The sequence below is a fragment of the Agelaius phoeniceus genome, chromosome 29 (genome assembly GCF_051311805.1).
Source record: "Agelaius phoeniceus isolate bAgePho1 chromosome 29, bAgePho1.hap1, whole genome shotgun sequence".
NCBI classification, from domain to species: domain Eukaryota; kingdom Metazoa; phylum Chordata; class Aves; order Passeriformes; family Icteridae; genus Agelaius; species Agelaius phoeniceus.
Window position 1 is genome coordinate 1,093,584 of NC_135293.1, and position 265,604 is coordinate 1,359,187.

The following is a 265,604-nucleotide window of genomic DNA, read 5'->3' on the forward strand; positions in this document are numbered from 1 at the left end:
TGGGGGGGTTTCAGGGATGTGGTACCTTGGGGGGTTTCAGGGGTGTCCCTGGGGGTGCAGGGGTTGTGCCATGTGTGGGGCAATGCCAGGAATGTGCTGGACACGCCCGGGGAGGTGCCAGCACCGGGCCCTGGGAGCAGGGACAGGGGCTGCAGTGGGTGTGGTCCTGCAGGAGGACCCTGGGGATGCAGGGAGGAGCAGAGCCATGGGAAGGCTGTGAAAATACGGGACTGGGGGGCCAAGGTGGCTGCAGGGGCATCCATGGGGATGTGGGGGTGGCAGGAAGCCTTGGAGCAGCCCCGTGCTGGGACAGGCAGGAGGCATCCAGGCCCCACGGGGTTTTTTTGGCCACGATCCCTTCCAAATGCCAGCTTGGAATTCCAGGATTGCTGCTGCTGGTGCTCATCCCATCCTGCCGAGGATCCCTGGGATGCTCCCGTGGGACAGGGCCCTGGTGATGGAGCTGCTGCTCCTCCCCAGCTCCCCTCAGAGCATCCCTGCAGCCGAGCCCATCCCTGCTGCTGCACCATTCCTGGCTGGATCCGGCCAGAGCAGGGGGTGACTCTGTTTTCCCTCCAGGCCTTGTCCCCAGTCCCTCCCCAGCTCTCCTGGAGCCCCTTCAGGCCCTGCCAGGGGCTCTGAGCTCTCCCTGGACCCTTCCTTTCCCCAGCTGAGCGCCCCCAGCTCTCCCAGAGCAGAGATGCCCCATCCCACACGGAATCCCTTAGGCTGGAGATGGAAGAGGCGCCTGCTGGGGTGGCACAGACCTTGGGAGCAGCTGGGAGCAAGGCTGAGCTCTGCCAGGGCTCCCACCTGGGCATTCCACCGAAAATTCCACTCATTCCCTTAAAATTATCAGCCCTTGCTGTGGGCACAACGGAGTCACACAGACCCGAGGAGGCTGGCAGGAGGGGAGAAAAAAAAAAATAAAAAAAGGAAAAAAAAAACCGCCTGGAAAAGTGTTTCTGTGCACGGCTTCGGTGTCTCCATGGCTACGGGAGCTCCTGGCAGACGTTCCCGGGGAACTCAGACGTGCCGGTGCCAATGGAGACCGCGGGGCTCATCCTCGCCAGGGCAGGTCCCGCTCACATCCCCTGGATCCAAACGAACGCCAGAAGGAGAGAGCGAGAGCGAGAGAGAGCCCGGCCCAGGCCGGGAGGGATGGAGGGAGCCGCGGGTGCAGCGCCCGGCACCTCCCGAAGGAAAAATGAGGCTGTGACACCGGGAAATGTGAGGCTGTGATCCCGGGAAAACTGAGGCTGTGATCCTGGGAAAACTGAGGCTGTGACACCGGGAAAAATGAGGCTGTGATCCTGGGAAAAATGAGGCTGTGATATCAGGAAAGCTGAGCCTGTGATCCTGGGAAAAATGAGGCTGTGACACCGGGAAAGCTGAGACTGTGATCCCAAGGAAATCTGAGGCTGTCATCCCGGGAAAACGGAGCCTGTATTCCCGGCAAAATGAGCCTGTGTTCCTGGGAAATCTGAGGCTGTGATCCCGGGAAAACTCAGCCGTTGTTCCCGGGAAATCTGACCCTCAATTCCCAGGGAAAGCTGAACCTCTCTCAATTCCCTGTGAATGCTGAGCCTCTCATTTCCCAGGGAATGCTGAGCCTCTCTCATTTCCCAGGGAATCCTGAGCCTCTCTCAGTTCCATGGAATCCCGAGCCTCTCCCAATCCCATGGAATCCTGAGTCTCTCCCAATCCCAGGGAATGCTGAGCCTCTCCCAATCCCATGGAATCCTGAGCCTCTCTCAATTCCAGGGAATCCTGAGCCTCTCTGATTTCCCATGGAATCCTGAGCCTCTCTCAGTCCCAGGGAAGCTCCGGGCAGGGCTCACAGACCCCGCTGCCATCAGAGCCTGCCTGGGATGTTTGGATCCCTCCTTTCCCAGAGCAAACCTCGCTGGCAGCAAGGATCCATCAAAATCACGGTGGATTTTCAGGGTATTTTAAGAAAATGGTTTCGTGAAGTTTCTGCTGCCTTTGCGTTTAAAAAGGGAGGTATTTTTGGAAGTTTCTCCTTTCCCGTTTCAAAATCTATGTAAATCCTGTCAGATAGTCCCAGTTCCCAATTAGCAGCACTGCAGCAGCCAAGGGAAAATGAATTAAAGCTGGTTTAAAAAGCACCTCAGCTGAAAACATCCCAGGGAAAGGCGAGATGGAGATCAAGGACAGGATAAAATCAATGGATCCATCCCTCAGCCCGTGCTCATCTCCCCTCCCGAGGGCTGCTTTGAACTCCAGCCCTTCCAAACCACCCTGGAACCGGGATGGCTGTTAAGGGATGGCACAGAGGGGTTGGATCCCATCCCCTGGGGCATTCCCGGGGTTTTCCAGCCCCGCAGGGACATCCCCAGAGCTCTGTGTGCCCCTTTGGTGACAGCCACCCTTGGTTGTTCAGTGCCAGCTGCCCCATCCCCTCTGGAGCAGGGATGCTGTGCCAGGATCCTGCTCCTGTTGGGTGTCCAGCTGCTCCCAGGGGATCTTTGGAAGCTTTTTCCTGCAGCCCCAGCCCAGCCCTCGGCGCTGGCGTTCGGAATTTTCCTGCTGCTGCTCCCGGCTCCTGAGCCAGGGAATCGGGACTGGCTCAGGAGGACCTGAAACGCCTCCAGTCCCACCCCCTTCCCACCTTCCCCGGCTGCTCCAGCCCCATCCAACACTTGGACACCTCCAGGGATGGGGCAGCCACGGGCAGAACCTTCCCAAGTGGAATTTCCTCCCCGTGGGGAGAAGTGCTCTCTAAGCCTTTGCCTTAATCCAGCTTTTATTTATTTCTTTGAATTGGCAGGAAGAGTCAGAGGCAGAAGGATCCCTCAGTAACTCATCCCTCCACCCAGGCTGACAAAGCCCCCGCTCCTTCCAGCAGCTCCAGGGACAACTCACAGCTCTTGGAGCTGATCTGAGACAGGAGAAGAATCATTTTGGAATCATTCACCACAAAAAAAAACCAAAAAAAAAAAAAAAAATCAAACCAAAACCATCTCCGAGGCTTTGGCAGAGGAGCTGAGCTCTGGAGAGGCAGCACAGGCGGCTGCTGCTCCATGGATCTGTCCCAGCTGCCTTCCCAGATGAAAAACACCTCATTCAAAAAATCCTCCCCCCTCTAATGAATTGTTCCTAAACGAGCTTGGTGCTCGGGGCTTGGCTCAGAGCTGTCATTTGGCAGGGATGCTTTGTGTGCTCAAGGCTGGAAAGAAGAGCCCCAGTGCCAGAAAGGCCCAGGGAGGACAATTTCACCTGGCAGCAGGGGCTGCATCCCTAAAAAATGCATTGGAGGGAGGAGGAGAGGAGCAAAGAGCACTGAGGGACCACTGGGGACACCCTGATCGTCCCATCCCATCAAATCCAGCACTGAAGTGGGAAAATCCTGAACAAACCCCTCAGGGCAGGGCTGGGTGTGCAAACTCCAGCACTGCAGGATCTGGGAAAAGCCCCAAATACCTCGGGGTGACAGTGAGGGATGGCCCAGGGGCAGCTGTGGGACCACAGAGCCCTGGAATGGGTTGGAATCACCTCATCCCAGCCCTTCCCTGAGGGTGGGCAGGCCCTGGGGTGCCCCTGGATCCCTGGCAGTGCCCGAGGCCAGGCTGGAGCTCGGGAGCAGCCTGGGAAGGGCTGGGGGCTGTGGGGGCTCAGAGCCCCCCATGGTGGGATGGGAACAGCCCACGGGATGCAGGAGCAGCTCTGAGTCACCATCCCAGCATCCCCATCCCCATGGCAACCCTGCAGCATCCTGGGCATGGAGCCAGGGGCAGGGCTGGCAGTGCCCTGGGTCCATGGAACCCCTCAGAACCCCCCAGCCCTGTGCACCAGGGCTGGAACAGCCTCCAAGGCCACCAGCACCAACCCAGCACTGCCAGGCCACCGCTGGCCCTGTCCCCAAGTGCCAGCACTGGCCCTGTCCCCAAGTGCCACCACTGGCCCTGTCCCCAAGGCCACCACTGGCCCTGTCCCCAAGTGCCACCACTGGCCCCGTCCCCAAGTGCCAGCACTGGCCCTGTCCCCAAGTGCCACCACTGGCCCCGTCCCCAAGTGCCAGCACTGGCCCCGTCCCCAAGTGCCACCACTGGCCCTGTCCCCAAGTGCCACCATTGGCCCCGTCCCCAAGTGCCACATCCCCATGGAGTTTAAATCCCTCCAGGGCTGGGGACTCCAGCTGTGCCCAGGGCAGCTGTGCCAGGGCTTTACAACCCTTTCCATGAAGGAATTTTCCCAATATCCCACCTAAACCCCCCTGGCACAGCTTGAGGCTGTTCCCTCTTGTCCTGGTGTCCCCTGGCTGTGCCCTCCTGTCAGGAGCTGTGCAGGTCCCCTCTGAGCCTCCTCTGCTCCAGGCTGAGCCCCTTCCCAGCTCCCTCAGCCTCCCCTGGGGCTCCAAACCCTTCCCTGGACTTGCTCCATCCCAGCATTCCAGCCTGGAGCATTCCCTGGGCTGGCTGTGAGCCAAATGTCACCCCCAGCCTGCCCTGGGGGTGACCCAAACAGGGAATGTGGGATCCCCAAACCCTGGGGATGCTCCAAGGCCTTGGGCAGCCTCTGCTGCTGGAGCTGTCCCATCCCAGGGAAAAGGGCTCTGGAAGCTCCCAGGGATGTTGAAAGCTGCAGACATTCACAAAAGAGGAACTGGAATTATTCTCTTTAATCACTCTGGCAGGGCAGAGCCGTCCTGCCTCACCCCCAGCACCACAGCAATCCTTGGATTTCCTCTCCAAACCTTTTCCCAAGCTCCCTTTCCATGGGCAGGGGATGCCTCAGCCCTGGCTCAGCTCCCAAACCCCTCCAGAAGCCCAAACCCCACAATTTCTGCTCCCCCTCAGCCATTCCCCCTGCTCTTCCTCCCAGCAGAAAGAAGCTCAAGGAGAGAGTCCCAAACCCCACTGAATGCTGCCACTGGAATCTGAATTTGGGGAATTTTTTTTTTCCATGATTTGGGGATTTTCAAGCCCCGTTTTTTAGACTGGGGTGAAATGCTGCTGCTCCAGCAGCAAACTGGGGAAGTTTCTGCTCCTGGACCTGGGCTCTGTGCAGGGATGAGGAGCAGACAAGGCCAGGGAGGTGAACAAGGAGCACAGCTTTCCTCCTGGCAGTGAGACACAGGATGGGACAGAAAAATCCAGCGTTGCCAAAGCAGCCCCTGCCCTTCCCCTCCTGTCCCACCCCCTCCCCACCACCCCAAGGGATGCAGCTGTGGCTCTCTGTGACAAGAACCAACCACATTCCCCCTTCCAAGCTGTGGATAAACAAATCTCCCCCCTGGATATTCCGATCTCAGCCCCACCCCAGCACCAACCTGAGGATCCAACACCTCCATGTGCAAAGTCCTGGTTGTATTTGGTTTGGGAAAGTGCAAGACACGGCAGGGACACGAGGCTGGGGCCTGGCCAGGAGATTGGCAGCCAGGAGCCCCTCCAAGGCCCTTCCAGGGATCTCCAAGGGTGCCAGCAGGTGGGAATGACAGCTCTGGGGGTTCCCAGCTGCCCAGGAGCCTCTGAGGCACGAGGATGAAGCAGCAGCTGCTCGTCTCAGATGTCCCCGAGCAGGGATTCCCATTCCTCAGGGACTGGGAGCTCTCCCAAATCCCCCAGCTCCCTGTGGGGTTTCCAGGCTGGAGCAGCTTCCAGAGGGTGGGAAGGGCCCAGCCCTGAGCCCAGCCCTGCTCAGAGCACCTGCTCCGTGCTGGAGGAGGAAATGTCCAGCAGCCTCCAGGCCGTGTAGGGGTTCAGCTCGTCCTGGTCCCGGCACAGGGCCCACACGTAGAGCATCCTCAGCACCTTGTCCTAGAGACAGAGCTGCTCTCAGGGGCAGGCCAGGCTGCCAGCAGGGACCTGCCAGCTCCTGCCAGCCCCACAACTCAAATCCTCCCAGCTCCTGCCAGCCCCACAACTCAAACTCAGCTCAAATCCTCCCAGCCCCACAACTCAAACTCAGCTCAAATCCCCCCAGTTCCTTCCAGCCCCACAACTCAAACTCAGCTCAAATCCTCCCAGTTCCTTCCAGCCCCACAACTCAAACTCAGCTCAAATCCTCCCAGCTCCTCCCAGCCCCACAACTCAAACTCAGCTCAAATCCTTCCAGCCCCACAACTCAAACTCAGCTCAAATCCTCCCAGCTCCTCCCAGCCCCACAACTCAAACTCAGCTCAAATCTTCCCAGTTCCTTCCAGCCCCACAACTCAAATCCTCCCAGCTCCTTCCAGCCCCACAACTCAAACTCAACTCAAATCCTCCCAGCTCCTTCCAGCCCCAAAATTCAAACTCAACTCACATTCTTCCAGCCCCAAAACTCCAATCCTTCCAGCTCCTTCCAGCCCCACAACTCAAACTCAAATCCTCCCAGCTCCTTCCATCCCGAAAACTCACATCCTTCCAGCACCATAACTCAACTCAAATCTTTCCAGCTCCTTCCAGCCCCAAAACTCCAATCCTTCCAGCTCCTTCCAACCCCAAAACTCAAACTCAACTCAAATCTTTCCAGCTCCTTCCAACCCCAAAATTCAAACTCAACTCCAATCCTCCCAGCTCCTTCCACCCCCAGACTCTGGGGATTTGAGGTTCCCCTCTCTCCCTGTGTTCAATATTCAAGCAGCCCCACCCAAGCCCAGGCTCCTGATTAAAGCTGAGCTTTGGGCTCCACTGGAGAATTTCAATTCCTCTCCCTGATTTATAGCAGCCCTGGAGGGATCTGACAGCAAACAGACTTTGATATCCTGTTCAATAATTATCCCATCAATATTTATCTCCCAGGAATGCGGGAATTTAATGCAGGGAATCACTGGATCAGCTGTTTCTGCCCTGCTTGTGAATCAGCCCACATGGGCCCCAGCATTCAAATGAATCCCATTTTTCCAGCCTGGACCAAAGGCCAGGGTTGCAAAAGCCAATATTTGTTAAATGCCTGTATTAATTACAAGGAAAATGAGCTGCCTGGAGAGAGAAATATAATAATAGTAATGGTAATTATAATATAATATAATATAATATAATATAATATAATATAATATAATATAATATAATATAATATAATATATAAGATACTATATTTATATATATTTATCAATAATAATAAAATTATTCTATTATATACAACAGAATAGAATAGAAATTATAGATAATAGAGAATAATTATATGTGGTATTATATATTCCTATATATAACTATATATTCCTATATATTACATTATTATTATTATTATTATTATTATTATTATTATTATTATTATTATTATTATTATTATCATCATCATCATCATCATCATCATCATCATCATCATCATCATCATCATCATCATCATCATCATCATCCCTGACCCCAAACATATCTCAAACTCCAAACAAATCCCAAACCCCCAAACCTGTCCCAGACCCCAAACCTGTCCCAGACCCCAAACCTGTCCCCACTCACCGGGTCCCCTTCCACCACCTCTCCCAGGTGGTTCTTGATCACCATCACCACCTGGGCCTGGAAGGTGATGATCAGCACAGGCCCCTGCTCCATCATCTTCCCCATGGCCAGCTGTAGGGACAGAACCCCATGGACATCAGCCCATGGACATCACTCCAAAACCCCATGGACATCAGCCCAGAACCCCATGGACATCAGCCCATAACCCCATGGACATCAGCCCATGGACATCACCCCAAAACCCCATGGACACCACCCCAGAACCCCATGGACATCAGCCCAGAACCCCACGGACATCAGCCCAGAACCCCATGGACATCAGTCCATGGACATCACCCCATAACCTCATAGAGATCATCCCATAACCCCATGGACATCACCCCATAACCCCATGGACACCAGCCCATAACCCAATGGACATCAGCCCAGAACCCCATGGACATCACCCTACAAGCCCATGGACATCACCTCACAATCCCACAGAATTCACCCTATAACCCCATGGACATCACCCCATAACCCCATGGACATCACCCCATGGACATCAGCCCACAACGCCATGGACATCACCTCACAATCCCACAGAGATCACCCCATAACCCAATGGACACCACCCCATAACCCCATGGACATCACCCCACAACCCCACAGAGATCATCCCATAATCCAATGGATATCACCCCATGGACATCACCTCACAATCCCACAGAGATCACCCCAAAACCCCATGGACATCACCCCATGGACATCACCCCATAACCCCATGGACATCACCGCATAACCCCATGGACATCACCCCATAACCCAATGGACACCACCCCATCACCCCACAGAGATCACCCCATCACCCCATCACCCATGACCCCACTCCTGCAGGCCCAGGGAGCAGCTCCCACACCCCCAGCTCCCCCTGGCTGCTCAATCAATTCCAGGATTCTGGGGTGATGGAAAAGCTGCTTCCGAAAAAAAAAAACCCAAGTAAAACCTTGGGAACTCAAAGCTTTCCCCAAACTGTTGTGGATTTTTTCATTATTTTCCCAAGCCCATAAATCTGGGAAATGGGAACGAGCTCTGCTCCGTTAGCTCCAATCAGAAAGCAAAATCAAAGACACCCTGCTCTCCAAAAAAACGGAATTTTCTGAAGGAAATGTTTGGAACCAGAACATCCTGAGCTGGAAGGGACCCACAAGGATCAAACAGAGCCTTTTCTGCTGCTTTTAAATCCGTTTTTGCCAGGAAGTTGTTCTGAACCAGACAAAAACTGTACCAGAAACGCTTCAAGGTGGGAACCTTTTTGTTTGCCAGGATTTTTCCCCCCTCTATTCCCAGGCTGTTCCATTAAATATTTAAACACTTTATTCACTGGAATGTGAGAGGAGTGAAAATTCAGCTTTTTTCCTTTTAAATTCTCTTTCTGCCCATTCTCTTTGCATCCCTATTTCTGTGGGAATGCAGGATGCCATGGAATGCTCAGGGATTCCTGCCTGTGCTGCCCCAAAAGGAGCCACAGGGACTGAGGACAGCAGGATTTTCCTCTTTTGAAATGTTCCCAAACTTTCTGTTTCATCCCTAATAAAGGAAGCAGCGCCAGGACAGGGCTGGGCTGTGTCACAAAGGAATAAATTTATTTTTAGGGTGATTTTCCTGTTCCCTGAGGGAATCTCAACAGCTCAGCCACGTTCCCATGCCTGAGCCCAGGGAATGAGATCCCTGGAGCTGCCCCATCCCAATCCACCCAAATAAAAACCAAATTTCCACCCAAACCCAAGCCTAACTCAATTTCCAAGATATTTTAGATATCTTGGGATTATCCTGGGATTTTCCCTTCCAGCACTGGGATTTTCCCTTCCAGCACTGGGATTTTCCCTTCCAGCACTGGGATTTCTCTTCCAGCAATGGGATTTCTCTTCTAGCACTGGATTTCTCTTCCACACTGGGATTTCCCTTCCAGCACTGGGATTTCCCTTCCACACTGGGATTTCTCTTCTAGCACTGGGATTTTCCCTTCTAGCACTGGGATTTCCCTTCTAGCACTGGGATTTGCCTTCCACACTGGGATTTCCCTTCCAGCACTGGGATTTCCCTTCCACACTGGGATTTCCCTTTCAGCACTGGGATTTCCCTTCCACACTGGGATTTTCCCTTCCAGCACTGGGATTTCCCCTCTGGGAGCAGAAATCCCAAACCCCAGAGTTCAATCCCAGTATTCAGAGCAAAAAAGGTTGGACTGGATGATCCTGCAGGATTTTTTTTCCCAATCCTCCTGATCCTAAGAAGCCCCTCCTGAGCCCAGGACTTGGATTTTTCCCCCATAGGAAGAGCTGGGCAGGGAACTCACGTCGATGTTGTCGATGTCCAGGATCCTGGAGTGGAACTGGAGCCCCAGGGCCTTGGCCTGCTGGATGGGATGGGCCAGCTGGCTGTAGGTCTGAGGGATGAACAAACTTGGGTTGGGAATTGTTTGGGATTGTTCTGTCACCATCAAAGAAAACAAAAAATAAAGGGAATTTTTGCTTGGAGAGGAAAAAAAAAAAAACCCATGAGAAAAAGTCACTTTTTTTTTGTAAATGTGCTGAAGGAAAGGGTTAAAGAACTGCAGGAAATGCTTTGGGATTCAGAAAAATCCCACTGAAAAATCCCATTTTTACTGGGCAGGATGTGAGGACCTGAGAGCAGCTGAGGGACTCACGGCTGGAGTGAAGAGCAGGAACAGGGAAAAGCAGGGAAAAACTGGGAAAATAAAGGAAAAGCAGGGGGGAAAAACAGGGGGGGAAAACAGGGGGAAAAGCACGGAAAAACTGGGAAAATAAAGGAAAAGCAGGGGGGAAAAACAGGGGGGAAAGCAGGGAAAAACTGGGGAAAACAGGGAAAAACTGGGGAAAACAGGGAAAAACTGGGAAAATAAAGGAAAAGCAGGGGGGAAAAACAGGGGGGAAAGCAGGGAAAAACTGGGGAAAACAGGGAAAAACTGGGGAAAACAGGGAAAAACTGGGAAAATAAAGGAAAAGCAGGGGGGAAAAACAGGGAAAATAAAGGAAAAGCAGGGGAAAAGCAGGGAGGAAAAGCAGGGGGAAAAGCAGGGGAAAACTGGGAAAAACTGGGAAAAAGGGGGAAAGCAGGGGAAAAGCAGGGGGAAAACTGGGGAAAAACTGGGGAAAAACTGAGAAAAACTGGGAAAAACTGGGAAAAACTGGGAAAAACTGAGAAAATTAAGGAGTTCAGTGACCAGTTCAGGAGCTCAGCACCTGTGGGATCCATTAAGAGGTTTTATCCCCCAGGTTCTCAGGGATCAGATTCCCATTTCCTCCCCTGGTTTATCTGACTGATTGCTCTGGACTTTGGAGCTCCATCTCCAATTCCAGCTGCCTTGGGAATGTTTGATTTTGGCTTCACAAAGTGCAGTGAAGCTGCTGCTTCCCTCCAGAGCAATCCAAGGTGTCACTCCCAAGGTTGCTGGAAGCAGGGAGGATTCTTTGCTTTCAGACTGGATTATTGTTACATAGAAAAAAAGAATAAAAATAATAAAAAAAAGCTGATCAGGATTTATGAAATTGAAAAACTTGGCTCTCCCAGCCCTCTGGTGGTGGGTGGGGAACAGCACTTGGAGAAATTCAGCTCTTGAATGATCTTGGATTGAGAAGAGCAGAATTATTTTGGATTTTACAGCACGATAATTCTGGAGGGATGAGGACCCAAATAAAAGCCCAGCAACACTGGGAGGAATTCCAGGAACTCCCTGAATTCCAAGCCCTCCAAAGAATTCCCATTTTCAAGGGAGAATCCCAGGTTTTGGGGAGGTTTTTGGGAGATTCACTCACGGCCTCATAGCACCAGTCCTTGAGGATGTCGAGCTCCCCCGAGATCAGAGCCTGAGGAGAAAACCAGAACATTTTAAAGAAAGAAACATTTTAAAGCTCCTCCTATATCAAAGGAAATCAAACAGAACATTTTAAAGCTCCTCCTATATCAAAGTGGGACCAATCAGCCCTTGCAGCCTTAAATCCCACATTTTGTGGGACTCTGGGGGGAAATTGGAGCTGCAAAAGGGGAAGAGCAAAAAGGATTTCTATAAAAACGCAGGAGCTGAGGCCAAGGGACATAAACCTTGGGATAATTAAACTCTCTTAAAGCTTCCAGCTGAACCTTCCCATTAAATCTTCCTGTTCAAGCTGCCAGGGAGCCAGCAGAGCTCCCAGTGCTCACAAATCCTGGGATCAAACAGGAGCAGAGCTGCAGTTTCCCACACTGCAGAATTCTGGGCACAGAAGGAAGAGAACAATCCCCACGTTTGGCTGCTCAAGCCCCAGTTTTCCAGTCTCTCCTGAATCTCTCTGAACAATTCCTGCTCAATTCCAAATCCCAAATTCAGAACAATTCCTGCTCAATTCCAAATCCCAAATTCAGAACATTTCCTGCTCAATTCCAAATCCCAAATTCCCTCTGTCTTTCCTGCTGCAGTGACAGGGACCCACATCCATGTACAGTCACATCCCCCATCACTGTGAGTCCCTAAAAACCTCAAATTCCAGACATTTCCATGACCACTGAACTGCTGGTCACAACCTGCTGCTCTTCCCAAACCCCAATCAGAACCCAGGAGCACATCCCAAATTCCTTCCCTTCTCCCTCTGCTATCACCATCTGCTCACCCACTTCCCTCTGATCCCACCTCATTTGCTGTTTTCCAGGCCAGAAAAATAATTATTTAAAATTTTTTAAATTTATATATCTATATTAAAATATACCTAAATTATATCTATATGTAACTATATTATAAATTATAAGTTATATATAAATTATATATATCTGTAACTATAACTCAATTATATATATTAAATATATAATATAGATTATTATGCATAATCAATAATATATCATAATATATAACAATATAAAATATCAATTATTATATATAATTTTATATAATATATTGTTATATATTATGATATATTATTGTTCTATAATATATTATATTATTTATAAAATATTATATTATCAATAGATAAATACATTAATATATTCATATAATTTATAATTTTATAATGTTATATTTATGCTTATTTAATTTATTGAATTCTATTTATTATATTTATATTAATTATATTTATAAATTTATAATATAAATAATACAAATTATATTTATATTAATTATATTTATAAATTATATTTATATTCATTTAATAAATTATAATTAATTACATAAATTATATAATTTATACTTTTATAATATGTTATATTTATGCATATTTAATTTAAAGATTTATAATATATTATGATATAATATATATTTATTTTATACATATATATCTATTTAATTTCTTATATATTTATATATTTATTATCCTATGGCTTCAATCTAAAAGTGGGATCTGATTCCTTTCCCAAGGTCTGTACAAAGACCTTTCCTGTGCAAAGCTGGAGAAGCAAATCCTGAGCCAACTTTTGATTTTAGCAATGCAAAAGTAAAGAAAAAAAACCCATTTTCCATGGTGTAATGAAGGGGGAAATGAAGGGAGCAGCGGCTGCTGGGCACCTCCAGGACGTTGGGGATGATGTCCCGCTCACACTGCTTCAGGAAACGATCCTTGTCAAAGGAGGGATCCACCCTCAGGATCTCTGTCAGCACCTCGGACATCTCGGTCTTGGAGAACAATCCCCCTGCAAAAACAGCCCAGTGGGTGCTGGCACTGCCACCAGCACCTGGACACAGGGACAGACAGAGGGAGGAAAAGGCACCTGGACACAGGGACACAGCTCTGGGGACAGACAGAGGGAGGAAAAGGCACCCGGACACAGGGACACGGCTCTGGGGACAGACAGAGGGAGGAAAAGGCACCTGGACACAGGGACACGGCTCTGGGGACAGACAGAGGGAGGAAAAGGCACCCTGGGCACAGGGACACAGCTCTGGGGACAGACAGAGGGAGGAAAAGGCACCCGGACACAGGGACACAGCTCTGGGGACAGACAGAGGGAGGAAAAGGCACCTGGGCACAGGGACACAGCTCTGGGGACAGACAGAGGGAGGAAAAGGCACCTGGGCACAGGGACACAGCTCTGGGGACACACAGAGGGAGGAAAAGGCACCCTGGGAATGACTCCAGCCTTGAAGCTGAAGCTGAGGTTGATCCCAAGGTTTGTCCTCCCATCCCTCACCCAGACAGTGACCCTGGGGTGTCCCTGTCCCTGTACCCACAAGCAGCTCAGGTGTCCCTGTCCCCATGAGCAGACCCAGAGGTGTCCCTGTCCCCATGAGCAGCTCAGGGGTGTCCCTGGGGTGTCCCTGTACCCATGAACAGCTTAGGGGCATGTCCCTGTACCCATAAGCAATCCCAGGAGGGTGTCCCTGTCCCTGTCCCCATGAGCAGTCCCAGGGGGATGTCCCTGTCCCTGTCCCTGTGAGCACCTCAGGGCTGTCCCAATCCCTGTCCCCATGAGCACCTCAGGGCTGTCCCAGGGGTGTCCCTGTCCCCATGAGCAGCCCCAGGGGGGTGTCCCTGTCCCTGTACCCTATGAGCAGCTCAGGGGTGTCACTATGAGGAGCTCCAGGGCTGTCCCAGGGATGTCCCTGTCCCCATGAGCAGCTCCAGGGGGGTGTCCCTGTCCCTGTCCCTGTACCTATGAGGTCGGTGACGCGGTCGGTGACGGCGCGCGACGCTCGGATGAAGGCGTTGTCGCTCTCGTCGTACTTCATCTTCATCTCAAAGAACCCTGCAGGGAACAGAGAGCTCAGAGCCCTCCCAGCAGGGCCCAGCCTCTCCTCCATGCCTCTGTTCAGCACCAGGCACCACCTGGGAGTTTGGTTTGCTCCCCATTTTATTCCCCATTTTTCTCTCCATTTTGTTCCCCATTTTCCTCCCCATTTTTCTCCCCATTTTCCTGCAATGTTCTGATCTCTCAGCAACTCCTCCTCTGCTAGCACTCAGATTTAACCCCTCTGGGAATGGTATTTCTCCAATGCAATGAGCAGATTCAGGATCAGTCTCACTTTGAGCAGTGCTGTTTCCATCCCTGGAGGTGGCACTGGGGACCCTGGGGGTGACAAGGTGGGGATCAGGGACAGGTTGGACTCAAAAGGTCCTGAAGGGCTTTTCCAACCTAAATTCTGGGATTGTTTTCAGGACATTTGCACTAGAAACAGCCTCAGATGCTATCAAAGGTCAGCTTTACATGACAGAAAGATCACAGGATTTTTTTTTGTTTCTTTTAAAGCTTTTCACCAATTTGGAAGTTGTGTGAAACTCCCTCAATTTTTCAGGATTATCCTTGGTTTAGGCTCCAAGCCCACAGAGAAAAGTGGGAATTTGGGATTTGCTGGGGCTGGAGGCCCAGATGGGAGCAGGGCTGGGAAGGGAACGTGCTCAACTCACTGTTGAAAACCACGTTGTTGTCCTTGAAATCTTTCCACTGCTGGTACCACTTGGAGTCTTTATGCAGCACCATGCCCATGGCTTCCCTAGAGAGGGCAGAAAACAGGGATAAAATGTGGATATTTGGGAAAAATTAACTTGTAACAAATACAGACAACACCCTGAGGAATATCCTGCAGCAGTTGGCATCACTGAGGCTGAGACAGCACAGAAATGATGAGCTCAATTACAAGATAAATGATGGCTCCATCAATTATAAAATAAATTGCAGCCCCATAAATGATAGCCCCATAAATGATCCACCAGATAAATGAAACACCAGACAAATAAAAGCCTGGATAAATAAAACATTAGATAAACAAAACTCCAGATAAATAAAGCAGCAGACAAATAAAACTCAGCTCAGAGGAGCAAAGCAGCCCAAAAAAAAAAGGAGCTCAGCCTCAGTCCTGCCAGCATCACCCAGCTGCAAGTTAAAACTGAACACAAAGCAATGCTCAGCTCAGGATTTCCCCTCAGAACATCAAATTTCACCTTTAGAATTTGAAATTTCCAGTTTTGCCCCAGGAAGATCTGGGATCACCCACTCCTGCTGGGAACGTGCTGGAGACCCACCCCACAGCTCCTGGATTTTAATCCCTGACCTGGTTTTTTTGGGTTTTTTTTACCTTTTCCATCAAATCACACACAGGAACATCCCCCCCAGAGGACCCTTCACGTACTCATTGGCTTCAAACACTCTCTGCTCCTTGCTCCTCTCTCCGGAATATTCCGTGCGCTTCCGCAGCCGCTCCGGGCGCCTGTAGGGACCCGTCTGTCCCAGAACACTCTCATCTATTTCCTTCTTAACAGTTTCCACTCCCTGCAAGGAAAACAGCCCCGTTTCAGCTCCCAGAAGCTGAAAATCCCCATCCTGTGATGCTCTGGGAGAGGCAAAAGGCGCTGGGTGGGGCAGGGACGGGGCAGCCACAGCTTGGCAATAAAACATTGGATATTTTCTGTGCTTCCTGCAAAAAGAGGGATTTGAGGAAGTCAAAATCCCTCTGGAGAGGGACATTTTCCAGCCCTGCACTCAGGGAGCTCAGCCCTGCCAGCAGAGGTGTGATTTCAGACCTGCAGGATTTCAGATTTCACCCCAAACCTCCCCAAAAAGGCCCTCCCGAGGTTCTGGGTGCCCCGGGAGCTCAGGGAGCAGCAGGACCTGGGAGATGGCTTTGAAGGCTGCAGTCCTGCCCAGCTTCTCCCCTCCCCTGGTCACAGACTCTGCAGATTGTTTGGCTGTTTTGGCAGCTTCCTCCACCCCCTCCTTGATCTTCCTGCCCAGGTCACTCTTGCTGACCTCGTCCAAACTCTGCAAAGGAAAATGGAAAAGGGAGAGGTCATTGCAGCTCCAGGCTCAGCCCCAGCCCCTCTCCAGCTTCTCCTGGAGCTCCTTTAGGCTCTGAGCTCTTCCTGGAGCCTTCTCCTCTCCAGGTGAGCACCCCCAGCTCTCCCCAGAGGGGCTCCAGCCCTGGGAGCAGCTCCAGGGGCTCCTCTGGATTCTCTCCATCCTTATTTTGGCTCCCAAGGTGCAGGTGGGGTCTCCCTCTTCTCCATGCCCCCAAATCCCAGAGGAATCCCTGGCTGGGTCTCCTCTGACCACACCCAATCCATTATTTTATGAATGCCTCTGGTTTTAAAAGCTCCAGGAGCAGCAGCACCTGCCCCCAGCAATGACAATTCCAGCCCTCCAAAAACCCAACTTCAGCAGAGCCGCCCTGAAGAAAAATCCTTTCACCTCTTTAACCGTCCCTGTTATTTCTTCAAGTTTCTTTTTAATCACTTCTGAGGTCTTCACTGTTTCAGATTCAATGGTTTTCTGGGGGAAGAGAACATTAATCAAGAGACAGAAACTCCTCAAACCCAGCTTGGATGGAGCACAATCCATTAAGGCTGGAATTGAGGGCAGAAAATGCAACATTTCAGGAGTTCACGGCCTGAGTCAGCAGCAGCTTTGCAAATGATGATGTTCAGAGCTCTGTGAACAATGCAAAAGAAACATCTGATGCTCAATTTAATGCCTCATTATTTGATCTGCTCAGAAATGCAGCCAAGCGTCTCTGCTGGAAAGACTTTCCAGGAGAATCACAAACCCCAAAACATTCCAACAAATAAACATTGGGAGGCACCCATTTAGCACTGAGTGCTCCCAGCCAAGCAGAACTCCTCCTGAACAGTTCAGCTGTGGATTTAACGTTCACCCAGAGCAGTAAAAGCTCAATAAACCAGGGAATAACCCAGGGAACAAAGCAGGGAAACCCCAACCACTCACATATTTCCTCCTGGCTTCCCGCAGAGCATCCGACTCCTCCAGCTTTTTTGCTTCATCTCGGAATTTTTTGATGCTTTCCTTCATCTCTTTGTTTTTGGCTAACTCCTGTTTGATGTTCTCCACAAAACCTGAGATGAATCCCTTCCTTCCTCCCGAGGAGGAGCATCTGGACTGGAGAAAACCATTCCATGTTGGAGAATCCCAAGGAATTCCAGCACACAGGACCCAAAAAATTACAAGTTTGGGGCTTGAGGATCACTTTTAGAACGTGTGGAAAACATGGAGCTGCTTGGAAAAGCGGCAGCTGATCCTTCAAAGAGCCACGTGTCCAGTGGATTTCATGGAATCTCAGGATAGTTGGGGTTGAAAGGACTTTAAATCCCACCCAGCTCCACGCCCTGCCATGGGCAGGGACACCTCCCACTACCCCAGGGTGCTCCAAGCCCTGTCCAACCTCAGCTGCCCCAAAAATTCCTTGAGCTCCATTTAAAAAAGTGGAGATTCCCAGCCTGGAAGTGGCCCCAAAAATTCCTTGAGTTCCATTTAAAAAGTGGAGATTCCCAGCCTGGAATGGGACCCAAAAATTCCTTGAGTTCCATTTAAAAAGTGGAGATTCCCAGCCTGGAAGTGGCCCCAAAAATTCCTTGAGTTCCATTTAAAAAGTGGAGATTCCCAGCCTGGAACTGGCACTTCCCAGAGCCACATCCCCACCCAGCCCAGGACTCTGCTGGGAACACAGCCCGGGGTGGAAATGGAATAAATTCAGGTGGGACCAACCTGAGGGGTGCCCAGGGCAGGGCTGCAGATCCTGAACAGGGCACTCCTGGGGAAGGCAGGGATGGGATAACGCCGGGAGAGCAGCCAGGGGCCGCTGAGGAGACATTTCTGCAAGGAAAACAGCACAGCAGGAGCTCAGGGGAGCACCCAGGAGCTCCCAGCACCCGGATCTGGGACAGCAGCCATGCACGAATCCGCCTGAAGCTGAGACGTGAGAAGCACGAGGGGTTTTTCTGGGAAAACTCCTCCCGACCCAGCCTTTCCCAGCTCTGGAGGGTCCCAGAACAAGCCCCAGGACGGTTCTGCTGCCCTTGCCGAGGTCAAACCCGCAGATCCTGCTCTGGAAGGGGTTAGGGCTGAGCTCAGGGCAGAATCAGGGAAATCCACATGAAAACCTGAGCTCGCTCACGAGCAGCACCGGGGCAGGAGCCACGGACCGGGGGAGCGGCCGAGCCAAGGCACGAACGGAGCAGAGATCCCGGGGCTCCGGGCACACGGGGCTGATCCCGGCCCCTCCTGCTCAGGGAGCTCCGGGGGCAGCTCACGGCAAAAGTGCCCTCATGGAGCCCCGGGAGAGCCCCGGGAGAGCCCCGGGAGCGGCCCCGGGAGCAGCTCGGGGCACGGGAGCCCCGGGAGAGGCCCCGGGAGCTCGGAATGGTTGGGCTGGAGGAGCCTCGACCCCTCCAAACCCCGGGGTCACGGCCCCGCTGGAGGCTCCATCCCGCCGGGCCGGGCGGCAGCACCGTGCGCGGAACCGGGGCCCCTCCGGCCCGGGTGTCCCCACCGGGAGCGGCCGGCACCGGGGCCCTGCGGGCGGGGAGGCATCGGCGGCTCCGGGCCGGTCCCGCCGCGCCGCTCGCTGTCCCCGCCGGGCCGAGCAGGCCCCGGGGGCCCCGTCCCGCCCGCTCCCGGCCGGTGCCCCCGCGCTCACCCGGCACCCTCCGGCCGCCGCCATCGCCCCGCGCGCCCCGTGACCTCCGCGCGCCGCCGCCGCGCCGTGACGTCACTGCCGCGCGCCGCCCGCGACACGTGGCCGCGAACGGCGGGAGCGGGCGGGAGCCCCGGGGCTGCGAACGGCCCCACCGGGGCTGGCCCCGACCCTCCCCGGCCCCACCGGGGCTGGCCCGGACCCTCCCCGGCCGCACCGGGGCTGCTCCCGACCCTCCCCGGCCCCAGCGGGGCTGGCCCGGACCCTCCCCGGCCCCACCGGGACCCCCTCCACACCCCACACCTGATCCATTTGTGTTTAAAGCGTTTCCTGCAGCAATAGGGGAATTCTACCCCCCCTCGCACCTGCAGCAGGTGTTTGCCCCTTACCTGCCTCTGCCCCAGGAAAGAAGAACGAGGTTTTTAACCCCGTTTTCAGTTCAAAGCTTTCCACTGGCACCAACACGACCCAGGGGAGATTATTTTTAAACCAACATTGCCACTAGAGAAAAAACTTGACTTGGGATTGCCCATGGATTAGGTGAGATAGAGGAGAGGGAAGATCCTGCACCCTTGGACAGATCTTAAAGAGATTCTGACAGAAATCAAGAGGAACACTGGAGTGTTTTGGCAAAGTGGAGTTTACCTAGCTGAGCTGGCAGGGATTTTAAGCAGAGTAAAGGATGCTGCGACTGAAATACTGAACTGGCATTTATTATCAAAGTCAGACTGTTTACATCTGTCAGGTCAACGAAATGCCACAACTACAAAAAAAGATTGTGCACATGGCAGTTCCAATGCAAAAAACCAGTAAAACGGGGCTCCCTCGGTTAAAAAAAGGACTTAAAATTACTCCAGAAAGCAACCGGGTCAGGCTGAACAGCTTTACATCCAGTCAGAGGAGGAGGTGCGGGGCAGCGGCGCAGGGCAAAGGTGCAGCCCTGCAGAGGTGTGGGGCAGCCCTGCAGAGGTGTGGGGCAGCCCTGCAGTGGCGCGGTGGTGCAGCGATGCAGGGCAGAGGTGCGGCCCTGCAGCAATGCAGCCCTGCAGCCGCACAGCCCTGCAGCATTGCAGCCCTGCAGTGGTGCAGCCGCACAGCCCTGCAGTGGTGCAGCCCTGCAGCATTGCAGCCCTGCAGCGGTGCAGCCCTGCAGCCGCACAGCCCTGCAGCATTGCAGCCCTGCAGCATTGCAGCCGCACAGCCCTGCAGTGGTGCAGCCCCGCAGCGGCGCAGCCCTGCAGCAATGCAGACCTGCAGTGGTGCAGCCGCACAGCCCTGCAGTGGTGCAGCCCTGCAGCGGTGCAGCCCTGCAGCCCTGCAGCCCTGCAGCGGGGCCTAGGCGTTGCGGTCGATCCGCACGTCGATCTCGCGGCCGCGCAGCTGCAGCCCGTTCATCATGCGGCACGCGCGCTCCGCCACCTCGGGCGACTCGAAGCGCACCACGCCGCAGCCCTTGGACTTGCCGTTCTCCATCTTGATGTCAGCATAGAGCACGTGGCCTGTGGGCACAGCAGGGTCAGCCATGCTGCATCCAGTCCCCCTTGCCCACCCCAAGGACTGCTCCCCGTCCTGGCTTTGGCATCCTCCATCCACTCTCCATCCCATCCCAATTCCCTACCCCAAGGACTGCTCCCCACCTTGGCTTTGGCACTCTCCATCTAATCCCGAGTCCCTCAAGGACTGCTCCCCATCCTGGCTTTGGCACTCTCCATCCAATCCCAATTCCCTCAAGGACTGCTCCCCGTCCTGGCTTTGGCATCCTCCATCCACTCTCCATCCCATCCCAATTTCCTACCCCAAGGACTGCTCCCCATCTTGGCTTTGGCACTCTCCATCTAATCCCGAGTCCCTCAAGGACTGCTCCCCATCTTGGCTTTGGCACTCTCCATCCAATCCCAATTCTCCACCTCCCCACCTTGGCTTTGGCACTCTCCATCCAGTCCCCCTTGCCCACCCCAAGGACTGCTCCCCGTCCTGGCTTTGGCACTCAGAGCTCTGGGAGGTTATTTATATTAACTCCTCAGAGTGAGGAAAATAACTCACCACATTCATTGAATTTATCTTTCAGCATTTTCCATGTAAAATCAAAAGGTAGCTGTGGGAAGAGAGAATTAAACCATTACCGATGCTCTGTTGAATGACCTGCAGGCACCCCCAGCTCCCCAAAAACAGAATCTATCCCAGAACAGCCACTGCCATAAAACCATGGATCACGGTCAGCCAGGAGCTCTCCTGGTAAGGAAATGGCTCCAGCTGTCCCCAAAGAGTGGCAGCATCCAGTATCAGACATTGTGACATCAACACATCAGTGACAATGATTGCCAGGGGTGGGAAACAGGCAGGAGTGGGAGAAGGGGTCAGCACAAAAACGAGAAGGAAGAAGGGGCACTCACATTTCTCACAAATATCTGACAGGCTTTCCGGGCCACGCCGGGCGCGGGGCCTCCGGCTCCTCCCAGGGACCCTGCAAAATTCCCTGCGAAGTTGCCCCGCTCCATGTCCATGGGCCGCTCGAAGTTGCTGCCCATGGGCAGCCCCATGCGCTCCATGCCTGCCCCCATGCCCTGCCCCATGGGCGGCCCCATCCTCTCCATGTTGGTGGCCCCGATGCGCTCCAGGCCCATCCTGTCCATGGGGGCGGCTCCCATCCTCTCTATCCCGATCCTGTCCATGGGCGGGCCCCCGATGCGCTCCAGCCCCGCGGGCATCCTCTCTATCACCTGCCCCATGCCCGTGCCCATGCCGGCGGGCACCATGCGCTCCAGGCCGATGCCCATCCTATCCATGCCCGCCCCCATGCGCTCCACGCCCGAGCCCATCCTGTCCATGGCGCCGCCCACGCGCTCGATGGCGGCGCCCATGCGCTCGATGCCGAAGCCGATGCCGGAGCCCATGCGCTCCATGCCCGGCCCCATGCGCTCCATGCCCGGCCCCATGCGCTCCAGGTTGGGCGCCAGGTGGTCGATGCCCAGCGGCGCCATGCGCTCCATGCCCGAGCCCATGCGCTCCACGTTGGAGCCCATGCGGTCCAGCACCAGCCCCATCCTGTCTATGTCCGAGCCCACCCGCTCCATGCCGTGCCCCATCCCGGCCGGGAGCCGCTCGATGCCCGAGCCCATGCGCTCGATGCCGGGGGCCATCCTCTCGATGCCGGGAATGCTGGCGTTGCCACCACCTGCAACACAGCACAGACAGCATCAGCAGGGCGGGCACACACAGACCTGAGGGCTCCTCGCTCTGCTGGCATCAACTCCCATCGCTCAGAGCTCCCCCAGGCCAGGGCTCTGCGCCTGCAGGGGGAGGCAAACTCAGAGGCTCAGCTCAGACCACCCTGCAGAGCTGCCCCAGCCCTGGGACCCCAAAATAAGGACATGGAGCTGCTGGAGAGAGCCCAGCCCTGGGACCCCAAAATAAGGACATGGAGCTGCTGGAGAAAGTCCAGTCCTGGGACCCCAAAATAAGGACGTGGAGCTGCTGGAGAGAGCCCAGAGGAGACCCCAGAGCTGCTCCCAGGGCTGGAGCCCCTCTGGAGCTCTGGGAGTGCTCACATGGAGAGGAAAAGGCTCCAGGGAGAGCTCAGAGCCCCTTCCAGGGCTTGAAGGGGCTCCAGGAGAGCTTGAGAGGGACTGGGGTCAAGGCATGGAGGGACAGGACACAGGGAATGGTTGCCTTGATTCTGAAATGTTGTGATTTGGTCATTAAACCAAATTAAATCTGGAAGTTGATGGAGGAGCTCTGCCTGCTCAGAGATGTTTGGGTTCAGCTTTGCTCCAGAAATTCTGCAGTTTCATTACTGAGACTGTTCAGTATTTCCAGGGAACATGTTTGGAAGTTAAATGTGACACAGGCAGCAGAAGTAGGATTTTGTTTTCACTGACAAAAATTAACAACTTCCCTGCAGCACTTAAAAACCAGACAGCAAATTCCTACAGCAAATCTAAAATCTGCTTTTTTTTTTTATCTGTAACACCCCCATAATTTTTGTGAGCATTTCAGGGATGAAAAACAGGCAGGAAATGGATTTCACACACTGCACTCACCTATTCCCCTCTCCAGGGTCTCTCCAAAACTCCGGGACATTCCCATCTCATTTCTTCCAAACTCCCTCTCAAATCCCCCTCCCATGGCTCGATCCATCTCTGCAAAGAGGAAGTGCAGAAGTTTGCAGGGGGTTTTATGGCCCCAAGAGAACATTTTACCACAGGAATCATCTTGAAGATTCACAGCACAGCAAGGTTTTTGTGATTTTCTCCCGATCATTCAGTCATGGCTTCAGGAGCCCAAAGCCCCAAGGAAAAGCAGGATTTACCCCAAACACATGAGAGGCTCTGGAGAGAGCCAGAATATTTCTGAATAAACCTTGCATGGTCCCATCAATAAATCACTGGCTTTGTGCAGCTCAGAAACCACGAGGGACTTGGGGACACAACAGGAAAAAGCCCAAGTTATTCCCATAAAACTGAGAAGAGGATTTTGGCAAGAGGGAGCCTTCCCAGGGAAGGCAGCAGGACACACCGAGGCCGCGCCTACCGCTCATCCTGCCCATGTTCATCCCGCCGGGGAAGCGGCCGATGTTCTCCATGCCACCAAAGGGACCTTCCATGCCTGAAAAACACATTTGGGGCTTCTTCAGCAGGGCATTCCACACTGCACAGCCAGCAGCTGCTGCCACACAACGTTCCCACACAACTCCCAAAAAAGGGTCAGGATTTGGGCACAGCGTTATAAAAACCGTGGAATCACAGAGAGGTTTGGGTCGGGATATTGGGGATCCAGTTCCAAACCCCAGGGATGGCACTTGCAGATCTCCTGAGCTAAGGAAGCACAGGCCATGTTTTATAGGATGGACCCACCCTCCCCACACACCTGCAGCAGTTTGAATACCCAAAAAGGAGCAAATTCTTGCTGAATTGGGGATGATTGCCCAGCACACCAATTCCTGCCACACACACACAGCTCAGTCTGCAGGACTTGCACAAAGGCCAAGCTATGAACAGATCAAGAACCACAGCTTACCTCCCATTTTATTCATTCCAAAGCCCATGCCTTCCATTCCCATTCCTCAAAATAAAAGAGAAAGCTTTATATAGCAGGTGTCACCCAAGAAATTCCAGCCAAAGGCTGCAGAACTCAAACCACACAACACATCCATGGCTTGGGCTGAAGAGCTTACATGGGATAAGTCTGAGGAGATTTCAACATTCCTGCTCAGAAAATCAAGCAGCAAAGGGGAAAAACCCACTGGCATTTCGACATGGAAAGCTGAGTGTGTGCTACTTTTTAGGTGGCTCTTTGAAACTTGTGCTATTTCAAGAGATCCTCACCAAAGATTTGCAAGCCCACTAGAGGTGTTAAAAGTGAGAGATGGTTTGGAGTTTCATGGATCTTTGCAGTGTCTGCTGCTCATGCTCAAGAGTCAGAAAATGAGAGCTGTGTCTTGACCACAGTGAAAAAATAAAAAATAAAAATGGAGCAGTTGGTTAAATTCAAGTTTCCATTATCAAGCTGAACAAAAAAAAAAAAAAACTCATTTGGCTTTAACATTCCTAAGAAACTACCAACTTTTTGGGGAGGCAAACAAAGCTATCTACCTTCTACACAGCTCAAAGCTCTCATGAAACAAAAGCATAGGAGTAATCTTCTTACCTCCAGGTCCCATGTTGCCCATTCCCATGCCTTTGTTTAAATGATTTGCATCAATAGGTTGACCTCCAGGTCCTAATCCCATGCCAATACCACCAAGACCATCTGAAGGAAATATTCAGATATCAAAAAAGCCTTCTTTCCATAGTTTGACAAAACAGCAAGTTTTATTTCTTAAGTAATTGACTTTCATTCTCCAAAAAAAGCTTGCTGTGTCCCCCCTGTGGGGTGTGTACTGAAAGCAGGGAAGTGTGGAATAAATCAAGAGTAGATGTGTCTTGAAATAGGCTAAAAACTATCTCCAATTATTTGGTTTTATATTTAAATTTCCATCTTACTGCTGAGAAAACTTGGTTTGGAGCTGACTCCTGAAAAATAACTGGCTAGAACACTGCTTCATTTGGGCAAAGCCCTCATCTGAGGAGGGTGGAGTGGGCAATTTGGGAGAAGATCCCTAAAGCTGGGCACAGTTCTCAGGCCCCTTGCAGGGGAGAACTGAAGCACCCATGGGTCACTGACAGCCACCGATGGAATTGGAGCACACAGCCAGCCTCTCTCTGAGCAAACACAACAGGCACTCCCAGGCATGGAGCTCAACCTGCCTTAAGGATTCCCCAGCCCAAAGAAAGAAGAAAAAGTCCTTTTTTTTTTTTTTTTTGTTTTTTTTCCTGAAGCAGGAAGAAAGTTCTCTGCTTGGCACAAACACCAGCTCATGGCATCCTCTGCCTGCAGGATTCCCTCGTTTCCAGCTCAGCACTGAACACAGGAGTGTTGAATCTTGTTTTAAAACAGCACAAGGTCCCCCTTCCCCGCCCCAGTAAAGGCCAAAATCCAGGCTTCCAGAGGGATTTAGGGAGTTTCACACCAAGGTAATGCAATTGGAACCCAATGACCTTGTCCTGAAGAGAGGAACATCCTTACAGTGACACTGCTGCTGAGGAGGGCCTTGACAGGCACTGAGAGCTGCACTAGGGAGGGACTAATTAATGATCATTAATAATGGGCAATTTAGCAGCACAAAACAGGTCTGGTTCCCAGGAAGAAAACAGCATCTGTGTGAATTCAGAGAGAGAATCCCAGAATGCCAGACTGGTTTGGGTTGGAAGGGACCTTAAGGCTCATCCCCTGCCAGCCCCTGCCCTTCCACAGCCCAGGCTGCTCAGGACAATTCAAATTCCACCAACAGCCCCAATTTAGCTGCATTTGAACCAACTCAGCCTCCAGCTCTTCCAGTCCCAACTCTTCTCTTCAGTGTTCCAGTATCTGATCCCAGCATGGCCGAGGTTGGGAGGGGCCTCTGGAGGGCCTCAGCTCAGCCCAGGTCACATCCACAGCTTTGGGTATTCCCAGGGATGGAGACTCCTCAGGAGCTCTGAGCAACCCAGTCACCCTCCCAGGAATGTTTCCTTACATCCACGTGGAGCCTGTGGATTTCCACTGCTGGTTTGGACTTGATCTTTTAGTTCATTCAAATTCCAAGTTGGAAGGAGCAGCTTGGGGCAGCCAATTATTCTGAATTTTCATCTCCTGGGTTTTGGTCGATGCTTTCTGCATCCTGCAGCTCCAAGAAGAGCCTGGTTCCCTCTTCTTTCCATATTTAATACATTGATAAGATCTCCTTTGGAAATGTGAAGGCCTGGAAGGCTCCCAGGTCCTGAATTCAGCCCTTCCAATTTAAGGGAGAACATTCCATTCCCAGAGCACCATCCCACAGAAGGAGGTGCTGATTCACTGTATTTCCATTAAATCCCACTATTAATGGAAGGCACTGGGATCTTGGAATTGCAATGGAGAGCTCTGGAAGCCTTGAGAAGGTGAATGTTTTAAGACAAGCTTCTGGCCATGAGCTGAAAGAAGTATCCAAAAAATCACTGAGCAGCTCTTCTTCACTATTCCCCTTTCTGAAATTATTCAGGAATTTGGATCCCAGTTTTCCAGTCTGAACCAAGGTTTAATGGGGCTGGGACTGGTTCCCAGGTGCTGAACAGCCAAATAAAAAGCAGAAGATGTTGAATCATGCAGGGGACACTTACGAGGGAGTTGTTGGGGTCGCTCTGGAGGGAAGAAATCTCCCTTGGGGAAGGCTCGTTCATCCTAAAAGGAATTCAACACGTTAAAGCTGGCAAGGAAAGCAGGAAATTATCTCCTGATTCTTCAAACTTCGAATTAAAATACAGAAATTTCCAGTTAAAGCAGTCTTGACTGTAGCTTTGATTTGTCTTTTAGCAAAATAATCTGAATTAACCTTCCCTGATTGCATCAATTCAGTAGGCAACAGGCAAATCACACATTTCCCCCCTCTGGATTTTGATCTATCCTGGGAACCACAAACTCCCCCCAGAGCAGGAGGGCATTGCCAGGTCAGTGGGAATGGGGCTGTCCTCACCATTTTGACGTGCATGGGTCTGTCAAAGAGCAGCTGCCCATTGAACATGGCTGAGGGTTGTTAAGGATCATTGTTCACACCCTGAGGGCTCTGACAGGGAGCACAAAAACCCCTCAGAACATCTCATCTCCTCAGTTATCATTCACACATTATCTCAAATCCTTCTGCCTTCTCCAAAACTAACAAGCCTTGAAATCCAAATACACTGAACATTCCAAAAAAAGGCTTTTTGAAATTAGAAAAATTATAAAACCACATTTCTGGGTAAGATTAAGTTCACAAAGAGATACAAAACATAACTCTAAGCCAGCTCAAGTGTTTAAGTGTTTTCTCAGTCATTTTATCCATTGAAAACAGGGAGAAGTTCCAGAGCAACACCACATCCTGAAGTGTGCCATGCCAGCAAATCCTCTGCCCAAGTCTGGCTCACACAAGGTTTAATGGGTGCAGTGCAGAAGGGAATTCACACTTACACAGAATTTTGGGAAAGGAAAGAGGGAGTATTTTCTTCCTATCCATATCATAACCAGGAGCTGGCAGAGTAATATTTGGAATTTTATTGCTGTTTGGTTTCTAGGTGGCAAATCATTGCTTGGCCAGTGAAAGGGAACAGGAAAACACCAGCTCCATGTGCCTTGGCACAGGGACCTTTTCCCTTTCTAGACAATTGCATTTTAATGCTAATTACAACCTAGAGACAGAAACTCATCTGAGATAGAAGTACATTTATCCACGTAGGAAAGAGAATTTCCTTTGCTGAAGATCCTGAGCAAACTGCAACAACTCCTTCAAGAAGGAAAAGCAAAAGAGCGACAAAACTCCATTTTCCATCCACTACAACTTGACCTTCCCTGCCATGGCAACATCCCCCTTTGGAATACAACTCCCCCTGTGCCCTGCTGTGTCCCCAGGTTCCCTGGCCCATTCCCAGGCTGCTGCCAAGGATACAGATGGCCTGCACGGCCTCGATGGCCTGCTCGAAGGTGACGGTGCCGATGCCGCGGCTCTTGCCGTCCTTGTCCTCCAGGATGTCGGCCCTCACCACCACCCCAGCCATGCTGAACACCTCCTTCAGCTTCTTCCAGCCCACCTTGTAGTCCAGCTGGAAAACAGGGCAGCGTTGGAAATGCAAGAGAGAAAACAGCTTTAGTGGGCTCCTGTCCTTGCCTGGTGTTGGCATTGAAGCTGTCAGAGAGCTGAGATAAAATTCAATTAAAGTACACAGGTTTGTTCAAAAAATCCCAATTAACAGACACCGTGCTACACCTTAACTGAGAACCTCCTTTGCACAGAGAATCAACAGGACACAGAGGAGCTTTTCCTGGCATTGCCAAGGCTTTTCCTGCCTCAATTGGCCCCAGCTGAGAGGCTCCCATGCAGGACCTGCAGCAGGGGGTGCCCAGCACTCACGTTGGCCACGAAGACGGTGCTGCCGAGGCGGCCGGCCTGCAGGGCGTGGATGATCTCGTTGGGGATGTTGGGGTTGTTCAGGATGCTGGGGGGGATGTTGATCATGCCAGGGCCGCCAGGGCCGGGCCCGATGCCCATCCCTCCTGCTGCCATCACCTTCTGCATGGCCCTCCTGGCGTGCTCCCCGTCGGGGTCCTGGGGGACACAAACACAAACACTCAGATCAGATCCCCATCACCACTGTCAGTGCCAGGGCTCCAGCAGGCACACACAGGAGTTTCCCTTTATCCCAGGATATCTGCTCCCTAAGCATTCCCAGCCAACTGCCTCCCTTTCATTGTCAGATTATTTTATTTTAGCCAACACCCAGCACCCTTTTATCATTTAAATGATACCTTTACATCACAGATATATTTTATGAAAAATCCTTTCATTAGGATCTTTTCTTCTGAGAAGCTGGGAAGTTTCAGCTTCTCCATGTTTTGGAATGTGATTTGGAGAATTGTTTACCCAGCATGTGAAATTGTTTTTACTTGATGACCAGTGACAGCCACCCGAGTCAAGGCTGTGAGCAGTCACAAGATTTTATTCTCTATTCCTTTCTTGCCTTCTGATGAAATCCTTTCTTCTACCCTTTTAGTATAGTTTTAATATACCATTTTAATATAATATATATCATAAAATAATAAATCAGCCTTCTGAAACATGGAGTCAAGATTGGCATCTCTTCCCTTGTCAGGGTTGCCTGCAAATTCAACACCTTTATTATTGGTACCCTTTATTATTGGAGTTATTCCTCCCCAGGCATTTCCCTGGTTCTCAAGGTGTTTATCCATCATTAACACCAAGAGCAAACCTCTGTTACACCTGTTCCAAACCCTGATAAAGCCCCAGTGCCACTGGAGAGGGTTTGCAATGAACTCCCAGGACTGGCTGTCAGTAGCAAAGCCATTAAAATGGAAACACATCTTTGAGGTATTCCAGGAAAAAAGCTGATTCTATGGAATTGTTGGTGGAATCCATTCATTCTGATGCAGAATTCAAAGGGAAGCTTGTAAAGAACAAACATGGAGGTTTCTGTGTCAAATCATTAACAAAGGAACTGCAATTAAAGCCAAACTCCTGCTTTGTCCTCACATCAAATTTAGTCTTGATAATCACAAGTTCAGCAGTGGTTAAAACCATTAGAAAAAGGCTGACTGGGGGTTTTATCCTATTCAAGTCCTGCTTTCTGTCCATGATCCTCTGAGTCAGCCCTAAACCCTTAACAAGAACTCCCCCTTCCCCTTCTCCCTCTGCCAGAACACATCCCCTCCTTACTTCTTTCACTTTCAGGGGTCTCCCACCAAGACTGTGTTTGTTCAGAACTTCAGCAGCCTTCTTCATGCTCTCCTCCATCTTGAACTCAACCACCCTGTGGGGACACAACACAGCTCAGGTTTTGTTTGAAGAAGCCTCCCTGGATTTCTGGTAAAAAATTGAGAGTGAACTTACGCGCATCCCTGGCGAGGCGATTCCCCAGGGCAGTCACAGGGAGGAGGGAAGAGAGAAGAAATAAAGTCAGTGAAAGCCCAAATCACACACAACTCTTTTATTATTAAAGCCAAATCACATCAGTTAAGCCCTACCAGCAAAAATAAATGTAACCTTACACAGGCAAGCCTCCAATAGTGGGAATTCCATAACTTCTCATGCCTTAACAGGATTAACCTGGGGTCTCTGAGCTTGTAACAACCACTAAATCCCGACTCTCCAAGAAATGCCACACGCTTCCTGTGACCTGCTCTTCCCTGGCATACAGCAAAACCCTCCACACTCTCACCCTACACATCCACATCCTTCAGGACACTCAGGAGTGCTCCTCTTGTCTTCCCTGACCCTGGGCTCAAGGCCCATGAAGGCACTGAACGATTACATTTAGGAATTTCCCTCTCTCTCTACTGGCCCAGGAAGTGGAGTTTGCAGCACCTGCTGTTGCACCCTGGCCCTTCCAAACTCAGCCAACCACTCGAGTGACTCTTCCAAAGCACAGGAACATTCCAGAGCCCTGTCCTGCCTGCTGGGCTCCAGGGTCACACGGCCAACGCCACCGGCACGCGGGGAACAGCTCCTGCCTGCAGAGCCCACCCCACCTCCTCCCATCCCACGGCACTCCTGCCCTAGAGCCACTGCACATCCACACACTCGGAGCCTCCCTGGCCTCCTGTCCAGCACACAGAAACATTTCAGGTAGAAAATCCACAAAGAAACTCTCAAACACTTACCCTTGACTTTCCTTCAGCGTCCATTAAGAGCTCCACGTATGTTACCTCACCAACTACAAATCAGATTCCAGACGACACAGATACCAAGGGAGAAAAGCCAAGAAAACAATGGGAATTTAGAACAATCAACAACCGTGTATGGAGCCTCTGCCTTATAAGAAAGCCCAGAAACACTCCATGTTCTCTAGACCACAAAACTGGACAATTACAGGTATGCAGTAAAGGCTTCAAGCACTTCAATATGTTCTTGGTTTTCCTCCACCTCAAAAGACAAATTTCCACAGTTCCCTGGATCTTTAGTGCCCACTCGTTACCTGAGGCAATCCAAACCCATGGGAAAGGCTGCAGGAACAAGTTTCCTTCACTTCCCACAGGATGCAATCCTGGCTCCATAATCCAGAATTTCAAGTGACTTGTTTTTGTCAGGATTTCAAAATTAAAAAAGGAGTCACACTGAACCAACAGATCAAGAGATCACTGCCTGCCTGCTGTTCATTTTAACAGGTTTTTCTTAAGCCACAATAAATTCTATTTTAGCAATAAAATCTGCCGTATTTGCTCTCAAGACAAAACTGTCAACAGCAAAAGGCAGCTCATGGAAAACTCCACCTTTCCTCACAGCATTGGGATTGCCTCTCTAGGACCAAATAACCCTGGCAGGGACCTCCAGAATGCAACTACCCAAATGGCTGCTGCCTTTGAAGGGACTGGCATACAGAAGAATGGAATAAACCCTTTTCAAAAAATATTTTTTCGTTTCTGGTTTTAGAAGTCCTAGGGTTTAAATTTAAAGCAGGAGGAAGGACTCCAAGCTGCATCATCAGGACAGTGGAATGTTTAATTTGTGGGAAACCACAAGCCAGTTGAGTATGAACAGTTGAACTGGAGCAAAGAGCTGGGGTTTCACAGGACTCTGCCAGGCACAGAGGGAGGTGCTCAGCCTGACCTCCCCAAGGCCAGCAATTTACAGGACACTGTGAAAAACTGTCAGCCTGGAAGGGCTCTCTTGAATTGAAGCTGGAAATAAAAAAAAAAAGAGGAATGCTTAATGAAACCACTGATCTGCAATCTCCATTTCTTATTTTTAAACAATAATTTAGCAGTAAGAGCATTCCAGCCAGAGAACAGCATGAACAGCTCTGATCCACTCCTGCTTTTGGGAAGACAATGTCTGAGGCTGGAAAAGGCTGGCAAGTCCCTCTGAAAGGGACTCCAGGAGTGTCCATTACCCCCACAGCTCCAGCAGCTGGATCCACGTTGGGATCAAGCCTAAGAAGGAATTCCAGCTGTAATCCCTCTGAGCTCCCACCAGAGGGATGCTCCCAAGGAGTCCTGGGGGCTCAGCACTGCCCGAGGTTCTGTCGCCGTCCAGCTCAAGAGCAGCAGCCAGGGTCCAACCTCACCTGGGGCAGGAGTCACCAGCTCTGCCCAGCTGAGCTCCACTCCAAAGCCTCTCTGAGCCACAGCTTCCAGGGCTGGCACTCCCCAGAGCAAGGGCTCTCCTCTCCCACCTACAGCTCCTCACAAACAGCTCCCAAAGGAGTTTGCCAAGCCTGAGGATATCCAATACCGTTGAACATCTGCTCTTGTGACCAATCCCTGACTCTGAAGCACAAGATCTCCAGGAATCCCTTGGAAAGTTGAGTCTGTGCCAATTTTGCTCAGAGCTTCCTGCTGGAGCCTTACAGATACACGAAAATCCAAATATCCAGCCTGAAGTAGCTGCTTTGCTCTGAAGGACACCTGAAGTTCCTGAAGAGCCCAATTTCAGAAGAGCAGGAGAGGGGAATGACACCCCCACTGCAACAGCTCTGAGCCAAGACAGAGCCCACAACCACTGCCACAAAAATGCTTTGATTTCACCTTAAAATGTGTGAGAGGAGCCAACCCAACCCCTCTGCCAGGAGAACGTTGCCTGCAGCTGGCAAAGGAAACCTTTTTTTAAGAAGCTTGGCTGGGTCACATTTTAATTGGAGTTTTGGGGTGTTTTTCTAGATGCCAAAGCACAGGATGCCATGGAAAGGTACCAGGAGCAGATATCCATGTGCTAGACCAGGATAAATGCCCAGTGACCCTGGCAGGGTTCCCTTGTGCCAGAGCACAGCTGGATTCTGACAGGGAACATCCCAGTGCCACAAGTGGAGAAACTTCATCCAAGCACAAGAACTGTTACTTCAGGAGCTTCTCAAGGGAGGGAACTTCCCAAAGACACTGGCTCCAAGGCACTGCAGGTTCAATTAAGGAACATGTTCCCCGTGGTGTCTTTAAGACTTAATGTAGAGAAGACTGATTTATGGATTTATTTGAACCTCACAGCTAAAGTTTGGAAATGCAGCTTTTTCCCAAACCAAGAGACTGGAGCAGAATTTACTGCAATAAGCAGAAATCCAAACTGAAGGAAGCTTCAGTGCTATTTGTCACAGCCACTATTTTTAATCCTCTTTAAAACTTGGCATCACTTTGATCAGTAAGGAAAATGCCAATGTTCAAGGTGGGCTGCTCCAGCAGAACTCCAATACTCTGCAGGGCCTGTCCAGGAAGCTCAGGTCAGGATTCTCAGGGTGACCTGAGGCCCTCAAGACACATCTGGGAACTCCCCAGAACAAGCTCAGACAGAAATAACAACTTTAGCCTGGGCAATTTGATTTTAACAGTTTGTGGCAAGCCAAAGAGCTCTGAGAGGTGTGAAAGTTGCAGAGGGAACTGGGAGCAAGCACAGAACTGGGACAGGGGAAATGCTTTGTAGCAGTTATTCCTTGGCCTCCAGGGCCAAAAGTAAATACTAAACATGGAAGGAAAACCCCAAACTGGCTGGATGTCTCCTCATCTTCTGAAGAACCAGTGATCCAAGAGGATCAGGAAGCTTCACATTTGCAACGTGAGGCAAAGCAGAGCTGGCCACAGCTCCTCCCTCATTTACAGGTAAAAGCTTGGGACAGACAACCCCTGAAAAGTTACAGGGGAGAGAAGAGGAGCAAGTTTTACATAGGCAAAGCTTTGGCTGAAAAAGGGAGAAGGAAAACCTTCCCAAAGCAGAGACAGCAGTCAGCAGTTCTGTCACAGATGGGGAAGGGAAACTCCCCTTTTGTGAGAAATACCCAGACAAAGTGATTTAGGCTCTTGAAGAGCTCGGGCAGCAGAGGGAGTGTAAAACTCCCTGCAGCCAGGAAGGGCTGAGATTCCTTGGAAAGATGGTGAAAGCCCAAGGGAAACAGAGCAACTCATCAGAGACTTCAGCAAATGGAAGGGGGAACAGGCCAAGGGCAGAGCAGCACAATCCTTCCCCATCCCTCCCTCCCTGGCCCCCCAGAACTCCACACTGGGACCAAATCCTGGGGACTCTGCACTAAGGTAACACCTCGTGTCTGCCAGCAAAAGCAGGGAGTTCCAAACAAGAACATCTCTTCATTGCATTACCAAGGTTCCCACTGCATACCTGTAATTGAGTTTCTGCCACCAATCCACTGCGATGCCCGAGCCACGGCGTGGGGAGAGACACAGAGGTGGCACCTGGAGCAGCCTGGCCACTCCCAGGCTGCAGGAACAGCCCTGAGCTGAGCTCCTGCTGCTACAGCAGCCCTGCAGAGCCCTCACACACCCAGGGTTTCCCCTTGGGCACAGAATTCCACCTGCTCCCAGAGCCTGGGACGTTTGGCCTGGCGTTCTTAATGCTTCCGAAGCAAGAATTCCAAGGGGTCGGAGTTCCTGGGGCTTGGAACTGCTCTGCCTCAGGCCAAGGGCTGAGCACAGCTCAGAGCAGCAGCTTGGGAGAAGTCCAGAACATCTCCACAGCAAATCCAAACTGTTGGATTCACCAGCAGTGCCAAACCCCGGGAATGATCCCAGTTTTAGCAGGACAAGCCCTGCAGCCAGAAGGAAAAGGCTCCAATGTTCCCTCAGGAGCATCTGCTGGAATGAGCAGCTGAACAGCCCAGCAGGAAACAATCCCAGCCCGGCCTCTGCCATCCACAGGAACTGGAGAGAAACCAGCAGACACTGGGAACAGGATCCAGCACAGCACAGAGACTTGGACACCTCCACACCCAGAACACCAGCGGCTCTGGGGCAGCCCCGGGGCACTGAGGGCTCCATCCATAACCAGGCTCTGCTCAAGCAGCCCTTGAGGCTGACACTGCTGCCATGGCACAAAACCACTGCTGCCTCTCAAAGAGCCCCGCATTAGGGGAGCTCCCAGTCCCCACGGCTGCTCCACAGACTCTGCTCCCTTCTGCCACCGAAGACAAGCAATTGAAACCCTCTGGAACTTTGTTTTCCCCTTCTTGAGGCCACACCTCAAACACCTGAGCTGTCAGTCCTTGCCCAGCTCCAGCACAATGACCACTGCCCATGACCCTGGCTCCAGAAGTGCCCCACAGAAATGTTGTGCTGTTACTCTGAACTCGGTTTAGACATTTTAAGGCTGGAGAAGCCAAGGATTTTCTTGCCACTCCACTGCACTTCCAAGGTGCTGAAAACTAGAAAGCTGGGCACCAGCCTGAAGAAATGACACTACTTTAGACTTGTCACTACCTGAGTACTCAGCTCAATCTCTTCATCTTCCTCAAGAGATGAAGGCGTTAGGTCAGCCAAGGCAGCTCCCATCCACGTGGGAATTAAAGGGAATTGTGGAAGGGGGAGCACCACAAACCTGATTTCCAAAGCCCTGATTCCGCTGCAGCACATGCCAAAGCACCAACCTGAGTTTGCAGGTCACCCTTCAACACATTGAACTGCAACCAATGGCAGAATGGCTCTTGAAGCCAGCCCAAAGCCCTGCGAGTCTGGGGCCACCACTGGATATCCACACACCAGAATGCCCAAAAAACATTAAAATGCTTCAGAAAGTTCTGCTGCACTTCAAAGCTAAAATCTGCTGCAATCCTGGGGTTGGGTCCCTAAGGAAAACACTGCTAATCCTGGGATGAGGCTCTATCAGCTGCATGCCACAGGAAGCATCCCCTGGAAGGCTGCCAGGGAAGAGGTTGTGCAACACCCAGGAGGCTTCGGGAAGAGCTTTCCCAAAGTGGTGTGGCCACGAGCACCCAGAGGTGAGTGCTGAGCTGCAGAGAGAGCCAGGCAGGGCTGGAGCACAGCACAGCCTTTCCACCTGAGCTGCACTTTACCTTTCTCTTTGACCAGGTCCTTCAGGGACTGCCACTTGACGTCGAAGGGGATGTTGGTGATGAAGGCTCGGTACCTCTTGGCGGGGTTGGCGTAGGGCTCGAAGCGATTCCCTCCCCTCTTCATCCCCTTCTCCTTCTTCTTCTCATTGGGGGTCGGGCGCTCGCCTTCGCTGCAAGGAGAGACCCCTGTGAGCTGCTGGGGATGGAACAGGGGCAGCAACACAGAGGGAACAAAACCAGAGACCCCTGGGAGCTGCTGGGGATGGAACAGGGGCAGCAACACAGAGGGAACAAAACCAGAGACCCCTGGGAGCTGCTGGGGATGGAACAGGGGCAGCAACACAGAGGGAACAAAACCAGAGACCCCTGGGAGCTGCTGGGGATGGAGCAGGGGCAGCAACCCCAGAGAGAAACCAGAGACCCCTGGGAGCTGCTGGGGATGGAACAGGGGCAGCAACCCCAGAGAGAAACCAGAGACCCCTGGGAGCTGCTGGGGATGGAGCAGGGGCAGCAACCCCAGAGAGAACAAAACCAGAGACCCCTGGGAGCTGCTGGGGATGGAGCAGGAGGAGCAACACAGAGGGAACAGAACCAGAGACCCCTGGGAGCTGCTGGGGATGGAGCAGGGGCAGCAACCCCAGAGGGAACAAAACCAGAGACCCCTGGGAGCTGCTGGGGATGGAGCAGGGGCAGCAACCCCAGAGGGAACAAAACCAGAGACCCCTGGGAGCTGCTGGGGATGGAGCAGGGGCAGCAACACAGAGGGAACAAAACCAGAGACCCCTGGGAGCTGCTGGGGATGGAACAGGAGGAGCAACACAGAGGGAACAAAACCAGAGACCCCTGGGAGCTGCTGGGGATGGAGCAGGGGCAGCAACCCCAGAGGGAACAAAACCAGAGCTGCAGCACTGAACCCCTGAGCAGTCTGGGTGATAAAGAACACAGAGGGAACAAAACCAGAGGAGTTTGGATGGGAAAGGACACAGAGGGAACAAAACCAGAGGAGTTTGGATGGGAAAGGACACAGAGGGAACAAAACCAGAGGAGTTTGGATGGGAAAGGACACAGAGGGAACAAGACCAGAGCTGCAGCACTGGACCCTGAGCAGTCTGGGTGGGAAGGGACCTTAGCACAGCCCATCTTGAAAGGAAAAAAATCAAACCAAGGGAACAAGAAGTTTCAGCCTCAGCCTTACATAATTCCCTTCACTAATCCAATTAATCTCCTTGCTCACTCAGTGCTGCTGGAGAAGATGTAGCAACATATCCTGAGAGGAATTCAGAACACATCAGATAAGAAAGCTGAAGTTTCTACAATCTCTCTGCTCTGAGCTTTTCCCAACCTAGCACCTGTGCAGCCCTGCAAATTCCAGGTCAGAAATCCCAGGAAACCCCTTCAGGACCATTTCAATCCCTGAACACACACAACAGCCTGCAGGGAAAAAGGAAATTAAGAATGTCGAGGCCTCTGAAGGTTTCTTTTGATAATATTTCTATTCTCCCTGCTTCTATCATCCAGCAGCCAAAGCTTCTCCAAACACAAGGATGGAAATTTTCCAGTCTTTCTCTCACTGAACTTTTTCAAAGCTTATTAATGAAATAATTAGAACTCCAAAATTAAGACTTGAAATAGGACAATTCTTTTTCCACCTTCCTTTCTGTTTGGTTGATGAAATCACACAAAATGTAGCTGTGTTAAAAGCTGCACTCAGATTTTAGTTGTTATTTTTTAAACTGGATTTCCCCAAGGCCAGGGGAGTGTTGGTGTTATCCCTGTGGAAATGAGAGCTCTGCCACGTGGAGCTGGACATTCCAAACAGAACTGCACCTGCAGACACAAACAAATTCCCTGGAGGCATCCCAAATGTAACAGGGTGAGGAAAACCAAAAATCACAGCAGAGAGATATCTTTATTTATACTCCCAGGAATTAACTGGCTGCTCATGCAGACAAACTGCAGATTCCACGTTCCCAGGAGTGGTGGGAACAGAATCCAGGGTGGGAACACCCTTCCCTGTCCCTGTCTCTGCCCCTGCCTGGCTGAAGCTGCACAGTCAATGAAATCGTGTCTGTCAGTATTTAATTGCCCAAAGCACAGTCTGACTGTTCTCCAATGGAAAAAAAATATAAATATGGATCTTTTTCCCCTAAAGGGACACTTGGAAAGCTGTTCCTGCTCCCGGGAAACACAAATCCAAGCTCGAGTCTGCAGCAGGAATCACAGCACACCAGGTTCAACCTGATTTTTATCACCCTGCCATGAAACCGAGCACAAAAACGCCCTGAGGGAGAGAAGTCCTTTCTATGCGGTGCATTTGGTACCAAAACCGGCTTTGCCAACTGTGGAATTTCCATCGAGCATCAACACGAGGAAGTGAGAAGCAGCAGAGGCTTTTTGTGCTCTTCATCCCCACGTTTACAGAGCCGGAACTGCAGCGCTGCTGATTCTGGTTTGAATTTCTGTAACGTTTTACCGAGGGATTGTGCAACGCCTCCCCAGCACCACCTTAAACTCTCACCCTCGAGGTGTTTGCGCTCCTAAATCCCCTCACACGTAAATTACCTCCAAAAAGGAGCACAAAAGCGAGCAGCAGGATGAGGGGGGTGCTGAGAGCAACAGAGCTCTTGCAACTTACTGAGAGCACAGAAAGTAATGAACTTAAAACATCCCCACGCTGGCACAGCCTGCTCCGCCCAGGGAGGCCCAAACTTCGCCAGAACTCAGCAGCAGCTTTTCCTGAGGGGATGGGGAGACCCCAGGGGATGAGGGAGATCCCAGGGGATGAGGGGTGACCCCAGGGGATGAGGGGTGACCCCAGGGCTCGCTGCCCGCCGGGACCGGGCCCAGAGCGCTGCGGGAGCCCCGGAGGCGCCTTCGGGACGGCCCCGCCCGGGATCCCAAGGCGTGCCCGGAGGGAGCAGCGGCCGCAGAGGCAGGAGCGGCCCCGCACCGGTATCGACCTCTCCGGGACCCCTCGTGAGCCCCGGTCCGTCCCGCTGCCCGCAGGCCGTGCCCAGGAGCGGGGAGGCCGCACGCGGCCCCTCGGCCCCACCGGCAGCGCGGCCCCTCACGGCCCTCCTACCTCTTGGGGGGCGGCCCCCCCGCGCCGGCCGCCCCGTTGGGCGCTGGCGGAGCCGCCGCTGCCGCCGCGGCCGCCGCCGGGGGCGGCTCCATTTTCCCGGGGGCGTTTTGCGAGGCCGCGGCCGCCGCCATTTCCCAGCGCGTCCTTTGTGTGGGGAGCGCGGGGCACGACGGGACGGCGGCGCAGGCCGGGCCGCCAGGGGGCGCCGCTCCCCGCATGCGCGCCAGGGGGAACGGGCCGTGCGCGAGGTGGCGGGAAACGGCGCGTGAGGCGCTGCGCATGCGGAATGAGGCGGCGCCGCCGGCGGTAATGGCGGATCTGCGCGGGAGCAGGGTGGCGACGCCGTGCAGGAGGCGCGGGCAGCACCGGCGAATTAGGATCTGAGAGTGCGCTGGGCTGCAGTCATGCGGTGCGGGCGGGGCTGGCGGCAGCGGCACCTGGGACTGCCCGCGCTGTACGGAATGGCGGCAATGGCAACGCCGCATGCGCAGTGCGGAGGTGCCGTACAGCATGGCTGCCACGGCTGTGCATGCTCAGTGGAGTAAGCGAAAAAACAGCTGAAAACTCAACGGGACTCAGAGTCCTCGGTTTTTAGAAAGAAAGTGACATTTTAAACACAAAACAGACTGTTTGGGGACTGTTAGCTACATGATGAGTATGCGTCAGGGGGGACCGGGGCCCACATGCCATGTTTCTGTGAGGAAGCCGAGTTTCCTCAGCCCAAGATCGCAGCCCCGGGATTCCCCTGCCCCAGATCGCAGCTCTGGGGTTCTCCAGCCCCAGCCGGAGGACAGCCTCCCGCCAGGACCCAAAAATCTGCGGAACCGCTTGTGAGGCCGCGGCTTTCCGCGGACTCTTGGCTGGGTTGCACAACAGCCGTGGGCGGGTCCTTTGACAGACAGATGATCAGCCAATAAAAGGCGAGGATCGGGGAGGCCGCGGCTCGCTAGACCAATGAGCAGCGGAGTGGGCTGGGCCACTCCCGGAAGCGGTGAGGGGCGAGGGGGCAACACCGGCAGCACCGGGGATCGGGAGAAACCGCAGCGATGTCGGAACGGAAAGTGCTGAACGTGAGTTGGGGAGGAATCCCCGCCGAGAGGACCGGGGGAGCGTCCCGGGCCGGGCTGGGCCAAGGGAGGGTTCCCCGAGGGCGCTGGGGGGGTCCCGGTTGGTTCGGGAGTCGCTCGGGATCCCGGGATCATTCCTTTTTCATCCCTGGAAAAGGCCCGGGATCGAGTCCCAGCTGTGCCCGGTGCCCGCCCTGTCCCCAGCCCCGAGCACCGCGTGCTGCCGGTGCCCGTCCATGCCGTCCTTGGGCACCTCCAGGGATGGAGACTCCAGACCCCCTTGGGCAGCTCATTCAGAGTTTATCAACCCTTCCCATGAAGGAATTCCCGGTATCCGGTTTAAATCCCCGCTGGGGCCGCTTCCACTCATCCTGTCGCTGTTCCCTGGCAGCAGAGCCCGAGCCCCACCTGGCTGCAGCCTCCTGGCCGAGCTGTGAGGAGTGAGAAGAAGTGCTCCAGCATTCCCAAATCTGCTCTGTGTCCATAGAAACATTCCCGGAATTCCCAAATATAGAAACATTCCAAGAATTCCCAAATCTGCTCTCTCTCCACAGAAATATTACCCCCCGGACTTCGATCCGGCCAAGATCCCGAAGCTGAAGCTGCCCAAGGACCGGCAGTATGTAGTGAGGCTCATGGCCCCCTTCAACATGAGGTGAGAGCAGCCCTGGAGCCGTGGGATCACTCCTGGGATGGGTTGGGATGGCCTCAAAGCCCACCCAGTGCCACTCCACTATCCTAGGGTGCTCTAAGCCCCGTCCAGCATGGGCTGGAACAGCTGGAGGAAGGAGGAATCTCCTCCTAAGGAGGTCCAGATGTTGTTGGGTCCAGGCTCCAGATGTGGCCTCTGGTGACCCTGGGCAGGGAAGGGGGTGAAGGAGGGCAGGAGGTGCCACATCCAGGCTTTGTTAAACACACTCAGGGATGGTGACTCCACCACCTCCCCAGGCAGAACATCCCAGAACTTTATCACCCTTCCTGTAAAACACTTTTTCCCAATATCCAACCTGTATTTCCCTTGGTGCAGCTTAAGGCTGTGTCCTCTGGTTCTGTCTGGAGAAAGAGCCCAGCCCCAGCTGAGCACAGGCACCTTTCAGGAGCTGTTCAGAGCGATGAGGGCACCCCTGAGTCTCCTTTTCTCCAGGCTGAGCCCTCCCCTCCCAGCTCCTTCCCAAGGCCTGTGTTCCCAGCCCCTCACCAGCTCTGTTGCCTTCTCTGACACTTCCCTGCCCCTGGCCAGGTGCAAGACGTGTGGGGAGTACATCTACAAGGGCAAGAAGTTCAACGCCCGCAAGGAGACAGTGCAGAACGAGTCCTACCTGGGGCTGCCCATCTTCCGCTTCTACATCAAGTGCACTCGCTGCCTGGCTGAGATCACCTTCAAGGTGAGCCCCCCTGAGCCCCAGCCTCTCCCTGCCTGGCTGAGATCACCTTCAAGGTCAGCCCCCTCTCAGCCCCAGCCTCTCCCTGCCTGGGCTGGATGTCCTCGTTTGGAAAGCCAGGAGGCTGCTAAGGAAGGCAGGAGCCTCCTCTGAAATGGAGAATGTGAGCCCTCCCCACCCCTCTGAATTGCTATAAATTTTAAATTAAGGGGCTCTCAGGCAAAAATATGGGAGCAGGAAATAACAGTTCTTTAATGGGGAAGGAAATGGGGAAGGGGTGTGGGATGGAGATCAGGGGAAGGTTTTTTCCCCAGGGTGGTGGGATGGAGATCAGGGGAAGGTTTTTTCCCCCAGGGTGGTGGGATGGCGATCAGGGGAAGGCTTTTCCCCCCTCAGGGCAGTGGGATGGAGATCAGGGAAAGATTTTTCCCCCCAGGGGTGTGGGATGGAGATCAGGGAAAGGTTTTTCCCCCTCAGGGCAGTGGGATGGAGATCAGGGGAAGGTTTTTCCCCCTGGTTGGTGGGATGGAGATCAGGGGAAGGTTTTCCTCCCAGGATGGTGGGTGCTGAATTCCCCCAGGGAATGGGGGCTGCCAGGAGCCTTTGGACAATGGGGTTGGTGAGGTTGCCCCATTCAGAGGCAGGAGCTGCTGTCCCTTCCAGCTCAGGGTGTTCCATGGTTCCCTGACTCTCCTGCCCAGCAAAGGCTGATGGAGTGGGGGTTTTTTTTTGGTTCACTAATTTGAGATTTTCTGGTTAATGTATTAAAGAGTGTGGTGGGTTTGGGAAACCACAAAAACACAACAGCTGAGTCTCAGGGGGGGGTTTTGGCTGGATCAGCCCTTCCCCAGTTCATGGAGCTGGGGGATGTGTGGCTGTGGGCTGCCTGGAGCAGGATCCCCACCCTCAGTGGTTTTCCTGCTGTTCCCCCTCAGACAGACCCCGAGAACACAGATTACACCATGGAGCACGGGGCCACCAGGAACTTCCAGGCAGAGAAACTCCTGGAGGAGGAGGAGAAGAGGATGCAGAAGGAGAGGGAAGAGGAGGAGCTCAACAATCCTATGAAGGTACAAGGACTGCAGGAGAACCTCTGCCACTCTGCCTGACAACTTTCCTGTCCTACCCAAAAATGAGGATGAGGAGGATCCTCTTGTGCTTCATCCAGCACAAGGTGTTGGAGGTTCCTATCAGGCTCTGCTGCCTCAAGTATCCCAACTTATCCCACCCAGGTCCTGGAGAACCGAACCAAGGACTCCAAGCTGGAGATGGAGGTCCTGGAGAACCTGCAGGAGCTGAAGGAGCTCAACCAGCGCCAGGCCAACGTGGACTTTGAGGCCATGCTGAAGCAGTACAAGGAGCTGGAGGAGGAGCAGAGGCGCAAGGAGCAGGAGGAGGATGAGCAGGAGATGAAGTGAGGGGGCTGGGAGGGCTGGCAGTGCCATGGGCCAGGCTGGGCTGGGAGAGGGGGGCTGAGCGACCAGGATTTGGGGGCTGGGAGGAGATCCCAGCCTGTCCTGGCAAAGTGTTCAGGTAGAAGGAGTGGGAGGTTCTTCCCACCCAGCCAGGCTGGCATTCTGTGGGATCTGGGCTGCTGGAGGGGCTCCAATCCCCTGGGAAGTGCCCTCCCATGGGCACAGCCCCTGCTCTGGGCTGGAGCTCCACATCCCAGGGCTGCCACCCCTCAGGCTTGAACCTGATCCCATAGAACCCCCTGGGCAGGGGGATCCCGAGGCTCCTCTGCCGTTCCCAGCTCCCCTGGAGCGAGCAGGGCCTGGCAGTGGGGTGGACCCAGCTCCAGCACTCCTCTGTGCCAGCAGGGCCATGCTGGAACAGGCCCAGAACCGGCGGCTCCTGGTGGATTCCGACTCTGACGAGGAAGCGGCCAAACCCCGCCCCAACCCCACGGCCCAGACAAAACCCACGGACATCCTGCAGGAGGTGAGAGGGGCACAGCTGGCCTGCCCTTCCCCAGCCCCGCTGCTCTGTCCTGCAGCTCTGTGTGCCCATTGTGTCCCTCTCCGGGTGACACCGGGCTCGTGTCACGCCTGAGCGGCTCCCAAAGGCCGAGTCCCTGTGCACTGGGCTGAGAGGAGCCGGGGATCTTTGGGGATTCCAGGCTGGGCTGGTGACAAAGGCAGGCATGGAGCTGCTGTCCCCATCCTGTCCCCACCCTCCCTTCCTCGGGAAGAGCAGCTCTGCTGGGCCCTGCTGCTGCTTCAGGCAGGATTTCAGTGTTGGGGCTGGGCTTTGGATTCAGGCAGAACAAAAGAGCTGCCAGCCCCGGCCTGGAGGGAGGGATTATCCCAACAAACAGCCCTGCCCTCCCCCTGCTGTCATCCCTGCCCCAGGGCCCGCTGGGCTGGATCAAAGCTGCCGTGCCTGGGGTTAATCCCAGCCGTGGTCCCTGGCCTGGCACTAATCCCTGTGCCCAGGGCATCAGACTCACTGGGTCCATGGCTGGACCACCTGCAGGCACCCAGGGCTGCTCAGTGGCCTTGAAATGAGCTGATAAAACAGAGAGAAAACAACTTTTACCCTGCAGGGAGGGATAGGACACGGGGGAATGGTCTGGAACTGAGGCAGGGGAGGGTTGGATTGGGTTTAAGGAGACTTTGAAGCAGTTTGCCCAGAGAAGCTGTGGCTGGAAGTGTCCAAGGTCAGGTTGGACAGGGCTTGGAGCCACCTGGGATAGCAAAGGTGGGATTGGATGGACTTTAAGGTCCTTTAAGATTCTTTTCTCTGCCTCCTCAGCATTCCCAGGGCCATCCCAAGGCTGGGTTTAGCTCTCAGGCAGTGGGACATGGATCTCCAGGGGCAGCTTTGCAGATCCACATCCCTGTTTGTCCGGCCTGTGCCGTCCCTGCAGGGCAGAATTCCCCCTCAGGCCCCTCTCCTCGTGTCTCTGCTGCTTTTATCCCCAATCCCCTCCAAGCTGGAGCCCCCTGACCCTGGCTGTGCCCACAGGACCCCCAGCCCCAGAGCAAGAAGCCCAGGATGGAGAGCTGGGAGCGCAGCGTGGGCAAGCTCAGCACCAAGGCCCAGCTGGCAGGGCTGGTGGCCCGCAGGAAGGAGAAGGACAAGGAGAAGGCAGATCCTGCCCTGGAAAACGGGATGGAAACCAAAGGCACCACAGCCAGCACTGGTACCTGCCCTGGGGGGGCTCTGACACCTCCTGGGTGGGGTTGGCTCCGTGCTCAGAGCCTGGGCTGGGGTCTCTGGTGGGGTGGTGTGAGAGCAGGGGATTGTCCCCATTTCCAGGAGCTTCCTGTAAGAGCAGGGGGTTGTCCCCATTTCCAGGAGCTTCCTGGTGAAGCTAAGGCTCCCTCCTGGCTCTTGGCTCTCAGCCACGGCCTTGGGGACAGATTGCCAGGGCCAGGAGCTTCAAAACACCAGATACAGCCCTGGGGACGTCACAACAGCGAGATAGGGGTGGAACAGCAGGAGAACTGCTTTGGTTTGGGGCCTGGTGATAAATCCAGCCTCACTGCTGGAGCTGGGAAGCTTTAAGGACCACAAAACAAGCTGGAAGGTTTTCCAGCACCTCAGTGAGCTGCCCAGCGAGCGAGGGGAGCTGTGGGTTTGGGGAAGGACATTTGGGGGATGGATTTGTTCTGGCCTGGTTGATCCTGAGCCTTTGGCTTAGTGAGTGCCCCCTGGGAAGGGACAGCTCTTGGAAGTGTCCCTGTGCTCCCCCAGCCTCCTGCTCCTGCCTGCTGGCCCCTGGGGTGCTGGGAGCCCAGAGCTGGCTCCTCTCTCCCCTTTCCAGGGTCTGGAGTCTCCCAGGGGGCTGTGGAGGGAGAAGAGGGGGTCCCAGACCTCGGTGCTTCCCACAGGGTGGAGGAGGGAGCTCAGCCAAGGGCTGCAGGAGCTTTTAATCCACCTGAATTTATCCTCCCTGAGCTCAGGGTCCATCCAGGGATGAGGCTCCTCTGGGGATCTCCCCAGGCCGCTGTTCCCACACCGGGAACTGCCCTGGGGAGGCTGGACCTGACCGGATCCTCTCCCTCCCTCCCCTTCCAGGCTCCCTTCCAGCAGCAGCAGCAGCAGCCACGTCCTCGCTGGGTTTGTTGGGAGCCTACTCGGACAGCGAGGACAGCGCCAGCGACTGAGGAGCCGGCGGGGCGGGGACAGCAGGGACGGGGCAGGGACAGGGCAGGGACGGGGCTGTCCCCGCTCCCGGCTGCTCCCGGAGCCCCACCCGGGGCTGGAAGCGCCGCCAGGGGCCCGAGGGGTCCCGGCCACCGCTGTTGTCACCTCCGGCCATGCAGCAGCAGCAGCAGCAGTGCAGGGAAGGTGTTCACCCTGCAGCAGAGCCTGGTGGGTCCCGGCCCTGCTCCCAGGATGTGTTTGGAAGTGCCAGGGCTGGACAGGACTCTGGTGTGTCCATTCTGGGGGTGCCACTGCCCTCACTCCCCCCAGTGACCGTGCCCAGGTCGGGTTTGGGGTGTCCTGACTGCCCTCCAGCAGCGAGGGGACCTTGGGGCTGTCCTTCCACAGAGGTGCAGGGGCAGGTGGGCGCTCAGCCCCCCTCCTTCACTTCCCAGGGCGTGTCTGATGCCACCTTTGCACACACCCGGGGCTCCTGCAGCCCCTCAGTGCGGGGACAGGGCTGCCCTGCCACCAGCAGCCCCCCCAGCTGTCCCCAGGAGCTCGGGGACAAAGCCCTCCCCACCATTCAGCAGCCACCACTCCGGAATAAATGGGATCAGGCAGAGCCAGGTCCGAGCTGCATCCCAGAGCTTCATCTTCATCAGAGACTGATTTGTAACGTGGACACTGTGGGACCCTGCCTCAGGGACCCCCACCCACCCCAAGTGGGGCTCTCCTCACCCCTGGCCATCAACTTCCCTCTCATCAAGGCACCCACCTCTAATTGCTGAGCAGCCTCTGGGTAATTAACGCCCTCACACAGGGGTTGGGGGGCCCGGGGGGGGCTCTGGGGCGTCAGGGAGAGCTGGACAAAACCCAGCCCCCCCCATCCCAATTAGCATTCTGTGCACATGCCTTAATTAACCTCTTCAAATATTAATGCTGGCCACTGGGCTCAGCCCGGGGCTGGGGGGGCACCAGGGGGGTCTCAGGCCGTGTCCTCCCAGATGTGTCCCCCACTGCCCAGCTGTCACCACCACCCCCAGCACCAGCTGGGACCCCGAGAGGGACCCCAAGGAGCGGGGAGGGACCTTTGTTCCGGGCACAGACAATGCCAGGAGGGGACTCAGGGCAGGACTGGGGGGTCCCAACCTCCTGCCCCCCGTGTGGTGCCTGAGCCCCCCCAAACCCGGCGGCAGGGGGGGAGCAGAGCCCCCCGTGCCCCCCAGGATGAGCTCCCCGGGCGGGGTGATGGAGATGGGGGGGTCGTTGTTCCCCCCAAAGCCTTGCACGCCCCCAGCCCCATTGGGGGGGGGGATCCCATCGCCGGGGTCTGGGGGTCCCGGTTCCCCCCCGCCATGTCCCGCTGTGACCGGGGAGGAACCGCCCGCTGTCGCTCGGGGGTCCCGGTGCCCCCCGCCACTCGGGGGTCCCTCCGTGTCGCCCTCGCCGTCCCTGCCGCTGTCCCCTCGGTGGTCTCACCCCCCCCGTGCCGGTGCCCCCGGCGAGGCGGGCGCGGGGGGGTTTCGGGGGCTCCGGTCCGCGCCGCGCGCGGCGGCGACACAAAGCGGCTCCGGCGGCGGCGGCGGCGGCGGCGGCGGGGGGGTCCCGGCGGGTCCCGGTGCCGCTGGGTCCCGGCCGTCCCGGCGCTGCCGGTGCCGCTCCCCGCCATGGCCAAGTGGCTCCGGGAGTACCTGGGCCGGGGGGCCCGGCGCTCCCCCCCGCGCCCGCCCCAGCCCGACTACAGCGGTCCCGGGGGCCCCCCCGCCGCCGCCCCCGCCGCCGCCGCGCTCCGCGGCCCCGCCGCCTCCCCGCGCCACCGCCTCGTGCGGGTGGGGGGCGGCCCCCGCCGCCTGCAGCAGGTACGGGCGGGGGGCACCGGGGGGGCACCGGGGGCACCGGGCGGGAGCCGCAGCCGAGCGCCGGGAGCGGGGAGGGCGGCGGGGCAGAGGGTGGGGGGCCGGGGAAGGGGAACGGGGGGCACCGGGAGGAGCGGGGGGGTCGGGCAGGTGTGAGCGGACAGCGGCGAACGGGGGGGGCTGGGGACCGGAGGGGATGGGGGAGATGGGGAACGGGGATGGGGACGGAGAGCGGCCGGGAATAAGGACCGGGAGAGCGGGAACCGGGAAGCGGGGAGAGCCAGGGGGTCGGGGGGCAGCCAGGGGGGAGCTGGGGTCACTGGAGAGGGAACTGGGGGGCGGCTGGGGATGGTGGAGGCACTGGGAGAGGGGGAAGGGGAGAGGGGGAGAGGGGCTGGGGGACAAAGGGACCGGGTGGGCGGGAATGGGGACGGGGCCGGGGACACCCGTGTCGGGGTGTGGGAGCCCCAAGAGCCCCGTGAGGGCACCCGGGGACAGGGGGGGCACGGGGGGGGCAGTGGGGGTCCCGTCCCACCCGGAGCCCCCCCCAGGGCCCAGGTGAGAGCGAGTACTCGGAGCCCTTCGAGGGTGAGCAGGACCCGGCGCCCGAGGGCGGCTGCGACGAGGAGGCCACAGGTGGGTGGTGGCACCCCGGGCACCCCCAGCACCCGCGCGGGGGTCCCGGGCGCCTCCCACCGCCCCGTTCCCCATGCCCAGGGTGCCCGCGGCAGGGCGAGGGCCGGCGGGTGCGGCCGCGCCGGGGTCCCCAGCTGTACGACACCCCCTCCGAGGAGTGGGACACGGCCGGGGACAGCCCGGGGGCACCCCCGGCCCGCGAGAGCCGCCTCCCCCGCGACGACGAGCGCCCGGCCGATGAGTACGACCAGCCCTGGGAGTGGAAGAAGGATCACATCTCACGGGCGTTCGCAGGTGACAGAGCCCCCGGGTGCCACCTCGGGCTGGGTGCCGCTCCTGGCTCCCTCCTCCTTGTGGGGACACCCTCAGGGTCCCCCAACCCTACATCCCGCAGCTTCCATGGGTACCAGTCCTGGACCTCAGCATCCCCCAGCATCCTGGGGTTGCCCCCCCCATGTACCTGTGCCACCCCAACACCCCGTGCCCCCCAGAGCACTCCTGGCCCCAGCAATGGGTCACCACGGCAGGGCAGAGCCACCTCTGGGCCGTTCCTTTGTGGCACTGCGAGGAGCTGGGTGACGCCCCTTTGTCCCCGCAGTGCAGTTTGAGAGCCCCGAGCGCTCCCCCAGCCTGTCCCGGCCGCTGCCGCGCTCCCCCCGCGCCCCCGGCGGCCCCCGGCCCGCCTGCCCCCCCAGCCCCCGGCACGTGGACACCTCGCTGCCCCTGGAGAAGCAGGCGTGAGTCTGGGGGCGTCCCGTGGGGTGGCACCTGCGGTGTCCCGGTCACACAGCGTGGCACAGGGGCAAACCCCGTGTCCCTTGGGGGTGTCCCTTGGTGTGGTTGGGCCCTTTGGCATGGATGGGTCCCCAGGGGGTGTGGAGGGCCCAGTGTCCTGGGTGAATCCCCATGGGGTTGGGTGCCCCACAGGATGTTTGGGTGCCCTATGGCATAGTTGGGTGCCCCATGGCATGTTGGGTGGCGTGTTTGGGTGGCCCATAGCATGGTTGGGTGTCCTATAGGATGCTTGGGTGGCCCATGGGATAGTTGGGTGGCCCACGGCATGGTTGGGTAGCCCATGGTGTGGTTGGGTGGCCCACGGCGTGGTTGGGTGGCCCATGGCATGGTTGGGTAGCCCATGGCGTGGTTGGGTAGCCCATGGCGTGGTTGGGTAGCCCATGGTGTGGTTGAGTAGCTCACAGCGTGGTTGGGTGGCCCATGGCATGGTTGGGTAGCCCCTGGCGTGGTTGGGTGCCCCATGGTGTGGTTGGGTAGCCCCATGGTGTGGTTGGGTGCCCCATAGAATGTTTGGGTGCCCCATGGCCCAGGGGGTTCCCCGTGACCTGGGGGGTGCCCCATGGTGTGGTTGGGTCCCCCATGGGCCGGGGGGTGCCCCTGACCCCTCTGTGCCCAGCTGGTACCACGGCCCCATCGGGCGGGCGGGCGCAGAGACGCTGCTGGCGCTGTGCCGCGAGGGCAGCTTCCTGGTGCGGGACTGCGAGACCAGCCCCGAGGACTACTCGCTGTCCCTCAGGTGAGCAGGGACACGGGCACAGCCTGCCAGGGGCCGTGCCAGGCTGGCAGTGGGGCTTGGAGCCGTGTTTGGCTGTGCCAGCCCCCGCGGGGATGTGCTGGCGTGTCCCCATGCGTGGCACAGCCTGGAGGTGACCCGGGATCCCTCGCCTGGAGTAGTGCCACCCCTGCTCTGGGTGTGGTCCCCATCCCTGTCCTCATCCCCACTGCTGTCCCCATCTCTGCCCCAATCTCCATGCCAGTCCTCACCCTTATTCCCATTCCCCCATCACCACCCCTATCCTTGTCCCCCTCCCTGTCCCAGCCTCCACCCCGCACCTCATCCCTGTCCAGATCCCCACCATGTCCCAATCCCCATCCTACACCATCCCACTATGCCATCCCATTATCCCATCCCATCCCATTATCCCGTTATCCCGTTCCTGTTCCCGTTCCTGTTCCAGTTATCCCATTATCCCATTCCCGTTCCTGTTCCTGTTCCCGTTCTCCCGTTCCCGTGCCTCATTTCCCATTATCCCGTTCCCATTCTCCCGTTCTCCCGTTCCCGTGCCTCATTTCCCGTTATCCCGCAGGAGCAGCCAGGGTTTCGTGCACGTGAAGCTGACGCGGACCCGGGAGCAGCACTTCACGCTGGGCCGGGCCGGGGCCGCCTTCCCGTCGGTGCCGGCGGCCGTGGGGCACTACACGGCGCGGGCGCTGCCGGTGCGCGGTGCCCGCCACCTGTCCCTGCTCTACCCCGTGGCCGTGCAGCCCCTGTGAGCCCGGGACCCCCCCCGCCCGCCCGCGCCCCCCGCCCCATTAAACCGCCGTGTCACACCGGGCCGGGGACGCTGTGGTGCCTCCGAGCGGGATTTGGGGATGGGGATTTGGGGAGGAGTTTTTGGGGCAGAGATGGGGATGTGGGCGGGGGGGATCAGGGACAGGGAGGAGAAAGGGATGGGGACAGGGACAGGGACAGGAATGGGTGCCTCTGGTGCGCCTGGGCACCCAACTCTGTGGGATCCCTGGGGAAGGCAGGACGAGGTGGTGGCACTGCCACCCCGGGGCGGGGTCCTTGCTTCCCACCCCCCAGCACATCCCTCAGGCGCCGGGTGACACTAAGCAGGAGCCCAGGGGACAGCAGAGCGGCTTCCCCTGAACGAGAGGTCCCTGTCACCCCTGTGGCTCAGGGGACACCGTGCAGTGGCCGGCGAGGCACCGGATGGCAGCGGATGGCACCGGATGGCCCGGGGGCGGGGGGACACAGAGGACGCCGAGCCGGCTGACAGGATGCTGCCAAACACCTTTTTTTGGGGGGTTTCCTGAGGAAGGCAGAGCCGGGGGAGGCTGTGAGGCACCCTCAGGGCCGGGGGGGGCCCCGTGCCCGCCGCGGCTCCCGCTGGTATGGGCTGAGCTCCGGCTTGGGGGGCGGCGACTTTGGGGGGCCCCGCGCCAAGGAGGACCCCACGTTCAGGTAGATGGGCGAGTCGGGGTGCACAGCGCCTGTTGGGGGTCACTGCTGTCAGCCAGGACCCTCGGGGGACACACGGGGTGTCCGGAGTGGGGCATGGCCGGGGGGGGGGGACGAACAGGGGGGGTTTGGGGTCAGAGGGACGTGGGGCAGGTGGGCACGGGGGGGTTTGGGTGTTGGGGAGGGGAATTCGGGGACAGGGGTACCTGGGCTCCTGTGACAGCAGCGCCGGACGAGCAGGGCCATCCCCAGGAGAAGGGCGGTGCCCCCCAGGCCCGCCAGGAGCGCCCAGAGCAGCGCTGCAAGCACAGCCCAGGGTCACCCCCGGCCCGGGGACACGGACACGGTGGGACCGGGCTGGAGGGCACAGCAGGGACAGGGGGACACAGTTACCTGGCTGATGTCCTCCAAGAGCTGCTGCGGTGAGGGGAAAGCAGTCAGAGATGTCCCAGTCCCTGTCCCAGTCCCTGTCCCAGTCCCTGTTTTGTCCCCATCCCTGTCCCTCCTCACTGTGGCCACCCAAAACCCCCCCGGAATCTCCCCCAAGGGACCTCACCCACCCTGCTGGTGACCCCCCCAAGCCCCTCGGCGATGCCACCCCCGCGGTCCCCCCTGCCCCCCGCGGTACCGGGCGGTCCCGGGCGGTCCCGGGTGGTACCGGGGGTGGTACCGGGGGTGACGCGGAGCTCGGTGCCGTTGCCGGTGGCGGTGTCGAGCCGCGGGATCTCCAGGGTCACCCGGCACAGGTAGCGCCCGCTGTCGTTGCTCTGCACCTGCGGGAGGCTGAGGGTGGCCCGGGGGGGGTGCCAGGCCAGCCATGCCCCCCCCGGGGCACAGCAGGGACAGGGGGACGGGGCCAGGGAGGTGCCAAGGTGCAGGCGGGTGGCACAGAGCACCCCGAGCCCCCCGTCCCGCAGCCACTCCATCCGCAGCTGGACCCCGCCCTCGGCCACCTCCACCTGGCACTGCAGGGCCACCGTGTCACCCGCGGTCACCTGCAGCTCGTCCGGCTCCTGGGTCACCTGCAGGGCGCCCGCTGTGGGGACAGCCCCGGGGTCACGGGGGATGGATGGCACCCCTGGGGTCACGGGGGGACGGGTGGCACCCCCAAACCCCCCCCCGGGGGATGGGGGACGGTGACGCTCCAGGCTCGCTGCCCACACATCCCCTGTCACCTCTGACCACACACCCCATCCTGTCCCCCACCACTGTCACCTTCCTGTTCCCACTGACGCTGTGTGCCCCCCACCCTGTCCCCCCCATCCAGTCCCACCGTCTCCATCCTGTCCGTCCCTGCCACAGCCATGTCACCCACTCTGTCCCCATGTCTGTCCCTCCCTCTGTGTCCCCAGCCCGTCTCTGGTCTCCCCCCCAGGACAGATGTCCTCCCTCACCCCGGCTGTCACACAGGGGCCAGCCTGAGCCCCGTGCCCCTGCACTGTCCCCTGGGTGGCCTGTCCCCAACCCCACAGCACCGCCACAGGGCCCCAGGCGCTGTCCCCACTGTCCCCCAGCCAGCCTTGTCCCCCACTCACCTCCAAGGAGCGGAATGAGGACCCCGAGCTGCCACATCCCCCCTCCGGGGCCGGCCCAGCCACCCTCTCCGAGGGGCTGCATCCCCGAGGGGTCCCAGCCCCACGCTGTCCCTGTCCCCAAAGCCTCCTGGCCCAGTGTCACCCGGGCCAGCTCACTGTGACACTGCGGCTTCCGGCCCTGTGAACAGGGGAGGTGACAGGGACAGACAGTGGCACCAGAGGGGGGGAGAGGTGGGGACATGGGCGGGGGGTTGGGGATGAGGATTTGGCAGGGATGGGGACAGGAATAGGGATAGGAATGGGACAATGATGGGGACAGGGATGGGGACAGGGATGCGATTGCGGACAGGGATTTGGACAGGGATGGGAACAGGAATAGGGACAGTGATGGGGACAGGAATGGGACAGTGATGGGGACAGGAATGGGGGACAGTGATGGCACGTGAATGGGGACAGTGATGCGATTGGAGATAGGGATTTGGACAGGGATGGGGACAGGGATGGGGACAGGGATTTGGACAGGGATGGGGACAGGGATATGGGACACCATCCAGAGCGAGGACAGGTGACAGCACCTCCTCAGGCTCCACCTTGATCCTGGCTCCACTCCAGCCTGGGGAGGAGCCCCGTGGGGACTTCCTCTGATCCCCCGGAGCAGGGGAGCCCCTCCTGCCCCCCGAGGGGGCTTTGGGGGGGGGGGGTCAGGCTTCCTGATCTGGGACCCCCCCGCACTGTGACAGTGTCCCCACCGCCGCCCCTGCGGGGTGACAATGTCCCCCCTTCCCCTCGCCCCCAGCCCCGGCCCGGCGCTCCCCACCCGCGGGGGTCGCAGCCTCCCCTCCCGGACTACAACTCCCAGCATGCCCCGGGGCGCGGGGCCGGGCCGGGGCGGGGCCGGGGCGGGGCGGGGGCGCCGCTCCCCCTTTGTTGGTGTCGGCGGGGCCGAGCGCGGCGGGGCCGGCCCGGAATGGGCGACCAGGTACGGCCCGCACCCCCCGGCACCGGCGGGAGGAACCGGGGCACGGCGCAGGAACCGGGAGCGGCAGGAGGAGGGGATGGAGCGGGGGGGGCGGGCAGGATGGAGGATGGAGGATGGAGGATGGAGGATGGAGGGAGGGATAGAGGGAGAGGGGATGGACGGGTGGAGGGAGGGAGGGAGGGAGGAGGGAGGGATGGAGAGGGAGAGATGAAGGAGGAAGGGCTGGAGGGATGGAGGAAGTGGGGATGGAGGGATGGGGCTGGAGGGATGGGAGGAAGAGGAAGGAAGGGAGGAAGGAGGGATGGAGGAAGTGGGGATGGAGGGATGGGAAGGAGGGATGGGAGGAAGAGGAAGGAGGGATGGAGGAGGAAGAGGGGATGGAGAAGGAGGGATGAGGAGCGCAGGTGTGGAGCATGGATGGAGAGCTGAGGGGTTCGGGGTGGCACCGGAGGGAGGGAGGGGTGCGGGAGGGCTGGGGGGGCACGGAGGGGAGCAGGGGGCTCGGGGCTGGCACGCTCACACTCACACTCACACTCACACACTGCCAAGTCATGGCCCCGCCATGCCGGGCAGCCCGGCCGGGTCCCCGCGGCGCCTGGCACGGCCCGGCACAGCCCGGCACGGCTGGCACGGCTGGCACGGCCCGGCACAGCCTGGCACGGCTGGCACGGCGGGCCCGGGCCCCGGGGGCAGCGCGGGGCCCGCGGGCACTGACGGCCGCTGCAGGGCGCCGGGCAGGAGTCTCTGCGCAAGATCATCACCACCCTCGCCGTGAAGAATGAGGAGATCCAGAACTTCATCTACTCCCTCAAGCAGATGCTCCAGAACGTGGAGGTAGCCCCGGCCGGCCCCCCGCGCTCCCCGGGGCCCCGCGGGGCCGCCCCCGCTCAGGCCCCGCCGTTGTGCCCAGGCCAACTCGGCGCGGGCGCAGCAGGACCTGGAGGCCGAGTTCCAGTCGCTCTACGCGCTGCTGGACGAGCTCAAGGAGGACATGGTGATGAAGATCAAGCAGGAGCGAGCCAGCCGCACCTACGAGCTGCAGGTGAGCCCCGGCACGGAGCCCCTCTGGCCCTGGAGGCCCTCCCAGAGCCAGAGCCCACCCAGCCTGGGATCAGCGTGGCCCAGAGCTGCCCCCTGGCCCGGAGCCCCCTCAGCCCGGAGCCCCCCAGCCCAGAGTCCCCCAGCCCAGAGTGCCCCTGCCTGGAGCCCCCCAGCTCGGGAACCCCCCAGCCCCAGAACCCCCCCCGCCCCCAGCCTGGATCCCCCCCAGCCCGGAGCCCCCTGGCCCGGGAACTCCCCCCATTCTGGAGCCCCCCAGCTCTGCCCTCTGCCCTCCCTCCCGGGCAGGCCCAGCTCGTGGCGTGCTCCAAGGCCCTGGAGAGCTCCGAGGAGCTGCTGGAGGCGGCCAACCAGGCCCTGGGCACGGCCAACCACCAAGACTTCTCCCAGGTGGGTCCCAGGGGTGGCCCTGCCCTGCTGTCCCCATGCTGGGGGTGTCCTGACCCCCCCTTGCCACCCGCTCGATGCCACCCTGGGCTGGGCACCCCTTTTCTCTCTGTGCTGGGGCTGTGCTGGGCTGGCTGTGCCTGGGGGGGCTGGGTGGGAGCGGGGACACCCGGGGTGACCCCAGGGTGACACAGGGCACCATGGCAGGGCCACAGGGCACAAAGGATGCTGTGCCAGGGGGTGCAGGAGTGCTGTGCCAGGGGAACCACTGCGGGGTGCAGGGGTGCTCTGGGATTCGGGGATGCTCAGGCATGCTGTGGGATGCTCTGGGATGCTGTGAGATGCTCTGGGATTCAGGGATGCTGTGGGATGCAGGGATACTCTGGGATGCAGGGATGCTGTGGGATACTCTGGGATGCTCTGGGATGCTGTGGGATGCTGTGGGATGCTGTGGGATGCTGTGGGATGCTGTGGGATGCTGTGGGATGCCCTGGCACGCTCTGGGATGCTGTGGGATGCTGTGGGATGCAGGGATGCTGTCCCACTGGGTGCCACAGCTGGTACAGGTCCCGCACGTGCCCCCCTGTGCCCGGCTCTGCTGCCTCACTGCTGCTTTTCTCCTCCTCTTTCCCTCTGCGCTCACAAGGCGGCCAAACAGATCAAGGATAGGTACGGCCCCCCGAGCCCCCACCCACTAACCTCTCCTCCTCCTCCTCCTCCTCCTCCTCCTCCCCCTCCTCCTCCTCCTCCTGCTCCTCCCCACAGCCAGGGCCCCACAGGGGTGGTCCCGAGGGTGCTGGGGTGGCCCTGTGGCTGCTGGGGTGGCCCTGTGGCTGCTGGGGTGGCTGTGCCCACCCTCCCCAGGGCCCAGCAGGGCAGGGGGGTGCCCGGCCCTGCTGAGCCCTGTCCCTGTCCTGGCACAGTGTGACGATGGCCCCGGCCTTCCGGCTGTCGCTCAAGGCCAAGGTCAGTGACAACATGAGCCACCTGATGGTGGATTTCGCCCAGGAGCGGCGCCTGCTGCAGGCCCTGGCCTTCCTGCCAGGTACTGCCAGGGCAGGGGGACACAGGGGGACAGGGCAGGGCACGGCCAGCCTGGCACCGGGGAGGGTGGCATGGCGTGGGGCAGTGCCAGGCCTGGGGTGCCTTCCCAGAGGGGCAGGAAGGTGCCAGGGATGGGGGCAGGATGAGGGGTTTGGGTGCTGTGCTCAGGGGGGGCAGTGGGGGTCTCTGGGTGCCAGGGGTGCCACGCCTGAGGTCTGTGAGCTCAGTGGGGTCTGGGGGAGCCCTGGGGGTGCCCGGGAGTGCTGGGGAACCCCTGTGTGGCAGGGAGGGGGGACACTGGCACGGCTGCTCCTGCGGGCAGTGCCCAGCGCCCCCGAGATCGACCTGGCCGAGTCGCTGGTGGCCGATAACTGTGTGACCCTGGCCTGGAGGATGCCCGACGACGACAGCAAGATCGACCACTACGTGCTGGAGTACCGCAGGACCAACTTCGAGGGGCCCCCCCGTGCCAAGGAGGACCAGCCCTGGATGGTCATCGAGGGCATCAAGGGCACTGAGTACACCCTCACTGGTGAGGGCACCGGGTGCCACCGGCCCCAGGCGGGCGCTGGGGCTGCCCCAGGCTCTGCAGGGGACACGGGGGTGGCAGTGCCCTCCTGGTGGCCCAGCCTGTGACCCCGCTGTGCCCACAGGGCTGAAGTTTGACATGAAGTACATGAATTTTCGGGTGCGGGCGTGTAACAAGGCGGTGGCGGGCGAGTTTTCCGAGCCGGTCACTCTGGAGACCAGAGGTGGGTCTGGGGGGTGCCAGGTGCCCGTGTACCTCCTGTGCCAGCCCTGTGGGGTGCTGGGGGCCCAGGCACCGCTGACAGGGGCTGTCCCCAGCGTTCATGTTCCGGCTGGACGCCAGCACGTGCCACCAGAACCTGCGGGTGGAGGAGCTGAGCGTGGAGTGGGACGCCACGGGCGGGAAGCTGCAGGACGTCAAGGCCCGTGAGAAGGATGGCAAGGGCAGGACGGCCTCCCCTGCCAACTCCCCTGCCAGGTAACGCCACGCCCGGGCCCCCCTGCACGGCCTCTGGGCCTGGCAGTGCCAACCCTGCCCTGTCCCTGTGTGCCAGGGTGGTGCAGTCGCCCAAGAGGATGTCCCTGGGCCGCGGGGGCCGCGATCGCTTCACTGCAGAGTCCTACACGGTGCTGGGTGAGAGGGGCACCTGGCCTGGGGGGTTTGGGCACCTAGGATTGGTTTGGGCACCTGGCCTGGGGGGTTTGGGCACCCAGGGGTGTGACTGAGGAGGGGGCACTCAGGGGTGTGAGGGTTTGGGCACCCAGGGGTGACTGAGGAGGGAGCACCCAGGGGTGCAGGTGAGGAGGGGGCACGGAGGGATCAGAGGCACAGGAGGGGGTGCCAGGGAAGCAGGGGTCACCCCTGGCAGGGTGGGCACAGGGTGGGGCAGCCACGGGTGGCCCGGGCAGAGCCGTGGCTGTGCCCAGGGGACCCCCTGATCCTGGGGGACCCCCTGATGGCAGGGGACACCCTGATCGACGGTGACGAGCACTACTGGGAGGTGCGCTACGACCGCGACAGCAAAGCCTTCGGCGTGGGCGTGGCCTACCGCAGCCTGGGCAAGTTCGACCAGCTGGGCAAGACCCCGGCGTCCTGGTGCCTGCACCTCAACAACTGGCTGCAGGTCAGCTTCAGCGCCAAGCACAACAACAAGGCCAAGGCGCTCGACGTGCCCGTGCCCGACTGCATCGGCGTCTACTGCAACTTCCACGAAGGTGGGGCTGGGCTGGGGACAGGGCTGGGCTGGGCATTGGCACCTCAGTGTGGGCATTGGCACCTCCATGGGCACTGGCACCACCAAGGCAATTGTCACTGCCATGGGTATCAGTATATGGGCATTGTCACCACCATGGGCACCATCATGGGCATTGTCACCTCACGGGCACCAGCATGTCCATACTCCAGCATGGACACAAATGTCCACCATGGGCATTGCCACCACCGTTGTCACCACCGTGGCCACTGTCACCACCCCGGGCGCTGTGCCGGGGCTGTGCCCACCCCGTGCCCACCTGTGCCCCCATCCCCACAGGTTTCCTGTCCTTCTACAATGCCCGCACCAAGCAGCTGCTCCACACCTTCAAGGCCAAGTTCTCACAGCCAGTGCTTCCAGCCTTCATGGTAAGGGGGGGGGCAGGCCTGGGGGTCCCGGGGGGCTGCCAGCGCTGCCTGCAGCCCCCTGAGCCCCCTCTGTGTCCCCAGGTGTGGTGTGGCAGCTTCCAGGTGACCTCAGGCCTGCAGGTGCCCAGCGCCGTGCGGTGCCTGCAGAAGCGCAACAGCACCGCCAGCAGCTCCAGCCTGCCCTGAGGCGGGCACAGCACTGAATGTACCCCCCCTGCCACCCCCAGCGCTGCCCAGGGGGCTCTGCCAGCCCCGGGGCTGCCCACGGCCCCCCCACTCCGTGCCCCCCGTGTCGCCGGGGCTCGTTGCCCCCCCAGCACCGAGAGCTGCTTCTGGCCTGGAGAATAAATTGGGATGTAGGTGTGAGCTGGCCGTGGATGGGGCACGGGGGGGATTATTTGGGGTCCCTGTGACACCCCCACGGTGCCAGGAGCAGGATGGGGCTGGGTGGGCACAGGGTTCTTTATTTACAAACATTTTGGGGGGGTTCCTGCCCTCTGCAGTGTCACCCCAGGCCCGGGGACACTGGGGACACTGGGGACAGCTTTCCTTGAGGGTGAGGGGGGGCCCTGCTGGCTGCAGGCACAGAGGGGGTGTCCCCAGAGTGTCCCCATCACTGAGCCTGGCGCTGCTGCAGCTTCCCGTGCAGCTCCCTGAGCAGCTCCTGGCTCCTCCCTGTGCCATGGAAGGGGGGGCTGTGAGTGCCTGGCAGAGAACCCCTCTGCCCCCCCATTGCCCCCCAAGGCGGTGACAGGGCCTGGTGTCCCCATGCTGGCACCCCCGTGGTGCCCATCGTGTCCCCTCCACCCCCGCCTTGGGCTCACCGGGGTCGTTCATGTAGAGCAGCTCCTCGGGCACCAGCCCCAGACTGGGGGGGCTCCTGCCCCTCCTCGGGGCCGCCCTGGGCGCGGCTGCAGCCGGGGGGGGCCCCCCCTTCATGGGCACGAACTCTGGAGCAGAGCACGGGGGCAGTCACGGACCCTCCGTCTGCACCCGACACCCCCAGACCCCTCTGAGCCCCCCCAGGCCGAGACACCCCAGCAGCTCTGCTCCCCAACTCTCCCGACCCCCCAGTACCCCAGGTACCCCCCAGCCTCCCACGGCTGCTCCCGACACCCCAATAGTGTCCCAGACACCCCAATACTGTCCCAGACACCCCAATAGTGTTCCCTGACACCCCAATAGTGTCCCCGACACCCCAATAGTGTTCCCTGATACCCCAATAGTGTCCCCGACACCCCAATAGTGTCCCCCGACCCCAATACTGTCCCGGACACCCCAGTAGTGTCCCCGACACCCCAGCAGTGTCCCCGACACCTCAATACTGTCCCCGACACCCCAATAGTGTTCCCTGACACCCCAACAGTGTCCCCGACACCCCAATACTGTCCCCGACACCCCAATATTGTCCCCGACACCCCAATGGTGTCCCCGGCACCCCAGCAGTGTTCCCGACACCCCAGCAGTGTCCCCCGACACCCCAATATTGTCCCCCAACACCCCAATATTGTCCCCGGCACCCCAGCAGTGTTCCCGACACCCCAATATTGTCCCCGACACCCCAATAGTGTCCCCAACACCCCAATATTGTTCCCAACACCCCAATACTGTCCCCGACACCCCAATATTGTCCCCAACACCCCAGCAGTGTCCCCCAGCCCCCCGAGCCCCCAGCCCCGTGCCCACCCAGCTGGGAGCTGTACTCGGGCTCCAGGGGCCTCAGGCTGCCCTCGCTCCTCCGCACGAAGAACTGCGCCACCTCTGCCAGCGACGAGCAGCGGTGCTGGGGACACGCGGCCGTCACTCGGGGATCCCCCCGCGCCCCCCATCCCCTGCCCTGCGCCCCAGGCCCGGGGCTGGGGGGTCCCACCCCCTTGGCTGCGGCCCTTTGGGGTATCCCAGTTCCCAGGGATCCCAAACCTGAGGGGCTCCCTGTCCCTTCTTTTGGGGGTCCCAAACTTGTCCTTCTTTTGGGGGTTGTCCCTTCTTTTGGGGGTTGCAGTTCCCGGGGATCCCAAACCTGAGGGCCTCCCTGTCCCTTCTCTTGGGGGTCCCAGTTCCTGAAGCCCCAGCCCTCGGGGGACCTCGGTGCCACCCTCGGGTGATTCCCTGGGGGTGCCCAGCCCTGGGGTGGCACGGCCCACACGGTGCCAGTCCCTCGGGTGACCCCCAGGGTCCCACCCCGGCGGCTCAGGGGGGTGCCCGGGGTTGGGGTCCCTGTCCCCAGCGCCAGCCCCGCCCTGTCCCGTGTCACTCACCGGGGTCTCCAGGTCGATGAGGTAACCCTGGGGCTCTCTCTTCACCCTGTAGTGCTTCAGCACCGCTGTCCTGCGGGGGGGCGGCCTCAGGGGCTGGGCACCCCCTTTGTGGGGCACTCACAGCCCTCGGGACACCCCTCAAACGGGGACCTTCCCCTGGGGCCACCCCTCAAACGGGGACTTTCCCCTGCGGCCACCCCTCAAACGGGGACCCATCCAAGGGGACCCCGCTCACCCTGGGACCCCGCACCCCATGGGGACCCTCACCCTGAGCCACCCCCGTTCCCCTTGGGGACCCCCCTCCCCCGGTGTCCCCAGCACGGACCCGTCCAGCTCCTGGCGCGTGGTGACCGAGACGCCCTGGCCGTGTCCCCCGGGCCGCAGCAGGAGATTCCCCCTGTCCGCGCTCCGCTCCAGCAGCAGCTCAGCCTCGGCTCGAGTCACCTGGAAAAAGCAGCTGGGGACCCTGGGGACCCCCCCGCTGTCACTCCCAGCCCTGCCCGGCCACACTGGGCCACCCCCGGCTGGGCCATGCTGGTCCCCAGGGAGGATGGGGACCCCCCCAGCCCCCAACACTCCCAACTCACGGCTCAGAGGGGCTGGGGGACACGAGGGTGACGGGGGACACGGGTGTGACCGGGGACACGGGCGTGGCCGGGGACACAGCGGTGGCCGGACACACGGAGGTGATCGGTGACACGGGCGTCGTCGGTGACACGGAGGTGGCCGCGGTCACAGAGGTGTCCCTGCACTCCCGCTCCTCCCGCAGAGCCTGCAGCAGCTGGAAGGTGTGTCCGGGCAGCAGCGCCAGGTCCGGGGGCATCTTCATCTGCGGGGGACACGGGCTGGTGGCACTGAGGGGTCCCTGTCACCCCGGGACCCCCGGGCAGCCCCGTGCTCACCTTGGCCATGGTCAGGATGAATCCCCGCCACATCTCCTGCGTCTCCCAGCTCTCCATCTGCCGGGGGACACAGGGACATGAGGGTGGCCTGTCCCCTGTCCCTTGTGCCCCCCACAGGTCTCCACAGGTCCCTAAACCTGGCCCCAAATCCCAAAACCCGCCATCCTTGTGCATTCCCTGTACCCCCCACGTCCTTCCCCCTGTGCTCTCCAATCTCCACAATCCCAAAATCCTCTGTGTCCCTAAATCCTCCCCTTATGCTCCTCAGTGTCCCCCTGCAGTCCCTATCCCAAAACCCAGTCCCCTCATCCCCCCAATCCTGAAATCCTGTCCCTTCTGTACCCCCAGATCCCCCCCTCCAGGTACCCCCATTCCCCCATTGCCTCCCCGGCTGCCCCTCACCTTCATTGTCACCTCTTGTCCCCTCAGCCTGAGGATGAGCACCCCATCCTCGGCCTGCACGGTCACCAGCTCGCCCAGGTCCAGCAGCTCCAGGGGCTGGGGGCACCCAAGGGTGGGACCCCCGGCCCAGGGACGCCCCCACCCTCAGCAGGGTCCCCCCAGTGTCACCTGAAGGTCCCATCCTCGGGGGGCCCCTGCCCCGGGGGGTTTATGGGGACGGGTCCCCAATCCTGGGGGTTTCACCAAACAGTCTCAGCTTGGGGAGGGGGCACAGGGGTCCCACCCTGGGGGGATCCTGCCCCAGGGGCGTCTCCAGGGCCCGGGCATGAGGGGGGGTCCCAATCTTGGGGGTCCCAGCCCCAGCAGATCCCAGAGGTCCCAGCCTGGGGGAGCCCCCCCAGTCCCACCCAAAGGTTCTTGTCCTGGGGGTCCCACCCTGAGGGGTCCCTGCCCGAGGATCCCGCCCGGAGGAGCCCCGGTACCTCGTGGTCCTGGGGCCGCCTGTAGAAGGCGAGTTTGAGCCCCCGCAGCCCGGCCCAGACCCTCCGGTAGCCCTGAGGGGAGAGACGGGCTCAGCTCCGCACCGACACCGGCACCGGGAACTGGGAAACGGCACCGGGAACAGGGAAACGGCACCGGGAACAGGGAAACGGCACCGGGAACAGGGAACCGGCACCGGGAACTGGGAAACGGCACCGGGAACAGGGAAACAGCACCGGGAACAGGGAAACGGCACCGGGAACAGGGAAACGGCATCAGGAACAGGGAAACGCTACCGGGAACAGGGAAACGCCACCGGGAACAGGGAAACGGCACCAGTAACAGAGAAACACCACCAGGAACCGGGAAAAGGCATCAGGAACAGGGAAACGGCACCGGCAACAGGGAAACGGCACCGGGAGCCGGCACCAGCACCAGGAATCGGGAACCAGGCAGCGGGAACCGGGAACTGAGAAGCGGCACCCGGAGCCGGCAGCAGGAGCAGGGAACCGGCCCCGGGCTCGGCAGGGAACACGGCCGGTGGCCCCGGGCGGCTGAGGGGACACGGGGAGTCGGTCCCGGGGGTGGGGGGGCAGTGCCCGGGAGTGCCGGGAGCCGTCCCGGGGTCCCTGGGTACCCCCGAGGGTCGCTCTTGGCCCTCGGTCCCGGGGTATCCCGGGTGTCGGTGCTGGGGCGTGCCGGGATCGGTCCCGGGGTGCCGGGGTCGGTCCCGGCCGTGTCGCCCACCTGATCACCTGGCCCCCGCTTGTCCACGAAGCCCTCGTAGTAGTGCCGGGCCCGGGGCCGGGTCCCTCGGGACAGCGGCACCGGCCGCTCCATCCCCGCCACCCGCAGGAGCCGCCGCAGTTCCCGGTACCGGCCCCGCCCGGCCCGGGGCGAAGGGCGGCGGGCGGGAGTCCCGGCCGGGCCGGGGCATCCCCGGAGCGGGGCTGAGCCCCCGTGTCCCTCCCTTCGCACGCAGCAGGTGCGGGGCTGCGCCCCCCGACAGGCTCCCGTTCCCACTCCCGGTGCCGGTGTCCCCCGTGCCCCTCCCGGGGGTCCCGGCCGGGCCGGGGGCTCCGTGACCGGCGCGGGGCTGAGCCCCCCCGTCCCCCGCCTGGTGCGGCAGGTGCGGGGCCGAACCCAGCAGGTTCCTGCCCGTCCCCCCGCCCGGTTCCGGTGCCGGTGTCCCCCGGTTCCCGTTCCCGGGGCCGGGGCGGCGGGCGGGGGTCCCGCCGGGAGGGGGGGTCCGTGTCTCAGTGCGGGGCTGAGTCCCCGCGTCCCCCCCGCCGGTGCTGCAGGTGCGGGGCTGCCCCCCCCCCGCCCCCGGTGCCGGTGTCCCCTCACCCCCCCGGGCGGGGCGGGGCGCCCGGGGCCGCCCCATCACGTGTCGCCGCCGCCGCCGCCGCGCGCACCGGGGGGAGGCGGGAGCGGCGGGAGCGGCGGGAGCGGAGCATGGCAGGTACCGGGGGGCGGGGGCGCACCGGGAACCGGGAACCGGGAACTGGGAACGGGGAATCGGACACGCACCGGGCACGCACCGGGCACCGGACACGTACGGAGCACGCGCACACCGGGCACGCAGCGGGCACCCGGCACCGGACACGCACCGGGAACCGGACACGCGCGCACGGACACGCGCCCCGGCCGGGGACACGCACCGGTCACCCGCGCCCCCCCCCCCGTACACCCGGGGCACGCGCGTGCACCTGCCCGAGCGCGCTCCCGCGGGACCTCGGTGGGGACATCCCGCCCCCACAGCCCTCAGGCCGCTCCTGTGCCCACCAGCCCCGGCCCCGTGCCCGCAGTCCTTCATTGCCACCCTCCTGTGCCCTCACCCCCCTGTCCCCACGTCAGTGTCCCCCTCTCCCATCCCCGAGTCCTCCGGTCCCTGTGTCCTGCCCCTCCACGTCCTTGTGTCCCCTCCGTGCTTGTGTCCCCGTGTCCCCATCCGCAGGCAGAAACCAAGGGGGGCACCCAAGGGAGCTCCCGGGGGTGCTGTCTCACGGTGTCCCCCCGCAGCGCTGGCGGCCGCCTCCCCCGGCGGGGACGAGTGTCTGGAGGAGGATGAGGATGAGCTGGAGCCGGGGCTGGACGAGGCCGAGGCCGAGCCGGAGGTGGCGAAGGCGGCGGGGGCGGCCCGGGGGGCGGTGCTGACCCGCAGGGGCATCACCCTGAGGGTCCTGCTCCGAGACGGGCTCCTGGAGCCGGGCAGAGGCGTCCTGTCCATCTACTACCTGGTGAGCCTGGGGACAAGGGGACAGGGGACAGGATGGGGACAGGGAGAGGGATGGGGACGGGGAATAAGGAGGGTGACAAGAAACAGAGATGGGACAGGAGACAGAGATGTGGCAGGAGACGTGGGCCAGGGAAAAGGACGGAAACGGGACACAGGCTGAGGACAGGGGATGTGGGATGAGGACAAGGGACAGTGATGGGGCTGAGGGAGAAGTGATGGGCACAAGGGGACGCGACTCCCGCCATTGTCCCCAGGGCAAGAAGTTTGTGGGGGACCTGGGCTCGGACGGGACGATCACCTGGCAGGAGACGGGGCAGGTCTTCAACTCGCCCAGCGCCTGGGCCACGCACTGCAAGCGCCTGGTGAACCCCGCCAAGAAGTCGGGCTGCGGCTGGGCCTCCGTGCGCTACAAGGGCCAGAAGCTGGACCAGTACAAGGCGGCCTGGCTGCGCAAGCACCAGCCCAATGTGGCGCCCCCCGAGGAGGTGGGACCGGGCTCGCCTCCCCCTGGCACCCCCAGGCTGCGGGGCGAGCTGGGTGCCAGCCCCGTGTGCCCGCAGAGCTTGGCCAGCGAGGGCGAGGAGGAGGAGCTGCCCGAGGATGAGGAGGAGGAGGCGGCCAGGGAGGGTCGGGTGGCGGTGCCGGAGCCGGCGGCTCCCAAGAAGCCGGAGGAGAGGAGCAAGAAGCAGCAGGGCAAGGGCCTGGCGGAGCCGGCGGGGACGGGTGAGCTGCCGTGGGGGGGCCGGGGGTCCCGGGCAGCGCGGCCGCGGTGACGGGACCGTGTCCTTGGCAGACGGCGGCGGCGCAGGGAAAAGGCTGGAGGTGAAACCCCGGGTGCCCGTCCGCTACTGCACCCTGGGCACCCGCGACTCGGCCAGGTAGGGGACACCGAGGGGACCCCGGGGCGCGGCAGGGACAGCGGGGACAGCGGGGACAGCGGGGCCGTGGCTCTTCCAGGAACCCCCAGACCCTGGTGGAGGTGACGTCCTTTGCCGCCATCAACAAATTCCAGCCCTTCAACGTGGCCATCTCCAGCAACGTCCTCCTGCTCCTGGTGCGTCCCCTCCCCAGGCTGGGCCATTGCTGATGGCACTGGGGACACCTGCAGCCAGCGGGCTGTCCCTTGTGTCATTATTTTCGAGCTAAACCGCCGATTTTAACCTTTTCCTTTAGGATTTCCACAGCCACCTGACACGGAGCGAAGTGGTGGGGTACCTGGGGGGGCGCTGGGACACCAACACCCAGCGTAGGTGGCGTTTGGGGGGTGGGGGTGGCTCTGCCGTGGGCCGGGGCTGTCACCCAGCCCCGTGTCCCCGCAGTGCTGACCGTGCTTCGAGCCTTCCCCTGCCGGACCCGCCTGGGTGACGCCGAAGCCGCGGGCGCTGTGGAGGAGGAGGTGAGGGGCAGATCCAGCCCGGGGGGCGGGCGGGGGGCTCTGGAGGCTCCGGACCCACGGTTTGTGTTCCCCCCCCCAGATCTGCCAGAGCCTGTTCCTGCGGGGGCTGTCGCTGGTGGGGTGGTACCACAGCCACCCCTTCGGGCCCGCGCTGCCGTCGCTGCACGACATCGACGCGCAGATGGATTACCAGCTCAAGCTGCAGGGCAGCGGCAACGGCTTCCAGCCCTGCCTGGGGCTCATCTGCGGTACGTGAGCCCCCCGGGGCTGCCAGGGGGCTGGGGCTGCTGCCACCCCCCTGTGCCAGCCCCCTCTGTCCCCATAGGGCCCTTCTACCACGGCAACCCTGGCGTGGAGTCCAAAATCGCGCCCTTCTGGGTGATGCCACCGCCAGAGGTAAAGTGGGGGAGAATTTGGGGTGGGGTCCCCCCACCCGGGGTGGTGTCAGGTGCCAGAGCTGTGGAGTGACCCCTGCCTGGCTCCCCCGTCCCCCAGCAACGGCCCAACGACTACGGGATCCCCATGGATGTGGAGGTCACCTACATCCAGGACGGATTCCTCACCAACGACGTCGTGCAGGAGATGGTGAGAGAAGGGTGGGGGCCCCCAAGGCCCCCCGAACCCACTGGGGGCAGGCTGGGACCCCACCACTTGTCCCCATCCTGCCCTTAGCCCTGGTGATGGTGGCAGTCCCTTCTCCAGCCCACACCGAGGCCTCGGTGCCACAGGTTTGGGGTCCCCCTGCCTGGCTCTGGGGCACCCCCAGGGCTGCAGCCCCTCTGTCCCCCCCCAGACGCTGCTGGTGGAGTTCTATAAGGGAGCCCCCGACCTGGTGAAGTTCCAGGAGCTGTGGAGCCAGGATCAGACCTACCTGGACAAGCTGAAGGTGGGAAGGGCTGGCAGGGGACGGGGGCTTTGCTGGGGCACCAATTCCCTGTGCTGGAACAAAGTGGGGTTCCCCCCCTCCCCTCAGGGCTCCCTGGCCTCCCGCACCCCCAAAGACCAGAGCTTCAGCCACGTCCTGGAGCAGATCTTCAGCCTGCTGAAGCTCAGCGGGTGAGGGCCCGGGGCCCCTCGATCGGACCAGGCGCCTCCCGCAGCCCGGGCGGGGCTCGCAGCCCCGGGGCTCTCCCGGGCCCGGCGCGGGGCAGCTCCCGGAGCTCCCCGGAGCCCGCCGGGCCCGCCCTGCCCCGGGGGCGGCCGTGCCGGTGGGGACTCTGTGGGTCAGTGGTTTGTGGAAGTGGTAGTTTGATTAAAGAGCAGTTCCTGAGAGGTGGCTCCGGTGGCTGGGGACATCCTGCCATGGCCTGGACTAAGGGGATGTGGGGGGGAATTCCTCCCTGGGAGCGGGAGGGTGGGCAGGCCCTGGCACAGCTGTGCCTGCCCCTGGATCCCTGGCAGTGCCCAAGGCCAGGTTGGATGGGGATTGGAGCAGCCTGGGGCAGTGGGAGGTGTCCCTGCCCATGACCTTCCAGGTGCCATCCAATCCCAGCCATTCCCTGACTCCACAAGGCAGCCCTTAGAAAGAAGAAAACATTTAATACTTTCATTCAGAGATACAAGTCAAGAATTGTGGGTCATCATTTCTTTCCCCTAAAAACCAGGAGAAACCATTAAAAAAAAAAAAAAAAACAAAAAACCAAAATAACCCAAAACAAACAAAACCCAAAAAAAAAGATCTAGCAAGGTGTCCCAGCTGAGAGAACGCATTTCAATCCACCTGAGCGGGAGCCAGTGTCCCCCACCGGGGAGGGGACAGAGGGAAGGGCCCCCAGGACTCCGGTCCCCTGGGCTCCCTGCCCTGCTGGGAGCAGGGGGGGCTGCCCTGTGCCCCCCCCTGGGGCCGGGGTCACTGCTGGGGGGGTCAGACACACGTGGACATGCACGGACCAAATCCTTACAGAGAACGGGAGCAGGAGCAGCAGGGGTAGGGACAGGGACAGGGACAGGGACAGGGACAGGGGTGCTGCAGCACAGCCCTGCACAGCTGGGGCTCACAGAGCAGCAGGACAGGGGAGCTGCAGGGACAGGGACAGGGACAGGGACAGGGACAGGGGTGCTGCAGCACAGCCCTGCACAGCTGGGGCTCACCCAGCAGGGCCCATCCCAGCCCCACGAGAGGCAGAACCCGCTTTTGCAGCGAGGGACACCACAGAGCCCAGCAAATGCTGCCCTGCAGCCCCACCCCAAGCCCGTGCCCACCTCGTGGCCAGGGAAAGCACAGCTGAGGGGGCCTGGCCCCCAGGGAGGGTGCCTGGGGCAGGCTGGGGGTGCAGGGAAGGCACCTGAGGGCCAGGTGAGCTCCAGCCACAGGAGGGATTCCCAGGAAGGGCAGAGGAGCCGTGACCTCTGCCCCACCACAGAGACAGCCTGGGCTATGGCCCAGCTCCTCCCCTTGCAGGTGATCCTCCAGGTGGGACTGACTTGGGAGAGTTTGGAGCAGGAAAAGCCTGAGGTTCAGGAAAAAACCACGGGCAGAAGGAGCAGCCCCCCCTCCTGGGGTTGAGCTCTGTGGGGAGGGGGCCAGGCGGGCAGGGGACATCCCTGCTGTCCCTCCAGGGTGGGCAGGGATGGCTCTGAGCGCCAGGGATGGCTCTGAGCCCCAGGCAGGGCTCAGCTCCTGCCCTGCAGGGCTGTGTTAGTGTTCTCTGGGTGTTTTAGTGTTGCTGTGCCCCAGCTCCCCTCCCCTGATCCCTCTGGGATCCCTCTGGGATCCCTCTGGGATCCATGGGGACAGGGGCAGCCTTGGCTGGGGCGGGAAGGTGGGGCTGGGGCTGCCCTGCCCTGGGGCCATCCCTGTGCCCAGGACACATCCTGGCTGTGCCCCCTGAACCCAGGACACATCCTGGCTGTGCCACCCGTCCTGGGACACATCCTGGCTCTCCCACCTGCCTCATCCACGCGCTGGACCCACAGGAAAGACGGGAAGTGGGGAGGGACAGGGACAAGGACAGGGACAGGGCAGTGCCGGTGGCACGGCCGGGGCTGGGGGCGCACAAAGTACCGAAGTTCAAGCACCAGAAGGACAAAAAAAAAAAGGAAAAAAAAAAAGAAAAGAACCAAATTCACGTGGGGAAGGGGCCGTGGGACCCTTCTGGTTTGTTCCCTGGTAGCGCCTGGCCCCGAGGGGAGGCGGGGAGGGCGGGGCTGGAGCTGGAATGGAGCTCGGGACACTCGGGGCGGAGCGGCGCCGTTTCACTGAGGTAGCGGGACCAGCACTTCCACGTAGTTGAGCGGGAAGAAGCCGGACTGGCCGTGGATCATCCCCTCGTACCAGTTCTCGTCGATCTGGTTCGTCAGGGTGATGATGTCGCCCTCCTTGAAGCCCAGCTCGCCGTCGTTCTCGGGCTCGAAGTCGTAGAGGGCTTTGCAGCAGGGCTGGTCCAGGGGGGCTGCGGGGACAGTGGGGACACATCAGCGGGACCCCACAGTGCCCTGGCACCGGGCACTCCTGCCACAGGCTCTGCACCCTGCCAGGACCGGGGGGCTGGCGCCGCTGCCCCTCGCTGCTCCCTGCAGGTCCCGATTGCTGCTCCTGCCTGCTCCTCCTGCGTCCCAGCCTCAGAGGGGTCACAGACAAGCTGAGAACCTGCCCCGGAGCTCGGTGGTGGGGTTGGACATGGAGGGGGACTCTGGAGGGGTCACCCCACACCTGGGGCACAGGACAGCAGCTGCCTGCCTGGCCACGGGTCTCCAAATCTATGAGCAGCCCCTCAAAACTCAGAAGAAGCCCAAAATCTCATTCCCCCAGCTCAGCTCCAGGATTTAAGCATCACCTTTTGGCTGCAAAGGGATTTTCTGTGGGATTTCCTGCTGCTCACTCCGTGCACTGACATTTTGGGACTCAGCTTTGGAGCTGGGAGGATCCCAGTGGGAAGGGACAGAGCTAAGAGAGACCTCCAGGGCCTGCAGGACCCCCCAGCCCTCCCCACTGTGCTGGGGCTGTCCCAGCCAGGCCAAGGGAATGGCAGCAAGGGCACATCCCTGCAAGGGTCCCAGGCCAGGCTGGACAGGGCTTGGGGCAGCCTGGGACAGTGGAAGGTGTCCCTGCCCATGGCAGGGGTGGAATGAGATGGTCTTGAAGGTCCCTCCCAACCCAAAGCATTCCATGATTCCAGGCCCCACAGCAAGGGAGGGCCCAGCATGGGAAGAGCACTCAGAAATCACCACAAGCAGCAGCCAGACATCAATGGGCTTGAGAGAACTCCCCAAACCACCAGGCTGGCCCCACCAGCACGGCCCTGCTCCAGGCTCCTTCCCAGCACAACAGCTCCAAGCCCCAGCCCCAGGATCCCAAGGTCCTGAAGGAAGAACCACAGACCCCACATCACGCCACACCCCACAAACTCCATGAGCTGAGGCTCTGCCTCCTCCCTCCAGCCTTCCACAGGGACACGGGGAGCAGGAGGGGGAGAGATCCAGGCTGGGTGCTTGTAAGAACAGGGAAATCCTTGAGGTGTCTGATGTCTGGTGGGAAAACACCTGATCCCTGGGGATCAGGACATGCCTGGGTGCTGGGAGCTGCTGCAGCTCCTCCGGGCGAGCCAGGCCCCACTTTTGGGGGTGCAAAACCCCCCAAAAAATCCCACAGGAGCGTGGCTGGGTTAATTCAGGACTCAGCTCAGGCTCAGCACGGAGGGATGAGCAGCTCCAAGGAGCAGCAGCAGCAGGGAGGAGCAGGCAGGAGGGACACACAGGGAGCAGTGCAGAGGGAGGAAACTCACGGATACTCCTGACGGAGGCCCGGGACGGCTTGTCCGACCGGAAAGAGGCGGAAGCTGCTTCCAAACAAAAGAGAGACATGCTTAAACCAACGGGAGACAGGGGCAGGCAGGGCCCCCAGGGGTCTGTCAGCAGGAACAGCAGGGCCCCCATGCTGTTAGGAACCCGCCAGGATCAGGGAGGGAGGGAGGGATGCAGCGGGAGGGAAGACGAGGAGGGAGGGAGGAATGGAGGCTTCAGTTTTCCTGTCTGGCACTGACAGCGAGAGGCCCAGGCTGGAGACCCCTCTGGCACATCCCCAAAGCCAACACAGCAAAGGCTCCTGGGTCCCAGGAGAAAAGAGCCCGATCTAGAGGCATTCCTGATGTTTTCCAGAGCCACAGGCTCGTGCAGGAGCATCCAGCACAGCAGGGACATCCTGTGCAGGCAGAGCAGATGCCCTCCTTCCCTGGGAGGCTGCTCCAGAGGCAGCAGTGAGCACCTGGGGCAAGGTTACCTGAGGCTTTGGGGGTGGGGTTGCAGGAGAAGCCCCCGTTGGACTGGTCAGGCTCCCTGAAGTCGTAGGTCTCCCTGGGCTTGGGTTTGTATTCCCGCTTGGGACGTGAGGAGGCCTCCCTCATCCTGGCACAGGGAAAAGCAACGTGGCTCAGTGCAATGAGGAGTGCAACAGGAGGGGATCAACACCCTGCTTATCCTCCTGGGGGGCTGCACAGGGCAGGAAGGGGTTTGGAGACAGGGATGTGCACAAGTGCCTGTGCTGGAGCCTTTGCAAGGTGGGACTTCCCCAGGGTTTGGGATCTGCCCTTCGACAGGGCCCACACATCCCAGGTTTTGCTGTGGAGTGCTCAGGAATTCAGGCCAGCAGAGGACACTCGTGCTGTAGTTTGAAAGCTCAGACTTGGCAGGGTCCTCCCAGCTCCTCCCAATTGAGAGCAGGCACAGGATCCACTCTGCAGTTTCTCCCAGGAGGGAAGAGCAGCAGGGCAGCACTGCCAGATCCCCCCCAGAGTGGGGAGGCTGAGGAAGGAGAGGTGGGACGAGCCTTCTTCCTCAGGCAGGATTTGGGCTGGATCAGACACCCAACTAAATCCAAATCCCACCTGGAACAGCCAAAGGAATTGGCTTTACCAAGGCCAGGTTGGACAGGGCTCAGAGCAACCTGGGGTAGTGAAGGTGTCCCTGCTCTGTGAGCCCCAAGGTCCCTTCCCACCCCACCCCTTGTGGGACTCTGTGATTCCAAGGGGGACTCAGGGGTTTCCAGAGGAACCACAGGGACTCACCTGCGCTTGAGCTTCTCGGCCAGCTCGTCCAGGATCTGCACGGCCTGCCTGTGGTAATCCAGCTGGGCATCCACCAGGGCTGACAGCTGGCTCACCTGCTCGATCTGGGCAACACCAGGCTGCCATCAGCACCTGCTCACAGCTGCACACTCCTGCACAGCCCTGGGGCAGCCCAGGAGGAGCTCTGGGATATGGCTGAGACTGCCAGGACAGAGCCCATTCCTGCCACTCTGGGTTTGCCAGCTGGGAAATCCTTCCCAAACCCTTCCCAGCTGGGTTACCTCCCAAACTGATCCCCCACCACCCCGAGAGGAGCCTGTTTGGTGCCAGGCACAGGTTCTGCTCTGGCCAAGAGCTGGGTCAGGGGCTAAGCAAAGGGCTGTCATGTCAGATTTGGGCTTTCCCAGAGCAGAGCCACACTTGGGAGGAGTGGGAACTGGTGTGTAATCAGTGCCTCCCTCAGGAGATGCCAGCCCAGGGACACAGAAGGCCCCAGCTCTGCCCTCCCACACTCACATCTGTCTCCAGGAGGTTGTGCATGCTGGTCTCTGCCACTTCCTTGGACTCCTCAAACTTCTCCATGGCCTGTCGCAGCTCCTCGTCAGGGATCTTGCCCTGCCGCTTCTTCTTGTAGTCGAAGTCCAGGCGCCTCCCTTCCAGCTTCTTGAGGTGGTGCTGGGGGAGGATGGAGAGAGAGGGAAGAGGGAGAAGCCAGAGGCTTGGGAGGGCAGCTCCAGTTACAGGCTGAGTTCACTGGTGTCAGAAACCTGATCTCCTGTGGCTCCCACCTTTGCTCCAGGTGGGAGAGAGGCCCCGGGGTGTGATGGAGGAACAATTCCAGACCCTTTCCACTGAGGAAAAGGCTGCAGAGCAGCCCAGGTCTGCTCCCCACAGAAGCCTTTTGGGAAGGTGAAGAGCTGTGCTGCTCCTTTCAGCTCCCCAGGAGCTGCAGGGATCTCCGGACAGCAGCAAGGTGGGTTCTGGGCACTGCAATCCTGGATCTTAGGGCAGGGATGTTTAAAGCAGCCCCATGGAACTGGGTACAGACAGGCACTGAGGTAACTTGGTGGTTATTTCATGCAGGACAGCAGTGACAGTGAAAACTCCCTCAGGAGACTGGCCTGGGGAACTGGAGGTTGGGATGGATCCTGTTACAGGGCCTGCACTTGTCTGAGCTGCTGAGCTCCCTGTTCTCCCAGTGAGACCCCAGAGAGCTCCTTGGGATGCTGAGTAGAGACCAGAGGGGAGCTTGCTCAGAGCTTGGAGCCCAAATTGATCCCATCTGGAAGCTCCCAGCACTGAGAACCCAATTGAGCAAGCCCAGAAGGGGTGTTGGGATGTATTCCCATGGCACCCTCCACCAAACACGGCAAATGGAGAACCATTCCAACCTGCATGCAGCCTTTTGGGCTGCTCAGGAGCAGCAGGAGCAGTGCTGAGCAGGGAGGAAATACCAGAGAGTCTGGAGGGATAAAACACACACAGAGTGCAGGCAATTCCTGCCAGCCCCTGGTTCCCAGCACTGCAGAGCAGGCAGCTCTGTGCCCCAACAGCCAAAGAGCCCAGAGAGCAGGGAGATGAGAGCAAAGCACAGGGGCGTTTACCTGGATCTCTTTCAGGTCCTTGTCACACAGGTTCTGCAGGGGATCAATGAAGTTTTGTTTGACCTCGATGTCCAGCGAGTCCTTCACCTCCGCCAGGCGCTTCATGGATTCGCCGGCGTCGAGGAGCGCGTCCCCTGCAGGGACAGGGACAGGGAATCAAACACAGCCTGAGCCAGGGACCTGCCTCACATCCCTCCCTTCTTCCTCCTCACCAGGAAGCCCTTGTGTGTCACACAGTCCTGCAGTGGTGTGGGTTGGAAGGACCCTAAAGCCCATCCAGTGCCACCTTCCGCCGTCCCAGGTTGCTCCAAGCTGGCCTTGGGCAGTCCCAGAGCTCAGGGTCACTCACTGAAACCTGCTCAGTTCCATCCTTTTCTAAGGCTCTGGCCACTCTGGCACTTAAGCCAGGCAGACTTGCAGCAAAGCATATTCAGAGCTGGCTTTTTAGTGCAGAGGAAACATTTAGAGATGAAATTATTCCTGTGCAGCTTTGGCAAAACAACAATTTCAGCAGAGCATGAACACAGGAAAATACATGAGTGAGAGAGAGGGTCAAGGGAAAACATCTCTCCACTGTCCAGCTGGAAAAATCAATAGACCAGAAGTGTTATTTCAATTGTAATAACTCTGAATAACCTGGAAGGGAGGGATGGAGTCCTCAATGCTGCTTTAAGGAGGCCATTAAGGAAATAGAGTTTGCTGTGCACTCCTAAAAGCTTCCTTCCCTTGCTCTCCTCAGTCCCTGTGAGCCAGGACTGATGCAGAGCTCTGAGCTGGCCAGGGAAGAGGATCTCCAAAATCCTCTGTCAGTTCCAAAAGCAGCCAGAGGTTTTTAATTTTCCTGAGGCAAGGCAGCTCCTCCCTGGCCTGGCAGGGGCCATCACGTGCCTGGCTGAGGTTCCAGGGGATTAAAACTGATGTCACCAAAAGGCTTCACCCCCTCCTCCCTGCCAGTCACACGTGGCTCCAAGGAAGAGCCAAGAAGATTTCTTGGCTTCAGCCTCCCCATGGAATCACAGCAAGGTTTGGGTTGGAAGGGATCCTTCAGAGCTGTGTGAAACTCCCAGTCTTGCTCTGTCCCGTTCCTGCTTTGCTGCTCAGTTTGGAGGGAAGTTTTTATTTTATGTGCAAATTTATCTCAGGGTTTAATAAGAAAGTGGATTGAGATCCAGGATACCTGGGGTCACAGAATAACAGAATGGTTTGGGATGGAATGGAAGGAGCTTAAAGCCCATCCAGTCCCACCTTCCACTATCCCAGACTGCACCAGCCTGGCCTTGGACACTTCCAGGGATCCAGGGGCAGCTGCAGCTGCTCTGGGCACCCTGTGCCAGGGCCTGACCCTCCTCACAGGCAGGAATTTTTTCCAATATCCCATCTAAACCTCCTCTCTTTCCCTAGAAATCTGCTCACTCTGGAAGCTTCTGAACCCCTTTTAAGCCCCACGCGCTGCTCAGTGCCACAAAATTCCCCCCAACCCTTCCAGAATTCAGAGTGCCAGCTCAGAAGTGAAGCAGGAGCCTGCCCCACTCCCCTCCCCAGGCCCAGGGGGCACTCACCAAAGTTGGAATCCTCTCCCAGCTCCTTCCCATAGCGGATCATGCACTCCCCCAGCAGCCCCTCGGACTGGGGGTAGCCGGGGTTCTTCACCTGCCCGCGGATCTTGGACATCGTGTTGAGCATGGTGAGCTTGGCTCTGGAAGCTGCCACACACAAACACCTCAGCCTCTGCCCCCTCTGCATGCCCTGCAGCCCTCAGCAGGTTTGTTCCCCCCCCCTTTCTACACCCAAAGCCAAGAGGCTCCATTGTCTCCATCCCCCAGGAATATCCCTCGGTTCTTTTCCAAGACACAAAGCAAAAATAGTTCCCCACTGCTTGGTCAGGGAAGGCCAAAGGAGTTTCCCCAGCCCTCCCAGGGTCCCTGGAATGCTCTCTGGAGCAGCTGGCTGGAAGGATGCAGGCCTGACAGAGCCAGCCACCCCTTCCCAGCCCAGAAACACCACTTTTCCTGGACATTCTGAGAAAAACGGGTCCCCTTAGAGCCTCTCTGAGTCTGAGGCAAAAGCTGCACCTGGATTCAGGGCAAGAGGGGTAACCCAGATCTCCCCCTGCTCCGGACCTGGAGCAAAAGGGATCTCCCTGATCTCCCTGGGAAGGGGACAGGCCAGGTGCAGGCCCTCACCTGGGTTGGGCTGGAGGTACTCTATGGTTCTGGTCAGCACTTCTGTGACAGCCTTGCTGGTCACGTCCACTTTCTGCAGGAGAGACAGGAGCCCAGGGAGGATCAGCTCAGGGATTCAGCCAATCCCACAGGAGCCATGGGGTGATTCTGGGCATTCCTCTGGTTCCTCACTCACCTTTTCCATCTCCTTGAAATCATCATCTAACTTGGTCCCTTCGGCCCCTCCGACCTTCTCGCTGACCAGCTGTGGAGAAAGGGAAGGGAGGAGGATCAGGCACTGATTGAACCTTCCCACCTCAAGGAGGAATTCCCAGAATGGGAACAGGGAGGGTCCACACAGCACCTGCAAGAGAAAGGAGGCAGCAGGAACACCCCAAGCCCCTCAAAAAAACCCCACCAAACCCCCAAACGTCTCTGAGCACCCAAAGCTTGGCTCAGTCAGGATGTTCCTCACCCACCAGGAGCTCCACAGCTCCCAAAATCCCAGCCCACGGCTCCAACTCCAACGCCTGCTGGAAAAAACAAGCAGCACAAACGTCTCTCAGCTCCATTTGGAGCCAAGGACTCGGTTTCACACACAGCAAAATCCAAGTAAACAGGGAATGAACACACTCAGCTCCCAGCAGGCAGCACAGAGGAGCCTGGGGGGAGAGCACAGCCACCACTCTGGGACTGCTGGAGCAGCTGGGGATCTGGGACAAGGGGCTGGAATTCGTTGTCAGAGGAGATGTTTGACAAGCTGGGAAGTCAGGGCTCATTTCATGGGAAGGCTCAGCAGCCTCTTGAGGGGATCCCTCAGTCCAAGAACAGCCCCAGCCCCAACCCACAGCATTCCCTGCCCAGGGCTGACCAATGCCCCCAGTAAACCCCCCCAGAGTGTCCTTCTGTCCATCCTCCTGCAGCCCAGGCAGGAAAATGTTCCCTTCCCAGCCCCTGCACTGCCTGGGGAGGCAGGACACGGGAATTGGCCAAAACTGGAACCATGGAATGGCTGAGGTTGGAAAAGACCTCCAAGATCACGGAGTCTGACCATGTCCACCTGTAACCCATGTCCCCAGGGGCCACATCTGTGTGATTTTTGGGCACCTCCAGGGATGGGGACTCCAGCACTGCTCTGGGCAGCTGTGCCAATGCCTGGCCACCCTTTCCATGAACAATTTTCCCCTGATTCCCAACCTAAACCTTCCTGGTGCAATGTGAGGCTGTTTCCTCTTGTCCTGCTGCTCCCTGGGAGCAGAGCCTGACCCCCACCTGGCTCCACCCTCCTGTCAGGGAGCTGTGGGGAGCAATTAGAGATTATTTTGCTCCAAACAACAGCAAATTCCCCATCCAGACATCCAAAGTGGTCTGGGAAACCTGGCACTGGCTCCCAGGGCTCCAGGCCTGCCCCGGGGCATTGCCAGGATTCCTCCTGTTTGTGCTGAAAACTCCAGATCTGAAGGAACAATCGGGTTTGTTTACTCCAACATCAAATATTTGATTTTTATCGAGGCTTTCTTCCTCTGGAACACTCCTGCTCCCATGAGGATACAAAATGGGGCTGGATGTTTTCTGAGGAAGAGGGGGAGGCATCCCTTTAGGGAAGTATCCAGGTTCAGAAGCACCTGGGGACCCCAAACCAGCCACAGGGAAGGGAAGAAAGAGACAGGCAAGGAAAAAGAGAAAGGAAGGGAAGCAAATCCCTCTTGGTTCACCCAGCTCTGGATTTCACTCTCCTACTTTAACCCTCTGATAAGGGACAGAGGACACAGCCAGAGTGGACCAGGCTGGGCAATCTTTGCTCCGTGCTCCCCATTCCTTGCTCCCAATCCCTGCTCTCAATCCCTGCTCCCAATCCCTGCTCCCCATTCCCTGCTCTCAATCCCTGCTCCCCAATCCCTGCTCCCCAATCCCTGCTCTCAATCCCTGCTCCCCATTCCCTGCTTTCAATCCCTGCTCTCCATCCTTGCTCCCAATCCCTGCTCCCCATTCCCTGCTCCCCAATCCCTGCTCCGTGCTCCCCAATCCCTGCTCTCAATCCCTGCTCCCCAATCCCTGCTTCCAATCCCTGCTCCCCAATCCCTGCTCCGTGCTCCCCAATCCCTGCTCCCCAATCCCTGCTCCCCATTCCCTGCTCTCAATCCCTGCTCCCCATTCCCTGCTCTCAATCCCTGCTCTCAATCCCTGCTCCCCATTCCCTGCTCCCCATTCCTTGCTCCCCAATCCCTGCTCTCAATCCCTGCTCCCCAATCCCTGCTCTCAATCCCTGCTCTCAATCCCTGCTCTCAATCCCTGCTCTCAATCCCTGCTCCCCATTCCCTGCTCCCCATTCCTTGCTCCCCAATCCCTGCTCTCAATCCCTGCTCCCCAATCCCTGCTCTCAATCCCTGCTCCCCATTCCCCGCTCTCAATCCCTGCTCTCAATCCCTGCTCCCCATTCCTTGCTCCCATTCCCTGCTCCCCATTCCCTGCTCTCAATCCCTGCTCCTCAATCCCTGCTCTCAATCCCTGCTCCCCAATCCCTGCTCCCATTCTCTGCTCCCTGCCATGCCATGCCCAGCCCTCAGAAGCAGCTCCAGGGGATCCCATCACCCCAGGTGCCCCAGAACCCATCTGAGTGTGATTTCCTGCTTTCCTTGGCCGCCTGCTCCACACCCCAGCCCCGAGCTGGGCAGGCACGCTTCTCTCTCGAGCCTGGAAAACGGCCCAGGAGCAGCTGCCAGGCCTGCCAGGACAAGCTCAGCAGGGCACAGCAGCTCTGCCCCAGCTGCCACCCCTGTCCCCTGCCAAGAATCCCACAGCCAGGACGGGATCCCTTCCACCGAGGTGGCAGCCCTGGCAGCCTGCACTGCTCCCTAACACACCTGGGAAGGCTGCAGCCATCCCAAGCACTTCCAATCCCACTTTTCTCCCTGGATTTGTGGCCTGGGAAGCTGTAAATAACCCCTGGCAGGGCTCTGCTCCGAGGGGCCTGCGTGCCAGGCTGGCAGAATCCATCACCACAGTGATTCTGGAGGCTCCACACCCTCTGGAGAGCCCAGAGAAGTGAAGGAAGCAAAACCCCCTCATTTCCAGACTAATTTAATCCTCCTTTTGACGTCCAAGAAATGCTGCTGCTGCCCTGCTGGGAGGGAATAATAAGATTGAGGTTCTCTCCCTGCTGGCTCTAATTAAACTGGGAGGCGTCAGCACGGGAGGAAAGGAGGAGGGACCCCCATCCCCACACCCCCAAACCCATCAGGAAGGGAGACAAAGCCACACAGATCCCCCAGACACGAGCCTGGAGGAGCTGCCACTGGTTCCTTGTTTGACCTGGAGCCTCAGCACACTCAGGGAGCTGAATTCCCAAAGTGCCCATTGTGAATGCCATGGTGCTGCCCCCAGAGGGCCTGGGAAGGATGGGAAGGGGGTGCCTGCCTTCCCCTGGGCAGCACTGACCTCTCCAGGATCCATGGAAGGAAGGAAGGAAGGGAGGAAGGAAGGAAGGGTTTATCCATCCATTGCCTGGCCTAAGGAAGGCAGCTGGAGGAATGCTGGTGCTGCAGATTCCAGCAGCCCCTTCCCCCAGGAAGCAGCTATGGGGCTTTTTGGAGGATGTGCTGGCAGTTTTTCTGCATTTTGATTTCCTGAGGAGCCAGGAGAAGGCTTGGGATACATCCCTGCTCCTCAGCTGGGATCTCACCTCTCCTGAAGCCAGACTGGGAAGGGATGAGGGCAGATATGGAAATGGTTAAAAACCAAACCAAACCAAACCAAACCAAATCAAACCAAACCAAACCAAACCAAACCAAACCAAACATTCCCCGGGAGTGGAAGAGCAGAACAAGTCTGGCCTCCCTGGTCTGTGGATGGGAAACATCCAAGGGGTTCACCCTGGGAGCACTGAGAGCCTGAGCTTTTGGCCAAACACCTCCCAGAGCAAATATTGGCCCAGGGCGCTGCAGCTGGCACTGGGCAGATACAATCTGCTCCCACTTGGCTGCTCCTGGCAGGTATTTCACCTGGAATTCCACCCACAGGTCCTGCAAGGGAGGTGAGGGCTGAGCTGAGGGCCAGGAGCTCTCAGCCCTCACTTCCAGCTGTGCTCCAGTAAAATGTCACAGCTCCAGTGGGCCCCAGACAGCTCCAGCCCGAGATGGGAGCACTGCCTCAGCCTGCTGGGGTGCAGGGAGCATTCCTGGGAGCTCAGCATCCAGCCAGGCTCATCCTCAGGAGAGCTCATCCACAGGGACTGGGCACGGCCCCTGTCCAGCCAAGGCTGCTCCAGCCTCGCCCCACAGCTTCATTCTGGAGCTCAGGGGGGATTCCTGCAGATTCCTTCAGATTCCTGCAGATTCCTTAGCAGGGCTCATCCACAGGGACTGGACACAGCCCCTCTCCTCTCAAAGCTGCTCCAGCCTCGCTCCACAGCTTCATTCTGGAGCTCAGGGGGGATTCCTGCAGGTTCCTTCAGATTCCTTCAGATTCCTTGGCAGGGCTCATCCAGAGGGATTGGACACAGCCCCTCTCCACTCAGGGCTGCTCCAGCATTGCTTCACAGCTTTGTTTTGGAGCTCACAGGGGATTCCTGCAGATTCCTTCAGATTCCTTGTCAGGGCTCATCCAGAGGGATTGGATACAGCCCCTCTCCAGCCAAGGCTGCTCCAGCCTCACTCCACAGCTTTGTTTTGGAGCTCACAGGGGATTCCTGCAGATTCCTTCAGATTCCTTGGCAGATTCCTTGGCAGAGCTCATCCAGAGGGATTGGATACAGCCCCTCTCCACTCAAAGCTGCTCCAGCCTCACTCTACAGCTTTGTTTTGGAGCTCAGGGGGGATTCCTGAAGATTCCTTCAGATTCCTTGGCAGATTCCTTGGCAGGGCCCATCCAGAGGGATTGGACAGGGCCCCTCTCCACTCAAGGCTGCTCCAGCCTCGCTCCACAGCTTCATTCTGGAGCTCAGGGGGGATTCCTACAGATTCCTTCAGATTCCTTGGCAGAGCTCATCCAGAGGGATTGGACACAGCCCCTCTCCACTCAAGGCTGCTCCAGCCTCACTCCACAGCTTTGTTTTGGAGCTCACAGGGGATTCCTGCAGATTCCTTGGCAGGGGCGTGGGAATGGGAACAATCCCGAGCTCCCCTTGTGGGGGAAGATCTCAGGAATGAAAGAACCATTGTTGGAAAGAGCCAGGGTGGCCAGGGGAGAGGCAGGAACGGTGTGTGTGCATGGAAAAGGGCAAGGAGGGATGCACAGGGATTCTCCTGGCAGCTGGGCTGGGGAAGGAACACGAGAATGCTGCTCCCAGCTCCCAGGCTGGCTGGGATGTGCCTGGGTAAATTCAGGAGCAGGGAGGATTAGGAGAGATTGTGGGAACAGAGCTGGGCGGTCCCAGCTGGGGAATTCCTGCATCATTCCAGGTGGAGAGGTGGGAAAGATGTGGAGAACCAAAGGTGATTTTTGGGCTGCACCATCAGCAAAAGCCCTGATAAACCTGGGAAGATGCCAGCAGCCAAAGTTCCCCAGCTGAGGGCAGATTCCAGCACATCCACCCTGAAGGTCTCATCTGCCCAGCTCATGGATGAGGGAGCCCAAGTCTGTGTTATTCTCTGCTAATCACCAGCTCCCCCATGGGATTTCACAGATTTTGATATTTCGCTCTCCAGCCTTTAAATATTTTAAAATGGAAAATTATCCCTAATTCCCTCAGCCTCAAACAAGCAAAACACACCAAGAGAAACCCAAAAATCAGGGTTTTTTTTTCTTTTTAAACTCGCTTTCTTTTTTCCATCGCAGTCAGCCCTATTTATAACACATCAAACATTTGCCATCCTTGCAATCAAAACAGTTCCCTACAGTCGACTGAAAACCTTATTCCTGCAGACTCTGGGGTATCAAAGCCTTCCTCTTCCTCCCCTCCACCCTCCCAACAGCAAGTTCCCCTCAAGAAATACAAAAACAAACCCACAGATGAGCAAACAGAGAAGCAGCTCTAGCCTGGCTCCCTTCATCCCAGCCCAGGGCAAAAAGCCAGCCCACAAACCCAGGGAAAAAGGGGTGGGAATGTTTTGAGCCCCCAAAGTTTGGCACAGGAGAAGGAGTGAAGGAAACCCAGGGTTAACTGGGATTACTGGTGCCCAGTTGAATTTGTGGGATGCTCCATGAAGCCTAAAGAGAGGCACCAGCACCTCCCCAGCTCAGCAGGGTGTGACTCCCTGGCTTTCAGCTTCACTTTGGGTCATCCCCACCATCCCTCAGAGCCAACGTGACCCTGCCCAGCTCCGTGTGTGTGTGGGAGCTTGGGAACACAGCAAAGGCCTTCAGCCACTCAGCCAGTGGGGCTTGGCACTGGCAGGGCTGGAAAGGTCCCAAAACCTCCTGGAAAAACACAACCAGCCCAGCTGCAGCCTGGAAAAGCCTGGGGGTTCTCCTGGAATGCCCCACGCGGCTCCATGGAGCTCCCTGCAGAACCAGCTGGTCCTGGGAGGGTTCCTGGGCCATGCTGGGATCCCAGCCCTGGTGGGATCAGCTCATCCTGGGATCAAAGCTCTGCTGGGCTCAGCCCATCCTGGGATCCCAGGCCATCCCAGGATCCCATCCCAGGATCCCAGCCCCGCTGGGCTCAGCCCATCCCAGGATCCCATCCCAGGATCCCAGCCCTGCTGGGCTCAGCCTATCCAAGGATCCCATCCCTGCTGGGCTCAGCCTATCCAAGGATCCCAGCCTTGCTGGGCTCAGCCTATCCCAGGATCCCATCCCAGGATCCCAGCCCTGCTGGGCTCAGCCTATCCCAAGATCCCATCCCTGCTGGGCTCAGCCCATCCCAGGATCCCATCCCAGGATCCCATCCCTGCTGGGCTCAGCCCATCCCAGGATCGCATCCCAGGATCCCAGCCTTGCTGGGCTCAGCCTATCCCAAGATCCCAGCCCTGCTGGGCTCAGCCCATCCCAGGATCCCAGCCCCGCTGGGCTCAGCCCATCCCAGGATCCCATCCCAGGATCCCAGCCCTGCTGGGCTCAGTCCATCCAAGGATCCCAGCCCTGCTGGGCTCAGCCTATCCCAGGATCCCATTCCAGGATCCCAGCCCTGCTGGGCTCAGCCTATCCCAGGATCCCATTCCAGGATCCCAGCCTTGCTGGGCTCAGCCTATCCCAGGATCCCAGCCCTGTGCCTGCCCCAGAGCAGCAGGCAGCCCGGGTTGGGGTGAGCTGGGCACACCCACAGCACAGCTCACACCGATCTGAGCAACTCCTGACCTACTTTGAGTAGAAGAAAACAGATCCCAGTGTTTGTTGTGCAGAGGAGGGAGGAACAATTACCTCCAGCCTTGCAAGAGGGAGGCACACTCCCGAGCTCCCACAGCTGCCCCATCCCTGGCACTGCCCAAGGCCGGGGCTTGCAGCAGCCTGGGACAGTCCAGGGTGTCCCTGCCATGGCAGGGGGGGACTCTGTGACCTTCAAGGTCCCCTCCAACCCAAACCACTCTGGGATTTTTCACATCCCCTCATGGCAAAGCAGAGGAGGAGGAGGAGGAGCAGCAGCTGCTCTCAGGCTCCAGCCCCTCTGAGCTCACCCTGCTGCTGGCTCCAAATGCCATCCCCAGGATCTGACCTGCCTGGGGGCACCTGGACACTCCAGCAGCCCCTCCACTGTCAGATCTTCCAGACAAACAGCTCCCAGGGACCTTTCCACCCCATTACCCAACTCTCAGCCCTCTCCTGCAGTTCCTTCCCTGCCATTTTCCCATTCCCATCTTCCACGAGAGGCCAGTCCTGGCTGAGCCTTGCACCCAAGTGCTGGGGACGAGGCCCATGATGGAACCAGGGAGTCTCTGCCTTGGAACAGACTCGTGCCAAGGCACTGGAGGTGCTTGGCTGCCTCCAGACACGTGCTCAGGGAAAAACGTGGCTCGGAACACCCCGAGCTTCCCACCCCCTCAGCAGCTGAGGCTGGGATCTCTCCCCTCCCTGCAGCACCACAGGAATTCCTTGATCTGGAGCAGGAAGGTCAGGCTGGAACAATGAGCAGCTCCTTCCCTTCCCTCTGCAGAGGAGGAGAGGCTTCCCAGTGACCTCGGGTCGTAATCTTATCCTATGGAAAGGGCAGGGAAGAGCTGCACAGGCGGCTTTCCAGGAGCCACCTGCCAGCCCTGCTCCTCCTCCTCCTCCTCCTCCTCCTCGGGCTCGGGTGACTCATCTCCATCCAGCAGATGGGCTGCAGGAACGAGGACAGCGGGAATTAAAGGCAAACCCGGGATTGCAGCAGCAGCCCCGGGGCTGGGCCAGCCAAGGGCACCGGGAGGATGCTCTGCAATGCAGCTGCTCCCTCCTCCCGGCTTTGGGAATTCCTGCTCTCCTGGGCTGCAGGGCAGAGCCCAAACCCTGCTCACCACCAGGCTCCCTGCTCACTGGGGTGATCTCCCAGCTCCTTTTTCCAGCAGGAGACAGAGAAGGGCACAACCCAAGGTTTCCATAGGGGTCTTGGAATGCTCGTGCTGGAGGGATGGATGGGGGCACCTCCCAGCAGCCATTTGCATCCTGTTTTCTCCTGTTATTATTTCTCACACGCTCTGAACCAAACCAGACACAATTTCTACTCAGCTGGGGAAAAAAAAATAAATAATAGAATTGGGTCAAATTCCAGGGAAAACACAAACACACCAGGAGCAGCAGCAGCAGCTACTCTCTCCCAGCAGTGATCTCCCCTCACAGGCTTCCAGTGACTTCAGCAACTGAGAGGAAGTTCAGTAAACTGAGGGGAAACATGGAATAGTGGCCTTGCATCCAGACTTCCTGCACAGCCTGCCCGTGTCCTGCCCCAGTGAATCACGGCCTGGCTTTTCCAAAGCTGCTGAGCCATCACTCCTGGGCAGCTCCACCCGGCCCCAGGAGCCAGGGCAGCAGAGGCTCCTCGCCCTGGAGCCTTGGAGCTGCTCTGGAGTTGCTCCTGAGATGGGATAGAAAAGTGCAAAGCACTGAAAGTGCCTCCTAGGAATTGCAATCCTTGGTTTTTTTCCCCAGCTGCAAAGCTTCAGGAGGAGCACGCGGCAGCCTTGTCCTGCAGTCAGCATTTGGAGGGTCAGCCCTGAGGGATTTCCCAAAAAACAAGGGGCAAAAGAGGGAAAGGAGGGTGTAAGACACCTGTAAATCCCTGGAGAGAACACCAAGCTGTGAAAACCAGGAGAAACACCTCCCTGAGGTGCTGGGATCACCCAAAGCTGGGGTACAGCAGGAGGCAAGTCAGGAGCTGGGAAGGAGCCAGAAAACCTCTGGATTTGCAGGATGAGGGGAGCAAGCCAGGCTGGTGGGACACACAGAGCTGGTGACACAAAGAGCTGCTGGGACACGGCTCTACAGCCATCAGGGAGATCAAAAAAGACCCAAATCCCCCCAGAGGAAGGCAAAGTCCTGCTCCTGGCGTGGGCTGGCTGGGAGAGCCCCACGCACAGCACGTTTCACACGGGGAGCAGGGCTCACACATCAAAGGGGACAGAAGTGGCTGAGGACACTGTAAACACTTGTTTTCCTTGTTCCTTTGAATTCTAGGAAAAGCTCTGTGGCTATCAGAGCAGAGCACAGCATCCTAAGGAAAGGGAGAGCGGGAAGGAGCGACCCCAGCACCCCAAAGGCTGCCAGGGTTGGGTTAAACTCCTGCATCAGCTCCTCCAGAGCTGCACCAGGGCCCTCCCCACATCCCAGGGCTTCTGGCAGCTTCCAGCCCATCCAAGGTGCTGCTGAATCTGTTTTTTCCCCTCGCTGCACACTGAGACTCATTTTGGGATGGTTTAATTGGGATAAAATCCCCCCCCAGCACTTGGCATCACTGTGGCATCACTGTGGCATCACTGTGGCATCACTGTGGCATCACTGTGGCCCTTCCTGCCCTGCAGGCAGAGCCAGAGGTGGCCCAGAAATGCTGGGAGATGACATTTGGATGATGTTTTATCCCAGGCAGGCACAAAAGGCCAGAGCCTTTGCCCTTTCTAACTCCCCCAGTACAATCAGGAGGAGCTTTACTGGGACAGGAGCTGCTCCAGCATCTGGCACTCTGCATTTGTGCTGCCCCTGCTCCCTCAGACACACGGCAGCAGCAAAAGGTGGTTCCTAATCCAGGGAGGAAAATCAGGAAAACAAAACCCCCAAAACAACCCAGCACCTTCTCCTGCAGTGGGTTTGCTTTGGGTGTGGGTAATTGTTTACCCTTCTTCTGCCTTTTCCATCATGAAAGTGGGAAAATTAAGTTTAAATGCAGCTGATCCTGGGATGCCAAACCAGATTTGGTCAGGAAAGTGGTTAATAAATTATCACTGCAGAATAAAGTCTGGCCCAGCCAAGGGGTGCAGCCGGGGTTTCAGGCTCTAGGATGAATTATGAAGCATTTTCTCAATTAGGAAAAGCCCTTTAAAGCTTTAATCATGCAAATTTAACCTTCTGTCTCAAAGACAGAATTTCATTATGGAGATGTTTAACTCATCTTTTTTTTTCTCCTATGGAGCAGAAAAGCAATTTAATTAGTGACAGTACCATGAACTTTATTAATAGCCAGGCATTAGGAGATCCTAAAATTCCCAATGGCTTTAAAAGGACTGGTTCTATTAATTAGCTATTGGTGGCAATGCTGGGAGGGGGGGTTAAGGCTTTTCTTGGAGTAATCCAGAGTCTCCTGATGGATTCTCCAGGACCTTGGGCACCTCCAGGCACTGCCAGCCCCAAAAGCAGGAGAGGAAGCCCCAGCTCTGAGTCTGGGCCAGGCCCTTTGCTGAAAGCCACGGGATCACTGACTGCAGGGATGGGGCTGTGAGGGGAACAGGAACAGGAAATCTGGAAAATAATATTAATTATCACTTTTATAATGCCAGGGAGAGGCCAGGATGGGCTGGATCCTGCACTAGGTCTTGTCATGGAGCAGCTTAGGAAAAGGGAAGCTCTGGGATGCTGTGGGGCTCTCCCAGGGCCATGAGCTGGATCTTTCCCATCTGACCCAGGGATGAAGGCTGGGACATGGCCAGGGCACAGCTCAGAGGGAGCAGATCCACAGGAAAAGACAGCATCAGCCTCCTGCCTGCTGCCACTCCAGGCACCACATCCCAGGCTGGGTGAATCTGTGCAGTTAAGGATGGGAAGGAGCAGGGACAGCAGCCTCAGAGTCTTATGAAACACCCAGGGCTGGGATGAGTTTCCATGTGAATGAGTTCAGCTGGAATTACACAGCCAAAACCACGTGGATTAGGGATTTCTTACATTTCTGGGCTTCTCAGGAGCTCTCCATCCTGCCTGGGAGGGCCAGCAGCAGGGATCCAGCAGGATCAGCCCCTCACATCCCTGCAGGCACCAGCTGGATCTTGGCACTGGGGTTTGTGCAGTGTCAGGCAGGAGGAGCTGCCCTGCTCCCTGCCCAGCCCTGCTATTCCCACAGGGATGGGGCTGGGAGCCCTGCAAAAGGCACTGGCATGAGCAGGGATGGGGGAGAGGAGGAAGAAGGAGGGAAAAAAACCCAACAAAGTGCTAAAGAAATGAATCAGCTTTGACAAGGCAGGGCTGCCTGAGCTCATCCCCATTTTGCTCTTTCCCAGGAGGAAAGCAGTGGCAGGGAAAAGGGGGAGGAAGGATTTCCTTTAGCTCAGGCAGGAAGCATCCCCTGTGCAAGCAGCTGGATAAATCCAGGGTTTCATGACGTGGATTCAGCATCCCAGCACCACATGACCCCCCCTGAGTCACAGCTCCTGCCCTGAGCCCAGATTCCCCCAGCTGCAGGCACAGGATAACACTTTCCCTGCTCTGACATCAGCCACGGGAAGGGGAGCAAACAGAGCAGGATATGGAGAGCTGGACTTTCCCAGCTCTGCTTTTTGTCTCTGCCTTCCAGGAATCAGAGCTCCTGTTGCTGTCTGCAAAAACAACCCTAAAATGGAGGGGGGGAAAAGCCAATTTATAGGAAACTCTGCAGAGAAACAATCCTGGAAAAAATGAAACCTGTTTGGTTGTGGGGCTGCTGAGCTCCAGCCATGATTGACCAGCCAGTGCAGGGACAGGGTTTTGATGGAAATCACCCAGGTAAGGAGAGGGAATCCACAGGAAAACATCCTGGCTGCAGCTTTTCCCCTGGATGTGGCCCAGGCACCTCTGTGAGTGTCCAGGCAGCCCTGAAGGGATGCCCTGGCACCTCATCCCTGTCCCCACGAGCTCTGGGGACACTCAGCCTCTGCTTTCCACCTGCCACAGGTGGAATCATGGAATGGGCAAGGCTGGAAAGGAGCTTCAGGAGCCCTGAGTCCAGCCCAGCACCAGGCTCAGCACTGTGAGCTGCCACATCCAACGTGGCTTTTGAACACTTCAGGGATGGGGCTCCACCACTGCCCTGGGCAGCCTGCTCCAATGCCTCACAGCCTTTTCCATGGAAAAATTTGCATCAATATCAAATTTCAGCCCCGCTGAGGCCGTTTCCTCCCTCCTGTCACTCGTCCCCTGGCAGGCTGAGCCCTGTCCCCCTCCAGGGAGCTGTGCAGAGGGGTGAGGGCTGCCCTGAGCCCCCCTTTCCCTGTGGATCTGCAAACACAGCACCAGGAGAGCCCTCCCCAGGGCCAGCACAGCTGCAGCAGCCAGGGGAGGATGCTCTGGGATGTCACCCCAGCAAATCCAGCTTTGCCCCAGCCTCAGGAGCAGATTCATGTGGAAAGATAAAGCCAGGAGCTGCAGGGGAATCCAGCCCAGGTTAATGTTAATACAGAAACATCAGTGCTGAGGGACAGAGGTTGGCAGGAGGCTCCAGGCTGGCAGGAATCAGCAAAATCCCTCGACTTGCCAGTCCAAATTCCCATGTACAGATAAGGAGCTCAGAGGCTGATGCTGCCAAACCCCTCCCACAGCAACTCCCTGCTCCCCTCTTTGCTCACAGGGCGCTGAGGCCCTGGCACAGCTTCCCAAAGATGCTGTGCCTGCCCCATCCCTGCAGCCCCCCCTGGGACAGGGGGTTACAAGGCTTTTCTTGGAAGGCAGGAGCAATCCAGACTCTCCTGGTGGATTCTCCAGGACCTTGGGCACCTCCAGGCACTGCCAGCCCCCTCATCCCTGAGAGTGCCCAAGGCTTGGAGTAGCCTGGGGCAGTGCAAGGTGTCCCTGCCCATGGGATAGGACGAGCTTTAAGGTCCCTTCCAACCCAAGCCACCCCAAAAGAAAGCCTGCAGAGGCCAATGGGAGCAGGGCTGAGTTAATATTAAAAAAAAGCCAAAATGAACAAAAAATAAAAGGAGCTTTTGGAAGGTTCACCTGGGAAAGGGAAGAAAAATCCCACGTGTGAAAGCAGAGCACAAAATCAGCACAGCTGAAGAGGGAAGAAAGGAAACCCAAGGAGAAGTGAAGGAAATCCCAGTTCAGCAGCACCAAGAGCAATGAATGACCACAAAGGCCAAAAGAAAGAGGAAATGCCCTCCCTGGCAGGTGCACCCTGTCCCTCAGTGTCACCCATGAGCACATCCTCAGCTCACAGCAGCACCTGGAGCAAGCTCCCAGGGCAGGCAAAGCTTTCCCTGCTGGCCCAGGGAGCTGGGGAAGGAAGGGCTGAGCTGCCTGTCCCAGGCTCTGGAGCACATCCCAGGCCAGGCAGGCAGCAAGGGGCTCTTTATGGCCAAAAATACCCCTGGAAGCCCTGGGAGCTGTCATCAAACACAGGGAAATGTGTGTGTGTGTCAAGGGCTGCTGAGATTTAATTAGCACTTGCCTTTTCCCCTTCTGGAAAATGGCTCTGGATGAGGAGGAGGAGGAGGCTGGGCTGTGGCTTGGGCCAGCACGAGCTCCTGAGCCCAGGCAGGCCTGGCAGGGTTTAGGCTCAGCTCACACAGGCCTCAGGAGCACGTTAATCCAGTTTGGAATGGCAGGGCTGAGCCCCAGCCTGGCTGGGCTTGGAAGGGACCTCAATCCCATCCTGTCCCAGCCCCAGCTGGCCTTGGGCACTGCCAGGAGAGGAGCTCCGAGCTCTCCTCCATCCCAAACCCTGCTGTGCTCCAGGGGCAGCACCCCCAGCAGCTGGGCTGGGAATCCCAGAGCTCCCACCCACAGCTGGGCTCTGGGAGGGGCAGCACAGACCCAGCCCTGGATTCCCCTGACCTCCTCCTGTGCCAGGTGAGCAGCACAGACCCAGCCCTGCATCCCCAGAGTTCCTCCTGTTCCAAGTGAGCAGCACAGACCCAGCCCTGCATCCCAGCACAGACCCAGCCCTGCATCCCCAGAGTTCCTCCTGTTCCAGGTGAGCAGCACAGACCCATCCCTGCATCCCAGAGAGCTGCATCTGTGCCAGGTGAGCAGTACAGACTCAGCCCTGCATCCCCCTGACCTCCTCCTGCTCCAGGTGAGCAGCACAGACCCAGCCCTGCATTCCCTGTTCCCAAAGAGCTGCTCCTGTTCCAGGTGAGCAGCACAGACCCAGCCTTGCATCCCAGCACAGACCCAGCCCTGCATCCCAGAGAGCTCCTCCTGCGCCAGGTGAGCAGCACAGACCCATCCCTGGATTCTCCTGACCTCCTTCTGCTCCAGGTGAGCAGCACAGACCCAGCCCTGCATCCCAGCACAGGCCCAGCCCTGCATCCCAGCACAGACCCATCCCTGCATCCCAGCACAGACCCATCCCTGCATCCCAGCACAGACCCAGCCCTGCATCCCAGCACAGGCCCATCTCTGCATCCCTCATTCCCAAAGAGCTGCTCCTGCTCCAGGTGAGGCAGGAATCCCAGGATCCCTGCAGCCCTGGTGCTGCTCCCCACCCCTTGTGACAGCCCTCAGGATTCCCCAGGAGCAGCAGCCTGTCCTGCCCACTGCCTGGGAAGATCTGCAGGATTTGAGGATTCCCAGCAGTTTGTACAAAACCCAAAGGGTGCAAGGGAAGCTGTTTCCACACCAGAAGGTCCCTGTGAATCCCAGGCTGGATGAAACCTTGGACCAGGCACGCAGGGATTTCCCACCCTGTTCCCAGCTCCAAGCTGCTGCTGCTGTTTCTTTCTCCCCCTTCCTCAGGATGTTTTCTCCAGCTTGCTTTATTTTTTTTTAGAGAACAGTTTGCTGTGAACAGGCAGAACCTGTTCTGGACACACTCAGAGCTGCTCCCCATCTGCAGCATTTGCCAGCACGACTCAGATTTATTTCATTTTATTTATTTTTTTTTTTTCCAGGATACTCCAGGCTCTCTCCTGCGTGTGGGCGCCCGGCTGCCTCACCCAGGGGAGACGTGGGCTTGCAGGATTCACATGGATGAGCCCCAGGAGCCAAGCCCTGCTCCCCCTGGATCCTGGACAGGGATCCCAAACCCTCTGGGGTCCCTGCAGACCCCGCTCCTGGCTCTGTTTGCCCTCAATTAAGGCCAGACGTGGAACAAAACGTAACGTTTTAGGGAAAAGATCTTCCACATGTTGGGCTTTGGCAGCTTCTGATGGTTTGAAGGGAGCCAAAAAATAACTAATCCTCCTCTCCTTCAGCCAAGGGCTGAGTGGGACCAGAGGGGAGAAAGGGGAGAAAGGGGGGAAAGGGAAGGAAGGGAGGAGGAGACAAGAAAATGGCCAAAGTGGAACCAGTGAGTCCCAGTTTCCAGTCAGAGCATCTCCAAGTCTTGGACACCTCTGTCCCTGTCCCTGGAGCGCTGCAAGGGGCGGCAATTTGCAATTCCTCCAAAAAATGGCTTCATCTGGGGTTTCAAATGATATTTTTGGGCTTAGGAACACGTTAGTCCTGAGTCACCCAGGGGTTTCCACCTCCTGACACCAGCACAGCACATCCAGGCCAGCAAAATCCTCCCACACCGAGCCCCCAGCACGACCTTTCCCCATGGAAGTTGTGAAAAAACCACCCTAAAACACCACCCCACGACGGGTTTGGTGGGAAAGGGGGTGGAGGATGACTTCAGGAATTTGTTCTTTTGCTTTGCTGGGTAAATGAAATGGATTTGGGGAAACAGAGCCGAGGAGGAAGGCGACACACGTTGCACGCAGGGGTGGGATGAGCTGAAAGGGTTTAAACTCAGGGATGGAAAACACCACCCGTGCCAAATTTATCTGGAATTCAAAGCAGGGGCAGGAAAGCAGCAGCAGAGGGGGATTTGTGATTCCTGAACCGTTCCCAAAATGCATTAACAAAAGCTCACAACTGTTAACAGGAAGCGCTGGGAAGGGGAATTCTGCTCGGGGGGATTGGGGATGGACTCCCCTCGTTTGAGGGAGAGGGAGAGGCGTTTGTGAGCCCTGTTTGGGGCCCATTCCCACAGGGAATCATGGAAATTCCTTTGGAATTCATGGAATATTCCTTTGCATGGAATATCCCCTCGCACCGTGCCAGGCTGCTCCCGGCCGGGCCTTGGGCACCTCCAGGGCGGGGAACTCGGGGGAAGAATTCCAAGGATGAACGAACTCCTCCATCCTGGGGGCAATTCCCGAACCTCTGGAACTCTGCCCAGCCCGGGGCTCCCCAACCCCGCACGAACCGGGAGCTTCCCGAGGTTACCGGGGCCGCTGCTCCCGGGGCTCCCTCCGGCTCCAGGCTGGATCCGTCCCGGTTTAGGGAAAGGGAAGCACCCCGGGACCCCCGTGGTGTCACCGGCCCCGCAGCCGCCGCTTCCCCCGGAGGAGTTTCCGTGCCCGGGTCCCCTCCCCGGTCCCACCGGAGAACGGCTCCGCCAAACCGGGCCTCCCTCCCCGGCTGCTGAGCTCCGCTCACGGCCCGCACCGAACTCCGGGAGCGACACTGAGAACCGGGAGATACCCTGGACACCGGGGGGTACCGGGGGATGCCCGGCGGGCCCAGCACCGGGATGCCGGGACGGGATAACGGCGGGGAGCGGGCACTGCCGGGGCAGCAGCGGCCGGGACGGCTTCTCCGAACCGCCAAGGGAAGAGCGGCCTCCCTGGAGCCCAACGGCGGCGGGAACGGGCGCGGGGTGCCGGTGTCTCACCTGGGTCGCTTTGTAGAACTGCTTCTTCAGCCCCGCCACCGACATGGTGCCGGTGCCGCTGCCTGGCCCGGTGGCGGCGGGGAGCCGGTGTGCGGGCGGCAGGACCTGGAGCGGGGGCGGCGGGAGCCTCGGGAGCCTCAGGACGCTCCGCCCGTCCCTGCCCGGCCCGTCCCCGCCGCCGCTTCCGCCGCCGCCCGGCCCCGCCCCCGGCCGCCACCACCGAGCGGCCCGGCCGGAGCGCCGCCAGCGCGCCCCCTGCCGGCCGGGCGGAACCGCCGAGGGCGCGACTGAGCGGCGAATGGAATCGTTCTGTCGCGACACGCGGGCCGGGCGGTCATGTTGGGAGATGACTGTGGTACAGCTGTGTATTTCTCCTGAAGGATTCGGCACCGCCCGCGGGAAGCGGACCGCGTGTGCGACACGGGGACAACCGGGCAAGGACCCCCGCCATAGGTCTGGGGGAAAAATGGGGCGACAAACACTCCAAATTGAAAACTACGACTCCCAGCATGCTTTGTGACAACCATTGCGCCTGCGCCTCGCAGCGGCGGGCACTGATTGGCCGCCGGCGCCGCCGCCATTTCGCGCGTTGGCTCAATGCCCGTAGCAGCGCGGCGGGCGGCAGTGCTGGCTCCGCCCCCTCCGCCCGCTGCTCCGGACAGGCCGCTCCGGCCCGCCGCGGCATCGGTCCCGCCCGGTGAGCCGGTAGGCCTCGAGCCCAAACACAGGGACCCAGTGGCGCCCCGCCGGCCCTTTACAAAGGCACCCAATCAGCGCCTGCAGCGCGCCAGACCGACATCCCCCTCCGCCAATCAGCGGCGCTCCCGGCGGCGGCCAATCCAAAGGCGAGACGCAGCGGGGAGTGTGGCTGGGCGGATCACGTGGGGCGCGCTCGGCCAATCAGTGGCGCGGTACGCGGGGTCGCCCCGGCTCCCGCCAAGTACGAGCGGGACGGGCCGGGCGGGACCGGGCCCGGAGCGGCGGGGGCTGCGCGGGCCGGGCCGCCTCAGGGTCGGCCGCCGCCCCCCGGCACCGCCGCGAGCCGCGCCCGCCGCCGCCGCCACAGGTAGGACCGGGCTGGGGGTGCCGCGCGGCCGGGGCGCGAGGTGTTTCCGGCGGCGGTTGGGCCACGGGGTGCGCGGGGCCTGCCCGGGGTAACAAAGGAGGTGCCGGAGCTGCCGCCGCGCCCCGGGGCTGGGCGCGGGCCCGCCCTGCAGCCGCACTCGTGCAGTCACAGACCGGTTTGGGTGGGGAGCGATCTGAAAGCCCGTCCCGTCCCACCCGTGCCATGGGCAGGGACACCTCGCACTGTCCCCGGGTGCTGCAGCCGGGCCTGGGCACTGCCAGGGATCCAGGGGCAGCCAGAGCTGCTCTGGGCACCTGTACCAGGCCTGCCCGCCCTCACAGCCAGGAATTCCCTCCTCACATCTCCTTGGGTGCAGGCACAGGCTCCTGGGGATGTTCCTGCCCCAGGACAGTGTGAGGGGGACAGTGTGGCTGCCGGGACCCGCTGGGTCGGGGCTTCCTTTGGCTTGGGGGTGACACTGGGACCCCTTTGTCCTCCCTCAGCGGCCCTGAGAGCTGTTGGGCTCTGTCTCAGCCGTCCCGAGGAGGCAACAGCTCTCTGGGAGCTACCACAAGTGTTGATTTGTTGTTTTCTCCCGTAGCCATGGAGTGCAGAGACAAAGCTGCTGTTCCTCCACGGAAGCTCGTCCAAGGTAAGGGAGTGTCTCTCATCCAGTGCAGTTTTAACACATTAAGAACATCTCAGACCTGATTTTATGAAACACATTGCTTGGGGATGATTAAATAATCTCTAAGTGGCTCATCTCAATTCTCAATGCGCTCCAGAATGAATGAAAGCCTTTGGTGTTTCCTGTGCCTAACGTGGTGTTGTTGTTGCAGCTCGGCTGCCCTTCAAGCGCCTCAATCCTGTGCCAAAGGAGAATCTCGATGTCAGTTCAGAAGTCAAAAAAGTCAAGAGCTCCCCGAGTGCTTTTGCTGCCAGCAAGGATCCCTCCCTGGATGCCTCAGGTGCCTCCCTGGACAATGTGGAGAACGACTGCCAGCTGGGCTCCGACGGGAATTTGACTCCAAAACTCGTGAACGGGAAGGGTCCTTTGGACCATTTTATCCAGAAAACCCCAGGAGGTGACACCAGTGACCCTGGGGGTGTTCCTGACCCCTCCAGGGGCTCTGCCCGCGGACTCGGGGACGGCGCAGAGCGCGGGGCTGTGGATTCTACAGCTGCTGTGAGCAATGGCACCATAGGAAAGGAGCTGGGCTGCCTGAGCCCCTCGCAGAGCAGCCCAGCAGGTGACTCCGTGGGGACTGAGGGGCCCTGTGCAGCTGCAGCTGGGCCGGGGCAGGCTGCAGGAGCCGGGAGCCCCCCACGCTGCAGCCCCACGGCCTGCCAGGATGGGGCGGGCAGGAAGGGCGCTCAGGGAGAACTGAAGGATGTGCTCTTTGAGGGGAAGGTGCCCGTGGTGCTGCTGGAGGACATCATGACCCTGAAATGCCCCCAGGTGGCCTCTCTGGACGCGTCGGAGAGCGAGGCCCTGGAGTCGTCCCACGAGGGGGACTCGGGACTGACCAACTCCTCACTGAGCTCTGGGGGCTCCCCTGAGCTCCTGGCACAGAGCAAGGGCAGCAGCAGCAGCCCCCTGGCTGCCTCCACGCCTGCCAGGAAGGTTGGTCTGCTCTGCTTTGGGGTGCAGGTGCTGTGCTGGAGTGCTTGGGTGCCTGGGGTTCTGGGGAAGAGGGTGAGTGGGGCAGTGAGGAGTGTAGGAAAGGTGGTGGGGGTTAATTAATGAGTTGTTGGCCTTTGGGGGGGTCTCTAAATCCTGCAGCTCAAGGGTTTGATCCTCCCTGGTTCTGGCTGCTGCTGTATTTACGTTTCTTTAGTGAAATCCCCACTTGGGGCTTGGTGTTTTAGGAACAGCAGTTCTGTGTTTAGGTGGTTTTTCCCAAGCTGTGTTTTCATCCTCCCCAGAGCTGCTGGGATTCCTGTGAGGTTGTTCCCCCAGTACAGCCAGTGCAGATGCTTTTCCAGCTCTGAATCTCTGCAGCTGCCATGGAACAGCTCTGGCACAGGGTGCCCAGGGCAGCTCTCCTGCCTCATCCCTGGCAGTGCCCAAGGCTGGGTAGGGATTGGAGCAGCCTGGCACAGTGGAACGTGCCCCATGGCAAGGGTGGCACTGGATGGGCTCTAAGGTCCCTCCCAGCCCAAATCATTCTGGGATTCCATGAAAAAGCTCAGGATGAGGGGGTTTTTGGTCACCTGAGTTTCAGCCACCCCGATTTTTGGGGCAGTTTGGACAGAGAAGCTTCCAAGGGTGGCAGCACCTGCTCAGGTGGCTCAAACACCACGGGATGGTTCTCCCAGTCCTTTTGTTGTGTTTATCAAGTCAAGTGATCAATTAATTCCTCCTCTGTGAAAACTCCCAGCCTTCCCTCTCTAAAATAAACAGACACACTCAAGCAGGCATGAAGTATTTCCAGTGTAGCAGAAGAGCAGAAAGCACTCCTGGTGTAATCCAACACTGCCAGTGGGGCTGGATTTGCTCACGTGCTGCTCCCCAAAATGGGAGTTTGTAGCCCAAAGCTGGCAGCTGGGAGTCCTGGCAGCTTTGTTTTCCTGGAGGGAAATAGCTCTGAGGAGCTGAAACCCCCACTTGACAGAACTCCTGTTTTATATCAGATAAATATAGAAAATAAAGCAGTTGGGCTGTGTTAGCCTGTTAATCACAATTTAAATGGGATGCTGTGAATGGCAGCAGGAGGAGGAGGCATCCAGTAAATCAAGTCCCAGTGTGCTGAAATATTGACAAATTAGGCCTTTAACCAGTCTATGAACAATGGTCTTATGCATAAAACACCTTTTTCTTCCCCCCATAAATAAAAGATAAATGAGAAAGGTGCCCTGTTTGCAATTGAGGGTCAGTGAGCTGCTACTGGTGGAAGATCAAGTGGACTGTGAGGACAAGAAGAAAGTGTTAAAATGTGGGAAACAGTCCTTGTATTCATAAAGTTACAGCTAAATAGCACAGCAAGATAGGTGGATGCAAAAAAAAAACCCAAAAAAACCCAACCCAAAAGCAAACAAACAGAAGTTTAGCTGGAAGGAAGTGAGTTTGCCACGTTGAAATGTCCCCTGTGGTTCAGAGCAGCTCCCCTGGTGTGGTGTCCCCTTGCAAGGGATCCTGTAGGGCTGAGGGCACCAGAGGGGTTTGTTCAGGGGGACAGGAGCTGGATCCAGGCTGGGGTGGGAGTGGGGAGGTTGGGTGTCCCTTTGTGTGTCCTCATTCCCTGATTTGGGGACATTGGATGTCCCTTTGTGTGTCCTCATTCCCTGCTCTGGGGACATTGGATGTCCCTTTGTGTGTCCTCATTCCCTGATTTGGGGACATTGGATGTCCCTTTGTGTGTCCCCATTCCCTGCTCTGGGGACATTGGATGTCCCCTTGTGTGTCCTCATTCCCTGCTCTGGGGACATTGGATGTTCCCTTGTGTGTCCTCATTCCCTGCTCTGGGGACATTGGATGTCCCTTGTGTGTCCTCATCCCCTGCTCTGGGGACATTGGATGTTCCCTTGTGTGTCCTCATTCCCTGCTCTGGGGACATTGGATGTCCCTTTGTGTGTCCTCATTCCCTGATTTGGGGACATTGGATGTTCCCTTGGGTGTCCCCATTCCCTGCTCTGGGGGATTTGGGAGTGACTGGATGGGATCTGCAGGAACAACCCTGGTGCCACTCAGGCTGGAAAGGGAGGACCAGGATCTCCTCTAAAACTTGCATTTTGTAATTGCAGGTACCTCAGAAATTCCACAGAAGTTCAGCAGAGAAGGAGAAGCTGAGATTGCAAAGAGTAAGGCATTTCCCTGACACCCAGACCTCCCCTGAGGAGCCAGCAAAGGCTTTGCCTTTTATCTCAGCCCAGCTGGAACATCTCTTTTGCCATTTTTCCTCACCCTGAGGAGCATGGAAGAACCTTTCATGCAGGCAGTTCAAGTGTTTGGCTCTTTCCAAAGCTCCTGAATGGAGCCCTGGGTGCATTTGGGGCTCTTTGGGAAGAGATTGAAGCCCCAAGATTTAGGTTCTGTTTTTATTAATCCATGAGGCAAATGGGGCACTGTGTCTGTGACTTCCCAGAGGATGTCACCACTGGATGCCACCACTGGGAATGCTCAAGCTCCAGGTTCTGTTTGCTTGGCTGCAGCTCCTCAGCAAACTCTGCTCCCTCATTCTGCTGCCACTCCTGGAGGCTGAGGGGTCACTGCTGCAGGAATGGGGCTTTTTTGGGCTTGTTTTTGTCTGCACCTGGGAAGGTTTGTGCTCAGGAATTCTGTGTCTCTCAGTGGCTTGTTTATAAACTTGTGTGTTTTATGTAAGTTGTAGCTGCAGAGCTTTTCAGCTTTTCCCAGTGCCCCATATAGAATTCCAATCTGTTGTTTTCTTCCCTTCTTATAGCTGTGTTAAAAATAGCAGGGATGGGAGGGAGAGAGGAGAATGGAAGCTAAAAATGATGCTGGGAATGAACCAAAGCCACCAGTGAGCTGTCAGCTTCACACCAGCACCCTGCACATTCCATGACTCAGGCTGACAGTGTTGTTTCCTTGCCATTGGCACCATTTGGCTGTTGGTGGCTTTCTGCAGTTATTTGTGTTGTGACACTGCTCAAGGAAGCCTTGATGTTGACAAGGGAAGATGTGAAATCAATAAAAGAAAACTGAAAATACTCAGGGAGGAGTTGGAGTGTCTGGGCACAGGCAGATCCTCCTTTCCTGGTGACATCACCAGTGCCTGCAGCACAGAAAAGCTTTTTCTCTTTAATTTGACATCTTCCCCCTTTGTGTCAGCAGAGCCACGGTGGGAATTGCAGTTGTTTTGGGAGGAAACACCATAAAAGGCAACACTTTCAATAAAATCTGTTCCCAGAGTGCCCCTTGAACAATCTCAGGGCACTGGTGATGTCTGATGATGTAGAATGGAAGAAAACAAGGGATAAGCTCCACAGTCTGGGGTTTGGAGGCTGACTTTATTCCCTGAGATCATGGAATAGCCCAGCTCGGGGGGACCCACAAGGATCATCAAAGTGATTTCTGTGCTTGTGGAAACAATCAGAAAATCCTTGTGGGTTTGTGATGTCAAATCAGCTCTAATTCACTTGTGGAAGTGACACCACTGTAGCCCTGTGATGACACCAAAGCATGAAAAGCTTTGCTCAGGAGGAAATATTTTGGAAAGAATCTGAAATCTCCTATTAAATAAGGGAATCATTATGATTTTTTAATTCCCATCTAATTTTCCATAATGCCACAGTGGTAATGAAGATGACTCAATACAAAGCTTTCTTTGATGCTTAGAGAAATGAAAATACCTTTTTTAAGAATAATTAAAGCTTTCAGAGAGGCAGCCCAGGGAAGCTCAGCTGCCTGAGGCAGGGGGGCTGTGGATGTGCTCCCACCTGCACTCCTGGAGAGGAGCATGAGGGGCCCTCCCAGTCCAGGATATTTTTGTGATGCGGCAGGTCAAGCACTGGGTGGGTCCAGCTTCCTTTTTGAGCAAATAAATGCAAAAATGCTGATTTTCCCTGGGGCTTTGGGGAGCACAGAGCTGCAGTTCTGAGTGTCCCCTTTGTGCCCCAGGACCAGGAGCGTGCGGACAAGCTCCAGAAGCTGCAGGCAGAGAGGGAGGAGAAGGGGAGGCTGAAGGAAGAGGCAAAAGCTGCGAAGGAACGAGCCAAGGAGGAGGCAAAGAAGAGGAAAGAGGAAGAGAAAGAGTTGAAAGAGAGAGAAAGGAGGGAAAAGAAAGAAAAGGAAGAGAAGGAGAAAGCTGAGAAGCTGCGAGTGAAGGAGGAGAAGCGCAAGGAGAGGCAGGAGGCTCTGGAGTGAGTGCCTGGGCTCGTGCACATCCTGGGGGTGCCTGTGCTGATTTCCATGCCCACTTTCCCTGCCCTCCTGCTCCAGCAGCACAGGCCTGGGGTCAGGGGGTGGCTCTGAAATGCTTGAGGGACTCTGTGCCCCCATCCCAGCGGTGCCTCTGCTGCCCTGAGCAGGACCTGGCTCTCCTGTGCTGTTTGTGGAGGAAGTGACCTGGGACTTGGTAACCCCTGAAACTCCCTGGGACTGAGAGAAACTTGAGGCAGCCCATTAACCTGAAATGGGTCAATATTTGCTCTAGAAGGAATGAACAAAGTGTCCTCTGCTCTTAACCAAGTGGGGTTCTTGGCTGGGTTGACAGATGATCCTCGTGGTGGGGTCTGGGGTTTCCCACCTCTTCCTCAGTGCAAATAAACCCTTCCTGGAGGGTGACAGTTCACATGATCTTTGTTTTCAAGGGCAAAACTTGAGGAGAAGAGAAAGAAAGAAGAGGAGAAACGGTTAAAGGAGGAAGAAAAGGTAAAAATGTTTTTTCTGGCTTGTCTCTAAATTCTTTCTGGGGTGAAATGGTGCAGCAGGTTCCTTTGAGTGCAGCCTGTCCCCCTGACCTGCTGGGGCTGCTTCATGCAGATTTTACCTGTTACTTTCACACCTGTTGGTTCCTTTGCTTCTCCCCTCGTGGGTGTTTTCTGTGTGTGTTTCTGAATGGCCACAAGTGACCTCTCCCCTGGCAGTGACACTGGAGCCCTGCTTGTGCCAGGGAGGACAATCAGTGTTTCTGTTGAGTCACAGGAGCTGCTGACTGCCTGAACTTTGCTTTGTGCCTCATTTGAAGTTGAGTCATGCATGAGCTCACCTGGCATTCCAAAGCTTTGTCCCATCTCACGTTTGCATTTGGGTTCTCATTTCAGCGCATCAATGCACAGAAAGCAGAGATCACCAGGTTCTTCCAGAAACCAAAGACTCCACAAGCCCCCAAGGTGAGGGACTGCTGTGCCTCTGTGTGTGTGTGTTGGTCTCTCACAGTTGTTCCTAACAAAAATACCCTGATTTCCTTCTCAGCTGCCCCTTACAGCTTCTTAGGTGGTCAAAACATTGTTTTTTCTTAATTTCCTGGTCCCAAAAGTGCAAAGGATTTTAAGAAAAAGGCCAGAGCAGAGACTACAGAAGACATTTGTGGTTGGTTCAGTGAACCTCAGCTCTGTCTTCTGCATTGCCTGGAAGATCTGGAGTCTTGGACAGGAAGGGCTTAACCTAAATCTTCACTTAACCTAAATCTTCACCTCAGACAACACCTCAACAGCAGGTGTTTCTTGCACGTGTTGGTGCTGCAGCTTCTCAGTGTCCAAACCCTGACATTCCTCACTTGATGTTTCAGACCCTTGCTGGCTCCTGTGGGAAGTTTGCTCCTTTTGAAATTAAGGAGAACATGGTCTTAGCCCCCCTCAGCCGTGTTGCCCTGGATCCAGAGGACCTGGAGCAGCTGGATAAGCTCCTGCACGCCCAGAATGGTGAAGATTCTTTCTTGAAGGATCTAAAATGTCGTAAACCACGAAAAACTGGGCCCACTTTGGTCAGTGACAGCAGTGACAGTGTCAACAGGTCAGTCTGCACCTGGGGGCTTCTTTTGCTTCTGGTTTATGAAATGAACTGCAGAGAGGGATTGAGGATTGGAGAGGAGGGAAGAAGGCTGGAGCTGCTCTGTGGGGCTCAGCCACCTTCCCCTGTGTTCCCAGTGACGTGGTGGTGGTGGACAGCTGCCAGGCAGATGCTGTTCCTGAGAGGGAGAAGTTTGGCAGGATGAAGCTCCTGCAGTTCAGTGAGAATCACCGCCCTGCCTACTGGGGCACCTGGAACAAGAGAACCTCCCTGATCCGTGCCAGGAATCCATGGTCCAAGGACACTGTAAGCACCTCAGCCTGCTGCATCCTTTATGCTCTAAAAGTGAATGTGCTTGGCCAAGGCCTTCTGCTTCCCTGGCATTTCTGAGCCATTTTGTTCCCTTTGAAAGCCCAGCCTGGGTTTGGGGCTGTGCTCTCTCCAGTGATGGACAGAAATGTTGGCATTTCTTGCAGAAATTGCTGGACTATGAAGTAGACAGTGATGAAGAGTGGGAAGAGGAGGAGCCAGGGGAAAGTCTCTCCCATAGTGAAGAGGTGAGGATCCTGCATGCTGAATAAAACCAGGAACCACTTGCCCTTGGCAGTGTAACTTTAACCCATTTATTTGTAGGATGACGAAGAGGAGGGAGAGGATGAAGATGAGGACGATGGGTTTTTTGTACCCCATGGGTACCTATCTGAAGATGAAGGTGTGACAGAGGTAAGGGAGCTGGGTGTCCCTGGGTTTCCATCTCTGTTTGCAGTGAACTGTGCCCTGTCAATATTGGCAGGGGAGGAGAGCACGTGCTCTGTGCCTGCAGGGTTCAGGAGCCCTGTGTGCCTCAGGGAACACGAGGCAAAGCTGCCTTCAAAAAGCTCTTTTTTTTCTCCTGGTCTGGCTGTAACAAGCCTTTTGTCCCCTGTGGCTGCAGGAGTGTGACCCAGAGAACCAGAAGGTTCGTCAGAAACTGAAAGCAAAGGAGTGGGATGAGCTGATAGCCAAGGGGAAGAGGTTCCATGTCCTACAGCCTGTGAAGATTGGCTGTGTCTGGGACAGGGCAGCAAAGGACAACGGCACCAGCCCGGACCTGAAGGTGCTCCAGCAGTTCACAGCCTGTGTCCTGGATCCACCTGTGCCAGAGGAGGAGCAGCAGACACAGAAATGTAGCAAAAAAAGAGCAAAAGATCAGCAAAGTAAGACCTGAAGGGCTAAACAGTGCTTCCACAGTGTTGTGCTCTGCTTTGGAGGGAGCAGGGGGATTAGTGAGTGCTGCATTCAGAATGACCTGTTTCTGACAGGGCTGGAATCCAAGGAATCTCTGAGAGCTCTTGGAAAGGAGTTTTCTGGCAGTGCCTCTCCAAAAAGTCTTGCTCTGGGCAATCTAGGAACTAAAGCCAACCAGACTTGAGCAAGCTCAGATTTAGGATGGGCCTGAGCCTGTTTATTGTTTGGGGGAAATGGTTTGGTTTCTGTGTTTGGTTCCAGTCCTGAGCTTTTCCTGCACCTGATTAACACAGGACTGTGAATAACTCACAAAAGGCCAAGCAGGGGGTGGAGATTTCACTCCAGGCTGTTGTTATTATTGGGGGTGAGTTTTCTACATCAGATCTAGAAGCTGTTACAACCATGGACTCCCAGAGTGGATTGGGTTGGGTTGGGGGACACCTTAAAGACCACCCAGTTTCTGCCATGGGCAGGGGCACCTTCCCCTTGCTCCAAAGCCCATCAAACCTCACCTTGGAGCCTTCCAGGCATGGGCCACCCCCGGCTTCTCTGGGCAATCCATCTCTAAAACCAATCCTGCAGTGCCCATGCTGCTTTCTCTCCCACGTTGAACCCACCCTGTGCCACTTTTCCCCCTGCAGTCCTGGAGTGCCCATGCTGCTTTCTCTCCCACCTTGAACCCATTCTGTGCCACTTTCTCCCCTGCAGTCCTGGAGTGCCCATGCTGATTTCCATCCCCCTGATTTCCCAGCCTTTAACCCATTCTGTGCCACTTTCTCCCCTGCAATCCTGGGCCAGTTCTAGAGTGCCCATGCTGATTTCTATCCCCGTGGTTTCCCAGCCTTTAACCCATTCTGTGCCACTTTTCCTCTGCAGTCCTGGAGTGCCCGTGCTGATTTCTATCCCTGGAGTTTCCTAACTTTTAACCCATTCTGTGCCACTTTTCCCCTGCAGTGCTGGGCCAGCTCTGGAGTACCTGTGCTGAATTCATTCCCAACCTTTAACCCATTCTGTGCCACTTTTCCCCTGCAGTCCTGGAGTACCTGTGCTGAATTCTTTCCCAACCTTTAACCCATTCTGTGCCCCTTTCCCCCACAATCCTGGGCCAGCTCTGGAGTACCTGAGCTGATTTCTTTCGCACCTTTAACCCATTGTGTGCCCCTTTCCCCCGCAGTCCTGGAGTACCTGTGCTGATTTCTTTCCCACCTTTAACCCATTCTGTGCCCCTTTTCCCCCGCAGTCCTGGAGTACCTGTGCTGATTTCTTTCCCACCTTTAACCCATTCTGTGCCCCTTTCCCCCGTAGTCCTGGAGTACCTGAGCTGATTTCTTTCCCACCTTTAACCCATTCTGTGCCCCTTTCCCCCGCAGTCCTGGAGTACCTGTGCTGAATTCTTTCCCACCTTTAACCCATTCTGTGCCACCTTTCCCCCACAGTCCTGGCCCAGCTCTGGAGTACCTGTGCTGAATTCATTCCCACCTTTAACCCATTCTGTGCCCCTTTTCCCCCACAGTCCTGGAGTACCTGTGCTGATTTTTTCCCACCTTTAACCCATTCTGTGCCCCTTTCCCCCGCAGTCCTGGCCCAGCTGCTGCCGCTGCTGCACGGGAACGTGCACGGGAGCAGGGTGATCATCCAGGAGTTCCAGGAGTGCTGCCGCCAGGGACGCTTCAGCCACGGCTCCAGGAGCCCCCCAGAGCCCGCGGGCGGCGAGGACAGCGGGGTGCCCTCCAAGGCCAGGCTCAAGAGGATCATCTCAGAGAGCTCAGTGTACGAGAAGAGGCCCGAGTTCAGGATGTGCTGGTACGTGCACGCCGAGGTGCTGCGCAGCTTCGGCCAGGAGCAGCTGCCCGTGCCCTGCCAGTGGAGCTACGTCACCCAGGTGCCCTGCACGGGCAAGGAGGAGGGGGCCAGCGTGCCAGGAGTGGCTGTGCCCCAGCTCACCCCCCTGGCAGCCAAGAGGAAGGCTGTGGGAAGCATGTCCATCACCAAGTTCATGAAGAGGCCTCGGGGTGCTGAGCAGGTGAGTTCCTTGTGGCCCAGGATGAGGGCTGGGGGTGTTTGTACCCCCCAGGTCAGCCTGTTAGCTCTAGCCACTGTCCTGCACGCCAGAAGACCCTTTTTATGGGGAAAGGAGTGAAATGATGGGACTAAAGAGATGGGTTTCTTTTGTGTGTCTGCAGCTTGGACTCTCTGTTCCATTTGAAACGTTGCTCTCCTGCTGTTCTTCCATTCTCTGCTATTTGGCAGCGATTGCATCCAAGCTGTGAATAGTTTGAGAGTCTGCTTGGCCCTGGTTTTACAGCTGTGTGTAATTTGTGTGCAGGTTTTATGTGTGCCTCTGGCTGCCAGATGTACAGCCCGAGCTGATGACTTACAGCAGTTGCATGTGAACGGATTAAATGTGGTTCCCAAGTGCTGCAACTCAGCCCAGAGCAGTCTGTAAAGGCTCCAGCTCATCCTGACACACATAAAGCTGAATTTCAAGAGCTGGTTTAAAATCATAATAATTCATAGGGACAAAATGAGATGGAATTGCAGTGGTTGCTGCCTGGGAGCTGTGTTGTGGTTTTCCTGTTGTTGCTTCTGCTTTTCAGGGCAACCACAGGTAGTGCTGGAGCCTAATCATGACTGAAAAATGGGATCATGGAATTCCAGAATGCTTTGGCTTGGAAGGGACCTTCAATCCCACCCAGTGCCACCCCTGCCATGGCAGGGACACCTCCCACCATCCCAGGGGGCTCCAGCCTGGCCTTGGGCACTGCCAGGGATCCAGAATCCCATCCCAGCCCCTCCCCACCATCACAGGAAGGAATTCCTTCCCAACATCCATCCAGCCCTGCCACCTGACAGTGGGAGCCATTCCCTGTGTCCTGATCCTTCCATCCCTTGCCCAAATTCTCTCTCTGCGTTTCCTCTTGGCCCCTTCAGGCCCTGGAGGAGCCACGAAGCTTGGGAGGAGCTGAGTCCCCACAAAGCCTGGGATGCTCTGTGGAGGCTTTAGATGCTGGAACTTGGGGTTATCAACCTTTGGCTTCCAATCCCCCAGGCAGGGCAGGGTTTGAAGTCCCTGCCAGTGGATTTATTCCTCCCTCCCTGTGCACCAGCTTAGGAAAGAGCCCCAGAATGGTTTGGGTTGGGAGGGACCTTAAAGCTGATCTCGTTCCACCCCCCTCCCATGGACCACAGATGAGGCTTTTGATGCTTTTTATGCTTTGCCTTCCCAATTTATTCTTGGCTTTTTTGGCTTTTCTACTGAAAAAGCTCAGCATTCAGGTATTGATAGAGATCAGAGACTTGTGAGAAGCTGTTCAGCCCCCAAACTCCATCTGCTTGGGTTTTTTCTTGTACACTAAATAAAGGCAGAGATAAAAGTCTCTGCTTGGCACCCACTGGAAATTCAGCTTATAAGGGAGCAGAAATAGCAAAACAAAGGCTTTTAGGAGAATTACATCACCAGCCTGAATGCTTCAAAGCTTCTCAGAGCTGTGCTGGGGAGGTGCAGCTCCGAGCAGAGGTGTCACAGCCCCAGAAGCTTTTCATTCCTGATGTCTCAATCAGCCCTGCTCAGGTGTGAAGATCCCACCCCACCTGTGGAGCCAGGCTGGGCTGTGGAGAGAGCCTGGAGCTGCCAGATTCCCACTCTGGCACGTGTTTCTCTGCTGGGAAGCTCACACCAGGGCTTGTGTGAGTCAAGGTGCTCTTACATAAGCTGTGGAGAGAAAAATGTGGTGCTGAAGTGGGCAGTACCTGCCCACGTGTAGGAGGGATTTAATTTGAGAACTGGGACTTTTATTGAAAGATGGAAATTGAAAATTTTCTTGGCTTGGAAGAGTTTTTAGGGGATGGGGATCAGGATTTTCATTCCAGTTCTATCTGAAGGAGAAAAAACAAAAAACAACCCAACTCAACAGAACCTCACAGCTGGGCAGCTTTGGTTTGTGTCACTCCTTGGGTTCTGTGTTCTCCATTCAAAATGGGGAATTTGGGCTTTTCCCAAGGCAGCAAGGGAAGAACTGGGCACCACTCCCTGAATAAAAGCTGATTGGCAAAGAGGAGGAGGAGTCAGGAGAGAACAAGGCCCAGACTTGACCAGCAGCAGTAATTCTCCATCTTCAGAAGGGAGAGGACCTCCAAAGGGGCTCAGCCTGGAGCCAAGGAGGCTCAGGGGGGCCCATGTGGCTCTGCACAGCTCCTGGCAGGAGGGGACAGCCAGGGGACAACAGGACAAGAGGGAACAGCCTCAAGCTGTGCCAGGGGGGTTTGGGTGGGATATTGGGAAAATTCCTTCATGGAAAGGGTTGTAAAGCCCTGGCACAGCCCTGGAGGGATTTAAACTCCATGGGGATGTGGCACTTGGGGACAGGGCCAGTGCTGGCCTTGGCAGTGCTGGGGAGCAGTTGGACTCGCTGACCTTTATGAGTCTGTGATTCTATGAGAATAATAAACAGAGGGGGGAGAGATTTCCCTTCCAAAAATGCAGCAGGAGTCAGATTCCCATGGAGCCTGAGCTGCCTGTGCTGCGGGGGCTGCTCTGCACGTTGTGTAACAGGGGAGGATCCTGGAGCAGAGCTTGGCCTCTTTCCCACTGTGTGTGCCCTGCACAGGAGCCCTTTGTCACAGGTCCCAGCTCGTGGAGCTGGCAATTGCAGATTTCCTTGCCTCCAGATGTGCCCACCTGCCCAGAGGGTGCCCAGCACTGCCTGTGCCAGCTCTGGCACCTCCTGGCTCACAGCTGGGACCTGCTCTTCCCCTGCAGGCTGCAGAGATGGATGGATTTCAGGCAGACACTGAGGAAGATGAGGAAGATGATGACTGCATGATTGTGGATGTACAGCCAGGAAAAGGTGGGAAGGGAGACCAAGGGAGCAGCACCTGTGTGAGCTAAACTTGGGCTTTTCTGCCCTTTTCACCACTCCTTGAGCTTTTCTCTCTATAGAGATCTTATTCCAGATACTGCTGCTTTTTATCCTTTTTTGAAAAGATGCTTCTTTGCTATTTATGGCCTTCCCTAAGCTGCTCTTGCCTTTGCTGCCCTCCTCCTCCCCTTTTGCCTCAGTGGCACAAAGCCCCTGTGAGCAGCCCTTGGCTGCCAGGGTCACCTGCCTGTTCCTGGGGGCACAGGTGAGCACTGGGGCAGTGCCAGCACATCCACGGGCACGTTCTGGCAAATATTGCTGCCCTCTGGGGATGCAGAGCCTGGCAGGGGCTGGGTTATCACCCCTCTGGTGCCTCCTCAGGAGGTGCAAATTGTCTGATGAAGTCACATCAGGGAGCAGCCTGGCTGCTGCTCTGCTCCACAATCCGAGCACTTGCTTGTGTTTGTGTCCGTTATCCCTTGGAAAATGGCTTCAAAGCCCCTCTGCTGCAGCCTCTCCTTTCAGGCCACGCTGGGATGAGGCTGTGGAGCAGCTCCTTTCATCTCCAGGAGCTTTTGGACGTGATCACACAGATCAATGAGCTGACTCCAAGCACGTGCTGTGCTTTCCAAAGCTCTGGGCTCTTTCTTGCTGCTCACAATGGAGCTCTCCCAGCCTGCTCTGAGGGAAGTGGTTTGTGTTGGGCAGCTCCTCTGACAGATAAGGACTCGTGCACAGAAATTCTGGAGTGTTTGACCCATTCCAGGCATTATCTGGGCTCTCCTTCCTCTCTGAGCTCCTCTCACCTCCCCAAAACAGACATTGGGACTGCTTGACAAGGAGCCTGGCTTTAATCTTAAGCTGCTTTTGCTTATTACCAGGCTCTGAGATGAAAACCTCGCCTCAGGTTCGTCCCCTCTTGTTCTGAGGATGCCACTGAGCAGCTTCCCTCCCTCAGGCTCTGCTGACATGCAAGCAGCTCGATTTGTTTGGCTCTGCCTGACTCTAAAGCACTGAAAAGATTATGAAAATCCTTTTTATGGTTGAAGTGATTTTTTTATTCTGGATTGGTGATATTGAATACGAAGCCAGTATTAAAACCAGTTTTTAAATAGTGTTGAAAAGGAGACTCACAACAGATGCAGGAAGCTAAGACAGATAAAACATAAAGTAGTCAAATTTTACTGGATTAATGAGGATATTCATAAAAACAAACCAAACACATTCTCTCCTTTGCAGGTTCCACAGCTTCAGAATCCAGTGGCACAAGAGCTGCTCACCAGGACAGCAGCATGGTCAGCCCATCTAATACAATTTGAGACTTAAATGCTACTAACTCCTGTATGTATGTAGAATGAGTTAGAAAGTTTTAAACCTTGTGTATCTTTGACCAAGATACTTGAAAGTATTCCACATTTCTTGTAAAGAGAAGACAGCACTTTGTTCTGCTTCAGACCAGATGGAAGCTTAAATTTTTAGCTTTAGCTTTTTAGCTTCTTTTTTTTTTTTTTTAAATACTGCATATTAATCTGTCCTTAATAAAGCATTATTGAAATTTTGATACTTCTTTGTAATGGAAGGTATCTAAGTTATCTCTAAAAGTAGCTTGAGGGATTTTGGAATAAGCTTATTGTGATGCCACTGGGGAATGACTGTTCATAATGTTGTACAGCGTGGCCTTGGGTATAAATGATGTACAATTATATATGAATTTATGCTCTTGTACCATCCTGTTTGTGGTCTTACTTGCTCCAGAGAACAGCAGCAGGGCTTTACCTTTGGAAGAGGAAAAATGCTTTGTTTCTCTTATTTTAGGACAGGCTGGACAGGTCAGGGCTAGATTCTCAGTCTCTTGTCTACATCAGAGCTGGGCTCTGTCTCACAGAAAAACTCTGAGGTATTGAAGGACTGAGCTGGCATCAAACTTGGGGACACACAGGACAAACTTGCTGGGGCTTTCAGCTTTATACAACTGGTGAGTTATCAATTACTTCTTTAAAGGATTGTCTGTAATTTCAGGTTTGTTATCTCCCCCTGGGCAGCAGCAGTAGCTGTTCCCTGCTGTCACTCTGAAGGGACAAGGGGGTGATGCTGCCCCAGTAACACCAGTGCCAGCCCCAGCACAGACTGGTTTGGCATCTCAAACCTACAACAACAACAACGCAACTCAAGCAACTGGGATCAGAACTGAGTCTTTAAATAATTCCATTTAATCAGACTAAGTGTAACTTTATCCAAATAGCTTCTCTCCAGTAGGAGTTACAGTGCACACAGAAGCAGAACGGGAAGCTGAGCTCTGAACCCAGCCCCCTCCCCAGGCTCAGGCTGGTAATCCAGCTTTACCAGCCCCTAATCCCTGCTCCACCACTGCCTTGGGAACACCTCGGGCAGTCCCTGCTCCAGTTCGGTGTTGGAAGCCCCAGGGAGGAGCCACTGGCGAGGCCACCTGTGAGTCTGGAGCTGGGAGGGGACAGCGGGGCCCAGCCCCTGCGCGGAGCTGAACCAAAGCCACCTCCAGCAGTCTCGGCAAAAGGAGGGACGAGTCCAAAGCCAGCAGCACTGGAGGCTCTGCCCTTTATTTCAGGACAGGGGCTGGGCCCTGGCCAGCAGCTCGGGCCTGAGGGGGCTGCGCTGCTCCTCCGCCGCCGCCGCCTCCACGTCCGCCATGACCGCGGCGTCCCAGGCCAGGCTCAGCAGGGCCGAGGGCACCTGGGCAGGACAGCAGCACTGAGCACAGCCAGGGAAGGGTGTGGGGAGGCCTGACTGCCATCCAGTGCCACCCCTGCCTGGGCCAGGGACACCTCCCACTGCCCCAGCTGGCTGCATCCCGGCCTCGGGCACTCCCACGGCTGCTGTGGAACACCCTGCGAGCGTTCACAGAGCTGCGACTGCTCAGACTGAGAAGGACAAGGCTGGATTCTGCAAGCAGCTCCTTTTAGGGGATGTTACTGTGGGCTTTCTGTTCATACCCTCCCTCACCATCGCTGCCTTCCCTCTTTCCCAGCCCCTGAGAGCTCTGTGCTCCAGGAGGACCCTGCATTTCCCTCCACACCTCCAAGCCCCCAAGCAGTTACTGCTTGGTTTGTGCTTAAAATGAGAGGGACAGAGCACAGCTTGGGGCTCTGAAAGAACACAAACTTCTCCCCCACCTCTGAGCAGCAGAAGTCTCTGACAGCCTCAAGATGCTCCGGAAGGTACCAACAGTAATATTTTTCACTCACCAACCCACATTCATTGAAGGCCAAGTTCTCATCTGTCAGTTTGAGACCTCCAGGTCCCAGGAGCTCAAAGGGCAGCCAGTCATCTCTGAGTGCTTCTCTCACAAAGTTGTAGAGCACAGACACTGATTCTCGGGCATAAAAAGTCCCTGCCATGAGAAAACAAGGTGAGACAGTCTGGCATTTACCAAAATCTAACCTTTTGTGGTCGGTTCTGTGGGGCTTCACCTACTGATGCTGACTTGATCAACGACTTCCCTGCCACACAGCCAGCCTGATTTAACTGAAAACTTTAAAAGCAGAATCCCCAAAGAAAAATAGTCAATTGTTGGGAGCCCCTGCCAGCCTGTAACAAAGAGCTGGGGAAGCCTGAAATGATTTCCAGAGTTCTACAGGAAAATTTGAAGAGGATTTATGCTGTTGTACAATCTGACATCACACAGGCAGCCTCACGCTGGCTGCTGTCACACACTGATCTAATGAGTCCAGCTTGTTTCCAGAGGCCTGGGAAGAGCAGACTTTAATTAATGATGCCTTGAGATTATTCCCTCTCTGTCCAATCCTGGCTTAAAACCCCAACCCTGAGCAGGGGGAGAGGGTTTGGAGATGGGAAGAGTTCATGGAGAAATGTTACCCTTGCTGTGGTTTTGGAGTGGTTTATCCCACCAGCTGAACTCAGCACCTCCTCCTTACACTCCAAGGACCCTCAGCAGCTTCTGGAGGTGCCCAAAGGAAAGGTGAGGGGTCCCCCTTACCCTGGAGGATGTATCCATCGGGGAAGCGCACCCTCAGCAGCGTGTAGTTGTACTTCCTCATCTCCCTCTGCTCGTCCTTCTCGCGCATGGCTCTGGTCCTCAGCATCGACGCCTTCTCCACCGCCTCTGTCCTGCGGGGACAGACCCTTGTAGGCCCTGAGGAGAGCCACCAGCTGCTGGCTTGGCTGCTGTCCCCTGGCCCTGCTGCTGCAGCCCCTCACCGGAGCCTCTGCTCCCTGCGCAGCTCCTCTGCAGTGAGGCTGAAGAAGTCGTGGGGCAGCTCGAAGTGCGCGGCCGCGGGCGAGGGCTGGAACACGGCGAGCTGCCGGTGCAGCTGCGCCCGCACGGGCTCCGAGCTCAGCAGCTGCTCCTTGTGCTCCTTCAGATCTTCCAGCCTGCTCAGCACCTCCTCCTTCAGCACGTAGAACTCCTCCGTGGTCTCTGCAAACGCAAAGATGGCGTCAGGCTCTTGGTCTTTAGAGCAGTGACATGGGGACAAGGAAATGTCATATGGGGACAAGGAAATGTCATACTGGGACAAGGAAATGTCATACGGGGACAAGGAACGTGCAGGCTCAGAGGGTGTTTTTGTTCCAGCCTTGGAGGAATGACCTCTGTGGAGCTGTCAGCAACCAGAGCTGCCCCCAGCATCCCAGCACCCCACAAAGCCCTGACTCCACGTTAACACCATGAGTTCTTGCCTTGTCCTGGAACAGGAAGTGTTTTTGTCTCAAACCCAACAGCCTGGAAAAATTTGTGTGTCCCTTCCAAGCAGCTTATCCTTTCCTGGAAAAAAAAGGACAGAATTTAGATGGAGTTTGCTCCAAGCAAGGGCTTTCCAAGGCTGAGCAGCTGTGGAGCCTGAGCTCACCTGAAACACCTTGTTCTGCAGTTTGATTTTCCGGTATTTCTCCTCTTCTGGATGGAGATAGATGTTATCCAGGTACCTGCAGGAAGAGGAATGCACTGCCTGGGTCAAAGCAGGACACTCCAAGGTCAGAGAGAAAACAGAGACCTCACAGAGAAAAAAAGCTGAGAAACCCAGGAAAAAAAAATATACATCAATGTTTTGTTCATCAAACTGAACAACCAGCAGCTCCCAAACCTCTTGGATTAGTGGGACCAACTCCTCCAGGATGCTGACATCAGGTCAACTGACAAACTGGGTGGTTCAAGAGTTCCATTTTCTTCCGAAAAAAAGTCTTGGCTAGAAGCTGAGCAAGAAAACCCAGCAGGGAAGGGATGAGCTGCCCGTGCCCCCAGTGACACTCACTTGGCCATGGTCTCCACGCACAGCCGGACCTTCTCCCGGTCCTTGTTGAAGGTGTGGATCTCCATGATGGAAGCAGCCACCGGGTCCACAGAGAAATACTGGGGGAGAGGGAGAGAAGCTGCTCAGGGAGGAGCTGACCCCAGCTCATCTCAATTGTTCCCCATTTGCTGGGCTAGAGATGATTGAACAGGTAAAGTGAAATTGTCCTGGGGGAGATTTTACACCAAGGAGGTGGAGGGTTGGTGAGGTCACTGCTGGCACAAAAGGAGTTTGAAGAGGGAAGGTGAGGAGTTTGAAGGGAAGCACTCACTGCCTGAATGGCTTCTCGGAGCTGCTTTTCCTTCTGGTCTTTCCTCACAACAGTACCAGTCAAGGGGCAGATGAAATAAACCCCTGAGACAGAGGGAGCAGCTGCCCCTTCCTCCTCTTGCTCCTGAAGGAGATAAAACCAAACTGAGCACGGGGAGGTTTTGGGGAGAGCTCTGTTTACAAATATCCTCAGGATAAGGAGAGCAGCCCCAAGGGGTGCTGAGCAGGGCATGGCAGCACCTCCCTCACCTTTTCCTCCATGGAGAGCCGCTTCTCGCTGGCAGCTGCCTCGGCCATTAGCTCTTTCCTCACTACAACACACAAACCCGGGTTGGAGTGGAGGCTCAGCACATTCCAGAGCCTTCTGGACAGCTCAGCGCTGCCCTGGGAAGCAAACACCTGCCCAGGTGTGGCGTCCCAGCCCAGGGCTGCACATGACCCCATTTCCAGGACAGCTGCCCCAAAACAGGCTGGCCAGAGAGCCGTCCCCGGGCGCTTTTCCAGCCGTGATTCCCCCGGCCGCTCCTACCCTGGTTCCTGATGGCCTCCTGGGATGCGGACGGAGCCTTTCCTCCCTTGGGCTTCACCTCTAGCCGGGCCAGCGCCGCGGCCGCCGCTCTCTGCGCCTCATCCGTCGGGGCCTGCCGGGGCTTCGGGGCCACCTCGGCTTTCGGCTTCTCCTTGGGGGCCCTGGCACGGAGGACACGGCTCGGGGACCGCCCGTGCGCGCCCACCCGCCGGTGACAGCGCGGGGACGCGGGAAGGGGCGCTCGGGCCCGGCGCTGTCACCGCTGCCGGCCCCGTGTCCCCCTCGTGCCCCGGGCAGGTACCGGGCCCGGGGCGGGGGGTACCGGCCGCCGAGGGTGCCCGGGGGTGGCGTTACCCGTGGTGACGTTACCGGAGGGTCCCCCCAGCCCGTACCGGGATGGCTCCGAGAGCTTCTGCCCGGGCCCCGCCGTCTTGAACTTCAGGTCGGCCTTGATCTCCTGGAAGAACTTGCGCATGGCGGTGCCGGGCTGGGACCGGGCCGGGACGGGAACGCCGGGACGGGAGCGGCACCGGGACGGGAGCAGCACCGGGACGGGAGCGGGGCTGCCGCGCCCCCCCCGCGCTTCCGGCCCGCCCGCGCCGTCACCGGAACGGGGCGGGACCGGCCCCGCTCGGGCGGCGGGGATGGGGCGGCAGGGGGGCGAGGGATACCGGCACCGGCATCACCGGGGGCTGCGGCACCCGCGGAGCCGTGAGCGGGACCCGCGGACCCCGGAGCAGGACCCACGGACCCCAGAACGGGACCCACGGACCCATGAGCGGGACTCCCGGACCCCAGAACGGGACCTACGGACCACAGATCGGGACTCCCGGACCCCAGAACGGGACCTACGGACCCATGAGCGGGACTCATGGACCCCGGAGCGGGACCCACGGACCCATGAGCGGGACTCACCGATCCCGGAGCGGGACCCACGGACCTCCACAGAGCCCCGGTTGCATCCCTGGAGCCCCGGCGGCACCCACGGAGCCTCACGGAGCCCAGAGCGCCCCAGACCCCCCCAAAGCTGCACCCGCAGCCCCACGGAACAGCCTCGGCTCGCGGTACCCCGGGAGCAGCCCGGTACCGTGAGCAAAGCAGGCTGAACGGAGCCCTGGGCAGCTCCGGAGCTGGGACACAGCCGGGGCTGCGGCGTCTAAAGCTCACGGACACGGAGCCTCGTGTCTCCCGTCTCTGGCAGATCGGCCGAGGGCTCCAAACCTGAGGATGCACACAGTAAACATCCCCGCGTGTGCTGCGGGTTCACGGGGTTATTTCCACGGTACAGCTCCTGCTCCCCTCCTCTGGGACACGGGACACTCGCAGCCGAGAAAGGGGCTGCGGCTCTCGGCATCGGGCGGACCCCACCCCGAACGGGGCTGTCGGCACCTGGCACTGCCCCTCCGGTGGCACAGGGATCGACCCCGGCGGCACCGAAGGCCAGGAACACCTGGATGAAGGCTGGACACGCACCCGGTGACACCGAGAGCCAGGAACACCTGGATGAAGGCTGAACACGCACCATCACCGGCATCGCGAGTGGGAGTCACGGGTTGAGACATGGACCTGCCCTCCAGGGACACCGCCATGGCACAGGACAGGCTGAGGGGAATGTACAGAGCCCTGACGCTGCAGGGATGTGGCAGAGCTGGGATACAGCACGGCCAGGATGTGGCACAGCCCAAAATATTGCACAGCTGGGACACGGCACAGCCTGGGACACGGCAAGGCCAGAATATGGCACAGACTGGATGTGGCACGGTCAGGATGCAGCATGGATGGGATATGGCAAGGCCAGGACGTGGCACAACAGGGACGTGGCACAGCAGGGACATGGCACAGCCCAGCAGGAGCGAGGCCTCACTCACAGTGTGACAGGGAGCACTCCCAACACCCCGACACCACCTTCACGAATTCCCCTCCTCACACACCTCCCCCAAACCCCTGGGAATGAGGAGTTTCTCCCCAGAATCAGGGTTGTGGTTTGGGTTTTGCAGCCTGGTGTGGGCAGGGACTGTTTTCCTTTCCATGACCTTGCAGAGAATCCAGTTTGGGTTAAAAGCAGGTTAAACCCCAGGGCAGCTGCCAGGCCAGCTGCACAGTGTTTGCTCCAGCTTAGCCAGGCTCAGCCCAAGTTTGGAACCTGGTGGGTCAGATTCCCCCCAAGTGGCCCTAAGTGACTCTCCCGGTGGCCCTGTCCTGGGCCAGAGACATGGCCACCCACCACCCTCCCCAGCCCAGAAGGAGTTTGAAGCCCCGGGATGGCCCCAGGGAAGGAATTCAGCCAGGAACTGCATCCCCAGGCTGGGGGGCTGAGCTGGGGGCAGTGGATGGGGCAGGATCGGCGTCTGTCCCACCCATAGCCCTGACCCTGTCCCCACACCCTTGTTCCGCCCAGCCCCCCCCATAGCCCTGTCCCCTCTTAGGTTCCAATTCCAATCCTGTCCCTATCCCTGTTCCCTCTCAGGTCCCAATTCCCAATCCCCGTCCCCCCTCAGTCCCAGTCCCCCAGGCCTTGTCCCCATCCCCGTCCCCCCCGCCCCTCAGGCCCCGCCCCCCAGCGCCCCCCGCTTCGGCGCCTCCGGGGCGCGGCCCAATCCCGTTATCCCGCCGCGCCACTGCCTCGCTCCTATTGGTCGGATACGCTGAGCGACCTGCGGCGAAGCCAATGGACGACGCGGTCGCGACCGGGGGTGGGACATCCTGCGTGCCGTGCGGTGCGGGCCGCCCCCGCCGCCTGCCCGGTGCTGCCGCGGCCTGGGCTGGGCCTGCCCGCGCCCGGTGCCCCCCGCGCCCGCCGCGCCCCCCGGTGCCGCCATGCCACACAGCTTCAAACCCGGGGACCTCGTCTTCGCCAAGATGAAGGGCTACCCGCACTGGCCGGCCCGGGTGAGACCGCGGGGCCGCGCCGCGGGGTGACGGAGCGGGAGGGGGGCGGGGGTCCCGGACCGGGATGGGGGCAGGATCGGGAGGGGGGACTCGAGACGGGATAGGGACGCGTACCGACCCTTGTCCCCGGAGCGGAGGCCCCTTCCGGGATGGAGATGCCATAACGGTACCTGTACCGGGATGGGGATCCCGGACCGGGATGGGGACACCGTACCGATGTGGGAACACGTACCGGGATGGAGGTGCCATAACGGCACCCGCACCGGGACGAGACGCCCTGTACCGGCACGAGGAGCTGGTACCGGGGTGGACATGCTGTAACGGTACCTGTACCGGGACAGGAGGGTCCGTACCGGGTGGGGACGCGGTACGGATGGGTGTCCCGTTCGGGATGGGGGACCCAGGTCGGTATCTGTCATGGAGTGTGAGCCGGTGGCGGCAAGAGAGACCTGTCCCAGCTCACCGACTGGGATGTGGGGTCACCCCCCAGCACCTGTACCGGATTGCAATGTCCTGTACTGGGATGGGGCCCAGTACCAGTGCGGGGTGTCCCATTCTGGGATGGGAGCTCCCATTCCAGCCCCTCTACTGGGATGGGGGCCCAGTACTGGAATGGGGTGTCCTGTACCGGAATGGGGGACCCCATATGAGCAGCTGTACTGGAATGAGGGTCCAGCACTGGCTCAGAGATCCCCTGTGGGAACTCATGTTGGGATGGGAGCTCAGTGCTGCACTGTGAGGCCTGGGCTTCTGTCCCTTGTTGGGGACAGCGAGGGGACACTGTGGGTGTGACATGGGCGGGGGGCTGCTGTGAGCGCTCACGGTGCGGGACGAGCGGGTGCTGCTGCGCTTTGGGGAGGTTATTTGGGATGCTGGAGCGTTTGGGGAGGGGGACAGCTGGTGCCACTGGCCGGGTGACAGCGTCGTGCCGCGGTGCTTCTGGAGAGCAGGAGCTGCTTTGGGATGTGCTCAGCTGGGGGGTGCTTGGGGGCTCTGCGGGGAGCAGCCGAGGGCGCGGCAGGTTCACACACGGCCCTCGGATGGGAAGAGACTGGCAGGTGGAACCGTGCGGGCTCGGGGAGCTCAGGGGGCCGGAGCTGACACCGCTTGGCTGCACCTCGCCGTGAGACCCGGGACTGCCGCTCCCGCCAGGACAGCCCCTCTGCTTTAGCTCGCTTGCTTTCTGGGGAAGGGTCCCCCCACCCCGAAGACCTCCCCAGCACCCCCTGCTCACCCCGAGGCTCTCCCTGCCCACGGCCCAGACGCCCGGAGCACAGAAGACGGGGGTGTCCGGCCGGCAGCGGGGCCTCCAGCCAGGACGGACCCTGCGGCCGCTCGTCCATCGCCCCCGCCCGCGCTGCCGGGCCCCGGCCACCGACCCCGGGGGAGTAGCACAAGGCCCACGTTGCCCACAAGACCTCGGTGCCGGATCCTTCCCGTTTCTCTGGTAGAAATCCCGCAGGGACTCGGATCTGTAGCCAGGGCCCCGTCCGGGTGCTTTCCTGCCGCGCTTGGCTCCAAGCGGGTGCCGGACCCGACGCCGCTTGCCGGGGCTGAGGACGCTGTCTCTGACCTCCTCGTGCTTTGGGTTTCCTTTCAGATCGATGACATCGCGGACGGCGCCGTGAAACCCCCCCCGAACAAGTACCCCATCTTCTTCTTCGGCACCCACGAGACGTAAGCGCTGCCTCGCTCCCCCCGCCGGGCTCTGCCTCCGCTCCGGCCTCACCTCTGCTTTGTCTCTCTCCAGCGCCTTCTTGGGCCCTAAAGATCTGTTCCCTTATGAAAAATATAAAGACAAATATGGGAAACCAAACAAGAGAAAAGGCTTCAACGAGGGCTTGTGGGAAATCCAGAACAACCCCCACGCCAGTTACAGTGCCCCTGCGGTGAGTGTGGGCTGGGCAGGGGATGGGGCTGCGGCCCCTCCGTCCCCCCGAGTCACTCCTCCTGTCTCTGCTTCTCCTCGCTGCTGTGCCGATTGCTTCCAGCTTCCAGCTTGGCTTCCTTGGGGTGGAATTAGCTCCTCTCTGCTTCCCTGCCCTCTCCCTTCCTCAGGGAGTTTGCTCTGCTCGTCTTCCTCCGTGGAGGGGTTTCCCTCAGGCTTCCAGGAGCACTGGAAGTTCCCACTTGCTCTGGAGGAAGGCGCTTCTGCCCCATTGTCATGGTGGAACCGGGGTCATGCTTTGTGCTGCTTGCCCAAAATCATGGAGATTTTGTTGTCAGAGCAAGAACTTGAGGCTTGCTCGTCCCTGGCTCCTGGATCTGCTTGTGGACTGTTGGGAAGTCCCCTCCTCCATCCATTCCCGAGGTTCCTGAGCCCTCCAGCAGGATTTGGAGTGGGCCAGGCCAGGGAACAGCTCTTTGTCAACTTCTTGTGGGGGCATCTCATGGCCATAATTGAGATCCAATTTATTCTGTAAAGATCATCACAGGAGGCGTCGGCTTTGTAGGCAGTGGGGCTGAAGAGGCAGAGGAAGGTTGGTAGGGTGGGCAGCAAGGTCGAGGTGGTCCCTGGAGGTCAGCAGGTGCAGGGAATGAGCCCCCCGGGCCGTGCCATGGCCGGGCAGGAGTGAGGATGTCATGTGAGGGGCAGGGGTTGGGAAATGCTCCACCCAAAACTGGATGTAGGGTAAGGCGAGGCTGTGGAGGTGCTTGAAAACCTGGAGATTCTTGATGGTGAGGGAGGTACCAACTGCTATGGCCAGGAATCTGCTGGGAGCTCCCATCAGGGACCCAGCAAGGCTGAGGGTTCACCAACTCCCACTGCGTCCCGTGGGCTAAAGGAGGAGGAGAAGACACTGAAGTTTCCTTGGCTTTGAGACCTGTGTGAAGCAAGGTGCCAGGAACAGCCAAGGGTGAGGAGAGGCTTTCCAGCAGCTGGAAGAACTCGGCTCTAGGAATGTCAGTGCTGCCACACACAGAGGAGCAGCCCAGAAGATGAAGTTGGGGTGTGATATCCTGTGCGAGGAACCTGGAGAAACAAGGAGAACCTTCAGAGAGCAGGACACAGGAGATCCCATCTGGGAAGAGCACCTGGACTCCTTGTGTGGACCTTTCCCATGGGGAAAGTGTGCAAAGAGGACAGGAAGAGGCCTGATCCAAGTGGAGGCAGAAGGAGAGGCTGAACCCGGCCACCCCGGCCTGTCTGGCGCCGTCAGGGCAGAGGAGGGCTGGGCTCTGCTCCCAGCTCCAGGCTGCTCCAGGGATTTTGGCAGGGCGTGAGGATGGGGGGCAGAGGGCAGGGGGGCAGCAGCATCCCAGGAATGTGTCACTGGTGCTCTCAGAGGGGCGTGTGGGGCTGTGGGAACGGGGACCGCGCTCCCCAGGGCTGGTGCCCTTGTCCGGGCCTGCTCCGGAGGGATCTGTGCTGGGGGGAGAGGCTGCCCTGCACTGCTCTGCACACCCAGCTCTGCCTTCCTTCACTCCCCACCCTTAGTGCCCCCTCTCTGTCCTCTCTTGGCCCCACAAATGCCCCACGGCCCCCCTAACCCCGCTGTCCTCCCGCTGCCTTTAGCCCGCGAGCTCGTCCGACAGCGATGTCCCCGAGAACGACCCCATGGCGGGCAGCGATGCCGGGGACGACGAGGACGACTCTGCCATGGCCACGGGCCCCACGGAGAAGGTGGACAGCGACGAGGACTCGGATCGAGGCAGCGACCACAGCGGGCTCAAGAGGAAATCCTTGGCCATGAAAGTGAGTGTGGGCTGGGGGCAGGAGGGTGGCCCAGCCAGGGGACACTGGGGCTCCATCACGGAGTTTTCCTTGAGCCCGCCGCAGCAGAAGGTGGTGGTGAAACCAGCTCCCTCTGGATTCTCCAGTGGGAAATGGGGCTCAGCGTGGTTTGGGGGTCTCACGGCTGTCTCGTGATGCCTGTGGGGTGGTGGGATGGCCTGTCCTGGCTGGGTTTGCAGCCTGGAGCAGGATCCAGAGCTGCAGATCTGAGTGCAGCTCTTGCAGGGCCTGTTGGGAAGAGCTGGAGAAAGCCCTTCCCAGGAAGCGTTTGCTTTTCACGGTGGATGGAGGAGGAATGGGCTTCTCTCATCTTGTCACCTCTCCTTTGCCAGATGCCTGTGATAAAACGGCCTCGGAAATCCTCCAGTGACTTGGATCAGGGCAGCCCCTCTGTCACAGAAGAGGAGAACTCAGAAACGTCTTCTGAGTCGGAAAAAAACAGTGACCAGGTGAGAGGATTTTGGGATACACTTACAGGGTTGTGGGGAGAACGTCCCTATGGGAGTGGGGCAGAGGCTGAAGGGAACCTGACCAGCTTGATTCCATGGTGACGCTGTTCCACATTTCCTCATATTCCTGTTTTCCTCCAGGATTTCACTCCTGAAAAGAAGCCAGTGGCCCGGGCTCCACGCAGGATGCCGGCAGCGGGGAGGAAGAAGAAGGTAAAGGACCCCAAATCTGAGGAAGGCTGGAGAGGAGCCAGGGTCTGCACTGTGGGGAGGGGGGACCTGAGGGTGACAGGGCTGTGCCCTGGGCTGGAGCACCTGGATGGACCTCGCTGATCTCTTGGTGACCTGTGGGGGCTCTGGGTGCTGGAATCCAGGACACTGCTGGGTTTGGGGGCATTGCTGAGACTGTGACAGTGCCACCCCACAGCCACCCTCCATCCCAGCCCTGCTCTCTGCCTGCAGAAAGTGGAGTCTGGCTCTGACTCTGACTCCAAAGTGGACTCGGATCTGGAGATGGGCAATGCCACCGTGGACATGACCAAGTCGGACTCGGACTCGGACTCAGATGTGTCGGTGAAAAAGGCACCACGGGGCCGCAAGCCAGGTACCCCGGGGCTGCTCCTGCTCCTGCCACCACCTCGGGATGGGACTGTGGCAGCTCAGGCATTCCCAAGGCTCTGGGCTTCCATCCCAAATTCTGGCACATTCTAGAGCCCCTCTGCCTCTGGAGCTTGGGGCTGTTTTAACAGAGGGACCTGCAGGGCTCCTGCTGAACATGTCCCTGTTGTCTTGCAGCTGAGAAACCCCCTCCCAAGCCCCGGGGCAGGAAACCGAAGCCAGAGCGTGTCCCCAGCAGCTCCAGCAGTGACAGGTGAGCTCAGCTGGGACAGTGCCACCCTTGGGCTGGGCTGGGGGTCACGCAGGGGTCCGAGCCTGCCCTGTCCTGGCAGTGACAGCGACAGCGACGTGGATCGCATCAGTGAGTGGAAGAGGCGGGACGAGGAGCGGCGGCGGGAGCTGGAGGAGAAGAGGAAGAGGGAGCAGGAGGAGGAGATCCGCCGGCTCCGGGAGCAGGAGAAGGAGGAGAAGGAGAAAAGGAAGGAGAAGGCAGAGAAGGGAGAGGAGGTGCACTCGGACTCGGACAGCAGCGCCGAGGATGAAACGGCCAAAAAGGGCCGGAGAGGCCGGGCCAAGGCTCCGTCCTCCTCGGACTCTGAGCTGGAGCAGGAGAAGGAGGTGAGTGCAGAGCCGTGGGACCTGGGGGTGGATAGACAATGTGTCAGGCCATCAGGGACTTCCAGGAGGGGCAGGGACCTGCCCTCTTGGTCTTGGGTTAGCCTGCAGCTGCCCACATGGTGTTGGGAAGGGTTGTATCCATGCCTTGGAGTGGGAGCTCTTCCCCTGGCCCAGCATGCCTCATCCAGCTGTGGGCCTCACATCTGGCACAGAGTGCCCAGAGCAGCTGTGGCTGCTCCATCCCTGGAAGTGTCCAAGACCAGGTTGGATGAGGCTTGGAGCACCTTGGGACAGTGGAAGGTGTCCCTGCCATGGCAGGGGTGGGACGGGGTGAGCTTTATGTTCCCTCCCAACCCAAACCATTCCGTCATCTCCAAGATGCTCTTCCACCACAGTCAGGGGATTTGCTCCACTGTACCCCTGGAGCTTTTGGGAGCATCTAGGGTGACCATGCCCCATGGGGTGATGCTGTGCCAGGGCAGTGGGGTGACTGTGGGGTGGCCATGGGTGCCGTTGTGGTGTGGCCGTGGCTCCGTGTGTGCCGCAGCAGGGAGGGCTCTGCTGCTCTCCCTGCATTGTTCTATCCTCCAAGGTAAAGAAGCCAGTGAAGAAACAGCCCTCAGAGTTGTCAAGGAAACCAAACCAGAAGGAGAAGAGGGGCCGAGCAGAGGAGAAGCCACGGAACAAGTCAGCAGCTCCACATCTCCCTCCCTCCCCTTTCCCCCTGGCAATGGGGCTGTTCCTGCACAGCTCCAGCCCTGGCACCCTGGGGTGGGCATGGGGCTCCTGGGGCTGCAGCACCAGCAGAGGGGCTGGGCCTGTTCCTCCCCTCCTCCTGAGCTGAAGGGGCTGGAGGAGCTGTTGGGGGTTACCAGGCTGACATTCCGTGGGGTTTTCTTTCTTGTGGGGCTTTTCCTGTCTGCGTTCCTGGGAAGCTGGGGCATAAGGGAGCTGTGACCAGGGTGGAGGGGTCTTGGATGCTCCAGCCAGTGCCACCCCCCTTGTTAGCCCAGTGCTGAGCAGAGGGTTCACCACCACCATCTTCCCTTTTTCCTTCCCTTCACACAGACCTCTGAAAGTGGAACGAGGCCGGAAGAAATCCGACCCAATCCCTGAAAGGAGGGTGGAGAAGAAAAAGGGTGAGAGACCCAGTGCTTCCCATCACAGAGGGGAGGAGAGAGAGGAGAGGGCTCCAGGGTTGGTTCCCCCATCCCTGGGACAGGGAGGGATCAGTGAGGTTGTGCCAGGGTTTTTCCCAGCACTGCTTTGATCACTTCCCTGGCATCCCCTCCCTATCTTGGCACAGCCCAACCCATCCTCTCCAGAGACATTCCTTGGAAGTGCAGGAGGACACAAACCCCTGCCTGGGAGTGATTCCAGGCCCCAGAGCAGACCCTGGGCTCTGGGCAGGGCCGTGGGCTCTGCTGGTGCCCTGACATCTCGGGCTGTGTCTCTCTGTCTGCTCCAGAGCCCACAGTGGAAGAGAAACTCCAGAAACTTCACAGTGAGATCAAGTTTGCGCTGAAGGTGGATAACCCGGTGAGTGCCTGGCCTGGGACATCCCTGCTCATCCTTGCCCTGCTGTGATACCCAGGAATGCTCCTCCTCCTCCCTTTGGGGGTGCTGGGAGGCCCCAGGTGCCCCCAGGGCAGCTCCTGATCCCGCTGCCACCCCTGCAGGACATCAAGCGGTGCCTGAACGCGCTCGAGGAGCTGGGCACGCTCCAGGTCACTTCCCACATCCTCCAGAAGCACACGGATGTGGTGGCTACACTCAAGAAGGTAGAGCAGAGGGCTGAGCCCTCCCTGGGGCGAGCAGGGAGCCTGCCTGGCCCCAGCCCTAAGGGGGTCCCTCCTCCTGCTCCCGGGGCAGATCCGGCGCTACAAGGCCAACAAGGACGTGATGGAAAAAGCGGCCGAAGTCTACACCCGGTTGAAGTCGCGTGTGCTGGGACCAAAGATGGAATCCATCCAGAAAGCCAACAAAGCTGGGCCTGAGAAGGACAAGGGGGAGGCAGAGAAGGGCCAGGAGAAGCTGTCGGGAACAGAGACACGGAATGAGAAGGGGGAAGAGGAGACAAATGCTGGTAATGTTCCTGAGCATCCCTGAACATCCCGGGACCACTCCCTGCCCTGTCTGGGCAGGTCACAGTCCCCTCCTTGGGGCATGCCCTGTCCTGCTGGGGACACAGGACATGGGGAGGTGGCTGTTGGCCTTGTGGTGGAGGGATCAGCACCTCCAGGCCCTGCTTTGCTGGAGTGCCAGGAGAGGGAAAGGGCTGGATGGGGAATGCAGTGAGAGCAGAGGGCAAACCTCAAGCCCCACGCCCAGGCTCTGGAGGCCTCCCCTGCTGCCTTTTGGCTCAGGACAGCTCCTCCCTGCCAGCCTGAACTCTGGTCCAGGCATGAAGGAATGTGGAGATGTCCTTGGACACTGGCTCAGGCTCTTGCACAGGGAATGGTGACTGGGATCTTCCACCCTCGGAGCCAGGTCTCCGTTTGGGGCCGTCCTGGTGATGCTGCAAGAGCCTTCCCAGAGGAACTGACAGGGAAAATCCACCCTTGCGATGTTTCTGGGCTGGGGACGGAGGTTTTGGGGTCCTTCTTGCAGCTGTGGGGGGTCAGGGCAGTACTGGGGTCCCCTCAGGCTTGGCTGCATGTCTGTGGCCATGGATCCTCAGTCCACGAGGGTCAGGGTGGATGAGGGGGTCCAAGAGCCTGAGCCTCTCTCTCTTCCCTTCAGACCTGTCAGGTCCTGTGAATGGTGAATCCCTGTCCCAAAAGTCAGAGGGCACAGAGGAGAAGGACAAGAGCCAAGGGCCAGGAGCTGGGGAGCTGGAGGCATCCACAGAGGAGCCCCACAACAAGTGAGTGTGGGGGACTGGGGGCTGCAGGGATCATTTGGGGACATCGTGTGGGTTGTGAAAGGGTTCTCCCAGCTTGGGAAGGAGCTGGGATGGGGGAGAGGGGCCAGGGGAGGCAGAGGGGCGGGGGGCTGAGCTCTCCCTGCCCCTGCTCTCCCCCAGCAGTGTCCAGGACTGTCCCAAGGCCGGGCCCGAGCGAGCTCGCGGGGAGTCGGAGGCTGCGGATGAGGAGGAGGAGGAGGAGAGCTGAGGAAGCAGCTCCCACGTGGAGGAGGAGGAGGAGAGGCTGTGAAGGAAGAGCAGCCTCTGCCTCATCTCCTGCCTGAGTCACTTCACTCTGTCCCACCGTAGCCGATGTCCTTGGTCTTGTCCCGTGTCCCGTCCCTGCGGAGGCAGCACCCGTGGGGGGGCTGTGCTGGTGTCTGTATTTGTCCCCCCCCATCCCGTTTTTAATTTTTGTTTTGGTTTTTTTTTTTCCCTCCTACCTAATTTCTTGTGATTTCAACCGACATGAAATGAATATAAAGGGTTTTCTAATGAAAAACAGAAGGAACCCCAGTGTCTCTTTCTTGAGTTGTCAAGTTGTTCTCGTCTCTGGCTGGGACGAGGGGAGAACCTTAACCAGGGTCAGGGCTGGAGAACATCCCCTGGGTCCCCAAATTCCCTCTGACCAGGATCAGGCAATCAGGGGCTGCTCCAAGCCCCTTTCCCCACCATCACAATCCTCTCTCCATCCAGAGGCAGCTGCTGGGGCCGGATCCCTCTGCCCCATGGGGGAGCAGCAGGGCTGGGCACCAACTTCTTGGGGTAAAATAAGGATAAAAAGGGTGTGTGGCAGGGAGGGACTGACCCTGGCACCATCCTGCCCGTGCTGGGCAGCAGCTCAGTGGTTTTGCTGTGTTGCAAGGCTCCGGAGCTTTTGTCCGTGGCCAATAAAGAGCTCCCGGCCCCACCCGGCGCCGCCTGCTCTTTGTGCCCGAGCCCCGGGGGAGGATGCCCCGATCCCCCCTCCCCTCGCAGGCTGCAGTAACTCTGCCCTGGGGACTCTCAGCGTTTGCTTTTTCCAGGACTGATTTCACACTCACTCCGTAAACAAGACCTAAATAAAGCCCAAACCATCCCGAGTGCCTCTTGCCCAACTGCTGGGAACTCCAGGACCCCACTCCTGATCCACTGCCAGCTCCTCTCCTCCCACCCCTGGGCTGGGGGGGCTGGCTGGGGAATGGGGGCTCAGGCATGGGGGTCCCCAGGTCTTGGAGGGGGGTTGTTCCTCCAGAGCCCAATTCCTCCCTCCCACACCCCCAAAGAAATCTCAGTCCAGTGCAAAACTAACCAGAGTTTATTGCTTCTTGTGCTGTTCTGACCCTACAAGGGTGGGAGTCTGAAGGCACCAAGCACATGGGGGACCCTCAACAGGCACTTGGGGCAGCCAAGGCACATAACTGCAGGTCCCCAGCAAGGGGACAAGTGACAGAGCTGGGGCAGGCAGGAGGGTCCCCACAGAGACAGGCACAAGGTGAGGGGGACTGGGGGCGTGTAGCAAAGACTCCTAACGAGGCTTTTTGGGGAGGGAAGCAGCCCAGAATCGCTACTCCGCCTCCAGCTCCACCGGGCGCTTGCCCGAGGGGGCGAAGGGTCCCACCAGCCACGTCAGGGGGGTGTTGAAGGCCACGTGTTCCACCAGCTCATCCATCAGCTGCCGGGCTTTGGTGGCGTGGCCGCGGGCCCGGGCCAGCACGGGGCCCGTCACGTCCTGCAGGGAGGTGACAGAGGCCAGCGATGCCCGCAGCTCCTCCACGTTCTGCCGGACCTGCCCCGCCTTGTCCTGCACGGTGGCGGGGAGGCCCTGCAGGCTGCACACCAGGGGCTGGCAGGAGCTCTGCAGCTGCTGGCTCAAGCCCTGCAGCATGGTCACCGTGCCCGACTCCACCGCCTGCGGGGGGACACGGGGGGTGAGGCCTGGGGGACACCCCGGTCACCCTGGGGACCCCCCCTGCCCTGCTCCTACCTCCGGTGGCACCTGGTCCTTGCCACCATCTGGCTGCTTCTTGCTCCACTCCAGCCACAGCTGCTGCAGCTTCTCCTGCCCTCCCTGCAGCCTCTGGTCCACGCCCTGCTTCAGGGTCTCCACCTAGAGAGGGGCAGAGCCCGGCTGGGTGAGGGGGCTGAGGGGGGACACCCTGGGGTGGCACAGGGGGCCTGGGGCTGGGTCCTACCAGGTCAAGGGTGCGCTGGAGCTGGGCCAGCAGGTCCTGGCTGCTCTGGCGGGCGCTCTGCAGTTTGCTCAGGGAGTGCTGGAGCGCTCGGTGCCGCACCTTGGTGGAGAGGGAGCCCAGGCGCACGAAGTAGCTCTGCTGCTGCCTCTGCTGCTCCGGCTCGAAGCCCTCCACGGCCGTGGCCAGCTTGGCTGTGGGACAGGAGCTGCTCAGGGGGTCCCAGCACCACCATCACCACCCCACAGAGCCCCCCTGCTCTGCCCAGGCTCTGCCCACCCTGTCTGGAGGGTGGGGATCAGCTGCTCACCCAGCTCCTCATCTGTCATGGGCAGGTAATGGTCCACCAGCTCCTCTGACTTGCCCAGCACGGAGTCCACCCCGCTGGCCACCATCTGGCCCACGGTGCTGACACTGCTGTTGACCGCTGACCTGGTCATCTCCACGCCACCCTGCACTGCCCCTTTGGTCATGTCCACCACACCGGTCACTCTGCTGGTCACCGCGTCCTTGGCCCCGGTCACGGTGCAGGACACTGCATCCTTGGCTCCGGCCACTGCGTCCTTGGCTCCGGTCACGGTGCTGGACACTGCATCCTTGGCTCCAGCCATGGTGCTGGACACTGCATCCCTGGCCCCACACACCGTGTTGGACACTGCATCCCTGGCCCCACACACCGTGTTGGACACTGCATCTTTAGCCCCGGCCACGGTGCTGGACACTGCATCCTTGGCCCCAGCCACGGTGCTGGACACTGCATCCTTAGCCCCGGCCATCCTGCTGGACACTGCATCCCTGGCCCCGGCCATGGTGCTGGTCAGCACATCCCTGGCCCCCGTCACCGTGGAGGTCACCAGCAGTTTGGTGTCTGAGATGATCTGGGCAGACACACAAACCTCTGTTAAGCGCTGTGGGGCCCCGAGTGTGCTGCCCACCCCAGCCCAGCCAACCCTGGTACCTTCTGGGGGGGCTGCTGCAGGATGGGCAGCTTCTCCTCCAGCTTGTCCAGCCCTTTGCAGGCAAATTCATTGGCAGAAGAAACTGGAGATGGAAGAAGAGGTGAGTTTAGCACCCTGCTGCCTTGCAGGAGCTCTGCCAGGCCCTATTTTCCATCACCCCAAAATTCAGGGGGTGCTGCCCGCACATCTTTTCATCCAGCTTCTCCAGCCATTTACTCCTCCACCATACAAACCAGAGACACAAAACCAGGTCCTCCCTCTCCTGGTTCCTCACGAGAGCTCGGGGAGAGCCGGTTTTGGGGGGTCCCCCATCCCTGTAGGGTGCTGTCCCCCCCCTGCACTCACTCTGGGGCTCCAGCCGGGTGAGGAGGGGCTGGGCCCCGCTCACTGCTGCCGCCGTCAGCGTCTTCACGCCCTTCTCGGCCACATCGCAGACGGAGCGCACGTAGGGGTGGCTCTCCTTGGTGCAGGTGTAGGCGGAGGACACCATGTCGTAAGCAGAGCTCACCAGGGGCAGGTTGGCCACGCGTGTCCCGATGTTCTGGGGGCCAGAAGGGCTCAGCGTAAGCGTGGGACTGAGGCACCCCAAATCTCACGGGGAATGGAGCGTGGTGTGTGTTCCCAACACCCCGGGGATGGTTTTGGGGCGCTCCCGTGGCCCTCCAAGCCCATCGGAGGGTGGGAGAACCCCGATCCCCGTCTCCAAGCAGGGACCTCGTGGGTTGCCCCCAGATTCCCCGCCTCGCCCGCACTGACCTGCTGCTCCTCTGCCTTGGGCTGCGCCGGCGTGGGCTCGCTGGTGGCCATGGTGGGGCTGGGGGGCACAGACGGGACCGTGAGCGGGGTCAGGCCCCCCCAGCGCCCCCCTCCTGCCTCTCGAAGGGAGGGCCCCAAGTTACCGCCCCCCGGAACGGGGCAGCTCCCACGCAATTGGAAAATCCCGGGACAGGGGGGTCCCGGGGACCGGGACCGGGATCACGATCGGGATCACAGGCGGGATCGGGACCGGGATCGCGATCGGGACCAGGATTGAGACCGGGACCGGGACAGGGACCGCCATCGGGAACAGGACGGGGATCGCGATCGGGAACAGGACCGAGATCGCGATCGGAACCGGGATCGCGATTGGAACCAGGATCGCGATCGCGATCGGAACCAGGATCGCGGGCCGGCCCCGGATCGTGCTCACCGCTGGCGCCTGGGGTCGGTTCTGCTCCGCTCGGTTCGGCTCCGGGCTCGCCCCGCTCCTCCCCGCCGCCCTTTATACCCCGGAGCCCGCCCCGAGCGCATGTGACCGGGGCCGCCCAGCGGGGCCGGCCCGGGGCGGACCGGGAGCAGCGACCGGCGGGGAGCGCGGGGCCGCGAACCCCGGGAACGGGAGGGCAGCGAACCCCCGGGACCCGCCTGCCCCGAGTCCCCGGCCCAGCACCGGATCCGCCGGGACTGGGCTGCGCTGAGCCCCCCCGGACCCCCCCATTCCTCGGCCGGTGCTGCACTGACCCCCCCTCCCTCCCCGGTACCGGATCCCCCGGACTGGGCTGCACTGACACTCCCTGGGGACCGGACACCCCCGGGACGGCTCTGCAGGGACACCCCGAGCCCGGAACGAGAGAACCCCCGCCCCCGCCGCTCCGTGGCACCGATTCCCCGGGACAGACCGCGCCCCGACCCTCCCGAGCGTCCCCTCCCCTCGTGCGGCTCCCGAGCCCGGGGGTCCCGGTGCTCCCGCGCACCTGGCCCGCTGGAGCTGGTCAGACTGGCCCCGGTGGGTGCCGGCGGCGGGACGATGGGCGGTCCTGGGGCTCCCGGTGTCGCCCCACCGGGTGTTGTGACCGCGCTGTGCTTGTGACGTCGGGGATACCCCGGGCAGGCCCAGCCCCTCCACGGCGACAAGTGGGACAAAGTTCAGTGCCACACGGCTGCGGGTCACAGTCCAGATGTCCTGGCACCTTGTGGCACCCTCTGTCCCAGTACCCCAGGGAATCCCGTCCCACTGTCCCACCCTGGCACCCCCTTATTGAGCCCCCCTCGGGGGTGCCCCCGGCTCTGCCGCCCGTGCAGAGCCCCCCGGTGATCCCGGCACGGTGGCTCTGCCACAGCACTGCAGGCTCTGAGTCATTTTAAGGCCAAAAAAGTTGTTTTCTTCCTCTTTAAACTGGTTTGAAGCTGTTAAGACACGAAATTCCAGTACTCCCGGGGCTTAGGGCAGTGCTGGATCCCAGACAGGCTCACACTGTGTCCTCCACCATCCCCACAGGAGTCCCCGGCCGTGACGCTGGGGTCCCACGCCGGGTCACCAGGTCCATCATCCCCTCATTGCTGGGGGGACTGGGGTTCGTGCCCCCGGGTGGGTGGCTGCTCCCCCAGCTCAGTGGCACCTCAGTGCCGGCCGCAGACCTGGGGGGCAGCGGGCACCCGGTGCGTCCCCCCCACGGTGACACAGCCCTCCCACTTGGACATATCCACCGGGACGTCCTCCGGGTACTCCACGAGCGCGGGGGCGAAAGGTCCCACGAGCCAGGGCAGGGGCGTGTGCTGCCCCACGTGCTCCAGCAGCCCCTCGAGGCTGAGCTGCGCCCGCGTCACCGCCTCCCTGCTCTGCGCCAGCACCAGCCCCGACAGCTCCTGGAAGGAGCGGGCGCTGGCCAGGGAGGCCTGGATGCCCTCCACGCCGTGCCGGACGTGTCCCGCTGTCTCCTGCACGCTGCTGGGGAACGCTCGGGCACCCACGGCCAGGTGGGAGCAGGCGGCGTGGAGCTGGTGCAGGAGCCCCTGGAGCATGGCCAGAGTCCGAGCCTCCACCTGCGGGGTGGGCGGTGGGCAGTGGGGGTGATGGACCCCACCCCTGCCTGGATGGACCCACAGCTGGATGGATCCACAGCTGGATGGATACACAACTGGATGGATCCACAGCTGGATGGACCCACAGCTGGACTCTGTGGCTGCTGCTCCACCCCTGCTCCAGGTGTCCCCACCCCAGGTGTCCCCTTGCCACGTGTCCCCACCCCAAGGGACTCGATGGCTGCTGTTCCACCCTCTCCAGATGCGTCCCCCACAGTCCCTCCACCCTGTACCTCGCTGTCCTCCATGGGCACCGCGTCCTGCTGGCTCCACTCCAGCCACAGGTGATGCAGGTGCTCCCGGGTGCTGTGCCAGGGCCCATCCATGCCCTGCTGCCCCTCCTCGATCTGGGGGGAGGTTCAGCCAGGTGGGAGCACAGCTGGGGGTGCCTGGGGCCGGCACGGCGCTGGCACGGTCCCTGCCCCATCCTTACCAGCCGGATGACGTGGTGGAGCTGGCCCAGGAGGCGCTGGGCACGGAGCCGTGCCCGCTGCAGGTCGCCCAGCGAGCGCCGCAGGGCCCGGTGTGGCAGCCTGGCTGACAGGGAGCCCACGCGGACAAAGTAGCTCTGCCACCGCCTCTGCCGCTCCTGCGGGGCCACCTCCGTGCCCCTGGTCACCTCTGTCCCTGCGGTCACCTCCGTGCCCCTGGTAACCTCTGTGCCCATGGTCACCTCCGTGCCCCTGATCACCTCTGTGCCCGTGGTCACCTCCGTGCCTGTGGTCACCTCTGTGCCCGTGGTCACCTCCGTGCCCGTGGTTACCTCTGTGCCTGCTGCTGCTGCTGCTGCTGTGGGACCAGGGGTGAGGGCAGCGTGGCTGGGCCATCCTGTGCTGGGCACTGGAGCCCAGCATGGGCACTCGCAGGATGCTTGGCCACCAGGTCATGTGGAGATGCCACTCTAAGCGCCAGGTGGCCTCTGCGGTCACCTCAGCTGTGACATGGGGCCAGCTCTGCTAATGTCACCCAGTGCCAGGCTATAAATACCCAGGCGGGCACACGGGACTATATCTGCTCTTGGGTTTCCAGGTGAGAGTTCACGCAGTGCCATCCCCTGTCCTTCAGACAGGGACTGTCCCCTGTGTGGGGTCACGGTGACCTCACTGGCACCACTGTGGGACCACCACCAAGTATAGCCAATGCCAAGACTGAGCAACAGGGTGAGGGCCTGGCACTGGGAGCTTTGGGAGATGGTGGGCACTCACCCAGCTGCTCCTCTGTCCCCGGGAGGTACCGATCCAGCAGCTCCTCTGACTTGCCCAGCACGGTGCCCATGCCCATGGCCAGCAGCCGCCCCACGCCCGCCACGGCCCCAAGCGCCGAGCGCGTCCTGGCCACGGCCCCGCTCACCGTGCCCGACACCAGCTCCCTGGTCCCGGCCACCACCTGCCAGGGGACAGCCCAAGGACAGCTTGTCCCCACTGCTCAGTCAGCCCCGGAGCCCTGACCGTGCCCCCTGGGTGGCGTTACCCTCTCGGGGGGCTGCTGCAGCATGGGCAGCTTCTCCTCCAGCTTGTCCAGCCCTCTGCAGGCAAACTTGTTGGCGGTGGAAACTGGGGATGGGAAAAGAGGTGAGTTTAGCACCCTGCTGCCTTGCAGGAGCTCTGCCAGGGCAGGGTTTTGGGCTACCCAAAACCTGTGGGGTGTTTCCCCTCCAACCCTCCAGCTTGTCCAGCCCTGTATTCATTGCTGATACAAACTGGAGATGCGAAACCAGGTCCTCCCTCTCCTGGTTCCTCAGCCAGTTTTGGGGTCCCCCATCCCTTAGGGTGCTGTCCCCCACCCTGCACTCACTCTGGGGCTCCAGCCGGGTGAGGAGGGGCTGGGCCCCGCTGGCTGCCGCCGCCGTCAGCGTCCTCAGGCCCTTCTCAGCCACGCGGCAGACGGAGCCCACGCACGGGTGCCGCTCCTTGGTGCGCCCGTACGCCGAGGCCACGGCCCCGCAGGCACAGCTCACCAGGGGCAGGCTGGCCACGCGGCTCACCACGCTCTGAGGGTGGGGGACAATGAGATGGGGTCCCCAGAGCCACCCGCAGCCCCCCCGAACCCTCCATGCCCCCCTACCTGTGTCTCCGGGCCGGGCTCGGCCGGCGCCGCAGCGTTCTCGGCCGACATGGCAGCGGCGGCTGTGATAGGGACAGGGAGATTTTGGGGGGCCATGGGTGGGTGAGACTGGTGGGGATCCCCCTGGGGATGACACCCCCAGCACCCCCCAGCCCCTGCTCCCTGAGGGCCGAGAGCCCCCAACTCCTGACCGGAGTGGGAGCGGCTGGCGGGTTCTGAGGGGCTCTCGGTGCTGTTTTGAGGGATCTGAGAGGGGTTTTGGGATGGGGTTGGCCTCCTTCCCTGCCAGAAAACGGGGGGACTGGCTCCCCTCAACACCCCTTGGACCCCCCTACCCCCTCCGGGATCCCCACACCCCCTTTTGGGCCGGGGAGGGGTTTTTGGGTGATTCAGCGAAGCCAGACCGAACTGGTCTGTCGCAATCCCGCGCTGGGGACTGGGGACGTGCCGCCCGTCACCGCCGCCTCGGCCGGGGCAGCCCCCGCAGGGATCCGAGCCCCGGCAGCCCCTCCGGGCCCCCGGCAGCCTCCCCGGACCCCCGGCAGCCTCCCCGGACCCCGGCAGCCCCCCAGGACCCCCGGCAGCCCCTCCGGACCCCGGCAGCCCCTCTGCCCTTTGGGGTCTCCCGTGGCACCCCCGAGCTGACCCTGTGCTCTCCAGGGACGAGTTCCGGGGGGACTCGGGGGGCTTCAGGCGGGTCACGGCGGGGGAGAGCTCCCCTGGGACCCTGCGCTGTCCCCCGGAGTTTCTCGGTGTCCCTCTGGTGTCCCTGGGGTGTTCCGGGGACCTTGGGACCCCCGACCTCCCCCGCACCCCCGGAGGCCCCCGGGGACCTCCGGAATCCCCGCGGGACCACCCGGAGCCCCCCCCGGAGCGTTTCCGGAGCCTCCAGGGACGCCCCCGGCCCCGTTTCCCGCCCTCCCGCTCCCGCCAAGCCCCGGGCTCGGTACTCACGGGGCTGGGGGTGTGGTTCTGTCGCGACCCCCGGGCGAGATCGCGACCCCGGGCCCCGCCCATCCCGCACCCGCGGGGAGCGGCGGGAGCCAATCAGAGAAGGGGCGGGGCCGGATCGCAGCCAATGAGGAGGGACGGGCATGACCGGGGGCGTGGCTTGGGGATGGGGCGCGCTCGCCACGGGGTCCGGGGACGGCGGCCGGGACAGCGGGGACAGCGGGGACAGCGGGGACAGCGGGGACAGCCCAGCCCGGGCGGCGGGAACGAGCCCCCGCTCACCCCTCACGTGTCCCCGCGCCGAGGAACCCGTGGCCGGTGTCCCACCCCCGCCCCAGGCGTCTCCGCCCCCGTTATCCCCTCCCCCGGTGTCCCCAGCGCAGGTGTCCCCTTGCCACGTGTGCCCTTGCCACTTGTTCCCACCTCAAGGGACTCAGTGGCCGCTGTCCCCACCCTCTCCAAGCGTCCCCATCCCAGGTGAACCAACTCCCGGAGACCCGACAGCCGCCAGCCGAGGTGTCCCCAAGCCTGATGTCCCCAGCCCCCGGTGTCCCCACGCTAAGGGACCCAATGATTGGCGCCCCCAACCCCAAGGAACCCAAAGCCGGGTGTGCCCACGCCACTTCAAGTGTCCCTTTGCCAGATGTGCCCACCCCAGGTGTTCCCGTGCCACCTCAGGGTGTCGGGTGTCCCCAGCCCCTGCGGGTGCTCAGGCCAGGGGACAGAGGAACGTGGGTGACCCCCGTGGGTGGCCTCGGGGGGCGAGAGACAGCCGGGAAAGGGGACAGGCAGGGGACACGGTGGGTGTGGGGTGGCACCGCCTTATCCCAGGGGAATTCGTGGGGAAATAGGGTGGGGACATTCGTGGGGGCGGGTGCGCGGGTGGGTGCGCGTGTGCGCGCTGGGTGTGCGGGTGCCCACGGAGCGGGTGCCACCCCGTGCCCCCCCTGCCCTGTGCCTCCCTCCCCCGGCCGGTCCCGGCTCCCGGGGGGGGTTAAGAAGATGCCGAGGCGGCGGCGGGGGAGTCGCCTCCGGTAACCGGGTGTTTATTGGGGCCGCGGGGTACAGCCCGCGGGCGGCCGCATGCATGGCCGCGGGGGGGGGGGGGCTCCCGCCGCCCCCTGCCCTATTTACAGCCTGCCACCCCCTGGGGACCTGCCATCCCCCGGGGACCTGCCACTCCCCCGCGACACGCCACCCCGGGTGGGTGCCGGGCAGGGGTGGCACCGAAAGGGCACCCTTTGCCAGCAGAGAGTGGGTTCGGTGGGGACCCCCCCGCGGTGCCCCCCACCCCGGCTGTGCTTTCCAGGAGGGGGTGGTGCCGGGGGGGAAGGATGGGCAACCCCCAGGCTGGCACTGGGACAGGGCTGACCCCAGACTGGGGGTGGGATGTGCCCCATCCCCAGATAACGCCACACTCGGGGGGCCCCCAGCCCCCCGCACCCAAAATGCTCACCAGGTTCCATCACCACAACCAAAGCACCCCCAGGTGCCACTGCGGGGCTGCGGGCTGGGGGGCACAGCCCAGTGCCCGTGTCCGTCTGTCCATCCTGCTGCCCCCCAGGCACGCCCCTCCCAGGGTGCTGCGGGCCCTGGCTCCGGCCTGGGGAGGGGACACGGTGGACGGTCCACCCCGGCACAAGGGACAACAACGCAGCCGGAGCGCAGGGCACTGCCCCACGCCAGCCGGGGGCACGCAGGGGGTGCCTGTCCCCCCCTCACCCCACGCCCGCAGCTCCTGCCCCGCCGCCCGTCCCTGTCCCCAGGGAGCCGGGGTCCCCATCAGTGTCCTGGCCGGGGGCACGCACACAGGCTGGCACCCTATTTTCCCGAGGGAGTCCGCTCCACGCCGTAGCGCAGGAGGTGGTGCAGGTCCGTCAGCGGCCGCGGGGTGCCCGGTGCCCGCGCTGCCCGCGCTGCCGTCCCGTGCCGCCCGTAGCCGCCCGCCGCCGCCTCGCCGCTGTTGAACGTGTGGTTCCTCTTGAGGTGGGCGCCGGGGCGGCCCGTGCCGTTGTTGGCGTTGAAGTTCAGCTGCTCGGGGTGCCAGGGCGGCCCCTCGGTAAAGTCTCCCCCCTCCCCGCTGGGTGCCGAGACCACCCGCCGGCGCTCGGGGCTGGGGTGCGGCGTCCCGCCGAAGTCGCCGTAGGAGCCGCGGGGCGGGCGGCGGGCGCCGGCGGGTGGGTGCTGCCGGGTGCGGGGCCCCTCCTGAGGGTCTCGACCCCAGTGCCCGTCACCTGAGGAGTCGCTGAGTTCGGCCTCCAGCTCCTGGTCCACCAGGATGGCGTGGCAGGAGAGGGGGATGCCCCGCGGCGGGCGGCCGGAGCCGCCGTGCCCCCGCCCGGCGCCCGCGGGGCCGGAGCCGCCTCCAGGGTCCCGCAAAGCCGCGTTGATGATGTTGTGACTCTGTTCCCAGGTGCAGTTTTGGAGGGCGCCGGGGCAGCGTTTCTGCTGCAGCGGGGTCTGCTCCGGCGTGGGCAGCACCCCCGAGTCCAGGTCGTGCTGGGTGACCTTGCCCAGCTCCTTGGGCCACCCGTTGGGCATGAGCGGGGCCAGCAGAGCTCCCCGTGCCCGCCGCTCGCCCAGGCGGCTGACGCTCACCACCGACTCACTGTGCGCCAGGATCGTCTCCTTGTCCTTGCGCCGCGCCAGCTCCTTGCGGTCCCGGTGCCCGATGAACCAGCACACGCTGAAGCCGGAGATGACGGCACCGATGACGAAGGCGGCGACGGAGGAGATCACCAGCAGGTTCACCGACACCAGCCCGTCCGGCTCGTCCACGAAGCTCTCCGTCACCAGCCCTGGCGTTGGGGACACGTCAGGGACCTGCGGGCGCCGCCACCGCGTCCCCGAGCCCGGTGCCGGCCCCGCACTCACCCTCGCACTCGCCCAGGTGGGACGTGCTGCCGCCGCCGATGTCCTGCTCGAAGGCCACCCTGGGGGTGCAAATTGAGGGGGTCAGTGGGCCCCAAATGGCCCGGCAGGGTCTCCCAGCTCCCTTCAGCGAGCAATGAGTTGGTTGGGGGCTGCAGGAGCTCTCTGGGGACACCACTGTCCCCCTGCACGTCCCCAGGGCTGGCAGCGTTACCTGGGGCTGGGCTCCAGGAAGATGCAGGAGCCCTCGGGTGTCCAGCCACAGTAGGGATCCCGGCTCCCCAGGCAGTTCCTGGCAGGGAGCAGAGATGTCAGGGTCAGCCCCGATGGGGGGACACAACAGCCCGGTCTCCACAAGGGACTCTGTCCCTGGCCCGTGCTGTGCCTCAGTTTCCCCAGCCATGTTCCCAGCCGTGCCGAGCCCTGCCCAGCCCCAGGCACTCACTTCATGCAGCCCGAGTGCTGCTGGCAGCGAGCCACGGGCACCCTGGCCACGCACGGGGGGAAGGCCAGCAGCAGGGACCCCGCAGCCTTGTCCAGCTCCAGCCCCAGCAGCCGCCGCTCGTCCTCCGTGTCCCGGCCACACCTGGGGACAGGGCAGAGCTCGTCATAGCCCCAGCCCTGGGGGGCCCTCCACAGAGCCTGGCCCAGTCCAGAGGAGATTTCCTCATGCATTCCCCCCAGCCTTGCATCCCTCTCATCCATCCATCCATCCATCCATCCATCCATCCATCCATCCATCCATCCATCCATCATCCATCCATCCATCCATCCATCCATCCATCCATCCATCCATCCATCATCCATCCATCCATCCATCCATCCATCCATCCATCCATCCAAGCACCCCACCCACCCCTTTTACTGCCCCCTCTCCTTCCCCTGGCACCCTGGCACTCACCTCCCAGGCTGGTAGGTCTCAAACTCCTCCAGGAAGATGCTCTGGCTGCCGGGGGCAGCGGGCACAGGGCTGCTGGTGGCGTTGGGAAGGATGAGGAACTTGAGCACGGTGCCAGTGCTGGAGCCCAGGAACACCACGGTGTGGTTGCCCCAGGGCCCCGCTGCGTTGTCCACCACGATCTTACGGAGCTGGTACCTGCGAGGGGGAGGGAGCAGTGCTGGGGTGTGGGGGAATCCAGGGGTCCCCAGGGAGGGGAAAGGATGAGGCCCCCAGCCCCACATCCCCAATCTCCATGTCCCCGTCCCCAGCCCTATGTCCCCAGCTCCAGCCCCACATCCCTGTCCCTATTCCCAGCCCCCCATCCTCAGCTCCCTGTCCCCATTCCGTGTCCCTGTCCCCATTCCTGTCCCTGTCCCCATCCCTGCTCACGCCCCGGCTGCCCTGCCGGCAGGAGGCTGTGGCCCAAGAGCGCAGCTTGATTAATTCCCCATCAAGCAGCAATTAAGGCAGATTTAATTAGGACGAGACAATCTTGACTGCAAAGTGTCTGAGATTTATCAGCTCTCCCAGTGCTGGCACAAGCATGGAAAGGCAGCACAGGAGGCCCTGGCCAGCCCCTCCCAGCCCCTCCCAGTGCCCCCAGCCTCCCGGGCACCCACCGGGTCATGGTACGGAGGATCCAGGGGGCGTTGCCCAGGGCCGGCACCGCCTCGTCCATCAGCGGGTGCGTCTTGACGAAGTTGAGGATCTCGTCGGGGAAGGCGCTGGAGGAGTTGTAGCGCATCCCCGGGGAGGCGCAGCAGCCGGGCCTGCAGCCAGGGCACGGCTCAGTGGCGCTGTCCCCAGCGGGTCCCCAGCCTGTCCCCAGCCCCGCTGGTACTGGCCGTGGTTGTCATCACCCCTGTCCCCACCCCAGCAGAATGGCTGCCACTGTCCCTGTCCCCATCCCTGTTCCTTTCCCCAGTCCCACCACTGTCCCTGCCGCTAACAGTCCTTGCCAGCTCTGTCCCCAGCCCTGTCCCTCACCGTGGCTTTGGCACCATGTCCTCTGGCACGGGTGTCCAGATGGACTCGGGTGATTTCTGCTCCCGGAACCGTCCCTCGAAGACGGCGGCCACCTGGGTCATGTCGAAGGCGCAGACGGCGGAGCCGGGAATGCTGTGGGGACACGGCTGTGGGATGAGCACGGGGAGGCCCCAGGGAGTGCCAGGGGCCCTGCACATCCCAAATGGAAACGAGTCCATTTCCTGTCCAGGACCCATCCCAAATCCCACTCAGGATCCAGCTTTGATTCCACTCAGACCCCAGCTGGCACCCAGCTCAGACCCCACTGAGCCCAGGCAGTCTGGGCAGGGCACAAGAGGCTCTGACCTGTTGGTGGGCGTGGAGAACACGGCCAGGACCACGGGGCGCCCGTCCAGCTCCAGGATGTCCGTCACGGCTTGGATGACGTTGAAGTAGAAGTGGGAATCGCCCGGCACGGAGCAGTTGAGCCGGGCCTTGAGGAAGGAGGTCCACTGCTTCTCCAGCACCCGCTGCGAGCCCCCCATGTCGTTCTTGCACACCCGGGCCACCCGTGACACCACCACCTGTGGGGAGGACACCCGTCACCACCCAACCCCTGTGTCCCTGTCCCCACCCTGGGTGTCCCTGTGGGCATCCCAGAATGGTTTGGGTTGGAAGGGAGCAATGGGATCCTCTAGTGTCAAGGGAAATATAGGCTGGATATTGGGAAAAAGTGTTTTACAGGAAGGGTGATAAAGTTCTGGAATGTTCTGCCTGGGGAGGTGGTGGAGTCACCATCCCTGGGTGTGTTTAACAGAGCCTGGATGTGGCACTGGGTGCCAGGGTTCAGTTGAGCTGTTGGGGCTGGGTTGGACTCAATGACCTTTAAGGTCTCTTCCAACCCAATGATTCTGTGAATTCTGTGAATTCTGTGAATTCTGTGAATTCTGTGGATCTCCCTCCCAGTGGGACGCGTCCCACCTTCTCCAGGTAGTTGAACTCCATGGCGATCTCCCGGAAGAAGAAGTAGACGTGGCTCCTCCATTCCACGGCGTGCACGAAGTAGGGCTCTGCAGGGACAGCGGGGTCAGGGATGGCCCAGCCTGGGGTCGCAGGGGACACGTGCCCTGTCCTGGCACGGCCCAGGGTGGGGACACACCTTTGAACCACTTGGAGTCGTGTTTGACGGTGCGCAGGGTGGGGCTGTCCCCGAGGCTGCGGTAGATGACGGCGTCGATGGCCAGGAAATCCGTCACCGTGGCGGTGAAGAGCATCCCCCCTGCAGGGGACAGGGTGTCAGCGGGGCTGGGGGACACGGGGCCCGCTGTGACACCAGCAGTGCCACCACTGACCTGTGAACAGGGCCACGTTGGCGTGCTTGGGGTCGTAGGGACACCGGGCCATGCCGCTGATGTTGTCCCCGATGGGCTCCAGCGTGTCCATCTAGAGCAGGTGACAGGGGGACGTGAGGGGACACCCGGGCACGGGGGGGACCCGGGGTCCCCATCCCCAGGGGGGCTCTGGCTGCAGTTGGCACAGACAGGGTTGAAGGTGTTGATGCTGCAGAACCTTCCCATGGGTGCCCCTTTCTTCCTTAACCCCAAAACCCTTCCCATGGGTGCCCCTTTCTGCCTTCACCCCAAAACCCTTCCCATGGGTGCCCTCTCCTTCTCTGACCCCAAAACCCTTCCCATGGGTGCCCCCTCCTTCTCTGACCCCAAAACCCTTCCCATGGGTGTCCTGTCCTCCCCTGACCGCAGCCCCCCTCCCTCACAGGGACCCATCCAGGGGCTCACGCTGTAGTTGGCGCAGACGGGGTTGAAGGCGTTGGTGCCACAGACAAACAGGAGGCTCTCGTTCCTCACCAGCAGCACCTTGATGAAATTTCGGCACTCTGCCTGTGCCAGGAGAGGGGACCGTCACCCTCAGCACCCCAAAACCCCCCTCACCTCATCCCACCCCACCCAGACCCTCATCATTGCCAGGGGATGGCTTGGAGGAGGCTGTTCTCACCCCAGAACCGCATTTATGGGAGCTGGGAATGGGATTTCTGGCCCCCAATAATTGATTCCAAATCAATTTAGCCGATCAGCCAATAAACCGCTGGGAGGGAGTGGCGTGGTGACACTGGGGAGGGGACAGCGTGTGACACGGCCACAGAGGGTGCTCAGCCCCCACCCGGGGGTCCCCAGGGGTGCAGATGCCACAGCTGTACCTCGTGCTTGCCCTTCATCCTGCAGATGCTGATGTCGTGCTGGTTCGAGCGCCACGTCAGCTTCTGGGTGGGGAAAAGCAGTGTGGGCATGGGGACAAGGCAACAGCACCCCCGTGAGACCCCCCTGAGGCCCCCCAGAGCTCCCTGAGGCCCCCCAGAGCTCCCTGAGACCCCCAGCACCCCCCGGGACCCCCCAACACCCCTGGCACCCGCAGCACTTACCCGGTGGTAGCGCATCTCAGCAGCCCCGCTGGGCTCCAGGCTGACCCGATAGACATTGTCCCTGGGGAGGGGGACACGGGTGTCACCACCCCCCAGCTGGGATGTGCCCCTCAGCATTGGGGGTATGGGATCCACCCCCACCCCCCCCGGGAAGGTTTGGGGTGCTGGGGTGGACAATGAGGAAGGTTTGGGGTGCTGGGGTGGACAATGAGCATCACCAGGGCAGTGTCAGTGCCGGTGACCGCCCCAGTGCCCCGTGGCAGATTTTGGGGTGCCCCAGGCAGGGTCCTCCCCAGCAGAGAGGAGTGGGGAGGGTGTGGGGTGCCCCCCCCGGTGGAGGGGAGGCTTTGGGGTGCCAGCTCCAGACCTGTCCCCGATGAAGAGGGTCCTGTTGACCTTGAGGATGCGCTGGATGTTGAGGCGCTGGGTGCCCGCCCCCTCGGGGCCCCCCGGGCGGGCGGTGCCGTGCCCCACGAACACGGGGTAGTGCTTCACATCTGGGGGGGCACGGGGGGGGTCACACGGGGCCGGGCACCCCCACACAGCCCAGGTCACCTCCCTCCAGCCATCAGCCCAAAATCCCTCCCCACCAGTGCCTTCCACCTGCCTTGACCCTAAAGCACCCCAAAACCCTTTCCATAGGTACCCCTAAAAGCACCCCAAAGCCCAGCCCTGGTTCTGTCCTCTCCTATTCCAAAACCCTCCCTTGGGTGCCCCCTTTTCTCTTAATCCCAAACCCCTCAGCCCCCCTTCCCTTTCCATGCCAGGCCATGCCCTCCATACCCCAGTGCCCCCCATACCCCAGTGCCCTCCATACCCCAGCCCCTCTCCCATTCCATACCCCAGTGCCCCCTGTGCCCCAGCCCCTCTCCCATTCCATACCCCAGTGCCCTCCATGCCCCAGTGCCCTCCATGCCCCAGCCCCTCTCCCTTTCCATGCCAGGCCGTGCCCACCATGCCCCAGGGCAGCCCCCCTGCTCCCCCCAGCCCCGGTGGGCACTCACAGTCCGGGGGGGCCACGGCGATGGGTCCGGGCTCCTCGGGGAAGGTGCCCCTCGCCGTCCTCTCGGCCGCCAGCAGCAGCAGCAGCACCAGGGGGACGCGGGCTGGGGGTGCCATGGTGGCCCCCGCCCTGGCCGGGCAGCCACCGCACCTGCGGGCACGGGCAGGGCTGGGAGGGGCAGCACCCACCGGGAACCCCCCCGGAGCACCCCAAACCTGCGGGGATTGGGGCCGTGCTGGGGCTTTGTCACCGGCAGCACGTGGGGAAGGCGCTGCCGGTGACACGGCAGGGCTGGGGACATGGGGACACATGGACAGAGAGACACGGGGACAAGAGGGAAGCCACAGAGGCTCTTCCCCCTCCCCAAACGCCACCGGGATGTCTTGGAAAATCTCCCGGGACGCCTCAGAGCGTCACAGCACCCCCCCCCATGCAGACAGCCCCGGTGCCACCGCCACTGTCCCCTCACCACGCCGGGCCACCATCCCCACCTGCCGCGCGTCCCCGAGGGGCTGGGGCCGGGCTGGGTAATTAGCAGCCGGGCAGGGAATTAATTGATCATTAATTCCATGGGAGCCGGCAGCGGGAGCGATCGAAGCGGCGCCCTCCTCCCCCGCGGGGAGCGGGCACGGTGACATTGTGCGGGGTTGGGGACGGTGACATTGTGCGGGGTTGGGGACGGTGACACTGTGGGCGCTGGGGGTCACGGGACGCGTCCCCAGCCCCTCCGTGGTGTCACCGGCCCCGCGTGAGACCCGGCTCTGTCCCCAACCCGTCCCCTGTGCGGTGCCACAGCCCCGGGGACATCTGAGCCCGACCCTGCTGTGTCACAGCCCCGGGCAGGAGGTGACCCCAGTGGGACCCGACCCTGGTGTCACAGCCCCTGGGGACAACTGACCCCATCCCCAGGGTGTCACCACCCCTGGGACACCCAACCACGTCCCCACTGTCTGAGGGACACCCAAACCCGTCCCCCCAGTGCCACAGCTCCCAGTGACGCCCAGCTTTGTCCCCACGGTGTCCCCAAGAAGCAGGAAATGAGCTGTTTGTGCCCGCTTTGTCACACGGCGGCACCCGAAAGCCACCAAGCGCCGGAGGGAGGAAAGGGGACCCCAAAAAGCCACCCCAGGGCAGGGCTCGGTGTCCATCGGCCACCTGAGAATCCTCGGGGGGTTTGGGGGCCGGGGGGACCGCGCCGCAGCCTGGGGACCCCGAGCGGGGCTCCGGTGTCACCGTCCCCAGCCGGGTGGTGACAGCGAGCGGCGCAGGGTAAGCGGAGCCTCCGGCGCCATAAATGCCGGCGATTGTGCGGGAAAAGAAAAGGCAGCAGCGGGAAGAGGGGGGCACGGGGAGGAGGGGGCACGGCGGGGAGGGGGACACGGCCACAGGGGGGTGACAAACAGGGACCCATTCACGGCGGCGGCGGCGGAGCAGGGGGACGGTGCCCAGCGTGGCTGTGGGGAAACTGAGGCAGCGTGGGGGGGACAGGGGGATGTGCCGGGGGTGAGGGGGGGGCTGCACTCGGGTATCCCCGACACGCAGCGGGTGAGCGGCCTCGGGCATGGCCCTCATCCCTGTCCCTGCTGCGTGCCTCAGTTTCCCCAGCGCAGGGCACGCTCAGCCCTCACCCCCACACACAAAGCTCGGGGGGGCGGGGGGAGCTGCTTGACCTGTCCCACCCCCCCCTCCCCAGCATCTCCGCGACCCCCGGCACTGGGGACTCGGGCAGGAAAGGGGGGGCAGCCCCAGCGCTCCCCCTCTTGCTGCAATCCCAGCCGCTCTGAGCGCAGCGGGATCTCTGATCCCACCGAGGGGGTGTCCCTGCCGGGGGAGCCCCCCCTTCCCGTCCCTTCCCGGGGGTGTGGGAGCCCTTCCCGTGCCATCCGCGCCCCCCTCCTCGCCCAGCGCCGCGCTCTGCCCACCTGAGCTGCTCCGGCCGCCTCCGCCGCCGCCCGGTGTCACCGCTGTCCCCTGCGCTGGCAGGGGGGTCCCATGCCCGGGGGTGCCACCCCCCCCCCTCCAGGACGCCCCGGCGTCCCGAGAGCGGCTCAGCTGTCACATCAACCCCCCGCGACCCCCGGGGAGGGGGCCCGTGCCCCCCGCCCGCGCCAGGTGGGAAGGTAGGGCTGATGTCACCGTAACCGGAGCCACCAACCCCCCCCCCCGCCCCGGCAGCTGTCACCGGGGGGGCACCCCTGGGACCCCCCCCGAGCGGCATCGCGGCGTCCCCACGGGGAAGCAGCGGCACGGAGCCACCCGTGAGACACCCCCGGCCACGGAGCAGGGACAGGGGGACAGAGGGGACACCCCAAGCAGGTCCCCCATCCTCATAAACCCCCTAGGAGGGCACTGGGAAAGAGGGGGGGACACACCGGGAATGGGGGGGGGACACCAAGAAGGGAGGGACGCCAGGGAAAGGGGACACAGCCTGGGAAACACGGGGGACAGTGGGAAAAGGGGGGGACACTGAGAGAGGGGGGGACACTGGAGAAGGGGAGGGACACTGGAGAATGGGGGGACATTGGGAAGGGGACGGTCTGGGAAAGGGGGGACACACTGAGGGATGGATGGGGGGTGGCAAAGGCGCAGGACACCAACAATGAAATCCCTGAAAATTCAACTTTTTGGGAATTGCCTTCCTGGTGTAATCTCAATGCCCACATCCCTCTCCGTCGGTCTAATGCCGGATTTTGGGGTCGTTTCCTTCCAACGCCAATAAGAAATCAGTAATTAGTTATGCTAATGAGGCATTTACACACCCTCCACATGCTCCAGCCCCCCAAAACGTGACCCCCCGGTACTCGCTCAGTGGGGTCACACGGTGCCACCCCCATTGGCACAGAGGGGTTTGGGGGTCACCGGCAGAGCCCCCCCAAGTGCCCCCCCCCCCCCCAATCCCAGCTGCTGCTGCCGCCGGGGCTGGGGGGCTGAGCCCCCCCCGGGTTTCCGTTCCGGGGCCGGTTCAGATGGCAGAGCCAGGAAGCAGCTGTCCCCCACGGCAGGGACGGAGCAAATGTCACCCCGGCCACCTGGCACCGCGCGCTGGCCTTGTCCCCGTCCCCGTCTCCTGCCGCGGGTCCCCCCCTTTGCGAGCGGGTGCGGGCAGCACCCCCAGAGCCGCGGAGCTGCCGAGAGGACGGGGGAACACCAGCACCGGAGGGGTCCCCGCGTGGTGACAGGGACGGGGGGGTCCCCGGGGGGGGACACAGCACCCACCATTTACCTTGGCGCTTCCACGGCCCCGCCGGCGGCTCAAATGTCCCCCCGGGCCTCCCGCTCCGGTTACCGGCTCCGCTTACAGCTGCCGTTTATAGCCCCGCTCCCTGTCCCTTGTCCCTTGTCCCCGTCCCCTCCCCATCGCCCACCGGGTGGGGACGCGGGCTCCGAGCCCCCCAGGACACCACCAGCGACCGAGGGCGTCCGGTGCGGACCGTGGTGCGGACCCCGCGGTCACCTTGGGTGGCTTTGTCACCCACCGTGGGTGCCCAGAGGTGGCCCCAGTTGCTGGGAGCCCCCTCGATCCCCCCCGGGTGCCACCCATGGGTGCCCCGACGCGTCCCCTCCAGCACGCCGCCGGTGCTGGTGGCCGGCCAGAGCCGCATGGTGATTTGCATATTAAATCCAGGCTCATCTGCATATTAAGAACGGTTTCCTAGCGAGGAGGATCGCGCGTCACGCCGAAATAAACCCCGGGGAGGGGGGGACGGGACACAGAGGGGGTGGCAGACGGAATGCTGGATCCCCCCTCCCCAATTCACGGCCCTTGTCCCCTGTTGTCCCCCCCCCCCCAGTTCACTGCCTTTGTCTCCTTGTCCCCCCCGGTTCTATGGGACAGGACCCTCCCGTCCTGCTGCTCTCCCCAAGCCACTCGTCCCTGCTGGCACACATCCCCCCCTGTCCCTCCTGTCCCCCCAAAAACTGTCACCCCCCTTGTCCCCAAAGGGCAGGCACCTCCAAAACACCCATTGCCCTCATCCCCCTCCTCCCCAAAGCCCCCCTTGTCCCCAGGGCACTCACCCTGCTCCTGTGCCACCCCAGGGGCTCTGTGCCCTGGCGGGGTCCCCTCGGTGTCACCCTGCCACCCCTCTTTGTCACCCGCATGGCCCCAGGGCGGTGACAGGAGCAGATCTGGCAGCTCCGAGTCACCTCCTCCGGCCTCGTGCCTCAGTTCCCCTTCAGGGAGGGAAGAGGGAACCCCCGGTTCCTGCCCCAGCCTGGCACCACCCTGGGAACCCCCACCCAGAGCCCTGCCAGTCCCGGGATGGCACCACCCTGGGCACCCCGCCTGTGCCACCCCTGTCCCCAGGGGTTCCTGTCACCTCCTGATGGAGCCCCCGTCCCCAGTGTCCCTTTTCTGTGTCCCCGTGGGATCCCTGGGGGGCAGCAGCGCCTGGCTCGGCCCCATGGAGACCCTGCAATAACACCTGCAGTGTTTACATCCGGCTCAGGGAACCCTGCAATTACAGCCAGGACAGGGAGCCCCGGCATTCCCGGGATGGGAGGCAGCTGAACACACCCACAGCACCCACAGGCACCCAAACCCACCCCAAATTAACCCCGAACCCATCCCCAAACCCACCCCAAACCCACCCCAAATTAACCCCAAAACCACCCTGAACCCACCCCAAACCCATCCCAAACCTACCCCAAATCCACCCCAAATTAACCCCAAACCCACCCCAAATTAACCCCAAACCCATCCCAAACCCACCCCGAACCCACCCCAAACCCATCCTAAACCTACCCCAAACCCATCCCAAATTAACCCCAAACCCACCCCAGGGTTCAGAGACCAGCCCTACAATCACAACCCACCGATCCCAGAGCCAGATGAGCTGGAGGAGGCTCTGGGAGGTCAGGACCAAGGGTCACTCCCAAAGCTGGGTCAGTTTTTAAGCCCTAACAAAGTTGGGATGTTGGTTTTGGGGGTTTTTGGGGGTTTGCTGGATTCAGGTCTCCCCTCCCTGTGCCAGCTCTGCTGTCCTGCTGGGGACAATGGGGCTGCTCCACTCTCCAGGCCCAGAACCAGCAGTTCCCATTAGGATTATCTTCAAACTCCTACTTGTATTTAAATAAGGTTAAATTTAAATATCTGCTGGCTTCAATGGGCAGAGAGGGGCTGGGGGTGGCAGGTCACCTCAGTGTCACCGCAGTGTCACCGCAGTGCTGTGCCCTGCTGTGATGATGGCCCTGGAGGTGGCACTCAGGGTGCTCCATTCTCTCCTGGAGCCCTCCACCTCCAAGGGACACCCGGGGATGGGGACACCAGAGGGGACAGGAGACACGGCCACCCCCAGGAAATCTCCTCCTGCCACCCCCGGTGTGCCCAGAGGGTGACAAAGTGACAAGTGGCTTCCGGTGCCAAGGTGTGGGTGAGAGCACGTGAGCCTTCACCCTCCTCCTCCTCCTTCCCACCCTCTCCATCCCGCTCTCTGTTTTGGAAGTGTCCTCTGAGCCAGCTGGGGACAGGTGGGGGCTTTGTGGGGTGACACCCACCCCCCCCAGCCCCATGAGCCCCCAGCTCAGGGCCCCACGGGGCTGGGATGGGCCCTGGCAGTGCTGGGGGACGGGGGGAGCGTGGGAGGGCGAGGAGGGAGGATGCAGGAGGTGCAGGGGATGTGCAGATGGAGCAGGGATGTGGGATGTGCAGGGGGACGTGGGCTGGGAGGCAGCGGGGAGGATGGGATGGAGGATGGAGGATGGGATGGAGGATGGGATGGAGGATGGGATGGAGGATGGGATGGAGGATGGGATGGAGGATGCAGGCTGGGTTAGGGGACACAGAGTGGGATGTGGGATGGGATGCAGGCCAGGGTATGGAGTAGGATGCAGGTCAGGATATAAGAAGCAGGCTGGGCTGTGGGATGCAGGATGCAGGATGAGATGCAGGATGGGCTGTGGGATGCAGGATGGGATCCAGGCTGGGCTCTGGGATGCAGGCAAGGCTGTGGGATGCAGGATGGGATGCAGGATGCAAGCAGGGCTCTGGGATGCAGGATGCAGGATGGGATGCAGGATGGGATTCAGGATGGGATGCAGGATGCAAGGAGGGCTCTGGGATGCAGGCAGGGCTGTGGGATGCAGGATTCAGGATGGGATGCAGGATGGGATGCAGGATGCAGGCTGAGATGCAGGCAGGGCTCTGGGATGCAAGGAGGGCTCGGGGGTGCAGGATTCAGGCTGTGGGATGCAGGATTCAGGCTCGGGGATGCAGGATTCAGGCTCGGGGATGCAGGATGGGCTGTGGGATGCAGGATTCAGGCTCGGGGATGCAGGATGGGCTGTGGGATGCAGGATTCAGGCTCGGGGATGCAGGATGGGCTGTGGGATGCAGGATTCAGGCTCGGGAATTCAGGATTCAGGCTCTGGGATGCAGGACTCAGGCTGTGGGATGCAGGATTCAGGCTCGGGGATGCAGGATTCAGGCTCGGGGATGCAGGATTCAGGCTCAGGGATGCAGGAATCAGGCTCTGGGATGCAGGATTCAGGCTCGGGGATGCAGGATGGGCTGTGGGATGCAGGACTCAGGCTCAGGGATGCAGGATTCAGGCTCGGGGATGCAGGATTCAGGCTCGGGGATGCAGGATTCAGGCTCGGGGATGCAGGCAGGGCTGTGGGATGCAGGATTCAGGCTGTGGGATGCAGGATTCAGGCTCAGGGATGCAGGATTCAGGCTCAGGGATGCAGGACTCAGGCTCGGGGATGCAGGCCGGGCTCCGGGATGCCAGCGGCGGCAGAACAAAGGGCCATTGTTCCCAGCGCCGCCTCCGCGCTGCCGCCTCGCCGGAAGGTCCGAGCGGCCCCGCCGCCCTCGGAGCTGCTCCTCGTTCTCCCGGCACCCACCGGGCACCGCTGCCACCGCTGCCACCGCCACCACCGGCGCCAAAAGCCTCGGGGCGCGAGGGTGTCCCTGTCCCCTGCCAGGCCCTGCCAGGTGTGCCAGCTGTGCCAGCTGCCAGCTGTGCGTGGGGGGTGTGCACGGGGTGGCACGTGTGTGCGGGGGGTGTCACTGTGTGTCATATGTGTGTGTGTGTGTGTGTGTGTGTGTGTGTGTGTGTGTGCAGGTGTCGGTGCGCACAGCAGGTGTCACACGTGTCACATGTCACAGTGTGCGTGTGCAGGGCTGGCAGGAGGCAGCGGGTGACACACATGTGCAGGAATGTGGGCACCAGCTGGCACCTGTGTGTGACACTGTGCGGGCACCGGGTGGCACCCGTGTGCCTGTGCCTGGGGTGTCACGCGTGTGCAGGTGTGCAGGGGGTGTCACACGTGCACGGGTGTGAACGGAGTGCCACACGTCACATGTGTGCCGGTGTGTTCATGGCTGTGACACGTGTGCAGGGGATGTCACACGTGTGCAAGTGTGCAGAGGGGTGTCCCACATGCACAGGTGTGTTCACGGCTGTCACACGTCACACATGCACAGGTGTGTTCATGGCTGTCACCTGTCACACATGCACAGGTGTGTTCACGGCTGTCACACGTCACACATGCACAGGTGTGTTCATGGCTGTCACACGTCACACATGCACAGTTGTGTTCACGGCTGTCACGTGTCACACATGCACAGGTGTGTTCACGGCTGTCACACGTGTGACCAGGGCTGTGCAGGCATTGCTGGCACAGCAGGGACGGGTTATTTTGGGCACATGGCAAGGATGGGTCCCAGCTCCCACCTCCCGAAGCTCCACCTTGACCCTTCCCTGTTTCCCGGCGCTGTGTCCCAGCGTTGCCGGCGGGAGGCGATGGATGGGGCGGTCAGAAATGCCTGCGATGCTCCCACCATGCATCTCTCGGGGTGACCCATCCCACCCTCCTCCATCACCCTGGGGCTGTCCCCAGCACCGCCTCCCTCCACTCCCGCTCCCTGCTCCGTGCCTCAGTTTCCCCACCCGAGCCCCCCGCAGGCTCCCGCAGCCGCCGCTCCCGAGGGCCGCTGTGTCCCCTCCCGCGTCCCCTCCCGTGTCCCTCCCAGATCCCCCCGGCGCCAAACCCGGCGCTGAGCTCGGCCGCGGCGCTGCCGGGTTTGATGGGATTATCCCGGCGGGCGGGATTACACGGGAAGAGTGAGGATTAGGCACGGCGCATCGGCACGACACTGCCACTGCCACCACTGCCACGACACTGCCACTGCCACCACTGCCACGACACTGCCACTGCCATTGCCACGACACTGCCATTGCCACGACACTGCCACTGCCACCACTGCCACTGCCACTGCCACTGCCACAGCCACGACATTGCCATTGCAACAGCTACTGCCACTGCCACTGCCACGACACTGCCGCTGCCACTGCCATTGCCATAACACTGCCACAAACACAGCCACTGCCACAGCCACGACATTGCCATTGCAACTGCCACAGCCACTGCCACTGCCACTGCCACTGCCACTGCCATTGCCACCACTGTCATTGCCACCACTCTCACTGCCATTGCCACAGCCACTGCCACTGCCACTGCCACGACACCGTCACAGCTGCCCGAACTGGGCTCAACTGGGAGCAAGTGGAGCCTCAGTGTGGTGCCAAGCCCCAGCCTGGCAGGGCTCCTCCGGGAGCGGTGGCTTCAGCAGCCACTGTTTAATTAACCGGCTGCTGGGAGCCAGCACAAAGAGACGAGAGGGATCTCTTTATCCCCCTTTTTTTTTTTTTTTAATTTGACAAAATTGTAATTAAATAGGGAGCAAAATCCCGGTAGCACACGGCAGCCCCTCTGGGAGCTCCTCCGTGCCAGCCCACTGCTCTTCCTCTCCCCCTGCTTCACTCAGGGAATCCAACCCTTCATCATCCCCTTCTGGGGATGCCACCACAGCCTGGGGGTCCCTGGATGGCCCCGAGGCCACTGTGTCACATTTGCTGCTGGGCCAGGCACTGCCAGGGCTGCAGAGCCTCCTTTGGGCGCCCCGTTCTGGTTCCACCTCCAGCCCCAGCCCGGGCATGGGGGGCAGAGCCCAGAGCTCCCCAGGACGGGGCTCCCGAGGCTCCGGTGCTGATCTGGAGGTGCCAGCGGCGATGGGCACCAACAGATCCCAGAGCTGGGGTTGCTCCTGCTTTGCTTTGCCACTCTTTGTGTCCCCCAAACACAGCGAATGCCACCACAGTGGCACCACAGGGAAACCATCCCGACCCTGCCGGCCTGGCACAGTGAGGGATCCAGCGGGGAAAAGCCACCCTGGACAGTGCAGTGTCCGTGTGTCCCTGCCCTGTGTCCGTGTCACCGTGCCCGGTGTCCCTGCCCTGTGTCTGTGTCACCGTGCCCGGTGTCCCTGCCTGGTGTCCGTGTCACCGTGCCCGGTGTCCCTGCCCTGTGTCCGTGTCACCGTGCCCGGTGTCCCTGCCCTGTGTCCGTGTCACTGTGCCCAGTGTCCCTGCCCTGTGTCCCTGTCACCGTGCCCGGTGTCCCTGCCCTGTGTCCGTGTCACCGTGCCCGGTGTCCCCACCCTGCCACGAGCTGGGATCCGGCCCCAGCACGGGAGATGCTCCAAGGGCCCGGCGCAGCTCAGCCCACTGAAAAATGAAATCGCATCCAAACTGGCAGGTTTAATTAAAAATATTCCAGCTTGTCTGGGGATACAAACCGCATCCGGCACTGCAGCAGGGATCTGCATCCAGCTCCAGGGCCTGGCGAGCAGGGCCCGGCCGTGCCCCAGCAGCACCGGGGGAGCACTCCTGGCAGCGCAGCAGTTACTGGTTTAACTGGGAGCCAAACCCAGCCAGGGCCGAGGGGACAGGGACACCCAGCCCTGTGGGGACAGGGACACCCAGCCCTGTGGGGACAGGGACACCCAGCCCAGTGGGGACACCCAGCCCAGTGTCACTGTCCTGTCCCGTGCCTGGGGGCTCCTGCTGGGGCTGGAAGGGACGCACACACAGCAGGGCCCTGGGCTGGGGGAGCACGGGAGCCCCCCCAGAGGGGACAGCTCTGCCGTGGGGGGCACACATGGGCATCCCTGTGGCCGAGCTGGGCTGTCCCCCTTTGTTTATGGGAACGGCACCAGAACCATGGGGGGCTCCTGGGAGGGGGGATGAGCTGTGCCCCCCACACCAACACCTGGCACTGCCACCGGCACCCCCAGAGCTGAACCTGAGCCCCAGAGCCACCTCCTGTCCCCCTGCACAAACCGTCCCCGTGCAGCCACGTGCCCCGGTGGCAGCGGTGGCAGCGGTGACCCAGTTCCTGTGGCACCCCAGGGACGCTGCCCAGGGCTGCAGAGCCACCCTGGCACCCGAGACCCGCCAGGATGGCACCCCAAGACCCGGCGGGGACACCCACAGCACCCACCCCATGTGGGAGACACATGGCACTGCCCGGACCTGGCACCCTCGGCCTCATTTTGTGGGGTAAATGCCGGGGGGACACACAGGGGGACCCCCAAAGCGACCCAACGCCTCCCCAAGGCTGTGTCTGTAGGGCAGGGAGCTCAGGGAGCCCTGTGCCCCCTCCCAGCACATCCCGGGGTGGGACCCGGCCCTGCCGGACCCAAAGAGACCGAGGGGGACACCCGGAGGGGGGACACGGTGGTGCCACTCGTGCCATTGTCACCCCCACCCCTCCCAGGCGAGCAGTGCCCCGTGGGGGGGTCACTCATGGCAGGTGCCTGAGCCCCCCCGCACCGCAGGGCTGGGGGTTGGATGGGGGGGGTCCCCTCTGCAACCCCCCGAGCTCATGACCTGGTTTGGCAGAGGGAAACTGAGGCACGGCGGGAGGCAGAGCTCACCCAAGGTCACCCCGTGCCGACGGCACAGCCCCGTGGGCATCGCCCCCCCTGCTCTAACGGGGGGTGCTGAGCCCCCTCCCCAAAGCCCCTGCACAGGGAGGGGCTCCCCACTCCCCTCTGCCCCATGGGGGGGCCTGGGGGGCTCGGGGTGCCCCAGCCCCCGACTGCTCTGGGAGATGTGGGACATGGAGGTCAGGCTGGGGGGGCAGGGGGGTTTGCGGGGTCTGGGGGGGCTCGGGGCACCCCAAGTGAGGGTGGCAGGGGAGGATGGGGGTCAGGCAAAGCCCCCCCCCCAGCCGCGGTGGTTTAGGGTCCTCCCTCGCCTCGGTGCTGCGGTGCTGAGCCCCAAAAGGGGGCACAGAGCCCCCCCAGCCTGGCAGGCGCTGCCTGCACGGCGCCCCCGGCCCTGCCCTGATATCGGGGGGGTGTCAGAGCCCCCCCGTGCACGGCGGGTCCCCCACTCCTGCCGGGTGCCCCCCCCAGGTCTGGTTCCCACCAAGTTACAGCCCCGAGACAGAGCCGGGCACCCCTGGATTTGTGGGGATCTCGCTCTGCCCCCCACCCAGCCCTGCGGGATTATTTGAGGGGGGGCACAAGCACCGAGCCCCCCCAGGCTGAGCCTCGCTGCTCCCTTTTGGGGGCTGCATTCCCGGACCCCCCCATTTCCGTCCCTCTGCCCCCCCAGCCCAGCAGAGGCTGCCCGGGGTGGGGGGCACAGACCAACCCCTCCTTTTCACCCCCACCCCCCCAAAAAATAAAAACAACGAGCCCTGGCTGCTTCCCAAAGAAACAGCGGAGGCAAAACGGAGCCCGACGAAGCAGAGACACCCCCCGATCCCCATCCTCATCCTCATCCTCATCCTCATCCTCATCCTCATCCCATCCCATCCCCATCCCATCCCATCCTCCCGGCTCGGGGCGGGGGGGGCTCCGGCTCCCGCGCCCATCGCCGTGTCCCGGGGCTGGGGGGGGGTCGGGGTGCCGGTCCGGGGGGCTGATGGGTGCGGGGGGGGCGTGGGAGGGGGTGCGGGGTGGGACGGGGGTGCTGGGTGAAGGGGATGGGGTGGGGGGGGGCTCAAGGGTGCGGGGGGGCTGTCGGGGTGCCGGGCTGGGGAGAGGGGTGCGGGATCGGGGCGCTGAGGGGGGGGGATGAGGATGGAGGGGGCACATCGGGGTGCTGGGGAGAGCAGGGGTGCTGGGGTGGGGGCGTGAGGCTGCGGGATCGGGGTGCGGGGAGGGTCTCCGGGGTGCCGGGGGGGGCCGGGGGTGCGGGATGAGGGTGCCGGGATGCTGGCGGGGTGCAGGAGAGGGCTGGGGGTGCGGGATAGAGCTGGGGGCTACGGGAGGGGGCTATGGGGGACGGGGGGGGGAAGAATTGGGGTGCGGGTGGGACCCCCCAGGAGTGCCGGGGTGGGGATGGCGATGCGGGATGGAGGTGCCGGGGGGGCTCAGGCTGCGGCGAGGGGGGGACAGAGGGGTGCGGGTTGGGGGGCGCGGGGGGGGCCCCTCCAGCCCGTGACCCTTCAAGGTTCCGCCCGCTCCGCTAACAAAAGCGCCGCTTCCCAATGCAGCAGCGGCGGCGGCGGGAGGGGGGAGGGCTGAGGTGGGGGGGGGGGGGGGCACCCCCTTTTCTCCCTTCCCCCCCAGCCCAGGAGGGGCAGCGGATGGAGCAGGAGGAGGATGGAGCGGGACGGGAGCGCATCGGGAGGGGGGCGGCATCGGGCGGGGGGGGGGCAGCGGCCGCGCTCTTACCTCTCGGTCCCGGGGGGCTCCGGGGGGGGCTCGGGGCACCGCGCACCTGCGCCCACCGGCAGCGGCTCGGCCCGGCCCCGCTCGGCTCCGCTCCGCCGCGGCGGGAGCGCCGGTACCGGGGCCGGGCGGGGCGGGGCCGCGGGGGGGGGCGGGGGGCCGGGGCCGGGCCCGCCCGGTGGCTGCGGCGGCACCGGGGCCGCTCCGGCAGCAGCGGCGATGGAGGAGCCGCCGCCGCCGGCGCTCCCGGAGCGGCTGCGCCCCCCGCCCTGCCCCCGCCCCGGGGAGGCGGCTCGGCCCGGCCCGGCCCCGGGCCCCCCGCCCCCGGCAGGGAGGGGGGAGCGCGGGGGGAACCGGCCCCGCCTGCCTCGGCCCCCCCGAAAAGGGGCAGCGCTCCCCCCGCATTCCCGGGCACCGGCAGGGCTGGGACCGGCCCCCCCCCCGCGTCCCCTCCATCAGTTTCGCCCATTCCGGGTGCCGGGAGGGGCTGGGGTTGATCCCCCCCCATCTCCTGCCTCGGTTTCCCTCCATCCTTGGCACGCAGAGGGGCTGAGGCCGATCCCCTCCGCCCCTTGCCTCAGTTTCCATCATTCGCATCCCGGCGAGGGCTGGGACCCCCCCATTCCCCCGCAGCCTCGATTCCCCTCCGCTGCTGTCCCTGTCCCCAGGCTGGACCCCCTCCCTCGCTGTGAGCCCCCCCCATCCCCTGCCTCAGTTTCCCCTCACCCCACGGGTGCTGCCCACCCAAATCTGCCCCCCTCGGGCTGCAGGGGACGCCAGGATGGGCCCCGGCGGGCACCCGGGGGTCCGGGGGTGACACCAGGGTGGGGGCCTAGCACGGCGTTCCTTCGGTCGCTTTGTTGCTTTGTCCCGGTTGTTTTAGCCCGAAAAACCCCAAACCAGGGTAAAACTGAGCGGTGTCAGGGGTGCCCCGAGCTATGCCCGGGCCCAGCCCGCCCCGGCGAGCGGGAGGTTCGGAACTGATTCACCCCTTCCTGCATCCCTCCGGTCCCTGCCGGTTCCCAGGGCAGGGAGGGCACGGCCATCCCCGGGGGGACACTGACGGAAGGGGGGGTCTCCAGGGCAAGGAAACACAGCCATGACTCAGCGCCTGAATCAGCGTCCCCAGGGGGACAGCGAGGGGACACCGCAAACCCCTTGACCTGTTCACACAGCCCCGGCCCTCCGCTCCCCCGGCTCGGGCTCATTAGGGCTAATTAATCAACCCTCCTCGGAATTCATTCCTCCACAATTCCTGTCCTGGCGCCTTTTGCTGAACATCCTGGGGCAGGCACCCCGATATCCCCACAGATATCCCGTGGCACCCCAATATCCCGGTACCCCCATCCCACTGCACCCCACACCCCGTGGCACCCCAATATCCCGGTTCCCCGCCATCCCACAACGTCCCATGGCATTTTTAATATCCCACTGCACCCTAACACCCGGTGGCACCCCAATATCCCACGGCACCCCGCCACCCCCCGGCCGTGGCGGTCCCAGGACTCCTCCCGTGCAGGAATTTTGGCCGCCACTTTGGAAAACATCGGCCCTGGGAGGGCTCTTCCCATCCGCAGCCTCCAGCTCGGGATTTACTCCGGGATTTGGGGATTTGGGTGACCTTTAAGGGAAGAGCGGCGCCGCGGAGGAGTCCACGGGCTCGGGCGAGCCCCACGTGCGAGGAGCGGGGCCGGTGGGGTTGGGGGGCTCAGGGCAGGGTCGGTCTCACCGCGGGGTGCGGTGGGATCGGGGGGGGGCGGGGGGTCGGGGTGTGTCGGGGCCCCCCCGGCTGTGCCCGCCGGCCTCGTGCATCCCGAGCACGCGGGGTGGCAGCCGCGACCCCCGGCCTGGCCCGGCACGCCTGGGCTCGGCACGAGATCCCAGCACCGGCCCCGGCCTGGCCCGGCACGCCTGGGCTCGGCACGAGATCCCAGCGCCGACCCCCGGCCTGGCCCGGCACGCCTGGGCTCGGCACGAGATCCCAGCGCCGACCCCTGGCCTGGCCCGGCACGCCTGGGCTCGGCACGAGATCCCAGCGCTGACCCCCGGCCTGGCCCGGCACGCCTGGGCTCGGCACGAGATCCCAGCGCCGACCCCTGGCCTGGCCCGGCACGCCTGGGCTCGGCACGAGATCCCAGCGCCGACCCCCGGCCTGGCCCGGCACGCCTGGGCTCGGCACGAGATCCCAGCGCCGACCCCCGGCCTGGCCCGGCACGCCTCGGCTCGGCACGAGATCCCAGCGCCGGCCCCGGCCCCGCCGCTCCCTGCGGGGGCCCAGGCCGGGCTTTTGGGGAGCGGTGCCTTCACAGCCCCCCCGGGAGCACCGGCAGATCCCCCCCAGCTGGGGATGGACCCCGGCAGCCCCTCTGCCCCGGGGGGAGGGAATGTGGGGGGCAGGAGGAGCCCCAGCCCCAGGGGACCCTGGCATGGCAGCCCCGTCCCCCTGGGCAGCACCCCTGGATCAGGAGCCCTGGGCGTGCCCCTCCCTGAGTGGGTGTGGCTGTACACACACCTGTGTCCGTGGGTTTGCACCTGTGTACACGTGTGTGTCCATTTGTCCGTGTGTCCATCTGTGTGTCTGTGTATCCATCCATGTGTGTCCATCCATGTGTGTCCATCCATGTGTCCATCCATGTATCCATCCATGCATCCATCCATGTGCACATCCATGTCTCCATCTATGTGTGTTTCCATGTGTCTGTCCATCCATCCATGTGTCCATCCATGTGTGTCCATTTCATGTGTGTCCATCCATGTGTCCATCCATGTGTGTCCATTCATTTGTTTGTCCATCCGTGTGTGTCCACCCAGGTGTCCATATGTGTGTTTCCATTCACTTGTGTCCATTCCATGTGTATGTCCATCCATCCGTGTGTCCATCCATGTGTGTCCATCCCTGTGTCCATCCATCCCTGTGTCCATCCATCTGTGTGTCCGTCTGTGTGTCCGTCTGTGTGTCCATCCACGTCTTCCAGCCACATCCAGGGCCTCCCTGCAGTGCTGTGCACATGTGTGTGTGTGTTTGCACACGTGTGTGTGTGTGTGTGTGTGTGTGTGTGTGTGTGTGTTTGCATACGTGTGTTTGTGTGTTTTTGTGTGTGTGTGTGTTTGCACACGCGTGCGCCGCTCCCGGAGCACCGCGGCCCCCGCAGCTGCCGCCCCCCGGCCCCTCCGTTCCCTTTCCCGTTCCCGTTCCCGTTCCCGCAGCTGCCGCGGCCGTGCCGGGGCCGGCCCTTCCCGGCACGCGGGCGCTGGGGAGGAAGAGCGGTAATTAAGTTAATTTGCACATGCAAATCATCCGCAGTTGGAATCTGTTAATTTTATAATTTGATGTTTAATGTACATATCTGCTGTGTTTTCCCAGGCAGAAACCCAACATTTTCTGGGTGCTAATGACAGGGGCCGTGCCCCGGGCGGGGGGACAGGGACCCCCGGGGGTCTCGGGTCTGGTGGGGCACCGGGGCTCAGCCACCACCGGGATTGGCTGTGTCCCACCCGGCGAGGCCGGTGTGCGCTCGGGCCGGCCCCAAAACTGACGGAATTTGCCCCATTATGGAGAAGGGAGGGTTCTTTCCACCCCTCCTGCCCAGGAAGTGTTTTGGGGTGATGGTGGTGAGCCCTGGAGACTCAGCTGAGGGGCTGTAGTGGCCACCAGAGCGTCCCCACCCTGCAGGGTCACCGATGGCCTTGGTGGCAGCACCCAGCACCGACCATCAGCACCCCAAAGTGCAGGAGACAGACACAGAGTCCTCCCCCTTCCCCTGCACCCCGGGGCAGCTGCAAAAACTGGGGCTGTGCCCAGGCTAAACATGGCCCCAAATCCTGCCCTGAGGTGAGGAACACCCCAAACACTGCCCTGAGGGTGAGGAACACCCCAAACACTGCCCTGAGGGTGAGAATGGCCCCAAATCCTGCCCTGAGGGTGAGGAACACCCCAAACACTGCCCTGCGGATGAGGAACACCCCAAACACTGCCCTGAGGCTGAGGAACACCCCAAACACTGCCCTGAGGCTGAGCATGGCCCTAAATACTGCCCTGGGGCTGAGGAACACCCCAAATACTGCCCTGAGGGTGAGAATGGCCCCAAATCCTGCCCTGAGGGTGAGGAACACCCCAAACACTGCCCTGAGGGTGAGGAACACCCCAAACACTGCCCTGAGGGTGAGCACCCCAGGGTCTGGGCATCCCTCCAGGGCTGAGCATCACCTCCAGGCCGAGCAGCACCCAAGGCTGAGCAGCTCCCTGGGGCCCTGCAGCACCCCAGGGCCAAACCTCACCCCAAAGCCACCCCCTCAAAGCCAACCACGTCCCAGAACGAGCGGCTGAGGCCACCCCAGGCCAGCCCCCGGTTATCTGCAGGAGCAGCTGGGGCTTTGCATGTGCCGGATTTGCGGGTTCCCTTTGAAGCCGCGGCCCCGCGCCGCTGCCTCGGCCGAGATAAGGCGGTTCCCGCAGCCCCGGGGCTCGGCAGGACGCGGTCACCGTCCCTGCCCGGGGCTGGATCCGGCCGGGAGCTCCCGCGGTCCCCAGCAAGGCAGGGAGCGGCCCCCGGGGAGAAGGGGAGGGTGATGCCACCTTTCTAATGAAAACTAATTGCCATTAATCCCGTCTCATTGTTTACTCGGGGCTGATTTAAGCACATTTCAGGCAAGACTGAGCAGTTGAACATTTCTAATGTATTTTTCTTTCTGCTTTAATGACCTTGTTCCTGCCACCCCGCTGCCATCTCCCTGCTCCGGGAGGCGCCTGGTGACTTCATCGGGTTCATGGGGAGGGAGAAGGACCCTCCGTGGCTGCTCGGGGATGGGGCGGGAAGGAGCTGAGCTCCCCAAGCCCCGGGGGGACCTGGGCCAGCCCCTCGTCCCCATCGGTGTCACCCAGCCAGGGCTGTCACCTTCACCAGCCTCTCCCGCCCGGGTGCACCCCGAGGCCAAATCCAGATGTTGGCAGCCCTGCCCAGCCCCAGATGTGCCCGCCATGCCCCCGGTCCAGCTGTTCCCGCTGTCACCCCAGGGCCGTCCATCCAGCTGCTGCCCCCAGGCTCCCAAACCAGCTGTTCCCGCTGCTTCCCCATCCAGATGTGCTCCCAGGAGCCCGGTCTGGCCCAGCCCAGCTGTTCCGCCCCGGTCCATGGCCCGTGCCCCCCGAACCCCACCCCATGCCCGTGCCCCCGTGCCCCCGCACCGAGCCCGGGTTATTTTTATCCTCCTTTCAGCTCTCTCCTGCTCCGGTTCCATCCGGAGTCAGTGACTTTCACAACCTCCTTTATTCCCAGCCCAGACTTTCAGTTCTCCCTCCCTCTGGCAATGAACCAGACCCGGAGGGGAGGGGTTGGGGGGGGCACAGAGGTGCTCGTGGCCCCCAAATCCCCGCTGAGGGACTTTGCCACACGGAGGAGCTGCCCCCATGCCTGCTCCCTCCTCAGCTTTCCTCCTTTCTCCTCACGAGGATGAAATCCCCAAGATTTCCGTGTCCTACCGAGGAGGAGGAGGAGCAAAGCCGAGGCTTTTGGGTGTGCAGGGTTTTTTCCCCCTTCCCGCGGTCTTGGTGTGGCGGTGGGGGATGCCTGACATCACCCCCAACCCCTGTCCCCTCCCACCCTTTCCCTGAGCCCGTTCCTCTCAGCTCGTGCCTCAGTTTCCCCAGTGACCCAATGCACCAACAGACCCCCCCCAAACCCACCCCCAGCCCCCCAAAATGACCCTGCCAGCTCCCAGGGCCCCCCCCTCCATGTGGATCCCCCCCTGGCTCTTCCCGGGGAAGCTCCGGGACCGGCTCCTGGCGTGGGGCCCCGGCAGCGATTGTGATTTTCCCCTCAAGCGTGGCTAACGCCGGCCCCGCGGCCCAAGCCAAAGCATTTCCATGCCCCGGGGGGCTCCAGCAACGGCCCCTGCAGGGACAAACCTGGGGATGGGGGTCCCCCCCCACAGCCAGCAAAGCCACCGTAAGGATTTCACCCAAAATAATGGTGCAGACTGGGAGCAGGCTGCTGAACCCATCCTGACGTTTACTGGGGATTTTTTGCCTTTTCCATCAGCTATTTTCCAGCTTTCAGCCCAGTGCTGTAGCCCTGATGTCGTCTCTGCACGAGGATAAATCCCTAGGAACTGGGGTTCTTTCTGTTTCTCAAAAAGATTCATTAATTCAAGGGCAATCAGAGTCAAAAAAGCCGCTTTAAAAACCCCCAACTCTTTATTTATGCCATTATTACAGCCACCGAGTAAAAATGATGCGCTCCTGGCTTTGAAGTAGAGCAAACAAACCGCACGAAATGGTTAAAAAACCCCAATTAAACGGTGAAAATCCTGCCCTTCCTCCCTGCCTAAGGACTGGAGTTAAGGTCAGCTCTTTCCTTCCTTAATCTGTGATTTTTTATCTGGATAGCGATTTCCCCTGGGCTGCCAGCCGGTTGGTAAACGGCCTCTTTTGTCTTTAGCCCTTCCTTTCTCCTCAGGAAAATGGAATCCGATTTTTTTTCGTCGCCGTTGTTTGGTGCCACGGGCCGGGGATGCTCCCGCCGCATCCCGGCCTGGGCTCGCTGCCGTTCCCGGTGCCTCGGGAGCGGCGGGCCCGGCTGCCTTGGGCACCCGCCCGTGCCTTGTTGAGCGTCCCCGTCTGTCACGGCGAGCGCCCGGGACACGGTCCAGGAGCGGTTTGTGGCGAGGCAGTGCCAAGCCGGCAGCCGCGGGCGCCTGGCAGGCGCGCCCGGGGTTCATCGGCGTTTCCCATGGCCCAGCACGTCCCCACCCCGCCATCCTTTGTCCCCGCCGAGGTTTCTGCACCTCCTCCGGCCTCCAGACCCCAGGCAGGACCCCGCACGCCTTGCTGGGGAAGCCTTGGGCCTCGCTGAGCCCGGGCTTTGCTCCAATCGATGCTCCAGGCTCTCTTAACACCTCGCAGGGATCGATGGACAAGGCAGGGAATTGCCGGCGCCGAGGGACGAGGATGATCCCCCTGGCAGGGCTCCGCCTGCAGCGCTCACCTCAGCCCTGCCCTGCCCTGGTGTCACCAGGCTCCCGGGCAGTGCCACCCGCCTGTGCCCATCACCGGGGCTCTGCCACCACCGCCCCCAGTCTGTGCCTGCCCTTCCTGCGGCTGCAAAGAGCTCCCACAGCCGCCGAGAAAACACCAAAATCCACCAAAATCTCCCCAAAACCGGAGCAGCTGGTGGCACTGGGGTCGTTTCCCTGAATGGGGGGACGCCACCGCCCATTGCTGAGCTTCCCCTTCCAGGCTCCCTTCCCAAATCCTTTCCCTGCCCTGCCAGACCCTTTTCCAGACCCTTTTCCAGATCCCTTCCCAGACGCCCTGCCAGATCCCCGCGCTCCACTTCCACAGAGCAATTTAATCATTAAAAGGCGATTTGACACCTTCAAATGACGCTCTGCAAGCGGGTGCGGGGCTGCCCACGCTGCTCCCGGGTGGGTGCGTGTCCTGAGCGGGCTCCAGGCCGGGCAATGCCCTCATCCCTCCCTGCAGAGGAGGAGGAACCGGCCCGGCCCACGGCAGAGCCCTGTCCCGGCTCAGCCCAGGGGTACCTGGGGGGTGACACAGCCAGGGGGGCGCTGGGGACAGCGACATCTCGGCCAGGAGCTGGATCCCATCCTGGGCAATCGGCTTTCGAGGAAAAGCAATGTGGGGAGAGGGAAGAGGAAGCTGGAAAAGCTCCAAGATCAGCGGCACTGATACGAAACCATAAATTATCCTCCGGCTGTGCCGGCTGCGGGGACGGGCAGCCCCTCGGAGAGCCGGGGAAGCGGCACCGCCGGCATCGACCCCGGCCCCGCCGCCGCGGCTCAGCCGCTGCCATCGTTAGCGGGAGCTGCAATTTCTCATCAATCCAGAGCGACTAATTAACAGGCGCCGCGGCCGGGGCTGCTCCCCGCATCCATCACGGCACGCGGCCCCGCATCCATCACGGCCCCGCCGCCGGCGGGGTCGGTGCCCGCCGTAAATCAGCGGTACCGGGGCTCTGCGCCAGAGCTCCGGGCCGGCGGGAGGGGCCCTCGGTTGGCGGGGAGCAAAGCCCCGGTTCCGGCAGCACCGGGATGCGCCGGCTGGGTCGGGAGGACTCCGGTTCCCTTCATCGCCCTCCGGCAAGCGTTAAGCAGCTCGGCTTCCCGGCATCCCCACCATCTAATTACAGCGAAGATGAAGCAGGGAACGATACCTCGCCGTTAATTAATAACTCGTCACGGCTCAGAGCAGGCGGAAAGCGTGAACGCCGGGTGCTGGCGGATCAGGGCGCCCAGGTTTTGGGGTACGGGGTGGGGGGGGCACAGGCACCCCCGGAGCCGGAACGGGAGCGAGGAGCTGAAAAACGACATTTAAATAATAAATTCCAGCTATTAAGAGAGGCTGTACCTGGGAGCGCCGGGCAGCGCCGGCGGCCAGCGGGGTAATTAGACCGCGGCTGAAATGATGAAAAGATATCTGCAGGCTTTGAGGCCGAGGCTTTGAAGCTGTAAATCCTGTGAAGGCAGCATCCCCGCACGCACCCGCCGGGAGATATTTACCCGGGACCTGCTTCCCACCATCCACGTGGTGTGCAGAGCCCAGGAAAAAAATCCCCCAGCCACGGGAAGATGATGAGCCCGGAGGGATGTTCCTGGGCACCCCAAATTCTGTGCTCTGGGGAAGGGTGACCCCCGTACCGGGGGTGCACCGGGCACCGGGTGGTGCCGTGGCTCGGCCGGGGCTCCCCCGGTGCTGGAATCGGCTGTGCCAGGGGTGCCAGAGCCTCGTCCTGTGCGTGCTGGAGCTTCTGGGACCAAGTGAAAGGTTTCAGTCCGAGCAGGGGGTGGGTGAGCTCGGCAAGAGGAGCCAACACCACCAAGTTGCTGCTGGGTTGGTGTTGCTGAGGGGTTCGGGGTTCCACCGGCCTGGCCCGGGGCGTTCCCCCAGTCCATGGAAAGGTTTGGATTTCAAACACCCCTGTCCCAAGCTGGCCTCGCACACCCCCACGGACACACAGACAGCCCCGCGTGTGCCCGGGCATTCACCCGGCCACTCACGGCAGCCCTCGCTCCTTGGCACCCGTGTGGCTGTGCCAGGTCACCCGAAGGGACGTGACCAGGGTGCGGGGAGGCACCTGCCTCAGAGAGGCCATCCAAACGGGGACATGGTTGGATTTGGCCTCTCACCGGCCCAAAACCCCCTTGGCACGGGGGTCTGGGCCCGGCGGTGCCAGGGACGCCACCGGGATGCGGTGGGAGCCGCGCGGCGTGGCCGGACAGGCAGAGCCCAGCAGGAGCGATGCGGCAGCTCGGCACAGGGGTAATTAGCAGCTCTGATTCCAGATCCTCATTAGGGGCTGGCACCCCCCGCTGTTGCGCTCCGTGCAATTAGTCGCTAAGTAACACACGGATATTTATACCCCGGCACAGAACCGGGGCCGGCACGATGCCGGCATCGCCACGGCCGGGATGCTCCGGCTGGGACCGGCCCTGGCCGTGACGGGGACATTTTGGGACAAACAGCCCGGCCTCGCAGGCCAAGGAGCTGGGATGAGGGTCCCAGAGCCGCCCCGGGGTGCTCAGTGGCCGGGCAGCACCCAAGGGTGGGCACCCACAGGGGCACGTGTGGCACGGTCACCCTGGGGCAGCCACATCGCTGGCACCACCGCGAGGGACCGGCAGCTCCAAGAGGCTTTTCTATGGGGAAGATGTTTTATCTTCCCTCTCACCCCACCCTAATTAATTGTTTTAATTAAGGAAATGCCACCTCCACTCCCGACTGCCATTTGCCTGCAGAAACGTTGCTAATTACGGCGAGGGAATCGCGCCGGGGCTCGTTCGCAGGCAGCTGGGAGGGGGGTTGTGAATGGCGGGGAGGGGGGGGGGGGGCTAAAAATATATGAGAAAAAGGAAAATAAATGAGCTCTAAGATGCAAATCTTCCTCCAGGCAGCGGAGGGAGTTTGGGGTCCCCTGTGAGGGAAGGGGTACCGTGGTGGGGGATGCGCTTTGGTGCCTCCATCCACCCCCTCCGCCCGGCAGCGGGTGGGTGCCGAGGGAGCCGGGGCCGTGGTGGTGTCACCCAGCGGGAAATCGGTTTGGGAAGGGGGGGCTGAACCCCGAATTCGCCACTGCACGGAGCTGGCACCGCCGCCTCCCTCGCCGGCTTTGTCAGCAGCAGCCGGGAGCTCGCGCTGCGCTCTGCTTTTTAACAGCTTTCATGAATTTTAATGGGCAGTTGCTGCTGGATTTCTCCTCTTCCCGCTGCTTTCCCGCCCCCCGCAGCCCTTCGGGTCGCCCTTTTCCTCCTCGGGGCTGCTCCGGCTCTCGGCACCCTCCGAGCCTCCCAAATCCTCCCCTCGTCCCCCCTGTCACCCCCGCAGAGCAGATTTGTCCCCACCAGTGCCGGCTGTTGGAGGGTGCCGCGGCTCTGCCCGGTGCCTCCGGGCACCCCGGTGGCTTCTCCCGAAATTCCACGGACACAAAGGCTCCGGAGACGCCACTTCAGAACCATCCGTCTTTATTAGCAGCTGGTTAACACCTCCCCGAGGGACCATAACGAGGGGAAGCAACTTAATCACCGTCATGCAGCAAAGTGCGGGCGGGCACGGCTCCCCCGGCCACTGCCACCCCCGGCGCCGCCGCTTCCCGGTGCCCGCGGTGTCCCCGGGTGCTCCCACCTGGTGACAGGGTCCGTCCTGGTGTCCTCGGCTCCTCTGAGGGTGTCCCTGCTGTGGCAGCACTGCCCCTGCGCCTGAAGGTTTGTCCCGAATGGCCCCTCCATGTTCTCCTGGTCCTTTGGTTCCTCCAGCCCTCCTGGTTCTCCAGCCGTGTCCCTCCTCGCCCCATGTGATGATGCTGCTCTGATGTCCCCTCTCGTCCCTTCAGGTCCCACAATCACATCCCTCCTGGTCCCTCCTGGTCCCTCCTGGTCCCTCCTGGTCCATGATGGGGTCCCCCATGGAAGGGGGGCTGGATTTTGCCCTTTTCCCAGGGGATTTGCAGTGTGGGGCCGGGACGTTTCAAAGCAAAGGGGTTTGGCTCTGTGAGGGAAAGGCCACAGGGTCACAGCTCCCCAGACCACCTCAGGGACAGGGACACAGGGCACAGCCTGTCACCAAGGGTGGTGACAGCCCCTGACCAGCCCCTGAGGTGCCACAGTGCAGGGGCATGGTGGGGGTGTGGATCCCAGCTGCCAAACCCCACCAGCCCTCGCTGTGGCTCCATCCCAGCTCCCAGCAGCTTTCCCAGAGCTCCATTCCCAGCTCCTTTAGATTTGGGTCCCATTCCCAACACAAAGCGTCGCTTCCAAATGACTCGTGCTTGCCAAAGGGATGGAAATAACATTTTCTGGCGAAGATTTCGCTTTGTTTTTTAAAAACGCTGCTTAGAAATGGCTCGGCACTGTCGGTCCCTCCCCTGCCACCGCCAAATTCCAGAGATGTTGGAGCTGATCCCACCTGGCTCCAAAATTCTTCTTATTCTGGGAGAAATTTCTCAGCTCCATCCCCCGCCCTCAGAGCCAGTGTTGGACCTGGGTGAGTTTTGGGAAAGATAGAAACAAGCTTGGATCTGCTGTGGCTCTGCTTGGCTCCCTGGGCTGGGAAAAACTTGTTCCAGGAAGAGCGTGCAGGAGCAGGGGGAAGGAGTGGGAGCAGCTGGGTCAGTCCTGCCCAGGGCTTCTGCTGAGCCAGGTCCTGCTGTCCCAGCAGGGTGGAGAGAGCATGGTCCCACCAGAGAGTCTCTGTTCTCCCATCCCTGGTCATTGAAGTGCCCTGCTTGAATGAGGGGATGTGGTGGTGGCCATGGGGGCGAGATGGTGGTGGCCGTGGGGAGGAGATGGTGGTGGCCATGGGGGCAAGGTGGTGGCCATGGGGAGGGGATGCTGGTGGCCATGGGGGGATGGTGGTGGCCATGGGGAGGAGATGCTGGTGGCCATGGGAAGGAGATGGTTGTGGCCATGGGGACATGGTGGGTGTGGGGAGGAGATGGTGGTGGCCATGGGGAGGAGATGATGGTGGCCATGGGGAGGACATGGTGGCCATAGGGAGGAGATGGTGGTGGCCATGGGGAGAAGATGGTTTTGGCCATAGGGGGATGGTGGCTGTGGCCATGGGGAGAAGATGATGGTGGCCATGGGGAGGAGATAGTTTTGGCCATGGGGAAGTTGTGGTGGTGGCCATGGGGGCATGGTGGTGGCCATGGGGAGGAGATGATGGTGGCCATGGGGACATGGTGGCCATAGGGAGGAGATGGTGGTGGCCATGGGGAGGAGATGGTTTTGGCCATAGGGTGATGGTGGTGGTGGCCATGGGGGGATGGTGGCTGTGGCCATGGGGAGAAGATGATGGTGGCCATGGGGAGGAGATGGTGGTAGCCATGGGGAGGAGATGGTTGTGGCCATGGGGAGGAGATGGTTTTGGCCATAGGGGGATGGTGGCTGTGGCCATGAAGGGATGGTGATTGCAGATTCAAGCACCTGATCCCAACCCCAGGGCCACATCCATTTCCCCAAGGTCACACCCATCTCCCTTACCCCTGTCTCCATCCTCCCCCCAGCTGTGCCTTCACCCTCCACTCTTCACCTCCATCGCTCCCAGTCCTGCTTTCCTCTCCCCCACCCCTCTCCCCCATCTCCCCCAGCTCCTCCACCGCCACTCCCGGACCCCGCGGGTGCCACCGGCTCCCGCATCCCCACGAGGCGAGGGCGCCGGGGAGGAGCGCCGGGAACCGGCGGCGGTGGAAGATCAAGAGGGAAATGATCAAAGGAGGGATGTGGGTGAGCGCTGGCAACCCTGTCACCCTGGAGACGGGAAGCAAATATTTGGGCTAATAGCACTCCCGGGGAGCAGGACTGGGCTCTTCCCATTGTCGGGTGACAATGGGGATGGGCAGCTGCCACCGAGCCGCTCTCAGGGGCAGCGCGGGGGGAATTTGAGCTGTGGGCGGCTCCTGGTGGGAATCGGCCACGAGGCAGTGCTGGGTACCCGGCCCGAGGGAGGCCCTGGCTCAGGGATGCTCGTTTGAGGGGTACTCTGGCCCAGGGATGCCTGTCCAGGGCACGTTTATCCCGGGAATGCCCTGGCTCAGGGATGCTCTGGCTCAGGGATGCCCTGGCTCAGGGATGCCTGTCCAGGGATGTTTACCCCGGGAATGCTCTGGCAGGGGATGCTCGGCTGGATTCAGGGGCTGTTGGGAGGGTGAACGCTCACGGCGCTGGCGCTGTCCTGCAGTGCCACCGTGTCACAAGTTCAGCAGCACCGGGGGCGCTGCCAGCCCCGCTCTGTCCCCTCCCGTATGGATCTGTCACAGCCCTGGGCTCAGCTTTTCCCTGGGCTCAGCTTTTCCCTGGGCTCAGCCTTTCCCTGGGCTCAGCCTTTCCCCGCCATCCATTCCCCAGAGGCAGCAAATCCTCCCTGAGCCTTCCTCCCACAGCCCCGGGGTGCTCCTCTCGCCCAGCTGGGAGGGAAACTGAGGCACGGAGCACTCAGAGAGGCAGCGAGTGCTGGGAAGGGGCTGCAGGAGCTGCAGCCGTGTGTGTACACAAATAAATACACATTGCTTTTTTAATATATCTTTTTAATAAGCTCGAGCAACTGGTTGAACACAGAGAACACTTAAAATTAAATATAGCTTCAAATATGTGCAGTTTTAATCCAATGGTGTGTTTGTAAACACATCTTTAAGGCACTGGGAGAGCGCCCAGGCTGCCACCTCCCACCCTCCGGCTTGGGGACACCTGCAGAGGTGACAACATTGCCCTTGGTGGCCCTGGGCCACCCAGCCACTGGCAGATGTGGGTCTGTCTGTACTGGGCAAGGCAGGGTGGGCACAGCCCGGGGTCCTGGGGAGGACAGGAGGGTGGTAACAACTGTAATAATACCAATATTATCAATAATAATAATAACTATGATGATAAGAGCAATAATAATAATTAAAAAATTATTTTAGAAATCTTAATTTTAATAATAACAATGCTGGCAATGGAAGTACTAATATCGTTAATAATATTATTATTAACGCTAATTATTCCCGGGCTGTCAAAGGGCTCTTGCCTGGTGCCCAGGTCCGTCCCCACAGCCCAGCACCTGACGGGCCCCCGTGGCTTCCAGGAGCACGATGGAATTGGAGTGACAGGGAGGAAAATCAATCTGAATGAATGAGGTCACCTGCCTCATAAATAATTCATCAAAGGCGCGTGGTAACACACCCCGGCCCGGGAGCCGCGGGGGCAGGCGGGGAGCGCGGGCCGGGATGGGTGCGGGGACAGGGGTGGGTGCTGGGGGATGGGATGGGTGCAGGGGATAGGGGTGGGTGCTGGGGATGGGGGCTGGGGGCTGGGATGGGTGCAGGGGACAGGGGTGGGTGCTGGGGATGGGATGGGTGCAGGGGATAGGGTGGGTGCTGGGGATGGGTGTTTGGGACTGGGGTGGGTGCTGGGGATGGGATGGGTGCAGGGGATAGGGGTGGGTGCTGGGATGGGTGCTGGGGGCTGGGATGGGTGTTTGGGACAGGGATGGGTGTTTGGGACAGGGGTGGGTGCTGGGGATGGGTGTTTGGGACTGGGGTGGGTGTTTGGGATTGGGGTGGGTGTCAGGGATAGGGTGGGTGCTGAGGTGGGTGTTTGGGCCAGGATGGGTGCTGGGGACAAGAGTGGGTGTTTGGGACAGGGGTGAGGTGCTGGGAGCTGGGATGGGTGCTGGAGATGGGTGTTAGGGGCTGGGATGGGTGTTCGGGACAGGGATGGGTGCTGGAGATGGGTGTTAGGGGCTGGGATGGGTGTTCGGGACAGGGACGGGTGTTTGGGACAGGGCTGGGTGCTGGAGATGGGTGCTGGGAGCTGGGGTGGGTGTTTGGGACAGGGATGGGTGTTTGGGACAGGGATGGGTGCTGGGGATGGGGACAGGGATGGGTGTCTGGGACAGGGATGGGTGTTTGGGATGGGTGCTGGGAGCTGGGGTGGGTGCTGGAGATGGGTGCTGCGTGATGGGGTGGGTGTTTGGGACAGGGCTGGGTGCTGGAGCCAGGGGTGGGTGCTGGGTCCTGCTCCAGCTCAGCCATGCCAGGTGCCAGCCTTGCCCAGGGCACAGGATGATGGTGCCCAGCCCCAGCAAGGCTCAGGGTGGGGGTGGCACAGTGTCCTGGGGTGCCTGCTGGGTGCTGGGCCCGGTGCCACTCTCAGTGCCCTGAGGGACAGCCCAGGGCTGGGCCTGCAGCGTGGCAGGACCCCCATCTCTGGGAAGAAGCCAAGGGGTCCCTTTGCAGCCCCCCAGGGCCCAGAGTGACCCCCCAGCACCCAGCTGCTGCCACCAGCTGCCCCCAGACGTGGCAAAGGGGCTTTTGTGCCCTGGGAGCAGCGGGCAGGTGCTGGAGGTGCGGGCAGGAAGGGCAGCAGGCGCAGGGATTACAGAGGGAAGAAAGCACTGCAGTGTGAGCCCGGCAAATGTTTTAATTCCCTTGAATTCCTTGGCTGCACCGTGGCCCTGGACTCATCCCCGGGGTCATCAACCCTCCCCATGAGCACAGGGCTCTTCCCAGCCTCCCTCCTTGGAGCTGTTTTGGAGGAAGGCGAGCAAAAGAGCCCAAAATGTTGGAAAAGAACATCTTGAAGCCCTTCTGCCATCTGTTGTGCTTTCAGCGCAATTAAGCAGGCAGCAGCCGTGCCAGGCAGCAGGAGCATCCCTGCCTGCAGCAGCCGTCCCCCTGCCAGGCCTGGGAATGCACCCGCGGGGCTGCGGGTGCGTTTTTGGGTGCCCGGGGCAGCTGGCAGAGGGCACAGCTGTCCGGGCTGTGTGCTTGGCAGGTGCCTGCGAGGAGCAGCTCTGCTCTCCCTGGTTGCCAGGGGGTGCCAGCCCAGCTGTCCCTCCCCGAGGGTCATTGCGGGGTGCAGGTGTGGGGCGGGAGGGGGACAGCGAGACGCTGGCAGGGACTATGGCCCCCAAAACCTCCCCTCCTGCCGGACCCGGGGACGCTCGGCCAGGGGATGTGGCCGGCTGGGGTCGGCACACAGCGAGCGGTCACAGATGGGGCTCAGAGCAGGGCTGGGACCTGCGGGCTCATCCCGGCAGCGCCGAGCCCGCTCCCCCCGCAGGGCCCGAGGCTCCGCTCTCGATGGATTCGCCTCCGGCTGCCGCCAGCCCCGGGCTCGTCACCGCCTCCCGGAGCTGCCGCCGGCCTTAACTTCGCCGGCAGCATCGGTTTAAAACCGCTCGATCTTGACGGGAACTGGGAAGCACGGGGAGCATCCCCAGGGAGCCGCCGTCACACGCTCCGAGCGTTAATTGGGGCTGGGAAATCGCCCCGAGAGCCGCGCGGGGAAGCGAACCCGGCACGGATTGGGGCCGGAATTCAATGGTCTGCACCGAAACGGGAGCAGAGCGCTCCGAGAGCAGCTCCCGGTGCGGGAGCAGCCCTGCCCGCCGGGATCTCGGCAGATGGCTGGGACACGCCGCGGGGAAATGCGGGATGGAGCCGGCCCCGCAGCAGCTGCGGTGAGAACAGCCCTGGAGCCGGCTCAGATGGGGATGGAGGAGCCGCTCCCAGCCCCCTCCCCTGTCCCCAGCCCGCTGGGACCCCCGCGCTGCTGGGGACAGTGGGGACAAGGCCACACACGTGGGCAGGGACGGGGATGCACCGGGCAGGGCTGGTCCCCCGCACCCTCCACGGCACCACTTCCACAGCAGGGGCTGGGGACACGTGTGGCACTAGTGACACACATGTCACCTCCCCCTGAACGGCCCAGATGGCACCGAGGCACGCCACAGACGGGTGCCCACCCACCAGCCACCCTCCTGCTGTGCCAGGGCCATTCCTGTGGTGCCACCCAGCAGTTCTGGGGTGAAACCTTGCAAGATTTGCATCTCGGGTGTGCACAGGGGTGAAGCCACCACCCGAGCCCCGGGGGATGGCATCCATCCCCTCCCTGGGCCAGCGTGGGTGTCCTGGCACGGGGACACCCAGCACGGTGGCACTGTCACCATACCCAGCTGTGTCAGCACAAACCAGCAGCTCCCAGCCCGGCTGAGGATTAACCAGCCAGCTCTGCTGCTAATTAATAATCCACTTGATTAAGAATTGTCAGTCAATATGTCACCAGCACAAGGACAGGCTTGGCAAACACGAGCTGGGGACATATCTCCATAGGGCCCCGTCTGCTCCTGCTCCTGCTCCTGCTCCTGCTCCTGCTCCTGCTCCTCTTCCTCCACATCCAGCTGTCCCAGCCTGCTCGGGCCCCTCTCTCTGCCCCCTGTTCATGGGCACCTGGTGATGTCACAGATCATCCTGATGACGTCACCAGCATCCTGTCTGTCCCCTGGCCCATCTGTGCTGCCGTCACCCAACAGGCTGGGGGTCTGTTTGTCCCACAGGTGACACAAGGACCCCCTCTGATGATGCAATTTGTCACTCAGGCTCCTGGTGGTGTCACAGCCTCCCACACTCACCCCAGGTTCCCACTCCACAGCTTGGATGGAATTTGGCCACGAGGGATCCTGAAGCCTTGGGGTGCAGCAGGACACCCCCAAAAAGGGGAGGGGAAGCCAGATCCATGCCTGGTGTTAAGGACATTGTCCCCAGCAGGTGACACCAGGGCTGTCACATCCAGCGGGGCTGGGAACAGCAGCTTTGGGGGGGCTCCCCTTCCCTCCATCCTGAGCCCCCCCAGCGCTGAGCAGCGCACGGGGGGCAGGCGGGGGGCACGGTGCCCCCCAGGGCAGTTTTATCCGATGGAGAGCGAAGCAGGGAGCAGTGACAGGAGCAATTAGCTGATTGCAGCGGTGGGCCCTGCCCCGGCCCCTCCCCGTGCGGCCGAGCCGCAGCACTTTGTGCTTAACCTACATTTGCTTTTGTCCCGGCCGCCGCAGCCGGAGCCGCCCGGGGCTCTGCGCTGGGCTCGGCTCTGATGTCCGGGTCCCTCTCAGCAGCGCCCAGCCCCAAATGCAGCAGGCAGGGCTCAGCTGAGCCGGGGTAAGTGGGTCACACTCAGGCGGGACACACAGCAGTGTCCCCAGGGCAGGGATGGAGGTTCGTGTCCTCGCAGGGAGGGGGATCACAGAAACCTCTTCCCTTCCCCTGGAGCATCCTCCTCCATCCCTCCCCGGGAGCACGGCAGCGCTGCAGCCTCTGGAGGAGCGGCACTGCCTGACAGCTTCGATCGAGCTTTAATTTTAATTAACTAACGAGGCTCGGTGCTCCCCACTCCCTGAGCGAACACCGGAGAGAGAAGGGCCCAATCCAGCTGTGGCACCAGGCCAGATGTGCAGCGGGGAGGGTGGGAGGGACAGGGGATTGCTCTGCTCAGGAATGTGGCACTGGGGACCCAGGAGGCCCCTGTGCCCTGAGAGGGCCAGCAGCTCGGTTTGGATCCAAGCCCGGCACTCAGGAGCCACAGCCTGTCCCCACGGCTCCAGGACAGCCCCAGGGTGTCACCAGCTGCCTTTGGGCACCGCCAGCACCCCTGAGTGACACCTCCAGCGTCCCTTTCCTTCCATTCAACACCAGCTAACAATCCTGGAGCGTCACTGGGATAACTGGTCAGGAGAGTGTGCGAGTGTGCTCTCCTCCGGAGCCGGTGCCTGCCAGGATGGATTTTTTTTTCTCTTTTTCTTTTTTTTTTTTTTTTTTTTTTTAACTGGGATGAATTTTTCCGCCTCGGCTGCCAGCGGGGTGGCTCGGCCCCGGGGAAGGGGCCGAGGGAGCGCAGCCGGCGCCGGTGACGCGGCAAGAAGGGGCCATTGTGGCCAGGCACAGCTGTGCGGCGCGGGCAGGGAGCAGTGGGAATGCAAAATGCTGCGGAGGGAAGGGCCTGAGGGATGCAGCGCCCCGCCACGGGGGTTCCCCCAGCCCGCACGTGCCCCGGTGACAATGGCGGCTTTATGGGCAGGGACACCAGCGCCTGTCCCAGGAGCTGCCGGGGCCCAGCGTGTGCCACCAGGGGCACAGGTGGGTGTTGGGGACACGCTGTCCCCATCCTGTCCCCATGTGCCATCACGGGCACAGGGGGGTGTTGGGGACACGCTGTCCCCATCCCGTTCCCGTGTGCCATCATGTCCCCGCTGTGCCCACCTGTCCCCATGCTGTCCCCCTGCTCAGCCAAACGAGGTGCTGGGTCCTCCTGGGGCCGGGCTGGGCCAGCAGCCTGCTCTGGAGGGTGATGGGCCCTGAGCTGTCCTGGCACAGTGGCACCGGGGCTGAGGGCAGCACGGAAAGCGGCTCCGTGCCTTCCCCAGCGCCCTCGGCGGCCGGCGGGCAGCGGATCCCCCTTGGCTCGCTGAGCTCTCCTGAATTATTCAGGCGCTGCCTCCCTGGGGATGCTCCCCCTGCCCGCAGCGCAGCGCAGCCCCCGCTCCCGGCCCGAGGGGAGCAGCCGGGACTGGAGCTCCTGGAGATCTGGGGGTGTCTGAGGGAGGAGCAGCCGGGACTGGAGCTCCTGGAGATCTGGGGGTGTCTGAGGGAGGAGCAGCTGGGACTGGAGCTCCTGGAGATCTGGGGGTGTCTGAAGGAGGAGCAGCCGGGACTGGAACTCCTGGAGATCTGGGGGTGTCTGAGGGAGGAGCAGCCGGGACTGGAGCTCCTGGAGATCTGGGGGTGTCTGAGGGAGGAGCAGCCGGGACTGGAGCTCCTGGAGCTCTGGGGGTGTCTGAGGGAGGAGCAGCCGGGACTGGAGCTCCTGGAGATCTGGGGGTGTCTGAGGGAGGAGCAGCCGGGACTGGAGCTCCTGGAGATCTGGGGGTGTCTGAGGGAGGAGCAGCTGGGACTGGAGCTCCTGGAGATCTGGGGGTGTCTGAGGGAGGAGCAGCCGGGACTGGAGCTCCTGGAGATCTGGGGGTGTCTGAGGGAGGAGCAGCCGGGACTGGAGCTCCCGGAGCTCGGGCGGTGTCCGGGTGGGACCTGCCCCAGCACAGGGACGGGGATGAGCCGTGCCGCCTCCCCGAGGACGGGCGATGCTCTCGGGCAGGAGAGCGGCGGCTGCAAAGCCCCATTTCATCTCCCTGAAAGGAGAGGAGGGACGGGGGGAGAGGCCGCTCGGAGCTGGACCAGATCCTGCTGCCTCTCTTTTTTTATTCCCTGTTTTCATGCGGCGCCAGCTCCCATCCCCGCTGATCCGCAGCGGCTGCTCCATCCACTCCGGGCAGGGACATGGATTTGTGGGGGCTCCCCCCGTGTGACCCCAGCCAAGCATCCCCCAGCCGCTGCAGGGAGGTGTAGAGCTCTGCGAGACGTGGGGACATTGCTGAGATTCTTCCCGAGCTGGGAATTGTGGGATCTGCGTGTTGGGCACACCGGAGTGCGCTGGGGGTGCTCCCCACACGCCCACCCCATCCCATCACCCTCCAAAACACCTTCAGCAACAGCCTGAGCCAGCTGAAAACCTGCGGGGTGTCCCAGCGATGGGAATGTGGGATGGGACAGCGGCGGGGTGCAGGACAGGGCAGGAATGGGGACACGGGATGGGGACACGGGATGGGGCAGGAATGGGGACACAGGACAGGGCAGCAATGGGAACACGGGATGGGGCAGCAATGGGGACACAGGACAGGGCAGCAATGGGGACACGGGATGGGGCAGGAATGGGGACACAGGACAGGGCAGGAATGGGGACACGGGATGGGGAAATGGTGCCGGCACAGGACAGCAATGGGAACGTGGGGCAGGACAGCAGTGGCAGTGCAGAACAGGGCAGTGATGGGGACACAGGACCAGGCTCCTGGTGGCCACCGGGATCGGAGGAGCCCGCAGGGTGATTTATGCCGGGCAGGCTGGGGCCACAACTGTTCGGAAGTGCGGTAACAGCTGCTCCGGCTGTTCCGGCACGATCTGGCACCAGAGCAAATCCTCGGGGATATCTGGAGTGGGGGCCCGGGGGTGTCGGGCACTGCCGTGGGGCGGGGGGCAGCAGGGCCGGGGGGCTGGTGAGGATCTGGGGTTCGCTTTCCAGCCGCTGCGTGAGACCAAGACTCAAGTCAAGGCTCCCGTTAATCCGGACTTTAATCCGCTCTAAATCCCACCTTTAATCTGTTTAATGCCACCTTGGGGAATTAGGATCCCGTGCCGCGGCTCGTACCCACTGAGCCGGGAGGAGGAAGAGGAAGGATGCTCCGACACTCCCGATGCTGGGCAGCTCCGAATCTCTGGGATGTCGGGGGGCTCCCAGCACCGGGATGAACGGATAGCCACGGCCCTCGGGCCCAAACCCTCCCGCACCCGCTGCTCCCGGCCGGCAGCACGGCAGCCCCCGCGTGTCCCATCCCCTCGTGGGGCCGCGGTGTGTGGAGGAGGAGGAGGAGGAGGAGGAGGCGGAGGAGGGGGAGCTTTGCCGGACCCCGCGGCGCTGCCCCCGCTCCGCCCGGTCCAGCAGCGCCATCCTCAGCCCCGGTTCATCAGCGCCGCCGCTCCCGCCCGCCGTCCCGCGCTTCTCCCACGCGTGACGCTCTCACCCCGCGCCTCCCCGCCGCCCACCGGTGTCCGCGTCCCCCCCGCGTGTCCCCGTCCCCCCCGCGTGTCCCGGTCCCCCCCCTGCAGCCTGGGGAGCCCCGAGCCCGCCCCGTGCGCGTTACCGGGACCGGCCCACGCGCGCGGGACCCACGGGGACGCGCCCGCCCCGGCCCCGCCCACGCACCGTCCGCGCCCTCCCATTGGCTGCTTCGTAGCAAGCCCCGCGCCGCCATTGGCTGGCGCCCACCGCGAGACACGCCCCCCGGCCACGCCCCCGCCGCTCCCGGCCCCGCGCGGGACTTGGCGGCGACCGCGGGCGGGAGGCCCCGACCCGCCGGGAACCGGCACCGAGAGCCGGGAACCGGCACCGGGAACCGGGAACCAGCACCGCCAACCGGACACTGAGAGCCGGGAACCAGCACCGGGAACCGGGAACCGGGAACCCGACACTGAGAGACGGGAACCGGCACCGGGAACCAGCATCGGGAATCGGGAAACAGACACGGGGGACTGGCACCGGGAACCGGGCACCGGACACTGGACACTGGGAAGCGGTGAACTGAACGGGAGCCGGGAACGGAATATCGGACACCGGGACTGGCACCGAGCATCGAAGACCGAACACCGAGCTTCGTCACCGGGCACCGGCATCGGGGACCGGGCACTGGTAGCGTCTGCGGGGCCCTCCGGGCAGGGAGAGGCGCCGGGGAAAGCGGGACCCTCGCCTGGCCCCGCCCCGTCCAGCCCCGCCCCGTCCCGTCCCGCCGGGGGCACCGGAGAAGCCCCGGTCCCGGCGCCGCTCTCCCCGAGGCAGGCTGCAGGTAAGGGCCGGTTCCCCCGGTACCTCCCGGTACCTCCCAGTTCCTCCCGGTTCCCCCGGTTCCTCCCATCATCCCCGGTCCGTGGGTGCGGGGGCGCTCGGTACCGGCACCGTTCCGTGCTTGCTCTTGGGGGCGAAGCCTCTCGCCCCCCACCCCGGGAATCATCCGTGTGTGTGTCCCCCCCGCCCGGTGTCGGGATCCCGGGGGGAGAGGAGGCTCGGGGAGCGGCGAGGGCCGGGAGCTGCGGGCGGGCAGAGCCCGGAGCTGCCCCGGCACCCCCCGGCTGTGCCGCGGCTCTCCCAGGGGGATAAAACACGGGGCAAGGGCGATTTCCCCCCGGATTCAAGGGAAACGCGATGGGGCTGGGAAGGGCGCCGGGTCCGGCGGGTGCTGGATAACGGGAGCCGGGAGGAGGCACCGGAGCCATCCCCGTGGGGCTGTCACGGCCCCACGTGCCAGGGCAGGGCCGGGTGCCCCATGGCAGCACTTGGCTTCGAGCATCGCCTGTCCCTGCGCTCCAGAGGATGAAATTCCTCGATTCCTGGAAAGACGAATCCCTTGGGAGAGGCCGGATCGCCCCGGGGGCAGAGCTGGGTGTAAAACTCCCAACTCTGCCCGATCTTCCCTGGGACACGGGAGGGTTTGGGCCGTTCTTTACTGACCCCAGGCCCGGCTTTGGATCCGAATCGTCCCGTGGAGTTTTCCTCCCTCCCAGAGCGACTTTGTCCTCCCGATCCCGGGGCAGGAAGCATGTGATGTGCCCTGGCCCCCTCCGCAGCCGGACAGACGGACGGATGGTGGTTTGGCCTCAGTTTCCCCTCTCCCAGCCTCTGTTTTCTACTTCCCCATGAGGCTCCGTCTGCTCCGAGTGAAGGGGAAAGGAAGTTGCTGCCAGAGAGAGCAGCTTGATGGCAGCTGGAGAAAGAAAAGGAGGAAATGGAAGGCGAGACAGATGCTCCAAAATAACCCCCCCTTCCTCCTCTCTGTAAAATAACCCCTTCCTCCTCCTCTTCCTCTGCCTTTTCTCCATAGAATCCCCCTTTCTTCCTCCTCTTCCTCCTCCCCTCCATAAAACAACCCCCCTTCCTCCTCCTCTTCCTCCTCCTTCTCTCCTTAAAATAACCTCCATTCCTCCTCCTCCTCCTCCTCCTCCTCTCCAATTTTGCAGCTGCCTCCCCCGCGGGGCACAATAATCCCAGGGGGAATTCCTTGGTGCCAAATCAACCCCCAGGATGCCCCCCTGCCCTGTGTGGGGGTGAGCACCCCTGAGCCCCCTCCCTGTGGATCCAGGGTCCCATTCCCCACCCATGCCCGGGGTTGGCACCGCCGGAGCCCCCTCGGACGGGCGGCTCAGCTCCTTGCACAGACACGTCGGAGCTGCCAGGGCGGATCAGCATTCCCAGGCAAAACCAAAACCCGGCTCCTTCCCATGGCTGCATCTGGAGCCCTGCAGGAAGGAGATTTTGGGATGGAGGAGCTCAGCTCTGTGCCAGAGGCAGAGGGGACGGTGATGGGGACACGCCAAGTGCTTGGCACCGGCGCTGGCACCGGGAGTGAGCAGGGCAAGGGGGAAGCACCAGGTGTGGCGGTGCCTGCAGCATTCCTGGTCCTCCTCAGCATTCCCAGTGCCCCTCAGCATTCCCAGTGCCCCACAGAATTCCTGTTCCCCTCAGCATTCCCAGTGCCCCTAAGCATTCCTGTTCCCCTCAGCATTCTCTGTCCCCCTCAGCATTCCCTGTCCCCCTCAGCATCCCCGGTCCCCCTCAGCATTCCCAGTTCCCCTCAGCATTCCCGTTCCCCTCAGCATTCTCTGTCCCCCTCAGCATTCCCAGTTCCCCTCAGCATTCCCGGTCCCCCTCAGCATTCCCAGTCCCCCTCAGCATTCCCAGTGCCCCTCAGCATTCCCGGTCCCCCTCAGCATTCCCAGTGCCCCTCAGCATTCCCTGTTCCCCTCAGCATTCCTGGTGCCCCACAGAATTCCTGTTCCCCTCAGCATTCTCTGTCCCCCTCAGCATTCCCGGTCCCCCTCAGCATTCCCAGTGCCCCTCAGCATTCCCGGTACCCTCAGCATTCCCGGTCCCCCTCAGCATTCCCTGTTCCCCTCAGCATTCTCTGTCCCCCTCAGCATTCCCGGTGCCCCTTCCAGCCGCGGATTCACCCGGCCGTGCCAGGAAAGGAGCTTTTCCTGGGGTGAGGTGTTTGCTCAGTGCCTTCCTCCCGGCCTCACCCCGCTGGGCACACACGCGCCCGGGCAGCGTCTCCGGCTGCTCTCTGCACCCATGGCAACCTGCGAGGGCCGGCACGTGTCCTCCCTCCTTCCTCCCACTCCTCTTCCTCGGCTCTCCCGGCGCTGGTAATGGGGCCTGGGAGCTGTGTGGGGGCACGGAGGGTGGGGGACAGGATGGAAACTGCTGGGGCTGGATGTGGGGTCATGGATGATGGGGACAGGATGGAGACGCTGCTGGGGCTGGATGTGGGGTCATGGATGATGGGGACAGGCTGGAGATGCTGCTGGGGCTGGATGTGGGGTTGTGGATGGTGGGGAGAGGATGGAGATGCTGCTGGGGCTGGATGTGGGGTCATGGATGGTGAGGGAAAGGCTGGAGACGCTGCTGGGGCTGGATGTGGGGTCATGGATGATGGGGACAGGATGGAGACGCTGCTGGGGCTGGATGTGGGGTCGTGGATGGTGGGGACAGGATGGAGATGCTGCTGGGGCTGGATGTGGGGTCATGGATGGTGGGGAGAGGCTGAAGATGCTGCTGGGGCTCTCAAGTTACTGCCCAGCGCTCCGACCTGGCTCTTGTAATCCAGGAGGGTTTAATTAATTAATAGGGGTTGGAGCACGGGGAAAGCGATGCCGGGGGATGGAGAGCAGAGCAGTGGGATGCCATCCACCAACTTGGCATTCAGCCACGGATTGAGGGGACTGGGAATGCTGGGGGACAGAGCAGGGGTGTTTCCCAAAGCAGTGGGAGGGAAATCCAGGGAGATGGCCACAATTCAGTGTTTATCCTGTTGGGAAACGATGTTTCCATGTTGGAGCAAACTTGTAGCAAGACAATCCAAGTTACTACGGCCGCAGCGGGAAGGTGGAGGAGGGAGAGGAGGAGGAAGAGGAGGCAGAGGTGCCTTGCTCTGAGCTGGAGCTTTGTGGAGCCTCCCCCTCTGCGCTGCTCCATGAATTAATTAAGTGCTTTTCCTTTCCTGCATGAAATATTCACCTGCTGCCAAGGGAACTGGGGGGGCTCGGGGGACCACGTCCATGGAGCTGCTGGTGGGAGCCAGGTGGAAGGGACAGACAGGGAGAGGGATCTTTGGAGCAGGTAAAAATGATAATTGGGATGATATCGCTGCTGTGGTGCCACCAGTCACCAGGTCACTGCAGGGTGACAGGGTCTTGTCTTCCCCCCTCAGACAGGAGCTTTCTGATGATGATTGATGATTGATGCTTGTGCCCTCAGTGCTGTGGGAGAGGTTTTTTTGGGCAATAGAGGTTTTTTTGGGCAATCAGGTCACAGCTGGGTGTTGGGTGAGGCGCAAGCCCAGCGGGGTGAACGCCAAACCGGAGATGAGCGCGGCACGTGTCTGTCCCCAAGGGGACCGTGTCTGTCCTGTGACAGGGCCACCCTCTGTGTGCTCACCCCAACCCTCACACCACCACTCAGGGCTGCAAAACTTCCCCCAAAACCTCCAAGATGGGTGGAAACCCTCCAAGAAAGGGCTGTACCTGTCCCCAAAGCCACTGTTGGGACCGCAGGCCTGCCGCACTCTTCCGGAGCAGGGAGGAACTGGGTGACAGCAGCACTGGGCTGCTCCACTTAGGAAGAAGAAGAACAAACTGTTTTTTAGGGCGTTTTCATTAAAAAGAAGAAGGGGGGAGCCCAAGCCCTGAGCTGGGCTGTAAACTTCAGCGACAGACAGGAAGGAAGTGGAGTGGGTTATTTCAGGCTCCCGTTGGCTGCTTGGGGCAAGGCTCGACTCTTCCGTGCTCTGATAGCAGCCCCTCGTGAACAATGGGGGCCTGGGGCCCTTCCCGGCAGGAACACGGCTCATTCCGGTGAAATCTCCCGCTGCTGCTGACTCAGCAGCTCCTGCTGGGCCCAGTGTGCAGTGGAGGGCGCCAGGGGCACCATCCCGGTGCAGCAGGAGGTGAGCCTGGCTTTCCTCGGGGTTTGCAGGAAGCAGCCTACAAAACCATCCCTGGGCACTGGAGAGGGAGCTGGTTGCATTTTTGGGATCCCCATACCCGCCTATACCATTTTGGGGTCCCTAGGACCCCCCCAATAATGCTTTGTGCCTCAGTTTCCCCCCTGGAGCAATGCTCCTGCTCTGGAGCAGGGGAGGGCTGTGAGCAGCTGGGTGTTATTGGCTGCAGGGAGCAGAGGGTTGATCCATTATTGCAGCTGGCATTTAGGAGCCGTGGGCAGCTCGCAGGACTTGGCACTTCCTATTTTTCATGTGCTCTGGAGGTGGAGTTTGCACTTGGCTTTGTGTCTGTGGTCACCCAGGGCAGAGCTCGGGTGTGGGAATTCCTATGGGTGTGGGAATTCCTATTTATCCAGGCAGCGTTCCCAGGGCACCCCACAAGCCTGGGGAGGGAAATTCCAGGCTGTCAACAGCACAGCACAGCCCTGCTCCTTCCGGACAGGATGCCTGGCACGGGTGAAGTGAGAGGAGCTGGAGCTGCCTCTGCCCATCCTGCCCATCCCTCCCTCCTGCATGCAGCCATTGGAATTCCATGAGCCTGACCCAGGAGCTGCTGTCACCAGGCTCTGCGCTGTCATTTTTGTCTTATTAAGCGCGTGAGCCTCAGCTTGAGGCTCAGGCTGACAAAAATCAATGTTTTCCCACCGTAGGAAATGCTTCCAAACCTCCGTGTTTTTCCTGAGGGCTGTAAATAACCCTGCAGGCGACGTCTCTGTCACTGCTCCCGGCATTCTCATCCCCATGGAGCCTTGGCTGCCCTCAGGTTTGGGAGCTGGTGGCTGGGAGATGCTCAGGGAGCCAGGGCTCAGCTCCATCGTCCTGGCATGACTGCCTGGGCAGCCTTGGCCCCAGCTGGGGAGCCCTGAGGAGCTGGGGTTTGCTCCTGAGGGGCTGCTGTGCACTCCAGAGTGGTGGGAGCAGCACTGGGGATCCCCACAGGGTCTGGGGCTTTCAGCTTGGCCAGGGGGGAATGACAGAGCTGCCTGTGATGGGGACAGACTTTGTTTGTGACAGAACCCCAGAGTTGTGGAATGGTTTGGGTCGGAAAAAGACCAAAATCTCATCTCATCCCACCCCTGCCATGGGCAGGGACACTTTCCACTACCCCAGGCTGCTCCAGCCTGGCCTTGGACACTTCCAGGGATCCAGGGACAGCCACAGCTGCTCTGGGTGCCCTGTGCCATGGCCTCAGCTCCCTGTCAGGGAACAATTCCTTCTTAACATCAAATCTAAACCTGCTCCCTATCCATGAGCAATTTATCCCCATCCATCCTCACACCAGCAGCATCCTTCAGCTGAAATATCTCCTCTCCCCTCCCCGGGGATGTATTTATAGGCTGATCCACTCCCCTCCTGCTCTGCCAGGCTGTCCCTGCCATGTGCAGGCTCTTGCAGAAGCAGCTCCCAGCTCTGCCCATCCATCCTGGTTGTTTTCCTGCTGTTCTCCCCTCCCTGTGATTTGTAGCTCTGCGGTTTCCCAGGCCAAGATGCATCTCCAGGGTTGGTTTTCACCGTTCTCAGCAGAGTTTAAAGCTGTGCTCTGCCCCAGGTGATGGATTTGGTCCCGCTGGGATGTGGGAGCGGGGCTGTAGGTGAGGCTCCTGTCTGGGTGAATTATTCACCTCTGGAGGAGGCTGGGGCAGCAGCACAACAAGTCCCAGCTTGTGTGGGTGTTCCAGGGTGAGCAGTGCCAGGGAAGAGGGCTCCCAGCCATTGCTGGCTGCTGCAAACCGGCTGTGCCGCCCCGACCACGGCCAGAGCGGGGTGGATGTGGCACATGGCAAAGGGGGTGACTCAGCTGCCACCTGGGCTGTCCCCAGCTCACCCTGCAGGAAGTGAGTCAAGTTTTAAGGAAGGAAAAATGTTCAAAAACGATGGGGCAAGAGTCCTTCCGGCACCAGAGGGAGGGAGGCGTCGGTGACAGGAGGGACAGCGGGATGGAGGGTCGGTGCTCAGGTAGGGACACCTCGCTCCCTGCAGCCTCTCCACAGAGTTTGGGAAGAGGGAGGTGGGAACACCTTGGAACTGATCCCACCAACCAAACCTGGGGGGTGAGCTCAGCTCTCACCTGCCCTGGCAGCCAGGAGCTCCCTCAAGTCTTGGCATTAGCTGGAGATGCTCTTTCTCCTGCCAAAAATCTGTGTGGGGAGGTGAGGAATCACAGAACATGGCCTGGGACATCCCCTGCCATGGACTGGGACACTCCACCAGCCCAGGTGAGATGGGGAAGGATGCAGAGCAGGGACTGACCCGTCTGTGCCTCTTCCCCCGCAGAGATGGACACCTTCAGCACCAAGAACTTGGCCCTGCAGGCCCAGAAGAAGCTCCTGAGCAAAATGGCCACCAAGACCATCGCCAACGCCTTCATCGACGACACCAGCAGCGAGATCCTGGATGAGCTGTACCGGGCCACCAAGGAGTACACCCACAACCGCAAGGAGGCCCAGAAGATCATCAAGAACCTCATCAAGATCGTCATGAAGCTGGGCGTCCTCTACCGCAACGGGCAGTTCAGCCCCGAGGAGCTGCTGGTCATGGAGCGCTTCCGCAAGAAGGTTCACACCTTGGCCATGACGGCCGTCAGCTTCCACCAGATAGACTTCACCTTCGACCGCAGGGTCATGTCCAGCGTGCTGACCGAGTGCCGGGACCTGCTGCACCAGGCGGTCAACGGGCACCTGACGGCCAAGTCGCACTCGCGCATCAACCACGTCTTCAACCACTTTGCGGACTACGAGTTCCTGTCGGCGCTGTACGGCCCGGCCGAGCCCTACCGCACCCACCTCCAGAGGATCTGCGAGGGGGTCAACAAGATGCTGGAGGAGGAGAGCATCTGAGCTGGGCTGCCCCTGGCAGCCGGACTCTGCCTCCCGCGAGGCCGAAGATGCGATGTCTGCTTTGGCCTTCGCCGGGCTCGCCGTCCCCTCCTCCTCCTCCTCCTCCTCTGTAGTGCTGGCTTGTGTTCTCCTCGTTTCTCCAAGAGATTGAACCTCTTGGCTTTATGTCCCCCTTGCCCAGGGTCTGCAAACCCCTCCCTGTGCTGGGCTGAGCCCCCTCCAGGCCATCCTGGGATTTTGGGCCCCTTCTGTACAGTTGGATTTCCTTTGCCCACCAAGTGCCTTTAGCTCAGAGTCCAAGGGTTTGGACTCTTTGCCTTGAACTCTGTTCCCTCTGAGGGGAAACTGAACCAAAGACTCGCGGTGTGAAGCACCTCTGAGGTGTCTCTGAGCAGGGGGGATGTTGTTGGGGGGATCAGTTCTGAGACCCCACAACTGGAGGGCTGTGGAACGCCGTGGTTTTCTTCCAGCAGCTCCACAACGTGGTGGGAGCAAATCATGGTCCAGACTTGTGCTGGCTGCCTCAGGCAGGAAGGCGCTTCTGCCTGGGCTTAGGTGTCCTCAAAGACAAATCCCTGAGGCCAGGAGGATCCCTCCTCACCTGGAGGAGGGCTGGGAGGGAGCTGGGGGGAGCTGCTCCATCCCTGGATCCCTGGAACCACCCAGCACCCAACTGCCCACCAGCCTCCAGTGGTGGTGCCACCTGGCAGCTCCAGCGCTGTCCTTGGTGGTCACCCAAAGCCCCCCTGGGATTTCATCCCTTTTCCACGCCCTTGACTGAGTGATGTTCATTTTTGGCAAACTCTGTAGCCCTGATGAGTTATTGAAATAAACTCACTGTGTGGCCTGGGAGCTCTGTGAGGGTGTTCTAGCAGTGGTGACAGTGACAGGATGAGCCCTGGGGACAGCTGGCTTTGCCCCCAGCTGCTGGTGGCTCTCTGTGACCTGGGGTTTGTGCTCTCTCTCCCCTGGCACTGCTGCTGGTTGTGCTGTCCCTGCTCAGTGGCCCAGCAGCTCCTGGATTTGCATGGACAAAGGGGAATGGCTTCCCCTACCAGAGGGCAGGGTTGGATGGGATACTGGGAAGGAGTTCCTGTCTGTGGCACCTGGCACAGGGTGCCCCTTGCCTGGAAGTGCCCAAAGCCAGGCTGGACAAGGCCTGGAGCAATCTGGGACAGTGGAAGGTGTCCCTGCCCATGGCAAGGATGAGCTTTAAGGCCTCTCCAAACCCCAACCGTTCCATGATTTGGTGAGATGCCATCCCCACGGGCTCCTCTGCAGCCCCACATCCCCTCAGGGCCCAGGAGCAGAGCCCTGGCAGCAGGGATGGCTCTGCAGGCACAGCCCAGAGCAGAGGGGATGCTCAGGTCACTCCCAGCACACTGAGCTCAGCTCTGAGCACTGGAAATTGCCCTTTTAGCACCCAAGACACCACACAATCTCCACTGGCCTTATCTCTGTGACCTTCTGGTGCCTCCTGTTCCCTGGATGTCTCCAGGCACGGGCTCCTGCTCCCTCCCCACCCCTGGCACTGATAACTCTCAGCCTTAGAAGATGAAAGAAAAGACACAAAGGCCCTGTCTCTGTCATTTCACAGGCCTGGCTGCAGCTGTCACCGATAATTGTGTGACACAGCTTAGGTGGGGGCAAAGCCCATTCACAAGGGGGTGTGGAGAACAGCAGGAGCCCAGGAGGTGCTGGTCCCTCAGAAGGGCAGGAACCAGAGCTGGGAATCCCAGGCAGGTGTGGTGGGCTGGGGCTGAGGAATGCCCAGCCAGAAATGCTTTGCTGTTCCCAAGGTGTGTGTCTGTGGCAGCTGGAAAATCCCCCTAAACCCTCTGCAGCCCCCAAATTCCTGTGAGACACCTCAGCTCCTCCTGGCCAAGCAGCAACAAAGGTCCACACAGCTGGAGAGGGAAGGAGGGACAGAACAGAGCAGCTTCAGGCCAGAGCACGATGCTTTATTTCTTTATTGGTGCTGTATTTACACAGGAAAGGAATTGCACATTCCCTGTTATTACTCTGGATAAGAAAAAGATCACTTTTCTGTAGGTATAAAATAGTCCCCTGGTTGTGCTGACACGGGGAAGTGTTGCCTGGATTGATTCCTGATTGTGTCAGAATAAGCTGCTCTGCCTTCCCCCAGCCCAGCCCCACACTCAGCACGGAGTCAGAGCTTTGGCCAATCCCCTCCCTCCCTCCCCCTGAATGAATTATTTCCTCCTGTCACGCTGGTGGAGAGAGCAATCCCATCTCCCCTCCAGGCACTACAGAGTTAAAACCTCCCTTTAGCAAGCCCTGCTTAAGTCCAGCCCCTTATCTCCCTGCACTGCTCTTCCCAGGCAGGCAGATAAGGAGCCCCTTTGCAGGGAGCTCTGCCCTGCTCAGCAGCTCAGCCAAGCAGGAAGGGGCACAGGAGGATCAGGAGCCTCCTGGGGTGTTACTCTGACACAAGGCAGAACAAATCTGTCCCCAGCCCTCCAAGCCCCCACTCGTGTCGGTCCCCAGCACATTGCAGTATGGAAAACATAAAAGGTTTGGTCAACCAAAAGAAAAACCCTGCAGGTAAGCAGGAAATGCCTTCCCTGCCGTGCTGGTGTGGCCATGGCCCCTGCCCAGGGCTGGCCTGGCCTCACAGCTCGTCACGGGGGGTTTTTGCCACAATCATCAGCTTGGACAGCTCGAAACGGAACTTGCCTTCCCTGTGAGACACTGCAGAGAGACAGAGAGGACAGCCCAGGGTCAGCAGATGGAAAAGCAGGAACAAAACAGCCCCACTGAGCCCTTCCCAGGGTGCTGGGCACTGCTTTTCCCACTCCTGCACATGCCAGGCTGGGGGAGAAACCCCTCCTTAGCCAGGGATTTAACTGGGATGGACCCACAAAATCCAGCTGCCAGTGGTGGATTGAGAGCACTGTACCCCAGCTCCATGGCACTGCCACCAGGATTGGAGATAAACTGCTGCCTGGCGTGTCCCCCAGCCCAGCCCCTCTCTCACAGACCCTCAGGCACACACCTGTGGTTTCAGTGACTCCAAACTCCTCCTGTTTCAAGGGGATGTCGTTCAGGGCACCCGCAGCAGCCTGAGACTGAAACAGGAAGGAAGGAAGGAAGGGTGAGAGGCTGAGGCAATCCAACAGGTCACAGAATTCAAACCAACTGAAAATGAAGGGGTTTGAGATTTGCATGCAGGGAAAGAATTAAGTGCACAAAGGAAGTCTGAAGGAAAGTCTCTATCTGTTTTTCTATGTCCTATTAAACCACAGACTCGTGTCCTTGGGGTGAGTGAAAGCCTCTCCCCTGGAAACTGGGAAATGGAAGAATGAGCCAGACAAAAACACCAGCAGAGGTTTCATTTGCTTTGTCACATGCAATTTGTTGAGGCAATCCAAGACTCCCTTTGTGCCCTGGTGCCTTTGGAGCCCCCTCCCAGCAAATGCTGTAACTGAGGGCAGGAACACAATGGAGCAGGCTGCCCACCTGCAGCCCCTCTCTGCCTGCCACCAGCCTCTAATTAGGGACGTGATGGAGCACATTTTATGGCACAGATGTCTAATAAATGTTTTCCATGTCTAATTCATGTTTTATAGCAGCCTCCCACACTCCTGCTTCCCCGGGATCAGCTGGGACTTACATAAGCCATGGCATGCTCTATCTTGGCTCCTTTCACTTCAGCTTTAAACTGGGTAAAGAAGAGATAAGACTTCCCTTGGGGCCTGAAAGAAGAAAGCAGAGCCTTTGTCATCGGCACAGAGGTGCAGAGGAGGAGGAGGAGAGGAGTGAAGGATTCCTGGCTCCCTCCCTGCCCCCACAGCCACCTCTGGATCTCTTATAGCTTTGTGCAGAGCAGGGGAGAGGGGAACAGAGAATCTATAAACCAGCAGCTGCACCAAAAACCCCCAGAGCATCCCTGGCAGAGGAAAACCCTCCCTGCCCAGGTGTAAATCCCTGCAGGGTCCTTGTCCCTGCCCCGCTGTGCTCAGGACACACCTCCAGATGGAGCAGGAGAAGAGCCCGCTGTCCTCGCTCACTCCGACCGTCATCTGCCACTGCTGCACGGGGAGAGCCGGGGTCAGCGTGGGGAGAGCCCTGCGGGGCCGAGCCTGCCCTCCAGAGGCAGCAGCAGCTCCAGAATCACCCAAACCCTGCCCTCCAGAGGCAGGAGCAGCTCCAGAATCACCCAAACCCTCCCCTCCAGAGGCAGCAGCAGCTCCAAAATCACCCAAACCCTGCCTTCCAGAGGCAGCAGCAGCTCCAGAATCACCCAATCCTCCCCTCCAGAGGCAGCAGCAGCTCCAGAATCACCCAACCCTCCCCTCCAGGGGCAGCAGCAGCTCCAGAATCACCCACCACCACCCCCAGCCCTCCCTGCTGGCCCCTCCTGCTCCCTGCAGTTAGGATTGTGCTCTCACACAAACAGTTCCCAGCCTCTTTTCCTGTCAGGGTGAGAAAAAGGAGCTGATTGCAGCAGGAGGGGCCCAGCTCACCTCGTTGGTGCCGCCCTGGGCCGAGTAGGTGAAGGAGCAGCTGTAATCCCCCTGCCAGAGAGAGGAACAGCAGCAGCCTCGTTTAGCACCAGCTTTTCAGGAATTGCTGAGCTTGGAGAAGCCCCCCAGTCTAGCAGTGCCCAGCACTGCCAAGGCCACGCTGAGCCTGTCCCCAAGTGCCACATGGCCTTAAATCCCTCCAGGGATGGGGACTCCGCCAGTGCCACTGTGCCAGTGCCCACCTCCCTTTCCATGAAGAATGTTCCCCAATATCCAGCCTAAACCTCCCCCGGCACCACCATTTCCTCCTGCCTGGTGTGCTGGGGTGAGGAATCGTGTTCTGGGGTGCCCAGGGACCCCCAGCCCCTTTGCACTGGGGCCCTTCCCTTGCTGAACCCCCTCCCATGAGGACCCTTCTTTCTTTGACACCCCCCTTCCCCTTGCAGACTCCCGTTCTCCCTGGGGACCCCCTTTCACTTGCAGACCCCTAGGGTTCCCCTGCCCTTGCATCCCATTTGGGACCCCCTTTCCCTTGCAGATCCCTGGGGTCCCCCTGCCTTTGCAGCCCCCTTTGGGGACCCCTCTTTCCCTGGGGACCCCTCACCACCCGCTCGCCCCGCCCTCCCTCGCGCCCAGCCAGTCCCCACAGCAAGCGATATGAGTGACGTGTCGCGCAGCCAATCAGCGACGGGCGCGTACCCTCTCCGCTCCCGCTCCCTCCCTCCGGGTCGCTCACCAGGCTCCGGGAGAAGGAGTGAACCTCCCCGCCGGGCCGCACGTCGAACTCGGCCGTGCTCGAGGCCGCTTCCGGGGCCGTGCCCGGTCCCGCGGCCGCCCGGGCCGCCAGGCACAGCAGGGCCGCGGGCACCAGAGCTGCCCACGCGCGGCCGCCGCTCCTTCCGCTGGGCGCCGCCATCTTTGAGAGGAAGCGCGGGTACGGCGGCCGGCAGGGGTCAGCGCGGCGGCGGCGGCACGGCGGCCATTTTGGGTGTGGGCAGGAGACCGGGCGGCCAAAGCGGATGGACAGGGGGACATGGAGACAGAGGGACACGGGCACGGTGGTCACGGGGCAAGAGGCCCTGTGGTCAGGGGACAAAGGGACCAGACATTCCTTGGCATAAAGACTCTTCCACCCTTGCCAGGCCTCCTTCAGGGCAGGGTCCGGCGCTGTGGCACAGCCCAGCAGGGCCAGCAGCAGCCCCAGGGTCAGGGCCATGGGGAGAAGGGGTCGGGGGGCCCCGGGCTGAGCCCCCCAGCACAGCCAGGGGCTGGGAGCAGGAAAATCCTGGATTAGAGCAGAGAGGAGGCACAGAAATCTGTGCCAGCTCCGAGAGGGGCTGGAGGGGCACCAGGGACAGGAGGGTTCTGTGCAGAGGCTGTGCCTGAGCATTCCCTGAGTCCCAGCACGGAGCTGGGATGCCTGTGATTTCACCGAAATCCCTCCCAGAGGATTCTCCAAGATCAATTTACACCCTTTGGTTTGGGCAGCACAGACACACCCAGAGCCCAGCCCTGCCCTGTCCTTGGACACCCCACTCCTCCTTTGGGGGACCCTGGGATTTCTGAGCTGCTCCAGTTGTTCTGGGGTGCAGCCTGCATGGCCCAGGACAGAGATCAAGTGCCTGAGACCCCCAAGCACCCAGAGTTTCCACTGACGTGGCTTTTCCAGAGCCAGAGCTGGTGGCACCTTTATCACACCCACTTTGGGAATGGAGATGCCAGGAAGTTTTCCATTCGAGCATCTTTCAGGGCAAGGAGTGACTTTTCTGAGCTAATTTTGTAGCTTGAGGAGTGATTTTGTTTTAAAAATAAGTCCTCCAGAACATCTGTTCTCCCTCCACACCATCCACCTAAAAATAAAGCCCCACAGGGTGAGTTTTGGGAGAGAAATGCCTCCCAAGCCCTTCTCAAGTCCCAAATTCTTGAGGAAAAATGGTTTTTGCCTGGTTTCCCCAGCACCTGCTGGTTCCTCTGTCATTACCACTCACTCAGGAAATTAACTCAGCTTCATTTCATCCTCCAGCTGCAAATCCTCCACCCAGAGCCACCCTGCTCTCATCGCCCTTCCCGGGGTGGGGCCTCCCACATCATTTGTGTTTCAATCCCCGACAGAGCCTGTTCCATATGGAACAGCTCCTCGAGGAGATTTCCCAGCTAATTCCTCTCGGGATTCTCAATCCCCAAAAGAAGATGACCAACCTCTTTTTAGGGTGCCAAAAAATCCAGCAGCAAGCTGGGGGATCAGAGGAGCCAACAGATCTGCAAACTCTTCTAGACAAGAGTGTCTTTAAGACATTTTAAGAAACACTCAGCCTTTTGGGGACAGGAAAAAGCAGTTTAAATTAGGCCTAAAAATTAAATTAGGGAAGCACAGAAACAAACTCTGCAAAAATAAAGCTTCTTACCATCCAGCAGCACCCACCCAGCAGTGAGGAACAGAGGGTGCAGGGTGCTCTTATAGACACATCTCCCAGGTGTAACTTCCTCCATCCCAGTCCCTCCTTTCACCCCTTTGACCTCAAAACTCACACCTGAGGTGCTTTTTAGCAGCTAAACCACAACTGCAATATTGGGACAATTATTTGAGCACAGGGACAAGAAGAAGGAGGGGAAAATCTGCTCCCAGTCATCCCCAGGAACACAAATGCTCCATCTGGAAGAAGTTCTGCATTTAGAACAAGCCTCCAGCAGCACCCTCAGGCCATTAACAGTGGGTTAATTAACAGCAGCTCCCACGGAGGAAGGCAAAGCAAGGCCAGGTTTGGGAGCTTTGGGCTGGGAGGGCGAGCAGAGGCAGGCCCAGCTCTGCACAAACAGCTCAGTGTGTCCCAGAGTGGGAGCAGAGCAGCTGCACCCCCAATCCCATCGCAGGGAGGGAGGTGCCCACCCCAGGCTGCTGCTGACTGCTCAAGGTCACTGTGAGCCAAGCACACAGCCCAGGATTCCCAACCCTCAGTTGCTTGGATCGTGCTTCCCCTGAGGAACATCAGGGATTTAATATTCTCTCCACTGCTCGGCACAGAAAGAACAGAGCACTTGGCTTGCAGCAGAGCTGCGCTGGCTGTGGCAGCAGCTGCTGCTTCCTCCTTTCCCCCAAAGCAGCCACCACGTCTCTTTCCAATATTTTAATGAGTCGCTACATCTTACACTCATAATTATAAAAGAATAAGAATCCATAAAAATATTTTCTTTTCATAATACGCACTTAAAATACTCCAGGGCAAGTCAACGTGGTTCATTTGGGTGGGTTTTGTTTGTGTTTTCGTTTTGCCCCTGGCAGAACCCTTGGCTTGAGGGGGGGATGTGCTCCCCTGAGGTGTGATTGCTCAATCCCCCTCCCCAGAACTGCAGTTCCTGTTGCTCAGGTAAATAAAAACCAGGAGAGAGCATTGCTGAGTAGACGGGCAGGGGGACCAGTCACTGACCCGCAGAGAACTGAAGCACAGCCAATTTCAGTGCACATTGGAAAGCTCAGGGAAGGACAAGGGGACAAGGAGGCGGCACAGAGAACGGAGGGAGGGAGGATTTGCATAAATATCATCCATCTTGTGTTGCAAAAACCCAAATGCTGCTGTGAGCTCTGGAGAGAGGCTCTGGCTGTAGCCAGCTGCCTGTGCTACCTGTTGGCACAACTCTGAGTGAGAGCGGCCATGAGAGGAAGGATCAGAGGGCGCCGTTACTGGCCCCGGCCACTTCCTCCATCTGCTCTGCAAATTTAAACTTGAAAATAGATAGATATAAAAAAAAAAAAGACTAGTGTTGCATGCTTCTGTAGACCTCTCTTCAGCTCCCAGGGCTCCAGTGTGGCAGCAGGGCCAGGACACAGAGCAGATCCCCAGGTGAGCAGTAGGTAGTTCTCTTCCCTCACACTCCTGGCTTAAGGCAGCTTCTGATTCGGCTCTTCCGTTTCCAACACAGGCACTGAGTTCTTGCAGGTGAGAGTTTGGGAACTGCACAGGTGCAGTGGAAGAAGAGAAGGATTGGGGAGAGAGAGATGGACACAAACCTCAGCCTCGGGACAGACCACTGTCCATTGATTCCCAGGAGAGAGGGAGTAGCAGCAAAAAAAGCATTGAACAGCCAGGCTGGAGGAGAGGAGGAGGACGAGCAGCCGAGCAGGAGCAGACCTCCAGCTTGGAAAGTGAGAGAAGGTGGCACTGTCCAAAGGGAAGGTGCCCTCCAGCTTTTCCCCCTGGCCTGGGGGTATCCCCAGCCCAATGTGGGCACTCAGCCCCTTGTGCTCAGGGTTGGACGCTGCTGGGGAGCGGGAGGGCACGGGGCAGGTGAGCTGTCAGTGTCCAGTTTGCAGAGGCTCGTGCTCTCAGAGGTATTCTTGTAGAAAGTGCAGCAGCGTGATTTCGTAGTGCTCTCCTGACTCAGGGCACCGAATACTGTGTCTCTCGTTGGGGTAGATCTGTGCCAGGGCAGACACGGGGCATTGGTCACTCAGCAGGCACAGAACTCCCTCCCCTCGGCCCTGCTCCCTCCATCCAGTCTCCATCAGGACAAAGAAGTGCCAGGGAAGGTCTGGAGCACCCCCCCTCCCTCACTGCAGCCACCCCTGCCAAGTGGGACACAACAGCTCATGGAGGAGGAAAGTTCCAGGCCCCGGGGCACCAGCTCTGCCTGCACATGGCACATCTGGCAGCCATGGAACAGCCACAGTGCCACCTCCCGGCCTCCTCTGAGTCCAGCGAGGTCTTCACTGGCACCAGCCTCACAACAGCACATGGGGATCTGCCTCCATCCCCTCCCATCCCCAGAACACACAGTTAGGGAACTTTCTCCAGATTGATGGAACCTTTCCTCCCCACTCCTGTCCCTCCTACCTGCAGCTGGTAAGGTTTTCCAGCCCGGATTAGCTGCGATACCAGGAAGTTGGTGTGAAAAAAGTGCACATTTTCATCCAAAAAGCCATGGAGGATCAGCAAACGATTTGGCCTGGACACGGGGTGAGAGATAAGCAGAGAAACAGGATGAGAAACCAGATGGAAAACTCAATGAGGCACCAGATAAAAGGTCTGCAGAAGGTTTGAGCAAAGAGCTTCCAGCTGGACAAGCCAAACCCAAGCAAGGGCAGTGCCAGGCCATGGCCGTGGGCCTCAAGCCCTGCCTGGCAGGGGGCTGGGGGTGCTGTGGCCCAGCTGCTGCCGAGTTAAAGAGGATCAGAAATCCTCCATTTCCATTCCTCTGGGATTGAGCAGAGGTCCAGGAGCAGGTCTGGGGCGGGTACTCACTCATTGGGAAGCTTTTCCACGTGCAGTGCCACCGAGCCAGCCTCGTAGCCCTGCTGGTTGTTCTCGGGGACGTCCATGTAGCGCTCGGTGTAGCCGGTGTCGTAGGCCATCCACACGGTGACAGGGGCACCTGCTATGGCAATCTGGCAAACAGAGAGGTGCCACCAAGCCTCCATTAGCGCCTGCTCAACAGCCCAAGTGTCCCCTGCTTTCCTGGAGAGGCAGCAGAAAGGCTCTGGGCTGTTCTGTCACTGAGAGCAGGATTCTCCTTCAGCAATCCCACACACAACCCAGATTCCTCCTCCTGCTGTTCCTCTTGCGGTCACAGTGGGAAAAATTCCTGCACATCAGCACTAAAGGCTTCCCCTCTGCAAGGAGGAGCTGTGAATGATCCAGAAACTGTGCTGGGGGCTTGGGATGGGGACTAGCACATCAGTATCTCCCTGCAGGGCAGACCAAGCCCATCCCAGAGCCATCCTCCTCCAGCCCCCACCAAGAATGAGCTGCAGCAGGACACAGGACTGGAGTCAGGAGCTCCAGCCAGGTAGGACAGGGGGACATTTCCACCACACATAAACAAAAATGCCAATTCCAGCTGCCAAAAGGGACAGAAGCTGTGAGAACCAAGTGTCCCAAAGGTGCCAGCCCCACGTGCAGGCTCACCTTGAAGACATTGGGTTTACAGATGAGCCCCATGAGGGACAGAAAGCCCCCATAGGACCAGCCGTGGATGGCGACCCGGCTCAAGTCGATGAACCCGTATTTTTCTGCTACATAATGTAAACCTTCCACCTGGTCCTCTATCTCCACCTGACCCTAAAAAGCAAAAAGAAGGCTCATGTTAGTGGACTTGATAAATGTAGAAACTTGAGACAGAAACACTCACCCAGGAAATGAGCAGCCACAACCCTTAGGAAGGACAAACCATCAGAGATTCCCCAGCACAAGGAGGGCGTTACCATTTGGTTTTTCAGGGCTCCTTCAAATTTGAGGCCTCGCTGGCACGATCCCCTTCCATCAATCACCACCACAGCATAGCCCAGGGATGCCAACGTGTTCAGCCGCAGGTACTTGATGCCTTTGAAGGAGTTGTTCACCAGCTGCACCTGCACAAGGAGGGAGGAAGAGTTTCAGAGCTCAGCAGCTGCCTTCCAGTGCCTTCCTGTGTCAGTGGAGGATCCTGAGCTGGACAGCAGCCACTCATCGAGCTGTCAGAGCCATAGAAATCAAACCACATGCTGGAAAAGTCATCTGAGGTTTGAAGCAGAGGTCAAACACAGGGACAAAAAGAGTAGGTTTAGATTAGATATTATGAGGAAGGTTTTTGCTGTAATGGTGGTGAAGCCCGGGCACAGGGTGACCAAAGAAGCTGTGGCTGCCCCATCTCTGGATGTGTTTGAGGTCAGGCTGGATCTCTGAACAACCTAGGACAGTGAAAGGTGTCCCTGGCCATGGCAGAGGTGGGACTGGATGGGCTTTAAGGTCGCTCCAACCCAAACCATTCCATGATTTCATGATTCCATGACAGTGTTCATTGCTACCCAAAGTGCAAGTCCTGACGCATGACTGACAGAGCTCTGCCCTGGGCAGCAGCCCCAGCCCTGACCCCAGCATTCCCCTGGGTTTTTACCTGAGGGCCTCCATACACAAAGAGCACCGTGGGATGTTTCTTGCCAGGCTGGACATCGTGGGGTTTGTAGACCATTCCGTAGAGCTCCACGTCCGACTGCGTGCGGAAGTGGAAGATCTCCGGGGGGACGTAGTCTGGGGGACAGCCTGGACAGGAGGGTCACACACAGTGCTGAGGGACTGAGCAGGCTCTGCTCCCACCCCCTGAACCAGCCCTGTCCAAAGCTGACCCTCAGCATGGCTCCTTCAACACCAAACCACGCCAAGGCTTAGCAAAGCCCCTCCCTGGGAAGCACAGCCTCCACCTGCCTGCACAGGGAGGGGATTCCACAAGAAAACCTCCCCAGGTGGGAGCTCTGCAATGGGCACTGTGCCCAACAACAGGGATGGGAAAATGTGTTTGCAGCAGGGGTTCAGGTGCTGCTGTGAGCTGTACCTAAACCTTTAAAACCTGCAGTGCAGAATGGAGCAGCCACTGTATCCCAGGTACTTGTCCCTTCCCTCTTCAGACAAATCACAAATTAAAAAGCACCTTGAAGTGTTCAAGGCCAGGTTGAACAGGGTTTGGAGCATCCTGGACTAGTGGAAGACGTCCCTGTCCATGGCAGGGCATGAGAACAGGATGGACTTTAATGTCCATTCTCACCTAAACCATTCAGTGATTCCACAGTAAAACCACATCCCTGTGTGTGTGTGTCAACTCTGTACACCCTGGAGCAGGACTTTTGCTCCATGTGTGAAACACCGAGCAAAAGTGAGAAATATCTCCCCCACAAGATAAGTCAGAGTGAAGGTACTCAGACCCCTTCCCTCCCCATCACTCCTGGCCACTGCTGGGGAGTTCTCACTCAAAGGCCCCACTGCCCCCTCCCCAGGACTTACTGGCTGCCTCCATCATGCTGGCCCAAAACTTGGGCTGCTTGTGGAGAGGGTCATCGTCAGAGCCGCTGAGCTTGTAGATGTGCACACAGGGAGGAGTGCTCACACTGCTGTAGTGGCTGATGAACATGTCAAAGTTCTGGCAGGGAACACAGCACAGTCAGGGCATGAGGTGATGCACTGGCCACGAGTCATTGCCATTCCCAGTTAGGATCCCTGGCAGTCAGGAATCCAAGGAACAACAAACCTGGCTCATGGAGCAGCTGTGGGAGAAGCCTGGAGTGGTGAGGCGCATGATCTCCCCAGGAGACTCGTAGCTGACCACGTAGAGGTGGTGCTCCAGTGGGGTGTCCTTCGTGCCTTGGAAATACACCAGCTTGGTGGCCTCATTGACCCAGATCTGTGCCAGGAGAGAGGCCTCAGGGACAGGCAGGGACAAGCTCTGCTCCTCTGCCAGCCCAGAACACACACAGACCATGACAGGGCTGCTCAGGGCAGGGGGTTGAGGGGCCAGAGAACACACACAGCACTTGGGAGAGCTGCAGCCAACACAATGCAGTGACAGACAGCAGTCCCTCAGCCCTTTTGTTGAAAACTCAAAACATTTGCTTATTAATGGGCATAAAAAGCTGGGCTTTGTTGCCTGCAGGTTAACAGGAAGCCATCCTCTTAACAAGGGACATTCTGTGCTTATATGACATCTTACAGAACCATGGAATCATTTAGAAAATGGAAAAACCCCTCCGAGATCAAGCATGAACCCAGCAGCACCGTGTTCACCACTAACGCACATCCCCAGGTGCCACATCCACACCCTGCTCAACACTTCCAGGGGTGGTGACTTCCCACTGTCCTGGACAGCCTGTCCCAGTGTCTGATCACCTTTCCAGTGCAGCCATTTCCCCCATTTCCAACCTAAATCCCCCTGGAGCAACGTGAGGCTGTTTCCTCTGCTCCTGTCCCTTGTTACTTGGCAGAAGAGCCCAACCCTCACCTGGCCACAGCCAGCATGGCTGGATTATAAAGGTACAGGTCCCTTTTTTCCAGCCATCATGGTAATGAATTCCCATTCGTGGGAGGACCAGTCTAACAGCTCTCAGCACCAAATTTTGAGACACATTAAAATAGGTTTTACTGTCCAGATAAAGCTGTTTCTAAAAACCACCCGGTCAGGCAGGAACAGAGGTGACAGCTTTTAAATCCTGCATTGATTCAGCAACAGTAACTGAACTGTTTTTCCACCTTACAGTTTCCAAGTGCTATTTCTGGCTAACCCACAGTTTGAAGACCCCTGTGAACAGCAAAGGGAAAAACATCCAACTCAATTGGCCAGGAAAACCAGGCAGAGCCCTGTGGAGCAACAAATGCATCAAAATAATTGCTGCTAACACAATTTTAGCCATAACACATGCAGGGAAGAGCTCTGGCCAAAATCAACAGCATGTACAGTGAGAATCCACATGGGGAGGGACAGCAGGTTAATTGCAGATTGAGGAAAAGCAGCAGAAACCAAAAGCTTGGAGCTGTTGGTCTTTTAAAAAGCGAGAAGTGAAAATCCAGATTAATTGGAAATGAACAGCCAAGGTCTTTATTTTGACAGAATCACCTGGGAGTGTTAAAGATCAGACTCGGAGTTAATTCCTGAAGCAAAAATGAAACTGGGTTTCTACAAGATTAATAAAAATTCATTTCTGGCTGTTCTGCAAGTGACAACAGATACAGCTTCTCCATATTCTAAATTGCTTTATATTCCCCAGCTGCCTTGTTCCTAAAGGCTCTGTTGAGGGATCAGCTGGAGACCAAGAGTTCACTCTGAGTGCCAGGACACATTTCCACATTGCAAGAACTCATTGGAGTTAAAATGCCTCAGCAAAGGCAGCAATCCCCAGCTTCTCCACAAAATGGTTCTTTGTTGCTCTTAAACCTCAGACTTGTGTCCTTTTTTATGGCCTGACCCACTCCTGGGATTTACCTAAGGAGCAATCTGAAGTCTGATTAAGAAGGCAATCAGATCCATGTGCACTGGCCTACAGCACTTCTGGGGAAAGCAGAGGCAGCAATAAAAACAGCAACAAAATGAAGCTTAAGCAGTTCTAGCAGGTCCCAAGCGTAAGGGAGGACTCAGGCCAGGACTGGGAGCAGACAATGCAGAGCTGAGCACTGCAAGAGAATAAAAATAGCCCCTACCTTGGATCCATGCCTCGCCAGCACCTCCCATTCCCCACCAGTCAGGGCAACCTCCTCCTTGATGGGACATTTGAAATCATCTACAAGAGAGACCACGAGCATCAATCACTGCCCTCCCCAAAGGCCAACAGGAGGGGGAGCTGCCAGGGCTGCAGCCCTTACCCTCACTGTGGACACAGGGCTGCACCCAGTCGTGGCTGCCTGGCTTCAGGATTGCTGTCACCCTGTACAGGTGGCAGAACCCCGTTTTGCACTCGTTGGCTCGGATAAAGCAGAGCTCTTCCTCCTCCCCCTCCGGCTGGATGAAAGGATAGAAGATGTCATGTACCTGCCACACAAGATGAGAAACCTGTGAGTGATTTACCAAACCCCTCATTCAACACCAAATTTGGGACTGAGTAGCAAAGCTGCCACAGCAAGGACTTAACTGGACACCAATCAACATGAGAATGGTTAACTGAGGGGAGGAGGGGGCAGCCTGTGTTCTCCTCCCAGCCCTGAGCCTCTTACATTTATCCACACATCAGTGGTTTCTTCATAGATCACAAATGGCTGGACATTTTCTGGCACAGTTTTGGCAAATTCAGCACGCTGCTCCTCATTTTCTGGGACTGGAATAAAGAGTGCTGGAGGCAGAAGGACTAGCTGGAGCCTCTGCTGAGGTCTGTCTAGGAACATAGCCCAGGCACTGGGGAAAGAAGTCGGAGGTGAATGTCAGCACCACAGAATAGAGGTCCCTTTCCAACACTCAGAACATGCATCCCTTTCTTCCCCCCGCAGCCAGAAAGGATTTGGGCATCTGAATGCAAAGCTTTTCTCATCACTGCTGCTTTCTAATCCCCTGGAAGCTGTGCCAACACACACGTACTGCCAGACAGCTCTGGTATTTCACAGGGGTACCGCTCAGGCGAGCTGTCTGACAGATCTGCCAGTGCCTGTTCCAAGGGAGCACTGCTAACACAGCCCTGTCTCCAGAATGGAACCCCTCCACCAGGAAGCACTGTTTGTGCTCCAGCTCTCCTCCAGCTCAAGTGAGCACCCTCCCAGAGCTCTGTCTGCAGCCTCCTCCTCGTGCTCTGCCAGGGAGAGGCACAGACCCAACAAGGGTGCCAGGGGAAGGAGCTGCTTCAGTCCCAGCCCTGCTCCCCTCCAAGGAGAGTCCCTGGAAGTGGTGCTGCACTGCAGCTCTCAGCATGACAGATGGCAAAGCACAGCCACCCCAAGGCCTGTGAGTGCATCCAGGGGAGTTTCATCACGAAAGACAGATTTGAAAAGAGCCAGTTCTCCCCCAGCACCGCAGGATTTCAGGAACTGAGATATTCAGCACATTTAGATAAGCTCTGGTGCAGAACATCACAATCACCTCTGGGATTACCTGCTGGAAAGCTCTCTAAATTTCCTTTCCAGAGCAGAAAATTAATGATGAGTTACAGAATGCCACCTTCAAAGACAGCCAAGTCACCTTAACTTAATCTGCACATACACCAGTTAACAGCCAAGCTTGGGAGGGGGAAAAATTAAGAACTTTAAAATTTCAATCAGATTGGGGTGAATTCTGTAACTCTTCAGGCAAGACTGTTTGGAGCAATAGCCAGCCCAAGAGTAATCCTTCTCTTTGGACACACTGCATGAAGAATGTGGCACCACAGACCCTGCCCTTGTCCTGTGACTCAGGACAAACTGCCAATGAACAAAGATAAAACTGCCCACAGAACAGCCCCATTTTCAGCAGGAAACACCTTGTACCTGTGTTAAACATCTTCAGCTCCAAAGAATTCCCTAGGACTGCCCACTTACTGTATCAATGTCATTTAACTCTGGTTGTGACAAACCCCACAGCCTGTCACTCTGCTCTGCTTCGCTCCGACTTTTAGGATGTTACAGCACTGAAGAAGCCAAATATTCATGTGCCATTTCTGGCACTCAGGGCTTTAAAACCAGGTCATGAACACAGCAGAATCATGTCAAGGGTCTGCAACCAGAGGAGCCCTTGGGAAAGTTATTTTGGGAGGAAAATGAACTTACTATTTGCCATCCCGGGTCCATCCAGCACGGGCAATGTACTCCACAGTGGGAAACAAGGCAGCAAAGGGTTGCACCAGCTCCTTGTCCTGTGCACACACAATCTGCAGCAAAACCAAGGCCCAACATCAGATCAGAGCACCAGAGCTCATCACCTTCTCCCAGGGAAGCTCAGGGAGATGGCAGAACAAGGAAGTTTAGCTACTGGCATCAGCAAGGGTCAGGCCAGGAGAAGCAAGCCTTGCTACAAAGAGCAGGAAGAGAAGGGAAAAACAGCTTCAAAGCAAAATGATTTTGGCATTGAGCCACAGGAAAGGACACAGGCAGGGACTGAAGCCCCAGATTAGACCTGGCTCCAGCCCTCCTGTCTCTGCCATGGTGCACCAGGCAAGCCCGAATTCCCCCTTCCCTCCACATTCCCAGCTGAATCTCCACCAGAATGATTCTTGTCAGCATTTTCAGGTCTTTCTGTTTCTTGGATAAACACATTAGAGATCCAGCTATTACAAGAGAATAAAAAACCCAGACTAACATTATTTAGGATTTCTTTGTGACCTTGTTTTAATTCTAGGGAGCTTCAAAAACCCTCCTGTGCAATGTCCCTTTCTGAGTTATCACTTACCTTACCCTTGCTGTCTGTTTTAAATTCTGCCAGTTTCAATGTAATCTTGGGGTTTTTGCTGCCTGCAGAGAAGAAGTGAAAAAACACCAAGATGATGAAGTTGAACATTCTGTGGTTACACAAAATACAGCTTCTAAAGGAGAACTGCCCCTGGTCCTACTGAAATGGCTCTGTGTGAATTTACAAATACCAAAAATGTATGTGAGCAAACACCAGAGTCATTCTGGGAATGGGAACAGTTTGCTTTGCCTTCCCTTGCTGGCTGTGCATATTCCCAGGAGGCAGAGGAAAGATGGGATTCAGAATGTATTCCACAATATGCCACCAGATATATTCCACTTCCTCAGCAATCCTTTCATTTAGGGTTGGGATTTGAACTTCAGACTTTCTTGCAGCAGGTTTTGGGATCAGAGAGTCAATTAGGTCTCAGCTTTTACAACCTATTCCTACATCCCAGTAAGCACCCAGATTAATGATGCCAAGTTTATGGCCTCAATTCCAGTGCTGATTCCAGCAGGAGTCCAGAGCTGCCTCAGCAGCTCCACGTGTTTCACCCACCTGTCCTGGGGTACCGATAGGAATCTGTTTTTCTCTCCTCCAAGGCAGGTGAAGGAACATGAATTATCTCCACCTCTGACTCATCAACTTCCTCATACAGGATCCGCAGTGTTTTCAAATCCTCTGAACCTGGGACAGAGAGCAGGAATGTTTACAACAGCATTTCCTCCTGTTTCTGGCTTGCCTGGAGCCCTGGTGCAGAGGCAACACCTGTACAGCCCCAGCTCTTAGTGACCACCTGCAAACACTCCACAATTATAGTCCCCTCAGTGCTTTGTTCCTTCAGGTGATCTCCCCAGGAACAGCCCAAAGGAAAAACATGCTCAGAACCTCATTCCTAGCCAGAGGCAGCAGTCCCAGTGCCAGGATTTGATGAGCAGAACAGTGACTGACCTTCTGTGGAAGCTGTGGGACACCACCAATAGCCCGTGAACCGATCAAACTCCTCCTGAATGACAAAAGTGGCTACACCAGCAGACTTGGGGTCATCCAGAACATTGGATAAGCCTGGAGAGGAACAAAGATGAGACAGCATTTGCATTTTACATTTTCATCTCCTTGGAAAATGCTGACCCAAAAGACAAATGCACTTGTAAGAAACAAGGCAGGAATGTGGGCATTGCAGGCCAGACTCCTCAGAAGAATTCCCCTTGGGGTGGAGGGAGCCCCACACCTTTATGGCAGTATGTCAGCCGCCTCTCCTCGCCCGTCTCGATGTTTGCCACCCACAGGTCATTGTTGTTAATGAAGGAGAAGAAGGCTGGGTCAGCAGGGCAGATTTTGGGATCCATCCGTGGCCCCGTGCACTGAGTCTTGATTTCCAGAGGCTTCATTGGAGACACCTGTGGCAAGAGAGACACACAGAGCTGGGTGCCACATCAGCTCCCAGCTCTGCAGAGAAAAAGCCTAAAAGAGACACAGCACAGCCAGGGGATGATGGTAAAAGTGGCCCTGACAGGATAAAAGAGCAGCCACCATAACCAAAGGGATGAAGATGTGGAAGATGTGGACCTGCTACAGCAGGTCCAGAAGAGCCACAGAGTTGCTCCAAGGGCTGGAGCCCCTCTGGAGCCAGGCTGGGAGAGAGCTGGGAATGTTCACTGGAGAAGACCTCAGAACCCCTTGCAGTGCATGAAGGGGCTCCAGGAGAACCTCCTGTGAGGGTGGGAGGCCCTGGCACAGGTGCCCAGAGCAGCTGTGGGTGGCCCTGGATCCCTGGCAGTGTCCAAGGCCAGGCTGCATGGGGCTTGGAGCACCCTGGGATAGTGGAAGGTGTCCCTGCCCATGGCAGGAGGTGACACTGGGATGGGCTTTAAGGTCCCTTCCACCCCAGTCCAGCCTGGGATTCCATGTGCAGCCATCTCCAATCCAAACCATCAAGCCCCTTTGAGGTGAGTCCATGAACTCAATCCCTGGCAGACTCACCATGAAGCCATTCTTGCCCCCATCTCGACAATGGAAGAGGCTGTTGCTGGCCTGGAAGAGGAACAGGCCACTCTCACTGTGGAAATCATAGGATGTTATCCCAAAGACACCCAGTCTCTTGCGCTCCCTCAAGAGCTCCTCCTCTCTGGAATACATCCCGTGGTGAGGGGTTGCCTGGAATGGAAGGAAAGGAATATCTGAAAGGATCTGCAAGGAGAGCAATGTCCACAGGAGTGCTCTGAGCCTGTCACAACACCCAGCTCAAACAGGCAGCACTGTCAGGGTACAGGTGCCCAATTCCTGTACTCCAGGCTACAGCTGTGGGGTCCAGGAGACCTAAACCCCCCACACCCCCCAAATTTCCCCCTACAGGAGGGCTGAGCTGTGAATCTCTCAGTTCTACAGTTGGCACTTCAGCATGAAGTGAGAGAACAGCTGCGCTTGCTCTGCTTATGCAAATCAGATGTAACCAATTAACTTAATGACGTTATCTGCAGCCTTCACAAACAGTTTCCATGTCAGACACTGCAAACAAAAGTTCTTCCGGGATCTTGAATTACCCTGGAGAGAACTCACAGCCCAAATGGGGTCAAGACAGATAAATTCTGTTCCACCTGGAACTTTTTAAGTAGGGCTGAAAAGACCAACACCCTCCAATGCTGCCAGTGACAAAGGACATGAGGACACTGAAAGCAGGGAGGGGAAAGTTCTCCCCCTTTCTGGTGCACTCACAGCAGTGTAAGGCAGAAACAGCAATTTAAACTCAACTTTCCCAACTTTTTAAAAGCAGGAAGGATGACAGACACCACACAGATGTCCCCACCACAGCACCACCCAGTTTCCCCAGGTCTTCCCACTCTGGCCTACCTGAAAGTGATCCAGCATCTGTTTCCAGGACAAGAGCAGCAAGGCCTCCTTCCGTACCTTTTTGGGAATCTCTGAGTAAAGAAGGGAATTCTCTCTGCTACCATATGGCATTCCTATTAGGAGGACAAAAGCATCATTCTACTTAAGATGAATTAGCCAGGACAAAGAGCAAATTCAAACAGAAAGCTGGAAACAGGGGCTGGGGCTGCCCAGAGACCTTTACCCACATTCCTTCCCCAGCAGCTCCCAGATCAATCCCAGAATAACATCTAAACCACTTAGATATGGATTTGTTTGGAACTTTCCTAAGCAAGATTTAACACTACCCCACCTCTCCAGAATGTTTTAGGTCCAACTTTCCCCTCTGTGCCTGTCCTCCCATGCTCCAGATCCACTCTAAGAGCACCACTCCCTGAATGGGTGACTCAACATTACTCTCCACACTTCTCATGCAGAAATTTGCTACAGGGATCTGATTCAGGCCAAGGCAGCAGCTTGCAAGGGGGGAAGGAAAAGCTTGGAAGCTCCAGAGAGCCCATTCAAATGTGAAACAGTATCCTACAGAGTCAAAAGCCCTTGTCATTTTACATAAGCCTTTGACTGCGGTTATCAAATGAGCTCCTGGCCTTAATCCAACTTCCAAAACAACCATCAAATATCCTGACTTGTGATTTTGACAGTTTCCACCAAAACAAAGACCATGAACTTGCCCTCTACTTATGCTGCAGAGACTCCCTGGATCAGAAATTCACAGAGGGATCTGTGCCCTGATACTGCCTACTCTGCACATGTTTTGGGCAGAACAGAGAGATTTCTGAGCTGGCTGACCCAGCAGTAGTTACTTCAAATTAAAACTGAAATATTAATAAGTGCTCAGGAAGCAGAGCAATATGTGAAGATCTAATCCTCAGAGATCCAGGAACACCAAAGTGCTGAGCATGTGGTGTTTAACATAAGCAGCATCTGCCACGATACAACACAAAACTCTGTGGGGATGGCCCAGGAATGATTGAGGATGGCCATACAGGAAAAACTGCAGAGAGGAACAAATGACTCTGGACACACATATCTGACACTGAGGCAAATGTGACCTGGACTTCCCTTCCCCTTATGTTAGAACTTTCTCCAATGACCTCAGGCTGACTACAATCAATTGGCATTTACAAGGAAAATATTGCCTTCCTCCCCAAAAGAGAGTTTACTTTGCTTCCAGATGAAATATTCAACCCTACAGCAAAGTTCATCAGGACTCTCCATCCACTGCTCAGTTTTATTTAAACACTTTAAAATGTTATTTCATGCTGGGGCAGTAACAGCACACTGAGTTAAACACTTGTGAACTTACAGGCTGCCCAGAGAAGCTGTGGCTGCCCCATCCCTGGGAGTGTCCATTTATTATGGAAAAGAATCAGCATCTCAATCAGCATTTACCCTTTATTAGGGACATCTGAGCAGAGGTACCCTGAGATTACCTGGCTGATGCTGATCTTAACTGAGGGATTAATCTGCTCTAAGCCCTGTACAATTCCTTAAGGAAGGAAACACTGAAAAGGCACTCGTGTATCCTCATTCCTGCTTCTGGCTCCTGAAGCAGTCACACCCTGGCACAACACCAACCTCCCAGTAGCTGGTTTGGTTGCCATTTCATACAACAGAACATTAAAAAAAATTTTAAATTAGCCACCTAGTTCTTTAATCATCTAGATCAAAACCAGTATCAAAGTGAACTGGAAATACATTCAAGCTTTAAATCAAGCCTCACTGCTCAGACTTGACAAGAAAAATATGCCAGTTCTAGATCCTGCCCTTCAGAGCAGCACTTGTGTCCCAAGAATTTATGAGAACTACACAAATCAAGTCACTGGCACACAGGAGCTGCCTAGTGACAACACAAATCAGTCCCTCAAATCCAGCAACCTACAGTGACCTACACTCAAAACCTGGAAGAAGAAGGAAGAACAGCAGGGTCACTTCAGGGCAGGGATAACTGCACAGAGTTGCACATCTGGCAATTTTTGTACTGGCCCAGTAATGATCAGCTCATGCCCCAAAGCACAACAAACTCTTTATAGTCTATAAAGTTTCCCATGTTACCAGCCACAAAATGATCCAGTTACTAAAATCCAACAACTCTGTCACTAATTATACCGTGGCTCCATCTGTAGCAAGGGACCTGTACAACACAGAATTCTGCTTTCAGTCCCACTGAAGGAAAGGGATATTTCCCTGCAAATGCCAGGAACAGCTCATTCCCACCTCAATTTTCTTCCTTGCTCTTGCAAGCATCCTACCTTCATGATACCTAATACAGAGGAGACACCACCACCTTGCCATTAATATGTTGCAACACGTAATTAGTCATTACTGGCAGCGAATTTCTTGGAAAGTCAGTCTGGTTAATGAAGCAAGTAAATCCCACTTCTCCCAAGCTACAGAGGCACGAGGCAGTCCCTTCTCTTGGCCCATCCCCTGCGTGACAAAGGACACAGAAGGGCTGGCTGGCCAACGCTTCCTCTTGTCACAGCTGATCCCTGTGTTCGAGGCTTGTCTGGCACTGGGGAGCCCCTGCTCAGTCCCAGGCTTTGCAGAAGATCCTGCAGGCCCTGAGCCAATCTCAGTTCCCAAATCTCACAGAGGGAGATCTCTCCCACCCCTCCCCTTCCCTGCTGAGTTTGGAAGAGCCCCACGTTCCCCCAGTGCTGGCACGAGGCTTACCCAGGTAATAGAGGCGGTGAGAGTGCGGGCTGGACTCCTCTGTTTTCCGGACAAACTGGAAATCATGGGGAGCTTTGTTCACTATCATGCCCGAGTACTTCCTGCTGCTGTGAATAATGTCACGCAGCCCATCCCAAGAATGCTTTTGCACCTGGAATTGGGAAGGCACATCCTCCATCTCGACCACTTCGGAGCTGTCCGAGAGCGTGTCCACTGCAGTCATCCTCGCTTCCCCTTCAGAGCTGGGCAAAAAACTGAGGGAGGAGTAGAGGGACAGAATTGAGCCTTAAAAATCAAGCAGGTGCTCCTTAAACTACAGATCTCTGGGATTCTCTGCACTCAAGGATCACATTTTAAACACATTGAAAGGAAAAGTCCATCTCCCATCCCATATGGAGTCCTGTAAATGAAGATATTGACCTCAGAGAACTCCCTCTCCCAGGGCTGGCTCTAGAATAAGCTGTTAAAGGAAGCTCAAGCAGCAGATCTGGTGCAGACAACAAGCAGCTTGACTCAAAGGAAAACCACTCCAGGAATTCGTATGGATATGTCATCAAAGTTATGAGCTATCATAAAGGCACAAAAACTCCTGACCTGTGAGACCACAGAAGTGGAATCCCCTTCCTATCCCAAAGGAAAACCTGCCCATCACTTGGGGAGAGAGGTTCAGACCCAATCACTTACCTGAGGAGATACTGAGGCCGGGAATGATGTAAGAGAGATGGGAAATCAGGAAAAAAAAGTGCAAGTGCTTTGCTAAGAGACAGAAGGTAGCAGGAGCAGACCCTGGTTGTATCCTGAGAAACGTGGGACACATTCCTCAGAGATTTCCAAGTGAGCAGGTGTGGAAGGAGAGGATAAGAACCACCTCCACAATTAACACAAATGTTAATTTGGGGTGAGGTGGACCCACAGACTTGCCCAAGGTCAGTGATGTCATCCACTGCAAAGCAGGAATGAGCTGAGGACTAGGGAAACCTGTTTCTGACACCCCACTTGAGAAGCAGGATGTCCCTCCAAGAGGACACTTGAGGGGTTTTGGAGGTACCTGAAAGAATGTTACAGAGAATTTCAGAAGAACTTCAGTTTACTGCACAAAATTAGCTTGGATAATTTTACTCCAAGGAAACAGAATCAGCCTTGTGCAAGGGCTGAAAACGTAACATCTCCTCAGACTCTTAAGTCCCAAAATTGTACAAAATGTGCCAATAGTAACACAAGAACAAGATCCTAAAATAATTCTTTAGGTACTCCTGGTACCCACTGCCCAGCAGTAAATCCACAGCTTGAAAATGGATAAAGAGGAGTATTTTCCAATCAAAGGCAGGCAGGAAGCCCAAGTGAAACCACAAAAGAGATGTGGGATGTTTTAAGACTGTGTGTCTGTGGCCTCTGCCTGTATCCAGGCTCTCCACTGCAGCAGCTAAAATCACAGCTGAAGGCAGAAGTGCTGCCTGTCAGAAACACATGACAGAAAGACCATGAAAATGCATAAACTGAGAGCAATTCTCCCAACCCCATCCCACTGCAGGTCAACTCAGCCAGTTAAATATCCTGGCTTTAGCTCACAAAGCCTGGCCAACTCTCACCCAGCTGATGAATCCATCTCACTCAGCCAGGCTGGCTCCTCACAAGTGCAAGTTTAACCTTTAAAACCAATCCACAAATGTGATACTGGTACCTGTCCCCAGCTGAACTGGAGCCTGGAGCCCCTTCCAGAATATACTGCCATGATTTTATCATGTGAACTGCACAGCTCCAAGCTTGGCACTGTTCTCATCCTGGTGATTTCGACACTAGAATGGAGTGGGGAAGTGGGATAAGCACAGTAGCCACCACACAAACTGAGGTGAGAGTGTTGAGAATTACCACTGGCACTGCTGGAGTTCGGTGGACTCTCACAAAATCACAGAATGGTTTGAACTGGAAGCAACCTTAATGATCATCTAATTCCAAACCCCTGCCATGGGCAGGGATACCTCCCACTAGAAGGGAAAAAAAAACCTCCTAAAACTTAGGTCCTGGCATGATAGAGAGTAAAAGGAAACTCAGATTTCTGCCCCTGTCACTACAGCCACCTCTGAAAAAGTCGTAGTCAGTGTTTGGCAACGCCGTGTACGTAAGTAAATAAGTGCATGGAGTAACTTATCTCAGAGTAGATTTGGGGATTACATTACTCAAACGTGAGCTGGATCAAGACACCAGTTATTAACCATCTTAGACAGGCAGCAACAGCACACAGAAGATTTCCACCTTGCTGGAGAGGCCCTGTCCCTTCTGCCCCATGCTGAGGCAGGGACTGAGATGACTCAGAGCTGTTGCAGGATCACTGCTCTCTCCACCCCCAAAAACATGGAGCTGCCTCTTGGGGGTCTTATAATGCCCTTTGTGCCCTGTCAGGTGAGGTGGGTGAGCCACCAAGCCCTCCTCTGGGCAAGGTGTTAGTCTGGAGGGGACAACAAGCACAGGTGGGAAATCAGAACCCAGAAAAAACTGTAAAGCTCAATACTGGAAGTGAGTGAAACAAGTTATTGTCCTGAGTCACTTCCTGACTCACAGATCCTGACACAGCTGCCTGGGCAGGACTGTACAGATGGGGTTTCTGTCAGTGCAGAGGTGATGGCTGCTCTGTCCCACAGCGCACAGAGGCCACACGGGGGCCTGGACATACCTTCTCCAACTTCCTGCAGTCTCGTTTTCCAGACGAACCCTCTTTATCTTCTGCATTAACTACTCAGAGAGCTGGGCAGGACAGGAAACTGGGGAGGAAGAGGGGAGAAAGGAGATTTCATACAACTGCTGGGTAAAAGCATCTTCCATAGGTCACATTTCCAGCTGAGTGGGGAATCCTTGGGTTTCATTCCTTGGTCCAAATCTGTTCTGTCGGCCTGGGTTTGAACAGCCCTGATAAATCTGAGAGACTTCATCTGGACAACGAGGCCCTGTGAATTCTGTGGTGTGCCTCGTTCCTTCCCAGAAAATTCTTAAAATCCGAGAATCTTGAGTACTGAACCTTTCTGTCATCCCCTTCCCAAAATCCTGGAATTCTTACAAGTATCAAGTACTAAAATCTGATAAAACAGAGGTCTGGTCCATACTCTTAGAGGAAAAGAGTCAAACAAAGGACACACCATAAGGAGCCAGCCAGAGGGTCACAGTCCCACCTGGGACATAAAAAACACATTTATCTTCCAAGCCTGAATGCTGCTCCCTCAGCCTGCTGTCACGAGGAACCCTGGCTCCCCACACCAATCTGCTCTCCAGGAGCACAGGAAGGTGCTTCACTGCTGTCCTGTCTCCCCAAGTACAAAAGTCTTTAGCTCTGAATCACAGACACACTCAAGACCCACCACTGCCTTTTGTCGAGGCTCCCCAAACAGCCATTCCTCCACCAAAAGTGCACTCACAGGGGACCAGGAGAGACAAAGCCTCACAAAGAAACTCCTCTGCTGCAGAGGAGGGCAGAGAGGGAGGAAGCAGCAGCGTTCAGCAGTTTAAGGGCAGTTTTTGATGCAGGCACGAAGGGCAGCAGAGCGATGCTCAGGAATGCTGAGTAACCTGGTCTGATCTCCCAGCTGACCCTGCCTTGAGCAGGGGTTGGACCAGAGACTTCCCCAGGTCCTGCCAGGCTCGGCTGCTCTGTGATTTTAATGAGGAACATCTTCACCCTCATTGCACCCAGCCCAGATCACACATTTCACACAGGGAAGGAACGGTAAAATCTCGAACCGGGAAAAAAAAACCCAAGAAAATGAGCAAAATACACAAAAGAGATCAGGAACCAGCATGAATCATTCGGGAAGAGCCAACGGAACACAGGAACAAAGTCACCTACAGGAGCCCTTACAACGTGGCCGGGAGCTTTAAGATCTCCAAAAATTAAAGCACCGAGGGTGCGATAAAGCTGTGGAGATTTCTCCAGAGAAGGATGAGCTCTGGCAAAGGCTGCCCGCAGCCCGTGTCCCTCTGCAGCTCTCGCCGGGAGCTCTGCCCTTGGTGCGGAGGAAAGGCCGGGATTCGGGACAGCAGGAGAGGGGGAATCCCCGGGGATGGAGCATCCCGGGCCCCTCGTGGCTCCTTCCCGTGCAAGGGCAGCGAGCAGCCCCTCACCCTCCTGCGCCCAGCGGGGGCTGCTGGGGGCACACGGGACCTCCTCCAAGGGCAGGGACCCCCCATCACCCCATCCATGGGCAGCCTATGGGGGAAGTGAACTGCAAACCACGCCGAGGGCCAGGCCTGGGCCTAACCCGGGCGCGCACACGCCCCCCGGGGCAAGGAGAGGCCGCCGCCATGCCTAGGGGGGAAAGAGCCCTCGGAAGGGGCAAACACCGCAATCCCCGGGCACCCCCCGCCCCGGGCAGCGGGGATGCGGCCCACGGAGCGGGCAAGCGCTCCCCGCCCGCCTCAGCCGCCCCTCACGGGCGTGGGCCCCACCCAGCCATGCCCGTGCCGGGGCGAGACCCTCCGTCCCCGCCATCCCCCCCCTCCCCTCCTCACTCACCGCGGGGCGCGGCGACCTCCCCGTGCCGGGCGGGGGTGGGGGCGGCTCCTGCGCGGGAGGGAGGGCGGGGGAGGGAGGGAGCGGCGGCGGCTTCGTCAGTGCCGCTCCATGTCCCGGGCGCGGGGCAGCCCCGGAAACGGGGGCGCGGGGGCGGCGGCGGCCACGGCGCGACCTCTCACCCGGCGGCGGAAGTGGCGGGAGCGCGCGGGCGCGCGGCGGGAGCGCGCCCGGGCGGCACGGGAGGAACCAGTGCCTCTAGCGGGAGGGAGATGCCTGCCGGAGTACGGAGCTGTTAGAAAATGAACACATTAGGTGTGGGAAAAAGCTCTCTGAGGTCATCCAGTGCAACAATGACCGATACTCACTTTATCATCCAGACCATGGAGCTAAGTCTGTCCTTAAACACCTCCAGGGACGGTGAGTCTGCCGCCTCCCTGGGCAGAGCGTGCAACACCTTCTTGGAGAGGGTGGGCACGGAGAGAACTGAGGCTGATACAGGGTAAAAAAAGCACGGAGAAAAGAGCCTTCTCTCCCTCGGAGGTGGGCCCCAAATTCAGCATTTATTGCTGTCGTGGGGCGGCTGTGAAACCGTTCTCATCTTTCGTTGCGCTGTGCTTCCTGCTTCGGAAGAATAGTTGGGTCCCGCAGAGTGATGTTCGTGAGGGAAGCCAGGAAGGCTCATATCAGCGGGCGTTGGTGGTATAGTGGTTAGCATAGCTGCCTTCCAAGCAGTTGACCCGGGTTCGATTCCCGGCCAACGCAACTTCGTTTTTTTTTTTCTTCTCCATTATCTTTTTTTTTTTTTTTTTCCCGTTTCTCATTGATCCGAACCGAATTGAGATGCACCGGCGCGCAGAGCGCCCGCCCGACTGCGCTTTGCCCACTTGAGCCCTGGCGGGAGGCGGGCGCTGGTCAGCGATGGGGCGAGTGCTGCCGGTTACTTCTCTTCCCAAGTCGAGAGGAGACGGCGGGGAAATAAATACATAATTCAGAATAAATAAATTAAGAAAAAACACAAAAGTAAAAACCAAACTAAAAACTTAAGCCCCCTTAACCAAAACAACAAGGAAATGAACAGACACAAAAAACCACCCCAAGACGAAGGAAAAAAAGCAGGTGTTTCCGCCCGGGATCGAACCGGGGACCTTTCGCGTGTGAGGCGAACGTGATAACCGCTACACTACGGAAACCCGCCATGTGGGGCTTTGGCTAGCAATGGCTGATGTTCCCGCCATGGTGGCTGAGGGGACGCGGACCTCCCTCACGGCGACCTCAAAATAAACCCCCGCAAACCCCTGGAAGCGCCGCTCGGGACACCCAGTGATTATCATCAATGACTAATTGGAGCTCCCAGACACCCGCTGGTCTCATGAGAGGACTGAGGTGCGTGTCCCGGGCAGTGTTTCGGGGGTCCCCTCAGAGACGACACAGCCCCACAGGGAGGTTCCCGCTGAGGGGGCGCAGGGCGCTGCTGAGGAAATGTCGCTTTTCCCTAAGGCAGCTGCCACCAGATGTCGGTAGAATAGTGGCGACAGGGAGTGGAGCTCCCTGGAGAGCCGCCTGGGATGGACAGAACCCGCCTGGCCCAGGGGACAGGGGCTGGAACGGCCCCAAGGACAGACCTGTTGACAACCACAGACTGACAAGATGCCAGACCGGTTTGAATTGGAAGGACTTTAAATCTCATCATTCCACACCCTGCCATGAGCAGGGACACCTTCCACTGTCTGTGATGCTCCAAATCCCATCCAGCCTGGCCCTGGACACTTTCAGGGATCCAGTGGCAGCCCCAGCTGCTCTGGGAATTCCATCTCAGGGCCTTACCACCCTCAGTCAAAAGCTGACAATCCCAGATAGTTCTAAGTTTGTTCCTCTTACCCTACTGCAATGTTATCAACTTACTTAATGGCAATCTTTCTCTTTTTGGTAAAACCTCGGCCCTTGGAATCAGGTGGTAACATGAGAATTATGTTTTCCTGTTTTGTTTTCTTTGTTGAAGTGTATTTTATGCTCTGCTGGTTGCAGAGAAAAGCTTAGAAGGGAGAAATGAATCATAAACTCAGATGAAAGCAAAAAGAACCTCACATTTAATAACACTTGCTCTTAATAAAATCTCCTTTAATTTTACAATTTCATTTTACAATTTTGTAGCTGATCTTTTGATTTGGGGCCAAAAGGGATAGAGAAGAGGTTGTCACTTGTCCTTTAACTTCAGGGCTTGCCAGTGCTTTATTCTGCTCTGATTTACGATAAGGATTATAGTGTTACATCCAAGTCCATGACAAACCTGATGTCTCGAGACTTGTTTGCTTCGTGTTGTTGTTAAACATCCTGGAATGAAACCCTTTTTGCCTGCAGCTGGCAGAGCTGCAGAGAGGATTGGTTACAACCTCTGCTCTGAGCATCAGCTGAGCGTGCTGGGGCAGAGCTGATCAATAGCTGGGGGCAAGGTCCCCTCCCTCGAGCAGGGGGAAGTGGATCTGCAAGTGACCCAAGAGCATCCATGGGAAGATTCAAACCCTTTGGGTTTTGTTGTTTTCTGCAGCCCTCTTTCAGCCTGGCGATGGTGGAGAGAGGAGCCGCAGAGCAAACAGCACCAGCGAGGAAGCTCCTGGAAGGTACCTGTGGGAGGCAGAGGCAGGAATTCCATGGAAGATGTCGTGCTGTCGGTGTGAACTCCCAAACCCACCCGGATCCCGTGGTGGTGCCGGTTCTGGCAGCGCCACACCGAGCTGTGGGCTCTGGATGCTCCTCGTGTGGGCAGCGCTGGCTTTGGGGCCCTCTTCCCGCTGCTTCCTGCTTGCTGGAGTGGCTCCCGGGGATGGTCTGGCTTTTCTGACAAAGATCCATTGTCAGGGACGGCTCAAACTTTGCCCACAGGACAAAGATCCCGCAGCATTCTCCCTTCCAGTCCGTGACCTATCCCACTTCCTCCGCTGCCAGCACTTCCCACCCGTGTGGAGCTGCACCCCTGAGCCTCACCCGCTCCCCAGAGCAGGAGGAAGGACTGTGGCAGGGAAAAAACAACCCGGGGGCTCATTTGGAGGTGAAGGCTGGATATTCTCTTCTATTATCACCAGCATCTGCCCTTTCTGAGCGAGGAGCCCTCCCCCAGCTCTCACCGGCGGCCGTGCTCGGCTTTGTTTCCCTGCCACGCTGCGCTGGCCGCACAGTCCCATTCTCCCCTTCTCCTCCCTCCACTCCCAAAGCCTGCGTGGCTGCTCCAAGAGGGAAGCTGGAAGCACCGTGGAGCAGGAGAGCCGACAATCAGGGCCGGGAGACGACGCTGCTGCCGTGCACAATACCCCCCCAATTAGCCATTCATTTCTTCTGCCTCTGAAACGGGGAGCACAGCCCTTGTGCTGGGAGATAAAACAAGAACGGCTTCAATAGCGCTGATTTAAATTAGGTCAGGCTGGCTTTTGTGCGGCAGGGACCACACAATAGCTGTCACACGACGGCGGAGGGGAGCAGCATAAAGGAAAAGAGGCCAAGCAAGCGGCACAGATGCTGGGAGTTGGTGGGTGCTGGGACCTCGGGGGTGTGTGCTGGGGATAGCGGAGGGGCAGACGCTCACCCAGCACGTGATGCTGAGGCATAAAAGGGGCGGCATGGCCAGCGGGGGACACGGGGGTCACACACTGCCTGGGCACAACCAAGCTCTGCCACACCACAGCCATGTGCCCCTGGGAAACTGGTCTTTGACCATCGCTGGTTATGAGACAAAGGGGTGACAAGTTTTGGATCTCTCAGGACAAGAAGGATATTGAAAGGCTGGAGTGTGTCCAGGGAAGGGAGCAGAGCTGGGGAAGGGTCTGGAGCACCAGGAGCAGCTGAGGGAGATAAGAGGGCTCAGCCTGGAGAAAAGGAGGCTCAGGGGGACCTTCCTGATTGTTGGGATGTCCTGTGCAGGGCCTGGAGTTGGACTGATGATCCCTGGGGACCCTTCCAACTCAGGGTATTCCATGATTCCGTGACCTGAGTTGCAATCCCCAGCGTTGCCCGATTTCTCTCCCCTCACAAGTTCCCCAAAAGTCCATGCCTGGCCTGAGCACCTGGTGTGCTGTGAAATCCTACACTGGCTTCTCTATGGATGGGTGTATTTGGGGAAATGCCAGCAGCTCCCTCAAAATGATCTCAGCTCAGGTTCTCAAGGCCATCCAAGTGTCTGCCTTCAGAGGGAGGTCCTGGGGAGAGATTTCCAGGAGGATGTGAGCACTGGAGCCTCGTCCCAGTTCTCTCCCCCAGTTTCATTAATATCCTCATTGCTGTTTTTACAGGGGCAATGCAGATGTTCATGTTTATCTGGCCATGAGAGGACACAAGAGCAGCGTGCTCAGAGCTACCAGCAAGAGCCTGATCTTTTCAGCAAGCTGTTGGCATGGTCTAAATGAATTTATCCAGGTAAATCCATATGCAAAGGAAGGGCAGGTAAGTGTATAAATAAGAGTCCGCCCCTTCAAGTCTCCCAGGAATAAATAAATGTTCTTTTGTGCCCCAGATTGGACTTTTACAGGTCCCACTTTGCTACATTGGGCCAAAAAACAGTGGGGGAAATTGTGGGTGTGGAAAAGTGGAAGGACATAATCAGCCATTTAATTCAGTCTTTTTGGAAGGACAGCTTTATATTCTTTTGCAGTTGAAAGAAAAAGCTGTAAACAAAAAACAATACTTAAGAAAAATGTTGATTGTATTACAAAGTCATAATTTGCATGCTAAAATTGCAAGTGTTATAATTTCTACTACTGATAGTAAAAAAGTAGGTGAGCCAAAGCACTGAGTGTGCCAGCCAGTGCCAAAAGGAGGAAACTAGGTTAAGCTGAAGTATCAGTTGTTCCTATTCCCCTTCATTTGTTTGTTCACACATGAATAATTTTTTTTCTTAAATACAAGACAGCTTAAAGCTACCCTGGGCCATCAGCTCCAATGGCCTACATAATTCCCAGGCTGATTGAAACACTCTGCTTCCCATGGGCACACACAGGCAGCGGAATATTCCGTGGCCACCAGCTGATACTGGAAAGACAGGCACTAAAAATAAGTTGTCCTTTTTAACAGTAAATGTAATTAAGCACTGAAATAGTGCCTGTGTAGGGAGGTGGCCCTGAAGGCACGGAGCCAAAACGAGACATGTTGTTAAAAGGTATGTTCCCTTCAGCAGATGGTCAGAGCTCTGGTGCATGAAGCACCCAGTGAAATTATCCACCCAGCTCCTGTAGGAAGCCCGTCTGGAGCAGCCATAATAGCCCTAATTTCTCTCAAAATACAAATATATGGTTGCTAGTTTTCACTGCTTTACAGCCATACTATTTGGTGTATTTTTAGCTGTTTAGTTGTGAGAACACAACAAAAACAGCAACAGCCCACTTTGGTTTGCACTATGATTTACATTCTAAAGCCCACACTGAGGGGACACTGGAGGTGCCCAGGTACCAAAAGCAGTTTAACTGTGATAGCACAAAAATGTGCTGTCTGTCAGGGGAAGGTTAGGTGGAATATTAGGAAAAGGTTCTTCCCCCAGAGGGTGGTGGGCACTGACCAGGCTCCCCAGGGAATGGTGACAGCCCCAAGGCTGCCAGAGTTCAGGCAGCATTTGCACAACACTCTCTGTCCCTGCACGTGGGGTGACCCAGAAGCAGAAGAAGCAGGAATCCAGCTCTTGTTGACAGCTTAGGAATGTGATCATTGTGGGTTCCCAACAAGGAGACATAAAAGCTATAGCTGATCACGTTATTAGTGCAGGCATCCATATATACAAATAAATCAGAATGATACAATTATGTGGATATAGGTAGAGATTGTTATTCTCCAGCAAATGGCATCATCTGGGATGCTCCTGAGTTGTGACTGTGTAAATCCCAGTATTCCTGAGATGGCCTCTATAACCTGAAATACTCATTGGAGTCCTCTCCAACAACCCAAAATCCACTGCAGAAAATAATATGTTCTGCAGACGATTGGTTCATTCTCTGAATATTTATTTGCTGGTTTAGGCTGGGGTATTTTTCTATTCTTATTACTACTATTATTTGTTTTGTTTATTTCTTCTCCATTTATCAGCTCCAGCTGAGACAAGGGAGGGCGGGAGGAGGGTTTTGTTCCTCTGGAGATAACAGGAGGCTGTGCCTGTGCAGCCATGGTGACAAGATCCAGGGCGCTTTCTGGCTTCCAAGCAATTTGCTCCCCACCCCTGGCTCCCAAGTAAAAGTGGGGCAGAGATAGAAAGGAGCTTTTGTTTCTCAAGTGCTTCAGCTGTTACTTCTAATTAAGCGAAGAGCTCCAGCGCCTTCCCGCTCCCCAGCCGAAGGAGGATGGAGTTGGGGCAGAAGGAGAGCCAAGGGGCTGTGGCAGCTCTCCTCCTTCCAGCTGCAGCCTGCCTGGGTGACCTGTGCCATCCCAGGGCCTCAGATTCCCTGGCTGCAGGGGGGGAAGAAATGAGAGAGCCCGAGCCCAGCACGAGGCCAGATGGAAAGGACCACCCTGCTGTTCAAGGTGTTATTATCGGTTTAGTGCAATATGTTCCCAGCTTCCCAGACATGCTGACTATCAGCAAATTGCTCTTTCCTTCTCCAGCTTTCCCTGGATGCCATCCCCTTCTCTCTGAGATGCCAGCCCCTGCCTTTAGGTCTAACAGCATTTCTCCAACCTCCCCAGTGTGCCTCTTTTTAACCCCTGTTGGTATCACTGGGATGTGCTGCAGGAGCCAGGTGAAATGTCAGCAGCCAGGGACTGGGCAGGTGGCCTTGGCACAGCCAGGTGGGGTCTGTGGCACAAGGAGAGTGGCAGAGGGCAGAGCTGTGACAGCTGTGAAGCACACAGCCCCTGCCCAGCTCTGCAGCAGGGAACACAGACTGTTCCTCAGCACTGCACGAACATGGGAAGGACTGCCAAGAGGAAAAGAGGGTGGAGATGTGGAGAGAGAGAAAAAAAAAATGAATGTAGGGAAAAGGAACACTCAGGAATCCGACGGCCCACAGACTCAGGGTGCAAGCCCTGGCCCAGCTCTGGAAGTTGCCCACCAAGGACTGAAGGAGCCCTCCAGGTCATGGCTGCTCCCCTGTGCCTCTGCACCCACGGAACTCTGTAGGATCTCTTCAGCCCAACAGGGATCTCACAGGGAGAAGTTTAGGGCTTCACTCACAAACAGATGGTCTCCCTCTTGGGCCCCATCTGCCAGGCAACGCTGGAGCAGTTGGTCTCTGCAGTGCTGAGCAGAATCTTGTTTACTTTCCCCTCCCATCCCTAAGGTGATCGCAGGGCAACCCAAGCCTTCTGTTTCAGCCCAGATTTCCAGGAACTGCCAGGGCCTCCGAGGTGTGGGAGTGTTACCCAAGAGCAAGAGAGGGCATGTGGCACTGGCCAGCCCTGATCTCTGTCACTGTTCAGTGATGGAGAGATGGAGCAGCACCTGGCACCTGCCCCTTTCCTTCCCCCCAGGACACAAAGAGTCTCCATGCACCAGGGATGCAGGGAACTGTCTCTTAAGCACACACAAAAATAGGTGAGACCAGCTCTCCTTGAGCAGCACCAGCCAAGATTATTGCTGCATGCCCGACAGAACTACTTTACTTCTTCTTCTCTGGGTTCTGCTGCTGCAACTCTGTGTCAAGGACTGGAGGAGACCATCCATCCATGCACCAGCCCGTGTTTTCCAGAGACCTCAGCCCCAGCAGCCAGAGCAGCGAGGTCCTGCTCTCTCAGTTGCCAGGTTAGGCAGCCAGTGCTCTAATGGTGCTCGCTGAGCAGAGGGCACGGAGTGCGGCTTCATCCCTCCCCCGAGGGTTCCCATCCAGCCGGGACTCTGCCGCTGGCAGCTCCGCGCTAATCAGCCCCGAGGCAGGAAGTGGAAACTTTCTGCTTGCAGCCACTTAGTTTCATTAGAAGCATCACCAGAGAAAACAGGGCCTCAGGTGAGGCAGGGAGAGGCAGGAGGTGGGGAGAGGGGTTTGCAGCTCGTTTGTCGTGGCACTTGGCATGGCAGCTTCAGCTGGAAAGGGTCAGAGACAGCCTGGAGCTGGGGCCTGTCACCCACACGGGTCAGAGCTCTGGAGGTCATGTAGCTGGACAGTGATTGTTGCAGGGTATATTATTCCCATCACTGCAAAGAATTTTTCCCCATGTCTAGCCTAGATCTTCCTTGTTCAACACAAACATGGTACTGTGCAGAGGTGGAATATTAGGGGCTGGAGTTGCTGCCTAATCATGTATTGATTTCAGTGGAGCTGAGCTGAGTCTGCCCGGCCCTGCTCCATCCCCCTCGTGCCCCAGGAGAATGTTTTGTGTGAGACTAAATGCCTCTGTAAGTGCCTCTCAGCTCCTGCTCATTGAGAGCTGTTCTGCACAGACACATTGGAGCAGGGAGGGTGCAGGATCCTGGAATCACATTTCCTTTTGGCAAGAGGGATTTTATCTGCCTCAGTCTTCCTGGGCAGCGTGCATGGTGGGGCTGTCAGTTCCCCTGAGCAGGACTAAGAGCCCAGCCAGGCAGGAATTCTGGCACCACCAGCAGCCCTCTATCCCTTGCCTCCCATTTCACTCATGTCCTCACACAAGAGCAGAAATAAACTCAACTGCTCACCTCTAAGTCTGATTTCCCTGCTTACATTTTTCACTGAGCCAGCTCAAATAAAGCAACACTTTCAGGAATTGGACTTGATGATCCATGTGGGGCCCTTCCAACTCAGGATATTCCACTTTCTGTGCACCCTGATGGCTCTGGGAGAGATCTGTGACAGGGACAGAGCTGGCAGGATAAATAAGACAGGAAAAAGTAACCAGAAGAACAGAACTCAGATTCCTGAAGTCTCATTCATGAAAAAGTATTGCCCCTTGTTCCTGCTTTGTGCCTCATTTGTGAAAACAGATGTTCTCTTACTCCCACATGGATGAGCAGTTGTTTTCATGTGAGCTCCCACATGGACGAGCAGTTGTTTTCATGTGAGCTCCTGTCCATCTTCCAGTTAAGGGTTCATTTGTTGGCCTTGGAGATTTCAGCAGCAGCAATCCTGTTTGGAGACACCCACGCAGCCCTGCAGGAGCTCTGCCCTGGGATGGAGAGGAGCTGGGTCAGGGAATGCGGCAGCCAGGAGATGGAGCAGCTTGGCTCCTCAGCACAGAGCAGGAGCAGGCTTGGGAGAGAAAGGCCAGGCCCTTACAGGGCTCTTGTCCCTGATGGAACAGATGTGGCAGCTGCTTTGTGCCACAGCCTCCGCGCGTTTGCGGAGCGGCCAAAGGACTCCCCGGGCTGTGCCTCGGGCTGGCACATGGGGCCTTTCATTTTCCTCAAGGGCTCTCGAGGAAGAGCTCATTGTACCTGCTCGGAATTAATTCTGCCAGTCCCCAGCCTGCTCATGGACTCCCCGTGCTGGAGTTCAAGACATGCCTTTCATTTTTTTTTTCTTCTCTCTGGGACAATTGATATCCTGGGATGGAGCTGCATCCTGGTGCACACCACACACACCTGACTTGAAGCCTCCGGGAATTGGATTTTCCAAGTCTCCCCACAGCAGCTGCTGGCTGACAGCTTTGTCCTGTTCCCTGGCTGCACAGCCCTCATTCCTCCAAGGCCAAGGATCCCCCTTTGTGCTCCATCAGCTGGAAGTGCTGTTCTGTTTGGGGCTACCTCAGAACTGCTGGCACAACAAAGCTGTTTTGGTTCTGGCTGAGCACTCGGCATCTGAGCTCTCATGTGGTTGGAGCCCATTTTTTTGCAAGAATGAAAACAGTGGATTAATGAGCTGCTTGTGGCTAATGTGCAGGGTTTCTCAGAACTGGTGCTATTAGAGCCCAGCGTCATGTAGGAGGTAAATGGCAGCACACGGTGAATAAAGCAGTGATATAATAGGTTTAAGTAGTCCATTTCCCTTTGGAGTGTTACTGATAACAGGCCCAAATGCATACAAGACCATTCCCTTAATGAATAAGACTGCTCTCTAGCAGAGCACACGCTGCAGCGCCTCACAAGGGGTTTATTTTCCATCATTTTCATCCAAAACAAGGTTTGGGTGCTTGAGTTGGAGTGGGGTGCAGGGAGGACTGTAAACATGGTCTGACTGCTCCACAGGAGACACGTCCTTATCCCAATGTGCTGGCCGTGGATGCAACCAGAGGAAGATACCCAGGACAGGTCACAAGGCTGTGTAAAGAATAAGGCTTCTCCCAACTGCAGTTTTGTAGCTTCCAGCAATCTGTGGGGTCTGCTTGGATGTTGCATCCAAACTATTAGGTGTAATCATCACTGATAGACCAAACCTCCATAATCTTGTCTAAAACCTTTTGAACCTATTTATATTTTCAGGCTACAAGATATCCTGTGGCAAACAAGTCCAAGATTTAATTATGTGCTGTGTGAAAAACCAATTCTTTTTGTTTGTTTTAAACTGGCCTGGTAATTTCACTGGGGCACTGACTCCCTGTGTTGTGAGAAACAGCGTCTAAAATACCTGAGGGAAGTAGAATCCCAGTTTTTATTGGAAGGGCATGTGATTATGACTTCTATGTGTTAAAAGCACTTCTGAAAATGGAACACAGGTTCTACTTTTAATGCTTGTGGAAATATTGCCTCCAGTGCTCTTGTTTGCTCTTCAGCTTGTTTTTATTTATTTAATTTTTTTCCCCTTAACCTCTCTTTACAAGCTACCCTAGTCCCTGACAGATCCAGTTCTCAAGCTCCTTGTTTACTCTGTTTGCATGGGCTTTGTTTTTTACAATATTCTCCTCTGAAGTGCTGCAGCAGCCGAGCGTCTCTCGCGGGAGCTGTGAGCACAAACCCCACCAAGGACAGGCACACGCCTCGGAGCGACCTCTTCCTCCTCATTATGTTTGTGATGGTCTCAATGTCACCAGTTCAAGCACAGGCACACGGGGTTCAATGCAGCACCGAGATAAAGGCAGGAGAGACATCCCCACTCCCCCGAGGCGTCAGCGACTCTGCCGCTCCTTGATTGTGCCTTTGGCAGACACCTCATTAAAAGTGGGTTATTCCACACAAACACCCCCTTGTCCTTTTGCAGGCGTAATCTGAGCGTGGAGGGGGAGCTCAGCCCCACGGCAGCGTCTGAGTCTGTCCAGACCTCCACTCTAACGAGCTGCTGTTCATTTGTAGCCTTCTCTGCCCCTCCTGGAGTTGTACTTTCCTGGTGCATCCTTCACTTAACACTGTCTCACAAGCAGTTTGGATCGTGCCTCCAGCTACTACAATGAAAATTAACATTACCCAAACCAAACCCAGGACACTCCTCTTGCAAATCCTTTGGTCTTAGTCCAAATAACGTTTCTCCTCAGTCGGATACACCTCCTGCATGAAACCTTCTGATGTATGACTAAGTTAACAGGTAGAGGAACCAGATTCTGAATCTTTCCCTTCCCATCATGTAAATGGTTTAGTGGAAGGTGTCCCTGCCTGTGACAGGGGATGGAACTGATCTTAAAGGTCTCTTCCAATCCAAACCACTCTGGGATCCTCTGTCCTGCAGCCTCCTCCTGCTGTGCTCAGAGCTGTGGCTCTGAGTACTCTCTGCACTGCAGAGACCTTTTCAGAGACTGCCCGTGCCTCAGTTTCCCTTTGCACTGGAAGGTTTGTAGGTAGATTTGGCAGTACTGAGTTAACAGTTGGACTCAGTGATATTAGAGGCTTTTTCCAACTTAAACTTGCCTGTGGCTCTCTGCTCTGTGTGCACACAGGCAGGGATTACCCCAGGGCTGTGTGGTGCTCAGAGCCCGATGCCTTGCAGGTAGCACCTCCACAGGGAGGGACTGTGGAGGGAGGTGTGAGGAGCTGCTGTGTGCGGAGGCTGCCACGCCTGCCTGTGGGCAGAGCTCCAGCTGCATGTGCAGGGAAAGGGATTTGGGGGAGGGAGAGGAGATTGGTCTACGTGGGAGCTCTGTGCCAGCCTGCAAAGGATGCAGGTAGGCTGGATCCACGCGTGCAGTGGTGGAAAGCTTCCACCGAGGCCTCTGTCATTGTAAGAGACTTTTGAAACACACCTCAGGAAAGGGGTTTCAAAGGTGTCCTGGAGCTCCTCTTGCAGAACTCGCACGGAGCATCTCTGCTCTGGAGCTGTTGCTGAGTTTGCGGTGTGCTTTGCTCAGATGGGCGTGTGCGGGGTGCGTGGGCTGGGATGGGCGTGCAGCGGCGGCCGGCAGGGCTGGGCCAAAGGCAGCGCACGGCTCGGGGAGCCGAGCACGCCCCGCAGGGCTCTGCCCGAGCCGCTCCGCCAGCGACACCACCGAATTCCACGCCAGGGCTTTCTGTTTCGGGCGTTCCTCCGCACACCTGTGCTCCCCTCTTCCGTCCGGCTGGCGTCAGCCCTCGGGACCGAACCGCGACTCTCGCTCACTTGTTGAGGAGCATCGGCAGGAGAGGGAGCGGTTCCCTTGGAAACCTCTGGATGCCCAGCAACAAGTCGCTGACAGCTGCCATGTGACCAGGTGCATTAATCAGAAATGTTGTATGGATCAGGTCAGATGGGGCCAAAGTCCAGCACGCTCCCCCTCCACTCCACTGCTAATTACTGAGCTGCGAGGGCTGCTCAGAGTACGGGGTGGAAAACAACTCAAAATAATTAAATCAAACAGTGACCTTTCTTGTTGTGGATTCTAAGTTCATCCCAGAATATCTCCACGAAAAAAATCTGTCTGATCCCCTCTTCCACTGAAACAAATCTTGAATGCAAATGTGTGGGGCAGAGGAGTCTCCCGAGGTGGAAAAGCCAGGGAGAATGAATGTGCCATGGACACAGAGAGTTCCCAGCTCTCTACTCAAAATAATCCCAACATTTCAAAAGAATCTTTTGAATAAGTAGATCAGACTTGAGACAGTTTGGGCTGGACAGGTACAGCTTGTGTTCATCACTTGGATCCTTTTGAAAATCATATTTCTGAAGCCTCAACTGAATTTGCTGGCCAGCATCACCAATTAGAATGGAGGGAAAGGACTTGAGTCCAAACTCCTGCCCAACAGCCCTAAAAGAAGAGGCTGCAGCTCTCAGGAAAACAGGCAGTGCCTGTGCACGTCTCATCCCTTGTGAACAGCTGCAAAATGGCTGTTCTTTGTAATACAGAGACCTGGAGCCCCTCTGCTCTGGAGCCAAGCTGGAGAATTGGGGTTGTTCCTTTAGCCTGGGAGAATTGGGGTTCCTTTACCCTGGGTTTCCTTTCTAGGATCTTCTGAGGGAATTAGGTATCCAAGGACTTGGGCACCCCTCAACATTTTCCATAAGATGTTGTTTACAGCTTCAGCTCTCATTCTTTTCATATTTCCTCCAAATTTCTGCTTTGCCTGGACCAAGGGACAGCAGTGGCTTCCAGATTTGTCTCCTGAAGGAAAATCTCTTGCAGACGCACGTCCAAGGTCTGGCACCAGCAAGGCTGTAACATCTACTCTTACCCCAACACCAATCTTACATTCTTTGTGCTGTGACTAATTCATGGCAAGGTTCATCAGGTCCTGCCAGGCTCATGCCCTGCTGCAGGGTTTGTCTCCTTGGTTGTGATTGGTGTCACACACTGGTACATTCTGCCCCAAACCAGCTTTTATCTCAGGCAAAACAATGGTGTTGCTGTGGCTGGGCAGGGCCTGGACCAGCATTTGGCCTGTGATCCATGGTAGTGGGGGAAGACAAAAAACAAACAAACAAACAAACAAACAAGAAGAGTTGGAAACAGAGCACCTGGCTTTATTGTAATCGCTCTGTAATTTGAATAGCATCCAGTGCCACTTGAAAATGGGCTCCTTCATGTCATCTGCTCTTACTTGCAGGTCTTAAGAGCCCCATTTTACCCACAGGGGTCCATTCGTAGCAGAAATTTCCCAAATCAGACATGAATGTGGGTCTCAAGTATTACCCAGACAAGCCTTCAATTCTGGACCATTTTGATTTCTATCTAATTAATATTGCCACCAATTATTATTTTTCCTTTGGTATCATGTGGTAACACATCCCATGCACAGGATATACCAAAAGACAAAGCTTTACTCAGCAGGCTGACCATCCAGGGTAACTTAGGGCAGTCTTGAAAAATTGGTGTCTGCAACCTGTGTGTTTTCCATCCTAGAGGTGCATCTCAAACCCATCCCTGCTGACACCCCCAGTCAAACCCAGGGACATGAGTGTTTCTGGAGGTGAGGGTTAGGAAATAAATTTGTTCTCAGTGCTGAATGCTGTGCTCCTTGGCACACTTGTCTGACCTCCTTGCTCTGGAAACAGGAGAGGTCCAAACGAATCCAGCTACTCAGACCTGGGCTGTCTTTCAGTTTGGTGTCTCTGGGAAGAAATGGAGGGCTGGGGATTGTGCCAGCCCCAAAAACAGAATGATCAGGGCTGAAGCTTGGCTTGTCCATTGGAGTGGGAAAGCAGCGGGTACGAGCCCCTCAGTCCGAGGGACACCGCGGCAGGATGGAGAGGACAGGCTGGTCCTGGGGAATGCGGAGCGAGCGACCCGCACAAAGCAAAGCTTCCGTGCTCACGCTGGAGCCAGGTGCGCTCTCTCTCCCTGCGGGCCGTTCCCGCTGTTCCCCCTCCCGGGGAGAGCTCGGAGCGCGCTCCGCCGGCGCTGCCCCGTTCCCGGGGCTCGCCGCTCCCCGCACGGACCTGTTGCCGTGCGGCCCCGGTGCCGGGCGCCGGTGAGACTCTTACACTGAAGGCGGGCGGTCCCATGATGTAATGCTGCCGCAGCTGCCCGGAGCGGCCGCTGCCGTTGGCCGAGGCGCGGAGTCCCCGCCCGGGCGCTCCGCCCGCCGCCCCCCCGGCGGGCCATAAAAGCCCCGAGGCAGAGGCAGGGCAGCTTCCCCGGCCTCTCCGCCGCTCAGGTGACCCAGGGACAGGTGAGCCCCGCAGGCTCGGGGACGCTGCCAGGGGCTCCTCGGCCACCTGTGGAGCCGCTCCCGCCTCTCCGCAGGGTCCCGCTCCGGCGCAGGGACCCGGCGGCTGCGGGCAGCGCTCGGGGGACGGGGCCGCTCTCCCCCGGCCCTGGGGGCAGCCGGGGCGGGCGATCCGGGGGGATCCCGACCGGATCCCGGCGGCGGGGCCGCGGATCAGCACCACGGACAGCGCCCGGCGGCGCCTCCCAGGCGCGGCTGGACCGGGACGCGAGCCCGGCACCGGGAAGCGGCAGCGCGCACCGGCGGCTGCGGGCAGGACCCTCCCGGGACATCACCGCCCACCCGGAGGCACCGAGGCGGCGCTGGATGTTGGCCGGGGCCGGGGTGAGTCCAGCCCGGAGGGGTCTCTGCGGGAGAGGGGCGGCAGGAGAGCGGCAAAGGGAGCGGCACAGCCCGGCCACCTGCCCGCAGGTACCGGCCAGGGATGCCCGGCTCGCGTCCCCATCCAGCCCTGCCCGCACGGAGCCAGGGGCCCGGAGCCACTCGGGAGGGACTCGGGATCGGGCTGGGAGCCCAGGGCCGGCTGAGGTGGGAAGGGACGGTGGGATGGGGGCGTTTTCCAAACATCCTCAGGTAAGACACGCTCACAGCCTCGGGTAGGGCAGGGAATGAAAACATTTGGGAAGCACGGTGTGGTTGCATGAATCCAAATGTAACCTGCACTTCGCATCTACTCAACATCAAAGCTTTATGCTGGAAAAGCCAACACTCTCGTTTTGAAAATGTGCCTGACTGGTAGTTCATGTGTAAAGTTGCTCTTAAAATTCCCTAGTTTGTAGGAGAAACAGGACATTTCACCAAGATACTGTTGGAGATGATGCTTCATGAACAGTTAATTGAAATTATTTTTCCTCCATGGCTGATTCTATGTGACTACTCAAAATCTGCCTTGCAGTAGTGGCACACTTTGGGTCCATTGACAGATTGTGTTATCTTGAAGTGCTCAATGGCTAAATCAGAGTGGATTTTTTCCCAAAATGCTCACCTCCAGAGAAAAGAAATTTAAAATTTAGTGTGATCAAATTAAACACAGTTGTTGGTTTTTGTTTTTAATTTTGACACAATTAAAACAACCAAGTATTTGTCTCTGGCTCACGCTGAAATAAAAAAATTCTTTTCTCTTTAGATTATTAAACCAAGGATCTAATCTAGAAAATAAAAAAAAAGATAAAATGTTCAAGTGTTTGAGCACTTTGGAAATTAAGCATTTCACAGAGTTATTGCCAGCTGAAGTGATTTGCTGCATTTGTTTTATGTCCATTTTTGGAAGCTGGGATATTCCCTGAATGAATCCCTGTTCATTGGAAATTCTGCCCCAGCTCTACTAAATGTGTGTTTAAACACTTTGCTGAACAGAGGCTCAAGGTGATTTAATCCAGGCTCAGCCTGGCCACATCTGTCCTTACACTTGTATTTTTCCTGAGTGATGTTGGCCTCTCGGAGGAAAAGGAAACAAGCTGTTCTCCATTTTAAGAAAACTCCTATTTTTTACTTCAGAATTAAATATTTCTGGGGAAAAAAAGAAGAAAAACACTTGAAAAGAAAGTTATTTCCTTTCAGGCCTTGACTATCCACACAACCTTTAGACATATTTTACAGACATTGAACAAAGTAAGGGTGGTAATGTTTCCCTGTGGAACTGGAGTGGGGAGATATCTTTGTTATCTCTCTGTAAATCTTCTAACATCTCCCAACAACTGCTGAAGTTCAGTCTGGGCAGTGCCTTCTCTCTGCCAACACCAATATCAGGCTCTTCTTCTGAAGTGCAGCTGTAAAATAAGGGGGAAAAAAATCCCATATTCTTCACCTCCTGCCCCAAAAAGCCATGCAGAAGCAGCCAGAAAATGATATTGTACCAAATACCTATTCCTGCTTTTATGGGTTTATCTCCACATTCTGGGAAATTACCTAATCAGATTTCATATTTAATATAAAAAATAGCAGGACAGATGATATCATATCCTCAAAGCTAACTAAATTTTGTATTGTGCAGTCTTGCTTAATCAAAGTTTTATTTCCATTTGTTCAGGGCATATTTTGTCACCTTTTTATTTTATTTTTTTTTTTACTGGCAATTTTCTGTAGATCTCATAGATGGATCCAACCCAGAGGTCTCTGAAGAACAGGGGACTCAGGGTAAGGTCTGAACTTAATTCAATTTAATTCCTGACCCTTTAAGTATTCTTCAAAATGAGTAAACTCATGAAATGAATCTGGCAGGAGGGTTCCATGTCACCTGCTGGAAGCAAATATTTGAAGTTTTACCAGAAATAAACACCATACAGACACCCAGATTTTTATTGTTTAAAATTCAATAGAAATAAAGCCTGTTCAAGGCAAGATCCTTCTTGGCCTCTCCCCTCCCACCACACAGACAATGTTCCAGGCTCCTGGCTCTGTGTGCCTTGCACAAATATTTGTCTGTGTGTCGCTGCCACTCCGCTGCAATCGTGGCCTCTGGTAGTAGCTGGGAGACTGGGAGGTGCTTGGGAATCTCAGCAGGAAAAGGAGAGTGGATTTCAGACACCAGATCTGTGACAGCTTTTGAGCCTGGGCAAACAGGATGAGGCTGTTGTGCCTTTGGCAGGGATTTGTTCTGCCCCTGCAGGGGTTCACCTCCAGCCTCTCTCAAACGCTGCCCTGGGGACACAGCACCTGCCCCACCCCACTCCTGCAGGCTTCAGGCCACAGCCCATGGCCAGAGTGGGATCTCAGGGAAGTCTGAGCAAAGGATTTGGTTTTTCTGCCCCTCCACATCATAGAATCACAGAATGGTTTGGGTTGGAAGGGACCTTAAAGCTCCTTGGGACGTGGAAATTGTGTTCCATGTGTGTTCAGCACTTAAAGATTCAGATTCTGACTCTGGGACTGGCTCAGGGGTTTAGGAAGGGCAAAGAAAAGCTCTTTCATGGCACACCCTGTCTGTGGCTCTGCAGGTGAACACATGGACCTGCAGCAAGCCAGCAAACCCTGGCCTCAAGAAGAAAACTTTGTCTTTTGATTAATTTTAATTTGGAGACTCAGAATTTTTCATAAACCTACAGTAACTTGCACAATGTCAGGCTCCACTTCAGGAGAATACAAATGCACAAACTTCAGCACTGAACTCCCTCAGGAATCAAACTAAAGTCAAGCACTTGGCTGCACTGAGGATTAAAGGATGTTTCCATAATGTTATGCAAAGATCTTTTTATCCTGTGTTACTTAAGGCTGTACATTCTTCCCAAGTCATGTTCAGAAACACAGCTCCCTCCCCTGTGATTTTCCAAAGCATTTTACTGTTTTCAGGTGCTCAGCATGACATATTCCAATTAATCCTGATTTTCAGGGACTTCTAAGCACCTGCCTCTTGTAAACGGTCCCTTTCAGAGTGTCTCAAACACAAATATAAGGTGTCCAAAATTGCTAACTTTGAAAATCCAGAGCCATGATGAACAGACCACCTACAAGATTCCAGCCCAGGTGAAAATTGCATGGATTCAAGCCCCCCAAACTCAGAGGCAATAGTCAATACCTGCTCCTGTGGGATGACAATGCACCCTGCCATTAGAGCAAAGTTTCTCTTAGAAAGGAGAAAATTGCACAATACCCAGTGAGAACAAGTGCAAATCTTTTCAGTTCAGCTCACAAAATTATTAATGTTGCGGTCTGTAATTCTGGCTAATCAAATATTCTGTTGCTCCGTGTTGCCAGTCGATTGTTCATGGAGAAATCAATGCCACAAAGAGATGGAAAACTTATCCTGAGTTGCTCTCCTCAGACAAGGAGTCCCCACCTGGGGGACAAAGGCTGCAGCAAAGGGCAGTGCTCTGCAGGCTCACACCTTGCATGGATCAGGAGCAGTGGGAATTTCTCAGGAGAAAGGAGAGCAAAGGCCAGTTCAGACAAACCCTTTCCCAAGGGGGAAAGAGCTGGGAACGTTGAAAAAGTTTTCAGTTGCTCCAATGGGTTGTTCAGACCTGCTCAGAGATGATCTGTAGCCTGAAAGCAGAGGGGACAGACAGGAGGACAGTGCAGGGCTGAATGCAGATCCCACCAGGCTCAGGGAGCAGCAGCAGAGCCGTGCCCTTGCACAGTGCCTGCCTCTGGGAACAGCTGCTGGCGACAGGGACAGGGACACCCCTGGGACAGGACAGACTGCCTGCCATTCTGGCTCAGCTGGGAAAAGGTGGCTGCAGCTCTGCTTAGACCAGCTCCTCCTCGACCCTGCCCGAGGCACAGCGAGAGGTGAGAAGCAAACTAAGAAAAGGCAATGCTTTGACTGATTTTTGTAATCCTCATCAGAAACCTAAAGCCAGTCCTAAATGAGGCACCTCAAATCTCTTGTCCATAAAGACAGACCTAGTGATCCCCATCTCCAGGGTACCAGAAAACCAAATTCAGTGAAATCTGTAAAGCTCTGGTGATCTGAGAGCAAATGGAACCAGAGAACAGAAAAAGGTGATTATCCTGTCAGGTTTGGCCTGGGAGGAAGATTATCCATCTATCTTGCCAGACCTATTTATCGTCTGATTTTCTCCTGGCTTAGCTTTTATCACCTTTCTAATCCTCCCCATCTAATTCAGCCAACATTTTATCTCAGCAGTTCTCACCCAGTGCTGACGACGGTGGGCTTGGAGCTCTGGGCAGGTTTTACGTGACCTCACGGGGGCTGCACAGGTGGGTGGAACATTAATTGCCAGCTAATGAGTTCACAACTTTCAAAAATAAATGAGCTGGTATATTTTTCTAGGAGAGCAGTGTTATATCTCTCTGCTGGTCTGCCAATGAGGGATGGGTTTGGAAGAACTCCTTTTCCAGAATTTTTTAAAAATGGGCTAATTCCATGTAACACATAAATCTAAGTGTGTGTGTGTACACCTATACCTGTTGTACAATGTGTATTTAAGTGGATGTGAGGTATGAAATTGGTTTCTGGGATGGAAAGTACTGGGATGCATCATTTGAATCAAGCAGGACTCAAAGATAAATTTGAGGCAGATGATGGTTTTTGAGTATCGCTCATGGTTTGAACACACTCAGAGAAAACAATGAAATTCCAGGGCTCCCAGTCCCTCACAGGGTTCAAGGCCCAAATCCCAGTGGGATGGAGGTTTCTGTGGATCCCACAGCCCTTTGCCTTTCCCTTTTCATCCCAAATCAACGGGCGCTTTCCTCACCTTGCTGCTGGTGAATGCATTAGGAGCTGAACTTTATCCTGTCTGCAGCAGTTCCTGGAATAGCTGCAAGCTGAGCACTTGCTTAGGGACAGCCAGGAGGCTGGGAGAGATGATTACCTTCAGGCAGTCTCCGTGGAACATCCCAGGGTTCCTACAGGCACAGCCTAATGTGGGACTTAGGATGCTGAACAGGCTCCCATTACAGGGCCAGCCATCTCCACACTTCCACACGGAGAGGGCTCCTCGTTAACATGCACACCAGTGGCTCCAGAACACAGCAGCCCAGTCGGGGCTCATTAAGGGCAAAATCATTCCAAGGGACATTGTTTCAGAAAGGAAAGAATTTAATTTCTCTCAGGGCTGGGGTTGAGTTGCAAAGAGCTTGGGGATTTTGCTCAGGGCTGTGTTGGAGTGTGGAGCTTGGCCGTGCCAGAGGCTGTGGTGGGGTTACCCTGAGAGGGACCCACAGCATCTGCCCCAGAGAGACCCTGGCTTGCCTCAGGGGCACATTAAACTAAATCTTTGTTAAAAAGGTGACTTAAAAGCCTGTGTGTCCTCTGGGAATCAGCAGCTGAGGTGGGAATTGCTCAAGCGTGAGCCACAGGCTCTGCTCTGCTGATGGAGGCTCTGTCTGTGTGCCTGGTTCTGCTCTGTCCCTGGCCCAGACCTGCAAAGCTTTTGAAACCAGGAGGGGCAGTTGTGATGAGGAAATCTCAGTCCACTTTTATCAGCAGGTATTAAAAACCCCTAAGAATTATCATTAATAGATACAAATGAGTCACTGCACAGCTGAAATGTCCACTTTCTACTGTTTACCATGGAACAATCCACTGGAACACACAAGACATCCAATGCTTTAGCAATACACTGCAAATAAACATCTAATTATCAGGGCTGAGAGGGGAAGGCCTAAAAAGCAACAAGGATGAAGCCATTTGTCATCTCAGTTTGATCTCCTGCACAGAGTCCTGCATGAAGTGTGCTGGTAGCTCTCCTCTCCCACGTGTGCCACTGCTCCTTGGGAATAACTCTGATGCCTGCTCATTCAAAGCTCAGCTCTATTTTAAAAATCTACTCTTTCTGAAAGGGCTGTCTTTAAAAAACCCCAAAAATTGTACAGGAAAAAGGACAAAATTGCTTCTCAACAAAGGGGCTTATCAACAGCCTGTCAATAATGTGCCAAAGGCCAGAACCTGCCTTTCAAAGAGGCTCTGAAGCCTCCACATGTACTTTGAGAGCAATTAAGGGATGTAAGCAACATGATTATTATCTCATGGGTGACATTTTCATCGGCTCTTTGGGAAAAATGAGAGATGGGCTTGAGATGGCTGTGATCAATGTTCACCCCAGTCCCGCAGAAATGGCAGAAAAACATGTGGTAGATGGGCCTGGAAATCAAAATGCACAAGGAAAGGAAGGGTGGGAGGAGGAGGTGATGAAGCCAGAAGGATTTTAAATCACAGAAGCTGAAAGAATGAGTTACATGAGCAGGAGAGAACCTGAGAAATGTGAGTGGGAACCTGTGACTTCCTTTGCCCATCTCAGGCCAGGTCTTCCACCTCTTCACTTATCAGGGCACAGCTCCATCCTGAGCCTGAGGAAAGAGGAGCAGAACATTCCCAGGGCCTGAGGGGATGCCTCAGGGCTGACATGTGTCATGGGCACTCTGCTCTTGTCCAGAGTTATTGCACAGAGCCACTGAGTTTGGGGATGAGCTCAGGCCTGGCTATCCCGGCTGGACTGGAAGCACAGAGCCCACACAGACTCTGCTGCCAGCCCAGGACAGAAGCCAAGCAGGAGCTCAGATGTTGCACATACCCAGCTGTTTTGGAGCTAGGCAAAATGTTTCATGGAAAACACATCTGCAGAAGCCCATTTGGCTGCAAGATTTCCCCAGTTTTGCTGAATTTCTTGTTTAGGAAAACAAACTTAATTGCAGCAGAACAAATTGTTGCTTAATTTGCTATAAAAAATCTTCTTCCTACATTTCATTTTATGAAAAAAAGTTAGAAATGTTAACGTTGAGTGAAAGAAATGATTTTTTAAATGTTTGGAAATCTTCCTTGTCCCAAAAGATGCTGTTATATTCCCAGCTCCTCTCTGCATGTATCAGCTTAGAGGAGCACATATCCAAATTTCTGTGTGCATCCCCACAAGTGTGCACTCACACTCTGGGCAAACAACTCCAGGCAGTCCTGACAGGCATAAGCTGCTCTGCATTCTCCAGGAGTGCCTTTTTTTTGAAGAGGATCTTAATAATAAAAATAATGTTATGTTACTAGTTAAACACTGGGAATAATTCCTCCATCACAGGCAAACTGTGCTGCAGGCAGGAATGAACCCCCACGTTCCCTGGGAGGAATCCCTGGGGTCCCAGCAGGATGCATTAACAGCACGTCTCTCCAGTGAGCCGTGATGGGAAGAGCACGGAGCAAAAAAAAAAGGTAAAGTGGTTAAAAACAACTTGTATTTTTAGAGCCCAGTCTCCCACAGAAATCTTCCGAGATGCTGAGCTCTCCACTTCTGATTTGCAAGGAATAATAGTTTGGAAGCCCAGCTGAGACTCCTGGGCTGTAAATTTTCTGTAATGTTTTTCTCCAGACCCATTTGCTGTCCTGCTAATTAATCCAGGTAATGGCTGGGTTGTTTTTTTCCCTTCAGCAGCAGTTTTCCCTTTTTGTTAACACGAACAGAGAACCGAAGAACCGATCTCTCGAAGGATCCTGGCTGGCAGCGGTATCACCATCTGACTGAAGAGAACTCAGCCACACGCATAATCCTCGGGAAAATTCATCTCCACCCTCCCGCAGACCCCGGTGAGAGCCCTTGAAGTGGTAATTAAAGTCTATTGAGTGGCAACTGCACCTGTTTAGAGAGGAGAGTGCGGGTAAGAGGTGCACAAAGGGAGATGAGCAGCGCGGAGAGAGGAGCTGCTGGAGGTGGGGAGGAAGAGAAGTGGAAAGAAGGAGGGAAAAGGTGTTTGTTGAAGTCGATCCAATCAGTTGTACATTTCCATCCTGCCCTAGATTTGCTCCCTCCGCGCTCTCGCAGCCACTGATGGAAGCTCCGGGGGGGTTTCCCCACCAGCCCAGCCCCGGCCCCGCTGCTCCTGGGGTGGAATCCGCGGATCCGAAGGGTCCGGGAGGGCTCACAGCAGCCCCGGCTCAGTGAAATCCGGGTTCCGAAGGGTCCATGAGGGCTCAGAGCATCCCTGGCTCAGTGAAATCCGGGTTCCGAAGGGTCCATGAGGGCTCAGAGCAGCCCCGGCTCAATGAAATCCGGGTTCCGAAGGGTCCGGGAGGGCTCACAGCAGCCCCGGCTCATTGAAACCTGCGGTTCTGCAGGGTCCGGGAGGGCTCACAGCAGCCCCGGCTCAATGAAACCCGGGTTCCGAAGGGTCCATGAGGGCTCAGAGCAGCCCCAGCTCAGTGAAATCCGGGTTCCGAAGGGTCCGGGAGGGCTCACAGCAGCCCCGGCTCAGTGAAACCCGCGGTTCCGAAGGGTCCATGAGGGCTCACAGCAGCCCCGGCTCAATGAAACCCGGGTTCCGAAGGGTCCATGAGGGCTCAGAGCAGCCCCAGCTCAGTGAAATCCGGGTTCCGAAGGGTCCGGGAGGGCTCACAGCAGCCCCGGCTCAGTGAAACCCGGGTTCCGAAGGGTCCATGAGGGCTCACAGCAGCCCCGGCTCATTGAAACCTGCGGTTCTGCAGGGTCCGGGAGGGCTCAGAGCAACCCCTGCTCAATGAAATCCGGGTTCCGAAGGGTCCATGAGGGCTCAGAGCAGACTCTGCTCAATGAAACCCGCGGTTCTGCAGGGTCCATGAGGGCTCAGAGCAGCCCCGGCTCAATGAAACCCGCGGTTCCGCAGGGTCCGGGAGGGCTCACAGCAGCCCCGGCTCACTGACGCTGCCCAGCGGCCCCCGGCTCTTGTCCCTCCCGCTGCAAGAGGGTGATCTAGGTGCAGGCTCCAGGAAAATTCTCATTCTGAGACCCATGGCTTGATCACAGAACTCCTGGCTCCTGCTGTCACAGTCCCAGTGTGACCTCAGATGGCAGCAAGCGGGGTCCCAGGCTATTTGCCTCTAAAACTTAAGTCAAAGACCCCTGCAAAAGCTTTTTATTGTAGGAGTAAATAACCACCCTTCCACTCTACACAGGCAGTACTCATACCCTTGACTCCCCTTACCCAATCCCAAAATCCATTGTTTTAGGTGGCACTAGAACAGTAGTGTGGGCTTTGTCCCTTGTCACTGCAATTCCCTGTGTGCCCAGAATCAACTGGGCTGAACCAGGATTCCTGGGGTGAGGACAGGAGGGGCCAGAGGTTCATCCTGAGAGCACCCCGAGGCTGAGCTGAGCAAACAGGTCAGGCAGAAGAATTCCACCAGTGTTGGCAAATTCTTCTCTCTCACTGGGCTTGATGGCAGCCAGTCCCCTGTGAATCCCTGACCTTCACACTCCACAGGCTGCCTGGGATGGCTCACAGAAACCACAGGAGATTCTCTCCTGTTCCTGATTGTCAGAGCACAAAGCAACTCTGGTGTGAATGTTGTTGCATCTGCTTTGGACAAGTCCTGTCAGCAGCACCTCTGCAGCTTCCCAAAGCTGTGCCAGGACATGCTCCAGGGTGAGAATGAGGATAGGGAAGAATTTGCACTTCACAGAATCCCAAATGGTTTGGGCTGGAAGGACCACAAAGCCCATCCAGTGTCTCTGCTGCCATGGCCAGGGACACCTTCCACTGTCCCAGGTCACTCCAAGCCCCATCCAGTTCCATTGACTGTTCCAGGTGGGGTTTGAAATTGGTTTGGTGTCTGATCCAACCATTGGGCTGCAGTTTGTAGAGACAGACGGACATCCCTGGACAGCAGGAGAACCTGCCAGTCAAGTCCTGTCCCAGGGTGAGAGGAATTGTTGGGCCAGCTGGGCAGGGAGGCTGCATGACCACACTGAAAGCCCAAATGCCATAGAATCCTCCCTGAAATACCCTCCTTGCCCCTTAAACTCCAGCCCTGTCATGGATCAGCTCACTGGGTGGAAGGGCACCATGTGATAACTCGCCTTGTTTCTGCCTTTTGACTCCCAAACACTCCTCTCTCATTTTCCCTTTTAGCCCTTCTGTCCCTCAGCCCTTTTCTCTCTCCACCTTCCCTCTGATTGCTGAGCAGCTTTTTGACTTTTCCATCAATAAGTCTAAAGAGCATTTGAACCGCTCTGGTCCCCCTTCTCTCCTCCCTCCAGTTCCAAATCAGGCAAGCTCATCGATCAGAGGAGCTCAGGAAATATCTGGTGTTTTGTTGTCAGGCTGATAATAACATTGCAGTTGTGAATGGGCTGCTGCAGGCCTGATCATGGACACCTGCAGGGTTTGTTTAATTGCATTTAATGACAAATCCTATACAGAGGAGCATTGCCAGAGAGATTTATTATCCGCCAAAGAGGCAAAGCACAACAGCTCAAAATATAATTTGCACTGAGCATTTTTCCCCCTGCCTCTCTTTAAAGCACGGTAATAAATGACAAATCGGGTAAAGTGGGAGACACGGGGCTGGGGAGGAGGTGGAGGGCAGAGGACAGAGATTGAAACCAAAGGAAATAACAGCAATAAGGCCACATTGTTCTCTCTGCCCTCCCTGTGGTCTGGTGTGCAGGAAATTCTGTTTGTTTAATTTACAGCCTGGAAGTGCAGCTGGGGATCTCTCTGTGATGAGCCTGCTTGGAGATAGCTGCAGGCCAAGAGTCCCCACTCTTTCCAGACAGGCTTTTTCCCGTGGTCCAGAGCTAAGTTTAGCTCCCATCCTTAGAAATGATTCCCAAGGAGCCTCCCAGTGCAGGGGAGAGGGGCGAGGTCCAGCTGCCACAGGACAAGGAGCCAGGTCCCTGAAATGTCTGGGACAAAGCAGGAGTGGCAGATCCCCTCCTGGCAAATGCCACACAGAGAAATACAGCCCCACAGAGACAGTCTAGACAAAACCTCACGTGCCTCTGAGCCTGCAATTCATGTTTCCTACTGAACACCTACCTCGCTCTGAACAGGGAATGGCTGGGTGTGAAACCAAGAGAGGAGCTCTTGCTCACATGTCTCTGTCTTGATTTTTACTTGACTGGCTTGCAATGATTTGTGGTAAATCCCTTGGTGGAGCTGTGTCCCAGAAAAAGGACTGAAAAGTGTCCTGATTACCTGGAATTCCAGTCCAGCTTAGCACTTCCCAAACTGTCTTCTCTCTCAAATTTATTCTTCTTTACAGTTCATCCTCTCTTCCAGTTATCTTGGGCCGAAGACTGAATTGTCCTGAATTTCTATTTCTAAATATTGTCTGACTCCCCAGATGTTTTCACTGCACACTCACTACTGTTCCACTTAAATATTCAGATTAGAATCACAGAATATCCTGAGTTGTAAGGGACTCACAAGGATCATCCAAGTTCAGCTCCTGATTAAATTTTACCCGGGAGGTTTGGGGTGACAGCACTTTTGTACAGGAACACATCCCCCTGTGTTCAGCAGCTGGCTCTGTCCTTACACAAACAGGGTGTTGGGTAACACCTGGGCCCGTTTTTATCTGATTTCCTGGACAATGGCAGTATCACTAATGCTCCCTGTTAAATAAGACCACCTGGACATCTGCTGGTATCAGCCTCAGCTATCACAAACACTCCTGCTACCTAGGCCAGCACAAAGGGCTGTTATCTCAGGGCAGCACAAATCCCCAGACTGAAACACCCATCTGGAGTTAGAATAAAGTGTCCATAGAAAGCACATATGTTATAAAAAAAAGAGAGGGAGGGATGGGACTGCTCCCCATGAGCTCCCACAGGGCACAGCCCCTGCCAGCAGCAGCAAACCCAAACCCTCTCCTGTTGCTGCACACTCTTCATCCTCCCATGGATGCTGAGGAATGGTTTTATTTCTTTCCCTTTTTCCCCCACCTGCTTATAAAAGTACCCATAACAGCTGGGTGAAGATGGGAAGAGGCTGTTCCCTGCCTGATTTCAGTGGCTGAGGTGAGCAAAGCTCTGCTGGACAGGGAATAAAGATCCTTTCCCTGGCTGTGAGCCAGAACTGTCCTTCCACACCTCATCCACGTGAGGGATTAACAGAGAAAACCTGGGCAGTGAAAGAAAAGCTGGACCCAAACCAAAGATTGCTCATCAACAAATCCAGAGAAATGGAACAGCAAAAGGGGTTTGTTTTCCTTGCTGAAATCAGCCTCTCAGTGGGATTCCAGGAATCTCTGCACTATCATTATCTTTCTCTTTGCAGAGTCCTTTTCTCCAGTGTTCCCCGGCATATATTGCATTTGCTTATTGTAGTCAGACTCAAATACAGCTGGGAGACAGGCAGTTGACAGAGCACTTCTGGAGAAGTTTATCCCAGGGTAAGGCAGAGGAGCCCCTGCTGAGCCCTGATGTCCCTGTAGAGTCTCTGGAGCGAGAAAATGGAGCAGAAACTCACGGGAACAGCACAAATTGGAGAGATGATTACAGGGAGGTTTGATGTGGTCTCAGGAGGAACGCTGCAAAGGGCAGCATCCATCCCTGAAGGGGTGACAGGAACAAGGATTACAGGATGAGAAGAACTGAGGAAGGATGCTGGGAGAAGACGTCCCTGAGGAGGAATGGCTGCTCTCCTGGCCTGGCTCTGTGTGGAAGACTAGTGATTTTGTTGTTGTGTTTGTAAAAGTGACAACAAATCATAGCCTGCCATACAGCCCAGGCTGCCACGGCCCAGGTGTGCAAGTGTTTTGGGGTGCTGGAGCTCCTGTCCTGTGAGCTTATTCTGCTCCTCAGTCCAAATGTCCCCCAATTCTTCCTTTGGCCCCATTTCTATCCTGAGCATGATGTCCTGTGGTCATCCCTGGGGTCAGTTTGGGTCAGTCCCAGGCACCCCCAGCCCCTCCCCAGTGTGGCTGGACAAGGACAGGAAAGGCCTTGGCTCTGAGAGAGCTCAGCAAGAACAAAAACATCTCTGAGTTATCAGCCCTGTGCTCAGCACAAACCCAAACACAGCCCCAGAGCAGCCACTGAGAAGGAAATTCACTCTGCCCCAGCTGAAAGCAGCACAGGAGCCAAGGGACCCCCCCAAAAGCACCAGAGCAGGGTCAGGGCACCCAGACACTGCTGGGACTTCAGTGCCTGGCAGGGCTTGTTTGGAGAGCTGAGCCCTTTGCTTCCAATAGGGCCTTAAAATATAAAAAAACCAAATTTTCAACACCACTCAGAGCCTCCATTCTCAAAGGTATTTAGGTGTGAAAATGAAACTCTTGAATCCTGCCGAGGCCAGTGGTAAAAGCACTGAAATATCTTTAATAATTTGGGTTGTTCGTGCTGTCAAGCACTTTTCTCTTTTTCCTTTTTCTTTTTTTTTTTAACTGCCCAGGCTCAGCATTGTCCACACCACTGGTACTGTGGCAGATGTGATTTAGGAATCACAGAATGGTTTGGGTTGGAAGGACCTTAAAGCTCTCCCAGGGACACCTTCCCCTATCCCAGGTTGCTCCAAGCCCCGATGTCCAACCTGGCCTTGGACATTCCAGGGATCCAGGGGCAGCCATAAATCTGTTGCCAGAAGAGTTTTAAACCTGTACAAATCGCTGTCATCTGATAGTGCCTGAAAGAAAAGATCCAGGTTTCATAAACCACAAGGACTCTCTCTCCCCCTGTTTTTGACTTCCCCACTGACAGATTAAATCCACACAAAATGTCGAGGGCAGCAGTGCAGCCATTAATGCTGCAATGGCCAGGCTGGTGCCTGATGTAAATGAAACTTTGATTTAGTGTTCCCCCAGAAGCTTCCCCAGCGTGTTCATCCTCTGCAGGCTGATCAAAATCCTCCCTCCCAGGTACCTGCAGCCTTGTGCCCCACATAAGCACAGAAAATAATGTCATCAGAGCCCTGCTGATGGAGGCAGTTACAGGACAAAGGCCCTGCAGCAAGGTGGGGATTGGGTCATCGTTCCTGCTAATGTCAGGGTGCCATTTCTCCCTATTTTTAGAATTGTTCCCTTTGTACAGCAAATTGCTTAACTATAGAGACAATCTGGTGTTCACGGGCTCTGGGAGCAGGGACCCATCTTTCCTGCCTTCAGGAAATCACACAAACTGCTGAAAGCTGGAGATGGATAAAACCTGGGTACACGGGAACTTCAATTTACACTGAAAAACCTGAGCAGCTGCTGCAGCCCTGACTGAGCACAAAGGAAATTTCTGCAGGTTTTTAAATTATCCACTCTCTGCTTCAGAAGGAACTCGGGGATTCAATAAATCACTATGGGCTCTGCTCCTAAATTATTTTGATGCTTTTGGAACCCTTAGCACAGCTCCAAACTTCTCCACATTTTGAGGGAAGAGTTGGGGAGCAAGGGATTAGGAATTCTGGAGCCTTTCACACTGAGGATGTTCCAAACCATCCATCCCAGCCCTTTGTTAATCTCCACATTTTATACCGTGGTTGTCCCAGACACCTCAGCATGGACTGAAGCTCTTGGGCTTCAAAGCACAGCAAACACGAGCTGTAAATTCCGAGTTTGCAGCCTAAATAAGCCAGGCAGGCAGAGAACAGTTATTATTCCTGTGTTATTGGCAGGGAATTGAGACACAGGAAGATTAAATGACTGGCCCAAGGTCACCAAAGGAGCCTTCTGTAAAGGTGAAGGCTCAGCCTGGATTTCTGAAGTCTCTGCCCAGTACTTCAGCCATCCATTCACTTGCTCTTTAAGTACCCTGTCATTATTTCTGTGAAGGAAATTATGCTCCTCCTGCAGCAGCCAGCACCGTGTAATTCTGCTTGTCTGAAAGGGAATATGAAATGGCAGTTTCACAAAAAATTAACCCTCCTGCCACGCAGCCTGGCAGCCCTGTCACAACGTCTCATTTATTATCTGCTCTTCCTCCCGTGGGGATTTAACTCCCCTCTTCTTCCCAGAACTCTGGCTGGGGCTTTTTCCGTGCTATCCCAAAAACCCTACACAGGTGTCCCCTGTGGGGTCTGCAGGGGAGGGATGTGGGGGCTCGGAGCCCCTCGTTCCTGCCCCAGCTGTGGGGATCCACCCAATTCCTGAGCTGGGGAGGATCCTGGCAGCTCCAGGGAGGAGCAGCAGCAGCTGTAGCTCAACAGGAGCACCTGGGAGCAGCCACAGGTCCCTGGCACCCTCAGGGCATGGCACAGATCACACCTGGGGAGCAGCCACACATCCCTGGCACCCTCAGGGGATGGCACAGATCACAGGGGAGCAGCCACAGGTCCCTGGCACCCTCAGGGCATGGCACAGATCACAGGGGAGCAGCCACAGGTCTCTGACACCCTCAGGGGATGGCACAGATCACAGGGGAGCAGCCACACGTCCCTGGCACCCTCAGGGGATGGCACAGATCACAGGGGAGCAGCCACACGTCCCTGGCACCCTCAGAGCATGGCACAGATCACAGGGGAGCAGCCACAGGTCCCTGACACCCTCAGGGCATGGCACAGATCAGAGGGGAGCAGCCACAGGTCACTGACACCCTCAGGGGATGGCACAGATCAGAGGGGAGCAGCCACAGGTCACTGACACCCTCAGGGCATGGCACAGATCACAGGGGAGCAGCCACAGGTCCCTGGCACCCTCAGGGCATGGCACAGATCACAGGGGAGCAGCCACACATCCCTGGCACCCTCAGGGCATGGCACAGATCAGAGGGGAGCAGCCACAGGTCCCTGGCACCCTCAGGGGATGGCACAGATCACAGGGGAGCAGCCACAGGTCCCTGGCACCCTCAGGGGATGGTACAGATCACACCTGGGGAGCAGCCACAGGTCCCTGGCACCCTCAGGGCATGGCACAGATCAGAGGGGAGCAGCCACAGGTCCCTGGAACCCTCAGGGGATGGCACAGATCAGAGGGGAGCAGCCACACCTCCAGGGCCTGAAGGGGCTCCAGGAGAGCTGGAGACAGAATTGGGACAAAGGATAGAGGGACAGGACACAGGGAATGGCTCCCACTGCCACAGGGCAGGGCTGGATGGGATTTTGGGAAGGAATTCCTGGCTGTGAGGGTGGCACAGGGTGCCCAGAGCAGCTGGGGTTGCCCCTGGATCCTGGCAGTGCCCAAGGCCAGGCTGGACTGGTTTTGGAGCCGTGGTCTATAAAAGGTTTGGGGTGAGCTCCTGAGGCTCCAGCACGTTCCACACCCAGGGATCTGCAGGGAGAGGCTGCTGTGACACTTCTCCTCCTGCTCTTTATTCCCTCATTACTGAGAAAATTCTTATTAATGGAAAACCCATTTCCATCAGCTGCACTTTACCCCGTGATGTCTCTGAGCCCACCCAGAGCTGGGTTTGGGACCTAAAAACCTGTGTGGTGTTCTGGTGAATTCCTAATGGATTCTATGGAGGGGAAATTAATAGGAAGCTTTGGTTAATAGATACTTCAGATAAAAGAGCGAGTGCATCTGGTCACCATGGCAACACGAGAGCCAGCGGGGAGAGGAAATGTCACCGTGCCTGTGCCTTGACCTGCAGCACAAACAGCCTGGCAGCTGGGGGTGGCACTGCCTGTGCTCACAGGGGACAGGGACACTCCCAGCTTGGATATTCACAGCCCGGGAATGCCCTGACACACCCAGAGGGTTCACAGTGTTCAGATGGAACTCGTGGGGTTTTTTCGGGGTGAAAACATGATGAACTCGTGCCCAGAGTTGTGTTTCCACAGCCCTGAGGGAGAGGTTGGACTTGGTGGTCCTGGAGGGCTTTTCCAAGCTGAAGGGTTCCCTGGTTCCTCCTGCCCTGGCATGCAGGGAGCTGCCCTTGCTCAGCACAGGCACCCTGCAGGTGTTTAAGGGACCTTTGCCTCTTTTCTTCTCAAACACAAACTCGCTGTGCCACACAATTCCAGGAAGTTTTGGGCTGGAGGGACCTCAGAGCTCATCCAGTGCCACCCCTGCCATAGCAGGGACACCTCCCACTGTCCCAGGTGCTCCCAGCTCAATGTCCAGCCTGGCTCGGGCACTGCCAGGGATCCAGGGGTAGCCCCAGCTGCTCTGGGAATTCCATCCCAGCCTGCCAGGGAACAATCCCTGGGCACAGACCTGGTGTGGGAATTGTGCCACGGACACTCTGCTCCAGGAGCAGCTGCTGCTGCTGCTCCCGGGGACTTGCAGAAGCTGTTGGAGTGAAAATTGGGCTCCTGCTGCCTGTTATGCAAAAGCAGTTTCTTAGCAACAAAAGTGATATTCTGTGTGAAGGCAACAGGCATCAGTGGGATAATCCACTGTAATTCCAGACAAGACCTAAAACGGGTGGATGGACTGAATAATAATCATGACAGACAGAATAATAATAATGGAAATAATGAGACTAAGCTTATTTCCCTGGGTAGGAAAAACCCAGCTATAAATAAAATACAACGGGAGAAACCCTGTGCCAGTTCTCTGTATAAAGATTAGGGACACCTAAACTCAATTTATGCCCTAAAAATAGACTCTGGTGAGTAAAGCTTTGCTCATCTAAGCCGGGCTATTTATTGCTTGAGTGTTTTCCCTCACTCTGGGCAGGTATTGTCGCTCAGGGATGGAGTGAGCCGGACCTAATGCTCCATGGGGGGAATTGGAGAGAATAAATCTGTGTTCGCTGGTGGGGACGACGATTTGCCACCTCCAAGGCGGGAAACTCGTATTTTAAAATGCACCACCAGACCTGTGCAGGGCCGTGGACTGGCCTGCGTCATCCATGTGGCTCCGTTACAGCTCAGGACCTTATGGCTTCATAAAACCTGCAATTAAACCACGTCAAATTAATGCTGTGCAGCCGCTGTGTTTTGAAGTGCCATAACATCAAGGGATTTAAGAGAAATAAAACCGCTATGAAAGCAGCACACGCTGGGAGTCACAGACACACCTGGACAGCACCTGGGCCGCACGGGGCTCACTGGGAAGTGTAGTCCTGGCGCTGGTACAATCCCGTTAGCGGCGCTACCCGCAGAGGGCCAAGGAGACTACACTGCCCAGCATGCCCCGCAAGGAGAGGGTGCACATCCTTCCCACCTCTCCCCCCGCCCGCTCTGCCTTCTGGGAAACAGAGTGCGCACGGTGCTGCGTCGGGCGAACAGCGCCGCTCCCGGGACTACAATTCCCATCATCCACCGCGCGTCCCGCTCCGCCCCGCGCGGCGCCATTTTGTTCCGCGGCGCAGCCTGAGATGGCGGCCGGGCCCGGGCGGTGAAGGTCCCGCCGCACTGAGGGCAGGGGGGTCCCGCCGCCCCCCGCCCGCCCCGCGCCGCGCTGGGGCCGCGCCGCCGCCGCCGGTCAATGGCCTGGAGGCGGCCGCTGGCGCCATGGACCTGCGCACGGCCGTGTACAATGCGGCCCGCGACGGGAAGCTGAAGCTGCTGCAGAAGCTGCTGGGCAGCCGCAGCCGGGAGGAGCTGGAGGCACTGACGGCGGGGCCCGGCGGCGGAGGCGGCCCCGGGGCCGGCAGCACCCCGCTGCTGATCGCGGCCCGGCACGGGCACCTGGAGGTGGTGGAGTACCTGCTGGATCACTGCGGGGCCCGCGTGGAGGAGGGCGGCTCCGTCAGCTTCGACGGTGAGACCATCGAGGGGGCCCCGCCGCTGTGGGCGGCCTCGGCTGCGGGGCACCTGGGCGTGGTGCGGAGCCTGCTGGACCACGGCGCCTCGGTGAACCAGACCACGCTGACCAACTCCACCCCCCTGCGGGCCGCCTGCTTCGATGGGCACCTGGAGATCGTGCGGTACCTGGTGGGCGAACGCGGGGCCGACCTGGAGGTGGCCAACCGGCACGGCCACACGTGCTTGATGATTTCCTGCTACAAAGGGCACCGCGAGATCGCCCGGTACTTGCTGGAGAAAGGGGCCGATGTGAACCGGCGCAGCGTGAAGGGAAACACGGCCTTGCACGACTGCGCCGAGTCGGGCAGCCTGGAGATCCTGCAGCTGCTGCTCCGCTCCAAGGCCCGCATGGAGAAGGACGGCTATGGCATGACTCCTCTGCTCGCCGCCAGCGTCACCGGCCACACCAACATCGTGGAGTACCTGATCCAGGGGGGGCTGCAGCAGGACGAGGCTGCGGGGGGCCAGAGTGGGAGCTGCGCCTCAGGTGGGAGCCATCAGAGGGGCTGCAGTGAAGAGGGCTGTGAGGGCTGCGGTGCTTCGGCTTCCAGTCAGGACGAGGTCCCGAACGTGTTCTGCACTCGAGAGGCTGCCGTGGAAGCGCTGGAGCTGCTGGGTGCCACGTTTGTGGACAAGAAACGAGACCTGTTGGGAGCCCACAAATACTGGCGCAGGGCGATGGAGCTGCGCTGCGAGGGCGGGAAGTACCTGCCTAAGCCCGAGCCCCGACAGCTGGTGCTGGCCTACGACTACTCGCGGGAGGTGAGCTCTCTGGAGGAGCTGGAAGCCCTGATCACCGACCCCGACGAGATGCGCATGCAGGCGCTGCTGATCCGGGAGCGCATCCTGGGCCCTTCCCACCCCGACACCTCCTACTACATCCGATACCGTGGCGCCGTCTACGCCGACTCGGGCAACTTCGAGCGTTGCATTAACCTGTGGAAGTACGCCCTGGACATGCAGCAAGGCAACCTGGAGCCCCTCAGCCCCATGACTGCCAGCAGTTTCCTTTCCTTTGCTGAGCTTTACTCCTACGTGCTCCAGGACCGTTCCAAAGGCACTTTAGCCACCCACCTGGGCTTCTCCGACCTCATCGGGGTGCTGAGCAAGGGGGTCCGGGAGGTGGAGAGGGCCCTGGTGCACGGCAAGGACCCCGTGGCCGACTCGGCGCAGTTCACCAAGACCTTGGCCATCATCCTGCACCTGGTTTTCCTGCTGGAGAAGGTGGAGTGCACCCCGGAGCAGGAGCACCAGAAGCGCCAGACCATCTACCGCCTGCTCAAGTGCAGCCCCCGCGCCAAGAACGGCTTCACCCTCCTGCACATGGCCGTGGACAAGGACACCACGACGGTGGGGCGGTACCCCGTGGGCAAATTCCCATCCCTGCACGTGGTGAACTTGCTGCTGGAGTGCGGGGCGGACCCGGACAGCCGGGACTATGACAACAACACCCCCCTGCACGTGGCCGCCCGCAACAACTGCCCGCTGATCATGAGCGCCCTGATGGAGGCCGGGGCGCACATGGACGCTACCAACGCCTTCAAGCAGACGGCCTACGAGCTGCTGGACGAGAAGCTGCTCACCAAGAGCACCATGCAGCCCTTCAACTACATCACCCTCCAGTGCCTTGCTGCTCGCGCCCTGGACAAGCACAAGATTCCCTACAAGGGATTCATCCCCGAGGAGCTGGAAGCCTTCATTGAGCTGCACTAGGGCGTGACACGATGGTCCCCAGCCTGTCCCGCCCTGCTGAGGTTGTGCAGCTGGAGGGCTCGGGCTGGCTGTGCCAAAGTGCCCAGGGCTGTCGCTGTGCTGAGCTTTGTCCCCATCTGTCACCACCCAGCTGGCGTGTTGGGGCAGGGGAGGAGGAGGCCCCAGAGCTCATGGCTGTCCCTCGTTGTCACCTTCAGGTACCAGCTCTCTCCAGTGCACTCTGTCCACAGAGACCACAGCCCCTGCCCTTCCCCATGCCACCATCGTGTCCTGAGGAGGAAGGAAATGGAGATTCCCTGGGACCTGCTGCCTCTCCCGTTAGTGCTGGATTAACTCAGTGTTCAGCTTTGGAGCAGCTACACATCCCTCATGTGCTCTGGCCCTTCCCACCCCACACACCCAACAGATAGAAAGTGAGTGAGGAATGAAATACCCTCCAGTTAATCCCTTCCCCTCCCTCCTGTCAGCTTTGGGACAGCCCATGCCCAACAGCTGAGGGGCTCGTGCTCTGCCCAGGGATGGCACAGGGCTGGGTGTGCTGAGGATGGGGTTTGTCTCTCTCTTGGTTGGCCAAGTAGCAAATGGTGTTAAAGGCCTGAGATTTCCATGATTGTGCATAAAGCTGGGATGTTTTTTCTCTCGTAGAGCCAGGCCCTATCTATGCTGCAAGACTTCTCCAATCCTGTAAGATAGAGGAAGGTCAGTTCTGGTTATACAGTTTCATCCATAGATGTTGTAGTTTATGAATGGGGAGGAAAAAAACTCAAGAACAAAATCCTGATGTGGTGTTCAGGCCCTTGGCTTGTCCATGGCACACCCATTTGCTCCATTCCCAGCATGTGTGTGCTTTGGCTCCAGAGGGCAGCAGGGATTGAGTTGGAAGGGTGAATGTGGATGGTTTGGGAGCCAAACAGCACATTTTGAGCTATTTTCAAAGCTGAGCTCTTGCAAGCCCTTTAGGCCAGGAGGTACCTGCAGTGTGGAGGTGCTTGGAGGGGGTTATGAAAGCAAGTGAGTGTCTGTGGTGGGTTTGCATCAGGGTGGGCTGAAGGAAGAAGCAAGAAATGAAAGTTTAAGGTGCCTCCTTGTCCTTCTGAGGTTTTAGTATCATGTGCTTGGGCTCTGTTATTGCCCCATTCTGAAACCTCATGCAGTGGGTTCTTAGCAGCTGGTTTGGGCTTTTGAGTCTTTTTTTCTTTTTTTTTTTCTTTTTTTTTTTTGTAACTTCACTGAGGATGGTGCTACTTCCAAGGTGGAATTTGAAATCTCACCTGGCTGCTGTTTGGGCAAGCTCCTTCCTTTGATGAGGATCTGCACACACCTTCTTTTTAACTCTGTAGTCTCAGGGCAGGTTTTTGCCTCTATGAGCAGACCCCCTCCATGGTGGAAAACAAAGAGTTTCCAGCAGTTTGTCCTCGTGCAGGCGGTGATGGGCAGCCTGTGGCTCCTTCCCTGGCCCTGAGCAGGCTGGGAAGCACAGCTGAGGGGGGAGCAGCTGCCTGGAGCTCTGGGAAAGGTCCACCTGGCAGAGCAGACCCCTGGCCCCACCCTCGCTCTCTGTGCTACTGAAGCTTCTCTACTTGTATTTATCAGCCTCAATAACCACGCTCTCTGCCCCTTCAAGATATTGTAGATCTGCCAGTACATTTTGCAGTGTTAACTATAACATTTATTTATAAAGCGAGGAGGTTTAACTTGAATTGAGCTGTAAAGTGCAGAGTTAGTTTAGCTGCCTTCTATTTTTTTTTTTTTTCCTTTTGGCTGAAACCTGAACTAAACTGCAGGAATGGGATTTGTTCCTTTGTGAGCTGATGAGCGCTCTTAACTTTAAATAATAAAACAAAAAATGGCTGCTAGAATGCAAGTGCCTTGGACTTCTTCCTGATAAGCCTCTACATTCAGGTGTTTTCCTCTATTTTCAGTTTGTTTCCCAGGGATGGGACACTGTGGGTATGGAATTCTGGGGTGTTTGCAATTAAACAGGTGTGATTGGTTCATTTCATGGTTACTCCTGTGAAAAACCAATCTGTGCTGCATTGGCAAACTTCCCCTGGAAAAGAGTAACCCTGACACTGAAATGACAGCTCTGCCTCTGTGTTTTGCCTTTGCAAATCAAACAACATGAGAGAATCTGTGTTGATTCAGGAATTACCTGCCTTACACATGTGGGACAGTGGACACAGCAAGCAGAAGGAGGGACACTGGCATCAGTTTGGTTTCCAACCCCAAATCCATCAGGGATTGTAAAACCAGAATGAATGGTACTGGAGTTAGTTCCACACAGGGACCTGGATCCCAAAACTGCTTGGTCTTCCTCAGGGAGGGTGGGTGGATAAAATATTTGAATGTTTGTCCTGTTGTCTATTGCTCCATCCTTAGTTCTCGCTGAAGGATGGTGCCTTTGTGCTAAAAATGCCATTTAAGCAGTGTCTGTAGAGCCTGGGGCTGTGCTTCTCCCATTCCTCCTGTGCTGCAGGTGATCTCCAGGTGTGGCAGAGCAGCTGCCAGGCAGGTGCCAGGAGCCAGGTGGCCTCAGGGCAATTCCATCTGCACCCAGAGAGGTGGGAGGGAAGGGGGTTAATCCAGGCAGGAGCAACTCTGGAACTCTCGTGGTCAGGGAGCTGGGGGACCCAGTCAGGTGCAAGAGCCCCAAGGAGGAGAATATTCTGTGTGATGGAAAAGGCTTCACTTTTTTTAAACACATAAATAATCTGTAATTACATAGAGAGCCCCAGCAATTAAATGTTGATAGTAATTACAGGGTGGAAGAAATCATTGCATGATTTAGGGGTAATTACACTGAACAGGCCTGATTGAGTGTAGGGCCAGCTCCATGTGGGCAAAACACAGAATTGTGAGGAGCAGGGCAATGTTTCAGTGATTATTTTGTTAATTCTTGGACAGAGAGGAGCTTTCTCTCCACTGTGGTGGCTGCAGAGCCTCCTGTACCCCAGACACAGCTCTGCCTCCCCTGTGTGTGATCCAAGCACGCTGGATGTGGCTGTGCTGAGCTTGTTTACAAGCTGGAGCAGCTTCCAGCTGACTAATTTTGCATGATTATTTATAGTAGGAGAGGAGCTGGAAAGGGAGGGATGTGGGAGTGCTCCCAAGGGGAGGGACTGTCCTGCACCAACGGCAGGGGACAGGAGCTGCACTAACACAGCAACTCCTAATGGTGCTGTGGAGGAGAGAAACCGGGAAAATCAAAGGAATTGGAGCACTTGGAGGATGCCAGCAGGCTCTGGAAGGAGTGGATGAGTTCAGGGTCCTGCAGAGTTAAAATCCAATCTTTGAGAGCTGGAAGCCAGGAGTTGGGGGCAGCTCAGAGCCTCCTCCAAGGATTTAATAACATCTGTCACACTCAGGGGGTGGCTTGGGGCTCAGAGGGCTCTTGGACCAAGGCTGCAGTCTGGAATGAGGCCTGACAGGGCAGGGATGGGCTTGGATCCTCCTGGGCCCTGCTGGGACAGCCAAGGGGCACACACAGACCTGCAGGGATTCCTGCAATGGGGTCCCTTCCCTGTTCTCATCCCAGGGGCCTCCACGTGTGCTGGGAGTGGCTCCTGAGGAGCCTGGAGCTCTGCCCTGCTCCTGGCACAGGCTGAGCCGGCTCCGGGCTCTGCTCCGGGAGGGAACAGCCCCAGTTCCAGTCTCTCGGTGGCTTTGGGGTGACCTCTGCTGACGATCAGGAAAATGGCTGTGCCTGGAGCATGGGAGGAGCAGCAAGGGCTTTGCTCCAGGTGCCCTCCTGGTGTTAAAGCTCAGTAGGTACCACCCTGGTACATCCCTGGCTCAGATCCTGCAGAATTACCCCTCCTGCTCTCCATTCCTGGATTTCTCCACCCTTCTGCACTATTCTGCTCACTGGTTTTCGTTTTTCATTCTGCTTTTTCCTTAAAGGCAGCTTCCCCAAGCATGCCTTGCAGATTGGCCCTCAAATCATTTGGTCAGTGCCATCTCCCAGCCCTTCCAGCCAACATGCAGAATAGTTTTCCATATATCCCTGACTACCCCTTTTCTAATTCTTCAGGAAAGAACCAGAAGAACACAAATAAATTAATTAAAATTTATTTATAAAATCTTCAAGTAGTTCCAGACAATCAGGAAAATAATTTTCTCAGTTACTTGGAAAAACATTTTCAAGAGATCACTACATCTTTTTTTCTGACAATAATTGAAGAATTTTCTTTTGTGCTTCAGGAAAATGGCACTCTTGATGCATAGAGTAATAGTCCCAGTCCCTGGAGAATCACTGTAATCTAGGATTTGAAATGAATTGTGCCTCTGACTTGGCTGCCCCGGGTCAGAGGTTGTTCCTGGGTTGCTCCTGGCTGTGCCCTGGCCCAGGTGGGGCAGTTTCCACCTGCATCACGTTGTGGTTCCCGATCTGAACCATGCGGGCGTTGTGGATGATGAGGGGTGGCATCCCTGCCTGGCCCGCTGTGAAGTTGTAGTGGCCTGGGGGCAGCTGTGCTTGGGAGGGGGGAGGCCCCCTCTGAGCAGGAGGGGGGTCCATGGGGGCAGGGGGACACCAGGCTTGGGCTGATGGCCCTGGTGGCCACGGCCGTGCTGCTGCTGGAGGCACCCAGGGAGGGGAGCCCAGGCTCAGGGCAGCCAGGTTCTGCTGGGCTTGGTGCTGTTGCCAGCGTTCCTGGAGCTTCCTTCTCTGCAGCTGCTCCCACATGGCTTTCTTCTCGCTGATCTTCTTGGGGTTAAAGGTGTTCTTCACATGCTTGGGGAAGAGAGGAGAGCTCTCTTTCAGGGTGATGAGCACATTGAGCATCCTGGGGATCTGGCTGCACTCCAGGGCGTTTGCCTTGGGTAGAAATGGGATGACTGAGTCTCGCTTGGAGGGGTCCAGGATGGACTGCATCAGAGCAGTGTCTGTCTGGTACAGGCACAGGTTGCAGGGAAAGTTCTTGGTCAGCAGGAGGATGATGAAGGCGGAGTTTTCCATGGCCTCCAGGAAGCAAGTCATGTGGCTGCGCCCGGCGATGAAGAAATCCTCACTGAGTGTGGCACCGGGGGACACCCCCATGCTCTCCAGCAGGTGCTTGACCTGGTGGGCCACAAGCTCATCTTCACTGGCGTGCAGGACAACAAACGTGAAGAACTCGGCACCATCTGGCCCTGCTGGATCCATGGCCGGGGGAGCAGGAGGCCTGGCTGGAGAGGGGGATGAACGCAGGGGAGGGGGATATGATAGTTTGAAGGGAGATTCCTGAAGAGGAGGAAGAGTTGAGGAGGAGGAATAAGTAGGAGGAGGAAGGGAACAGGTTGAAGTAGAATCAGAGTTACAGGAAATGCCTCCTGGAATGTAGGAGTCCTGTATGGACGTGAGGGCAGGGGCAGTATCCGCTGCAGCCCTTGAGTCAGGGACATCAGCAGGTAATTGCTTTTCATCCTGCTTTTCATCCTGCTTTTCATCCTGCTTTTCCCTTGGTGTGTGAGGCTCTGTCACTGTGCTGGACACGTCACTGCTTTGGGCAGGCTCCGAGGGCAGCGGTGTCTCAGGAATGGGGAGATGGGTGGGGTGACAGGGACTGACCTGCAGAACCTTCTCTGGCTGGGGCTCTTGAGCAGCTGTGCCCTGCCCGGGGGCAGAGCTGGGTGTGCTGGCCCAGCTGGATTCCTGTGGGTCGTGGCTCTCTGTGTCCCCATTGGGGTGTGCAGCACGGCTGGGCCAGGGGACACACTCGGAGACGGAGGGCTGGGTGTGAAAAGCAACTGTTGGTGATGCACTGATCTCCAAACAGCTGGACAGGGAGGAGCTCCCCACAGAGCACAGGGTCCGTGGGCCTGAAAGGTCTGAGCTGCCTCTGATCTCCACTGGTGAGCTCCTCAGCATGCAGTGGGAGCTGGCTGTGTGGGGAAATCCTGCATCCTCATGGGATCTCAGTGTCCCAAAGCTGTCCCCTGAGCCCCCGCTGGCTGCAGAGCGCTCCTTGTCCCGTTCCTTGGCAGGGATGTTGTCCAGTGTCCCCCGCTGAGTGTCCTTGCTGGCGTGGCAGGCTTTGTCCCTGGCCTCAGGACTGCACAGCTGTTCCTGTGCCAGCACTGTGTACACCTGTGCCAGCATTGCCACAGCCCCTGCATCCAGCTGGGGAGGCTGCAAATCCTCCCCATCTTCCTGCACTCCTGCAGGGCCCAGTTTGATCTGCTGGATGTACTGGGCTGCCCGGTTGTCCCTCAAGGCATCCAGACAAATTCTTGCATCCGTTTCTTGCCCCAGAGTGAGCAGGACCATGGCTTGCAGTAACTTGCTGCAGGGCCCAGGTATCAGGTGCTTCAGTTTGAGTTTGAGGCTCAGCAGTTTCTCTGCTGGGGCCTGGGACAGGATGTTGAACACGTCCTCGAAGCTGGGCTGCAGCTCAGCGCTCTGTGCCATCTCAGCAGCTGCTGGCCCAGAGCACGGACTGGAGCAGGGATGGCAAAAGCATCTTCTGGCAGAGGGTTGGCAGCCTGTGGGGCTGGGGGTGCCCCGCTCACGCTCCTTGTACCGCACGAACCTCCGGTGCCCAGGGACTCTGCTGGGAGCTGGGGCCTCTCAGCGCTGGCAGTCTGTGAGGAGAACAGAGGACAGCGTTCAGAGGGGTGCTGTGGGCACTGGGGGATGCTCTGGAGCTGACAGCTTCTCTCTCACACCTCCCAAATGTTTTTGCATCTGTTCGGTGCCTGCAGCTGTGCCAGTGCTCTGTGCATTATTCCAACTCTGTGATTAACCAAAGAGAGCACATTCTTTGCATTCGTTTCACATTAATTACAACCGGTTTAAGATAATTGATGAAATAATGCTATATTTAGGTAAATCCAATTTCTCCTTCAGGCAGCTGGTTCCAGGGGTCTTGCAGACTCCTTGTGATGGCAGTCGAGGAATGAAACGGGTGTAGAGGAAACCCTTTCCAGCCGATAACCTGTGTTACCAGGGAAGATTCACAGGAAAGAATTCCTTCCCAATATCCCACCTAACCCTGCCCTCTGGCAGTGGGAGCCATTCCCTGTGTCCTGTCCCTCCAGGCCTTGTCCCCAGTCCCTCTGCAGCTCTCCTGGAGCCCCTTCAGGCCCTGCCAGGGGCTCTGAGCTCTCCCTGGAGCCTTCTCCAGCTGAGCACCCCCAGCTCTCCCAGCCCGGCTCCAGCCCTTGGAGCAGCTCCATGGCCTCCTCTGGACTCTGTCCCAGCAGCTCCACGTCCTTTCATTGGGAGACTTTATATCCCCATCCACAGGTGATCCCTGAGCCCCTGCACTCACCCCAGGCCTCTGATGGGATTTTAATTAAACAACAGGAGTGTCTGGAGGGGAGGAGTGTGTCCCGCTGGGACGCTGCTCCAGGCGCTGCCTGAGCCCGCTGCAGAACATTTCCCTATATAAAGGCAGCCCCAGCAAACGCCCCGAAATAACTCTCAGCTAGAGAGAAACTTCCCAATTTCGGTTTTGTTTTCCTGTCTCATGAAAAGCCTGCAATTGCCTAATTGCCCTCCCTCCCTCCCGGGGCCCTGCCCTGTGTCCCCCGATGGGCTCGGGGGTGACACGGCCGGGCTGCAGGAAGTTGGAGCCGGGGCAGCGCTCGGGGCGAGCCCCGTGCCCCGGGGAGGGAGGGAAGGAAGGGGTCAGGCGGGAGGGAAGGAGGGGAGCAGCCGGGAATGGAGGGGAGCAGCCGGGAATGGAGGGGAGGAGGGGAGCAGCCGGGAATGGAGGGAAGGAGGGGAGCAGCCTACCTGCGGCCGGGGCCCGGGACAGGCGGAAGCAGCGCGGGCCGATGAGCGCGGGCGGGGCAGAGCGGGGCGGAGCAGGAACCGGGCACCGGGAAGGCACCGGGCGGGCACAGCCCGGGCTCGGGAACTGCTCGGGCACGAGGGCCCTGGCCGGGTGAGCCACCCGCACCTTCCGCTGTCCCCGCATGGGCAGCCGGAGGTGACACAGAGCGCTGGGGACAGGCAGGGACCGAGCTTCCCCTGCGGGCAGTGCTGGAATACGGACGAGCAATGCAAAGGCCAGGATCCAGGGGTGAGGAGGAACAGTGGGGTATGGATAGACGCACCTGAGCCTCGGGAGGACAGAAGTCAGGGAGACAAAAGGATTAAGGTGTTTTTCTGCTTAAGAAAGCATGGGACCTGCTAAAGGCAGACAAGCAGGCCAGGGACAAGATCTGGTAAAGGCAAAGCTTCAGCACAGCTCAGGTAAGGGGAGAACACAAGGCTGCAGCTTTAGGTACACACAAACCCACATGGTTTTTGAACACAGGTCACGCTTTATTCCAGTGTCTGCTCACCAGCCCTGGCACAGGGACAATGCCAGGAACAGTTACCAGAATAAGTTACATTAGAAATTATTACAAAGTAGCATTTTCTGGGAAAGAACCAGCACCTGGATTAAAATGCCCCCTATTTTAATAACAGGATATCCTAATCCCATGGCAGAGTAACTCCTGGGAAAAGCTGCCTCAGTTAATGGCTGTGAAGTGTTTCACACATGGAGTTACTCACAGATAATCCCTGAAGTCATTCACAGAAATTAGAAAGATGATTAAAGAAAACCACACACTGCTGAGTGCTTCTCCATGAAGGAAGAAGAGTTTGGCTGATCCATGAAGAGAAATCTCTTCTTGAGAAGCAGCTCCTTGCCCCCAGCTGTGCCAGATGTGCTGCAGGGCCGAGCCTCCCCAGAAGTACAACAGGCACAAAGGAAGTTGTGTCTGAACCTGTATTTTTAAATGTGGAGAAGGTGGGAGATGGTATCAAAGTCAAGCATAGCATCTTCTCAAGAGTTCCACAGCTTGGGCAAATTAAAAACAAATCCAGCATTAAAAATAAATTGAGATCACTTCTCTCCCACAACTTGTCTCAGCAGGACTTAGGCACTCACAGCTACAGCTGGGCTGAGTTAAAAAGCTGCAGTGCAGGTCCCATCTCCCCTTTCAGCACAGCAGTTGGATTTAAAAACAGTAAATCAAGATTCAGAATCTCCCCACCTTGGTTATCAGACCTCCTTACAACTACATCTGACTCTATATTCAGACAGCAGAGGCACTCATGGCACAAGTGGGCACACAATTAGAAGATCCAGTGCTGTTCTAGCCAAGTAGCCTTGGCCAGAAGAGCTGGGATTTATCAGAGATCTTCCTTTGCTGCACTGGTTTTTATCTCCTTTGCAGCCAGGGCCACCTCTGTGTCCTTCCCTGCCTTCTCCTCCAGCTTCTCTAGCACTTCATACCATTTTTCTGAGAGCCTGTTGGTTCCCTTTGGCTCTTCAGGTGCCTTTTTCACCTCCTGTGATAGCGGAGCCTTTTCCAACTTGGGTAATTTTCTATCACTCCTCATCTCTTCCTTCTTGTGCCTCCTGCTGTCCTGTGCCACCTTGGCCATGGCCCTGAAGGGCCCCACAATCCAGTTCAGAGGGGTGTTGTGAGTGACATACTCAAAGAGGACATCCAGGGACCTGCGGGCCTCTGCCACGCGGTCCCGGCTGCGGGCCAGGGTGGTTCTGGAGAGGTCCTGGAAGGACCCGGCCCTGGAGAAAGAGCTGTGGAGCTTGTGGATGTGTCGAGCGGCCCGAGACACCGCGTCCTGGATGCTGCTGGGGAGGCCGTGGATGCTGAGCTTGAGGCGGTGGTAGGCGGGCTGCAGCTGCTGGGTGAGGATCCTCAGCATGGCCAGAGTGCGCGGCTCCACCTGCCGGGAGAGAAGAGCTCAGGGCCGGCTCGGGAGGGCCCGGCCCCGCGGGGCTGCTCCGTGCTCTGCCGGGTACCTCTGCCTGGCACGCCGTTCTGACTTGGTTTCCTTTGGGCTGCGTCAGGCTCCAGTCCACCCACAGCTGATGGAGCTTCTGCTGCCCCTCCAGCAGCTTCTGGCCGACCTCCTGTTTCACAGATTCAATCTGATGGGAAAAATGAGAGGAAAGGTTGTACTGCAAGCACGCACAGAGAGGCACAAGCTCTTCCCTGCCAGGGAAGGATCCAAGGTGGCACGGAGCTGGTGGGGGATGGAGGAAGAGCTTCCAGCTGGATAGCAGGGCAGGAAAGGCTACAGACAGGAGGAAGGAGGGCAAAGCATGTTGGTACCAGTTTTATTGCCAGCTGCAGCCGTGACAGGGGGTCCTGGGTGTGGTGCCTGAAGCCCTGCAGCTTGGCCAGGGAGTGCTGGTAGGCTCGGTGCCGCACCCGGCCCGACAGCGAGCCCAGGCGCACAAAGTAACTCCTCTGCCTCTTCTGCTCCTCCACCGAGGCCACGCCAAAGCCCTGCACCGTGGTGGCCAGTTTACCTGGAGGAAACAAGAACACAGTGCAGCCAGGCTCACTGCCAGCTCGGAGGGGTGGGATCACCCATTGGAAAACATGAAGGCTGAAGCTTGTGTGGGAGCAGGAGGTTTGTAGTTGCTCATGTGCTAAAGGCAGGTTAGTCCCTGCTCAATCTTCAGGTAAGCAGACTTGATGGAGAGGTTGAAGCATGAACCCATATATTTATTTACTTTGAGGCTGGTGGACAAGGACCAGCCAGCAAATGCTTGAACTCTGTCCCATGCCATGTGGCAATTTGGTGTTGACAGCCAGCAACTTGGTGACAAATTCAGAGCACCTGTCTGCTTCAGAAGCTGAGTCTTGCTGTGTCAGGTGCTCTCTGCTCACATGGGAAAGGACTTGCATCTACAAGCGCCAGGTACATAGTTTCTTACCTAGCTCTTCCTCGGTCATTGGGAGGTAATGATCCACCAGATCTTCTGACATTCCCAGGACAGATTCCACACCTCCAGCCACTGCCTGGCTCACTGCCTTGGCTTTGCTTATGCTGCTGGTCACCACTGAGTTGGTCATCTCCACACCCTCCTGGAGAACCTCCTTGCCCTGCTCCAGGGCTGTGTTGATCTTGCTGGTGATGGTGCCGTAGGCAGCATCCAGAGCTGTACTGACCGTAGAGGTGACCACAGATTTGGTCTTCTCAACGCTGTCTTGAACAGCCCCTTTGGTCAGGTCCACTGCCTCGGTCACCTTGTTGGCCACCAGGTCCTTGGCCCCCTGGGCAGCCCCCACAGCTGCAGTGATGGTGGAAGCAACAGCAGACTTGGTCCTGTCAATGCTTTCCTCCACAGTGTGCTTGGTGACATCCACAGCCTCTGTCACCTTGTTGGTCACCAGCTCCTTGGCACCCTGGGCAGCTTCCACAGCATTGACAATTGTAGAGGCAACTGCAGACTTGGTCATGTCAACACTGTCTTCTACGATGTGTTTACTGAGGTCCACTGCCTTGGTCACCTTGTCTGTCACCAGCTCCTTGGCCCCTTGAGCAGCCTCCACAGCACTGACAATCGTGGAAGCAACTGCAGACTTGGTCAGGTCAACACTGTCCTCCACCATGTGCTTGGTGACATCCACAGCCTTGGTGACCTTGTCCACAGCATCTGTCACCTTGTTGGTCACCAGCTCCTTAGCTCCCTGGGCAGCCCCCACAGCTGCAGTGATGGTGGAAGTCACAGCAGACTTGGTCCTGTCAACACTGTCCTCCACAAGGTGCTTGCTGAGGTCTACAGCCTCTGTCACCTTGCTGGTCACCAGCTCCTTGGCCCCCTGGGCAGCCTCCACTGCATTGACAATTGTAGAAGCAACTGCAGACTTGGTCCTGTCAACACTGTCCTCCACCATGTGCTTGGTGACATCCACAGCCTCTGTCACCTTGCTGGTCACCAGCTCCTTGGCCCCCTGGGCAGCCTCCACAGCGCTGCTGACAGTGGAGGTGACCACAGACCTGGTCAGCTTGACACTGTCCCCAACAACGCTTTTAGTGAGGTCCACAGCTTCAGTGACTTTGTCAGCCACTGCTTCCTTGGCCTCGCAGGCAGCATCCATAGCAGATGTCACTTTGGTGGCCACCAGCTGCTTGGTGTCTGAGATCACCTGCACCAGGGAGAGGCAGAGAAAGATTTTTCGGTTGTTGTTCCAAAATATGTTTTCCCTCCCTGACAAAGCTTTTCCACTTGGGTTAGTTGTGCTTGCAGTGTGTGGGATAGCCAGGGAGGTGAGCACACCTGTACTGACATGGACATGTTCACTCCTGCATGCTGAGAGCACCTCTCTAGCTTTCCCTGCTGCTGAGCTTTATTTATTTCCTCATATTCTTCTGCACCCATAGCAGTTCCACCAAGCCATGGCTTCCCCAGGAAAAGCCTTTCCTTACCTTGTCTGCTGGCTGCTGCAGGAAGGGCAAGTTCTCCTCCAGCTGATCCAGACCTTTACAGGCATATTCATTCACAAGAGCAACTGGAAGAGACAACAGGCACCTGTTTATTCTTACATTTGGGGATGGGTTTTTGACCCTACAATGGCCAGTTCAGGATACACTCATGAAAACAAGCCCCAGAAAAATAAATCCCCATTCTAGGGCAGGATGTGTGTGGGCATCTTGTTAAAAGTGAACAAACCCTAAAATTCAGCAGGTTCAAATAGTCTCCATTTTGCCTTCCCACCTTTCTAACAGCAGACTTTAATCCAACTGCACTGTAGCACCTGCCCTAGGTGGGTAGGAAATTGGGTTTAAATGGTTGAAAAGCGTTGGGATAAGCCAGACTGAGCTCTGTTCCAGACTGACACAGCTCCTCCCTGCGATGGTCAGAACTTGCAGTGAGAGCCAGTGAGCAGGGAGTTACTATTCAGTAACCTCAAGAAATTAAACTCTGCTTCTGCTGCCAACAGTTTCATTCCCAGGCAGTTCAGCGTCCAGGAGCTGCCGGGTGGGAGGCCCAGTGCAGAGGAGAAGCTGCTGTGGGAGGTGGCATCACCTGACAGGCACCTGAACCTCCCCTCCCTCCTGTCCCCAGGCTCCCCCAGCCCTGCACTTACTCTGTGGCTCGAGCTGGCTCAGGATGGGCTGTGCCCCTCCGACCACGCTGCCCACAGCCACGGCAGCCACGGTCTCGGCCACGCTGCACACACCACTGAGGCAGGGGTGGGACTCCTTGGTCTGGTTGTAGGCAGAGGAGACCAGGTTGAAGGCAGAATTGAGCAAGGGCAGGCTGGTGACTCGATTGACAGCGCTCTAAACCCAAGAGAAACCCTGACATTAGAGCCCAGCCCGAGCTGGTGGGTGAACACAGCCATGTGTCTGTCCAGAAAGGTCCCAGCAAATCCATCTCCTCATCCTTCTGCTCATCCACAGGCCTCCAACACACCAGGGTTAAGAACTCTGAACTCTGAGTCACACCGATTTCAGCACCAAAGCAGGTGTGGAAGCAGGACCTGTAACAGCTCCTGTTTCAGAAATACTTGCATCATTTGGCCAGCCCTGAAGTTGTCTCTTGAGCAAAACAATTACCTTCTGTACTGAGGGGGTTTGGATTTGGCCACAGCTTCATAGGGCTAATCTGTCCCCCCAGCCTGGCTTTGGGGTGCTGGCAGAGGTTTGCCAGTACATGTCAGGGGGTGATTTAAGTGCTGTGGGTGCCCTGGCACCTACCACAGTCTGCTGCTCCTCAGCCTTCAGCAGGTCTGGGGTTGGGGTCTTTCCTGAGGCCATACTGACTTCAGCTGCAGCTGGAAGGAAAAACAAGATTATCATGAGCACAACTTCATTGCCTCCAAAGGAATAAAATCCTGCCAGAACAGGGGAAAAGCAGAGAGCAACAAAGCTGGGATCCAACATTCAGCTGATCCCAGGAAGGGTCAGGTTAGAAATAGGTGAGAACTATTTTATCTTTGTGTTTTCTCTGTGGGGTGGGATGACCCTGCCAGGACATCAGGTACCCACTAAAACAACTCCATCACCCCCCTCCTCAGCTGGGCAGGGGAGAGAAAATATAACAATAGAGCTGGCTGGGAAGGACATGAAAATCCTGTGGAGTTTTCCCTGGAGGGTGAGCCAGGATTCCCAGCTGCAGCATTCCATGGCTACCTGGAGACTTGCCTTCACATCCTACTGACCAGCAAGGCAGGAAATCTCACTTCCTGTGAAACCCAGGCTCAGAGACATTCTCATGACACAATGGGATTGAAGAAGTATAAAATGTTGCAATAATCCAAACGGGTATTGGTTCCCCAGCACAGATCTCCTGTGGTATCTGGTCACTCCTGTATTGGTAATAAACCCAGCTTTACTCTGAGCCTTAGCCAGGCACAGCAGGGATTTCAGCACATTTGTTCTTTGGGACAGAGTCTGCTTTTCTCTCCTTTGCCAGTTAACTCCTATTCTTAGATTTGCTATGACATTTTCCAGTGGAAAACCCTCAAACCAGAATTCCTCCCCAACTGGATTTCCAAGCCACGCACTGCTCCAGGCTCACTGGCAGACTCTTCCCAAAAACCTTTCCATCTGAGTTGTGGTGGAGCCCATTGTCCTGTTTCTTGTGTTCTTTGCCTCATGCAAGGTTTTGATTTTGCTGAGAAACAGGAACAGAGAGATGGAGAGAAACAGTGAAACCAGCATTTGTGAGCCCTGGACTGGGCTCTGCCACTGGCCAGGGACACCTCAGGAGGCGACTTGGCAAAACACCAAATATTGCTGCAATAACCACTGAATCAGGCAGAATGCAGTGAGCTTTGAGCAGGGCAGGGATGCCAAGTGCCCCATGCCTATAGCAAAAGTGTCACACAAGTTGTCACCTCCAGTCTCCCCAGTGAGAAGCTGGGAGCCAGTGCTCCTCTGGGAGCCCTCCCCATTTATCTGCACAGCAAAACCACCACTGGATCTTCACCAGGCTGGGAGAAGTTGTGAAAAGCTGCTCCAAAGGAAGCAAGGCTGAATGTGAAATCTGAGTCCCAAAGTCCACAGGGTTGCTGTCAGTGGCTGCCCCTCCTGCTCTGCCTCAGGGCAGGTTTGTTATTTCTTCAGAGCCTTGCAGGGCTGACTTGGGGGCAAAGCACAGCTCTTTCAACACCATCACAAACAACCCCTTTGCTCAGTTATTTTGCTTCTGGACAGGTGAAAAAAGCTCCAACTGTGGAGTTTTACAGTGTGGTGGCCTTGGTGTCAAGGCCAGCACAGAGACAGCAGCAAAGGGAAGAGGGGAGGACTCTGGTTAGAACAATTCAGGAGTAACTTCTTGGCTGATGTAAAAACTGCTGTAAGGTTGGATCAACCTCTGAAGTACAGGGATCCCGTGTTAATTATGGATGCAGCCTGCCAGGGAGAATCCTTCAGCACAGTCATGCTGGAACAAGGTTTGTTCTCCACTGTGGAGGAGAAATCCATGTTTTGCAACACCCAGATTTGCAGTGTGGGCAGATCTCCACAGCATGGTTTTCTTTTCTCTCTCCCTGCAGAAGTGCTGAACAACCCTTGCTCTGCTTCAGAGATTGCAGGAAAGCCCAGTGCTTGGCAACTCTGGGTCAGGTGGTTCTGCATCCTTTGGAGAAGCCACAGCCAAGCCAGGACGGTTGGGAGTGGAAATCCCAGCAGGCAGAGGAACAGAAACAGCAGCACTTTGTTTTGGTTGTGGTTTCCTTCATATGAAAGTGATGATCAGATGACTTCACACCATTGCTACATCTGAAATATTAGGTCACTGCTGGAGAAAGCTCTTGAAACAGGTGGTTTCAGAACAATGAATCTTCAGTGCTCTTTTCTAGGATCAAGGTCAAGAGATTTTCTGGTTTCAGGGGCTGAACTCCTGATCATTGCCCATTTGGAGTCAGTGAAGGAACAAGGGCTGGCTCCCTGATTTCTGGCACTGGCAGTGACCAGTTCATGTAAAACTGGTTCTTCACTCCTCTTGGCTGGGATTTTTCCCTGCAGGAAGCAGCTCAGCTCCATGAGAGCAAACAGGCTCTGGTGTGGGCTCCTGTAGCATCTTCATGTTCAGGAAGCTTCTCCCCCTTCCAAGGGATTTCACCTTGGGAGATAACCTGAGCCACAGCCAGCATGGCTGGTTCAGGGGCCTAACTGGCAATTCCTTAATGACCACTGAGGAAAACAAAGCTAAATTTAGTGCTTTAGATGTGAGCAGGGAGGGCTAATCAGGGCACAGGAATTCAATTGTGCTTAAAGCACCTATTTACATTCTTTTCGAGATTTGCCACTGATACCCGGTTCCCAAAAATGCAGAACTGGGTCATGGGGTGTCTGTGGGGAATGGGCTGCAAATGCTCTCAGGACAGAATTAGTTTTAGGAGGAAGATCAAACGATTCCCAGCTTTGACCTGAGGACAGTAGTTTCGAGGGCTGGCAGAGGTGCCCATCTCACCTTTCTGGATAAACCAGCAGCACTAGGAAACCTCAAAGATCAAAGCCACCCTTGCTGATGGATGCAGGGCTTCCCCCACACACCTCCAGCAGAAATTAAACACCAGCCAATGACCACCACTGGGTCAGCAACTGCCTGGAACAGAGATAGTTTAGGAAAGAGGAGAGGAGGTTTTAACTGAAACAACTTCTCAGGGCTTCCCAATCTTTCCATGAGGACAGAGTTTTTGGTTTCATCTGGCAGCTGTAACTTGCAGAGCAAGCAGCTCAGCACATTCCCATCTGGAATTTTCAGCAGAACCAGCTACAGAAGCTGAAATCTTTCCCAGCCATCCACAGCTCGGCGTAGTCATGACCACATTTAAAGCCTCGTTAGTCTTGAGAAACACTAATCCAGTTTGCCCAAGCTCCCTCTGGGGGCTAGCAGAGCCCTGCAGGGACAGGATGCTCCTGAGCAGGAGCTCTCTCGTCACTCAGCTCTCGTGCCTCCACCAAAGGATCACGAGAAGCAGCCCCAGGCAGGGCTGGCAGCGCTGTCACAGGAAGGGAATGCCGGGCTGGTCACCTGCCCCTGGAGCATCCACCTCGTCCCCACCATCCCCAAACACAACGCTGTGCAGGTGACTGGTGGGAGTCACCTCCTGCGGACCCCCCAGCTGAGATCCGCAGCAAACAAGAAGCAGGACGCAGCTTTTAAACCCCAAACTGCTCTATCACAGGTCAGAGATCCACAGAGTAACCAAGGAGTGGTCTCAGGGCTGGGAAGGAGCCTTTAGGGAATGGTCTGAATTGGAAAGGATCACCTGGTTCCACCCCCCAAGCCTCCCAGCCGTTACCCAAGGCAGACACATCACAGCACCAGAAAATGTCACCTTTGGCCTCAGAGAGCAAAGCCCCCCCACGCACAGAAAAAGCGGGGACAAGCACCCAGCTCCTGCCCTGCCAGGGTGCTGGAAGGGCCCTACGGCACACCGGGTGCCACCAGGGAGCTCTGAGCCACAGCTCCCGCGGGGACCGAGCCGGGGCCACCCAGCCTCTGCCCTGGCCAGGGCTGCAGAGCCTCTGGGGAGCCACCCCAAGCCCCCAGACAAGGCACAGAGCCCCCCAGCCCAGCCTTACCTGCCTCCTCCACGCCCGGCACCGCTGGCACTGGGAGCACTGGTGAGACTGGGAGCGCGGGGCGCCGCCCCACTTAAATACCCCGCAGGGTGATTGGCAGCGCGGGGCCGATGGAATCCGGAGCCGGCCTGGCCAATGGCGGGGGAGCTCGGCGGGGTGGGGCTGCAGGTGAGGGGCTGAGGGTCCCCTGGGGGGCTGGGGGTACTCTCGGGGTCCCCTCGGCGTCATGGTGGGTGCTGGGAGCTGCCGTTTGTCCCCCCAGGAGGGACGGACCTGGCAGGGTGTGCAGGGGATCTGTCAGAGGCTGTCCCGTGCCCTGGTGCTTTGGCTTTGGGGCCATGGGATGGTGGAACACCCTGAGCTGGGACCCCCTGGCCCTGCACAGCCACCCCAACAATCCCCCCGTGCCCGAAGGCTGCTCCTGCAAGGGGCTGCTCATGGAGGCCAAGCACTGGGAACGGGGTGCTGGAACAGGAATGAGCCCCAGTCTGTCCCCCAGCCCCGGGGCTGCTCCTTGCAGGGGTCACAGCTGTTGTCACCAAGTCCCAGGGAAGCAGGACGGGCTGTTTGTGGTGTGAACCATCATCATCATCATCATCATCATCATCATCATCATCATCATCATCATCATCCTGATGTTTTCTCGGCAAAGCTCCCCCTCCCCACATGGGGGCTGCTGTGCCTCCCTGAGGAGCCAGAAGTGCTCTCCCACCTCAGCCCGTGCCAGGCCCTGCAGACACCTGATGATGAAACTTTTGCTTCTCCTGTTTGCTGGGATTTTCAGGGTAGGAGTTAATTTATGTTTCTATCCTTGCAGAGGGCCCAGCAGTGCAGGACTCCAGGGAGCTCAGGGCTTTTTAACAGCTATAACAAATACTGAAAACTCCAGTCAATGCTTTTCTTTTCTATTTGTGCCTTTTCATCTTCAGCTCTCAAAAACTGGTTTGAAAACATCAATTAAGCTTCCTGTTGTCTGTTTCCAAGATCAGCGGGGGAGGAAACTGAGGCACAGGTAAAAATTATCTGAAGTCTTCTAACACTATTACAGTGATTGAGTCACCTTGTTTTGGGCCTCTGGATGCAGGAGACCTTGGCTGTGGTTCTGTATTACCATTCAGGCAGGGGGGTGCCAGTGGTTTTTGAAAAATGTGCTGTTAAGCTGACAAAAATGTAGAGAATTGTCACTCCTGAGCTTTGGGGCTGGCAGGAATCCTCACCCTGAGGCTGGCTGGAAAGGCCTCTGGAGCTCAGGAGGTCCTGGGAGCTGGGACCTGGCTGAGTCTGGGAACCTCCCAGGGATGGAGATGTCCCACAGCCTCTCTGGCTGCTGGACCCATTGGGTCTGGATGTTGCATTAATGGAGAAGCTGCTCCCAGTGTCCACTCTGAGCCTCTCCAGCTACAAATTGTGGCTTTTGCCTCTTGTTTGATCACCTGCACTGCTGGAAACAGTCCTTGTGCATTTGTCTGTGTGACACAAACTCCATATTCCATCACCACCTGGGAGCCTGTCACAGAGTCACAGGATCCAGAATGGCCTGGGTGGGAAGGACCTTAAATTTTTGATGCAGTTCTGAAGTGTTCGATATCTCGTACTAAAACTGAAGCCAGCAATTGTGACTTTGTAAGGGAAATAAAAATTGTTCTTGTCCTGTGAAGAATTGATGAAATGAAGTTTTTTTTTACAGGAACCAGGAATCAAGAAATGAGTCCTGTGTATTTTGGAGTGTTGGCCTGCCATGGCTGGTGCTGCATCCTCAGGTAAGGTGTCAGTGCTCCAGCTGCCAGGTGGCTCCTGGGTGTGAAGTGCCCCAGTGGGTCAGTGCTGTGGGCATGGTGAAAGTCTCATGGGACAGGTTTTATTTCATCCCCTAAGTGAGTGCAACAGCACTGTCTGCATGATACAACCCATATGGCTGTGGTGGGGCACAGGGGAATGGGAGAAGTGATAGCTAGTAATTAAAATTAACCAGGCAGTGGTTAATATCTAATGAGTGGCTTTGATATTAGGGTAAAATGTCAGTGCTGGGATTTCCTGCTGGGTGGCAGAGCTGCCTGCAGGGTCAGGACACCGGATTTGGGAGATTGCAGTATCAGAGCAAAGCTTTGCACAATTTGCTTCTGTGACCCTTGGTGCTGTATGAAAGCCACAGATCTAAATCCAAGATAAAATCATCATAAGAGGTTTGGTGGGGTGGGAAGGGCGTGGGAGGAAGTGGAGAAACACGTTTGGGGAAGGGAGAGGAGCTGTGTTGGTTGGGAGCCCTGAGCAAAGCTGCAGCATCCAGACCCAGGGCAGGATCCTTCAGATGTGAACCCCACCTGCTGCTCCTGTGGGGGCCAGGAGCCCCTGTCCCTCAGGCCTGCTCCTTCAGCTGCCTCCTGGCTCCTTCAGCTGCCTCCCAGCTCCTTCAGCTCCCTCCTGGCTCTGCCTGGGGATGAGGCCTCAGCCTCGAGCTTCTCACTTGTCCCGTCCTGCTGGGGTTTCTGTTGAGTGCAAACCTGCAGGTGTGTGTGGGATTTGGAGGGTCAGACCCCTGTGCTGGGAGCCATTCCTTTCCCTGCTCTGAGGTGTGTCACAGCTCAGCATTGTCCCTCTGGGGCCCAGAGGCCACATGTGACACTGGAGTTCCCCCTGCAAGTGTTCATCCGCTGCAGCGGAAATCATCCTGCTGCTCTCCCAGTGCATGAGTAACCTGCCACCATGCCATGGTCACCTTCCCCTTGTCACCTCCCCTGGGGCAGGCACAGGCACGAGAAGGGATGAGAATGATGATTCAGGGCTGGGGCATGAGGAGCTCTGGTTCTGTTCCTCAGGTAAGTGAA

General features: G+C 58.1%; 23 protein-coding genes, 1 long non-coding RNA gene and 2 other non-coding genes across 50 annotated transcripts; 10 read left to right on the top strand and 16 right to left on the bottom strand.

The window, feature by feature from the left end:
• Positions 1–4,623: 4,623 nt before the first annotated feature.
• Positions 4,624–18,896, bottom strand: TIMM44 (translocase of inner mitochondrial membrane 44). Its single transcript, XM_054649932.2, has 13 exons — positions 18,793–18,896; positions 17,862–17,969; positions 17,085–17,255; positions 16,551–16,631; positions 15,975–16,124; positions 15,496–15,635; positions 14,774–14,859; positions 14,022–14,114; positions 12,937–13,061; positions 11,222–11,272; positions 9,742–9,831; positions 7,404–7,514; positions 4,624–5,780 (listed from the first exon to the last, which is right to left on the bottom strand). Exons 1-13 carry the CDS (start codon positions 18,814–18,816, stop codon positions 5,661–5,663), a joined length of 1,350 nt encoding a protein of 449 aa, XP_054505907.1. The 5' UTR covers positions 18,817–18,896; the 3' UTR covers positions 4,624–5,660.
• Positions 18,897–19,481: 585 nt separating this feature from the next.
• LOC129131140 (heterogeneous nuclear ribonucleoprotein M) lies at positions 19,482–29,856 on the bottom strand. Of its 4 annotated transcripts, XR_013185555.1 has the most exons (14): positions 29,723–29,856; positions 29,549–29,642; positions 28,229–28,423; positions 27,767–27,920; positions 26,819–26,868; positions 26,466–26,526; positions 24,436–24,537; positions 23,806–23,850; positions 23,305–23,394; positions 22,830–22,928; positions 21,183–21,964; positions 20,833–20,884; positions 20,041–20,288; positions 19,482–19,968 (listed from the first exon to the last, which is right to left on the bottom strand). XR_013185555.1 is itself a non-coding variant. In XM_054649917.2 (13 exons), the coding sequence occupies exons 2-13, from the start codon at positions 29,624–29,626 to the stop codon at positions 20,125–20,127; spliced, it is 1,857 nt and encodes a 618-aa protein (XP_054505892.1). In that variant the 5' UTR covers positions 29,627–29,642; positions 29,723–29,856; the 3' UTR covers positions 20,026–20,124. The 4 variants fall into 4 exon arrangements, 3 of the variants coding, with proteins under 3 accessions (XP_054505893.1, XP_054505892.1, XP_054505894.1); XM_054649917.2 differs by lacking the exon at positions 19,482–19,968 and having other exon boundaries at positions 20,026–20,288; positions 23,320–23,394; XM_054649918.2 differs by lacking the exons at positions 19,482–19,968; positions 24,436–24,537 and having other exon boundaries at positions 20,025–20,288.
• A 473-nt stretch (positions 29,857–30,329) lies between these two features.
• On the bottom strand, positions 30,330–38,993 carry LOC143696152 (uncharacterized). The gene is made up of 3 exons (XM_077191540.1): positions 38,698–38,993; positions 35,616–35,785; positions 30,330–30,545 (listed from the first exon to the last, which is right to left on the bottom strand). Exons 1-3 carry the CDS (start codon positions 38,976–38,978, stop codon positions 30,481–30,483), a joined length of 516 nt encoding a protein of 171 aa, XP_077047655.1. The 5' UTR covers positions 38,979–38,993; the 3' UTR covers positions 30,330–30,480.
• A 651-nt stretch (positions 38,994–39,644) lies between these two features.
• On the top strand, positions 39,645–45,880 carry YJU2 (YJU2 splicing factor homolog). Its single transcript, XM_054649944.2, has 8 exons — positions 39,645–39,767; positions 40,319–40,419; positions 41,005–41,149; positions 42,082–42,216; positions 42,379–42,560; positions 42,967–43,087; positions 44,114–44,291; positions 45,170–45,880. The coding sequence occupies exons 1-8, from the start codon at positions 39,744–39,746 to the stop codon at positions 45,256–45,258; spliced, it is 975 nt and encodes a 324-aa protein (XP_054505919.2). The 5' UTR covers positions 39,645–39,743; the 3' UTR covers positions 45,259–45,880.
• Positions 45,881–46,018: 138 nt separating this feature from the next.
• SHD (Src homology 2 domain containing transforming protein D) lies at positions 46,019–50,083 on the top strand. Of its 2 annotated transcripts, none has more exons than XM_077191514.1 (6): positions 46,019–47,100; positions 47,649–47,733; positions 47,815–48,027; positions 48,337–48,470; positions 49,145–49,264; positions 49,836–50,083. In XM_077191514.1, the coding sequence occupies exons 1-6, from the start codon at positions 46,178–46,180 to the stop codon at positions 50,020–50,022; spliced, it is 1,662 nt and encodes a 553-aa protein (XP_077047629.1). In that variant the 5' UTR covers positions 46,019–46,177; the 3' UTR covers positions 50,023–50,083. The 2 variants fall into 2 exon arrangements, with proteins under 2 accessions (XP_077047629.1, XP_077047630.1); XM_077191515.1 differs by having other exon boundaries at positions 46,909–47,100; positions 48,332–48,470.
• A 454-nt stretch (positions 50,084–50,537) lies between these two features.
• Positions 50,538–53,329, bottom strand: TMIGD2 (transmembrane and immunoglobulin domain containing 2). The gene is made up of 5 exons (XM_077191332.1): positions 52,249–53,329; positions 51,274–51,749; positions 51,107–51,194; positions 50,920–51,012; positions 50,538–50,745 (listed from the first exon to the last, which is right to left on the bottom strand). Exons 1-5 carry the CDS (start codon positions 53,108–53,110, stop codon positions 50,603–50,605), a joined length of 1,662 nt encoding a protein of 553 aa, XP_077047447.1. The 5' UTR covers positions 53,111–53,329; the 3' UTR covers positions 50,538–50,602.
• Positions 53,144–58,232, top strand: FSD1 (fibronectin type III and SPRY domain containing 1). Of its 2 annotated transcripts, none has more exons than XM_054649929.2 (13): positions 53,144–53,227; positions 53,954–54,061; positions 54,138–54,269; positions 54,575–54,676; positions 55,320–55,342; positions 55,597–55,718; positions 56,040–56,249; positions 56,371–56,469; positions 56,564–56,723; positions 56,800–56,879; positions 57,209–57,460; positions 57,778–57,866; positions 57,948–58,232. In XM_054649929.2, exons 1-13 carry the CDS (start codon positions 53,216–53,218, stop codon positions 58,050–58,052), a joined length of 1,494 nt encoding a protein of 497 aa, XP_054505904.1. In that variant the 5' UTR covers positions 53,144–53,215; the 3' UTR covers positions 58,053–58,232. The 2 variants fall into 2 exon arrangements, with proteins under 2 accessions (XP_054505904.1, XP_077047635.1); XM_077191520.1 differs by lacking the exon at positions 53,144–53,227 and adding an exon at positions 53,602–53,631.
• A 6-nt stretch (positions 58,233–58,238) lies between these two features.
• On the bottom strand, positions 58,239–63,010 carry STAP2 (signal transducing adaptor family member 2). Its single transcript, XM_077191333.1, has 10 exons — positions 62,656–63,010; positions 61,911–61,982; positions 61,429–61,524; positions 61,027–61,083; positions 60,712–60,953; positions 60,450–60,590; positions 60,125–60,194; positions 59,553–59,649; positions 58,691–58,816; positions 58,239–58,541 (listed from the first exon to the last, which is right to left on the bottom strand). The coding sequence occupies exons 1-10, from the start codon at positions 62,746–62,748 to the stop codon at positions 58,480–58,482; spliced, it is 1,056 nt and encodes a 351-aa protein (XP_077047448.1). The 5' UTR covers positions 62,749–63,010; the 3' UTR covers positions 58,239–58,479.
• A 264-nt stretch (positions 63,011–63,274) lies between these two features.
• MPND (MPN domain containing) lies at positions 63,275–66,813 on the top strand. The gene is made up of 12 exons (XM_054650406.2): positions 63,275–63,370; positions 63,931–64,148; positions 64,402–64,870; positions 64,941–65,025; positions 65,105–65,201; positions 65,321–65,393; positions 65,467–65,543; positions 65,623–65,791; positions 65,869–65,939; positions 66,039–66,128; positions 66,337–66,429; positions 66,517–66,813. Exons 1-12 carry the CDS (start codon positions 63,364–63,366, stop codon positions 66,601–66,603), a joined length of 1,536 nt encoding a protein of 511 aa, XP_054506381.2. The 5' UTR covers positions 63,275–63,363; the 3' UTR covers positions 66,604–66,813.
• A 249-nt stretch (positions 66,814–67,062) lies between these two features.
• Positions 67,063–92,425, bottom strand: SH3GL1 (SH3 domain containing GRB2 like 1, endophilin A2). Of its 4 annotated transcripts, XR_013185560.1 has the most exons (11): positions 92,221–92,425; positions 75,508–75,576; positions 75,333–75,405; positions 74,709–74,852; positions 73,150–73,283; positions 72,062–72,220; positions 71,546–71,649; positions 70,762–70,886; positions 70,268–70,324; positions 68,402–68,935; positions 67,063–68,370 (listed from the first exon to the last, which is right to left on the bottom strand). XR_013185560.1 is itself a non-coding variant. In XM_054649939.2 (10 exons), exons 1-10 carry the CDS (start codon positions 92,263–92,265, stop codon positions 68,739–68,741), a joined length of 1,107 nt encoding a protein of 368 aa, XP_054505914.1. In that variant the 5' UTR covers positions 92,266–92,425; the 3' UTR covers positions 67,063–68,738. The 4 variants fall into 4 exon arrangements, 3 of the variants coding, with proteins under 3 accessions (XP_054505914.1, XP_054505915.1, XP_054505916.1); XM_054649939.2 differs by having other exon boundaries at positions 67,063–68,935; XM_054649940.2 differs by having other exon boundaries at positions 67,063–68,935; positions 70,268–70,321; positions 92,221–92,424.
• Positions 92,426–93,093: 668 nt separating this feature from the next.
• On the top strand, positions 93,094–108,511 carry CHAF1A (chromatin assembly factor 1 subunit A). The gene is made up of 15 exons (XM_054649910.2): positions 93,094–93,286; positions 93,888–93,938; positions 94,126–94,910; positions 97,031–97,087; positions 98,868–99,109; positions 99,560–99,620; positions 100,013–100,081; positions 100,480–100,703; positions 100,838–101,006; positions 101,177–101,257; positions 101,334–101,423; positions 101,635–101,896; positions 103,505–103,950; positions 106,687–106,774; positions 108,026–108,511. Exons 2-15 carry the CDS (start codon positions 93,890–93,892, stop codon positions 108,103–108,105), a joined length of 2,703 nt encoding a protein of 900 aa, XP_054505885.1. The 5' UTR covers positions 93,094–93,286; positions 93,888–93,889; the 3' UTR covers positions 108,106–108,511.
• Positions 107,946–113,485, bottom strand: UBXN6 (UBX domain protein 6). Its single transcript, XM_077191522.1, has 12 exons — positions 113,263–113,485; positions 112,871–113,031; positions 112,591–112,652; positions 112,343–112,465; positions 112,033–112,130; positions 111,631–111,706; positions 111,461–111,545; positions 110,981–111,200; positions 110,760–110,890; positions 110,008–110,153; positions 109,390–109,495; positions 107,946–109,266 (listed from the first exon to the last, which is right to left on the bottom strand). The coding sequence occupies exons 1-12, from the start codon at positions 113,343–113,345 to the stop codon at positions 109,136–109,138; spliced, it is 1,422 nt and encodes a 473-aa protein (XP_077047637.1). The 5' UTR covers positions 113,346–113,485; the 3' UTR covers positions 107,946–109,135.
• A 2,082-nt stretch (positions 113,486–115,567) lies between these two features.
• On the top strand, positions 115,568–124,592 carry HDGFL2 (HDGF like 2). Of its 4 annotated transcripts, none has more exons than XM_077191504.1 (16): positions 115,568–115,759; positions 117,360–117,436; positions 117,510–117,648; positions 119,277–119,456; positions 119,828–119,944; positions 120,086–120,157; positions 120,407–120,548; positions 120,740–120,815; positions 120,895–121,180; positions 121,779–121,867; positions 122,249–122,319; positions 122,649–122,719; positions 122,860–122,961; positions 123,053–123,266; positions 123,923–124,046; positions 124,206–124,592. In XM_077191504.1, the coding sequence occupies exons 1-16, from the start codon at positions 115,688–115,690 to the stop codon at positions 124,291–124,293; spliced, it is 1,920 nt and encodes a 639-aa protein (XP_077047619.1). In that variant the 5' UTR covers positions 115,568–115,687; the 3' UTR covers positions 124,294–124,592. The 4 variants fall into 4 exon arrangements, with proteins under 4 accessions (XP_077047619.1, XP_054505897.2, XP_054505898.2 ...); XM_054649922.2 differs by having other exon boundaries at positions 115,569–115,759; positions 121,773–121,867; XM_054649923.2 differs by having other exon boundaries at positions 115,569–115,759; positions 121,773–121,867; positions 124,209–124,592.
• Positions 124,593–125,366: 774 nt separating this feature from the next.
• LOC129131147 (perilipin-3-like) lies at positions 125,367–129,077 on the bottom strand. Of its 2 annotated transcripts, none has more exons than XM_054649928.2 (8): positions 128,949–129,077; positions 127,972–128,029; positions 127,561–127,756; positions 127,215–127,297; positions 126,567–127,134; positions 126,260–126,450; positions 126,052–126,174; positions 125,367–125,976 (listed from the first exon to the last, which is right to left on the bottom strand). In XM_054649928.2, the coding sequence occupies exons 2-8, from the start codon at positions 128,020–128,022 to the stop codon at positions 125,632–125,634; spliced, it is 1,557 nt and encodes a 518-aa protein (XP_054505903.2). In that variant the 5' UTR covers positions 128,023–128,029; positions 128,949–129,077; the 3' UTR covers positions 125,367–125,631. The 2 variants fall into 2 exon arrangements, with proteins under 2 accessions (XP_054505903.2, XP_077047628.1); XM_077191513.1 differs by lacking the exon at positions 128,949–129,077 and adding an exon at positions 128,405–128,505.
• A 130-nt stretch (positions 129,078–129,207) lies between these two features.
• On the bottom strand, positions 129,208–133,297 carry LOC129131153 (perilipin-3-like). Of its 4 annotated transcripts, none has more exons than XM_077191518.1 (8): positions 133,075–133,297; positions 132,121–132,182; positions 131,851–132,046; positions 131,527–131,609; positions 131,262–131,442; positions 130,490–130,839; positions 130,290–130,403; positions 129,208–130,017 (listed from the first exon to the last, which is right to left on the bottom strand). In XM_077191518.1, exons 1-8 carry the CDS (start codon positions 133,214–133,216, stop codon positions 129,595–129,597), a joined length of 1,551 nt encoding a protein of 516 aa, XP_077047633.1. In that variant the 5' UTR covers positions 133,217–133,297; the 3' UTR covers positions 129,208–129,594. The 4 variants fall into 4 exon arrangements, with proteins under 4 accessions (XP_077047633.1, XP_077047632.1, XP_077047631.1 ...); XM_077191517.1 differs by having other exon boundaries at positions 130,490–130,842; XM_077191516.1 differs by having other exon boundaries at positions 130,490–130,845.
• Positions 133,298–134,087: 790 nt separating this feature from the next.
• On the bottom strand, positions 134,088–154,015 carry SEMA6B (semaphorin 6B). The gene is made up of 17 exons (XM_077191491.1): positions 153,761–154,015; positions 141,290–141,438; positions 140,653–140,782; positions 140,286–140,346; positions 140,064–140,126; positions 139,645–139,746; positions 139,201–139,291; positions 139,008–139,127; positions 138,830–138,918; positions 138,215–138,432; positions 137,870–138,001; positions 137,503–137,652; positions 136,844–137,038; positions 136,388–136,528; positions 136,157–136,234; positions 135,946–136,004; positions 134,088–135,869 (listed from the first exon to the last, which is right to left on the bottom strand). Exons 2-17 carry the CDS (start codon positions 141,402–141,404, stop codon positions 134,893–134,895), a joined length of 2,721 nt encoding a protein of 906 aa, XP_077047606.1. The 5' UTR covers positions 141,405–141,438; positions 153,761–154,015; the 3' UTR covers positions 134,088–134,892.
• A 20,666-nt stretch (positions 154,016–174,681) lies between these two features.
• LOC143696146 (uncharacterized) lies at positions 174,682–178,228 on the bottom strand. 5 transcript variants are annotated; one of them, XM_077191510.1, is made up of 3 exons: positions 178,195–178,228; positions 176,630–176,882; positions 174,682–176,508 (listed from the first exon to the last, which is right to left on the bottom strand). In XM_077191510.1, exons 2-3 carry the CDS (start codon positions 176,717–176,719, stop codon positions 175,078–175,080), a joined length of 1,521 nt encoding a protein of 506 aa, XP_077047625.1. In that variant the 5' UTR covers positions 176,720–176,882; positions 178,195–178,228; the 3' UTR covers positions 174,682–175,077. The 5 variants fall into 5 exon arrangements, with proteins under 5 accessions (XP_077047625.1, XP_077047624.1, XP_077047623.1 ...); XM_077191509.1 differs by having other exon boundaries at positions 178,126–178,204; XM_077191508.1 differs by lacking the exon at positions 178,195–178,228 and adding an exon at positions 177,273–177,674.
• On the top strand, positions 175,840–183,865 carry TNFAIP8L1 (TNF alpha induced protein 8 like 1). 3 transcript variants are annotated; one of them, XM_054649950.2, is made up of 2 exons: positions 175,840–175,967; positions 182,451–183,865. In XM_054649950.2, the coding sequence occupies exon 2, from the start codon at positions 182,453–182,455 to the stop codon at positions 183,011–183,013; it is 561 nt and encodes a 186-aa protein (XP_054505925.1). In that variant the 5' UTR covers positions 175,840–175,967; positions 182,451–182,452; the 3' UTR covers positions 183,014–183,865. The 3 variants fall into 3 exon arrangements, with proteins under 3 accessions (XP_054505925.1, XP_077047627.1, XP_054505926.1); XM_077191512.1 differs by lacking the exon at positions 175,840–175,967 and adding an exon at positions 178,199–178,320; XM_054649951.2 differs by lacking the exon at positions 175,840–175,967 and adding an exon at positions 178,682–180,119.
• Positions 183,866–184,965: 1,100 nt separating this feature from the next.
• MYDGF (myeloid derived growth factor) lies at positions 184,966–188,446 on the bottom strand. Its single transcript, XM_054649952.2, has 6 exons — positions 188,237–188,446; positions 187,501–187,551; positions 187,004–187,065; positions 186,648–186,729; positions 186,030–186,102; positions 184,966–185,725 (listed from the first exon to the last, which is right to left on the bottom strand). The coding sequence occupies exons 1-6, from the start codon at positions 188,414–188,416 to the stop codon at positions 185,646–185,648; spliced, it is 528 nt and encodes a 175-aa protein (XP_054505927.2). The 5' UTR covers positions 188,417–188,446; the 3' UTR covers positions 184,966–185,645.
• Positions 188,447–190,610: 2,164 nt separating this feature from the next.
• DPP9 (dipeptidyl peptidase 9) lies at positions 190,611–210,340 on the bottom strand. 2 transcript variants are annotated; one of them, XM_054649911.2, is made up of 21 exons: positions 210,143–210,340; positions 208,313–208,400; positions 205,642–205,895; positions 202,927–203,039; positions 202,060–202,233; positions 201,308–201,476; positions 201,028–201,141; positions 200,635–200,763; positions 200,077–200,138; positions 199,458–199,558; positions 197,943–198,120; positions 197,595–197,760; positions 197,433–197,512; positions 195,493–195,645; positions 195,249–195,384; positions 194,368–194,513; positions 193,697–193,843; positions 193,401–193,553; positions 192,738–192,880; positions 192,330–192,441; positions 190,611–191,914 (listed from the first exon to the last, which is right to left on the bottom strand). In XM_054649911.2, the coding sequence occupies exons 2-21, from the start codon at positions 208,366–208,368 to the stop codon at positions 191,822–191,824; spliced, it is 2,679 nt and encodes an 892-aa protein (XP_054505886.1). In that variant the 5' UTR covers positions 208,369–208,400; positions 210,143–210,340; the 3' UTR covers positions 190,611–191,821. The 2 variants fall into 2 exon arrangements, with proteins under 2 accessions (XP_054505886.1, XP_077047601.1); XM_077191486.1 differs by lacking the exon at positions 208,313–208,400.
• Positions 210,341–210,832: 492 nt separating this feature from the next.
• On the top strand, positions 210,833–210,904 carry TRNAG-UCC (transfer RNA glycine (anticodon UCC)). The gene has a single exon. It is a non-coding gene; the product is annotated as a tRNA-Gly (tRNA).
• Positions 210,905–211,259: 355 nt separating this feature from the next.
• On the bottom strand, positions 211,260–211,332 carry TRNAV-CAC (transfer RNA valine (anticodon CAC)). Its single transcript has one exon. It is a non-coding gene; the product is annotated as a tRNA-Val (tRNA).
• Positions 211,333–224,827: 13,495 nt separating this feature from the next.
• Positions 224,828–233,317, top strand: LOC129131417 (uncharacterized). Of its 2 annotated transcripts, XR_013185565.1 has the most exons (6): positions 224,828–225,347; positions 227,109–227,159; positions 229,609–229,682; positions 232,496–232,626; positions 232,876–232,998; positions 233,209–233,317. It is a non-coding gene; the product is annotated as an uncharacterized LOC129131417 (long non-coding RNA). The 2 variants fall into 2 exon arrangements; XR_013185564.1 differs by lacking the exon at positions 233,209–233,317 and having other exon boundaries at positions 224,832–225,347; positions 232,876–233,046.
• A 10,003-nt stretch (positions 233,318–243,320) lies between these two features.
• FEM1A (fem-1 homolog A) lies at positions 243,321–247,357 on the top strand. Its single transcript, XM_054649921.2, has one exon. The coding sequence runs from the start codon at positions 243,492–243,494 to the stop codon at positions 245,496–245,498; it is 2,007 nt and encodes a 668-aa protein (XP_054505896.1). The 5' UTR covers positions 243,321–243,491; the 3' UTR covers positions 245,499–247,357.
• Positions 247,358–249,550: 2,193 nt separating this feature from the next.
• Positions 249,551–253,321, bottom strand: TICAM1 (TIR domain containing adaptor molecule 1). Of its 2 annotated transcripts, none has more exons than XM_054649926.2 (2): positions 253,216–253,321; positions 249,551–252,059 (listed from the first exon to the last, which is right to left on the bottom strand). In XM_054649926.2, the coding sequence occupies exon 2, from the start codon at positions 251,884–251,886 to the stop codon at positions 249,802–249,804; it is 2,085 nt and encodes a 694-aa protein (XP_054505901.2). In that variant the 5' UTR covers positions 251,887–252,059; positions 253,216–253,321; the 3' UTR covers positions 249,551–249,801. The 2 variants fall into 2 exon arrangements, with proteins under 2 accessions (XP_054505901.2, XP_077047614.1); XM_077191499.1 differs by having other exon boundaries at positions 249,551–252,412; positions 253,216–253,304.
• A 1,286-nt stretch (positions 253,322–254,607) lies between these two features.
• Positions 254,608–258,999, bottom strand: LOC129131416 (perilipin-3-like). The gene is made up of 9 exons (XM_054650404.2): positions 258,940–258,999; positions 258,327–258,522; positions 257,665–257,747; positions 257,283–257,384; positions 256,383–256,508; positions 256,169–256,265; positions 255,558–255,757; positions 255,245–255,373; positions 254,608–255,168 (listed from the first exon to the last, which is right to left on the bottom strand). The coding sequence occupies exons 1-9, from the start codon at positions 258,997–258,999 to the stop codon at positions 254,608–254,610; spliced, it is 1,554 nt and encodes a 517-aa protein (XP_054506379.2).
• Between the last annotated feature and the right edge of the window lie 6,605 nt (positions 259,000–265,604).

Excerpts from the sequence above, each read along its gene's own strand:
- SH3GL1 (XM_054649939.2), bottom strand. The coding sequence starts at position 92,265 with ATGTCGGTGGCGGGGCTGAAGAAGCAGTTCTACAAAGCGACCCAG. Across the intron at positions 75,577-92,220 it reads AGTTCTACAAAGCGACCCAG|CTGGTCAGCGAGAAGGTCGG; the intron begins GTGAGACACCGG and ends CTTTCTCCACAG. Across the intron at positions 74,853-75,332 it reads GTACCTCCAGCCCAACCCAG|CTTCCAGAGCCAAGCTCACC; the intron begins GTGAGGGCCTGC and ends TGTGTGTGGCAG.
- MPND (XM_054650406.2), top strand. Across the intron at positions 64,871-64,940 it reads GGCGGAGCCGGCGGGGACGG|ACGGCGGCGGCGCAGGGAAA; the intron begins GTGAGCTGCCGT and ends TGTCCTTGGCAG. Across the intron at positions 65,394-65,466 it reads CTGGGACACCAACACCCAGC|TGCTGACCGTGCTTCGAGCC; the intron begins GTAGGTGGCGTT and ends GTGTCCCCGCAG.
- CHAF1A (XM_054649910.2), top strand. The coding sequence starts at position 93,890 with ATGGAGTGCAGAGACAAAGCTGCTGTTCCTCCACGGAAGCTCGTCCAA. Across the intron at positions 93,939-94,125 it reads TCCACGGAAGCTCGTCCAAG|CTCGGCTGCCCTTCAAGCGC; the intron begins GTAAGGGAGTGT and ends TTGTTGTTGCAG. Across the intron at positions 101,258-101,333 it reads GTCTCTCCCATAGTGAAGAG|GATGACGAAGAGGAGGGAGA; the intron begins GTGAGGATCCTG and ends ATTTATTTGTAG.
- SEMA6B (XM_077191491.1), bottom strand. The coding sequence starts at position 141,404 with ATGGCACCCCCAGCCCGCGTCCCCCTGGTGCTGCTGCTGCTGCTGGCG. Across the intron at positions 139,128-139,200 it reads CAACGTGGCCCTGTTCACAG|GGGGGATGCTCTTCACCGCC; the intron begins GTCAGTGGTGGC and ends TGTCCCCTGCAG. Across the intron at positions 138,433-138,829 it reads AGTTCAACTACCTGGAGAAG|GTGGTGGTGTCACGGGTGGC; the intron begins GTGGGACGCGTC and ends TCCTCCCCACAG.
- LOC129131416 (XM_054650404.2), bottom strand. The coding sequence starts at position 258,999 with ATGGCCTCAGGAAAGACCCCAACCCCAGACCTGCTGAAGGCTGAGGAG. Across the intron at positions 255,758-256,168 it reads AATGACCGAGGAAGAGCTAG|GTAAACTGGCCACCACGGTG; the intron begins GTAAGAAACTAT and ends TGTTTCCTCCAG. Across the intron at positions 255,169-255,244 it reads GAACGGCGTGCCAGGCAGAG|GTGGAGCCGCGCACTCTGGC; the intron begins GTACCCGGCAGA and ends CTCTCCCGGCAG.
- LOC129131140 (XM_054649917.2), bottom strand. The coding sequence starts at position 29,626 with ATGGAGGAGAGCATGAAGAAGGCTGCTGAAGTTCTGAACAAACACAGT. Across the intron at positions 28,424-29,548 it reads GACCCCTGAAAGTGAAAGAA|GACCCCGACGGGGAGCACGC; the intron begins GTAAGGAGGGGA and ends TGTGTCCCCCAG. Across the intron at positions 26,527-26,818 it reads GACCCATGCACGTCAAAATG|GATGAACGAGCCTTCCCCAA; the intron begins GTGAGGACAGCC and ends AATTCCTTTTAG.
- HDGFL2 (XM_054649922.2), top strand. The coding sequence starts at position 115,688 with ATGCCACACAGCTTCAAACCCGGGGACCTCGTCTTCGCCAAGATGAAG. Across the intron at positions 119,945-120,085 it reads CGGAAAAAAACAGTGACCAG|GATTTCACTCCTGAAAAGAA; the intron begins GTGAGAGGATTT and ends GTTTTCCTCCAG. Across the intron at positions 122,720-122,859 it reads CGCTGAAGGTGGATAACCCG|GACATCAAGCGGTGCCTGAA; the intron begins GTGAGTGCCTGG and ends CCACCCCTGCAG.
- LOC129131153 (XM_077191516.1), bottom strand. The coding sequence starts at position 133,216 with ATGCCCGTCCCTCCTCATTGGCTGCGATCCGGCCCCGCCCCTTCTCTG. Across the intron at positions 132,183-133,074 it reads AGAACCACACCCCCAGCCCC|CCGCCGCTGCCATGTCGGCC; the intron begins GTGAGTACCGAG and ends TCCCTATCACAG. Across the intron at positions 130,846-131,261 it reads GGGGACAGAGGAGCAGCTGG|CAGCAGCAGCAGCAGCAGGC; the intron begins GTGAGTGCCCAC and ends CTGGTCCCACAG.
- UBXN6 (XM_077191522.1), bottom strand. The coding sequence starts at position 113,345 with ATGCGCAAGTTCTTCCAGGAGATCAAGGCCGACCTGAAGTTCAAGACG. Across the intron at positions 113,032-113,262 it reads AAGCTCTCGGAGCCATCCCG|GGCCCCCAAGGAGAAGCCGA; the intron begins GTACGGGCTGGG and ends CCTCCGTGCCAG. Across the intron at positions 110,891-110,980 it reads CGCAGGGAGCAGAGGCTCCG|GACAGAGGCGGTGGAGAAGG; the intron begins GTGAGGGGCTGC and ends CTGTCCCCGCAG.
- FSD1 (XM_054649929.2), top strand. Across the intron at positions 54,062-54,137 it reads AGATGCTCCAGAACGTGGAG|GCCAACTCGGCGCGGGCGCA; the intron begins GTAGCCCCGGCC and ends CGTTGTGCCCAG. Across the intron at positions 57,867-57,947 it reads CAGTGCTTCCAGCCTTCATG|GTGTGGTGTGGCAGCTTCCA; the intron begins GTAAGGGGGGGG and ends CTGTGTCCCCAG.
- LOC143696146 (XM_077191507.1), bottom strand. The coding sequence starts at position 177,037 with ATGGAGGGGAGGAGGAAGAGGAGGAAGAAAGGGGGATTCTATGGAGAA. Across the intron at positions 176,509-176,629 it reads GATCCAAAGCCGGGCCTGGG|GAATCGAGGAATTTCATCCT; the intron begins GTCAGTAAAGAA and ends TCGTCTTTCCAG.
- TICAM1 (XM_054649926.2), bottom strand. The coding sequence starts at position 251,886 with ATGGCACAGAGCGCTGAGCTGCAGCCCAGCTTCGAGGACGTGTTCAAC.
- DPP9 (XM_054649911.2), bottom strand. The coding sequence starts at position 208,368 with ATGCAGAAGATAAAGAGGGTTCGTCTGGAAAACGAGACTGCAGGAAGT. Across the intron at positions 201,142-201,307 it reads GCTGACATACTGCCATAAAG|GCTTATCCAATGTTCTGGAT; the intron begins GTGTGGGGCTCC and ends GTTCCTCTCCAG. Across the intron at positions 194,514-195,248 it reads CAGCATGATGGAGGCAGCCA|GCTGTCCCCCAGACTACGTC; the intron begins GTAAGTCCTGGG and ends CCTCCTGTCCAG.
- LOC129131147 (XM_077191513.1), bottom strand. The coding sequence starts at position 128,505 with ATGCGCTCGGGGCGGGCTCCGGGGTATAAAGGGCGGCGGGGAGGAGCG. Across the intron at positions 127,135-127,214 it reads TGCAGCAGCCCCCCCAGAAG|ATCATCTCAGACACCAAACT; the intron begins GTACCAGGGTTG and ends GTGTCTGCCCAG. Across the intron at positions 125,977-126,051 it reads AGGACCAGGTGCCACCGGAG|GCGGTGGAGTCGGGCACGGT; the intron begins GTAGGAGCAGGG and ends GTCCCCCCGCAG.
- STAP2 (XM_077191333.1), bottom strand. The coding sequence starts at position 62,748 with ATGGAGCGGCCGGTGCCGCTGTCCCGAGGGACCCGGCCCCGGGCCCGG. Across the intron at positions 60,954-61,026 it reads TCATCCTGACCATGGCCAAG|ATGAAGATGCCCCCGGACCT; the intron begins GTGAGCACGGGG and ends TGTCCCCCGCAG. Across the intron at positions 60,195-60,449 it reads ACGCGCCAGGAGCTGGACGG|GACAGCGGTGCTGAAGCACT; the intron begins GTCCGTGCTGGG and ends GCCCCCCCGCAG.
- FEM1A (XM_054649921.2), top strand. The coding sequence starts at position 243,492 with ATGGACCTGCGCACGGCCGTGTACAATGCGGCCCGCGACGGGAAGCTG.
- YJU2 (XM_054649944.2), top strand. The coding sequence starts at position 39,744 with ATGTCGGAACGGAAAGTGCTGAAC. Across the intron at positions 42,217-42,378 it reads AGCTCAACAATCCTATGAAG|GTCCTGGAGAACCGAACCAA; the intron begins GTACAAGGACTG and ends TATCCCACCCAG. Across the intron at positions 42,561-42,966 it reads GAGGATGAGCAGGAGATGAA|GGCCATGCTGGAACAGGCCC; the intron begins GTGAGGGGGCTG and ends CTGTGCCAGCAG.
- TIMM44 (XM_054649932.2), bottom strand. The coding sequence starts at position 18,816 with ATGGCGGCGGCCGGAGGGTGCCGG. Across the intron at positions 17,256-17,861 it reads CTGCCCTGGGCACCCCTCAG|TCCAGATGCTCCTCCTCGGG; the intron begins GTTGGTCCCACC and ends GGTTTTCTCCAG. Across the intron at positions 14,115-14,773 it reads CAACAACGTGGTTTTCAACA|GGTTCTTTGAGATGAAGATG; the intron begins GTGAGTTGAGCA and ends TGTTCCCTGCAG.
- SHD (XM_077191514.1), top strand. The coding sequence starts at position 46,178 with ATGCTGGCCACTGGGCTCAGCCCGGGGCTGGGGGGGCACCAGGGGGGT. Across the intron at positions 48,028-48,336 it reads CATCTCACGGGCGTTCGCAG|TTTGAGAGCCCCGAGCGCTC; the intron begins GTGACAGAGCCC and ends CCCGCAGTGCAG. Across the intron at positions 48,471-49,144 it reads CTGCCCCTGGAGAAGCAGGC|CTGGTACCACGGCCCCATCG; the intron begins GTGAGTCTGGGG and ends CTCTGTGCCCAG.
- LOC143696152 (XM_077191540.1), bottom strand. The coding sequence starts at position 38,978 with ATGCGCAGCGCCTCACGCGCCGTTTCCCGCCACCTCGCGCACGGCCCG. Across the intron at positions 35,786-38,697 it reads GGGGGGCCGCCCCCCAAGAG|CGAAGGCGAGCGCCCGACCC; the intron begins GTAGGAGGGCCG and ends CTCTCCTTGCAG. Across the intron at positions 30,546-35,615 it reads GGACCTGGTCAAAGAGAAAG|TTGGTGAGGTAACATACGTG; the intron begins GTAAAGTGCAGC and ends TCTGATTTGTAG.
- TMIGD2 (XM_077191332.1), bottom strand. The coding sequence starts at position 53,110 with ATGCTGGGAGTTGTAGTCCGGGAGGGGAGGCTGCGACCCCCGCGGGTG. Across the intron at positions 51,195-51,273 it reads TTGGGGGGGTCACCAGCAGG|AGGGACTGGGACAGGGACTG; the intron begins GTGGGTGAGGTC and ends TGGGGACAAAAC. Across the intron at positions 51,013-51,106 it reads TCTTGGAGGACATCAGCCAG|CGCTGCTCTGGGCGCTCCTG; the intron begins GTAACTGTGTCC and ends CTGTGCTTGCAG.
- MYDGF (XM_054649952.2), bottom strand. The coding sequence starts at position 188,416 with ATGGCGGCGCCCAGCGGAAGGAGCGGCGGCCGCGCGTGGGCAGCTCTG. Across the intron at positions 187,552-188,236 it reads ACTCCTTCTCCCGGAGCCTG|GGGGATTACAGCTGCTCCTT; the intron begins GTGAGCGACCCG and ends TCTCTCTGGCAG. Across the intron at positions 187,066-187,500 it reads CCCAGGGCGGCACCAACGAG|CAGTGGCAGATGACGGTCGG; the intron begins GTGAGCTGGGCC and ends CTCCCCGTGCAG.
- TNFAIP8L1 (XM_054649950.2), top strand. The coding sequence starts at position 182,453 with ATGGACACCTTCAGCACCAAGAACTTGGCCCTGCAGGCCCAGAAGAAG.